General features: G+C 38.3%; 1 pseudogene; it reads right to left on the bottom strand.

Annotated features, from left to right (window-relative positions):
* Nucleotides 1-80,834: 80,834 nt before the first annotated feature.
* On the bottom strand, nucleotides 80,835-187,629 carry LOC143388905 (kinetochore protein NDC80 homolog; annotated as a pseudogene).
* Nucleotides 187,630-288,358: the final 100,729 nt, after the last annotated feature.

Below are 288,358 nucleotides of genomic sequence, written 5' to 3'. Positions count from 1 at the left end.
GAAGGAATGCTTTTATAAAACTGAACTTATAAATTTTTTTGGATTAATTATTGAGATCCTCCCCTAAAGGGAGGCTAATTGAGGTCATATGGACTGAAAGCCTTTTTTTGGTGGGGGGGGATAGCTAGAAAAAGCAAGAGTAAGAAAATTGAGAAGAGAGAGCCCAGCCAGGCATTGCAATGAGGTGGAGGAAGTTCCACTTAAGAACAATTCTACCTACCTCTCTGTCTTCTCTGTTCAACTCCTTTTCTCCTTCATGTCTTCAATAACTGGAAGATTCATAGCTCTAAATTGCAATCATTCTTCCTTCCAATCTATATGGCATCTACGTCAATAAATACAATCAAATTTATTTCAACCATGACAACATTGCTCAAATGTTCTTATAATGTTTGTTTGGGAATGGAATTAGGTAGTCCCTTGAAGAAACAAGCCTTATTGTCTGTCATATATAACCCAACATATTATAACTCAGGCAGATTATCTTCTTCATTCACCAGACATGGCTCTATTCTCTTGTCATCTTTACCAAGTTCATCCTCAAAGGAAGCTTTGCATCTGTTGGAAATATTAAAAAGAACCAAAACATGTTCAAAAGAAAATAGCAAAAGAAGAGTTAGGAAAAAAAAGTAGGCATTGAGAGTATTCATGGGAAAATCATACAGCTTTTCCAACTGCTGACAAGGAGACCTGATCTGAATGTAAATTCTTGTATGATAATATTCTTTAGAATGCTAAGGCTTTGCATTCATTCCTACATATCCTGCAATTACGTTGTCATTGAGATGAGGATTCATTTCCTATTTTCTGGTAGGAAATGGTAGGTCTCACCATTATGTCTGTACCTTCTCTTCAATCTGGACACACATCTTACCAGCATTTACCAGCTTCCTTGCAGTTTTTTTCTGGAGTCATGAAATGTGCAGGGAAACAATGGGGGCTCTTCTATATACCTGATATCAAAAGCCTCTCCACCATTATGTATTCTCTGGTATTCCCTTTCTGCTGACTGACAGGCCTTCCAAAGAGAACTCTAAAGCACTAGAAGATTCTAAATCAACTAGATATATGAATTCTGGATCCCTGAATGACTGCATAAATTGGACTTCCCACATACATACACACATTCAAATACACCTCATTGAATCTCACTGGACTCTAATTTGAGTGAGAAATTAAGCAGTGTAAAATTTTATGAGATTTGGGGCTTCTTTATTACAGTACTGAGTCTATCCTAACATAATATTTTAGCTTACACAAAAATGGACTTTACTGTTTATTCAGAGCCAATATTTTGTTTATGTTCTTAACAAAATGCAATTTTGGTATGTGTTTAAAACCAGCTTACACTTGTTGATTGTGTAATGAATATATAATTCTTAGGCTACAAATCTTGGCATTCAAAATATTTTCAATGTTATCAAATTACAATGAGATCCAGAAGTTTATTAGTACAGATTAGGGGAAATTAGGATAAGTAATATCAAAACTTTCCACTTACTCAAGTGGGAAAAATAATCATCTTTATTATGCTGTCCTGTAAGTTTTATTTCCTGAGCCTCCACACTCTTACACATCTCTGACAGTGGCTACTGGGAGTAACCAAGATCCTGTGTACTTAAAGAAAAATGAGATTTTTCAAATTCTTATTTTTCTTGTTTTTACAAGTCTTTAAGAGTCTTTTTCTTCCTTTCTAAGTCTCCTTTGTATTACTACTATATGATTTCCCCTTTGACACCTTCTCTACTCTTTCCATTGCATCAAGATCTGCAGATTTATTGTGGACTATAAATAAGGACCTCTTTCTACTTATAATGTGAACTTTAGGAATATTGTAACATTTTGATATGGGAAGCTAAGGTCATCAGACCCATATTCCTTATCATTAACAGCTTAATATTTCTTCATCACCTTACAGGCTATATTTGTTTTGCTTCAAGAGCTTTTTCAAGCTCAAACTAAAGCTCACTCAACAAATCAAGCTTATTACTCAAAGTTACCAATGTGTTATAACTGTTTAAATGACTCTAGCCCTTATATTGGCAAGAGGAAAAATGGAAGATTGAGCTCTTAAAGCATGAAAACAGGCAGGAAGAAAAATATAGGAAATAGATTCCAGGAGTGTTTCCATCAGCAGCTGATTGCTGCCAAAGATCAGGTCATGTTTGCCACTGAGGTTTTGCCAAGGAGATGAGCTAACCAGCAACACCAATCACAGGTATTTGAAGAAGAAGAAGACTATTCAGTTTTTATTTGACAAATAATTGACTGAATCAGTAATGTCCTCAAGGATGATGAGGCATCATGCTATAAAACGCTCTCATGAAAAGAACATGATCTTAGGAATCAGATTGACCTGGGATCAAATTCTGAATGTGTTTGTCATTGAGCAAGTTATGTAGACTGACTTTTATTTTTTCATTAACTGCTTCAGAAATTAGCATCTACAAGATTCTGATACTATAAAATGTTCAATAAGTCTTTTATGTTGGTATTTTTGTGGTGGAATTAAACAAAAACTACAATTGATATTTGCTACTTCAAAATACCAATGGATACTTGCTACTTTAAAAGCTTGTAGGACAGGGCGCAGTCTGTGGTTCTATGATTTAGGAATACTGCTGTCCCATGTGATGTTCAAACCCAAGAACCTCACCTGATAGTCACTATGCTCCCTGGAAACCTGTGTTTTCCATTATAATGCAATTTTTCCTGTTCATCCCCTCATTTAGAGTATATGATTTTCTATTAGAGAAGATAGGGACTTTAGAGTCAACAAGTTGAATCCTATTTTCCTAATCACTGCTCTGATTACAAAAATTAATGTTAATTTCCTTGTGCTTGAAGGGCCCACTGCCTAGTACCAGCAACCTGTAAAGCATGGTTTTGACATATTATAATACAAGTTTATCAAATTAAGTCTACATAAGGAAACTGAAGAAAGTTTCACAAAACTTTTTCATAAGAGAAGATAGTTTGAATCTTGAAGGAAAAATAGAGACCAAGTTTACGATGTAGGGCAAGGGTGGGGAAAGAATTCAAGCAAAGAAATGATGAAGTGCCTGGAATAGGGCTTTTTACACGACAGGTATTCAATAAATGTTGTTGAAGGAAGAAAGAGAACATGTGTTTTTTGCAATGGAAAAAAAATATTTTGAGGCCTGGGGTTGTGGCTCAGAGGTAGAGTGCTCGCCTAGTATGTGTGAGGCACTGAGTTTGATCCTCAGCACCACATAAAGTAAAACAAAGACATTGTGTCCACCTATAATTAAACAATAAATATTTTTTTAAAATACTTTGAGGCAATGGTATGATCAGTGTGAATGTTAGGAGGTAAAGCTGGTAAGGTTGGGTTGGATGGTGAAGGCCTAAAATCTGAAAGAGTGTAGACTTTTTTATGTGGGAATCTCTGGAGCTTTTAGAGACAAAGAACCTCATCAGATTCCTATTTTATAAAGATAGCACATTTCATTGATTCTAAGGCACAGTTTTAAAATATTTTAAAGACTGTGGAAGTAGAATGCACTTTACAATTTTTGAGATGTCATAATTTAATTGATAGTCATTCATTTTTTTTCTCAGTGGTATATAAAATAATGTTGTTTACAAATGATGGCATCTTATAGTTAGTAAAAAACTGAAATTATGGCAGAAGAGGAACAAAAGGACAGTAAAGGGAAGCAAGGAGACCAGTTGAGAGATGTGGTGAAAATCAAATATGCTACAGCAGAGTTTGAAATTCCAAAGTAGATTAGAAGTTTCCATTTTAATGGGTTAAATCTACTTTTTGGTTTTCCACATTCTTATTCAGTGTTTTTTTATTCTACAGTTAGAAAAAAGCTGCTAGCTTTCCACAAAACCTGTATTTCCTCAGATGAATAGGCTAAGTATAAATAATATTAATTAATATCTACTAGATTTTGAAATTTTGTGAGCCAAGTACAAGCCCTTAGTTCTCATAAAAGAGAATACCAAGGACTAATGCATGCAAGGTATCTTCTCTTTGTCCTCAGATTTCTTAGAGAAATAAAGAAAACTTATAGTACTGAATGAGGCTTCAAATATCCCCAGGTCCAACATCTTCATTTTATAGATGAGGAAAATGAAGTCCTGGGGTGCTGATTTCTTTAAATTTGCCAACACTTAGAAGCCTCCTTCATGTGCTCCTGTAACAATAGGCTGCCTATTTTTCTACCTCTGAATTATTTCTGTCTCCAGTGCTAGCCTTGAGCAGACAGTGCTAAAGTATCTTCTACTACAAGTCTCACAATTTTCATAATTTTGTTCCTAATTCCTGTCTTTCTGACTCATTCTATAGTTGGAACTTTTTCCCCTTTACCTAGATACCTGACTGTCTGTCCTGTCTTCTTCTCTTTAGATATGGCATCTGGGATTAGGGTCTGCTATTTGGCAATTTGGTTTCCAAGTTTTGGATGTGGCACAATCTTTTTCTATACACTAGAGTCGACCATACTACTCTGAAGCATTTCACCTGGCATCAGAGTTTCTATAATCTAGAACTCCCACACATTATTGTTCTTTCCCTCTGTCTGATTTCAAATTGTATGTGGCTTGCTAGATGGAGCTCTAATGAATATTTGCTTCAAGCTCCCAACTCTGCTATCTTTATTCAATATGAGAAACTCCTTTCTCATCTTTAAGAAGCAATATGTACCAATAGGGTGTTCAGGGCTGCATCACTTCTTATTGGTTGGTCCAACTTTCCTGTTCATTGAGGGGTCACTTTTAATTGTCCTCTTTGGTCATGCATCTGTACTGCTTGATCAGCACCCATGGAGTTTAGTTCTTAAACATAGTGTCTCCTGACTGCTTTCTAGAAATCATTAATTGAACACATGAGCCTGAGTATATGTTAAATGTTTTTGATATCTCTTTTAATCCTCAGAGTAATCTCATCATAAGTTATGATCAGACATAGTTTTTTACAGAAGAGAACCTGGCTAAGAGAAATTATGTAATTATTCCAAAGGTCCATAGGCTATGTGCCTGAGTCAAGATTCAGGTCAAGGTTCTGGTGACTTCATGTTGACACTATGTTGCTTTCCATCCAGGATCAGCTTGTTGGTCGTGGAGTCTGGTCTGCTTATCATATTCCACATCAAAATGTCTCTGGTAGGTTTCACTGTGTTTCCACGTCCCTAGTTGCTGATCAGGGTGGTGGCCATTTACCTGTTTAGAACTAGGAGTATGCCCAAGTCTTACTGGCTAACTGGGCTTACAGGTCTTTCTTAACTCCCCAACATCCAGCTCATCCTTATCTTACTTCTATGCTAAATCCTGCTTAGATGAGGCAGAAACTTTACATGTCAGTGTCCAGATCTGTGTGAAGATTTTACATCTTTATTCTGATATTGTTACATTCTGAAGCCACCAAAGGATTGAAGGGAGAATTCCTTGTTTCTCATTCTGAACTTAATTTTTTTTAGTTGCTAAAATAAAGTTTGAGACTCTAAGCATATCATCAGAGCAGTTTATCTGCCAATTGTGCAGTGAAACACACATTAAAAAATGCTTTCAGGAAGTAAAACTTGGGGCTAGGATTGTGGCTCAGTGGTAGATCACTCACCTAGCACGCATGAGGCTCTGGGTTCAATTGTCAGCATCATATAAAAAAAGATAAATCAGTAAAAGTATTGTGTCCATCTACAACTAATATATATTATATATACATATATATATATATATATATATATATATATATATATATAATATATATATATATATGTGTGTGTGTGTGTGTGTGTGTGTCTGTGCATGTAAAAAAAAGTAAAATTGGTGGTTTAGATTTGAGCAGGCCGTGAATCCAAATATTATTACAGTTAATAAAATTAATGGTGACTATCATTTGTTGATTATGTATATTGTTCCCAGACTTTATGTACATTCTCTTGTTTAATCCCCAAACAATTCTACATAACAGGGACCATTATCTTGGTTTTATAGATGAGGAAAACTAGGCACAAATCAGTTAAGCAACTTTTCTTAGATCAGGTTATAAGTTATCAATCGAAGAGTCAGGATTTGGAGATAGTGTATCTGATTTCAGAGCATAAGCTTTCCATCAAACCTAAAGAATTATGTTTTATTTAGACAAATAGAAAATTATAGATAGTGTTGTTTTTCAAAGTAATAACGCTGTTACCTTGAGACAATATATATACCTATTTCCTAAGAATGTTTACATTTTCCCAAAATTTTTTTGGAACTGGCCTTTGATCCAATTATAAATCTACTAGAAAATTAGACTTGTTAGGTTCTTAGCCTGGTTTTGATTTTAAAACACCATTAGCTTAGTATAAAAATAGTTCCTTGAATCAATAAAATTGATGAATATTGTCCCTCATGGAAATATACAAAATCAGTTAATTCCCAAAAGAAGAAATAGAAATGACAAATAAACATATAAAAATAGTTTAAGGAAATATAGTCAAAGACATGCAAATTATAATGAGAAAACAATTTTTATCTATTAAATTGACAAAAATGTAAATGATTGGCAATATCCAGGACTGGCAAGGCTGGAGGCAATAAGGACTTTCGTGAATTATTGATAGTACTATAACACAGTTCCTTTTTTTCTGGAAAGCAGTTTGGCAACATATATGAAGTTTTAGCTGGATATATTCCTGATCCAGATATCATAATTTTGTGGGGCGGATGGTTCTGGGGAATGAACTTAGGGGCACTTGACCACTGAGCCACATCCCTAGCCCTATTTTTTGTTTGTTTGTTTTTTGTATTTTAATTAGATACAGAATCTCACTGAGTGACTTAGTGCCTCACCTTTACTGAGGCTGGCTTTGGACTCATGATCCTCCTTCTTGGGCCTCCTGAGCCACTGGGATTATAGGCGTGTGCCCCCACACCCAGCTCAGATACCACAAATTTTTATTGTATCTGGAAAGATATTCATGATACATTGTTGATTTTTTTTAAAAAAAGGAATATAATGATAATAATCATGGTAGAATCTCATTTTATTTATATTTATACTTAACTATATATCCTATCACTATACACAAGAATATCATATATAAATAAAATTCTGGAAAAAATGTTCACACACATATGATCTACATTGGCACAGGCTGCAATAATTTTGAACTGTTTTGAAGACATGAAACATATTCACAAATGAAGTGGACTTGCCATGTCTGAAGACAAGCTTTCATTATGTGAAACATGGATCAGCCTCAAAAGAGAATTTACAAAATTGTTTTATAAAATAATGGAAAGAAAATCTGAAAATGGTGAAGGCATTCACGTGCTCAATATTTGAAGGTGTAATTCTGGACTCTTAGTTAACAGAATCGTCATACTGGTCTTATTGTTGTACCTCATTTGTTCTGTTTATTTACATCAGTTTTTATTAAAAATTTTGAGAACTGATCCCTAAAGAAATTCACTCACTCGGTGTATGAACAGGCAGTAATTTCTCTAGCTTTGACATGCATTAGTAAATGAAAGCATATTTTTACTTGCTTGACCAAGCTAAGGAATCTGCAAGTCTGCTAAAATTGCATTATGTGGATGGTGCCCTGAATAATACCATGTGCCTTGTTGCAAAAGTTGAAGATGTGCTTGTGGAATTTATTTTATTCCGATTTATGAGGACTACTGCACACAAATAGATTATTGTAGTATCTGTGATTAATGGGACACCACGCGGCTGCATGGACTTCATAAATCATTTGATGCAATGTCTGAGTGAATTTTACTTGCAAAATCAGTTTCAATCAGCTTGGCTTGAAAACTAGGTAAAGGAGGAGAAGCTGTCCATTTGTGGGAGGTATCAAGGTGGAGCAGCAGTGAGCACTACATCCAGTTTATATCTCCAGTTATCAGTGCTTTGGAAGAGTGAATACACAGCACGTTAATTAAATCTGCAGATAGAAGTGTAAATGTCACAAATGCTGAGAAGGCCAGGGAAATGATCCAAATTGTTCTGAAGTGATAAGTGGGGGTTGGAATAAAGGCCAAAAAAGTGTGACAGATTTGTCCATGTGCACACATATACACGCATGAATCTTCGAGTGCTTTGAAATGTTGGTTAATTTTAAAACTCAGTTAAGATCCCAAATATCATATAAAATCTATTTGGGAATAATGAATATTTTAAAAAGTGACTGCATGGTTTTATTCCAAGATCAATAATATTCAGCATTTGTTTTTAAAATAATTATTTTATGGTTTTTTCAATACATAGATAATACATATTCATCATGGAAGAATCAGAAGCCATAGATTAGCAACAATAAAAAATATTCTTTAGATTTTCAATGGGATATATATTCATATAAACAAAAATGAGAAAATTAACTCATGTTGCATATTTAATTTGGTATCCAGCTTTGTGTTGTTGTGATGATTATTTTATTTTTTCTTTGTTTTTTCAGTATTGGAAATTGAACACAAGGTATTTCATATGCTGGGCAAGCATTCACCAATGAATGACACCCTGCCAGCCCTTATTTTTAATACTTTTTTTAGTTTTTTGACGGGCCTTTATTTTATTTATTTGTTTATATGTGATGCTGAGAACTAAACAGTGTACCACACATGCTAAGTGAGCGCTCCATCACTAAGCTACAACCCCAGCCCCACCAACCCTTTTATTTATCTCTCTCTCTCTCTCTCTCTCTCTCTCTCTCTCTATATATATATATATATATATATATATATATATATATATATATATATATATATGGGTTGATGGGTCTTTATTGTTATTTATTTATATGCAGTGCTGAGACTCAAACCCAGTACCTCATACATGCTAGGCAGGAATAGAGTGCTTGCCTACAATTGAGCTACAACCCCAGCCCCACTAACCCTTTTTTTTCCATACTTTTATGGGTGCTTTAGAATTACACATAATGGTGAGATTCATTGTTACATACTCATACATGCAGACAATATAACAACATAATTTGGCGAATATAATTCTCCAGTATTTCTCAATATATTTCAGTCACTATCATTCTCCATCCTCCTTTCCCCTAGTCTGCTCCAATACTAATCTCCCTCAATTCTTCTATTTCATGAGATCCCCTCATTTTCTTTTCCTCTTTCCACATATGATAGAAAACACAGGAACATTTGCTATCTGAGTTTGGCTTGTGTCACTTAACATAATGTTTTCAAGTTCCATCCATTTTTCTCCAAATGACATAATTTAATTCATAAAGGCTGAATAAAACTCCATTGTTTATACATATCACATTTCCATTCTACCTTTTCAGATAGCCATTGAATAACCAGTCTGGTGTCAGGTACAGTTTCTCAATGAACAGGGCAGACAAGGCTTCTGCTTTTATAGAGCTTATACTGAAATGATTGGAGCATAAATCAGCAAAGAAAAAAAATCTTATTGGTACTAAATACTTTACATGAAATTAAAATGAAGAGTGTGAGGGTCATCCCAGATAGACTGAATGGCTATGTTAGAAGGGGTCAGGAGAGAGCAATTTTTGAATAGGTAATCTTTAAGCTGAAATAAGAATGAGCAGAAGTGAGCCATTGAGTATGAGGTCAGAGTATTTCTGGTAGGGGAAACAGCTAATGCCAAGTCCTAGGCTGAGGACAAGCCTAGGAGACAGGAGGACATTGGCGTGGTGGTACAAGAAGAGGGATAGTGAAGAATACAGGGGAGCCAGACATAGTGAGGAAGGGGCAAAGTCAATGGGTTAGAAGTCTTAATGAATTGCTGATGCAAAGGAAAACTCAGAGCAGTGAACTGTCAGAATAGAGAGACATGAGTAGAGAAGAGTATGATTGAAACTGAGATTATAGAGGAGCTATAGTTATTGGTAATGATGAGGTTAAGCGTAGGAACCAGTGAATGAAGAAATTGTGATGGGAAAATAGATCATTGGATGACCAAAGTTCATTAAGAAAAAATATTTTGTATGGCTTTCTTTACTTTCTTTAGATATATTTCATAGTTAACCTACATAAACACATTTTTAAAAATTAATACAATTCTCTAGCTAAAATACAAAAATAATTAAAAGAAAACATTTATAAAATTTTATGTACTTCAATATTTAAGTGTTTAGATACAATTACATTAGACATAGAAGTAGACATACAGTAGACATATGCTTGCACCTATGCATAGTATCTCCTGTGAATTTAACAGCTACAACTACAGGTTAATGCAGGTGTGATATGAGGGTGACTTAAGTAGCATTGCTTCAAGTGATACACACACATTGCTAAAATGGCAAAGACCTACCTCCAAGAACGCATTGTATATTTCTGAATTTTAAAAAAGAACAGTCTTCTATTTATTGGATACTTGCATTCCTGAAAAATGCCATATTAAAACTTCACAAATCCTGTAATCCCAGTGGCTGGGGAGGCTGAGGCAGGAATATTGCGAGTTCAAAGCCAGTCTTAGCAAAAGAGAGGTGCTAAGCAACTCAGTGAGACACTGTATCTAATAAAATACAAAATAGGACTGGGGATGTGGCCTAATGGTTGAGTACCTCCGAGTTCATTCCCTGGTACTAAACAACAACAACAACAACAGAAATGTCAAAAATACTTTATGTTTCTATGTTAAACATAACTAGGTTCAAAGATAAAATGGCTATAAACAACTCTTTTTAGAAGCACAAAAAATCCAGCACATTAAATAATGGTGCAGGACATAAGATGAGTCTTTGTTTCAGGGACTGGTCAGTATAGTGTAGGAAGCATATGATCTGTGTGTTCTGCCAACTGAGGAGCATCATCTTCCTACAATCATTGTGCCCACAGAAAATGACCCATAGATTTTGAAAAGCTGATATGTGTGTCCACCCACAGAGTCTATTTAACTGGTTTAAAGCAAGGCTCAGTTCAATTACTGGCCTAGGAGTGGCCCAGCTGAGTGCTAGGAGAGAAGGGTCTATATTAAAGTATAGACCCCTTGCATCAAGGCCATCAAGAATGGTGGTACAGACCTGGGGATGTGGCTCAAGCAGTAATGCGCTTGCCTGGAATGTGCAGGGCACTAAGTTCGATCCTCAGCACCACATAAAAATAAAATAAAGATGTAGTGTCCACCAAAAACTGAAAAATAAATATTAAAAAATTCTTTCTCTGTCTCCTCTCTTTTTTAAAAAAAGAATGAAGGTACAGTTTGTACACTGCATAGTCACAGAGGGCAAAACTAGTCAAATGACTATTTTTGTCTCTCAATTAAAAACCATAAGCTTGCTGGGTGGCTCAAGTGAAATTACAGGTGAAAATATTATATTCATATTTTAGGTAACAATTTTTTAATTGTCTCTCTCTTCATAGACCTATAAGATTTATTGCATATATTAAAAATTAATCCTTATAAGGTATTTTAAAATAAAAAATATATAATCATGAACTCACAACCTGCAAACCATTATTTTGTCTTTTTTTAAGAAACACCATTCTGTCACAAGTTGGAATACAACAAACTCTTAGGTACTCAAAAGAAACAATAAACTTCCTGAGTTAGAAAGATACTGGAGATTGCAGATATCCTTAGAAAAATAATAAGCATGCTTCCATATTAGGATAATCATAGATGTGAAAATACTGTTACAGAGAAGTTGGAATTGATTATTTTATATTGCAGAGTAGTTTTTTTGTTCACAAAATGGCTCTCTGATTTATAAAGGGGTTTACTTCATGCACTTTTATAAAGTGTCCTTAGTACAGTGAAAAAGTGACGTGACCTACAACCATATTCCTTGGGGCATAGTTCTTAAAATCTGAATATTCATTTGATGGTACTTATTGAGTTTCTACAATGTGTCCCTCACTGTGCTGGGCTCTAGGAATCTCAATTAAGATCAGACACTACCTCTGGCCAAGAACAGCTTCCAGTGTGAGAAGACAATATGTAAAGTGTGAATTCAAACACAATATCACAAGTAATGAATTTAGAGTTGTGATTGAGGTGTCCAGAGGTCAGTGCATATAATTGAGCCTGGAGGAGGTGGCAAGGGTATTACCAAGGAGATGGCAGTTCAATTGAATCTTGAGTAGCAGACATTTTCCCAGGGAAAAAGTAAGGATAGGAACAATCCAGCCAGCGAAATATCAAGCACAAAGGGACTGAGGTCTGACAAGCGAATGGCTAGATGATCCTGGAAAGTGAATTGGCAGAGGTTGATGCTGGGGTGAGGGGTTCAATAACCATGAAATTAGCTACAGCCTGTGGAGGGCTTTGGATGTTATGCTAAGGAGTTTGGATTCAATCCTGCAGAAAACTAGAAATCTGCAGGAAATTTTAGGCAGAGGGTGATATCAGTTTTGTTCTTTAGGGAAGCAACTGGGAGCCATGTTGAAGTGGGAGAGCAAGGGGAAAGACAGATGACAGAAAGCAGTTTGGAGACCTGTGTTAGTGGCACTATGCCCTGGTGCCTTTCATGTGTAGATTTCACCCTCTGCAGTTGGGTCAGGAGCTGTGGGCAGGAAGTAGGTTGAAAATGAAGCTTAAAGTTGGCTTTTATAGGCAGCAGGTAAGAGACTGAACCTAGAAGAGAGGGTAAATGCAAGAATGAGGTGCCAATATGGACTTCAGTGTAGAGCAGTCAGTACAGGTTGGAATCCGGAATCTAACCTAGGAGAAACAAAGTGGAAGGGATAAGAAACCATGGAACAGAAATCTAATACACAGGATGTGGCAGGGGTGGGGTGGGGAAGGCTTTAGGCACAAGGTCAGGGTATTAAGAGTGGCACCAGATAATAGACATGCCAGGGTTTCTCAAACTTTACTTAGTATCAGAATCACCTGGAGGCTTTGAAAAATACATCCCCCAACATGTTTATTCAGTCAAGGTCTGGAACAGTGTCTAACAATTGGCATTTCTGCAAGTTTCTGAGACACTGATATTGCAGGTTCATGGACTAAATTTAAAGTAACGAGGTTCTGAGGGTGCTTCCAGGCCTACAATAACCTGAATTGTCTACAAGATTTAAAAACATTTGAAACTTCAGGTGTAGGCAGTCAGTTACTAGAGAGAGGTCTGAATCTGTGGAAAAGGCCAGTTCTGACAGATCAAACACACAGTCTGAGAGGCAGCCCAGGAGGGTGGGCAGTTGTCCAGGAAGACGAAAGGAGACTTGATTCAAATTGTTTTGTTTTGTTCCTTTTTTCTGCAGGTAGCACCTACAAAATGGAACTAATTGTTGTGCGAGAAGTGAGAGAAAGGGGCAGGCCTGTGCAAGCACTGTGCTCAGAAACTGTCTCTGAAACTGGATCTGTCAGGCTAGACCTGGAGTTTCTGCCCACCCTTTCCTTCACTGCTCAGGCCACCATCCAGGAACATCCAGGGATCCCTGGGACCAATGATCTCAGCCTCATTGTGAAGTTCACCAGTTTTTCCTGGGACCTTCTTCAAATGGTTACTGAAGGGTTTTGTTGCACTATTAAAAAGGAAAAAAAAACATAGGTGCAGATAATCAAATTCTTGAGTTGATTAAATTGTTGTGCATCTTTTAATTTGACAGACTGCAGAGGCTTCTGGAAACTAGGCCACATTTTCTGGAGAGCTGCCAGTAATCATACAGTATGAATGCATATACAAGTGAGATGTTAATGCTCAACAATTTTTCTTATTTCTTTTTTTTTTTTTACTTAAGCTGTGAAGGTAACAGTAACACTGAAGTCATAACCAGTACAACCCAGGCAACAGATGACAATTTGCTTAAATTGCAAGATGGATTTGAAATTGGAATTGATTAAAATACTGATGCCTATAGTAGATGAAAAGAGTTGATTCATTTTTTGAGATCCTTCAAATATGAAAATTGTTAATCAATGAGTCTGCTGGTTTATCACTAGGTATTAGCACGTTACAAACACCAACTTCCTCCAACATTATTATCTACGTGACATAAATCCCTTTGATTGTATAAGAAAATAAACACTCCATTTCCACATCATGAATAAACATAAAAGGTAATCAACATGCTGTTCAAGTTGCCCTGTAATCAAGGTAACAGGGCAACTTGAACAGCATTAGTTACATTCTAGTTACTTGCTATGAATTTATTAACTGACTGACTGACTGGATGAATGAGCATTGAAGCAGAAGATGGAGGTAACCGTCAGCCTGGCTCTAGACCAGTACAATAAAAAATGGTTAAATATTCACTGTTGGATACAGAGTTCCAAATTGAGGGGATGTTAGAAGGACAGGAGAGATGGAGGAGGAAGAGGGATTGGAAAGTATAGAGACTGGATAATTGGTCAGGAGGGACCTGGGAGACTGGAAGAGGACCACTAGAGAGAATTGGATGACTGAACTCCTGATGAAAAACACTCCATTAAAGTAACTCTTCAAACAAGGAATGGATTAAAGTCAGCATTGACATAAAAAAGCTCTTGGTTTTAATTATTTGGCAAGTAACTGCTGCAAATCTCAAAGAAGTTGTGTGGCGAGGCTGGATCTGGAGTCTACTCAAGTCATCTCAAAGGCTCTTAGACAAACAATAGGTGATGGAAAACCCAAAATGTTGGGGATATCAATTAATTCAACAGGGTTCAAGGTACAGATATTTTGCTTGACACAATGGTGAGTGATATGTATTTCATATCCTCAATCTTTATGCAACCTGTATGGTGAGAACATATAGGTTTAGAAATAATTTTATAATAGGGTGAACTTTGATAAGTGCCCAGAAATATGAGAATGATTCAGAATATCCATCCATTCATTTTTTTTAAATGTGTGCAATTCAGTAGTATTGGTATATTAAAAAATTGTACAATTATCACCACTCTACATTCCACAATATTTTTATCACTCAAAGAGAAACCAATCTCTTTCTAATCCCAGATAACTCTAATCCATTTTTCCATCTCTATGAATTTCCCTATTTTCAGTTGATATCTGAAAATAAACTGTCCATAAATGTAGGGTTTATTAATGGACTCTGGATTTATTCCAAGGATCTTTATGTCTATTCTTACAACAGCATCTCACTTTTGATTTCTGCAGCTTCACAATAAGCTTTAAAGTCAGGAAATTTCAGCTATCCAACTACATTCTTTTTCAGATTCTTTTGGTTATTCTGAGTCTCTTACATTTCCATCTATACTTCATATGAGATTGTCAATTTCTGAAAAAAAATTATATATATATATATATATATATATATATATATATATATCAGCTGGAATATTGATAGGGATTCAATTAATCTGTAGATCAATTTAGGGATCAATTTTGTCTTAACAATATTAACATTTCAACTCATGGAATGCCTTTCTACTTATTTGAATCTTTATTTATTTCAATAATATTTTATAATTTTCAGAGTATATGTTTAAATTTATTTTTAAAAAACTATCCCTAGGTATTTTATTTTATTCCTTTTGGTACTATTAAAATGGAATTTTTGAAATTTTATTTTTAGATCATCCATTAAAACTAGTATATAAAAATACAATTGACATTTGTATGTTGATCTGATATTCTTCAGTTTTGGGGAATCTGTTTCTTAGTTTTAATAGAATCTATTTTTAGTGAATTTCTTAGGATTTTCTATATAAAAATTAATGACATCCCTTAGCTTGGCTAGGTTTTGTTTTTCACTATGAATGATTATTATTTACTTTTATTTTCTGATTTCTGTATCCAGAACCACCAGTAGGATGTTGAATAAAAGTACATAGAATGGTGATATTTGTCTTAATTTAGAAAATTTAAGCCTCCCCCTTCCCATTAAGTACAATGTTAGCTTTGGGTTTTCCATAGATGCTCTTTATCTGGTTGAAGAAGTTTCCTGAATTCCTAATTTGTTGAGTATTTTTGTTCGTAAAATTGTGGTGGATTTTGTCAAATTCTTTTTCTGTGTCTAGTGAGATGATTGTGTTGTTTTTATTATATCTTCTGTTACTATGTCATATTACATAATTGTTTTTTATATATTGAACCAACCTTACATTCCTAGAAAAAATCTCACTGGGTCATGATGGTTTTTGTGTATATATATATATATATATATATATATATATATATATATATATATATATATCTGTGTTTTGTTTGCTAGCATTTCATTTGTTTAAAATATATATATATATATATATATATATATATATATATATATATATATATATATTATAGGTGGATGCAATATCTTTATTTTATTTTTTATGTGGTGCTGAGGATCAGACCCAGTGCCTCACACATGGTAGGTGAGCATTCTACCTCTGAGCCATAATCCCAGCCCTTGCTAACATTTTATTAAAGAATTTTTGTATTTATTTCTATAAGGGGTAATCCATAGTTTTCCTTTCTTGTAATGTCTTTGTCTGTTTTGGAATCAAGGTAATACTGGCCTCACAGAATAAATTAAGAAATATTCTCTGCTAAATTGTTGAAAAATTTGTGAGGAATTAGTCCTCTCCCCCCCCCCACTCCTCCTCCTCCCCCTCAAATTCCTCCTCCTACTTCTCCTCCTTCTTCTTATTTTGGAGTACTGGGGATGAACCCAGTGCTTCACACATGCTAGGCAAGTACTCTACCAGTGAGCTAAATCCCCAGCACTTTTATTTTATTTTAAGGTAGAGTCTTACTAATTTTCTGTGCAGTCCATAGCCTAGTCGTGCCAGGGAAATGGGTTAGGTAGCCCACAGACCAAAGAAAGTACCTGAAGACAGTATGGTAGATGTATGGTTTATTGAGAAAAGTTTACAAGAGATCAGGACTGCTACAAGAAGAGTTCAATGGTGATAGTCAGACAGAACCTCTGGCCCTCACAGTTTTCTGTCCAGAAGTGGCTGGTTAGACGAGTCACATGCATCCTTTCTAAAATGCCCTCAGTTCTGTGCCTGTCCCCACTTGGAGATAGTTTTTTTGTTTTTGTTTTTTTTTTATGTTAGGCTGCAGAAGCAGTGACATCATCAATATGTTTGCTTACTTTGCTTGAATGACCAGCATTCCAAGGAGCACCAATCCTGGCATATATGCAAGAAAGTAGTTTTTGACAGAAAACACTAACTTGCCCTAGTTTCTAGAGTACATAAGAGAAAGCCGGTGGCCTTTAAGATAAGATGTATCTGGAGTTTCCAGCCCAGGCTTGATCTCATCCCTTAGCTTTGCTAGGTTTTGGGAAACAGAAAAGGACATTCAAGGACGTTGTGTTTTACTGTCCTCCTTTTATTTAGGGAAAATTCAGTTGTCCAGACTGTCCTTGAATTTGTGATTTACCTGTTTCAGCCTGATGAGTAGCAGAAATTACAAGTGTGTGCCACCACTCCTGGTTATTCATTCTTCTTTACATACTTGATAGAATTCACCAGTGAAGCCACCTCATCCTGGGGAGATTAAAAAAAATATCTTTCTTATCACTGATATAATCTCTTCACTTTGGTATACATTGTTCAGATATTTTACTTCTTCTTGAGTCAGCTTTGGTAGGTTATATCTTTCTAGGAATTTGTCCATTTTATCTAGATAAGATTTTAATTAGATTTTTATCTACTTTGTTGGCATGTAAAAGTTTCACATATTTCCTTATAATTCTTGTTTGTTTGCTTCTGTAAGGTTGATGGAAATGTTTCTTCTTCCATTTTTTTCTTTGACACATTGGTTATTTAAAAGTGTTATTTAATTTCCAAATATTTGGGACTTATTTATTTATTATTACACATATTTATTCTTGTTTTGACTTACCTAATTTCATTTCATTGTGGTAAGAGAATGTACTTTGTTTCATTCCTGTTTTTTAATTTTTTAATTGTAAGTTTTATTTTATATCCCTTTACATAGTCTGACCTGGACTGTCCTATGTGCACTTCAGAAGAAACTGTTTACTGCTACTGTGGGATGGCGTTTTCTATCACTGTCAGTTTAAAGTCTGGTTGGTTTATAATGTTATTCATGTCCTCTATTTGCATGTTGATCTTCTGTTATGTTGTTCTTTCCCTTATTGGAAGTGGAGTATTGAGGTTTCTAAATATTTTTGTAGAATTGTCTGTCTTATATTCAATTCTGTCAGGTTTTGTTTCACATGTTTTGGGGGCCTGTGATTTGGCAATTCTTAAGGGAGAAAACATTGGGCAGTGGGTGTCCCTAGACACATATGCACAAATATCATGTGAAGGTGCTTTCGCCCCACCCCAAAGGCTCTTCTAATCAATCTGTTCTACAGTTAGGCAATAGGTATACAAGCTGCCAGAAAAGCACCATGCAATTTTCTGTTTGAGTTAGTCAGGTTGGAGCAGAGGATCAGGGAGGTGTGTGGGGTGGAAGACAGAATTATATTCCCTTTATATTATGTGGAAAATTGTACTGCACCATCCAGGGATAAGGGAGGAAAGTATTACCTCAATGGTCCAGAAAGCAAGAAGGCTGTTTGAACTTGCATGTTTTCCATGTTGTCGTGGGACCTTGACTATAATATTCCTAAAGAAGTGAATTCATGTCAATGGAAACAAGAACACATGTCTTCTAGGGTCTGACATCTTCCAGACACACCAAGATTTTTTTTAGCTATTAACCTGTAAATGGAAGAATAGATATACTTCTCCACACACACATACACAGGCATACTCATACACACTCTCATGAAAATTCAGATTCATATATTCTGATAATACATATATTTATCTTCCATGGTTTTATCTCAAAAGAGTACAGATACATCAGACTTTTCTAGGAAAACAATTCTAGGAATATCTAATTTTTTAAAATTTGATTTATGTTTTTAACTAATGCCTCTTCTTGGGCAGTAATTTTCTGTGTTTATCGTTTCACTTTTCTTAACTTACCTTTTTAATTCAAGATGTGGCCAAAGACCTACCAAAGACATTCTGTAAGTATTATGAACCTGAATTCAACTTTTGAAAACTATTGAGTGACTTTGAGATCAAAATACTCATCTCTGATGGGAATTGCACCAGGTAGAATCTTTTGTGCATATTGTTAGTGAAGGAAGGTGAGCATTCTTCCACTGAGCAGAGCTGGGGATAGGACTTCTCCTCTCTCACAAAAGCAAAGAAACTGAGAAGGATACATACTCAAAATAAAACACCATTCCTCCCTGATAACTTCCCTGGAGCCCTGTATGAAAAGGTGAAGACACGTGGCACCCCTAGGCTGGGCGTAAACTCTCCACTAGAAGTAGTTTCAAATTCATTCCACTCTATTGAACAATGATAATCAAAACACTAAAATTTTGATACTTAATCATGGCCATTAGGCTAGAGATATTTTATAAGCGGTATCCTCAAATGCCCATATAGGACATATTGTTAAAACACAAATACAATGTATTACCTTGGACAAGCTAAGAATTATAAAATGTTCACCTAAGTACTTAAATCTCTTACTTTGTTTTATGGGTTTTTAACCTTTATCCCATGAATATTTGTGCTGAGGATATCTTTCAGAAATGATACCCTAGGCTACTACCTGTTTGACTGTTACTTTTTGGTGTAAGAAGTAAGGCCGACAGTCTGTTAACAATGTTATTACCTGGAACAATCACAAAATTCATGACAAAGCCATACATGAGAAGATGCTTATCTTTATTATTTTTTTTTAGTTTTTGAGGATGGGGGTACATGTATTCAGGTCATTAAAAAGAGAAAAAACAAAACCCCAAGCCCCCAAAACAAGCACTATATATTGATTAAAGGGAAGGTCAGACATGTTTTTATTTTACCTTATTTGAAATTATTTCATAAAAAAATTAAGATAAGTTTTAAAACATTGTACTAACATACTAATAGCCATATCCTTAATCATATGGCAAGAGATAGATTTTGTCATTATTTTAAAAATGGGAAATCTGCTGGGCATGGTGACATATGTCTGTAATCCCACTGGCTCAGCAGGTTGAGTCAGAAGGGTCAGAAGTTCAAAGCCAGCCTTAGCAAATTAGGGAGGCCCTAAGCAACTTAGGGAGAACCTGTGTCAAAACAAAACAAAACTGGGCTGAAGATCAAGCTCAGTGGTAAAGCACCCCTGGGTTCAATCCCCAGTACCTTCCTCCCACCTAAAGGAAATATTTAGTGAGCTAATGCAATGTAGGTTATAATTGACTAATTATAGAACTGAAAGTTTTATACAGGGCAAAATTGTATATTGTAATTTTAATAGATTTTACTTAAAGGTGACAAACCCCACAAAACTTTAGCAAGTTGAGAAAGAAATATGCCTAAAGTTTGCTTGTTCTTTGGGTTGAACAGATGTGATGTATATCAAGAAGGAAACTAACGTTTGAGATTGAACAACTACTAAGCTATTGGGTCAGCTGAGCTGTATTCTAAGTACAACATAAGAGTCTTGCCTGCAGAGATGGCAAAGAAAAGCACATTTGCAAATTATCAGGATATACCATTCAATTCTGTAATAAGAAATATGTTTTTTTGCCTACTATGGCTGAAGTTTTAAAATCAGCTTTAAAAAATAATGAAGTGATCCCAGGTCCTAGGTGACAAATAGCCTAGGTCCTGCAAATGTAGGGCCAGTTAAATTTCAGTTTTTCCAATTGGGAAAATCAGTACTCCAAGATTTCTACTAGAATGGGAGCTACTTGAAATTCTTCAATCAAATTTTTCCTCCAGTTATTATTTTCCAGGGTCTACTCTCACTACATGTTTTGGTGGTAAATCTCAGTCATATTTATTATATTCTAATTCTGTGAGCATCAAAATGAAATTTATAAGAAGGTTTAAATTTGATAGATTCCAGAGGCATACCCCCACCATTTTTATTTTTCATGTTACTTAAGAAGTCCTTGTCTACTCAGGTCTTAGGAAGCCAAATTCTAACTTACAGAGCCCACTTTAGAATACAATCTATTGCAAGAGGAAGTACAAATATTTTGAAGCATCACAAAGGAGTTGCAAATGGTTCTTGGACCAGAACAGATCCAGAGGGTAAGCTATAATTTCCTCAGTGCATTATAAATGTCTTAGCCTTCAACTTCCCCTGTACCAGGAGTAGAGATGAGTAACTAGATCGGTCCACTCCAAGGAATGGTAAAAGGCCCAGTGAGGATTCTTGGGATTGAATTCTGACATGAATCTGAAAGAATTCATCTCAAAAGCTATTGGTTCTTTGAAATCTATTGGGTTGGATACAGTGCTTTTGTTTCACACTGTGGCCTTAATATTCTAGATTTGGGAAAAAACAATTTCTCTCAACTATAAGAATCACTGTTTCTTTCCACTCAGTGACTTCTATGGGCTACTAAAGAATTAATTCTCTCTGTGATTTAACAATGAGTGTATATGCAGCCAGAGAGTTGCTGTGTTGGAATCAAAATCAATTAACAACTCCGCTTGCTCACAGCTTATGAATAAGTAGGAAGAAAAAGGACTCCTTTACAAATACTCAAACACACGCACCTTCTTGGCCACTCTTGCTTCTAAAGAAGTTCTGGAGACCACTAGGTGTCGCTCTGCACAGATCCCTACGTTTGACGCAAAGGCCATGAAGAGCTCCGTTCCTTGGCAAAGCTGTTCTACTTTGCTTCGTGAGACAGACTGTACACGATGGGTGTAATTTAGATCTGGAAGAAAACTCTCTGGGGTTCCTGCCCTTCATGTCTATTTTCCATTCTCTTGATTTCCTGGCTAAGGTTGTATTGGGTGGCGGGGCACACCCTGCCAGGTCTAGTCTCCTAGATTCCCCAGCTCCTCCAGGCACAGCAAGCTTTAAGAGAGGGAGCCACCTTCATGGTGAGATTTGAAGCTATGACTTCAAGACTTTCTTCTGATTCAAATATTTGCTTTATTACTTTCCTTCCAGGTGTGAAGGTTGTCCAGCAAGATCTTCCCCTGGGCTCGGTACACTATAAGTTAAACATATTGTTATTCAGATGTATATGTAACCTGGTGCTCCTCAACATCACATTAACATTAAATTGAGTTATTTAAATATATTAAGTTAAAATGATATTATCTACCTGTCTCTTTGAAAGGCACAGAATATCGATTTAAGAGTGTATGTTTCAGTAAATAAAAAGGCAAGCCTGCCAGGGATGTGGGGAAATATAAATCTGGGGTGTTAAATTCTCACAATATATATTTTAAAATTCAAGATGGTTGATAGAACTACAAAGTCAGAATAATATTGTTTTTTTTTAAAAAAAGGAAAGTAATATATGGCAGAATTAAAATATTAAATTCATAAAACTTAATAAGCACAAGGTCAGTGGATATGAGGAAACAGTCTTCTTTAGAGTCAGAGCAAATACCACAATCATTGTCTGCGGCAGTCTGTCTGGGCACAAAATCACGAGCCACTCACAGCCTTGTAGATTCAAACAGCAATTCTTTATTCCCAAACTCACACAGGCACTCTACAAGCACTTTCTGGGGAAAATCCACCGGCACTCTACACACACGTTCTGGGAGAATCCACACTTCCACTGGGCTCTGCATCCCAAAATACTCTCTGAATCCCATGAGAATTCAACGGGAATTCAAGGAGCGGGCGGGCACCTGAGGCAGCAGGATATGCCCTATTCCCAGCAGGATACACCCTAAACCTGGACTCACCCCAATCCAGCAGGATCCTCCCTAAACTCGGATCCACCCCGGTTCTTTAGCAGGTCACCTTTCTCAAAACATTCATGCAATGTCACTGCAAATGACCTGGGTCCAAGGCAAGCCCATTTCCACAATAGAGAGTCCTTCCTCTAAGCAACATGTGGTAGGCTGACAAGGATATTGCCATGCATCATTCCTAAATAGCTATGGCTCTCAGCAATTGTCTAGTAAAAGAGGTAACTGAGAGATGGGCTAGGTAGTGTATACCTGTAACCCCAGTGACTTGGGAGACTGAGGCAGGAGGATCACAAGTTCAAGGCCAGCCTTAGCAACTTAGTGAGATCCTGTTTCAAAATAAAAAGCAAAAAGGGCTGAGAGTGTAGCTAAGTAGTAGAGTGCCCTTGAGTTCAATCCTGGGTATTGCCCCCTCACAACACTTTGAAAAATTATACACTGCATTGTTTGGGAGACTGATATGGCATCATGAATCCCACTAAAATATGTAATTTAAATGCTTCAATAAAAAACAAAAATTAAAAACTCCAATGTACCAGAGTAACACTCAACTAAAGAACATCTTCAGCCTTGATTTGGTATTAGTGTATATTAAAATTAGAGTGAATTGTGTCATACTTGAGAAAAAGAAAACCCATAATTGCCTTTCAAAAAAAGAAAGAGGGAACTGAGAACTGTGATCCCATCACTGGATTAATTCATTTGATCTATTAATAATTAGAATGGATTACAAACCTAAACTGAATGTTTAAGTTAGATTTGCATAGAACCCAAAAATTTAACCTGTAACCTCAATAGATATCAATATTTTATATTAAGAATATTTGAATGTGAGGTATTATATAAAGTACTTTATTCACATTATAATATTAAATCTTCATAATAACATATCACTTAGTATTTTATGTTAAATTTATTGATAAGAAATTGAAATGCAAAGGGGTGAAGTAACTTGCCCAAAATGACATTCTAATAAGAGGTAGGGCAGGATCTAATCTCAGATTAGATGTAATCTCAGGGTCAGAGCTCTTAACCACAGTGATTATTACAATTCAAAAGATGCTTTATAGTTTTCAAAATGTTTATAGCATTTATTTGTGGACAATATCCTGTTAATCCTGAGAACAGGGAGAGTAGACATGACTTCCTCATCTTACAAATGTGAATCTAGAAGCTTGAGGAGTAAGGAGACTTGCCCAAGGTCATGGAATCAGAACTCAGATACAGGCCTAATTCTATTAAACAGTCTTGCTCCAAAGATTAGACGTATAGTTAGCAAGGCAATGTAACAGCAGACAGAGGAAATTCTAAGTAGAATAAAGACAAATGGTATCTATCTTGCAACTTTACTATTTAAAACCTGAACAGACTTTGGTCAGGGGGAAGTAATGGTAGTTAGAATTATTAAAATCTGCATGACTTGATTTAATTAATTTTTATATTACTTAATTGTATATGTTTTGGACTCTCAAATACATTAATTTGTGCAAATCTGGATTCTTGTAGGCACACCTGATTAACTGTGTAATCATCTTTATGCCCAAGAATTGCCTATTCATCCACAGGGATTGGATTAACCTCCTGTGTTGGTTTAGCTATTAAATATCTTCCATCCCTCCACCCCAAGCTCATGTGTTAAACAATGCAAGAATGGTCAGAGGTGAACTGATTATGAGAACTGTGATCCCATCACTGGATTAATTCATTTGAAATATTAATAGTTTGAATGGATTACTAGGTTATAACTGTAAGCAGATGGGGTATGACTGGAGGAAGTAGGACAATGGGGGTGTGGTCTTGGACTCTAACTCATTCCTGAATCCTTGAGCTCTCTCTTTCTCACTACTTCCTGTCCATCATCAGCTGAGCAGCTTTGCTTTGCCATGCCCTTCCACTATGATGTTCTATCTCATCTTGGGCCCAAAGCCATGTAGTCAACTGACCATGAACTAAACCATGAAACTGTGAGCCCCAAATAATCTTTTGCTCCTATAAGTATTTTGTCATAGTGACACACTCTCACATGTGATGCTCTCTCATCCTCTCCCTACCAGAATTGAAGAGAACAGGATCCATGACCAATTCAATTAATTTCTATGTGTGGCAAGAATGGCAGACCATGTAAAAATGGAGGATCATTGGAAATGTGTGAGTTAGAGATTGAATTGGGAAACAGGAAAAATAGTTCTTAGAAAATTTAAAAAAATGAATCAATGAGGCAAGCAGAGATGAAAATTTTTAAAAAGAACACTTTTCTGGACTCCTAATGCATTTCCAGTGTCTGGTCTCACTTCCATCAGGATGCCTGATCCTTTTCTGGCCATTTGGTTAGAGATGGGTTTGGCTATTTATGTAGAAAGATGTACTGAGCCAACTTCCCATTTCAGTTGGTTATTGTCTCTGTTTCTCCCTTTGGAGTTTGCCATGGTTTGAATGTTTTTGTCCATCCCCCAATTCAATGTTGAGACCTAATCCTCGATGAGAGAAAATTTAAAAGGTAGGACTTTGTGATGGTGATTAAATTATGAGGCCTTATGAATGGAATTAATATCTTTGTAACAGAGACCCTAGAGAAGTAGCTAGCACCTTTCACCATGCAAGACACAGTGAAGGTAACATATATGAGAAGATGTGTCCTCACTGGTCAACAAATCTGTTGGTTCATTGATCTTTGACTTTCTAGCCTCAAGAACTTTCAGATAAATTTTGTTGATTCTAAGATATCCAGTTTATGGTATTTTGTTATAACAACCTCAGAGAGAAGGGGGGTGGGGAGTGTAAAAAGCAGGCCCAGAGGAGATGTATGGTGGTCATAACCGAAGTCACAGCCTTGCAGGTGATGGTCGTTGTACAAATACAAAGAATCAGGCAATTCCTTGGGACATCTATGGATATAAAAATGAACAGTAGTCATGACAGGACTTACTTGGCTGGAAAAGAGAAGTTTTTTTTTTCATCCATAAAGAAAAAGCACATTGTACTTCTTTTCTCTTTTTTGAAAAATTTTTCAGTTGTATATGGAACAAATATCTTTATTTATTTATTTCTATGTGGTGCTGAGGATCAAACTCAGTGCCTCACATGTGCAAGGCAGGTGCTGAGCTATAGCCCCAGCCCTGTTTTTTCCTTTTTTTAAGTTACTATGGCTAGCATTGGGGTTCACTATGGCTTCCTCCTAGGTGCTTTTTTTTTTCTTTTTGTGCCAGGGATTGAACTCAGAGGCACTTAACCCTAGTCATTTTTTGTATTTTACTTAGAGACAGGGTCTCACTTAGTTGTTTAGAGCCTCACTAAGTTGCTGAGGCTGATTTTGAACTCATGATCCTCCTGCCTCAAGCCTCTTGAGCTGCTGGATTACAAGTGTGCACAACCACACCCAGCCTCCTAGGTTCTTTTCTATGTATTATAATAAATCTAGCTATGAAATGTCAAGAGAGTGTAATGTTGTAACTAACATTTATATAATGCTTTAGCTTAGAAAGTACTTTGACTTATTAAGACTTTATAGTGCTATGTTTTATGGTACCCACAGTGTACCATGTGCCCTGTTAAGGCTTTGTGTATAACAGGTGACTCCCACAACCATATCCAGGGGGAGGCATTTTATCCTTAACTTACAAATCAGAAAACTGAAGTTCAGTGAGCAGAAATGATCTGCCTATGAATATTCAGGCAGCAGGGTTCGAACCATGCTTTGGAGCCGCAGTTTGCACTCTTTTTGCCCAATGAGGATACATTCCTCCTTCCTTCATTTCACTCTATTCATCCATACAGATGAGAGGTAATCACTTCCATAAAAATATACATGATTAGATCAAAGTAATGTCAAGTAAAGTATTCAAAAATAATTGAGAACTATAAAATGAAAGTACAGACTGACTTAAGGAATTTCTCTGCAGAGATGAGAAATGAATCAATCATCAATTTTAATTTAATTTAATTATTTAAAAAAATTAACAAATACTTATTGAATGCCTGTCTGTTCCATGCCAGGTATTGGGCTAGACATTGGAGATTGAAGTTGATAAGGCATGGATGCAATTCATACTCCTAATGGGCTCACAAAACAGTGGGGAGGCCGATTTATAAACAATCTGATACAGTCACTAAAGGGTACTGAGGGAAGTATACATGAGTACAGTAGGAACTCAAGTAAAATGTGTGTAAAATGACATTTTTTGCTGTGCAAGGACACTGAAAATATTGCAAAAGTGGTGAAAATTGAGCTGTAATGTTAAGGATGCATAATAATTTGCTAGGTATACAAGGACGTTAGCATGAAAAAGACCACTGTCTCTTCTATTTGCTTTGAAAATTCTTGTGAAGAATGTTATATGTCAACAGCCTCTAGTAATTCAATTCATGCTGAGTGTGATACAGAAAAGTCCCCAGGAAAAGTGCCTTTGATGTGGGATCATAATGGAATAAAAACTTTAGTTGGAAAATACAGGGAATACCTGAGAATATTACATGGTCATCCAGTTATTCTATGAAGAGCTATTCATGTCCAGAGACTTTCGTTTCCTTTGGGCAGAGTGCCAATGGAGAAGGCAATACAGACAAAATGTATTTGGATTTTAGTGCATTTTATTTCATTTCAGATGATATTAACATCAATAAGGAGTGGTTTTTATGATAGCATTGACTTAATATCTATCCACCTGGGTTAACATTGTCAGTTGATAACACTGGATTAATATATTTTTTTTAAATCTCTAACCTGGATAATGCAATTATGAACATTATCAAATTGGAAGACAGCACCAAGATGGAAGGACTTAACACCTCAGAGCTCACATACTCAGTGCAGCATAATCCTTCAAGTTAAGTAGCTTAAATGCAGTTTCCAGTCCTCTTTAATGACCTGGCGGTAGTCTGTGACTTATCATTAAAAGGAAAAAGTACAGTGTGCTGCATTCCGTAGGACTGTTGAGTTATAAGAATTACCTGTGCCATGTTTTATTTCAACTCATGGCCTTTGCACTAGTCAACACATAAAGGGACAGTAGAACATTGTCACAAACTCCACAACTGGAGACTGTTGGCTGTGTTTTGTGTCTAGGTGTGCTGATGAAGATCTCTCCATCAGTGTGTATTTATTTTTTTTGGTTTTTCATCACACTGTCTCAGTAACTATATATTTGTCTTTTGAACTTATCAGTTTCATAAGCATAAGGAGTGTGTCTTTTAAAAAAAATTTCAATATATTCCCACTATCCAATATGTAAATAGGTGTTCTGCATTTTATAAAGAATAAATGAACTACATTTATGTTTACTGGCTTTTTTACAGGAGTCCAGAATTCAGCAGGGTTTTCATCAGGGACTCCAGTTTGAACTTGAGCTATGTTGATCACTGGGTTCAGAAATGCGTGGCTGCAGTCAGGAACTAAAGAACTTGTCTCCCTGAGGACTCTATGAGACTTGGGATGCACATGGTGTGTGATTTAAGTGAGAGACAATCCCCCTGGTGGCTGTCAGAGCTATTCTGGACCTCAAAGATTGGCATCTTTGGGAGGCTATGCATATCACAAGATAGGGGTGGTTCCAGTGATAAAAATCACATTTGATGAGTGGATGTCAAGTGGAGGGAGCGTGGAGGCAAAGCATGTGGCAGGAAGTGTGCCTTCTTGGATTTTCTCCTGATTCTAAGATGCCTTTGGGCATTCCTAGATAGAAGTAGAAGGTTGGTTTGACCTTTGTAGTAGGTGAGAATGGGAGCCAATGAAGGGTGAATTATTTCTGCGTGAGTGGTATCATCTATGCCTATAAGTTCATGAGGCCTGGAGAAATGGAGGTTACATTTCTGTCAGGAAAAATTATTATATCTTGCCAGCTCATTGGTTGGCAACCTTTAGTTAATAAGGCCAAGTCACATTTTAACTGTACCTAATTTTCTTTCAAAAGTCCGATTAGATAGAAGTTCTGAGTTGGAGATTTCATGAATCATATCAAATACGTTTCGAATTTGTCATGTGTATGTCCTGAAAGGAAAACCCATAACCCTGGATTCATCCTCAAGGAGAATGCAGATTCTGAATGGGAATGCCTATTCTAGCTGGGAAGCTCCAGAGGAGCCAGGTTGGTATTTTATTTACCTCTGTCTTCTCCATGGCTTGCCCTGGGTCTGGCACAGAGGAGACACTTAGGAAATATTGGTTGAACAATTTGTTATTTGAGTTCCTAGCCCTCATGGGGCAAAGTACGTGTAGGTTGTTCCAAAAAATCATTATTTTCATGGAAAAATGAATAAGGGACTCAGCAAATCTCATAGTGCAAGGGTTCTGTATTTTTTCTAAATTAATTTTTCCATTCCTCCATTTTCACTGTAACAGCTGATATTGGCTCAATTTATTCTTAGGTTTTATTCCCCCTTTCCTTTCCTTTTTTTTTCTGTACTCTTTTCCTCTCTTTCCCTCCATTTTTTCCTCTCTTCCTTTCCCTCACTCCCTTCCTTCCTTTATCTCTTTTTATTTCTTTCTAGCAGTGTTGGTGAAGTGTCACAAGCACCTGAAAGACAGTGACTGAAAATAATAACAAAGAATTAAGGTCTTGCATGTCACTAGGAAATAGAAAACCAAAAATCCAGAGGCACGCAGGCATTGCCACATCAGAAACGGTATTCTAGCTACACTTGTTATTTTCCTTTCCCTTTTGTAGCAGTTTGGTGACCTGTATATTCAAAAAACACCAGGAATTCACTTGCTATATTAGTTAAGTGATAAAGGGTCTTAGTGACACAGTAATTGCTTAGCGCAAGTCTGTCAGGTACACCATTTCTAGTAGTCTCCTACCTTAAATCAACCCATCAATTCATATCTATGGACACATGTATCTTTCTTGATGGACAATACATTATATGGGAGACAGATTGACAGGGACCCTAACTGACTGCGTTTGTAGGTGATGCTTTTGTGTTGGTTTCTTCTGATGTTGGGAGGAGGGCATCACCACAATTTGGAGCATCCCTCAATTTTAAGAAAGTTCCAACACTGCCTGACTTCTGCAGGTGGTATATACAAAGGCATGTTTTCCTGATTTTTGTTCTAATACATAATCCCTTTCTGCTCAGAATGCATGCTGTCCTTGCACTTGGTCTCTTGGTCACCTCTGCAATGCATCTGCTAGGTTGAGCAATGACTTTGGAGGAGCTGATCTTCAGGGTGCTAGGCTGTGGTGATTATCTTTTGAGGAGCTGTGGTCCAAAGGGGGAAAGTGATCTGGGATTTGACTATTCTGGACCAGAGGCTCTACCTTCTTTCTTGTCTCCAAGATCATTGTTGAGTTTCCCCCTTCCTCTGTTATTGCTGCTGTTGACTTCAGTCCTGTGGCCGCTGTGACCACCAGTGGCTTGGCAGAAGTGAATAGGTTTTGCATACACTGTGATTCTCTGCTACCTTTATGCTTCTTAATAAGTTTCTTATTGTGTTTTTCTGTCCCCCTTTAGTTTGAAAGCTACATCAGAATTGAGACTACCTATGTGTTTTCACATTTCAATAGATATAAACTAAGCATTTAAATGGCTGGGGATGTAGCTCAGTGATAGAATACTGCCAAGTATGTTTGAGGTCCTGAGTTCAACCTCCCACCAAAAAAAAACAAATCAAAACAAAACAAAACCACATTATTTCCCATTCTTGCTTCTAATCTCCATGACAATTCCTATCTCACCTACCTTCAAAACTAAGTCCCAGTGGTTGTCAGGTATATACTTGCACATAAAGGAATATTCGTGTTTGCTTTGAAATTAAAATCTATCTTGTGTCCTGTGCTTTATCTGGCAACCCTAGCACTTCAATACCACAACCCAGCTGAAAATATTTCATCTCCCTTATGAACGGTCACCTCCTTCCTCTCTTAAGGCATTGTGGTCCCATGTGGACTTGCATTACCTAGGGGCAATGGAATCATCCCTCCTCTACTGAAGCACACGGAAATCAAACCTCACTTGATTCTTTTTCTCCACAAGCTGCTGAGAACTTGTACCTGGTAGGTGTGCTGGTGTGCCCATATTTGTTTGTTGGATTCACAGGGCTTTTGAGCTGAGAACATTCACTCAATAGGCAGGTTCTACATGGTTACTGCCTTTTGCCTGAGAGTAAAATTATCTGCCACCTAAGGTTTGAGTTTCACAAAATATGAATTAGACTCCTAAGCATTCCAACCATCTTCTCTAACATTTTCTCTTCTTGGATGATGGGCTGCACTTACAAGGTGTTTAGGCTGCTCTTGCTCAAAGTGTACATGAGCACTGTTGTGCACTGACTAATCTACATCTATCTGGAAGATTCCCCCCAGTCCCTGCCACTGATGCTTTGCAGTTAGTCTGAATTATTAGGCTGGATTTCTTAAGACTTTGATCTAGTTGAAATGACAGAGCTCTTTTTCTTGCAAGCTTCACCAGATTTTCAAGGTTTCCCTCTTTTCTGTCTCGCCCAACTATTGTCAGCCAGCAGGGGCTGAACATTTCTAGCAATGTGAACCATGTGACTTTCCCTCTATTCCTTATGGCTTTCAGCTTTTTTCCTCACTCCCTCATTTTTACCTCCCAAGTGTGCCAAGGAAGTTTTGGAGGGAGCTGCTGGGCAGCTGTGTCAGGTTTCTATCCCAGTCCCTATTGTGCCAGTTCCTGAAGAAGCTTCCTCTCTCTGTGGCATCGATCGCAGCTGCATCTGTTCTCTGAATCACAGAGACCTGTTATTATCTATCATCCTCTGATGGCTTCCATCCTCTAGATTCTTGCTGTAGAGGTTCATACATTTTTTAGCTTTTAGCATTTTTAAAGGGTTCCCCAGAGGGAGAGGAATTAAGCATGAAGTTAATTTTGCTGTCTTGCAAGAGTCATCGATGCAATCTAAAGTATTCTGTGAGACCGCTTTTGTCCTAAAATATTCCTTTTTCTTTCTCTTTTTTCCTCCATACAACACTGAAGATTGAACCCAGGTCTCGTACGTGGTAGGAAAGCACTCTCCCATGGAGCTACTTCCCAGACATTAAAAAAAAAAAATTTGAAAACAGAGTCTCATTAAGTTACTCAGGCTGACCTTGAAATTGCCATTCTCCTGCCTTAGCCGCCCAAGCAGCTAGAATTACAGGTGTCTCCCACCAGAGTGGCTAAATATTTCTTTCTTTTTTTAAGTTAAATGTTGGGGTTTTTTAATATTTATTTTTTAGTTGTAGTTGGACACAATACATTGATTGATTGATTGATTGATTGTGTTGAGGATCAAACCCAGGACCTCACACCTCCTAGGCAAGGGCACTGACTAATCTACATCTCTCTGGAAGATTGTTCTAGGCAAGTGCTCTACTGCTGAGCCACAACCCCAGCCCATGGCTAAATATCTTAAACCAACTAAATTTAGTCATAAAATTTTCACTCCCAAGGAGTAATGACACTTTCTTTAAGAAACTGTTATAAACCATACAGTGTTCAGAATATTTGTATGAATCTGTGAACGCTGGTTCTGTACATCTCTTTCCAACTCTGCAACTCTAGATGGTTGACATTGGCCATTATGGTGGTATTTATACCATGGAAACTGGCCAGAGCTTCAAATTGTGCTCCCCGTCCCCAATAGAGCCAGTTTACCTGCAGACCTTTAAACATATTGGGAAGGAGATTAAGGTGGGATTAAGCCCTTTTCTGTTAACAGTTAGGACTCATACCTCAGCAAAATTACATTATCAGCCTGCCTGAGGATCTCCTTGGAACTCATGGGGTAGAATCTGAGAGAATGTGGTAAGATTCAAGACAGAATAATTTTAGTTGAAGAAAATCAGGTCAGAAAGGCCCAGAGCACAGCAACTTCCAAGGGAGCTGTCTGCAAAGAGCAATGATAAGAAAGTATTACTAATGGGAGCAGCAGAAGGGCCAAATCCAACTTCAAAGTTAGCTGAGGAGTTTAGAGGGTGAGCTAGGCTGTTGCTTGATGCAGAGATAGAAAGTTTGCTTTCTCTTCCTGGGAGGAGTTGACCTTTCTGGAGTTGGGGAGGACCATTTGTTTCACCCTCTTTCTCCTCCCAACAGGGGCCTGACACATATGCTCAACTACCAGGAACAGCAGAAAGTGCAAACACCTGCTGGTCCTACTAATTACCAAAGGCCCCTTCAGGAAGAGGGCTTTGGTTTAACACCTGGGCAGAGGTAGTTGACTCTGTTAGAACTATAGAATGTTGGCTTTGCAGTTGTTGTATATTCCTGGATCATTTATCAGAGAAACAGTGCTTAGTAACTGGGAAGTAGGGCCAGAGAGAGAATCTTTTCCTTCTGATTAGTGGGTGTTTGTTACAAAAAAGAACATAAACAGATTTCCTTAGCTCTCTTGTAAGCAGAAAATGTTGACAGTTTAGAAGAGCCTAATGTGAACTCATTTGTATTTAGTGAAAATTTGTTGCCTGAAACATTAATGAAAGGTGTACTCACCATGTTGCCCTCTTTATAAATGCTGACTACTTTTATATGATCAGATTGTGTAGCCATTTATTTTAAATATAGGCACTTGGCTAATGTAAGCAATGTCATGAATGATATAAGACTTTGGAGAACACTATTCAACAATTTCTCTTTCTTTTACTATGCCCTGCAGCCTTTTCGGCATTTCTAATTTATTTATTGTTGGAGGAATAGTAGTGGCAACATTTTTGAAGTATTTTCCACATGCCATTGTGCCAAGTACTCTCATAAGAGCTCCATAAAAATGATCTTAATTTAATTCTTATAACACCTCTATTAGAAAGGGTGTCTTAGCTTCCTCTCCCCTAACCCCAGTTTATAGATGAGAAAACTGAGTCTTATAAAATTTCAATGATTTGACTAAAGTCTTGCTTTTCCCTCCATGTCTGGCAAGACTGCCCATTTTGATGCCTTTGAGAGCAACATTCATGTGGAGGCTGTCTCTTGACACCTTTTTCTCAGAATAGGATATTTTGACATTCTTTCAAATGTCAAAATTGACTCTCAAAATTGCTGACTCACTGTCCCATCTTAAGTTCACTTTGTCAGGGACTCTGATCTGTGGCCAGAGTCTCCTTTCCTTTCCTAATCATATGGGTCTGGCATGTGGCTTGTGTTTTCTAGAAGAAGAACTCATGATCTGTGCCTGGGGCCAAATTTTCACTATCAGCATGGACAAGGGAATGACATCAAGATCAGATTTGGATTTCAAGGTTAAATAAAGTCATTGTTTTTCTGGTTCTGCACATATATTTCTTTATTGATACTATCACATCCTTTGTTGTAAATGGTAGTGATTTTCTATTCATCTGCACTGCAGATGTTGATAGGATTTGGGTTGTTATTTTGGAATAAGAAAAAATGGGCAAGTCAGTGTCTTCAAGATAATATAAACGGAAGTATATTCCATGCAGGCACCATGGCTAGAATGCAGAAAACAACCACCATCACTTTTTATAAACAATTAATCTTTCTCAGAGTGGTATCTCTGTTGCAGATACAACCCCAAAGGGGTTATTCTTCTGCTGCCATTTCCGGAGATAACTACAGATTTTCTTGGAGCAAGCACAAATTATGCAACTTTTATCCAAACCTTTAAACATCAACACAAAACTATCATTTTAAAAAATATTTGGGCCCGGCATAGTGGTGCTCGCTTGTAATCCCAGAGGCTCAGGAGGATGATACAGAAGGATTGTGAGTTCAAAGCCAGCCTCAGCAATGGCAAAGTGTTAAGCAACTCAGTGAGACCTTGTCTCTAAATAAAATACAAAATAGGGCCGGGGATGTGGATTAGTGGTTGAGTGCCACTGACTTCAATCCCTGGTACAAAAAAAAAGGGGGGGGCTTATATAAACTTTTTTATATTCACTGGTGTTTGAGAGATTTAAAGTCAAATAAGATATATTTACTGAGTAGTGGTTCCTGAAATGTGGGCTGTGACTACCTGCTTCAGAATCCCATGAACTGCCTATTGGCAATGTGGGGTTCAGGCCCCAAACTGAGTCTAGTGAACCAGAATCTTTGTTCATTGCGCCCCAAAGTTGTAATTTTAGAATGTTTTTCAGGTAACTCTCCCACTTCCACTAAAGTTTGAGAGCTACTGGAATTGAGAGAAAGGCCTGAGGTTTATTGTTGTATAGACGTGAATCTTAGCTCTGTTTTGTAGTAGTGTTACCTTGGGCAAAATACTTAACTTCTTGTTGTTCCAATTTCCTCATCTGTAAAGTAAAAATGATATTCTTTTCCTGAAAAGGGTAGATCCTATGTATAATAACTGCCTGATACAGTAAGCAAACACAGCTCACACAGCTATTATTATTACTCATGCATCACTCTGGTGAAATAGACTCTCTTGACGCCAACGAAACTGAGAGTCTCATAAGAAATCACTTTACACTTTGCATCAATTAGCTTTTGAAGGAGTTACTTGAAGTGGAAAGAAGAAATTGCTGTAATGGAAGAATTAGTCCCTTTGAAAAGCTGTGGTCACCTCTGGCTTGGGGGGATGGTGCTCTGTTCCAGAGCAGTGATTCCTAAACCTCAGACACCACCACAAACTCCTGGATGGCACGTTGTACATACAGATGATGAGGTTTCATACCATGTCTGAAAGAGAGAACCAGAAGGTACATGTATAATCAGATTCTGCATTGATTCTTAGCCTAATTTAGGGGAAGTACAGCCCAGAGAACATAAATGTTTTATCCCTATGAAGTTTTATCACTCTTTTCTCCCTTCTAATCCAAATAATGAATAACAGGGAATATGATTTTGATGGGCAACGGTGATAACATCAGTAATAGTAATAATTAATAATAATAATGTCTAGCATTTATGAGCTCTGCATGTGAGTGAGTCATCATTCTAAAGTCTAAATGTGTTAACTTTTTAATCCTTACAGTGGTATTAAAAAATATATTTTTTGGGGATGCTGGGGATTGAATCCAGGGCCTGTGCATGTGAGGCAAGAACTTTACCAACTGGGCTGTATCCCCAGCCTAAAATAGGTGTTTTAATCATCTGCATTTCACAGAGAGAAAACAGGGACAGATTTTAAATATAGAGCAGGGCTAGGGAACTGTGCTCCTGACCACTAGTCTACTGCATTTTCTAACTCAAGTGATGAGCATAGGCTCTTTCTGTCTACACTTCCAAAGTAAGCAGAAGGCTTTACCTGTTTGGTTTGAAAGAGCCTTAAGTTTTTCTAGCTGGAAGGAGGGGATCAGGTCTGGAGCCATTTCAGTCTTCTGGGATGTTGATGTGGGGAAGGGACAGACTTGCATAGATAGTCATAGACATTCTGGAACATTCTCATTAAGAGTCTGAAACTGGAGTGTGGTTAGATTGAAGCACTAGACCCAGCCTTCTCCCTGTGTCATGGCAACATACTGGGGCACTAAGAGATTCATAGGGAAAGCCCATGCTTCCTTTTGTCCTACAAATGACAGTGAGCTGAGAAAAACTCATCTTGGAGGCTCAGCATGGCTCCTATTGGGAAGCACAAGGATTTTTTGTTTGTAACCCCAGGGCTCATGTTTCAGGTTTGGAGGTTAATTCTTTTTGTCTTATGCCCCAAACTTCACTTTTTTCTACTACTAATTGTATACCTAAAAGAGATTTCTTTGACATATACTATAATAATGAGATGGATCTTGAAATTATGGAATAAAGGTCAATCTCATTAGCCTTAAATTTAGTTAAAGTTTAACTTCCAAGGATTTGTCCCCCACTTCTGGTCATTTTCAAAAGGATAACTCTACTAGAATTTATAGGCCAGCATCAAAGTGAAGACAGCAGGGTCTGGACCTTACTGGTTTCCACAAATTTCTGGAGCCAATATTTAGAAGGACAATTTAATCTTCTCCTTCTGAATACTAATAATTCTGATTTGAAGAGCAATATCTTGAGACTTTTTCCAGTAACACAGTCTTATTTCCAGGCACCCTAATCTTAAAGCTAACTACCCTCAAGCTTTATTTATTTTTTTTTTTTCTCTCAGGAATGGAGCCCTGTTAAGTATTTATATTAAAATCCTAAGAGCTACCCTTGTTTGAGAAACAGATGTTAGAAGAGAATGCAGTCAAAAGTGAGAAGAAATGACTGGAGCAGAGAACACTTATAATAATAATTACCAATGAGTGAAAAGTCAAATAATAAATGTATCTCTTGTTTGTGTGCAAGAATGTTATTGCTAACCCACTATTATAAGTGGTGTGTTTTTTGAGTGTTTTTCCATTAGCGCTGATGCATTTGGGCAGCGGTGATCACAGGCTCTTGCCTGACCATACTGGTAATCAGTAGCAGGCATCTGCAAAGGAGATAGCCAAGATTTTCTGACTTTTTCTATGGTGACAGAAAAGGGGCAAATTTCTACTCCCAAGGAGGAGTGAGCCTATTTTCCCAACCAGCATTGTGCTTCTGCGTCACACAGCATGTGCTGTGACACAGATAGTGATGGAGGAGATTTGTAGGCTTAATAAGTGTCAAAGTTGAAGGGTCTGTAAGTTTCCCTTCCAGGAAACCCTGTTTATTCCTGCTCTATACTTCAAGTGCTATCTAAAGACCAAATGCAGCAGCAGGAAAAACCAGTAGCTAGTTAATGAGTTCTTTGTTCCAAACCAATAAGCCAAGTTTTTGTTTGTTTGTTTGGCTGAACAGATTGTGCTTTATTTACAAACCATTAGCAGTTATTAATAAATGAGGTTTGGTGTGACAAATATATATATATATATATATATATTTAATTTCAGACAACTCATTTGATACTTGATATAATGAAAGAATATTTATTTAGGTGAAATTCAGAACTTCACTGAGATCCTATTACCTGTGGACAGCCAAGCCTTTCTGATATATTTCAGTGGAGCACGAGGGGGATGGGCGGTGGGACTCTGCAGACAGACTCCCTTCATTCAGCTCATGTCTCTGCTTTTACTAGAGTGTGACCTTGGGCAAGCTCAGTTCTCTGAGCCTCAGCAATCTATTTTTTGTCAAATAGAGGCAATTACAATGCCAACCTCAAAGAGAACTTTCCAGCATTATGTGAGATAATGTACTCTGTGATTAGCATAGAATGAGCTCTCAAATATGTATTAGCTAATAATAGAATAAACTGAAACAAAATTTAAACTTTGTCCTTGGCTATATCTTGATGCATCTCTTGTTATATTTTGTAATTATTGCATGAAATAGAGACTATGTTGGATAACTAATGAAATTTATCCAACAAATATTTGAATTTTGCAATAAATACATCTATGCTTTTATTAGGTATTCAGTGGTTACCAGTACTAAATAGATTAAAGATACATTTAATAAAATTAAAGACCTTTATATATGAAATCATTATTCTAGAATAAAATTTTGTCTAAATTCATGTAGAGACAGTACTAAATACTGTATTGTACTCATTTCTACTCATATTATTTTTACATTTATTAATAGACTTTAGTAATTAAAAATTATCTTAATTATTCCTTCCTGTGATAATCAACCAGTATGTCAACCTACCTAACCTGGTAAGCTACAATATTAATTTTATGCATTTAAACTGAACATTTCAACTCTGATTTTCTATTTCTATTCAATGGAGTTTTTTTTTATATAGAATGCTCTTAAGAAGAATATGTTTTCCCTCATGAATGAAAAATAAGTATTAAAGTTATTAAAACACATTAATGCTATGATAATGACATATAACAAATTACATGAGAGAATACAATGCAATATTTATAATTTATTTTGATTGATCAAATTTCCTTTATTATGGTGGTTTGACTTTGGGGCTTTAGTGCACATGTATTATAGTTTGGTGCATTGTCCATTAGAAGGAATGGGGTGGGAAAATGAATGTGTTTATGGTGCCAAGAATGGATGTGTACTTAGCCAAAAAAATGTTAGCTGTGCTGAAGTAAAGTGACTGGCTTGATTTTGGTAGACTCTAACATTTTCCTGCTTGAGTCATTGCTAAAATAAGGATGAAAGCTGTGCTTGGGGAAGGTCTTAGACAAGAAAGGTTGAAATGGAGGGACACTAGGTTCTTGAGATGTATCTTATGACTGTGAAGTGGGAATGGTTAATGTTTGCACAGAGAAAGATGACCAACTGACTAGGCTTCAAAGTTACATTTTTATAAACTTATCATGATTTTCTGTTCCAATAGTCATGGCCTATGTAGTCACTCCTAATTACAGAGGCTGGTTATCATTGTTTTTAAGTTAAATGCTTTATTTATTTCTTCATATGATTGTTTTGCCTAGTGTTTTTCCTAAACTTCTTTGCTGAAATCTTTCAGGAAGCCTTTCCTCTAATAAAAGCTCCTGGAAGTCCAATTGCTATGCCCATTACTGCATTGCATATATTATCTATTAATTATAGCCAGGGATCTCTCTCTGCTGTAGCGGTTTTGGTTTTGTGGGGAGGGAGGGTCGGGATGCAAGAGAGTTAGGCAAAGGAGATAAGGTGGTGTCAGTGGTAATATGGTGGTGAGACCCTTCTGATTCTGAAAATTTAGTATTGGTGACTTCCTGACTGTGACGATATTCTTTGTTTGTGTCTTCCAGTTGCCATGTCCAGAGGGGCCCAAGAATCAACAGGCAGGAGTAAAGAAAAAAAAGGGGTTGAGTGAAGGGAACATTGCAGATCAGCAAGCCTTTCTGTGTCCAATTTGCTCTTCTACTTGGCTTGAGGAACTTGAGAATACCTGTGGGAGTATACTTTTAAAACTGCTTTGATATTTTTAATTCCAATGGACAATTGCAATTTTTAATTGGCTGTCCCTTTTGAAGATGCCTGCTATTGGTTACTTGTGTGGTGAGGCAAGTCTCCCTCTCTGGGGTCAGTGATCAAGACTACACTTCTGAGTTTTTTGCTTCCATGAAGAATTCTACATAAGCTATGAATGCTTTTACAGATCACCTCTGCAAAAGTGAAACAAACATTTTCTAGCTCAATTATTCTGTGAATTGTTTTGATAAAATTGACTCCTATTTTTTATCTTAAGTGTTTTGCATATCCAGCACATAGGTGTAGTCTTTCCTCAATTCAGAAAGGCCTATTTCTACTGTGTCCTCTGTTGCTGCATCTTGTCTCCTTTACCTCAATTAATTGCTGATGTCATCTCTTAGCTATTTCAAAAAGGGTGTCTGAGTTGCTTCACTTACTTTATTATATACTAGTCCTTATGAAGTCACTTTAGGCAGACCTACCATTATCACACTATATATGCTGTATATACTGAGGTCTATCATCTATGTTACTTCATGTGAGTCTTCTCTCAAGGCTTCAAGATAGATATTCCTTTCATCACCATAAGAGGTTCTGAAGCTCAGAGTTTGGACCTAATATGTTTAAACTTAAATATCTAGTGAATGACAGATGCATATTCAAAACCCCTTCAGGTCAACTCCAAAGTCTATATTCCTTCACTAGGTTTTGGTAATTGAGAACTTTGCCTTTTGGAGGGATGGATCACAACATTGCTTTTGTGCTATTTGACTATTTGATCCACTTTCTATTCTCCCTTTCAATTCTAGCATTGTTCAGCCTCTACAAAAATCAAGATTCCTTTTTTCTCTGTTTCAAATATATAATATTGAGTCAAACTATTTTTAGCACTGTGCAAGGCACTGTATGGAATACAAAAATAAATGAGTCTGTGGATAACCATGTGAACGTCTATTTTAATCGCTACAACATGAGCCGGAAAAACCTGCATACAGTTGTCTACAGTAGAAGACAGAATAAATGTATCTTTATGAGCTCATGATAGAAATTTACAAGAAGGAGAAATCAACCCCAGAAACCTCTCATCTGTGGATCTTCATTGACTTGTTTTGTTTGTCATAGTGTTTAGAGGGATGGGGAGCAGAGGAAAGGTGATGAATACATTTTATTGGTTCACTGTCACTGCTATTTTGTATAATTAGCCTTAGTTTTGGTGAGAAACAAGAATGCAAAAGAGGATCTAGGCAGCGATAGGGCATGCAGATAATTATTTTATTTTGCTGATAATTTCTCCTTGTAGTGATAGTGGAGAGAGAGAGAGAGAGAGAGAGAGAGAGAGAGAGAGAGAGAGAGAGAAAGAGATCTTACCCTGGTTAAATTTAATCTGACAACCCAAAATCCATTCATTCAATGTAATGGTGAATACATTAAATTATGGAGTTGGGATATACAATGATTAACTGAAATATATATACTATGGAGAAATAGGCTGTCTGTCAACATAAATATTCTATGGCAGGAAGTGAAAGAAAGGGATAGAAATATTATTATACAATATAAGAGAAGGAAGAGGCTATTTCCTCCTAGAACCATGAGGAAAAATTATAAGAAGAAGGGGATAGTTAGTAGGAATAGCCAATCTCCATTAATTGCTAACCGTATTCCAAGCTTGTGTTGTCGTAACCCTAAATTGACTCTTGCAAAACTCTCTGAGATAGCTGCTATCATTCTCTATCCTTCCCTCCTCCTATTTGTCCATTAATAAAAACCACTGCATAGAGAAGTTAAATAACTTGCTGGTAAATAGTTTGCAGTTCAGCTCTAGAGTCTGGCTATTTAACTGCACAGTGGTATTCCTCTGCGGCTGTGTCCTGGAGGATGAGGAGAGTGGATTTTTTCAAATGAGAACTAGCAGAGCAAGTAGAGAAATAGTAGCAAGAAAGGATGAAGGGAACATGGGGTGTCAGATCACACAATTTAGAAAGAGAGATGTACGAAGAGAAGTCATTGTAAATAAGAAAATTTTTAACATAAAACTAGAATCTAGAATCTAGATTTTTAACATAAAGCTAGAATCGGGTCATAAAGGAAATCAAGTCACTTTCGAAAGGATGAGTCTTTACTTTTTACACTTGGCAGGTTTTGAAAATCTCATCTTATGACATAGGTGGTTTGTAGAAAGACTAATCTGACAGTCACACGTGAGATGGATATGACACTTGCATAGAGGGCAGCAAGACCAGTTAAGGAGATTATAATCAATAACAGAGAACATGACTTAGAGTGACAGAAGCGACAATGACAAAGAGAAATTGCCAAAGAGGCTGTGAGGAATTACAAATGGAAGTGCAACACTATTTGAGAAAGAGGAGTCAGAAGAGAAATGTGAGCCTTGAGCTTGGGTAATTTTAAGAGTAGGGGTGTTAGCCACCCAGCTCTAAAACAGGAGACCTTGAGGGCTGTGTAACAAATTAAGAAGTTAATTTTGCACACGGAGCCATGTAGACTGAGCTGCCAGCTGGTTAATCTTCTGACAGTGTATGATAATTAGTTCTGATAATGTTTGAATGCATTCTATAGGGTATAGGTTTTTAAAAACTAAATAAAAGTCAGGGCCTGAGAGGAAGAGTATACCCAAGGGTTTATGATGAGAACCTTGAACTGACAGATTTTCTTGAAACTTCTGGGTCTTCCCCTTTATTGGAAGATGGAATCCCTCATTCCCTTTACTCTAAGATATGGAGAAGTCTCAAATAAAATTAATGTTTTATAAAACTATGCTGTTTTTCTCAGGACTTTTCCCAACTTTTCTCCTGGTTGCTGGAGCAATTACCAGGGATCTATCTCAGCAAGACCCAACTGGGAAATTATTGGGACTGTCAAAAGACCTAGATCATCTGTATCAGTGGAGGGTATGCTCAAAAGTGGCTCCTGAGAGTGCTGGGTTGATGGGTCACAATATAAAAATGGATAATAAAGAACTGGCAATATGGGAGAATTCTCTCATAATACAGCATTTAATCCCTGGAAAGGCACTCTCTCTCTCTCTCTCTCTCTCTCTCTCTCTCTCTCTCTCTCTCTTTCTTCAATGTTCAGGGACACTTTACTACTGGGATACATCCCTTTTTATTTATATTTTTATCTTTTTTTTTAATTATTGAGATAGGGTCTCAGTTAGTTTAGGAGGCTGGCCTCAAACTTGAGATTCTCTTGCCTTAACATCCTGAGTAACTGGGATCATTGGTATGTGACACTATGACCAGCCCCAGGATATGATTTATTTTATGTTGCTGGGGTAGATATCCAGAAGCTTGGAAGAAGTGATGGTCCTCATAAAATGAAGTAGAAATGTCAAAACAGTCAGGGAAGATTGTAGAAGAAGGGTTCAAGCAGACATAGAGAAATGGTCATGCTAAGGTTTCTTTAAAATGGAAGAGCAGAGGACTCACAGGATGACTGTATTCTTTGGGGGGCCCAGGGGATATACAGTCGAGGTGATAAGAGATGCACTGTGAGGGGGACCTTGGCATTATTAAGAAGCTTAGTAGCCACTTCTTTCTGCAGGCTGAGCTAACAGCAGGAGTTGCTGCTACAGAACTGAACTACCTAGCAGGATTGGTAAACAAAACATCTGGGATCCTTGTTTAAAAAACAGGAAAAAACATTTTTTTCTTCCACAATTCCTTGACTTGTTGTTTGTTTTAATTACTATTTAAATAATTTCCAGAGGTGTGTGCTTCCAGGAGTGCAAGATATTTCCAGAGTAACAGTAGACCCTTGAATTAGGAAGACTTCTCAAGAGAAACAGAATCAATAATATTGATTGATTGATTGATTGGAATTGGCTCAGGTGATTATGGGGGCAAAGTATCACAGTTTGTACCAAGTTGGAGATTCAGGAGACCTGTTGTGTAGTTCAAGACTGAGTCCATGTTCAATGGCAGGAGATGACTGGTCTTTTAGCTAGAAGACAGCCAGACACAGAGAGTGAAGGCTTCACTACTCAGTCTTTCTATTGCATTCACTCCTTCAGTGAAATGAATGAGGACCACTCACTTTGGGGAGGACAATCAGTTTACTGATTTAAAAGTTGATCTCATCAGGAAGCACCCTCACTGACACACCCAGCATAATTTTAAATCAAATATCTGTGCACCCTGTGGCCTGATCAAGTTGACACATTAACATTAACCATCAAAGAGCTATAGATAGCAAGTACTCTGGAAATTTTAGTAAGATACTTGTGTTGCAGAGAGTGGAAGTCAAAACACAATATATTCAGGGCCCACTCTATGAATAAGAAAATAGCATAATACTTAGTAAGCCTCTTCAGGTTTTGGAGTTAGCATATTCTGCACTTTAGATACTGCTGCAACCATATTGCAAGTGATGTGAAAGATAGCTAAATTTGTGTGAGGTTAAGAGTGAGAAAGTATTCCATTGCACATTGAGCCTGTAGCACAGGTGAACCTGTTGTTTGACCAAATGATCAGGCAGACTTCACAGGATTAGAGATGTCTATCGGTGGGGATAAAGGAGGCTGCACTGAAGCCTGGGCCAAGCCCCAGATAGGAGAGTTTAGAATAGCTGCCTAGCGTCTTGGAACAAGCATGTTCCTTCTGCAGCAGATAAATATGTATCACTTGGAAAAAACTGATACTGTTTTGCTAACCCCCTAGCAGAGGACATTAAACGATTGGTCAGAACTGGCTATTATAAGGTAAGTGCTATCAGAATCACCAAATTGGGCCCCCCAGTAATCCATGTGAATGCAAGTAGTGCATCTGCTATTAGTCTTGAATAGTTTAGAGTGTGGGTTTCACATTTATGTTGGATACAGTCTTTGCCAGATATGTATTTTGTAAATGTGTTTTCCCAGCCTGTGGCTAACCTTTTCCTCATGACAGTGTGTTTTACAGAGCAACTTTTAACTTTATAAAATTTAAAATTTTAACTAAGTTAGCTTGTTGATTATTTCTTTGTATCTAAGAAATCATCACTGCACCCAAATTTGTCTAGGGTTTTGTCTATGTCATCTTCTAGGAGTTTTGTGTTTTGTACCTAGGTCTATATGATCCAATTTGAATTACTGTTTTGTCTTTTTCAATTTTTATTTTGGCTTATGCTTTATTTCTCTTCTCTTTTATGCTGCTGTAAAGAACTATGAGATTTATGTTGTTGACATAAATCTATACATATTTACAACTAGCCTTTCCTTGCCAGTTTTGATCAACAAGGTAATTAGAGGAGCCCACTAAGTTGCTTAAAGATACTACTTAGAGTGAAAGTTTGCTCACTCTACAATTAACAATTAAACCAAAAATGGTTAATGGAGTTTCCAATGTGCCAACCATTTATTAATGATAATGATGGATTATATTTTTAAAGCTTTTTGGTTAAATTTATAATACACTTTACACATCTCTGTCTCAGCTTTTTTTTTTTTTTTTTTTTGCCCCTGGTAGACTAAGCCTGAGAATAAAAATTTGTGTGCATTTTGTGGAAGGAATAATTTGATAATGCATGTTTTCACTTGTGTGATGTCTTATGCTCATTTATTGTCTGACTTTCTGAAATGTTCTGGGGGATTTTTTTCCCCCTGCAGTGTGGATGAAATAAGTCATGTCTACAATGCTTTGTGGAGTTCATGGTTGATGCTTGATGACTCTTGGTCTGTGTTCAATACGTGTAGATGCTCAAAAAAAAAAAGGAAGGAAAAAGGCAGTAAAACAAAAAATAATCACAATAACAAAATACAGAAACAAGAAAAAATTGACAACACAGTTTTAATGGAAAAATAATTTGATACTAAGCTAAAGAACAAAACAATGCTGTACACACAGTGATGGTTAATTCAATGCATTAATTTGTTGGGTTATATGATTGCCAGATTTGTTCAAACATTATTTTGGGGGTTTCTGTGAAAGTATTTTTGGTTAAGATTAGCATTTAAATTTATAGGCTGTGTAAAGATTATTGCCCGCCCTAATGTGGGTGGGCTTCATCTAATCAATTCAAGTCCTAATTAGAAAAAAAAGGCTCAGCCTTCAACTAGTGGAAAACACTTTTGTCTGTCTGACTACTTCAAACTGGGATGTTTATTTTTTTCCTCTACTTTCAGACTCAAACTGAAATATGGATTCTTCTTGGATCTTGAGCCTGCTGTTTTTGAGAACTGTACTATCGTTGGTTTTCCTGGTCCTAGGTTTTTGGGTTCAGGCTATAACCCCACTATCAGCTCTCCTGGGTCTCCAGCTTGCTGACTCACCCTGCAGCTCTTGAACTTTCCAGTCTGCATAATCTCACAGACGTTTCCTTATAATCAATTCCTCTGTATATATCCTGTGAATTCTGTTTCTCTAGAGAACCCTGGTGAATACACATGGATTTGTTCACTAGTCTTTCAACCCTAATAGCTACATTTTCTTTGAAATGTATGAAATTTGCCAATTGATAATTAAAAAAAGCTCATTATCAGGCAAATACAAAAAAAGCCATTTCCCTTTGAAAGATAATATTTACATTATAGAAACACTGAAAAAGAATCTAGAAAACTAATAAAAATACATAAAAATGCAAATTACTTGCAGCTAATTGGTTGTGTCTTCAAATACATTCTAAATTATTAATTTACTAAAGAATAAATATCTCTCTTTAAATATAATGTTACTATGGTTAACATAAAATTATAATGTTTTATTTTTCTTTAGTGTAGTTGTATTAAAAGTTTGTTGAGGGGGAAATAGAAGAAAAGCCAAAGAATTCAAATTTTCTCTGAACTTCTAAACTCTTTTTTTGAACTGTTAACTACATGTTCAATTCCCAATCTCTGTATGCAGTTAAAGAACCAAGGTGTTCATGTTAGACTGTAAATTTCTACATATTATCACTTGTGCTTTATTCACTGTGACATTTCCAGTACTTTATTTAAAAAAATAAAGGCATAATATTTTTAAGAGAAGATTTAGATTCACAACAAACCTAAGAGGAAGATATGGAGATTTCTCATAACATCCTTTGCCATTCTCTGTCTTCCCTTTTTAAACAATATCCTCCACCAAAATTGTTCACTTATTAAAACTGATGTAGCTACATTGCTACATCTTTATCACCTGGAGTCCACCGTTTATATGAGGGAAAACTCTTGATGCTATATATATTATGGTTTTGGACAAATTTAAAATAGCATTGTATTATCATAGAGTGGTGATGGGCCCTAAATCCTGGGCTTCACCTGTTGATCTTCCCTCTCTCTCTAATCCCCAACAAGCAGTGACTATTTTTTTTTTACTGTCTCCATAATTTTCCCAATTTTTATTTAATTTCTGGCACAGGGATATTAAAAAAGTACTTATCAAGGTAACTGACAGTTTCCAGTTTTATAATAAATGATAAGAACTCATTTTACACCATAACTGGCATAGTTGAGCAATCTTTTTCCTTTCTGAAATGCTTCCTTTTTTGTCTAACATTATTTTATTTCTTGTTTACTGGGTATTTCTTCCCAATGTTCTGGCTTCTTGACCTCATTGTAATACTCTGAAGACCTCCAGACTTGGTCCTCCAATTTCCCCTTGGATAATGACTAATCCCATTGTTTTAAATACTATCCAGATGTTAAGACTCTAGGTTTTTTTCTCTAGATCTTAACTTTATCCTGAGGCCCAGACTTGTATATATTCTTTTCCAGCTTTACTCAAGTATGATTGACAAATGAAAATTGTATGTATTTGAACATCTCCCATTTCCCTTAGCACAAGCCCCTGTTACCGCCATTCTGTTCTCCTTTTTTTTTTATTTTTCTCTCCAGATGGCATATTGTAGTGAGGGCACACAGCATTTGTGTTTCTGTACATAGCTTAATTCACTTAGGATACACTTCTCCAGGTTCATCTATATTGTCATCAATTGCAGGATATCCTTCTCTTTGAAGGATGAAAAATATTTAATTTTATACCTACATCATGGTATGGTTTAGATAGTAGGTGTCCCCAAAAGCACAGGTGTGAGACAATGCAAGAACATTCACAGGTGAAATGATTGAGTTATGAGAGCCTTAACCCAATCAGTGAATTAACTCCTTAACAGGGATTAACGGAGTGTTAACTGTAGTCTGGTAAGGTGTAGGTGGAAGACATGAGTTCCTGGGTTTCATGTCTTTGGGGTATATATTTGGTGAGCTGAACTTAGTCTATCTGTGCTTCCTGATCATCATGTGAGATGATTGCCTTCACCACACTCTTCTGCCATGATGTTCTGCCTCACCTCAAGCCTGGAGGAATGGAGCTGGCTGTCTGTGGACTGAGACCTCTGAAAGAACCCCCAAATAAACTTTTTCTCCTCTAAAATTGCTCTTATCAGGTATTTTAGACACAGAAGTGAAAAAGCTGACTAAAACACTTTACCATTTCTTTATTTATTGATCCACTGATGTTTACTTAGTTTAATTCCATTTCTTGGCTATTCTGAATGATACTGCAGTGAGCAGGAAAGCACAGCTGTCTCCTCAAAACACTGACTTTATTTCCTTTGGATATACCCAGAAGCAGGATTTCTGGATCATGTCATGGTTCAATTTTTAATTTTTGAGGAGCTTCCATACAATTTCCCAATAGCCACACCAATTTACATTCCCACCAAAAAGGCTTTCTCTCTTCCATATCATTCCAATGTTTGTTATCTTATGCAAGAAGATGATTGAAAGTATTATGTTAAAGAGGCCAGAAGATGACACATTGCATACTTACATGAGGCAATTTATATGGTAGCCATTTTGATTCCATTTATACGGTAAATTGTAGTGATTTCTAGTGGCTTTTGCTGGGGAAGACACTGACTGCAAAAATGGCATGAGGCAACTTTTTGTAGTGATAGAAATATTTTATATCTTTAATTGTAGCACTGGGGTGGTGTTTAAAAGATTATATACATTTGACAAAATTCATTACATCATATCCATACAATGTGTGATATTTTTTTGCATGTGTGCAAACTATTCTTCAATAAACCTGACTTAAAATCCTCCTCAGGGGCTGGGATTGTGGCTCAGTAACAGAATGGTTGCCTAGCACATGTGAAGCACTGGGTTAAATCCACTGTGTATGTGTGTATAATTATATATATATATATATATATATATATATATATATATATATATATATATATATATATCACATATAATTTTTTAAAAATTATATATTTTCTATAATTTTTAAATATATATAATTTAAAAAATTCTTTCTCAGATGTCTTCTCATTTTAATTAGATAGATTCAAAATACTTTTTCTTCTATTTGCCTTAACTCTTTGGTGTGCCTGAAAACTTCTTTCTCTAGGTATTTGAATGGCTGACTACATTTAGTTCAGAAGTCAATCTGTCAGAATCTTTTCCTCTGAGAAAAGTTTAAAATAGGTTCTTTCCTCTTCTTCAAGTCAAACTCTACCCCATTCCCTGTCTTATATACTTAGAACTTTTGTGTCTAAAATTGTTCTTCCCTCTCCTTCAAGTCCAACTCTATCCTATTTTCCTGTTTTATGCACTTAAGACTACTAAAATGGTCTTACAGATGCATTTATTTTCTTCCCCCCACCCCCTGTCCTCATTGGTCTGCAAAGGACAGTAGGGGAATGGAAACTGTCAATTGAATTCACTGCTGATTCTCCCAAAGGCATATTGTAGGCACTGAATGAATAAATAAATGAATAGCAGGTGACTGGATGACTGACTAACTGAACCTTAAAGCAGAATTGTAAAACACTGGCACTTCTGTTTAATTGAATCATTATGGTGGTAAGAATGTGGATTGATAATCAAAGTGGAGTATGTACTTAAAACATACCCATCCATCATAGGCATTTGTTAAGGTCTTTCCATGTGAATGGCACTGAGTTATATGTGGAAGTCACTTATTTTGAAGGAAATATTCTGTCAATCATTTTCACCAAATTTTTCAAAATTTCTTGAAAGAATTTCAGGGAAAAAGTCTATTAGTTCTAATTTCTGTGAGAAGCTGGTGGAGAGTGTGACAGTAAGTCACATTTTTCCATTTGTTAGGAATGTTTCTAGATTCTTTGATAGATTTAAGAAATTTTGAAGCCACATATTATTTTCTGTAACAAATCACAGTCAACATAATAAAAGCATATGTTGCTTTTGTAGGTGTATTTTAAAAAACTAATAATATCCCCAACTCTATTTTTAGAAACATGAAGGGTGGACTTGCATTGGACACCTAAAAATATGAGTAACTGGGCAGAAAACAATCACTTCACTGATGTTTAACCTGGTGACCATTTTGAGAAATGCTTATTAAAATATGTTACAAATGTGTGGTGTATAGTGGTTTGATATGAAGTGTCCTCTAAAACTTTATGTGTGTGACAATGCAAGAATGTTCAGAGGTGAAATGATTAAATCATGAGAACTATAATCTAATCAGTGGATTAATCCACTGATATGGATTGACTGCATGGTAACAGTAAGCACCCTCTTCTTTCTGATTGCTTTCCTCCTCCATGCCCTTCCACCCTGATGTTCTGCCTCAACTTGGGACCCCCCGTCTATGGAGTGAGACCTCTGAAACTATAAGCCAAAATACACTTTTCATCCTCTCATTGTTCTTGCTGGATCTTTGGTCATAAGAACAGAAAAGCTAACTAAAATTATATACACACACATATAGAATGTGGTGTGTGTGTGTGTGTGTGTGTGTGTGTGTGTGTATTTTTATGTTTTTTTTTTTGAGAGACTGTGAATCAAACCTAGGTCCTTGCACATGCTAAACATGTGCTTTGCCACTGAGCCACATCTCCATCTCTGAGCTTGTAGATTTTCATATGTAAAGAAATCTGAACCCAGACTACCTATGGGAACATAAGAGCAGTTAATAAGAAACACGTACACACACACACACACACACACACACACACACACACACACACGGGAACACAGAACTGTTTTTTTTTTTGTTTTTTTTTTGGTGGCTATGATCTAGCACTTATTCTAGTACCTTATATTATTTCTTTTTTGTCTTTTTTATATTTTATTTTTGAAGAGATTATCAGACCAAAAAAATTAAGGAGGAAAAAGCCTCTTCCTGGATTCAGCATTGTGCTTCAGGGGCCCAAATGATTCACTGCAGTGACATCTCTCCCTTCTGGACAGTAATAGTGAGGTGGAATCAGGGGATGCAAATGTGGATGCGACAGCAGTTCATGATGCTGTTTGTCATCTCTGCTTCAGATGCTCTCATTCCCCTTCTTCTCAGAAGTGAATAACATATTCTTAGTTTATACTTAGTGACAGTGACAATCAAACATTCCTGCTAATTATGTCTTATTAAAGTAGCACCAGATCAAGTGAAGTTACAGTAATTCTGCTACTTCACTTATTAAATGGCAAATGTTCATTAAAATATTCAAAGTGTTCAAAGTTTCAAGTCCCAATCTTGGGACTGGGGTGTAGCTCAGTGGAAAAATGTTAGTCTAGCATGCCTGAGACCCAGGTTTGATCCCTAGAAGCTAAAAAGTAATCCTAATCTTAAATATTTTGCTATAATTTCTATTTTTTTTATTAGCTAGAATGTATGGAATTTAGCTGCATTTAGTGTCACTAGGAGACCAGTACATGGTTTCATTTAATAAGTAAAATGATTATTTTGTAACTGGTAGACATCATTTTCACTTCTTTCATTGTGAATGATAAATAGGATGTACTTACTTTGCATTTTCTTTTTCATTTCCTATTTTGTTTTTCAATTCCACATATACTCTATATAATGAATCTAGAGTGCCACTATGTACTTTATATTGAACTCTTTCTAAGGGATGTTTTAAAGATCCTGTTGTCTAGTACTCTTTGATAAGAAATTATAGTAAAAGTAATACTTTTGTGACCCCCTTAAAACAATTACCTCCTGTTTCCCGAACTCTTTTAAGTACTAAACATTATATTCTTAGCACCCCCAAAAGACCCTGGTTTCTTAGGCCACTTCTCTGGAGTAGGTATTGCTTACTTACTTTTTCTTCTTGACTTTGACCAGAGGAGTTTTTTGAACTCTGCTGTTAGGAAGAAAACATAAAGGCTATTTAAAAGTGACACAGCAGAATGAGAGCCATAAACAGTATCTTACTCGTTTATCTCAAAGGAGTAACTAGGGCAACAAGAGAATGAGGAACATAAGAAAAATAGGTCTTACTTGCTGTCCATATGCAACCTGGTGGGTACCAGAGTAGAGGCTTTCAAATAAGTAAAGTAAGTCCCACTGAGACACACAATAGCTAGTTTCCTGTTCTCAGGATCAATAGTTAGAAAATGCCAAAGCTGGGCTCTTAGCCAACTCTGCGCAGACTAGTGCACTACAATACCTCCACTTCAGGAGATGTCTGTATGATGTACAATCACATTTTTGTACTAATATTTTTGTATCTTTTCTGGTCAGGCTTGGATTTGTGTCTTTGTTTAACTGACTCTTGTCTAGGGTTGTGTTCAGTGTGTCTTAAACCATTCTTGTCTGGTGTTGTCTTTTATCGGGCTGCTTTGTTCTCTATATCAGGGTCTTTATAACTAATTGCAAAAAATCATCAGTCTATTTATTAGTCTACAGTAACTTGAAATCTAGGTTATAAATATGCTGCTTACTGTATTGTTGAAAGGATGCAGCCCTCCTGAACTTTCTTCCTGTAGCCTAAAGGCCTCCAGGTATTCAGCACTCTGGGAGTAATGTCACTGAGGGCTTTCAGGCCCTGAATTTCTGTTTCTGAGCTCTTTGCTTGCTGTCTTCATGGTCAACATTCTCTTGCTTGAGGGGCTGGGGAGATTTTTTGAAGGGACAGGCACTCTTGAACACTGGGTCAGAGCTGAAAACAAATAGTTGTCATACTTCTTAGGAAGTATCATGAGAAGTATGCACTCAAATTTCTTGTCTGGGTAATAACAGTTCTGGTTTCTATGCTTGAATCATTTTATGTCCAAGATTTGTGTCAATGTTGGTTTTAAAATATGCATGCCATCCAAACTGGTTGTCTAAATTTTTTCCATTTAAAGTGTTTTTCTTAACTAAATATTTCAGCATTTCTCCTCACATAGACAACAAAAAATGAGAAACTGAAACTTATTATGAAAATAAACATAGTAGACATCATCGGAAAAATCAAGATTAAATTCAAATCAATACAGTGAATTATACTTTGCTTTTTTGACAGATCTCCAAAAATGCATTTTGACACATTTTGTCAGTATATTCCAATTTACTAGTTATAATTGAATTTAACAATTTCTTTTAAATACTTCCTGCTATCTGTTTTGTCCTGAGCTGGAAAATAGCATATGTAAAATACATATAAAATTATTTCCCCATTGAAAGAATTCACAATCTAATGAGAATATGCTCATGTATAAGTACACATGAGCATATTTACATTTATGCATGAGCATATTCACATTCATACATGAGCGTATTCTTGTTAGTATGCATGTGTGTGCATGTGGAACAATTGGATAAATTTTGTGTGTGTCAAAATAAGGTATTTAGACACAAAGTATAATGGGAAGTGACAATATTGATAGCATTTTTAGCAGTTTCTTCAATGTATTGCTGTTTTTCAGACTCTTTCATCTTAGCTGTGAGGCTTTGACTTGGTTTAGCAAAAAAATAATATCCTCAACAAAACAATTTTAAACCTATGGCTTATGGGGTATCTACTATTATTGCTTTTTTTCTCATGTAATAAAGGGGCAACATGTTCCTTTATCCTCTTCTCATTCTGTAGTCACTGAGCTACTTTTCTTTTCCCACTGTTCTTCCTGTGTTCCTGACAGTTGCATCTCATTTCTTATTTTGGTTTTCCTGACTATATTCCAAAAGCCCTAGCTAAAGTCAAGTCATTCAGTTTCCTGGGAAATACAGTTTCTTTCTTATTTTTGTCACCTGGTTCTCAGTCTTCAGGCTTAAGTTTTAATTCACTAATATTTTGTGTAATTTCATCATGTCCCCACTTAAGTATTTTTTCCTTCAAAATACATCTTTGCATGTTATAATGTTAGAATTGTAAGTTGCCAACATCACCAAAATACATTTCTTAAAAACATATGTGGGGGGCTGGGGATGTGGCTCAAGTCATAGCGAGTTCGACTGGCATGTGCATGGTGCTGGGTCCAATCCTCAGCACCACATACAAATAAAGATGTTGTGTCTGCCAAAAACTAAAAAATAAATATTAAAAAATTCCCTCTCTCTCTCTCTCTCTCTCTCTCTCTCTCTCTCTCTCTCTCTCTCTTTAAAACTACAACAACAACAACAACAAAACATATGTGGGGAAAGTTGATGCAACTCTACAAATATAATATTCAGAATGGGTACTATAATAAAAACTGAAACTACATCCTTAGCTGAAAATTGTTGCTTTCTTGATGAAGTCACAAAAATCTATCTTATGCTTTATTTAGTGTTTTTGTAAAGAGTAAACTTTAGAAAAAGAATCTGAAAATATGCCTAGCTGGAGTAATGGAAAAGGAGTGTGGTACATCATGAATCAGAATAAGTTTATTTATGAAGAAAGCAAAATGATGATCAGAGACAATGAAATGTTTCAAGCACTGTAAAATGCATTGAGTTCCAGGAACCAGACAATTTCGTGTAAAATACGCTTCAGATTCATTTTCCCCATGATAATAAACAGTGTAAATATGTACTAAAATATAGAAAAAATTATATTCAGAGAAGCATATTAAATCGAAGAAATGATAGCATCATAATTGATTCCATAAAAACATTCTCAGAAAAGTAAACTTGATACAACTAATATGAGGCTTAAAACAGCATATCCAGCTATCAGTGGTCAATGAGAAACAACTGAAAACTTGCATCAAAACATTTGGAAAAAGTCTCCTAATGAAGCTCCTAAAAGCAAACCCTGAAATCACTCTGGCATTCTTGATTAAGATGAGAAATCATATTGTGTGACTGCTGACTGTCCATGTATCCTCCATAGCTCTGCTCCAGGTAAAACCCTCCAAAAAGCCTAGAGGCTTCAATTCTTCCATGAAGCTTGATCTTATACTCTAACTTAGGCTCCTTCATGGATTGTTTTGAGAATTGAGTTTATATTTTTAAAGTGCTTGAAGCAGTAAGCAAATACTTAAACATTGTCTATTTTTATGTTATAATCCATCTTCCAATTCACTGATTGTTTCTCTAGCTTCGTTAAATGTGTTGTTAAACTCATTGTCTGTTTTAGACTTCAATTATTGAATTTTTAATTAGGAAACTTCATTTTAAATTTTTTTTTGTTATTTGTTTTTTGTTATATTTTCAAAACAAAACTTGACTTAGATATTTAAACACAATCATTTTATATTCTATGTTCATAAAAGTTCTCAAGTCTAAGATCACTTGAATTTAAACTCTTGACTTGATTTCTATATCAGCTGGAAAAAAGAATTTAGACTGGGAATCTGCACAATGACTACATAAATAAATCTGATTGAGAATTTTCAAGAAAAACTTCTTTACATTCCTTTGTACCCAATGGCAAATGTTCAAGATGTGAATTAACTTGGGTTTACTCTATTACAGTTAATAGAGATACGAGAAGAAATATGCATTTTTACTATTTTTTATAATTTCATAATTATCTTTACTTATGCTCTTTTCTGTTGTTGTTGTTGATTTCAATTGTTCTCAGTGGTATTTGCTTTTAGCATGAATGGACCCCTTTAGTACTTCCTGTCAGTACAGTCTCCTAGCATTAAATTATCTGTTTTTGTTTCCCCCAAAAGCTCTATATTTTACCTTTATTTTTGAAATATTGATTTGTTGGATATATGATTCTTGGTTGACATTTTTTTTTCTTATATCTCTTGGCTATTAGCCATCTTGCCTGCATTGTTTCTAAAGAGAAGTCAGCTGCTTATCTTATTAAGTTTCTCTTGTATGTGATGATTTGTTTTTCTTTTGCTTATTTCAAGATTTTTCTCTTTGTCTTTGGCTCTCATCATTTGTCCTTTTTGATGTCCATTTAGTTTTGGGATGAGTAGATTAATGTTTTTAGATAAAAGTTTTAGGCATTGTTTCTTTGAGTATTTTTTCTCCTCTTTCTAGTGCTTACATTATATATGTGTTAGTGTCCTTAAGTTCTCATATTTCTCTAAATGTGTTTACTTTTTTCATCCTTTTTTATTTATATTGCATAATTTCTACCTATCTATCTTCATGCTAATTCTTCTCCATTTAGTTCAACTCTTCCTTAAGCATTTCTCATGAATTGTCCATTTCAGCTATTATACTTTTAAACTCCAGAATCTCTATCTCCTCTTCCTCTTGTTTCTTAATTTTTTTTCCTCTTTATTGATATTCTTCATTTGATGTGATCTTGTCTTTATTGATTCCTTTACTTATTTAATCATACTATCCTTTAGTTCTTTGAAGATATTCATAATGACTTCCTTTAACAAGTCATTATATATTTGATTCAACATCTCGTCGCTCTCACAGATAATTTATATTGCCTGATTTTCTCACAAATATATAGTTTATGCTTTTGTGTTTTTCTGCATGTCTCATACTTTTTGTTGGAACCTGGGTATTTTATATAATGTACTATAGAAATGTGGCTCTGGCCACCCTGTTATGGGGCTTATTATTGTTTTTCTCTAATTTATTCTTTTAATAAGTGACTATAATAATATTGAAATCTATTCCTTGAACACAATGCAAAATTTCTCCTGTTGTTCTTCAATGGCACAGGCTTGGGTATGTCCGCAATCACTCTGGGATGATAGAGTTTTGTTAGTTCTATTATTTTAAAAAATGCCCTGGGGCATAGATTGTTCCTTTGACTTTGCTAAACAAATGTGGTCACTATTGAAGAAATAGTTTATGAGTTCAGTGTTAGAAAGTTTGGTTATGAATTTTAATTTAATTTAATTTTTATTATTTTTAACCTCAAGAGGGCTCCTCTCAGCTGTCTCTTTCTTTGGTTCTTTTAGACAAACTGGCTGGCTAACAGTATATCCTTTATATTCAATGAATCTTCCAATCTTCTCCTAATTGGTTTTTACCATAACATCTGAGGGTGCCCACAGGAGGCTTGAATTTTGCTACACTCTGCTGCAAATGAAGTCTGTTTCTTTGAGAAGAGGTTAAAAGCTATCCATGGAAGGCTATTTCTTTGAGGAGAGTTTTGGAGATATATTTTTTACTGTCTGCTTTCTTCTTAGGCAATAGAAATTGTCTGTGAGAGTGATCAGATTTTGAATTGAATATACAAAGTCTTAAAGGAAGTCATTATGAATATCTTCAAAGAACTAAAGGAAAGTATGACAAAGTAAGTAAAGGAATCAAATGACAGGATCACATCAAATAAAGAATATAAATAAAGAGGCAGAGAATTTAAAAAACAAGAGAAAGAGGAGATAGAGATTCTGGAGTTGAAAAGTATAATACCTGAAATGAACAATTCATGAGAAGTGCTTAAAGAAGAGTTGAACTAAAAGTAAAGAATTAGCATAAAGATAATAGGTAGAAATTATGTGATCTGAAGAAAAAGAATGAAAAAAATTCATTTAGACTCTTCAGAGTCTTCTGAACAATAACTCTAAAAATACAGTTTCTATCTCTAGAAGAGATACTGCCTTGCTTCTCTCTTAGGCTAGTTAATAGTGGCCCAATGGATAAGGCAATATAAGAATGCAGCAGCTCCTCTGGGAACCATGAATTGGGGTCAGGCAAAAAGAATTAGAGGATTTGGGGTATATTCTATAGTAGTTGTCCATGATAAGCTTGTTGAGAAAAACAAAACACAGCTCACTCTCTATAGGCCAGTGCTAGGTTAGTTATGTTTTTCTGCTCTTGGTTTTGGTGAAACATAAGCATTCATACACTTGCCATGATACTATAAAGTAGCACTTACTTTATGTACTGAAGTCTGAAATAAATTATATTTTTGGAGTTAAGGCACACAAACATTTATTTTCTTATATTATGATTTCCACTCAGTAGTGTACCACTCCTATTAAACTGACAACTCCCCCCATCCAATGAAACTTCAGTAAATGGATTAAAATGCTGTCTAGCCACACTAAGAATTTACATTTTGTTCCATTAGAATATAGGTTTTATGTACTTCCAATTATGTGTATGAGAAACCCCGAATACTTCAATCCCTTGTTCTAGTTCCCTTTCTCACTCCATCCTCTAAAATCTTGTTCCTTTTACTTTAGGAAATGTTAAATGATTTCTTTGATTCAGAACTTATTTTCTCTGGCAATAATTCTACCATTTCACTGGAGTTAAGTGAGTAGAAAGATTATGATGATTTCTAAGAAGGAAAATGAAAAAATAAATTGCTTGTTACTAAGAAGGAAAAAATTGAAACACAATTGCTTGTGAGTAGATGAGTTAGGCAAAGGGGAAAAGCCAATTATCCTATATTGAAAGATTACACACAATAGTTTTAAAAGCTTTCTTTTTGCATAATCATTTTGCATTAGTGTCAGATTGTTTATCTCTCTTTACATGTTCACATTGACAAATTACAAATTATACTTTCCATGATAGTGACACACATAAAATATTCTATTTTCTTCATGTAAACACATTGTTTTTTGACTTCTTAAAAGGCAAGAAGAGTTATTTAGCTCATATTGCATTTTTTGATTTTAAATTGGAGATATTGCTCATGTTTTTCTTTCTTTATGATTTCTTTGAGAAAATCAAGGTGCTGTTTGGCATACAGCAATATTGAAATTAAAGAGTTAAAAATATCTTCTAATTTAGAAAAAGAGCAGAATATAGCTCATATTTTTTATGTTTTAAATGTTTTGAGATTTTTTTTCAAAATCATAACAACTCCAAATAAGACAGGTATTGCAATAATAGCTGAATTTGAAAAAAGGAAAACCACTAGCTAGGATTATGTTACTACTCTCATTCTATCAAGGAGTATAGCAAGTATGGCCAGGTAGAAGCTAAATCTTTTCAAATGTCAGATTTAAATAAGATTAACCATATTTTATATTCTTCTATCACTCCCAGTTTTCATGTACTGTACTTATGGGGACACTTCCAGTCAATATCCACCTATGTTTTTTAAGAATTATCCTCTGAGTTAGAAGTGATTTTTTTTAGGATATGGAGAAACTTATAGACTCTCTAATTATTACATATCTTTCATAGGTACTGAGAAGGCAATGATATGGTGAGAGGAGAAGAGAAGGGCCAACATATACTTTTTCTCACTCTTGATACTTCTGTATTCATTCACTCATCCATAATTATTAAGCATCGATTGTGTTTCAATGACTGAGGGAACATCCAGGCAATGCAACCATTGTTCTCATGGAACTCCCAGTTAGTGTGAAAGAAAACTATGTGAATCAGTTATTACACTATGGACTGACTAATGGCATGAAGTGGAATGGAAGTACAGAGGGCAGTACATAAGAGACCAGAGTGAGGGACGATGTTAAAGGGGGTAAGTGTCACTTGAACTTAACAATGAGGATGAGTTGTTTTATAAGTGAAATAAAGAGAAAGGATATTTTAGTTAGGAGGAATCACATGTGCACAGGTGTGCAAAACTAAGCTCGTTGGGAGTAATGTGTGTGCCTTTCTATGACTAGACCTTTGGATGCCTCTGAAGAGTGGCAGGTGAACCTCAGGAGAAACACAGCAATCAATGATTTACAAGGTGATAGGAAACATTTCTTTTTCTGCTTTACCCATGAAACACTGTTATTTTCATTTTCTTGATTTTGTGAAATCTTTCCCAAAGCAATTGTCTACCTTGAAATTCATCAAAAGTCAGATTTGTATAGCTTTGACTTTTCCTGATTAACCATCATTTCTCTGTTTTACTTTATTTGTCTGTTTTACTATATGCAGGCTAAGCCCAACTTTTATAACTCTCTAAGTTAATAAGTGAAACGCAATTCCTTTCCTTCAATTTTAAATACCAATGAGTGATATTGAGAATCAATAAACTTCTGTTATTTGTGAAATTACCTCTATTGTTACAGTCTGACAAATTACTAACAGATACACATCACAAAAATTCCAGGTACCTCAGCTCATTTCACTGCTTTCCTTGGTATTTTACTTTCTCTCCCATGATTACTGTCATTTATTTTTTTCAGCTCGGTGTTAAATCACCATCAAATTATGCATCATCACATCAACTCATAACAGTTGAGCATTCCTCACTCTTAAATTTTAAAAGCAACTCTGTTGAGTCAGGCATACAATGAGATTGTTGTCACTTTTCTTGACCTTGCTTTACCCTCTGGGTGTTTGGAATTCTTCTACTCCATGATTATGGTGGGAATCTGCTCAGAGAGAATGAGGGGCAGGGTGAGGGAAAGTTCTTTGGTGATGTAGATAAGGTGAGGAATAAGGACTAAAACAGGAAACTGTCTCACAGTTGTTACATTGCCAAAGTCAGATGCCTTTGCCTATTTTCTTGTTACTAATGCATGTATCTAATGAAAAGGCAATTGAGAACTGATAGGAAGTTGGAGGGTGGATCTTGAGTTTTAGCTATTTTAAATATGATCAAAATGCTTTGAATTATGGATTAAAATTCTTAATATACTTGTGAGTCAATAAATCTCTATTTTGACAATTTTCAAATGAGCACAATCCCACTTAATGTTTGAGGATAAAATGTCCTAAATTATTGTTTGGTCTTCCTGCATGGAAGCCAGATAATTTGACATGACTTCCTAGGAAAGTTGGCTGTTTTAAATATGTAGTTAGAATTGGAATTTGAGTCTTAGAATTGCTCTGTTGGTACTATCTGGAAAATTCCAGGTGTTAATTTTCCAGGTGATAAATTTATTAAGTCATGCAGAAAATAGTATGTATTCCCATGCTTTGCATTTGGAATGGAAAGACTAGGTTGAGTGGGACATGAAGGTGAGCCATTCCCCTTGGTTTCCAATATATTCTGGGGGCTCCATAACTTTCTATTTCACTTTTTATATATTTTTATTCTGGTATATCTATAAAAATACGGAAGAATTTCAATAGGTTCATTCATAATCATATTTTTTCTGGCATCATCACCTGTCCCAATTTATCAGCATTGCCACAGAAAAGTGGTACATTTTTATTTTTATTTAATGAAAAAGCAGCTACTTTAACAGATGTTTCATACATTTAGAAGGTGCCCTGAACTTCATCAGCAAAAGAACACCTCAATGTTCTCTGCATATATAGCAACTAGCATAATTACTTTACTATCTTGACCATTTTATTTCTTGAGATAAATTTATTTATTTAACTCTCCAAATCAATAATCAATATATAATGGTAGAATACAAAGGCACATTTGGTTTCCTTGAGTTTCATCTTGGGAACAGTTATTCAAAAATCAAAGGCCATAATTTCTTGGTGCTTCTACAGACTAACTTAGTATACATTGTATGTACTTAAAGATGAAGAACTGGGAAATCAGAAACTCAGCTAACTAGAAACGGCAGAGTCAAGATTCAAACTTCCAGCAATGTACAAGTGTACCCATTTCCCCACATCCTCACCAGCACTTGTTGTTGTTTGACTTCATAATGGCTGCCAATCTTACTGGAGTGAGATGGTATCTTAGGGTGGTTTTGATTTGCATTTCTCTGACTGCTAGAGATGGTGAGCATTTTTTCATGTACTTGTTGATTGATTGTATGTCCTCCTCTGAGAAGTGTCTGTTCAGGGCCAAGGACCTTTTAATTGGGTTATTTGTTTTCTTATTGTTAAATTTTTTGAGTTCTTTGTATACTCTGGATGTTAGGGCTCTATCTGAAGTGTGAGGAGTAAAAATTTGTTCCCAGGATGTAGGCTCCCTATTCACCTCTCTTATTGTTTCTTTTTTTTTTTTTTTTAATTGATTTTTATTGTAGGTTGTTCAAAACATTACATAGTTTTTGATATATCATAATTCACACTTTGATTCAAGTGGGATATGAACTCCCATTTTTACCCCATATACAGATTGCAGAATCACATCAGTTGCACATTGATTTACATATTGCCATTCTGGAGTCTGTTGTATTCTGCTGCCTTTCCCATCCTCCGCTATCCCCCCTCCCCCCTCCCCTCCCCTCTTCTCTCTCTACCCCCTCTACTGTAGTTCATTTCTCCCTCTTATATTTTCCCTCCTTTCCCCTCACTTCCTCTTGTATGTAATTTTGTATACCCCTGAGGGTCTCCTTCCATTTACATGCAATTTCCCTTCTCTCTCCCTTTCCCTCCCACCTCTCATCCCTGTTTAATGTTAATCTTCTTCTCATGCTCTTCTTCCCTACTCTGTTCTTAGTAACTCTCCTTATATCAAAGAAGACATTTGGCATTTGTTTTTAAGGGATTGGCTAGCTTCACTTAGCATAATCTGCTCTAATGCCATCCATTTCCCTCCAAATTCTATGATTTTGTCATTTCTTAATGCAGAGTAATACTCCATTGTGTATAAATGCCACATTTTTTTTATCCATTCGTCTATTGAAGGGCATCTAGGTTGGTTCCACAGTCTTGCTATTGTGAATTGTGCTGCTATGAACATGGATGTAGCAGTGTCCCTATAGTGTGCTCTTTTTAGGTCTTTAGGGAATAGACCGAGTAGTGGAATAGCTGGATCAAATGGTGGTTCCATTCCGAGCTTTCCAAGAAATCTCCATACTGCTTTCCAAATTGGCCGCACCAATTTGCAGTCCCACCAGCAATGTACAAGAGTACCCTTTTCTCCACATCCTCGCCAGCACTTGTTGCTGTTTGACTTCCTAATGGCTGCCAATCTTACTGGAGTGAGATGGTATCTTAGGGTGGTTTTGATTTGCATTTCTCTGACTGCTAGAGATGGTGAGCATTTTTTCATATACTTGTTGATTGATTGTATGTCCTCCTCTGAGAAATTTCTGTTCAGGTCGTTGGCCCATTTGTTGATTGGGTTATTCGTTATCTCATTGTCTAATTTTTTTAGTTCTTTGTATATTCTGGATATTAGGGCTCTGTCTGAAGTGTGAGGAGTAAAGATTTGTTCCCAGGACGTAGGCTCCCTATTCACCTCTCTTATTGTTTCTTTTGCTGAGAAAAAACTTTTTAGTTTTAGTAAGTCCCATTTGTTGATTCTAGTTATTAACTGTTGTGCTATGGGTGTCCTATTGAGGAATTTGGAGCCCGACCCCACAGTATGTAGATCATAGCCAACTTTTTCTTCTATCAGACGCCATGTCTCTGATTTGATATTAAGTTCCTTGATCCACTTTGAGTTAACTTTTGTGCATGGCGAGAGAAAGGGATTCAGATTCATTTTGTTGCATATGGATTTCCAGTTTTCCCAACACCATTTGTTGAAGATGCTATCCTTCTTCCATTTCATGCTTTTAGCCCCTTTATCAAATATAAGATAGTTGTAGTTTTGTGGATTGGTTTCTGTGTCCTCTATTCTGTACCATTGGTCCACCTGCCTGTTTTGGTACCAGTACCATGCTGTTTTTGTTACTATTGCTCTGTAGTATAGTTTGAAGTCTGGTATAGCTATACCGCCTGATTCACATTTCCTGCTTAGAATTGTTTTTGCTATTCTGGGTCTTTTATTTTTCCATATGAATTTCATGATTGCTTTCTCTATTTCTACAAGAAATGCCGTTGGGATTTTGATTGGCATTGCATTAAACCTATAGAGAACTTTTGGTAATATCGCCATTTTGATGATGTTACTTCTACCTATCCATGAACAGGGTATATTTTTCCATCTTCTAAGATCTTCTTCTATTTCTCTCTTTAGGGTTCTGTAGTTTTCATTGTATAAGTCTTTCACCTCTTTTGTTAGGTTGATTCCCAAGTATTTTATTTTCTTTGAGGATATTGTGAATGGGGTGGTTGTCCTCATTTCCATTTCAGAGGATTTGTTGCTGATATACAGGAATGCCTTTGATTTATGCGTGTTGATCTTATAGCCTGCCACTTTGCTGAATTCATTTATTAGCTCTAATAGTTTCTTTGTAGACCCTTTTGGGTCTGCTAGGTATAGAATCATGTCATCTGCAAATAGTGATAATTTGAGTTCTTCTTTTCCTATTTTTATGCCTTTAATTTCTTTCGTCTGTCTAATTGCTCTGGCCAGTGATTCGAGAACTATGTTGAACAGAAGTGGTGAGAGAGGGCATCCCTGTCTTGTTCCAGATTTTAGAGGGAACGCCTTCAGTTTTTCTCCATTCAGAATGATGCTAGCCTGAGGCTTAGCATAGATTGCTTTTACAATGTTGAGGTATGTTCCTGTTATCCCTAGTTTTTCTAGAGTTTTGAACATAAAGGGATGCTGTACTTTGTCGAATGCTTTTTCCGCATCTATCGAGATGACCATATGGTTCTTATTTTTAAGCCTGTTGATGTGGTGAATAACATTTATTGATTTCCGTATATTGAACCAACCTTGCATCCCAGGGATAAATCCTACCTGATCATGGTGCACAATTTTTTTGATATGTTTTTGTATCCGGTTCGCCAGAAGTTTATTGAGGATTTTTGCATCTAGGTTCATTAGAGATATTGGTCTGTAGTTTTCTTTCTTTGAAGTGTCTTTGTCTGGTTTAGGAATCAGGGTGATGTTGGCCTCATAGAATGACTTTGGAAGTTCTCCCTCTTTTTCTATTTCCTTAAATAGCTTGAAAAGTATTGGTGTTAATTCCTCTTTAAAGGTTTTGAAAAACTCTGCTGTATACCCATCCGGTCCTGGGCTTTCTTAGTTGGTAGTCTTTTGATGGTATCTTCTATTTCCTCAATTGATATTGGTCTGTTTAGGTTGTCAATATCCTCCTGGCTCAATCTGGGCAAATCATATGACTTAAGAAATTTATCGATGCCTTCACTATCTTCTATTTTATTGGAGTATAAGGATTCAAAATAATTTCTGATAATCTTCTGTATTTCTGAAGTGTCTGTTGTGATATTGCCTTTTTCATCCCGTATGCTGGTAATTTGAGTTCTCTCTCTTCTTCTCTTTGTTAGCGTGGCTAAGGGTCTGTCGATTTTATTTATTTTTTCAAAGAACCAACTTTTAGTTTTGTCAATTTTTTCAATTGTTTCTTTCGTTTCGATTTCATTAATTTCAGCTCTGATTTTAATTATTTCTTGTCTTCTACTTCTTTTGCTGTTGTTTTGCTCTTCTTTTTCTAGGATTTTGAGTTGAAGTATTAGATCATTTATTTGTTGGTTTTTTCTTTTTTTAAGGAATGAACTCCAAGCAATAAATTTTCCTCTTAGAACTGCTTTCAATGTGTCCCATAGATTCCGATATGTTGTGTCTGTGTTTTCATTTATCTCTAAGAATTTTTTAATTTCCTCCTTGATGTCTTCTATAACCCATTGATCATTCAGTAACCTATTGTTCATTCTCCAAGTGATGCATGATTTTTCCTTACTTCTTTTATTGTTGATTTTCAATTTCATTCCATTATGATCAGATAATATGCATGGTATTATCTCTACTCCTTTATATTGTCTAATAGTTGCCCTGTGACATAATATATGATCTATTTTTGAGAAGGATCCATGTGCTGCTGAGAAAAAAGTGTAACTGCTTGATGTTGGGTGGTATATTCTATATATGTCAATTAAGTCTAGGTTATTAATTGTGTTATTGAGCTCTATAGTTTCCTTATTCAACTTTTGTTTGGAAGATCTGTCCAGTGGTGAGAGAGGTGTGTTGAAGTCTCCCATGATTATTGTATGGTGGTCTATTAGACTCTTGAACTTGAGAAGAGTTTGTTTGATGAACATAGCTGCACCATTGTTTGGGGCATATATATTTATGATTGTTATGTCTTGTTGGTGTATGGTTCCCTTGAGAAGTATGTAGTGTCCCTCTTCATCCCTTTTGATTAACTTTGGCTTGAAATCTATTTTATTTGAAATGAGTATGGACACTCCTGCTTGTTTGCGAAGTCCATATGAGTGATATGATTTTTCCCAACCTTTCACCTTCAGTCTATGTATGTCTTTTCCTATCAGATGTGTCTCCTGAAGGCAGCATATTGTTGGGTCTTGTTTAGTGATCCATTCTGCTAGCCTGTGTCTCTTAATTGGTGAGTTTAAGCCATTAACATTTAGAGTTATTATTGAGATATGGTTTGTTCTTCCAGCCATATTTGTTTATTTATGTTACTAAACATGGTTTGTTTTCCTCTTTGATTATTCCCCCCCACCTTTACTGTACTACCTCCCGCTGTTGGTTTTCATTGATATTTTCCATTTCCTCTTCCTGTAATATTTTGCCGAGGATGTTTTGAAGAGCTGGTTTTCTAGCTGCAAATTCTTTTAACTTTTGTTTATCATGAAAGGTTTTAATTTCATCTTCCATCCTGAAGCTTAATTTCGCGGGATACACAATTCTTGGTTGGAACCCCTTTTCTTTCAACGTTTGAAATATGTTATTCCAGGATCTTCTAGCTTTCAGAGTCTGTGTTGAAAGATCAGCTGTTATCCTGATTGGTTTACCCCTAAATGTAATCTGCTTCCTTTCTCTTGTAGCTTTTAAAATTCTCTCCTTATTCTGTATGTTGGGCATCTTCATTATAATGTGTCTAGGTGTGGCTCTCTTATGATTTTGCACATTCGGCGTCCTGTAGGCTTCTAGGATTTGGGATTCTGTCTCATTCTTCAAGTCTGGGAAGTTTTCTCGTATTATTTCGTTGAATAGATTGGTCATTCCTTTGGTTTGGACCTCAATACCTTCCTGTATCCCCATGACCCTTAAGTTGGGTCTCTTTATGTTATCCCATATTTCTTGAATGTTCTGCTCATGGTTTCTTAACAGCTTTGCTGAGCTGTCTATGTTCTTCTCCAGTTGAAATACTTTGTCTTCATTGTCTGATGTTCTATCTTCTAAGTGTTCTACTCTGCTGGTAGTATTCTCAATTGAGTTTTTAAGTTGGTTTATTGTTTCCTGCATTTCCAGGATTTCTGTTTGTTTGTTTTTTATAACCTCTATCTCCCTGTATAATTGATCTTTTGCTTCTTGGATTTGTTTGTGTAATTTATTGTCGAAGTGGTCGAAGTGGTCTTTCATTGTCTGATTTTGCTGTCTAATGTCTTCTTTGAGACTCCAGATCATCTGAAGCATGTATATCCTGAATTCTTTATCTGACATTCCATCTGCTGCAGATATTACCTCTTCTAAAGTTGAGTTGACCTGCATTGCTTGTGGTCCTTTCTTTCCTTGTCTTTTCATACTGATCGCGTTTCTTTCTTCTGGTAGCCACGCCCCCGTATCTGGTGCAAGAGACCTCAGTCGTCAGCACTGGTGGGTGCTGTAGCTGGGAGACCCGCGCCGCGCGGCTCCCGCCGGCTCCTGCGTCAGCGCCGCCTCAGCTCCCGCCGGTTCCCGTGCCGCTGCCATGGTTCCCGCCAGCTCCGTCCGGCTCCCTCGCCGCTCCTGCTAATTTAGAGTCCGCTGGGAAGGAATCTCTTTGGCCGATCTTTGGTGACTTCCCCTCTCTGCTATGGCGGGCCCCTGGCTCCTTGCAGGAGTGACCGAAGGGAGAGGTGGAACTGGCTTGTCTCTGGTCTGATATAATCTCTGGTTTTAGATCCCAGTTCGCTAATTCATAGAGGCTTGGTTAGATTTCCTTCCCATCCTCTCAAGGTGGGGAGCCCTTTCCTGGGTGGGCAGGGCCGTTAGCAGAGCCGGAAGGGCACGTGCCTTCTGTCGGGCCAGGCGGGGACCCTTCTGGCTGCGCTGGGCCGCCGGGGGCTCCCTCAGCGCCAGGCAGATGGCGCCCGCGTGGCTAAGAGCCGGGTGGGGTAACCCTTCGCAGAGCGGGCGGGCCGCCAGGAGTGCCGGGATGGTGGGAGCTGTCTGCCGGCCGGGCAGGGACCCTTCTCGACGAGCAGGGCCGCTGGGGGCGCTTGTAAAGCCGGGCGGCTGCCGCCGCGTGTCTAAGACCCAGGCGGGCGGGGTGGCTGTTTGCAGGGCAAGAGCGGGACCGGCACGGTAGCCGGGATGGCGGAAACTGTCTGTTGGCCGGGCAGGGACCCTTCTCGCCGAGCAGGGTCGCCGGGGGCGCTTGTAAAGCCGGGCGGCTGCAGCCTCGTGGCTAAGAACCAAGCGGGCGGGCTGGCTGTTTGCAGAACAAGAGCGGAATGGCGGGAGCTGTCTGCCGGCAGGGCGGGGACCCTTCTCGCCGAGCAGGGTCGCCGGGGGCGCTTGTAAAGCCGGGCGGCTGCAGCCTCGTGGCTAAGAACCAAGCGGGCGGGGTGGCTGTTTGCAGAACAAGAGCGGAATGGCGGGAGCTGTCTGCCGGCAGGGCGGGGACCCTTCTCGCCGAGCAGGGTCGCCGGGGGCGCTTGTAAAGCCGGGCGGCTGCAGCCTCGTGGCTAAGAACCAAGCGGGCGGGGTGGCTGTTTGCAGAACAAGAGCGGAATGGCGGGAGCTGTCTGCCGGCTGGGCGGGGACCCTTCTCGCCAAGCAGGGTCGCCGGGGGCGCTTGTAAAGCCGGGTGGCTGCCGCCGCGTGTCTAAGACCCAGGCAGGCGGGGTGGCTGTTTGCAGGGCAAGAGCGGGACCGGCAGGGTAGCCGGGATGGCAGAAACTGTCTGTTGGCCGGGCAGGGACCCTTCTCGCCGAGCAGGGTCGCCGGGGGCGTCTTATTGTTTCTTTTGCTGAGAAAAAACTTTTTAGTTTGAGTAAGTCCCATTTGTTGATTCTTGTTATTAACTCTTGTGCTATGGGTGTCCTATTAAGGAATTTGAAGCCCGACCTCACAATATGTAGATTGGAGCCAACTTTTTCCTTTATCAGACGCAGAGTCTCTGATTTCATATCAAGCTCCTCGATCCATTTTGAGTTAACTTTTGTGCATGGCGAGAGAAAGGGACTCAGTTTCATTTTGTTGCATATGGATTTCCAATTTTCCCAGCACCATTTGTTGAAGATGCTATCATTCCTCGATTGCATGCTTTTAGCACTTTTATCAAATATGAGATAGTTGTAATTTTGTGGATTGGTCTCTGTGTCCTTGTACATTGCTGGTGGGACTGAAAATTGGTGTGGCCAATTTTGAAAGCAGTATGGAGATTCCTTGGAAAGTTGGGAATGGAACCACCATTTGACCCAGCTATTCCTCTTCTGGGATTATTCCCTAAAGACCTTAAAAGACCATACTATAGGGATACTGCTACATCGATGTTCATAGCAGCACAATTAACAATAGCTAGACTGTGGAACCAACCTAGATGCCCTTCAATACATGAATGGATAAAAAAATGTGACATTTATACACAATGGAGTATTACTCTGCATGAAAAAATGACAAAATCATTGAATTTGCAGGGAAATGGATGGCATTAGAGCAGATTATGCTAATTGAAGCTAGCCAATCCCTAAAAAACAAATGCCAAATGTCTTCTTTGATATAAGGAGAACAACTGAGAACAGAGCATGGAAGAAGAACATGAGAATAAGATTAAAATTAAACAGGGACGAGAGGTGCGAGGGAAAGCGAGAGAGAAGCGAAATTGCATGGAAAAGGAAGGAGACCCTCATTGTTATACAAAATTACATATAAGAGGAAGTGAGGGGAAAGGGGAAAAACAAGTGAGAGAAATGAATTACAGTATATGGGGTAGAGAGAGAAGATGGGAGGGGAGAGGGGATACTAGAGGATAGGAAAGGCAACAGAATACAACATACACTAGTAAGGCAATATGTATAACAGTGGATGTGTAACCGATATGATTCTGCAATCTATATATGGGGTAAAAATGGGAGTTTATAACCCCCTTGAATCAAATATATGAAATATGATATGTTGAGAACTATGTAATGTTTTGAACAACCAATAATAATTAAAAAAAAAAAGATTCAAACTTCTGCTTTGGTGGCTTTTCTCATCACTACCTGCTTTATCAGCCAGGCATCGTTCCATGAAAATTTCCTGGTGAATGGCCAAGATGTGTTCCTTCATAATTCTCTGAAGAGATATGTGTTCAAGCACTTGAGAAAGTATCTCTTAATCACATCAGGGTATTGATATTGATTAGAAAACAAAAATGAAACTTGAACAAAGGCGACAGAGACAGAGAATTTTAGATGTCATGTATTCTTGGTCAAGTAGTATCCAGTCAGAACACACTAGGTCATAGGTCAATTTTCTGTGAAGGAAAAGGAAACTATGATGTGCTGGTGGGGATAACCAGGTAGGGTCAGAGGGTTCTGCAGTGTTCTAGAATGACTTTGGTGGCAGGGATCTAACACCACTTGTCCCCATGTCTTTGAAAACAACTTCCCTCTCTAAGAGGAGTTCATTATGCCTAAGGCTAATCATTGGTTCTCATTTCAAAATCTCCCAAGGTGGGCTGTGGCCTCTGAAGCAACTATGCTAGAAGATGGGAGATTAGAACATAGTTTATGTTTCGATTTCTGAAACTTCACCATCTTGTTCCCAGTTGGCTTCACACAAACACCTGTTTTACTCAAACAGTCTCTAGTGTTTTACGTTCTGAAAAGGGAAATTTTTGTTGATGTTTCATTTTATTCTCTTGAAATCAATTAGAGAAGAAACAAAACACGATTTTCCCTCAATGAGCCTTTTTTCTTTCTCTGTCAGAGCTGATTTACATTTCTGCTGTTGCCCTGATAATTCCATAGAACAAGGTAACCCCCTTTCCCATTTACTCCTCTCATGTGTACCATCTTTGGCCAAGTGTCTACTCAGTCAATTTTCCTCCAATTATCTGTTTGTCCGTCCCTTCAGTGACTCATTAATTTAGTCAGTCATTGCTTATCATTCAACTTTCACTCTATTTGTATTTCATTGAAATCTTTTATAAAAACACCCATAATTAAAGCAGCCTAGGTTTTTCATGTGCATGTATTTATTTCTTTTACTATAATACTAAAAAGGATATTATAAAAAATTTACAATGTACAAGCTCATAGATACCCTGATGGTGAGAATATAAATTGATGTACACTCATAAAAGGCAGTTTGGCAATGTCTTTCAAATTTATAATATACCTACTTTATGACCCAGTGAATCCACTAGCAGTAACTCATTCTAAATACATATTTACATGTATAGGCAAAGACATATGAATAAAGATGAAAATAGAAGTGTTGTTGACCTACAGGTAACTTAAAACTTTACCAGTAGCAGTCTAATAAAAATAGCTTCATATGTTCTTTCAAGACTATTTTTAAGCTCAAGAATTTCCCTAGTCTTTTTCCTTCAATATTAATTCTGTGTATTTATTGAAATTGACAACAGATGACTTCTATTTGTTAATCAACTCTGCCCTTCCTCTTCTGGTCTATTCTCTGACACCCCCCCCACCTATGTTTAATTCTAGTAGTTTTACATGGGTTTATAAAAAATATCATATTTTATTTATTTATTATTCTTTTTAGTTATACATGAAAGTAGAGTATATTTTGACAAATTTATACAATCATGGAGTATATCTTATTCTAATTAGGATCCCAGTCTTGTGTCTGTACGTGATGTGGAGACTGACTGTGGTGTATTCATATATGTACATAGGAAAGTTAGGTCAGATTTATTACACTTTCTTTCCTATTTTTGCCCCTCTTCCCTTCATTCCCCTTTGTCTAATCTATTGAATTTCTACTCTTCCCCTCCCCTTGTTATGTGTTAGAAGTTAAAAAAAAAGACACATCATTGGTGTGCAGTCTACAGAATTGGCATCATCAACTTTATTTCACAGCAATACTTACAAGGTGTGTTCAATGCCAGATAGAAAATATGGAGTGGAATTTGAGACGTTTTTTTATTTTGGTTTGGATTAGGGACCTTTTTTTGTTTGTTTTTGGTTTTGTTTTTAAATTTAATGAGGTAGATGACATATGGCATTAAACTTGGTGGTTAAAAGCCTGGAATCTAGATAGTGCCCAGACTTTCAGCTCTGCCATTTTTGAGATATGTGAGCTGGGCAAGTAAAAGACCACTTTATATCCATCAAATAAATAATCAAAAATTGTGAGAGGCCAAGGAAGGAGGTTTTTTTCCTCAAATGCAGTGCTTAGAACAAGTCCAGGCTTACCTGAGTAGGACTGATGGGGAGGGGGCTACTTTAGGAAGTTTCACAAGAATTGGGGTGGCTCCAGGTGGCAAAAATAATGCATGTTTCTCCCCCATAAATTTCTGGCTCTCTGTCTGTCCCAGTGTGTAAGTTTGGGCTGTAATGAACAGAGAAGCCAAATGGAATTTGTTTAACCACATGCATTAGCTAAGGAAAGGTGATGTCCAGAGCCTTGTGGGTCTGAAGCTAGTCCAGCAACATGGTGATGTCATCAATAACCCAGAATCCTTTAGATTCTCTGCTCTATTCTCCACCCATGCAAGCTTGTCTTAAGTCCAGCTCCCATGAACAAAGCCACTGATAACAACAGAGGTTCCCTGTAATTTAGGAGAGTATGCTTTCTTCCTGCCATTTCTCTCTCTGTGTCTCTCTTTCTCTCTCTCTCCATTTTGCAGTATAGGAATTGAACTAGGAACTTGCATGTGCACACTACCACTTAGCTACATCCCCAGCTCTTTTAAAATATATTTATATTCAAGGGCCCCAGGCCCAAGCAGGTGCAAGCCCACAAACACCCAGCTGGCCAGGTGAGACCAATGCAGCCGCCTAGCACCTGGGTTTAAATCTTTCGTGGTCACAGGTGGGTGGAGTGGATTCAGGGGTGGGATACAAATAGAAGGCTAGTCCTGACTCCTGGGAGGGGTGGTTGTTGTAAAGGGGAGCATCCCAAGCTGGTTCCACACCTGGTCTGCATTCAGCAGTGAGGGAGGGGGAGTGCAGGGAGGAGCAAAATCTCCTGAGATCTCAATGCTGTGATAGCAGCAGCCTCAGTGCTCCAAGAGGTGAGTGTCAGCTGCAACAGCGCCTGCACGGTCTGCACCATCTCTGAACTGGCAGGACTGTGGGCTGCCTGGAGTGGCTGAGCAGAGGCAAGGGGTGGGGTCAGGTGGCAGGTGGCGAGACGGGGGTCAGAGTGACGGGAGGCGGCAGGTTGTGACTGGGGGGGGGGCCTGTGGCCACGCTACGGAGTAGGGGGCTGTGGGGGAGTGGCCGCACGGTTGCTAAGGAGGGTGGTGTCTGGCTGCAGCCTAGCAGGGTAGGGAGGGGGGCGGTTTGTGGAGGCGGGGGGCGGTTTGTGGAAGCGGGGGAGAGGGGGTTGTGGAGGCGTGGGGGTGGTTCTGCAGGCGAGGGGGGAGTGTGGGGGGTGGGGGGAGGGGCGGGCGTGTGGCGGCGCTGTGAGGGGGCGTGTGGCTGCGCATGAGGGGGGTGGCAGTGCAAAGCTGCTGGGCGGGGCTTGTGGGCTTGGGGTGGGTGGGTTGTGGAAGCATAGATGTGGGGGTAGCGGGGGTGGCGCTGAGCTGGTGCCAGGGGTGTGGCGGCAAGGCGCAGAGGGGGTGGAGTGGGTGGCGGAGGGGGCTAGCGGGCGAGGAGCGCTGGTGGGGGAAGGGCTGAAATTGGATGCAGAATGATTGGTGATTTCCTTGGGACAGGCTTTTTTTTTTTTTGCCTTTTGTCCCATTCCTGTAAGGTCTTCCACTCCTAAACTATCGTTTGGCCCTGTGAGAGAGGGCAGAGGTGGGCTTAGAGGGACCTTTGTATGCCAGAGTTTGGGTGTCACTAGCCCAATGAAAGTGGAATCCTGGAGCCCAAGGCTAGCCTCAGGTAAAGGAAAATTTGATTCCTGTTGAAGCACGTGATTCCATTCTGGAACAGTTGTTTGCAAACCATAGAACAAAGGCTCCTCTCCTTGGTGTTGAATGTTTTTCAAGCCCACTTCCCTACTGAGCAGTGAGGTTCATAAATAACAGAACCTACCTACACACATATGTGAGAGTGGGTATGATACTTTCACTTACATGTAAAAGAGAAATAAAGGGAGAACAATATATGACATGTGTTGCTGTCTCACTTATAACCAGAACTTTCAACTGTTGTGGAAGACAGCATGAGTTGAGTGCTTGCACCTGCTGGTAATGAAGAAGTTTGAGTTGGTTAAAAAAAGAAAGAAAGAAAAGAAAAAGTATTAGGGTCTAATTCAAACTAGAAAATCAAAGAGAGAGAAAACAGTGTTGGGATAACCTTATTTATGCTAATAAAAAGGAGAGGCTAGATTGAACTAGGGAAGACATGCCAAGGTCAATTATAGGCTGCCTCAGTCTACCCACAGGTCCTACAATGACCCTTGCATGGATCCCCTTTTTTGCCCACAATGTTGGAGCACATTCTTTGTGTCTTGTGCTTTGAGTTACTGAAGGAAGGAATAGAAATGAACTCCTTAAGTTGCTATTAATAACAAGTAAAATGGTAATAAGATTAAAATTTTTGAATTCATTAGTGAGATTTATGTGCCATCTCATACTGTTAACCTATATACTAGTCTGTTTATACTCATTATTCTAATTTAAATTTATGTTGAGTTAATGTGTACTGTGAAGAAATGAACACTTATTTTCAGACTGTTCCTTTATTCTCCTGAAGCATCCCATACTACTTTGCCTTACATATTCAGAGGCAAGAGGTGGGGGGTTGGTTTTTCTATAAAAACTTTTAAATATTGTGTCTTAAAGTAATGCTCATTTAAAGTGGGATTGATTAAACTATTTTAAGATCAAAATTCTTGTGAATAGGATGAATCTTGATGATACAGATCTATCCCACCCAAGCATTGTGTGAAGCCTAGATCCTGGCCCCCAAACACTGTTTTGAAGATTGTGATTTAAATTGTTTCCTTCCTGAGATACATTAAGATATTGAGGCACAGAGATGTTAAAACAGACAACTAGTTAAGATGCATAGCCTAAGTTCTTTTTCTTCCAGTTTAATAAATGTAATAGAGGAAGTAAAGGTCATGGAGAATATAGAGAGTCATTGCTTAGCTTGTGAGGAGTGGAATTAAGAAGACCTAGGAGGGCTGGGGCTGTAGCTCAGTGGTAGAGTGCTTGCCTCACACATTTGAGGTACTAGGTTCTATGCTCAGCACCACATAACATAAATATATAAATAAATATTTTAAAAAGAGGACCCAGAATACATGAATGTCTGAGTTACCTTGGTTTGTTGAAATCTGTGGAAAAATCTTCGAGAGAAAAAATTCTAAATATTACTTTTTTTCATCATTTTCCTTTTGCTTTTTTACAGTGCCAGGGATTAAACTCAGGGATGCTCTGCCACTGACCTATATCCCCAGACCTTTTTTATTTTTTACTTTGGGGCAGGGTGTCAGTAGCTGAAGTTGGCCTTGAACTACTGCCTCTGTCTCCTGAGAACCTGGGATTATAGGCATGCACCTGTTTGCCCAGTTTTCAGGTGTTATTTTTACTTTATTTTTTTTAGTTGTAGATGGACACAATACCTTTATTTTATTTATTTATTTATTTTTATGTGATGCTGATGAGCTAACCAAATGCCTCCACAAATGCTAGGCAGGTACTCTACTCTTGAGGTATAACAGCAGTGACTTGTGTTAGTTTTTAAAGTTTTTGTTTGTTTGTTTGTTTAACATTGGTCTCAGATACTTCTCTCCGTTGTTGTCTTGTGAGAAATGGAATAGAATAGCCAGGAGTAATTTTGAACACAGATAATGTTTCTTTGGACTTAATGAACACATCTATTTCTTGTATCTGTTAACATTTTTTTTATTTCTATTCATGTCTACTTTTTATTTCTATTTGTGGTGGTAATGGTAACTATATCTAACAGTGTTGACTGGTGTCTCTACCAAGATATGAAATAGGAGAAAAATTAAGGGGGTGGAAAAAAAGAGACTTACAAAGATTTATATTAGTATCTCACTGAAAACAGTCTCACTGATATCTAACAAGCTATCCCTCATTTAGTACAGGTTATAAGTTTGAAAAATTTGTTTATTTTTATTATTAACAAGGCTTAATTTTGACTATTTTGAAGATGAATTGAAACCAAAATAATGCAATAGCCTTTTCTCTTGTCCATGTTAGACAATTTAATTTCTCTTAGATCTTAATCAATGTAATGTATTTAGGTAATTAAAAAATATATATGTATAACAGCTGTTTCCTGAGAGGCACTCTTGTGGCCACTGGTGGATTGTAGGCAAGAAACTAAAGAAAATTTGGAGGTGTAATTTTCCTTGGCCATGAGAGAAATGAGTTATGCTTATTATGCTATATTTCATTTTTTTAAAAAAATTGTGGTTGCAAAAACAGCTACTCCTTTGAAAGCTTAATTCTCAAAAGAAAGAAAATTCAATCCCTGAATTTGTAGAGAAGAAAAGACAATGTGGAGTAGCAAGCAACCAGTTTGTGGTCAGGGCAGGGCAGAGACCCAGTCTCAAGCTAGGAAACTGATTCTGAAGACCTGCCTCAACCACAGGCTTACCTTTGCATCACTGATTTGTAAAAGGAGATGGTAATGGTACTAGTACTTTTCTTCTGGTTATAGGTTAAATGAGAAGCTATGAGTTGTTATTCAGTATATATTTGAAAATATTTTGCATAGGGAATCATTTTCTCTATTTCAAGGACTGAAGGAAATGATTAAGGGTCATATGTGGATGAGAAGTTACTTAAAGTTTTTGCATTTTCTAAAGATATGGAATAGGAGAATAATTAAGGGGGTGCAAAAAAAGACTTTTTTTTTACATATCAGAAGCTTCAACCTTTGGCTTTTGGGATTGGCTTATTTCACTTAGTATAATAGCCTCAGACCCACCCATTTACTGGCAAAATCTATTCTTAACACAAACTCATATATTCATTTAATATGTATAGTATTGAGCACATACTATGTGGCAGAAGATGTTCAAACTGTTTGCAGAAAAATATATCTTCCCTCATAGAGCTACATTACAGAGAAGGAAATAAAATATCCACACTAAACATAATGAAAAAAGGAAATTATATAGGACAGCAGACAGAAAGTGATTTGGGAAAAAGTAAACTAGACAAAGGTATTTGGAAACTGGGAATTGTTAAAATAAATTTCATTGTGAAGGCAACATTTGGACACAGATTTAAAAGAGAAGAGAGAGTTATGAGATGTCATAACTGGATTGAAGAATGAGGAAAGAGTAAGAGGAGACAAAGTTAGAAGAATAACAAAAAACAGATTATATGGGGCCTTGAGGAACATTCCAAAGAGATTGGTTCCTACCTGAGGAGGGGAACCTTTGGTGATTCTGAGAAGAAGAATGATAGAATCTGATTTTTGTGTTAAAGGGGGGGGGGCTGTGTTGAGAAGAGTTGGTAGGAGGAAATCCAGTTAGAAGTCGGATGCTATTATTCAGGTCAAAGATGGTGGCTTGAATGAGTGTCATAGTAAACATGGTTATGACAAGTAGATAAGGTTGAGAGTCGAACTGACCAAAGTTTTTAAACAGGTTAGATGTGGGACTCAGAAGAGTGGAGTCAAAGATTATTCTCCATCAATACAAATGAGGGAAATGAGATGGACAAGATTGGGAGGAAGATTAGGTGTTCAGTTTTAGATATATTAAATTTAAGATGTGTGGTAGAGAAATGGAGGTATTAGCCAACCAGGCTGATGTATAAATCTGGAATTCTGAAGAGAGTTCTGGTCTGGATATTTTGACTGGGAAGTCACTGGCATTTAGTGAGTATTTGAAGCTGTGAGGATAGATGAAATCATCTAAAAAGTACATGTAGGTTTCCCAAAATTGAAAGGTTGGGGGGGAGACATGAAGGTAGAAAGGAACATGAGAAACAATTTTTGAAGTAGGAAGAAAACAAAGGGAGTGGAAAACTATTGAAGAAAGTGTGTCAAGGAGAAGAAGAGATCAACTGTGTCCAATGCTGTTGATAGGTTCAGCAAGTTAAGGACTAAGAAGTAGATACTATGGGTCATTAACACCCCTTAAAAAAGTAAAATGCTATATTCTTAACTATTATGAAGGAATTTTCATTTTAAAGATGAATTTGAAAAAAAATATGCTTTAGATAAATGTTAAAGAGAACACATTAGCAATGTAACTTTAGAAAAAAAAATGTACCTATTTGGAACCAATATATATTTAGACATTTTAAATAACAATGCAAATCACAATCATATAGGTTACTTTACACAATGATTCTTTTTTATTGTCTCCAATTCTTTTTTAAATATTTTTTAGTTGTTGATGGACTTTTATTTTATTTATTTGTATGTGGTGCTGAGAATTGAACCCAGTGCCTCACACATGCTAGGCAAGCACACTATCACTGAGCCACAACCCCAGCCTCTATTGTCTCCAATTCTTAATATGAAAAGAAGACTTCAGTAAATAGACAACCTACACTTAGACGTATACTTTAAGTCACTCTACTTCTATCTCTATTTAGCCCATTAACTTACCCCTCTATTTTTGCATATACTTTCAGTATTTGTTATCACATATATTAGCAAATAAATGCAAATATACATTCTGATCTGTAATTTCTTATTCAGTGGATAGAGAACTACAAACATATAAGTATTCATACTTTGTTCCTTTACTAAATGATATAATCTGAAGCTTTCCACATAAAAATAAAAAGACCGTTTTCTTCATGGCTAAAGTTTCATTGAATAGATGGCATTACAGTATATTTAAACAGTTGTATTTTGATGAACATTTGGATATTTTTGTAAACTTCAACACTAGATAATTGTATAACTGTACATATTTCACACGTTCAAGCATATGTATAGGACAAATTCTCTGATTGCCTACTTGAAATTTTGTAAATTTTATATGCATTGTCAAATTTACCTATAGGCATTGTACTAGTTTGTAATATCAGCAAAATATACAAATACCTATTACCTTAAGCCTTAAGGTATCATTAAACTTTTGAATCGTTGCCATTATAATAGATGAAAAATGACATCTGTGGTGGTTGAGATTGAGTGCTTTTGTATATATTTAAAGGTCATATGCATTTGTTCCTTGTGAGTCTTCTAATTGTATCCTTTATATATTTTTTTCTATTGGATTTTTCATTTTTTTATTCTAGATTTTAAGAATTTTTTATATATTAAGAAATGAATCCTTGTCTGTGACATGAGTTGTAAGAATATATTTTTTAGCTTCTGAATTTAATTTTTCTTACATGCAGAAGTTTATTTTAAATGCAGGTGTGTGAATTTGAATTGTGTTTTTATCTTATAGCTTATAGATTTTAAGCCACAGTTTAGTTTCAAGATCATAAAAGAACTTGATATATTTTCTTCTAGTACATTTTCGATTCATTGGCATTTCTCCTGGTATGTGATATGAAGACAGTTAAAATTTTTTCCCGGATGACTCAGCTTCATTTATTAAAAAGTTTATCTTCCTGCCAATGATTTGAGATTTTATCTTTATTGGACATCAAATTTCCATGTGTTTAGATCTATTTTTGTACTTCCTGTTCTGTTCTATTGATCTGACCATATCATACTATCTGAGTGCTTAAATTATTGGGGCTTGAGTGGATGTTTAAATTTCTGGTCTATTATTCTCTGATTTCAGAGTTTTTATGTCTATTTACCATACTTTGAATACTTGTGGGAACATTTTGTACTTATAAAATTTAAAAAAATAAGCTTAAAGAACTTCTTATTTTGTGGTTATTTAAACTCATTTAGTTTTCTATTTATTCCCTCAGTACTCACTGAGCACCTACTGTATGCTCAGCACATGTGTGTGGATTTGGAAACATCAGCAAACAGAAAACCCTTCTGCTTTCTTGTAGCTTTGTAGTCACACACATTCGTCCTTAGTCTTTCAAGATAAAGTTCTATGTGATTTATTCTTCACATCTTCTGAGATTGCATTGATATACAGCATCATTTTTTGCCTTCTCAATATTTTGTAAGGAAAAAATCTCCAAAACTGTGTTAAACAATGTTTATAATAAATTATCTTGCAACCAGAAGAGTCAAGAATATGCAGAGTAGGAAGAAAAGAAGAATATGCAGAAGAAAAGCAATATACCCAAGTGATTTCTTGGTTTTCCATGTACCTTCTTTGAAATTGTGTCTATTTAGGATCATAAATTTCCAGTACTGTGACTACAGGGCATTTAAGAAGTTGACAAAACCAAGAAATGATTGTTCCTGCACTATGTTAAGTTTCAAAATTTTAGAACTGCTAATAGCAATACAACTATATTTTTTGGTTAAAATTTAAGATTTATATCAATTCCCAGAAGATAAGATGGGATATTCAGTATCAACCTCATCTATGGCTGAATATTGCCTGCCTAACATTTGCATGCATCAGCAAATTGGTTCTCAAATTTTGCATCTGCCTACAGTCACCTGAAGGGCTTGCTAAACCATATATTGCTGGGTTCTACCCTAGGATTGATGGTTGAGAAGGTTGGGAATGGGGTCCAAGAATTTCCATCTTTGGGGGGTACCGGAGGTTGATCAGGAGCACTCGACCACTGAGCCACATCCCCAGCCTTATTTTGTATTTTATAAAAAACAGGGTATCACTGAGTTGCTTAGGATCTTGCTTTCTTTTTGCTGAGGTTGGCTTTTAACTCATGATCCTCCTTTGTCTAAGCCTCCTGATCTGCTGGGATTACAGGTAAGTGCCACCACAATGGGCTAAAGAATTTCCATTACTACACGTTCTAAGGTGATACTAATGTTGCTGATGTGGGTTCACTCTATAAGGACCATTGATATATATTATAAAAATTATTTAGCATTTTACTTCTTCACTTATATTTTATTGGAAGTAGATACAATTCAATTTCAGGTTAGTATATAGAAACTAGAAACATATGTGGCACATTAGGATACTTAATGAAAAATGATTGACAAAATGCATAAAGGGTTTTAATAAGCAGTGTTACCATCACAGGCTCAGTTAACTTGTTGCATATCGAAAGTCAATTAGTCGAACAAAGCAGTGGCATTATTATGAAGACCTAATTAATGAGAAGATGGAGGGCCATCATCCTAAATGGTCCATGTTGCCAGGAAGCTGATTTAGGGATGGTTTCTATAGGAGATGGATGATGGCAGACTGGTGGGTGGAGGTTTCTGGCTAAGTGACGTACATCAGATCCTAATAAGGTCGTGAGATGCTCTTCAGTTCTGCAAACTTCAAGAACAAAGGTAATTATTTCCTTGGGTATTCTTGTCACTGATTAATTTGCCTATGTTCAGTTCCTGACATATTACACAACGGACAGGCTAGAGGAGGCAGTTGCCCCAAGGCAGCACTTCTCTGGATTATTGGGGAAGACAAGGGTCAGGTGAGTGTTAACACAGAGTTTTGCTCAAGATCTAATCTCAATGATTGGCTTCAATTGTACTATTTAGATTGTATAAACTTTTGCAGATTCTGTGTTTGTGAGCTACTTTTTCCCCTCTGATAGCCACCAGTTATTTTCTGGAAAAAGAAAAATTTGAAAGTTGGTGATAACTTTAATGTAAAACCTGAAGCACCTACACAGGATATTTTAACTTACTTTATTGGTTACTAGTTAATACCAGAGATATTTTTTTTCACTGTACAAATGTAGTTTTATTAACTATAGGTACATATAAAACTTGGCTATTGCATCTAAAAATGATCAAGAAATTATCATAATTTCAGGTTTCACATATTTTCAGTTAATGAACTATTTTTATAAAGGATAATCAGCACTTGATCTTCATTCACCAGAAGTCTTAAGTAGAGCAGCATTCTTCTTATATTTTTCTGTAATCTCTCTAATTTTTCCAAGAGATCTTCAGACATGCATTCTTCATATTCTCTATCAACTTTAGTAATCTCCTTCTCAAGATGTTTCTCCACAGTCTATATGTGTAGCAATCATTTCTAAAAGATGCTGCAAGTTATTTCTGACTTTTCATCTTTCTTCATTTTTAGTCTGCACAACTAGTTGGTACTCCCACTGAACAGTATCTAACTCATTCATAGCTTCACTGAGGCCCTCATTAACAGCACTTTCCAGCAGGTGCTTATGTTTCTCCAAGGACTCAAGCTCTTTGGCACATTTTTCATCCTCTTCCTCAGCTTCCTTAACTTTTTGTTGGTAAAGATCATCCAGCTTTTAAACTTTCTCTTTCAGTGTTCTCACACTTCTCTTGCTTTCTGTTATCATTGTATTCAACTGTTCTAATGTATCCTCCAAACCCATTTTTTTATTCAGAGCTTTATTAATTTCTTCTTCATTTTTATTCAGGAGTTCCTTGAGGGGTACATAAACTTGAGCCCTGTATTTGATGAGGCAGTTGGAGCCTGCTTCAGGATTAAACTTAATTTCAAAGTCATAACCTTTGGAATTCTCAGCATTTTTAGGAAGAAGTTTTAATTTTCTAGCCAGTTTGTGATATTCTTCTAATTGTGTTTCAATCGCCTCTTTGCCTCTTGCATACTTTAACTCTTCATTCCATAACTGCTGTTGTTCAGCTTCCAGCTCCTTGGTTAATTTATTAATGGTCTGCTGCAATTCATTTTTTTCATGATTTATTCTCTCTATGTCTGCAACTGAGTACTTCTGGTTATCAACAACATTCAGTAGACGTGCATTCTCCTGTTTTATTGTTTCACATTATAGTTCTACTCTAGCAATTTCTTCGAGATCATTGAATTTCTGGTCCAGAATGGCTGAATGAGACTCCAAATTGCTCATGTATGCCTGATATTTCTGAACATCTGCTTGTAAGGAAGTTTTCAACTTCCTTAATGACTCTAGATGGTTCAGCTCCTCTTCTCTCTCTTGTTCCAATATTGCAATCTGTTCATTCAATGCTTTGTTTTTTGCTGCTAATGATTCCAGCTTGGAAGCATCTACATTATATAAATCCTTCAGCTTTGACTGCAACTCTGCATTCATCTCTTCAAAGCTGTCAGCACCATTCATGAAACTCTCATAGCATTTTATGGTGTAGTCCAAAAATAACTTATTATGCATAATTCCATCTTCAGTTTCTTCTCCCCATGGCTGTCCATCATGAAATAAAGGTGAGCTTTCATTCATGGCAGTATGTATCTTGATGCAGTCTATTAGCCAAACCAAGGCTGCTACAATGTGAGGCCAGGTATGAGGGGCTCCCACTGTGTACATGGAACTTTTGGATAGTGCAAAAGGATACCCAAGGTTTTTAAAGATTTTTGGAACCTCTTCTTCAACTTTTGTGTCAGGAATTTCATATGAAGGGCACAGGAAGCCATAAAGAAAAGTGAAGGTCTTCAGGAAGTCTTTAATCGATGGAGCTTGTAGAGATTTTATGCATACACTATATGCATAACCATTTTCTGTAAGAAACTCAGAGTTGTCGAATACTCTGCTGAATGAATGCTTTATCATTAAGTGGTCTTGGGTCCTTGATTTTTTCAGACCTGGAAAATATGTCAGTTTGACTATCCCAGGATACATGTCCACTAGTTCTTTTACCAAATATAGAGACTTTTCTTTCAGAGGCAGGTTTATTTATACTCAACTTTCCAAAGGCTGGTTTCTCTCTTCTTTTTTCCAGTTTCCTGACAAGGCTCAGCGGGCGAATTTCTGTAATTTATGCAATTACTCTTCACTGCATATTAAAACAAGAGCTTCTGCCTCTGCCAACCCAGAAGGTTTGAATTTTAAAATCTCCACTCCAGAGATATTTTTAAATTAATGTTTAACATATAGAGCAAGAGAAATAAATTCTTAGTGTGTGGGTTTGTATGTACTGTCAAAAAAATCTCAACTAAGATTCCAGAGAGTCATCAATTTTACCATTGCCTTAAATTGAATGCAGTTTTCTTAATTGCTACCAGTAACCACACCCTTCAAAAGGAAAAATCACACAAATAATAAAAGAACCCCCAAACCCTAGCTTGTATGTGTGACACACACACACACATATATATACACACATGTTTATGTGTCTCTATATACATATAGACATATAAACATATGTAATATGTATATATACATTTATATATTTTTATAACATTGGGAATGGAAAGGGAAGAGGAAAAGAAATTCTCCATCAAGCATTGACATGATCTTAGGTCACAATAAACAATTTTATTTCACTGAAAAACAGAACACTACTTCAGTGTTGGTTTGCAGAATAATTAGGCCCTCACTGCATTCTCTTTTCTCTCTTCAGCAAGCATTTTCCCACCCCACCCCATGGCAACCTGCAGAACATCAGCATGCTTGGCTGGGTTGGACCCTTTTTCCCAGGGCCTGCAGGTGACTCCAGCTGTTCCTCTTGCCATGGGGAACTGAAGAAACTGAACAAGTCTGGACCAAAAAAAAAAAAAAAAACAAAAAACAAAAACAAAAAACCAAAAAACCCTGTCCTATTCACTACTGAGTCAAAATACAGCTTGAGACACAAGATGCCACAAGCAAATATTTTGAAATATCTGAAAGCAAAGGTTAAACATGTTGATAATAACACACACTTTGGGCTTTGCTGCCCAACTCCATTTCCTGATTTAAACATTGTCTTGTTCTCTGTGCAAATATTTGTTGACTTGGGAACTGACAGCGATGAAATCAATGGAGATGAAATAAACCTTTGTCTGTGACCTTACTCTTTGTCTTATATTCATTAAAATGATAAAATGGAATGAAGTAATTTTTATTCTGCCATTTTCTTTCTTTCCTTTATTTTTTAAAATTTCTTTTCTCCTAGTTTCCCTAGATGTATCTTTCATTGTTAGCACTCTCTATAGTTCAAAAGTATTTTCAGATGTAAAATTCTTTCTTGCAGTTATTGTCTGGCTTTTAATTTTTAATGCTTTTCTTTTTTCTCCCCACACCTCCTGGTTGTAGTTTCCTTTTTCAGGGATTTGATCTCCTTGGCAGTTGGCATTGTCTACATTAATTCATCCTGCTCACATTAATATTGCCAAAGCACTCACCTCTATTTTACACCTTTTCTTTATTTCAAAAAGCAGATAGCTATTTCTCACCAAGTGCCTCCCTTATAAATTTCTTTATATTTCCCTTTAATAATTAATCTAGTCTCTGTTATTTAAAAAGCAGTAACTTCCTGCTCTAAATATTTGTTCTGTTATGATATCATAAATTCTTATCACCCATAGAAAAGGAAAACAATAAATGGTGTGGAGAAAGATCAAAATGGAGGAGAAGAGCAGCATTTCATCTTATTGTTTCTTCTCTTTAAAACAATTGTACAATGTTTTAAGTTTTATATAAATGTTCTAATTCTAGATCAATATGCTTCCTAGCTTTCATTAAACTCAAAAGCATAGGCAAATAAATAATAATACTAAAAATACATCTCATAAAATATAAAAGGTGTGTTTTAATGATACTTTTTGTAATAATTTATTGAAATGGGCTTATCTCTAGGTGATATGTCCTCAACATTTTATCTGCAAATTTTGGTCAACTTTTTAATTTTAGTTTTAATGACTGGCATAAGTAGATGACTTCCAGAATGCATGTCTTCCAAGGGGGCCAATCAAAGCATTTTTACATTAATTTTATTAAAACTTTTCTAGCAGGCAGAGAGGGTAATAATGGTGGCTTGTAAAGTTTTTGCCTTTTTGATAAAGTTTGTGCACTGGAACAAAGATTTTTTTTATTATTTTAAACTCAATGTATTCTCACCTATCCCATGCCTCAGAATCATCTGGAGAGGTTTTAATACTACAGATGCTTGGGCCCAACATCCAATGATAATTTTCAATTGACTGGGTGGAGTGGAGCAAGAATTAACCTTTTTTAATACCTGCCAAGTTGATTCTAATGTACATCCAAAGTTTCAAACTGAGGATTTATGATCAAATTGATAGTTTGTGTGCATAGAAGTCCAAGATCATCTTCAGGAGACTAGGCAAGCTATGACTTCTTATCATGTCTCCTTTATTTATTTTTATTTTTTTACTTCTGGGTTATTTCCTTGGATTCCTAAGAGTTAAGTTCTCCTCTGCCTTTTTTTTTGGTTGTTTTTGTTTCTTTGTTTTTGTGTGTGAAGAGGGAGCACATGACATTCCTTTGAGAAAAGATGTAAATGCCCCAAATTATTGATGAATATCTTGGTGGGAATGGCAGAGTGCATCCCTCACAGTGTAGAACAATGGAAGGGATCACATGGACTTTTGTTTCTGAACTTGGCAAAGTATACCCTAATCTAGCTGCATTTATCATGTCAACCTGACTTACAAACTCATTGTTGGCTGTCTGTAGAGATGTGACATTATGTAGCCCATCAACTGTGTTATTTATTTGTTTATAGGTTAATTGTTCAGAAAACTGATCTCCTGAGCTCATTTTCCCATTCTTTCTCAAATACCCTTTCAAATCAACAAACATAAAATAGAACAGCTTCTTCCACACAGGGGACTCTTAAATGATGCAGATTCTCATCAATTGGTAACTTTTAAAAAAAAATTCTTGCAAGAAAGCATAATTCATGATATATTTTGCTATCACTTCAGAAGTTAATATATAGTTTGGGGCCCTAATTTTCAGATGCAAGACTCTAATCAGGATGCACCAAATTTTTGACTCTTTTGTCCGTTTATTTAATCCAGCTATATGTGCATAAAATACAGTAATATTGGACTATGTGTGTATATATTAAAGTTGTAATAAAATTTTATAAATTTAAGTTCAAAAAAGAATTTAATGACGGATTACTGAGTTAAGTGAGAGCTGCTGTGAGCCTCCAAATCTGAAAAAAAAAATGTATTATAAGTAAAATTCCAGTACTGCCAAGACAAACATTATGAAAAACCATATGGAAGCTCCTCAAAAAAATTAAAAATAGAACTAACATATGTGAACTGAAGTTCTTCATAGAGGTTGGGTTGGTGTTTGGGAACTTTCAAGTTGTTTGGATTTTGCTGATTGGATCAATGAGACCCTATGGAGAGATAGAGTAGATCTGGAAGCTTAGGTTGTATTGGACTACTTTTGGTCCTTTTTGAGAGCCATTTTATCAATATCAGTGTCTGACCTGACATTTTTATGACAACTGGGTAATGTAAGTTAACCTCTGGCTTCTCCCATCCTTAAGTCTAGGAATGAGATTGCACCAGAATCCTATAAGGAATTTCTCCCATCTTGTTGAAAACAACATTTGGATCTTGTAGATTTCCTAGCCTCTATATCTGCATATTAAAGACCCCACCTACCTTCTTTTGGAAATTCAGAAGCTTGAGTAAGCTTCATAGAAAACTATGGCTTTCAGGGTAACTTGAGTTCCCAGTGCATGTTTGCTCATATTTCATTCAGAATAAACTATTCCCTATTTTAGAAATCAGAATTCTTTTTCATAGTTATACATGATCCAGCAATCCCACAGCAATATATATATATATGAAATGAAATAGACATATCAAAGAGATACCTGCACTCCCATGTTATAGCAACATTGTTCACACACACATACAAATGCATGATGTTATGCATGAAATCTAACAAAATAGAACTTGGGAAAGTGGAGAGTAGAATGGTGGTTTTCAAGGGCTGGAGATAGGTGGTAATGGGGAGATTTTGGTCAAAGTTTAAAGAGTTTCAGTTAGATAGGATGATCAAATTCTGGAGATCTCTTATACAGTATGCTAACTATAGTTAATAATAATGAATTCCAGACTTGAAAATTGTCAAAAGTAGATTTTAAGTGTTTTCATTGCAAAAATGGTGAGTATGTGAGGTGATGATATGTTTTATTCATTTCACAGTTTGTGTGTGTGTATCTGTGTCTGTGTGTGTGTGTGTGTGTATATATATATATACACACACACACACACACATACATACATATATCTTACATATATAAACTTTTAAAATATATAAACTTATCAGAACTTCACATTTTATTCCATAAAATATACAATTTTTGTCATTTAAAAGGTAGATTATAAAATATAAACAAAAAAAAAAACGTAAAAGATGGCTAACAGTGTCTCACAGCATTCTGAGCACTTCACAGAAGAAGAAATAAGAATGGTCAAAGAATATATTTAAAAAAATGTTCAACATCTCTAGCAATTAGAGAAATGCAAATTAAGACTACACTGAGATTCTATCTCACTCCAGTGGCATTTATCAAGTATACAAGTATCATAAATGTTGGCTGGGATGTGGGGAAAAAAAATTCATATTCCTGGTGGGATGGTAAATTGGTGCAACCACTCTGGAAAGCAGTATGGAGATTTTTCAGAAAACTTAGAATGAAGCCACGATTGACCCAGTTATCCCACTCCTCAGCACATACCCAAAGGAATTAAAATCAGCATACTACAGGGACATAGCCACATCAATGTTTATAGAAGCTCAATTCACAAGAACAAAGGTATGAAATTGACCTAGGTACTCTTCCACAGATAAATGAATAAAGAAAATGTGGTATACATGCACAATGGAATATTACTCAGCCATAAAGAAAAATGAAATCATGATATTTGCTAGTAAATGAATGAAACAGGACACTATTATGCTAAGTGAAATAAGCCAATCCCAAAAAACCAGAGGCCAAATATTCTCTGTGATAGGTAGACGCTAACACAAAATAGGGTGATTGGAGGGAAGAATACGAGTCCATTGGATTAAACAAATTAAGTAAATGGAGAAGGGATAGGAATAGAAAAGATGAATCGGAATGAATCGTACATAACTTTCCTGTGTTCATATAGGAATACAAACCAGTGAAACCCCATGTGCAACTGCAAGAATGGGATCATAATTAGAATAAGTTATACACCATTTATGTATAATATATCAGAATATACTATCATGTATTTTAAAAAAACAAATTTTAAAAGTACTTGTGAACTGGACCTACAAAATTGGACCTAATGACTAAATTAGTAGAGAGATTGGTAAGATAACATCTGTATCAGCCAGTGAATGGACAAAATCTGGGTTAATTTTCTGCATAAGGGTGTTAATGTTTCTGTAAATTGAAAAATAGATATCTTAAAACCAGAGGTTTGTTAGTGTTCCAAAAAAGTTGCATATTTTTATGGAATACAATATGCCATTTTATGATTATGATTAAATCTCTCTGTTTGGATCTGTTTCTATTCTCTACCTCCTCTATCCATTCCACTCATTCTAAGCCAGAAACATAACTGTGGCTCTTTAGTAATAATATGAAATTATGACCTGTAGCTCTATGTATTGTTTATTTTTCATAAAGCATTCTGTTTATTTCAAAAATTAGTTCTGAATTTCACACTTCAGTATAATAGATCCAGAAGTGTGAGGCTGGATTTTTGTATTTCATTTTTATTTTTCAATAATTGAATATGTTATTTATCATCTCCCCTTTTTTCCTTACACAAGAGGTAATATATCAAACTGTGTTTATTTTCATTTACCCTCTCTCTCTCTCTCTCTCTCTCTCTCTCTCTCTCTCTCTCTCTCTCTCTTTTGGTACTTGGGATGGAACCCAGGGATGCTTAACCACTGAATAATATCACCAGCTCTTTTATTTTATTTATTTATTTATTTTAAATTTTGAGGCAGGGTCTTGCTAAGTTGTTCAGGGCCTTGCTAATTTGCTGAGGCTGGCTTTGAACTTGGATCCTCCTTTCTCAACTTCTGGAGCTGCTATAATTACAGGCTGAAGCCATTGTGACCCCACTTAATTGACCATTTCTTTAAATTAAGCATCCAATTCATAATGATCTTTTTTTTATTATTTTTTACTGTTGTCTGGTACTTAATTGTGTGAATGTACCACGGTTTATTCCAAGAATCTTTTACCTCCAGAAATTAAAATTATTTCCAATATTTTGTAATTATTGGAAACAGATTGCATGCTTATTGTCTTGATAGGGTTGAAAGTATTTCTTCAATAGGAATTCCTAGAAGAGAGGTTATTGTGTCATAATGTAAACATATATGTGGTTTTGTTAGATATGGCCAAATTCCCCTGCATTAAGGTTGCAACAGTTTGCATCCTGTATGAGTGCACTGAGTGTGTTGTGGTACTTTTAGAATTTTGCCAAACTAACACAAAGAAACAGTATCTCAGTGTGGTTTCTGAGGTATTTCTCCTATTATGAGTGAAGAGGAACATCTTTTCGTATGTTGAACAGACAGGTGTACATATTTTTGTGAATTGTCTGTTCATGCCTGTTGCCAATTTGCTATTGGCTTCCTGAAACCCTGCTGTTTTTCTTATTCTCCTGTCAACAGCAACACCACCTAAGGAAGGGAAACTAACTATTATGTGTAAACACAATCTCCCAAATGTTTATCTGGGGTCCTATATCAGGCTGGTTGCTTAAAAAAAAAGAAAAGAAAAAAGAAAACCAACTCAGTGGTACAGATAAACAAAACTGTCTTCAGTTTTGTGTTTTGAAAAGACTGGGATGGGTCTTAGGGTTCTGTATTTGTAATAACTACCCTGGTGGATTTGGTGACCAGGCATGTGTAGGAACTATTGGTAAGACTAGATTTTCCATAGTGACACCAGCTTCATTACCATTTGCAGGGAAGAGAAAGATTGCCTAGTGTAGGGTGGGCTAGGGGTTTGGTTGGGGAAGGATGCCCACACCTCAGGAACATACTAGAATGTCCTAATTTACCTGAACACTTTACCCATCAGCTTTGTCCCATCTGGGAAATGTTATTCAGTCCATTTCTTTTTCTTTTTCTTTTTGGGGTATTAGGGATTGAACTCAATACTGTTTATCCACTTAACTTCATCTGAAGCCCTTTTTAAATTTTGATACAGAGTCTTGCTAAGTTGCTTAAGGACTTTCCAAGTTGCTGAGGCTGGGCTTGAACTTGGGATTCTCTTAGATTAGTCTCCTGAGTTGCTGGGATTGTTTGCATGAGCTGACATACCTGGCTATTCAGTTCATTTCTGATCCTCCAAATGCAACTGGATCCCCAGGCAGCTATTTTTTAAAAAAATATTTATTTATTTGTTCTAACTAGTTATACATGACAGCAGAATGCACTTTGATTCACAGTACACAAATGGAGCACAAGTTTTCACTTCTTTTGTTGCACACAAAGTAGGATCACACCATTCATGCAATCATACATGTACTAGGGTAATGATGTCCATCTCATTCCACCATCTTTCCTACACCCATGCCCCTTCCCCTTCTCTTCCTCCCCTTTTTTGCTCCTTAGAGCTGGTAAGAACCCAGCATTAAATAGAACTATATGTTCTTTAGTCATGTAGAGTGGCTACAGATTTCACACCTGATTTACCACCTTCTTCACATTTCCCTGGCTGTTACATCTCAGATTTATTCTAAATTCTCAGAAATACTCAAACTCTGCTTGTTTGCATGACCTGATTTTCTAGATTGCTGACATTGGTTGACACCATTCCATTTATTTATTTATTTGTTTATTTATTTATCTATCTATTTATTTTTTATTACTCTAATTTGTTATATATGACAGCAGAATGCATTACGTTTCATATTACACACATAGAACACAATTTTTTATATCTCTGGTCAGACACAAAGTAGAGTCACACCATTCTTGTCTTCATACATGTACTTAGAGTAATGATGTTTATCTCATTCCACTGTTTTTTCTGTCCCGAATGTCCCTACCTTCCCCTTCCATCCCTTTGTCCTATCTAGAATTTCCATTTCTTTCTTTCTTTCTTTCTTTCTTTCTTTCTTTCTTTCTTTCTTTCTTTCTTTCTTTCTTTCTTTCTTCCTTCCTTCCTTCCTTCCTTCCTTCCTTCCTTTCTTTCTTTCTTTCTTTCTTTCTTTCTTTCTTTCTCTTTCTTTCTTTCTTTCTTTCTTTCTTTCTTAAATTAAGGGTTTCTTGGTTTGAACTGCTCCTTTGGCTCTGAGGAAGGTAGTTCTTAACTTCTAGGGACATTCTATGTGAGTAGAGTTCATGGGCCACAGCACAGGGATTCATTTGTGGGACTGAAACACCTCTCCTGAAGAAGTGTTTGCATAACAAATGTCTAGTTTTTACTGAGAACCAACAGTTGTGTATATGGAGGTTATGGGGATGGATAAGTTAAGTGCTTTTGATTTGCTTCCTGAAATGTTTCCTGATATGTATGGAAGAGGCTGAGCTTTAGCTGGAGGTGGGGCTATAAGGTATACATTACCTTTTATCACTAGGTTATAATACAATATTTGACAGATCAATAACAATTTAAGTCCCTGATCCCCATTTTTTAAAGCTTTAAATTTTTCTGAATAAAAGTAAATGGATCTCTAAACTATAGAGCAATATTTTTATTTTTTGAAATGTAGAGAGCTTTGTATTTAATGACATTATCATTCTTATGTAGAAAAGGGGTGATGCTCTTATTTTTCTAAGCAATAGTTTAATCCAAACAAAACTGAGAGAGTATATTGCTCAAAATAGCTGAGAAGGTGAGGTAGGAAGATAATAGGAGAACAGAGTTCAGAGTTGGGTGACACATGGAGAGAATGTGTTTGTATTGTGCCCACTTTATCTTTTCTTCCCCCACTTTTTGAAACTCAGGCCTAATTCCAACAATTAAGTTAGGATTACATTAGTAGAGACCTAAAATTGCTCGCAGAAGAACAAAATCCCAAGTGTGACTTAAGTTTGAGACATGGCCTAGGGTTATAGAAAGCGGAAGGAAGAAATCAATGGTTCTTTTTCTCTAGGTAAAAGAATGCTCTCCACAATCATAACTGAGAGGAAATGTGTTAGAAGCACTTTCCAATGTACAGTCTGTATATTCCACTGGAGTTATACAATTTTCCCAGGGGAAAGAAAGATTCTGAAAAAAAACTTTTTTAAAAGTCATTTTAGTCATTAAAGTATCACATCTCCCTTTCTCATCAATGTCAAGAATCCAGAATCTTTCCTGTGTTTTTATCAGTTTCTTCCTGGGATTTTCCCTCCCTGTAGGCTCACTTCATTTAAGAGTTGATTAAAATTGAATGAGTGCCCTCCACTTGTGTTATTGATTTCTAGTCCTTCTCTAGAACCTATCTTTTTCTCTTTGATGGGGTTCTCTCTTATCTACCTGTTCTTTCTTTGAAGACTATTACCTATCTGTAGAGATGTCCGCCCCCCTCTCTCTCCTCTCTCTCTCTCTCTCTCTCTCTCTCTCTCTCTCTCTCTCTCTCTCTCTCTCTGCAAATACATTGTGTTTAATATTCTCCCAAAGGATATTTATTTTATGTGTCAGTTGAGAAATACTATTATGAAATAAGCATGTCATTGTGAATGAAATAGAATGGATAGTTGGGTCTTTTACTCCTCAAAAGCTAGAAGGAATAAGAAAAAAACTACATTTTTAGATTTGGATTGATTTGTTATAATGAGACTTATCATATGGCAACAGAGTGCTTAATATTTAATTTGTAGAATCCATGAATTCTTGCCTTCTGTTGCTCATTGTTTCACATGGTTAAGTTAAGGGTGATAGATGAAACAGAGGTGCTCTACTCAAAAACTAAGGGTAGTTGGATTTGCTTCATAGGAACCCAGCAGCTGATCTTGAGTAACTTTGGGAAAAAGGAGATTTGAGCTCCTGAAGACCTCCAAGTTTCGAGTCAAATTCAGCAATATTTAAAAAGAAATCTTTAATTTAGTATACACTTAAAAAGTGGTAGCTATGTTAATAGTGCAGGGTTTTTATTTTACTGGCTTATTCAAGAAAGATTATTTTTCATCTCCACTGAGAAAAGAACAAGAGAGGATGTGGTTAGGTTAGATGACAGATAGAGTATTCTCCTGGTTAGAGTTTCTCTTGTGGTTGTGAGCTCTCTTCTCCATGAGGGAAGTGGTTTCTAGAGTATAGACGCCATAACAATTTTCTTCAGGTGACCTAAATGCTGTTTTCTCCTTTATTTGAAAATGTTTTTATTTTGAGCTCTACTAGTTGTAACTAATTAATTCACTCATGATTTAAAAATTTTAAAACCCTGGTAAAATTTGGTGGACTAGCAAGTGAGATGAGATTTATGACTTGTAGAGATATTTAATGACCCCAATGGTGACATGTCCAAAAGGATAGAAAAAATCTCTGATTGGGCTTAAGTTTCTGCTTAGAAATGAGATAATAAAGATAATTTTTTTTAAAAGGCTCATTTATCTGAAGAAATTCAACAAATAAAAAAGCCATGCACACTATAAAGAAAAGTTAGTCAAAATTCCTTTTCTTAGAAATCACAAGTTCTCCATGGTATAACCCAGGGTTAAAGTTAATGGGGACTCAGTTTCTTCAAGTAATATATGTCCCACCTTGTCATGAAAAGACTGAGTAGAAGAGAACCCTCTGCTTGGGCTATTATCACATGGTTCAGAATGAAATCATGAACCAATATAATCCTTTAATTTGTTTATTTGAACTAAGAAACATGAAGGGAAGTTGTTAGTCATGCATCCTGAGATCAAAGAGTCAGGATATTAATAGCTGGAATAAACTTATGAGCCAGTACAAATGATAGAAGATTAGGATTCTCTTCTGTAAAGAGCCAAGAATGGAGGAAGCATTCCAAGAGAAATTGAGATGTCCCAGGAGGGACATTATAGGGGCCTCCTTGTCAGTCTTCCATCTTCCTGGAACCTCCAGTGTTCACAAATGATTATCTTGGCTTTTGGGAGAGGAAATAGGCCTTATTTCTTTATCTTCTGTCACTATCACTATAGTACCTACCTGATCCAGCTCCCCGATCTCCTGTCTGTCTGATGTGGGGGTTGATAGAGTTTGAACAGTTGATGGGAATTCTGCACTGTTCTTCTCAAGAACTGCAGAGAGATTTTGATTCCACTTCCAACAAAGGACAGCTTTTTGTTCTTATAGGATAACGTATGTCTTTTCCCAGAATATGAAAAATCCCTCTTTACCCACCCATAAATCAGAGATAATATTTGTCCCCAATGGGCTTCAACATTTTATTCAAGTCTTTTCAAAATATACAAACTTTGTAATCCTTTGATAAAGAATAAAAACAGGAATAGTTTGGATAATTTTAACTTTAATTTCAAGAAAAAAAATAAGATGCTTTTAAGAGAGATGAAAAATATATGATAGGATGGAAAGCTGTATGATAAGACTTGAAGTCCAAGTAATCTGACACAATTACCTATTGACAATCTCTGATGAAAATGAATGATTGGAAGATGATATATTAAGATACTTCATGTAAAGTAACTCAGGCAGAGTTGTGCATTTTATGAAATAGTGGACAAAATGGATTGGGAATTAGTATTAAAGCACACAGTTGATTAATATAATATGTATCATGTTTTAAATGGTGCCTATACAGAATGAAGATATCAACCACTTCAGTTTGTCTTTTTTTTTTTTTTTTAAGAAAACTCATTTGACTTTTTATTTCACTGACTTGACCAAATCAGCTTGCTGTTTGAAGTCATGGAAACAGAGTTGTAATATTCCACTGGATGAGACAAAATAAATATAGATGGGCTTGGATATTTGTGCAATTTTTTATGTTTCATAAGGCTATTTGTAGAATTTATTTGCTTAGTACAATTATTTGTATGTATTTTCTTAAAGTTTCTGCAGTACTTTTTCAAAAAGGAGAATTATATTTGGAGTAGGGCAAATTTTAAAATTTGGAGAAAAAGAAGTTATTAAGTTCTGCTTACTGTAGATACACAAGACTTTCCTAAATCCAGGAAGGTCTTTATTCCATTTAAGAAGCATTCTCTACTGAAATTGTTGTGCATTAACTCTTTATGCTGTCTACAATTAGACATGGTAAACTACTTAAAGACTACATTCTAGGGCTGGGGATGTGGCTCAAGCAGTAACGTGCTCGCCTGGCATGCGCGGGGCACTGGGTTTGATCCTCAGCACCACATAAAAATAAAATAAAGATGTTGTTTCCACCGAAAACTGAAAAATAAATATTAAAAATTTCTCTCTCTCTCTCTCTCTCTCTCTCTCTCTCAAAAAGACTACATTCTATATCTTTGCATTATCAGTAACTATCACAGAGCCTGGGGCATAGTACACACACAATAATGGCTTAATACATGACTAAATAATTATTAGCTCCCATATAAGTCTTATAACCCTAACCTTGATATTTTCTGTATTTGATCCCAGTTACACATGTGCTCCAGAAATTTCTGGTTTCTTCCTAGCTCTTGATATGATTACTCATTTCCTGACTGATAAGTGATTTATTAATTCCAATTAGGATTGTCTCCTGAAATGCATCTTGCTTGGTGGGAGCAGTGATAATTTCCAAGGTCTTCCTAGCCTAATATACAGAGACTAAAACTTATTTACATAAACAGTACTAGCTTTTGATTTCAGGCCCATTTCAAACTGGACATGTTCTTTTAAGTAAATATTGCAAAGCCTGTTGTGTGACCATGACTTTATCTTGGGAGTATTTTGAGTCCATGCTGGTGACTGGAGTCTCAACTAAGGCAGAATCTTTGAAAATTGATATCAGTAAAAAAAAAAATGTGCTTCATCTTTCATGTGGATACTGGAAGTTTTACTGCTGGGATCTGTTTCACTTCATTGGAGTTCAGTCTTCAGTGTTAGTCATGGAACTCCAGAACAATTTGTCACTGAACTCCTTTTTTGGCCCACAAGCAAACAGGAAGTTCAGATAATGTTAAAGCTGCCTCAAGCTACCCTGGAATAGGATAGTCTTTGCATACTTTTTTTTTTTATTTTGTAACTCTTATGTCCACAGAGAACTTACAGCCTGAGCATTTCTTGGGAGGCTCAGATATTTCCAACATGGACAAATCTTATTGCTCCATTTGTCAAGTTTTCCCTCCAGATTAGTCATCTTCCCTATTTCACCCCCTCAAAACCATGTTGTCTACTTTGTAGATTGATCAAGTAAATTAGACAGTAAATATTTAATATGTCCTGCCAGTTTCATATGTCTTGCGTATTGTATTGAAACATCCTCAGATCAATAAATACATTTCCATAGATTATTGCACTGTGTGGTGTTCTTCTGAATAAAGTGCAAAGGAATGTGAAAAAATTAAAAAAATGGTTGGACTTTGGATAAGCTATTAAATCTATTGACTCTTCTGAGTGACATAGTTGATGACTCGTGATGAAACACAAACATCTATTGTGGGAAAATATTTCAAAGAAAGTAATATTTGAAAGATTCAGATAACTGTAATAAAGGTATATTTGTTTCCCAGTGAGTACATTTTGGTCACCTCTTGATAATGTGAGCTTCTTCAAATAAGGAAAGACTGGTGGACCTTTATTGCATCTAATAGTTTTTATCCTTGTGCATTCATCTACATGTTACCTCAGGGATTTAAAAACTACCAAAAAAGTCAAACCCTTGATTTTTTTGGAATAATGTATTCCTTTCTGGTTGTGTTTCTAATGATTTTTCTTCCATATTTGTCCAATTTCATTCAAAATACCAGCAAATCTTTACCTCTCACACATCAGATAGAGGACTAATCTCTAGGGTATATAAAGAACTTAAAAAGCTAAACACCAAAAAAAAAAAAAAAAAAAAAAAAAAAACCCCAAATAACCCAATCAATAAAAGGACCATGGACCTGAGGAGACATTTCTCAGAAGATGATAAACAATCAACAAATACATGAAAAAAATGTTCATCATCACTAGCAATTAGAGAAATGCAAATCAAAACCACTCTAAGATTTCATCTTACTCCAGTCAGAAGGGCAGCTATTATGAAGACCAACAACAATAAGTGTTGGCGAGGTTGTGGGGGAAGAATGGGAGTCTGAGTTCTAGAATCACTGATTATAGGGGGCATGCTGGCACACAGGAGTACTTCCTCGTACTTAATGTGGACAAAACATATATACACTGCTTGTGGGACTGCAAATTGTTGCAGCCATTATGGAAAGCAGTATGAAGATTTATTAGAAAATTGGGAATGAAACCACCATTTGCCAAGCTATCCCTCTCCTTGGTCTATACCTAAAGGACTTAAAAACAGCATGGTACAGGGGCCTAGTCACATGATTGTTTATAGCAGCATAATTCACAATAGCTAAATTGTGTAACCAACCTAGGTGTCCTTCAATAGAAGAATGGATATAAAATGAGGCATATATACACAATGGAATATTACTCAGCAATAAAAGAGAATAAAATCATGGCATTTGCAGGTAAATAATGCTAAGTGAAGTTAGCAAATTCCAAAACACCAAATTCTGAATGTTTTCTTTGATATAAGGAGGCTGATTCACAGTGGGATAGGGAGAGGGAGCATGGAAGAAATAGGCAAACTCTAGATAAGGAATAGGAGTTGAAGGGGAAGGGAGGAGTCATGGGGTTATTAATGATGGTGGAATGTGATGATCATTATTATCCAAAGTACAGGTATGAAAATATTAATTGGTGTAAATATACTGTATACAACCAGAGATTTAAAAAATTGTGCTCCATATGTGTAATAAGAATTGTAATGCATTATGCTGTCATATAAAAAAATAAACTCCTTTTACTTTTTTTAGCAGATAGTTTGAATTGTCATATTACTAAATTAACTATAGATTTCTGAAAAATTATCTCTATGTCTCAGTTTTTTTGCATTGTTACCAAAATTTTCTCTTATTTCTAAGATTTTAGAGGAAGAAGTATCTCTTTTTGGCAAAACTAATTTTCTACTTTTGCACAAAATTTCAAGCTCTAGCCTCCAATAAGACAGTGTATATAGTTAGATGCTATTTTGTGAATACCATCAGATTTATTGTAAAAAAAATCATGCATTTGCCTTCCAGGTCACTTAATATTATAGACACTTATCTCTTCCCTTTCACTTCAGAACTCATTAGTATAACTTTTGAGTACTTTTGTTATTCTTTATAACTCTATTCTAGACTTTCCTTAATGAATTCCCATCAATGTTGAAGTCTTACCATTTTATTGAGACTTTATAATTTTTTTCTTTCAGGATTAACAATAATCTCTTAAATTACTCTTATTCTGTTTTAGGCCTCATCCTCCTCAGTCTCCTCACAATAGCAATGCATGGATCATTTAATCTCATTTCTTGAAGAGCTTTTTGCTTCTATAACATAATATATCTTCTGAATTTTCTTTCTACATTTTAAAAATAATGGCCTTATTGAGGTGTCACTCAATATCATATGAATGATTTTTAGTCAATATATTATGAATGGAAATTGTGCCTGTCATTACAAGACTACTCCATAGACACCTGCCATGCTATTTTCTACCCTTATTTCCCTTTTTGGCTTGATTGTGAATGTCTAAGCAACAATGGCAGAAGTACTAGATGAAAGGAAGAATGCGAGTCTGAGTTCTAGAATCACTGATTAGAGGGAGCCTGCTGGCACACAGGAGTACTTTCTTGGACTTAATGTGGACAAAACATATATATATATATATATCATTATATGCTTCCAGAGTTATTATAGTAGAAGCTAATGTTACCTTAACTAATGTAAGAATGACACTACCAACTTATAAACACTTCAGCAGCATATAAAAATCAAGCTGTTGCAACACTGAATAATATTAGTATTTATTTGCCAAGCTCATAATTGATACATAATATACATATTTTTTTCTACTTGTGCAACTAGACATTTTTATTTGCCATATATATATATATATATATATATATATATATATATATATATATATATATATATTTCAAATTGTGTAATTAAGTTCCTAAAATCTTTTTCCAATCTTCTGATGTTGAGGAGACTTGCAACCACCCTAGCACTCAGATGTGTCAAGTGTTACACTCACATGCAGATCCTGCAACTCCAAATTAAGTTCCTAAAGGTGTTTGTCTTTTCCTTGTTGATTCTTTGCACTTTAAGGACATGACACATTATCCTGTCATATAGAATACAAATACTTTTTCATAATTTTGCATTTTGTCACAAACTTTACAGCATAGACATTTGATAGTTTTACATATAAAATTCCTATATGGTTCCCCTTCACTGTTTCTATCTTTGGTATAATTTCCAAACAGCCTTTTTTTCTCACCCTGGAATTACATTCCAGCACTTTTAGAAATTTTGTAAAAATGTCTAATTATTTAATCAATATTTAATTTAGCATAAAATCGTGTTTTTTTCCTAAAAAGTCCAAAAATCATACTCATGACAGGCATTTAATGAATATTTTTAAATTTAATTTTCTTCTTATAAATTTAGGATTAGGTTAGATCATCAATTCTTAGGGGGAAACCCTTGGACAGTATTGCCAGTGGTACTTAAAAACTTGTTGGAAAAGTAAATTTTTGGGTCTCTCCCCAAATCTATAAAAGGGCCCAGCAATGTGTGTTTAACCACCTATCAAAGTGATTCTAATGTATTTTCAAGTTTGACAGTCCCTGGAATAGATAGTACTTCCAGCACAAATGTCTTAGGAATACTGCAATGCTTCCATATTAACAAAGCCAACTTCTGTGGGAAAATGATTCATTCCTTATTTTCAGCAGTGTGAGGATTAGGAAAGAATATGTTCAAGACCAGTCTTATTGGGGCAAAATCATGATTGCAATGAGAGTTTATCTCTTGGGCCCAAGCCTATCTGTGTGCCCAATCACACAGGGCTGCCTGTTTCCCTCGGATATACCGACTTCTAAAGAAGAACATCCCAGATTTTGTGGGGGCAAATCTCTCCTTCCCAAGCAGAACACTGAGATGAAGTCTTGTTCCAATCTTCTGATGTTGAGGAGAGTTCCAACCACCCTAGCACTCAGATGTGTCAAGTCACACTCACATGCAGATCATGCGACTAGAAATAGCCAGGCAGATCTCTGGTCTGTACTTGGGAGTTTACATGGTGCTTCTTAGAGCTGTCTTCTGTCAGTCCTCTTGTCCTGTCCTTGGCAGCCCTGGACCTCATGCTGCAATTCTCTTAGGGCTTAGAGACCCTTGAGATCATGTTCCAATGATCTGAGAGATCGAATGCAAGCATTCTTCATGCATATTCCTCTGATTCTGCCTACACTTATCTAAATTGAAAATAATATGCTTTTCTTTTGTCCTTTGTACCCCTGAAAGGCCTGTCAAGAAGAATTTAAAAGACATTAGACCATAAAGAGGATTTGCCCTTTAATGGCATAATATTTATTTCTCTCTACCTCAAGTTTAAGAGGGATGAATCTTTAGAAACAACCCTTACTTTCTACCTTCTGCAGAGCAGAGAGAAAAATATTTCAACTATAACCTGGGGAACTAGAAATTTGGCATTGGGAACCTGTCATATTTCTACAAGTATGGGCTGAGGGACTTATTATGCAGCAAAAATAAATAAATAGAAAGCAGGATGGAGATTCCTTGGAAATCTGGGACAGGAACCACCATTTGACCCAGCTATCTCTCTCCTCGGACTATACCCAAAGGACTTAAAAACAGCATACTACAGGGACACATACACATCAATGTTTATAGCAGCACAATTCACAATAGCTAAACTGGGGGCCAACCTAGATGCCTTTCAGTAGATGAATGGATAAAAAAAATGTGGCGTATATACACAATGGAATTTTACTCAGCAATAAAAGAGAATAAAATCAGGGCTATTTGCAGGTAAATGGATGACATTGGAGAAGATAATGCTAAGTGAAGTTAGCCAACCCCTAAAAAACAAAAGCCCAATGTTTTCTCTGATAAAAGGAGGCTGATTCATTGTGGGATAGGGAGGGGGAGCATGGGAGAAATAGATGAATTCTAGATAAGGAAGAGGGGTAGGAGGGAAAGGGAGAGGGAAGGGGATTAGCAAGGATGGTCGAATGTGATAGACATCATTATCCAAAGAACATGTAATGAGGACATGAATTGGTGTGAACATTCTTTATATACAAACAGAGGTATGAAAAATTGTTCTATATGTGTAATGAGAATTGTGATGCATTCTGCTGTCATTTATTTAAAAAATAAAACCAATAAATATTATCTATAAAAAATCAGGATAAAAATAAAGTCTATACAAGGGAAAATAAATAAATAAATAAATAAATATGTTAAAAAGTCTCATAGAACAGGTTGAGAGTTCAAACTATTTGGATGCACATCAAGTTACTCCTGAGTACATATTCTTATGATATCAGAATTGATATTTAATGTCAAGATGTAATGGTACTATTAAATACACTTTTGTGAAAGGGAATGGTGAAGTGAAGTTTGGGTAATAGGCATAGGGATTTAAGACAGAGAAATAATGACTTCCCCTTCATAGCTCAGGCCTAGTTGTCTCTTTTGAGTGTGTGTGTGTGTGTGTGTGTGTGTGTGTGTGTGTGTGTGTGAGATTTTACTGGAGATCAGAAATGACAAGCCCATTTCTTGGTAATAGGACACTGTGCCAGAGCTGAGGGTCTTGGAGAATACAATGACCTGGGAGGCAGGAAGGGCAATGTGCTTTCACACCTGGGTTCACATTTGGAGACCAATGTTCCCTTTAGACAGGACCATGCACTCATTGCTGCAGTTTACAGAACTGTTAAAATTAAGGAACTGGGTTTGAGGGTGGGGTGGGGAGAGACAAAGATAATTGGCAGGCAGAATATGCTGATCTTTTCACACGCTCCTCTTTTACTTTCTCCCTGCATCATCTCCTGTCTTCTCTCCTCTTTGTGAGGAGATGATGAGGGTTGTCTGCAGTGGGTGGGTGTCAAAGCCACCTCACACTGGCAGTGGTGTTCTTAGCCTTGACATCTCATCCCTCATCTTTCCTTGGCTCTTGTCAAACTACACGATCGGCTCTGTCAACAGCTAATAGCGAAATGACTGTGGGAAAGGCAATGACAGCAATAGCTGCTCAGCATTGACTTTTTTTTTTTTTTGCTGCACATAAAATTCCAGACCTGAGCTTCAGGGGAGACAAGGGACAGTGCAGTAGAGTTTGGAGGCAGGTGGAACTCCCTGCCATCTGTCTTTGTTCCTCCTCCAATACAATGTAATTTGAAGTCTGGTAATGATTTAATGCTTCCTTTGGATATTTGCCCATTAGCAGAGCAGAGTCGGTAGTGTGTGTCAGGTGTATGCAGTTTCCCTGGGTTCAGAGACTCTGTTTCCTTTTCCTGCATATCATTCCCAAGACCTTTTATAAATTCAGAGACATAGCAGGGAGTTAGGTGTCTACCTTCACCAGTACTTTTGCTTCTCTATTGTCCTCATTATCAAGGTGACATCCCAGAGCACCTGGTTGTGCAGGTCCATGCAGTACAAGGAGGACCAAGTTGGCACTGCTGTTGTCCCATCCTTCAGGAACTTGTGGTCCAAGACAAATGTGCATTTAGAAAGAAAGATGTTATTTTTGCATATTTTCTTCTCTGTTACAGGGCATACAGATTGTCACAGTGGAAGAGATGCACAAACTTTATATTGAGGATTAAACCTGGATGTAGTCTACTGGATTCTTTGTCATTTCCTAGGTGTGTGACCTTGGGCAACTCTTGATTCCTGATGCCTTTCTCTACATAGTATGACCAACAATGAGGCCAATATTACAGTGTTGCTTCCAGATTTAGTGTGTTTTTTTAACTAAGGGGGTCTTCTGTGAGCATCAATTTCATTTTGGAAAGTGAATCTGATGATGTGTACATGAGCATTACATTTCTTATGAAAGTGAGTGGATGGGGAAGTACAGGATTCTGTGTGAATAGAAAGGAGTTAAGTTTTCAAAACCTATTACTTCATGTTAACAGTCCTGTCTTCTACGACCGCATTTGTATTCCTTCTGTTATTGAGCGAAGTTATGGAGCTAGCATAGTACACATATTAACTTACCAACATAATGTGAAGTATCTACATAGGTTAGCCTGAATATATTATCTCAATTAACGAAATTCTGCTTCTGGGTGATTTGCAGCATAGTGGTCTTTTGAGTGATTCTTCTCAACTCAGGTTGGTAATGATTGCTGTTTTTACATTGATGTAGCTCATGGAGAGGGTTCTGTATGGATACATTTTTCTTTTTTTAATGTTTAAAAATGTTTTGTTGGTATATTATAATTACACATAGCAGCAGGATTCATTGTTACATATTTGTACATGCACACAACACAACAATATAAGTTGTTCAATTTTGTTCCTTTTTCTATTAAGAAATATGCTGGACTGGGGTTATGGCTCAGTGGTAGAGAACTTGCCTGGCATGTATGAGGCACTGGGTTCAATTCTCAATACCACATATAAATAAATGAATAAAATAAAGGCTAATCAACTTCTAAAAAACATTTTAAAAAGAAATATCCTGCCTTTATAAACCACATTCTTTGGTGAAGTTATGTATGTATTAGCCTGAGTCCCAAATTTGTTTGTTCATGTATGCTAGAATCATCCATTCTGAATAAATTGAAGATTGCTCTTAGAATTAAATGATAATACAAGTATTTTTTTGCTAACCAGTTAATATCGGATATACTTTTACTGGATATAGTTCATGTAGAATGATTACTGGTGGATGATTTTTTATAAAAGTATCAAATCTTGTAACCAATTACAGTAACAGGATTATGTTGGTTTCCCTTGTTACTTTTTTCCCTGAGTAGGAAAGAGTCATTGATGTTGGCCTTTTGTTCCTGCCCATGGAGTGTAATCAATCAGCTTTTTAAATTTGTATAGCTCTTCATACTTTTCAAAGTCTTTTCATTTCTACTTCATGATAATCTATTTCTAGTTTTTATCTCCTTGCCTCCATATATGAAGACAAATGCCAACTACTCAAGGATGTGAAAGAAAAGTGGGGATAATTCGTTGGAATATTTAGCATTTTTTTCTTTAAGTCTGAAGGTCCAGTAGTGTATTGTGAAGGCAGAGGACCATTTTTGGAAGGAGAGAATGAAGACGGAATTCACAGTCTTGGAATTCTTTCTCATTCCAGAAGTGTAAAGTGTGTGTGTATGTATGCCACATGTGTATGTGTGCTGGGGGACTTCTTGTTTATATGAATCATATTTTACCTATTTGGGTTGTTTGCTAATTGATTAATGAGTTATTGTAACACAATTATAAGCAACTTGAGGTCAAAAATCTTTTTAGACCTTTATATGCTTAAAATTTTTAGCATAGTTTAGGGAAATTGTAAGTACTTAGTGGATTCTTGCTAAATAAAATTGAGAGATACTTTCTGATTCTCACTGCCTACCTAACTTTAGGTTGCCTGAAGTTGGCTCATGGGAACTTGTTCATTATGCCTACTCTATGGATAATAAGGCAAATGCTTACTAGAAGGAGGGTCAATGAGATACAAACAGATTCAGTATGGAATCAATGAACTATGCTGCCCACCCCCATCCCTTTGTTTCATACCCATTGACTCCAAATTACTTTTAGCAATGAAAACTCATTTTTTTTCACAAAGTGGTAATGCAAAAATCTGCTGCACAATATGTGAATTGTTTAAATATAATGTCTCATAGACTTTTTAAAAACAAAAATGTCCTGAAACAGAGTTTATGTCTGTTGTATGGTAACCAGGGTCACATTGGGATTTATTTCAATAATGAAGGTCCTCCTAATCAGAGTTAGGGTTGGGGATAAATAGAACTGAGTCACCCATATATATGCCCAGGAAACACATATTGGCACTAGTATTTTGAGAATATTTGCTGCAGCCATAACATTGTTAAAGTTATCACTTCTGTGACTGACAGGTGCTGATAAGTAAGAGGCTGAGGGGAGGAAGTAGAACATGTATTTTAATGTAAACACAACATCCCATTTCCAAAATATGTGTTTCTCTTTGTATTTGGCCAAATTCCCCCTCTCTGAGCCAGGGATGGTCACAGAAATTGTGATTCCTCTTGAATTTCACATAATTTATTGTTATTTTTGTTTGCTTATTCAATATCTTTAAGGTCTTGGATAAGCCTGAGTATCTGGTGGGATTTACTTGAAACAGTCATCAGAGTAAACAAAGGATTGACCAACTGGTTGTCTGATTTTAGTGGCTTGGTAGAAGATGGTAATATCATTGATATGTGATCCTTGGCTCCATCTCTCCTGGTGCTTTGAGACTGAATGTTGACACTATTGACACCACCTATATGAAGTCAACCTTTTGAAGATATTCCCATGACAGGTGAAGAAGATGGGTTCTGCCCTATATAAAGAAAGAGGGTAGTTTTTGAGATTTGTGTGGAATGCTAAATTGTGACATGTTTATAACTAAAAATACATGCTGGCATTGCCATCTCCAGAGTGAAAAATTTTATTTTACAAGTTCTGTAACTCAAAAAACTGATGAATTTTACACTAAGTTTTAATTTATTGGTGTTATACACCTGATTGTAAAATGCTGACACTCTGTGAAGTATACTTTGATGCCTATAGGCAGATATAAACCAGAATTCATAGTTTTCTAACTAGGCCCTAAAAATGAAGCCATTTAATATAAATAATCAACCTAAAAATTATGTTTAAAAGATTCTGAGTCTTCTATCATACCATTTATTTTACCAAGATTATGCTTTACTAATTCTTGTTTCTAAAATTTATTTTGGGTGCCAGATTCCATCAGATTATGGTCATTTCATAGAAGCCTCCATCACATAGAAATAATGAAGCAATTCCTAAAGGTCAAACAATAAATTCATCCCAAGGAAATAATAGAAAAAATAAACCCTGATTTCTAAACTTGGGCAATATTAATACATTTGGCCTCAAGAAATTCCTTTTTCTACAAGGGTTCTACTGGTAAGAACTGTTAACACAGTTGCAAGCATATGGTTGAGAAGACTCCCATGAGTATGATTAAACATTTCCCAAGAGGGTTGAGTTTATGTTAAATATTCTCAATGCTAACACACACAAATAATAATAATAATAATAATAATAATAATAATAATAATAATAATAGAGAGGGCAGAAGGAAACTTTCAGAGGGGGTAGATGTTTATGACAAAGATTTGTTTACCTTTCCATTGTGGATGCTATGTCAGACTCATGAAGATGCATATATTAAATATGTGAAGCTTTCTTTATGCCAGTCATACCAGACTCAGCTATAGCAGGTCTTTGAGACCTTCTGGCACTCTGCCTGTGGTTGGTTTGATTCTTTTAAGTTTTCCTTTTACTGTCAGAAGTGGAGACTGTTTTTTTCCCTTCCTTCCTTGGTTCTGCCCCTGTACTTCTGACTTAAGCTTATACTAAGACTTCAAGGGTCTCTGTGCTCATCTTTGAGCTGTTATATAGGATGCCCTCTATGATCCACTGGGCCAGTTTTCCCAAGTCAGCAGGTGACTTGACCTGAATTCTTTACTACCACTGCTTGACTTGACTGAGTTTGGAGTTTGGATTTTTTTTTGTGTGTGTGTGCTTTACACACACAAAAATTGTGTAAAGCAGAGGAGAGAGATTCTGAAGGAATCTTAGAGTGAAAATGTTAGTACTGTTGATAACACCTACATATTTTCTTTAGTTTTAATATCTTCAGTGTTTTTACTAAGTAAATTACAGCTTCTTTCTTAATTTTCTTATAGGATTTAACTTGAAGAATGGGATACGACATTCTTCCTTTTTGTATTTTTGGGAAAGAATGGAATACAGTAGTTAAATTAAAGCAAAACAAAACAGAATCATTGTGAGGTAATCAGCGATTTGAACGTTTAGGGCTTTGATTGGAGCCTGATTTGAAAGTCAGTCCTCAAGCACTATGGGGCAAGGCAAATGGGCCTTTTATTAATTTGGTTCATAAAAACAAAAGTCAATCAGTCCCGTACCACTGAGAAAATCCACAGAAAATCAGATTCCAATATGACTAATTAAAAGGAATTTCCAAGAGTAACTCAGCATAATATCAAATTAAAAAGCAAATGCACATGAAAGAGAAGCAATAAGGGGATCTTAGAAGTTTTTCAGGAAGACGCTGTGGGTAGAAAGAAACTTGCCAAATGAGCTGAAGGTCAGAGACCAGAATCAAGAAGAGATAGATGAATTTTATTTGTCCCAAAGGCAAAGTCCTCAAGAAGACAAGGTCAAACATCAAGAAGCATAAGAAAAGGACGTAGTGGATATTCTAAGTATGTTGTGTTGCTGACTGTGTGGAAGCTGCCTGCTAGACCACATGTCAGGGAAGAACTAGAAACCACAGAGAGCCAGAAAGTAGAAAAAGATAAAAATGGAGCCAGGAGAAGAATTATAAATCAAAAAACCCAGAAAAGCTGGATTAAGTGACAATCTGGAAGAGACAGGAGAAAATAAAAACACTGGTTAGGCATCAATGTTAGTATTTACAGAGATTGAGGTTTGGCTGAACTTGGGGGTTCAAGAAATACAGAACAGACATGGAATATGAAAAGTCAAGTTCTTGGTTCCTTCCATACCTGTGATTTGAGTGTCTATTATGTATTGTACACTATATTTGACATTCTGTGCAAATAGGGAGGTAAATCAAACATGTCTCTTTTTCCTAATTTACTCATTATGGTCAAGTATAGCCTGGTGCTTAATACATACTCAGGAGGTAATTTTTAAGTATGTTCTTTGTATTGGTCACAGTGGAGTGCTGGAATCAGCCCATGTGTTCAGAGAAAATTTTGGTTTGCAACTCTTCCCACCCTCACATGCAGTGACATTATTTTGGAAGCTTGAACATGAAGAAGTATTTTCGTCAAGGAAATTGACACACAGTGCAAATCAAGGGTGCCTTCTCCCTACCTCCTTGCTTCCCAACTCTAATAAAAGTTTAAGAGTTCTTAAACTTTTCTCACCACCAGATCAATTTAATCTATCTGTTAAATTCAACAAATATGAATTCAATACTTTGTGCATATAAATTCCTGTGCTGGGTGCTTGCATGTCTTTCTCCTCCTAAAAGCCATTTTCTCTTTTGTAATAACTTAATTGTTTAGGTGGTTTGAAGGGTAAATTATCCAACCAGTGTCATATATTAGAGTGTTGATTTCTTTCTACTTTCCAGAAGAATGTAAACACAAAGCCACATTTGTGAGTGTTCTCTCTAGATTTAGAGTGTTGGCAATATGTCTTATGGATGTACAAGAGGAGATGCTTCTACTCTACTGAAGACTTAGCTCCTCGTGGGGACAGAGTTACATTAAAAAAGTGAAAAAATAGTGACCTGGTGGTGTTCTTCGATTGTCTATTTTGACAATGATACTGGTTGGAAATTATGGATGTGATATGGTTGTCTCTTCTGTTAGTTTTTCTATGAAAAATGGAAGCACTGAACTTTTTTTGTTAAGAGATATAAAGGGTGTGCCTTCATATGTGTATGCAATTTGGTTCTCAGCTCTACCACTTCTCAGGTAAGGCATTCAGGGTAATTTTATGTCTGTAATTTTAAATACACTAATTCATGACCATTGAGATTAGAGTAGAAATCATCACAGTACTCTGTTAATGCCAATTATCTCTGAAACAGCCAGAATGGAGTCAGATAGGAGTCCCCTGGTGACTGATTAAAATGTGGTGTCCTGAAAATTAAGTGTCTAGTGTTGAGTGCAGATGTAGCACAAAGATGTGCTATCTGAATGGACACAGATTGAATGCTAATATTGGAAAAACTTGCTAGGAATAATATAATAGTCATATTCTCCAGAAGGAGTAAAAAAAGAAAGAACTTCACACTTCTGGGGAGTGTTAAAGTCACGAAAATTGGGATTAAAATTTTTTATGATGTGTGTTTAAGCCTTAAAGCTTAATAATGAGAGGGCAGAAGTTGAAATAGCAGAACTAAGGATGACATAAAAATTGATATGATGGTATCCCTTTTGTCTAATTTAAGCACTTGAATTGTGCTTTTCAAACAGCATTGTGTATGGCTTAAAATTTTCATAAGAGTGCAAAAGGACTTTTCTGCAAAGAACTCATTTCATTTTGGGCAATAATTCTGCCTCTAGGTACCTCCCATAATTTAAATAATGACCTCTTTTTGAGGCATAAAATTGGAAAAGATTTAAAAAGATTAGAGAATGATTAGTTTAATGCAACTAATATTAGACTAGATGACTTTAAAAGACTCAAGGTTCATTTTAATTAATGGAAAAATCAACCTATAGGTAGCATTGAGGAATGGAATAAATAGGCAGAAAAACATTTTTGAATTGACATTTATTTAAAACTCACTCAAAGATCCCAAATATGAGAAACATGTTTTCTTAGAAGATTATGATGATATGAAATGCATTTATTTATTTATAAAAATAAAATTGTATTTTTTAGTTATTTATTCTAAATTCAAATGAAATTTATTTTTTAATACGATAAAATGTTAAAATGATACATGTTAGCGGGGTACCATATGATATTTCGTACATGTATATGCTGAATAGTGGTTAAATCAGGATAAACATATCTATCTCCTCATTTATCATTCCTTTGTGGTGCAAACATCCCAAATTCTTTCTTTTAAGTATTTGAAATATACACTTCATAATACTTCTTTATAGTCATGTTACTGTGCAATAGCATAGTGGAACTTCTCCCCCACCCCATTCTCTCTCTCCTAAGGTAACCACTATTTTTAACTTATGTGAGATCAGCAATTTTAGAGTCCACATGAGTGAGCTTATGCAGTACTTGTTTTTCTGTGCCTTATTCATTTCTTATTTATTTCTTATCTGTGCCATATTTATTTCACTTAACATAATAATCCATGTGGTCACAAATGAAAGGACTTCATCCTTTTTTATGGCTGAATATTAGTCTATTGTGTATACCTACTTTCTTTTTTCATTCATCACTTGATGGACACTTAGGTTGTACCCATTTCTTGGATATTATGAATAGTGCTTCAATAAAGATGGAGTGCAGATGTCTCTTCAATATATTGATTCAATTTCTATTAGATAAGTATCGAGTAGTGAGATTACTAGATCATATATAAATCTATTATTAATTTTTTTGAGAAGCTTCCATACTATTTTTTATAAATAACTTACATTCCCTCCAACAGTATGCAAAATTTCTTTTTTTCCCTACATCCTTACCAAAAACACATCCTTTTGTGTTTTTGATAAGAACCATTCTTTCGAAAGTGAGATGATAGAAGACTTGCATTTCCTTTATGGTCAATGTTGTTGAAATATACACCTATTTACATATTTGTTGGCTACTTGCATGTCTTCTTTTGAGAAATGTCTATTTAGGCCTTTTGCCCGTTTTTAACCTGGGCTATTTGTCCTTCCTCCCCCCTGTTGAGTTTTATATATTTTGTACCTTATCCCTTTATCAGATGTAAACTTTGCAAATAATTTTATCCCACTTTGTATGTCATCTCTTTACTTTGATGATCATTTTCTCCTTATGCAAAAAGTTTCTGGATGTAAATCCAAGTCTATTTTTGCTTTTGTGTCCTGTACTTTTGGAGTCTTGTCCAAAAAAATCTTTGCCCATTCCAATGTCATAAAGCATTTTCTCTGTTTTGTTCTGTTGTTTCATTGTTCCACGTTTTGCATGTAAGTCTTTAACCTGTTTTGAGTTGATTTTTGTAACTGGTGAGAGATTAGGGCCTAGTTTCATTTTCTACATGGGAAAATCCAATTTTCTCCACACCATTTATTGAAAACACTTCCCTTTCTTCAATGTATCTTCTTAGCCTATTTGTTGAAAATCTGTTGACTGTAGTTGAATGAGTTTAATTCTAGACTCTCTGTTCTGTTCTATTGGTGTGTGTATCTGTTTTCATATCAATATTATGCTGCGTAGGTTACTGTAGATTTGTAGTGTATATTGAAGGGAAGTAGTATAATTCTTCCTGCTTTGTTACTTCTGCTTAAGATTGATTTTTTTGGGGTGGTTTAATACAAATTCTGGTATAGTTCTCATGTTTTAGTTCAGTAAAAAAATGTCATTGGTATTTGATAGAGATTACATTGAATCTGTAGATCACTTTGGGTAGTATGGGCATTTTAGCAGTACAGGTACTTCTAATGCATGAATGAAGGGTGTCTTTCCATTTTGTGGTGTCATCTTCAATTTATATATTTTATAATCTTTATTACAGAAATTTTATATCTCTTTGGTTAAATTTATTTCCAGTTATTGAATTTTTTTAGCTATTATAAATTGGATTGCTTTCTTGATTTCTATTTTGGATAATTTGCTATTCATGTATAACAGTGTGAGTGTTATTTGAATGTTGACTTTGTACCTAGTAACTTTGTGGAATTCATTTATTAGTTCTGATGGTTTTTCTGGTGGAATCTTTGGTGTTTTAAAATTGTGGTTTTATATTTAAAATTATAAAGTTAAATAGAAAAACAAAAATAGTCAAAACTTTCTGAGGAAAAACTTTTTTAGAATTGTATGTGTGTAGGTATATGTACGTATAGGCATATAGTTAAATGCATTCAATTTTTTAATCCATAAAACAACTTTATTTTTAAAAATACATAGCATTTTTTGTGATCTATATCTATCTTTGTATATATGTCTACATTTACATACAAGGAAAATTCAGACAGGTTTTTGCAGTTTCTATAAGATGGAAGATAATGATAATGTAACAGTAATGGGTGACCTGGACTCATAAGAAAAAAAAAATAAATTGTTGGTCACCACTGGCATACAAAGGCTTACAAAAACCAAAACTTTAAGAATGGAATCTAAATGTGCACCAGGAGCTCTACTGTTTTACATTCCTGCTATGCATATAAGTGATCTAGTTTTGCTGCCTCCATTTCATCATTGGGTGTTACAACTATTTTTCTTATTTTAGAGTGTAGTGAATCTCATTGTGGTTTTAATTTGCATATACTTGATAATGGTAAATGATATTAAGAGTCTTTTCATGTGCTTGTCAGCTTCATAGCATCTTCAGAGGAATAACTGCCATTGTGTTTGCCCATGGTCAAATTGGTTAATTTATTAATATTTTTAATATATTTATCAGATATCTTTATGTATTTCAGATGCAAATCATTTATTAGATATGCAGTTTCCAAATACATTTTCATAATCTATAGTTTGTCTGTTGATTCTCCTGAGAGGATTTTTTTTTATAGAACAAAAGTTTTTAATTTTGATGAAGTCCAATTTATCCAATTTTTCTATATGTTGGTGTCCACATTCTGAAAAGATTTTTCTTTCTATTTTTTTCAAATTTTTTTTAACAGTTTCATAATTACATAGTTACATTTAAATTCATAAGTTTTTTGAGTTTAACTTTATATGAAATGTGATGTTTAAGTCAAAGTGGTTCAATTACCCCCAACCCCCCACACTGCCATGGACATTCAAAATCTGCAGTGCCATTTGTTTTAGTGTTTTGGAACCTTTGTCAAGAAATTAATTGGGTATGTTTGTGTGGGTCTATTTTCTGAGTCTCTTATTATTATTCTATTGATCTGTGCCTATCAGTCTGCCAGTAGCAGTCAGTCTTGAACTCTAGCTATAAGTCTTTATAGTATGTGAGCATTTCCTTTCACCCACTTCAATCTTTTTCAATTATTTTAGTTATTCCATGATAATGTAAAATTAGCTACTGACTTGCCTTTTGATATAAAATTCTTGTGCCTTTTCATGTGAAATTCAGAATAAGTTTGTGCATTATATGAAAAAAAATTCTGGGATTTTGATAGAAATTGCACTAAACCTATAGATTGATTTGGGGAGATTTAATATTTTTACAATGTGGAGTCTTCCAGTCAATTAACACAGTTTATGACTTTCCATTTATTGAAGTCTTTTTTATTATTTTCATCAGTGTTTTTGAATTTTCAGCATGCAGATATTGCACTTATTTGGTTAGATTGATAAGTAAGTACTTTATTTGTAACACTAAAAATTGTATTGTGACTCTAAGTTTCCACTTTATCATCATTTGTATATAAAATGTAATTAATTTTTGTGTGATCATTTGGTATTCTGAAACCTTGATAAATTCACTTAGATTCAAGAGAGGTTTTGATTATTTGTTTGTTTTTATATTGGTCAGGTTTTTCTATATAAGCCATCATATCATCTACAAATAGGAACAATTTTATTTTTTTCTTCCTAATCTACATGACTTTTATTTTTAATTTAGTCTTATTTTAACATTATGTGCTAGAAATATCTGTCATATATTGAGTCAGAGCAGTGAGAATAAGTTTTTTTTTGGTTCCAAGTTTTTAACATTACATATGATGTTAGTTGTAGGGACTTTTGTTTGTTTTGTTTTAAGGTAATTTTTATCAACGTGTGGAAATTCTCCTTTATTTCTAGTTTGTTGAGAGTTTATAATTTTTTTTCCTTTTAAAATACTAGGAGTTGGTTTTTGAAAATGCTTTATCTTTACATACTGATATGCCTATATTTATTCTTTTTTAGCTTGTTGATATGATGTGTTAAGAGTGGTTTTTAAAAGTTGAACATGCTATGTATACCTGAAATATATCTCATTTGGTCCTGAAGCATGGTAATTTTTTTTAGGTTTGTGTATTTGATTTACTAGTATTTAGTAGTGGATTTTGTGTTTAAGTTCAGGTAAATATAATCTGCAGCATTCTTAATTTGTACTGTTTGTCACATTTTGTTATTGACAAAATTATTTTGTCAATAACAAACTTGCAAATTATTTGGAAAATTATTTAGAAAGTGTTCTCATGTTTTCTGGAATAAATTGTATAAAGTTTTGTTTTAGTCATTTATTTATTTGTTTATTTATTTATTTATTTCAGTACTAGAGATTGAACTCTTGGGTACTCTACCAGTAAGCTACATATTTGTCCCTGTTTTTTAAAGATGTGAAATGGCAAGAGTAAAGGAGAGCTCCCTAAATTTCTGAGACTGGTCTTGAACTTGAAATCTTCCTGACTCTGTCTTTGGAGTTGCCAGGATTATCGGCATGTGCCACTGTAACCAGCTTATGTTAGTCTTTTAAACATTTGATAGAATTCTGCAATGAAACTGTCTGGGCTTAGAAATATATATTTTGGGAGAATTTTACTTTGAGTTAAATAACTTTAAAGGTTATGGGATTATATGGATCATCTATGATTTTTAGGGAATTTTTCCATTTCTGAACTCATCAGTTATTTATAATATTCTTTTATTTTTTAATAGATAATGGATCTGTAGTGATAAGCTATTTAATTTTTGATGATAGTAATCTATACCTTCTTTCTTTTTATCTTCATTATTCTTTCTAAAGACTTTACAATTTTTGAAGAAATGTCTTTTTGTTTTACTGATTATTTTCTGTAGATTTCCTATATTTAATTTTTTTTTTAGTTGTAGGTGGACACAATAATCTTTATTTTGTTTATTTATTTATTTTCATGTGGTGCTGAGGATTGAATCCAGTGCCTCCTGCATGTGAACTAAGAGCTCTACCACTGAGATACAACTCCAGCCCTAGATTTCTTTGTAATTTCCTTCTTTTTGCCTCATTTTTTTATTTTGGTCTTTTGTTTTTCAATTTTCTTGAGATGGAATCATAAATTATTGATTTGAAACTTATCCTCTTTTTAAATGTAGTCATTTAATGCTATACACTTACCTCCAGGCATTGCTTTAGCTGTATCTCTCTGTAAAAAGAGAGAGATGCTGATCTTAGTGACCAAGAGATGGTGGGGCAAGGTGATGGTTGCATTTTGATATGTTGTCTTCTTCTCTATTAATTTTCATGTTCTTTTGAGATTTCTTCTTGAAATAACAATTGGTATGTTGGGGTCTAAATCTACCAGTTTATTATTATATGCTTTGTGTTTGTTTGTTACATTTTTATTCTTTGATTTACACTCACACACCTCTTTGTAGGTTACCTGACAATTTTTAGAATTGTATTTTTTATCATGCTTTAGGTATATCTTTTGGTATAATTATTTTAGCAGCTACTATATGTATTATAGCATATATATCATATTTGATGTATCAGTCTACTGGTATCAACATTTTACTACTCAAATGAAATGTGAGAAACCTTGCTTCAATTTAGATTCAGTTGTCTTCTCTTCGTAAACAATCAATATTTTGAAATTTACATGAACTGTCACTATCTTTAGTTATCTTATTATACAGTAGCACAACAGCTATACTCTAGCACTCATTGCTCAAATTTCCCCTTTCCCCAGCCACTGGTAACCATCATTCTTCTGCAAGATCAAATTTTTTAGATTCCACGTTTGACTGAGATTGCACAGTACATCAATTAAAAAATAAATTTTATTTAAAAACTAATTTACAAATTGTCAAAATTAAAATAAAAATATCTTAGGCATTTCCTTTACATACATTGAAGACAAAATTAGATGATTTGATAATTTATGTTCCAATTGTCAAATATAAGTTTTAAAATTTATGGATAGAGGGAGGCAAAGATGGTGGATTAGAATAAAAGAGCACTTTTCAATTGCTCCATAGCCCAAGATTGAAGCTGCGTGAGTATTACTTATTATTAAGGTGGCTGACTGAGGGATTTTACTGAAATTCAATATTGGACAATAAGATAAATATAGACACACAGAAATTCAGAGGCTTGACATATAACAAGAAATATGTTAGAACACACCAGCTCTGCTGGCAGTGACAGTGGCATTAGTGCCAACCATTATTGCAGAAGGGAGGGATAAGACAGGTGGAGTGGCATGGGAGAACCTGTAAACACAGACAGAGTCTAATCTTGGCTGACCAAGAGATGGTGGGACAAGGTGATGATTGAAGAGTGCTCATAATCTCCCAAAACATGAGCAGAAGACTGAGAAAAGAATTATTTGCAAGTGACCAAATGTCAGCTTTCAGTGGCAAGAGCTTGGGAGTTCATAAAAAGCATTGCCATCCTGTTTCAGCAATGCCTGATGTGGGGTCCATAGTGATCGTGGCCCAGCATGGCTGAAACAGGCACAGATATATCTCTCCAGTTTCCCTTCTTTTTACTTCTTAAATATTTCAATTTTTTTTGCTTTCCTCCATCATTTTCTCTTAACTTAGGAAAACATAATTTTACTATCTATTAGAACTATTTAGTTTATCACCATTCATATTATTGTGGTTATTAATATAGAGGATGACATTGTTGCCATCTGATGTTTAATGCTAGAGATCTAGTTCATGGATGTTTATTCTTTTTATCATATATATTTTTATTCCAACTTATTATATATGACAGCATATGCATTACAATTCATATTACACATTTAGGACACAATGTTTCATGTCTCTGGTTGTACACAAAGTCTGACCATTGCTGTCTTCATGTATGTACTTAGAGTAATGGTGTCCGTCTCATTCCACCATCTTTCCTTGCCCATGCCCCCTCCCTTCCTCTCCCTTGCCTTTGCCCTATCTAGAGTTCATCTAATCCCTCTATGCCCACATTATGAATCAGCTTCCTTAAATCTGAGGAAACACATTTGGCATTTGGGGTTTTTTTTTGGGGGGAGGGGGATTGGCTAAATTCTCTTTCATTATATTCTCCAACTCCATCAATTTACCTTCAAATGCCATGATTTTATCCTCTTTTATGTTGTGTATATATAACATATTTTCTTTATCCACTTATCCACTGAAGGGCATCTAGTTTGGCTCCACAGTTTAGCTATTGTGAATTGTGCTGCTATAAACACTGATGTGGCTGTGTCCCTGTAGTATGCTACGTTTAAGTCCTTTGGGTATAGTCTGAGGAGAGGAATAGCTGGGTCAAATTGTGGTTTTATACCCAGTTTTCCAATGAATCTCCATACTGCTTTCCAAATTGGCTGCACCTGGATGAGATTTCCTGTGGTTCCACCTCTTCATAAGCATTTGGTAGTTATTAGCATTTTGAATTTTAGACATTCTAATAAGTGTCTCATTTTCATTTTCATTTTCAGTTTTCTAATGATATATTATGTTGAACATTTTTTATGTGTTTATTTATCATTTGTTATTTTCTTTGCTAAGGTGTCTGTTCGGGTTTTTGCCCATTTTAAAATCATGTTGTTTTCTTACAGTTGAGTTTTAAGAGTTATCTGTAGACTTTGGATAAGAGTCTTTTGTGTGATAAGTCTTTTACATATGTTTTCTTGGCTTTTTCCTCCCTCTCCTATTTTCTTGACAGTTCCTTCATCAGAGCAGAATTTTTTAATTTTAATGAAGTTCAGTTTATCAATTATTTCTTTCCTGAATTATATCTTTGTTGTTATATCTAAAGAGTCATTATCATCCTCAAGGACATCTAAGATTTTCTCCCTGTGTTATCTTGTAGGAGTTTAAAATTTTGTTTTTACATTTAGGACTATGATAAATTTTAGTTCATTTTTAAAATGATATAAGATCTGTGTCTAGATTCATTTTTGCATGTGGATGTCCAGTTGTTGCTATTACATTTGTTGAAAAATTTGTTCTCCAGGGGCTGAGATTATGGCTCAGCAGTAGAGCGTTTGTCTGGCAACCGTGAGGCACTCACTGGGTTTGATCCTCAGCACCAACCACATAAAAATAATCAAATAAAATAAAGGTATTGTGTCCATCTTTTTTAAAAAAATCTGTTCTCTATTGTATTGCCTTTGATCCTCTGTCAAAGATCAATTGATTAAATGTAGGTCTATTGTGTGGTCCCTAGACTATTGCATTGATTATTTGTTTATTCTTTTACCAATACCACACTTTCTAGGTTACTATAGCTTTATAGCAAGTTTTGAAGTTACAGTGTTAGTCTTTAGTCTTTGGTTTTCTTCAATATTTTCTTGGATATTCTGGGTCTTCTTCTACCCATATAAACTTTAAATCAATTTATTAATATCTATAAAATAAATTATGAGATTTGTTGGGATTGCTTTAAATATGTAAATCAAATTGAGAAGAAGTGACTCTACAATATTGAGTCTCTTTATCTGTGATCATAAAACATCTCCCCATTTGTTTAACCTTTAAAGTTCTTTCATTAGGGATTTGAAGTTTTCCTTGTACAGACTTTGTCCATATTTTATTAGATTTATACTTAAGAGTTTCATTTTTGGGTGTGCTAAAGTAATTGATATTTTATTTTTATTTTCACATTCCATTATTCATTGCTGGTATAAAGAAAAATGAAAATGATCAACTTTTGTATGTAAATCTTGCAACCTCACTACAACCACTTATTAGTCCAAGGTCTTTTTCTGTTAATTCCTTTTGATTTTTCTACATATACAGTCATGTCATCTGCTAACAGAGAGTTTTGTTTATTCTCATTTCATATAAAATTTATTTCCTTTTTTGGTGATACTATATTAGCTAGGACTTCCAGTATAATGTTGAAAAGCAGTGGCGAGAGGGGACATTTGATAAGGAGTGGTGGGAGAGGACATCCTTGCCTTGTTCCTGATATTAGTGGAGAAGTTTAAGTTTCTCACAATTGAACATGATGTTAGATACTGGTGTGTTTTGCTGTTTGTTTTAGATGATTTTTAACCAGTTGAGGAAGTTCTCCTTTACTCATTGTTGCTGAGTGGTTTTGTCACAGATTCTGTTAAATTCCCTTTCTACATCTATTGATATTATCATGTGATTTTTCTTCTGAGCCTGCTGATTTGATGCATTCCATTAATTGATTTTCAAATATTGAACCAGTCAGTGTTGCATACCTAGGATGAATCTCATTTGGTTCATGTTGTATAATTCCTTTTATACATTGTAGTATTCATTTTGTTAACATTTTGTTCAGTTTTTTTGCACAGATCATAGCTCTAGGAAGTTTTCAGGAATAGTTTTTTTTTCTCCAAGCTCATTTTCACTCCAGTCTAAGTTTTTTCAGCAATGAGACTTTTGTCTTCTGCACATTACCCAATCCTGTTCCTTTTCTCCTTAGATCCAAGGTAGCTGGTTACCTCATATAACGTCTCACCCAGGAACTCTACAGAACCACATCAATACACACATAAACATAAAGATTTAACGTTTATATGTAGACATATACTGATGAATATATAGGTGAAAATATAATTTATTTTTGAACACTATTTTAATCTTTTTCTTTTTAATATTTTATCTTTCTTGGGACTGGGGTTGTGGCTCAGTGGTAGCGCACTTGCTTAGCATGTGTAAGGCACTGGATTTGATTCTCAGCACCACACATAAATAAACAAATAAATGAATATTTGTCTATCAATAACTAATAAAATTTTTAAAAAATATATTTTATCTTTCTCTGATATATTTTTAGAATTTCAGGGGATAATTTGTGGGATTCAAAAGGTGAAACTGGAAATCTATGTTCAGTATGCATTAATCTCTCTGCCAGTTATTCTTCTTATAACTCCTTGAAAGCAATCTCTTTCTTTCTTACTTCAGTTTAGAAACTCTCTGGATGCTAAGATTTGCCAGGGCATCTATATCAAAACAATGTATACTATTGTATCGGTTTTCTGAAGTCATGAACTTGGTAGCTTTAAGCCAAAGAAATCGATTCTTTTATGGTTCTGGAGGCCAGAAGTTGGCAGGGTCATACGCCCTCCAAATCTCTAGGGGAAATTCCCTTCCTTGCCTCTTCCAGCTTCTAATAGCTGTTGGCTTCACTCAGCTAGCATCCATGTCTCTTTATATTATCTTCTCTTCTATGTGCCGGTCTCTAACTCCATCTATTTTTCTCATAAGGATTCTTGTAATGGTATTGGGACTCACTTAGATAATACAGGGTGAGCACCCCTGTCTCATTTAGCTTAACTACATCTTTTTCCATATAAAGTAATATTCACTCCTTGTCATGGAAGTTACTATTCCCAGATTCCAAGAGTTAGGAGTTTCTATTATTTTACTAGGGCTATCATAACAGAATACCATAGACTGGATGGGTTAAATACCGAAAATTTATTTTCTCATAGTCCTGGAGGCTACAAGTAAAGAGCATGGTTTCAGAAGACTTGATTTCTTTGGGGCTCGCAGGAAGCTGCCTTCCTGCTGTGTCCTCTCAGGATATTTCCTCTGTGTGTGGGACCTCCCTGGTGCCACTTCACATATCCAAATTGCCTCTTCTTAAAAAGACAACAGTCAGACTGGATTAGGGTCTACCCTAACAGCTTCATTTTTACTCAGCCATCTCTTTAAAGTCCCTGTCTCTATCTATATTCACATTCTGATGTATTGGTGGTGAATACCTCATGATATGAATTTTGGAGGGTCATCATTCAGCCCACTTCAATTATGATTTTCAATTGAATTAATAAAAATTATGTTAAAGATAATCTACTATACTCCAGTCATGAACGTAGGTATATTTAATACATTTAAGGGATAATCTCATAAAAGTACTCAAAGAAGGAGTTGTTAACAATTGACTAGAAAAATCACTTACATTGAATATTCATTGAGATGAGGCAAGACTTAATGTAATGTTAGAATATTACAAAATACCATGCTGATATTTATTTGGAAACTTTTAAAAACTTTATCTTTCATTTATGAATTTATAGACTGATGTGTGAAGATAATAATTGAAAAGAATTCCCCCTTAGTTGAAGGAAAACATTCAATTTAAGTTGAGGCATAATTTATACTATACATTGCAATTGCCTGACTTTAATGAGAAAAATAGAGTAAATTCTAATATTCTTTTCTGGGAATCATTCCAGCTCTTAATAATTCACTGCAGTGGGATGCCAAGAAATGGCTGTTCACAGAGAGATGCACAAAAGTCCATGTATATAAACTCTAATATGTTGTTTTCTTGGTCATATCATCTTTTAATACAAGGTAAGTGAACAATGTTGGTATATATGTATATCAACATTATAAATATATTATTATATACATTCACCCTTAGAGATAGATTTTGCATGGTAGCATGTACAGGGTATGTAAGGGCATCCAAGAACATAAAAATAACAGATGTGAAGAAAATTAATCCAATTCAAAGGAAGGCACCTTGTCTTGCACTTTTCTTTACAAAAATCTAAAACATACTTATTAATACATATTTTTGCTTCAGACCTGAAGTTTTCCTTCATCTGCAATACACAGTACCATTAGTTTCCTTTCCATTTTCAATTTGTGTGAGTCTTCCAAATTACTCCCAGAATTATAGGCACAGAATTACACATCAAGTACAGGTACAATATGATATCACAAGTCTACACCTTTGACCTGCTAAAGTCAAATAAGGAAAAGGCAAGTCAAAATGTATTAAACTTTTAAGTTGAAAAGAATGGTTAAATTTTTTTTTAAAAAAACAGGTCTGTTCCATTCTTTACAATATAAAAGTTTAATATATTTTGACTTACTTCTTCCTCATTTGACTTTAGCAGGTCAAATGTGTACACTTTTGATACTAACTAGACCTTTCATATTTCATGTTTGTTTTGGCATTTAAATGACTTGAGTTTTGTGTGGCAGGTGTTCTATACATATTTGAGAAGGAACACAAACCAAAGTCTTCTTGCAGTACCCCACATACCACAGAGCCCAGAAACATAAGCCCACCGTTTCTCAAAAGTGTCAATTAACACAACAAAATGTCTGTTATAGGGACTTAATATTAAATAATTATACACTAATAATATTGATTAATGGTGCAGTGCTATTTAGAATACCTGAGGGTAACTTCTCCAATTTTAATTTGGTTAATATTTTGACAAAGATATAGGAATTATGCTTTTTTTTAAAAATTAAACTATGGTTTCCCTTAAAACTTCAACATATACATTTTTAGAGACACAAAAGTCAGGCTGTAACAGTGGCATTCCTCTTCTATGGACAGTACAAAATGCAGTTTTTATTCTTTCAGAATAAAAATCGGGGTGCTCCTATGAAAAGAAATGAATTCTGGCAACTAGAAAGTGAAAAGTGTCATTCTACTTTTTTGTAACCATTGTGTGGAAGTTTAAGGATATTTTTAATTATGTGAAAATAATATGTACGTTCTTATGCTGTTCAAAATCTCACAGCAGTAAAAATTTCATCTGTATTATAATATTCAGTGTTGGTAAAGGTAAAGGAAGGTGAAAATGCCTCATCTGCTGGTGGGAATGGAGGAGGCTTTTATCCACCTTCCGTCTGTTCTACTTTTATGTACTGTGGAAGTAGAGTTATGCCAATCTCTCCTCAAGAACATATTGGGCATTCAGCTGCAAGCAGCGCAGTTAACAGACCATTTCCTGCTGTTAATGCCTTCAGGATTTACCTCAGCTTTCATACCAAGGTCATTCTGTTTCTGAGAATCCCTCAGCCAATAACTAAGCATAATAGGCATGTAGGGTCTGGACATTTCTGCCCAACACTGCCTTCTCTCATTGGCAATCTTGGCTTGGGAGCTTCCCTTTGGTTTGGCTGAGACTTTGTCAAATATATCTCAGGATCTGATCTTTGCTCTCCCCAATCCTAATTTTGTCTTCTTTCATCTTTCATAGGTGTTACTTCCTCCAAAACTCCTGCACTAACTTCATCAATGTGTCTGTACCCCATAATGCCTAGCTCTTTCACCTCATAGATATTCAATACTTTTTCTTGTTCTCTCATTGTTTTTATTTTTTATAAGTCTTTGCTGTTCTAGTCATGGATTTGCAAACCATTTATTTTTTAAAAAAAATTTGAATCTTCTTCTTATTATTATTAGCAGTAGTAGTTGTAGATGGAAACAATGACTTCCTTTTATTTATTTTTATGTGGTGCTGAGGATGGAACCTAGTGGCTCACACATGCTAGGCAAGTGCTCTACCACTGAGCCATACCTCTAGCCCCAACACTATGGTTTTAATGTGATATCATTTATTTCTTTTTTAATTATCATATCCTTTGATGATGATATGGAAAATTTGTTATATATTTTCTGGAAATTAGTTAAACTGTGCAATTAGCATTTTCATCTTGTTGAATCTTTTAGGTGAGTTTTTTAATTTATTTTTTTACTGCTGCTTCTCAGCAGTCACAGTCTTATTTTATTGTTTGAATTTGTTCAATCTAAAGTTATAGAGCTATTATAATACAACCAACAGTCTCTTTAAATTATTGCCTCATATAATATTATTTAGAGAAAGTATTAATAGGGAGAGGAGAAAGAAAGGAGCATGTGTTTGTGCACTTACTATGGGCTAATGGAAAAATTTTCTCCACTATAGAAATAGATTTTAGATAAAGATTTTTTTTTCTATATAAGTAGTCTAACTACCATGTACTCTTTAGTGGAGCAAGGTTTCATGTTTATAGTGTTCAGGGAAACTAGACAGAAACAGCCTCCTTAACTGAGCTCTGAATCTGGACTTAGACCAGCAGAGAAATTATCACTGGGTTTGAATTACTATGAAAGAGTGTAGGGGCTTTCATTTGGATGAGGTCCCTAGGCCATCTAGAAAGGGGAGTTACTATATGTATTTCCCAAGTAGGCCACACTACCCCATAGAGAATTCTGGAAATAAAAATTCTGAGGAATGAAACCTGGTAGATATGCATCTTTCTAACAAAGATGATCTCATGACTCAAATACACTGAGTTAACTTGCACCTTGGAGAATAAAAATGCTTGGTCTGACCTCAGACACCATGAGAGCAACCTCTGTTCTAGGTAGTGATCCAGAGTAACTTTCCTCTCCTAACCAACTTCATGCTTGATTTCTTCTTCACTAAGAGATGAGCTTTGAGTTTTCTTTACTTTTCCAGGTGTCTCATATTTTATGCGATCTTGTGGAGCCTGGCAGCTGGACTGGAGGATTGATGGTAAGTTCATGCTTGGACGATATGCCTTAGAGTCACCTTCCAAGATAGTTCCTCTCTTTGGCAACAATGTCTTGTCCTTTGGTAATGTTGTCACTTTCTGGAGCAGGACACTGGGGTCCTGAAACCTAGGTATCCTTAATATTATTATTATTATTGGAGATGAGTGAACTCTGCTTTTTTTCCTTCTTTCTGCTATGTTTTTAATGATTCCAGATTGCCTCACTGATACTGGAGCCTGTGAGGGTAATATAAAAGACTGCAGAGAATACATGTAGTGGCATTTTCCATGGGTGTGTCGACTATATTTTATTTACTAATTCATGATGATGGTATCCACAAGGGCTAGAGGGATCTTCACATCATCTCCAGGTCATTTTAACAGTTGACAAAAACTATATTTTTGCAAGTAAAAAGGAAGATAGGCCATTCCATATACATCCTATGTAGCTCATACTGAAGGGCCCAGGAGATAGTTCTGTGAAGAGCTCTCTCCCAAGAGTAACAGTGAAGCTACATGGTTAAAGCTATCATTGGCCCTAAGTGGAAAAATGTGTTCTTGACTAGATTCTTGAGTGTAATGTCTAAGACATGTAGCTACAAGCAAAATTATTATTGATTTTTCTTTACCTATTCATGGAAGAGGACAAATAGTTGGCTTATTTCAGGAAAAAAAAAGTGAACGATGAAAAATTCAACTTCATCCACTTCCACGGACAATATTTCACACAAACAAGGGGAAATAGTGGTAGGAACTGGACTTTGAAGTTCCCATCACCTGGATTCAATTCTAGTTCTGACCCTTTCTGAATTTGTGACTTAGCCACACTCACCTGGCTTTGGTAATGCTTATTTCATAAGCTTTTGCTGGAATTAAATGTGATATTATTTATAATTTTGAATTATTTATATTTATAAAATTACATTATAAATCTAAATATTTAAGAAACATCCAGGGAATGTTTGATGCCTCATAGAGACTTATTTATTCATAAAACTTCTTGAGGACCTTTTATATATAGGCACTGTGCTGTGTGTTAGAGATAGAAAGAGAGATAAGTTGAGTCTTGCCTTCAGGAGGAGTACAATCTAATGGAAGAGAAAGGTACATAAATAGGTATGTTTAATGTAATTTGTTAAAGGCAAATGCAGAATGAGGAAAATGAAGTATAGAAGCACAGAAGTGAGATAAATAACAAACCTGGCAAGGGAGGTGGGATCAAGGAAACCTCTGGGAATATATTATACTTGAGCTGAGAATGAGCCAGAAATAAATTAATAAGATATGCATTACATACATTTAAAAAATACATGACTTTCAAAATCTATGAGTTTTTCTAACTTTTTTTCTTTTCTTTAATTCAGAGCAACATGCCAATACTTTTTAGCATTTTTGGTCTGTTATTGGCAGGTCTAGGACTCAGTTTGTTGATGGTAGGAAAAAAGTAGCCACATTTATAAACCAGGGTAGTCTTATAATTGCATGTTAAAATTCCTTAGATTAGTCTCTAAAAGACTGACCACTAAAAAACTAGGAAGAAAAAGATGATACTGGAAAGACATTAAAAGTGGAAAATGTAAGATGTAATAAAATTGGGCTCTGAGAGTATAAACCAGAATGGTAATTAAGGTAGTAAATATTCCTGGTGTGTCCCTGTGTTTCAAATTGTGCTTTCCTAAGGTGGAAGCTGCCTAGCACTTGAGCCTCCTCTGCTAGCTAGACCCCATCCCTCCACAGCTGCTCGGGGTTTGGAGTTGTGGAGATCAGGGTTTACAGCTCAGGAGGGCCTTGGCTTAGAGCAGCTGAAGAATCAGGATACTGAATCTCTGAAATTTCTGGGATATAAAAAACTTAGAAGGCTCCAGGAAGAGCTTTGGAAATTGATTAATATTGTACACAGCTTCATTGCTAGTTAAACAGGGGTTTTTGTGGACTGCACTTAACACTTTACCATTTTTGCTAATGGGTAAATTCATGTGAGAAAATGATTCACCTATTATGATAGAGGAACTTAACCCCTTCCTTTTGAGGTCATGAGCTGAGTATATCAAAGTCCGAAGTCTGTACCTAAAATGAATTAATGCTAGTTAGTGCTTGTTTCTTCATGTTTTGTGCCCTGTTACTAGTATGTTTCTTGAGTATAGATTCTCCAGAATCCCTTCAATGCCTTTTTGATTAAAAATAAATTTTTATAGCAATTGTGATATCACATGTATAGAACATTTTGCAGAGTAGGCTTGTTAAATAGGGTTTCAAATTTTGATATGCTTATGCTGTAATCAGTCTTTCCAAGAAAAAAACTAATGTTTGGGTTGGGGTTCCAGGAAACCCAAACATCTGGGTGAAACAAAAAAATCAACATCAATCAATTATTCATTTTTTTTCCACATGATGCCAAAGATCTAGATTGTTGGAAACTTTTCTAGTCAGGTGCTATACATTTTTGTGGATGAAGCTAGAACCAGAGTCATGAATATTGATCAAGGAAAAAATGCATCAACAGTTTGCATTTGGGTCTATCTCATGTTCCTTCTTAAACAGGAATATACAGAGAGTTGGAAATTTGTAGATATGATGGAGATTTTCTCCTGATAGCATTTGTCATATAGTCATTTGACTAAGGCATGTTTAGATAGTATCTTGGGAACATAATAGGTGCCAACATAAAGCCACATAGAATTTTGGCTGACTCTGCAGTATAGATCATAGTATTGGGTATTGTGCAAAATCAGAACTGTTTAATCTTTGTGTGCAAAACAAATTAAATATTTTGCATTCTTCATTACAAAAGCTGTTTTTGAAATATTTTAAAAATAAATATAAGTGTACAAGAAACAGTAATTGACTATCTACAAAGTGACTGGCATTATATTAAATGATTGCAAGCATTAACAGCTAGAGTTATGAAAATCTACAGAGTTACTGGCATTATACTAAATATGTTTTCTTTATTAATTGATTAAATACCCATGAAAATCAAGTAGGTACTATAGGTGCTAAAGTCAATTACAAAAGTGAGGCATAATGAAATTAATAATTTACTCACGATAACCCAGTATGTGGCAGGGTTGGAATTACAAGCTTGGTCTGCCTTATTCACTCAGCTAGATTGTTTCTGTTCCACCAGCCCTTACCTGGGGATTTGGAGCAGAGGTGAAGTAGATCAACAACTCTTCAATAAAACAACAATTTGCAACAACAGCAATTAAAAAAATTATACCTAACAAATATTGGGATTTAAATAAGTTGTCACAATTTGACTCTTGCTTTTTATTTCCAAACCCTTATATTTACACATAATACAGAAGAGACAGCTGCAATATGCAGAGATTAGGAAATGACCATTAGATTCTTATGAGATGGAGCAAGGCCTGGTCTCCTGTCTGGGGTCAGATTGCTCAACATTAGAGTTGCCATCCCTGCTTCTTCCTTGCCTTCACTCCCTTCGGCTTTTGACAGTATTTTGGGTTCCCCTGTTAATCAAGAGTTGTCCTGAGCCTCTCCTTTAATTATTGTTCTCAGTCCTCCTATATACCTTTTAGGCAGCTCTTTTTATCATCCCGCTAATTTCTTGATTTTTAGAAGTGTCTTATGCCTTGCAAGTCCATCTTGAATTTTCTTTCTTTCTTCCAGAATTGGGGATTAAATCCAGAGGTGCTCTAACACTGAGCTACATCCCCAGCCTCTTTTAAGAAAATTTTTATTTTGAGATAGGGTCTCATTAAGTTGCTGAGGCTGAAATTGAACTTGTGATCATCCTCCTCAGCTTCCTGAATTGCTGGGATTACAGGCATGCACCACCAAGCCTGGTCAGTCTTAGAATTTCCTCCAGGAAAGCACTTGCCTTTCTGTTGTGGAGAGTGAAATCAGCTAATAGTCTCTGGCTTTTAATGCTTCCAGGCTCTGCTTCAGTTTTATTGCTTAGGCCATGCTCTTTAACAGCAATGTCCAGCCAGCAGCTGTCCACAGTGGTGTGGACACACCAATAATAACTATGCAAGGAGATGGATGTGTTAACTGCCTGATTGTGGTAATCATTCCACAATGCATACAGAAGAGTCTACTCAGTAAAGGATAGTCTCTAGCTTCCTATTGGGTCAACAGAGACATTGTCTGTTCTACATGGTGAGCAAACCTTCTCCTGTCTCATCCTGCTTCCTTTCCCTTCTTACCTTTCACAAACTTTATTCTTCCCCTGCCCCATCAGCAATCATGGCTCAATAAACCTCTTTCATTTCTGCTTTCATTTTAGCATTCACTTCTCAGAGAACCCAAGTGACATTACAACTAACGGAGTCGGCTACCCAAAGAGGATGATGCATTAAATGGTGGGGGGTGCTAGTTACATCTGGTAACACATTACTCATTGACAGGAGACTTCTGGTCATTAAGCATAGAATGGGAAATGTGAATGAGTGGAAATCTAAGGAATATGGAAGAGGGAGAGGGAGAGAGAAGAGAAGTAAATGGAGGTGGTGGTGAAGATCAATGAAAGCTTTCAGACAATCATCTTGTCTATTCTGTTTATTCATGGTTGTGACATTAACCCTTCTTTATTTATTTGTAAGACAGTGTTAAAGAATATTGTCACTTATAGGCTAAAGAGTCAAAATAGCAAACTACTGGACTATTTTCTGCTTCTTTGCACATTACATAACAAAATAAAAATGCATGAAAAATATTGCCCATTTTATTTTATCATCATCATATAGTTAATTTTCAAGTACTTACAAAGTACCTAGAACAATACCTGCCACACATTTGCAGACTCTCAATAAATATTTGTTGAATAAATGAAATAATGTACAAAAGTTTTAAAAGCTTGAATAAGTGGGCAAAAGATACAGAAATACAAATTCTGCATGATATTGTTTATATGTGAAATCTAAAAGTTGAATTTTGAAAGTGGTGAATGTAATGGTGGTTAACAAGGGTCAGAGGAGAGTGAGGAAAATGGGAAGGTTAATTAAAGTGTATAAATTTTCAGTTCTTTAGGATGAATAAATTCTGGAGATTTGTAGCTAATAATCCTTTACTGTAGACTTGAAAGTTGCTAAGAGAGTAGGTTTTAAGTGTCCTTGCCATGTACACACACCAATGATAACCATGTGAGGAGATGGATGTGTTAACTGCCTGATTTTGGTAATCATTCCACAATGCGTGCATGTATCAGAATGTCATATTTCATAACTTAAATTGATAATTATTTTTTCCCAATTATACTTTAACAAAGCTAAAAAATAGATGTGTGAAAAGTAATAGTAGGGGTAGTCAAATATGGCAGATATTTCATTTTCATACAATATAGCAAAATTGATTCAAAGAAAACTAATAAAAATAAAATAAATTTGAACCTGAGATATCAATCCTTAGACACTGTAATTATCAAGGTTAAGCCATTAAATCATTTATTACTGACTATGGAACACTCAAGTATTTAGGAAAAAATATTGTTTCAAAAATTATGACTCTACCACATATTGGCAATTAATTATTCAATAAATGTGTGGGGGTGATATTGTTTACAACACATTTCCTGCCAACTCCTGTTTTTTGCTAAATGTTTAAAAAAATTGAGGCAGCTTCTCAATATAATTGGTAATAGAAGCAGAAGGCACTTCTTTGACCATTAATTTTAGCTTCTAGGCATTTGCAATCAGTTATATGCAAGATATGTAGACAGACACTATGCATTAAAATTATCCCCATCTTTTTTAGCTGTCAGAAAGTAGACTCGGTCATAAAATTTGAGAGTAAAGAATCGGAGCAATCATCTAGTCCAATTCTTGTATTTTACAGGTGAGAAAACTCTCAGAGAGGTAGTAAATTGACCAGCTCAAGGTCACATAGGAAGTCCATAGGACCAGATCTCAGCCCTTTTACTTAAGGAAAGAAACTATTTTACTTTAAGGATTAAGGCTGAATTTTCTATTTGGAGAGATTTAAATATTTATATATTGTTGAAAATTATGAAACATCCAAGTATCCTGAAAATTAACAAGAATAATATGACTCTGGAATATCCCTCCACTGGTTTTATCAAAATTTAAGACATTGCCATATTTGCCTCAGAATTTTAAAATTCATGATGGAGTTCCAGTATTTTTTAATAGCTCAGAGCCATTACATTCAATTTACAGTGAAATAACAGCAATTAGACACAGCTTAATTTGTAATTCTTTTAAGGTGAATTACATAAGTATTTCTAGTACTCTGAAAATTAATAATAATACAAATAATTATAAGTAGTCATCATTGCTCTCCTTCTTATGACAGATATTTATGTACAATTATTGCCTTTTTCATATAAAAATCACATTTTTATCATCCCAGAATTAATTCTTCTTTCTTATTTTCCTTTTCTCTCTCTTTCTTTTTACTTTCAGCTTGGGAATTGAACCCAGGTGTGTTCTAACACTGAGCTAAATCCCTGGTCCTTTTTATTTTGAGGTAGGGTCTTGTTAAGTTGCAGAGGCCGGCCTTGAACTTATGATCCTTCTTCTACAGTTTACTGAGTCACTGGGATTACAGGTGTGCATCGCCATGCCTGAGAGCTTAACTAACTTTCTTGTAGAGGAAATATCAGTCTTTTTTCACTATTCTTCTTGGCTGAAGTAGTCCTTTATCCCAGAGGCTTGTTTTTGTCTCTAGTGGGACAAAATTCTATAGTAGGCTAAATTCTTTGAATGGAAAAGAAAACAGATCCTTTCTTTTTGGGGTTAGACACCACCTCTTGTCAGACTCCACAACTTCACAAGCAGTCACAGCAGAGCTCCTCTGGATTTTAGATCCGTATGGTCCCTTCACTCAGGTACTTTGTTTAAAGCCATCCCACAAACCTTCTTATGGCTGTTCTCAAGGCCTGAAGAGATGACCCTCAAGTCTAGTGAGTTGGCACGTTGGAGATGTGGTCAATCTAACTGAGGAGTATTGTGAAAATATTCAAACTTATTTTTCGATGGGTATATTTCACTGATGTTTGGATGTTGGTTACACCCAATGTTCTGAAAATTCACATCAAAGAGAAAGAGGAAAGCATGCTGTGAATGAAGGCCCGACTGAGGCACAACTGGGAATCCATCCAGGTTTTTCTCCCAGAAATCAAACCTGCCTTGGAACTGATCCTAAAATAGAAATGATTGAATCTCTGAGCACATTACTCCTGAGAACAAGAAGAACTGCAAGGCTAAAGCAACTCCGGTAGAACCAGTGTAATGTGAGGTGTAATACCTAGTCCTACCTTCCTCTCGCTCCCTGACCCGAAAAATTTCCCACAGAATGAAGATGGCAATGTTGTCACCCCACCCACTCTCTCCCCACTTTATATCCCATCTGCTCTGAATGTTTTGTTTTTTTTCCAAGCAGATAAATATCTTTCATATTTCAGGACATTTTTCTATGACACTGTTTTCCTGGCCTGGAATTTCCTTAACTTCTTTTAATTGAAAAACTACTAAGATAAAGTTTCAGGAAAAATATTTCAGAAAAACTGGTTGTTAAAAAGATTTGATAATCTGGAGAAATAAACAGAAATACATATTTGGATTTATTGAAATTTGCATAGAATCTCAAAATTCTAAATTTGAAAAAGTCTGGTACACTGTATGTCCTCAAAAAATGTCAGTGAGTGAGCGAAGTCAATAATGTGCATGTTTAAGGGTCTTGATACTTTTATTTGAATTGGAAGTTCTTTTTCTATAGCTTTTATCTGTACTTAGGTCCTTATAAGTCTCCATGTCTCCATCCTCTCAAAATTCTTGAGATGTTGTGCCTTTCATTACACACAAAGTGAAATTATTCATTGATTTGTGGAATTACAGACTACACGTGTTACTGGGGGAAAGGTGTGCCTGGGATGAACACCAGGAACTCATACATTTGATATGCATTTTTCTATGTTGTGCTTGTCTACACTTGAAACTTGCCTTCAGTCTCTGTTCTTGGCTTATCATTCTAATTCCAGGTTTTTGACCTGCCCTGAGCTCTGGCACACTTGTCTGGAGCCTGGGTACATTGGTTGCATCATTCTACTCAATCATTAGTGAGCATTCTGCCTCTACACATTAGCCATTGGGAATTGTGCTGCTCCTTCCCTCTCTGATATGGAGCGCTCCTATTCAATGCCATTGTTCAGTGACCTAGGGTCAGAGTTCTAGGGTCAGATGAACCTGGGATGATTTCCAGTTCCTTTATGTCTAAGTTTGGTGATGATTTTCTTCTTTGTAAATTGGAGCTAACATTAAATTCTTATGTTGTGAAGTTTAAACAGTAGTCTAAAATGCATACAATATGTTACATATAGATGTGAATAATTTCTTTCTAACCTGTAAGGCTAAGAACATTGGCTCAAGTCCACCTGAACACTGGCTGTTGGAAAGAATACTGGTCTACTTGAATTCTGGTTATTGAGTGTAAGAGGTCAGACTCACTGTTGAGTATGCAGCTTTCTTTGTCATCTATTTTCCCTTAGTTTTTATGTTCTCTTCTAGCAACATTCTAACAATGAAAGGTTGGGAAGAGCACAGAAGGATATGTCTTATAATTTTGCCTTGGCCTTGGTAATGAAAAATAGATTTATTATTTTAGAACATGGTAATTAAGTAGGCAGAGTACAAACTGTTAATAATATCAGAAAAGCAAATCATTAGCCAGAGTAGGTGTTATTGGTTAATAAACTAACTTTAAACAAATGTTTATCATAGGAAAGCCAAAATCTTGCATAATTCATCTAACGATGAGGGAGAATTGACTTTATTCTTTAAGGGTTTCTGGGTATTACTCAAATGGTATTGAATAAATATTCTTGGACATGAAATAGGATATTTCACTAGGAAATGTGACCCTTACGAGGATGCTCACATTCTTGAAAATTGTATTTGTGTTCAACATATTTTATTGTCTCCTTCCAGCAATGTGAAAAAATGACCATAGATTTTTTGGAGCAAGATTGGCATGCTTTATTTATTTAATATCACTGAATCTCAATTTTCTCTTAGATAAAGTGGACTTAATTTTCTCTATTTTTTAAGATGGTGGTACAAATTAATTATAAGAATGCATGTCAGGTGCTCTGTGTTATGCCAGGACCTGTTTCTCTTGTCTTTTTGACTTCCAAACTTGTGTGGAAGAGTCACTTACCTTAAATTGGACTAATGTGAACACATAGCTTTTTACTCCCAAACTATTCTACTATTCATCTCTCATACTAGAAATATCTAATATTCTACAATAGGACTTGATAACTCTATTATTTTTCTCTTTTGGGCAATAAAACTCAAGTTTTGCAGAAGGAGGAGAAGGGGCAAATGAAGCAAACAGATTCTTGGACTTAAATAAATGGAAAGAAGTGTCATAGTTCCTGTGTTATTATGAGTGAAATTGTGGCCATAAACATTCATTGTTCAAAGAATTATTGGGTGCCTGGTATGTGTAAGGTACTGTTTTATGTGTTGAGGATACAATAATGAAACAAAAAGGTCAAGTTCTGGGCCTCAGGGTGTTGAGAGCCACAGCCAAGTCAGAATGTGGTGGGTCAGTTATTTGTGCCCAGCCAAATTGTGGCATTAGGGAACTTAGTAAGGGGATGCATGAAACAGGTAAAATATTTATTGCTATTGACAGTGATAATGATGTTAAGAAGAATAAGGTGAAATAAAGGGGATAAGAAGTACTGGGGTTAGTGTAGTATTTCTTTCTTATATAGGGTGCCCAGAGAAGGACAATTTGATAAGGTGATATTTGAGCAGGGGTCTGAAAAGACCGAGGATAGTTCAGAGAGGTATTAAGGTTAAAAGTGTTCCATACAGAGAAAGAGTAGATTGCAAAGGCCCTTGAAAAATGAGGGAAAACAGACTGTTTAAAGAATACCAAGAATATCAGAAGATATTCAGGATAAAAGATGAAATCAGATGAATTAGTTAGAGAGATCTGCTGTATTTTCTTTGTACCTAGTTAATGGTGCTGCATTGTGCACTTAAAAATTTGTCAGGAAGGTAGATCTCATGTTACTATCATAACAATATAGTTACAATAATAAAGATGAAATCAGAAGCTGATGGAACCCTCAGGGCAGGAAGTGAATTTTATCTCTCATAGCCTCTGTCAAAATCAATTATCCTAAACAGGAAGAATAAATAACCCAGTCTCCAATCTCCTACCTCATTGTTCTGTCTTTCCCATTGCCAAACCAAACCCCAAACCGGAGAGAGAGTGATCTTGAGTGATGTCAACTATAAAAGTCAGTTTTCTGAGACATGGACCATGGTAGAGAGGCCTGGAATGGATTTGGATGGGAGGCAAATGGGCCATTTAACTCAAAATAAATAAAATAATTGCTTTAAAATTTTTTAAATGATTTGTTATTGCATATGAGGAAACTCAACAATGGCTGATGTATTATGGAAAGTACTTTGAAAGGTTTCCCCTCTGACAAAATAGTTGTGAAAAGAAAGAATGCGATTTTTCGTAAAGAACAACATTGATTTATTCTTTCCTGGGCTCTGGCCACAATTCTTGGCTTCTAATGGCTGTGTTCTCTTCCTCTGTCTTCATTTTGCTGGAACCTGCATTCTGGTAATTTTTTGCTGCAACCTATACCATCTGGGAAATGTCCAGGTCTTAATCTTCTCCCATCTACTTCATCAAATAAATGCATCTCACTATTGTAACATGAAAATTATCTGAAGAAGTGATCTTTGCCAGGCTACTTGTGTGTTCAGCTATTGTTTCCAAAGAAAGTGATTTTGTTCTTAAACTTCATAAATGCTTTAAGTTCTTCAAGGCCTATCATGTAAAAAAGGGAATAGTGATGTGGAGTTTCAGTTTGGGAAGATTAAAAAAGTTCTGGCAATGGATAGAGGTGACAGTTTTGTACAATGTGAATGCCCTTAATGTCACTGACCTGCACAATTCAAAATGGTTAAGTTAGTGAACTTAATATTGTATACATTTAACAACAACAAAAAAAAATCTAGGCAAATAAATAAATAAATAAAAATAAAAGAGGGATTACACCTATTTTATATTCTTAGCCATCAATAGGGATGGGAAAGGACCAACAAAAAAATATTTATGAGGAGAATAAAATCATTTGTGCTTGTTCTGTTCTGAAGTTTCTCAGAAGTTCAAAAATGGAAAAAGCCATCTTGAGAGGCAGTACGTTCCCTGTCACTAGAGGTGTTTGGCTGTTAGTTTTGAGGGAAGTTGTCAAGTGGTTTTAAGTTTTGCATGTCTGGTTGGCCCCATTATCTTTCTAAGATCTCTTCCAATGCTTTTTAAAGTGTGGAAAGCTCTGCAGTTGAAGATGTTTGAACAATGTCAGCACCTTTCTCAGCTTTGGTTCTGCTGTTGAGTTCAGCTGACAAAAAAAAAGTCCAGGCTGATAAAAGAGAATGACACAGACAGCCAGGAGCAAGAAAAGCAGAGAAACTAATATTATATTTCTGGGCTTGCGTTTTTCTTATTTCAACCATAATTAAGCTGCAGGACCAAGTTCTTGCAGAGAAAACTTTCGAGGTTGGAGCCACCTGCCTTTCTAGGTCATGGGGTAGAGTGCTGGGAAAGGATTTCAAGTTCATCAGGTACAGATAATGCAGTTTTGCAACAGAGCTTCCTGTCATGTCATCTTACCAGTTTCAAAATTGGTTATCTGAGGCTCTAGGTCTGCTATCACACATCATATGTTCTGGGGCATTGTATTACTTTTCAATTGTTACTAGAAACGATTATAGATCTGGAGTTCAGAAATGTAAAATGTTCTAACTACTAAAATCAAGGCATAGGAAGGACTCTGTTCTAATGGCAAATTCATTTCCTCCCCTTAACCAGCTTCTAGAGAATACTTGAATTCTTTGGCTTGCATTCTTCAAAGTTAACAGGCCAGCAATTTTTGTTTTGTTTTGAACTAGAGACCTGTATTTTCCTTTGTAAGCCAAGTGGGTTATTTGAAGGGGTTGAAGCAGGAAGACTGAGTGTCCCATGCCAGGTTGGCTGTGCTTCACAGGCTTGCAGATGATAGAGAACTTGAACTTGCACAGGTAGTGGTCCATTATCTCCTGCTTGAGCTTCACTTGACTGACTGTATAGTACAGCATCTTTAAATGTCCCTCTGATTCTGACTCTGTCATCAGATATCCTGCTGTGACACATACCTGTATCCCTCTTACAAAAGCCCTTGTGTTTACATTAGACTCATCTTTGTAATCTAGAATGACTTCACTATTACAAGACCCTTAACTTAATCACCCCGACAAAGTCCCTTTTGCCATATAAGTGACACATTACAGAGTCTGGATGTAAGGGTGCTGGCATCTTTGAGGGAGCATTATTCCACCTACCACAGAAACTGGTAAAATCTAATCCCAGGTTAGGAGAGGACTAAGGTCTAGGGAGGAAGTGGCACTGCTGCTATACTGCTCCTTGTTCTCCTAACTGCTGATCTGTTCAGACACATCATCATTTCAGACCAGCCCTCCACACATGCCATGATACCATCCCATTGGAGTGTGTGACTGGGTAGTCAGAAGTGCAGTTCATGAAATGTTATCAGCCCTCCTGTAGTGAAGAGCATGTGCACTTCACTACTCCCTTAGGATTATGCATGGCCATGTGAATGGGAGCAGAAGTGGGTCTGTTACTTACAGGCTAAAGGTTTAAGGATTAATGTATGATTTGTGACATTTTCCTCTTCCAACTAGAGCAGTTGTGGCAGCATACATCTTTGGTCTTGATCCCTGAGTGAAAATTAAGAGAGTACAGTGCCTGCATCCTAACAAGTTGCCTGCATACGTCTATGACAGTTATAAACTCACTTGAAGGTAATGTCAAAGTTTTTAGGCCCTTTGAGAATAGAATCACTATACTCCCTGGTGTCAATTGATTTATTTTCAAGATAAAGGTCTACAGAAGTTACTAACAGGTTAACAGGAACCAATCATTGTTGTGAATCTGCTGTTTGCAGGTGTCACTAGAGAATCAAATTTCTTTGAATTGTATAACTCTTTCCATGCCTTGCATCAATGTATTTAATACATAAGAAAAGCCAAAATTTTATTTTTGCAATCAGCTTTGTTAATGGCCAAGAGTAACCCTCCTTGGGAAAATAAGAAAACAGTTTATTCTGAAGCAAATATGAGCGACCATGGCCCTGTGACACTGATTGAAATTACCTGGAAAGACATGGTTCTTCCATGGAAAAAGTTACAGGAGTTTTGATAGTCACAAGAGAAAGTAGTTGGGGTCATCAAGGAAGTGGATTACAAAGAGGTGGGAAAAATCTCTTCTATATGATTCAGATGTTAACTTTAACAAGGGGAGGAACTCTCCACAGGATTCATATGTTAGCACATTCTCAACTGTATGCTTAGTAGAGGTGGGAGGTCTACCAAGCCTGTTATACATTCCTAGAGTTTTATCCAGTCATCACAAGAACGCTAGGTCAGATTCAGAGGTTGATGGTAAATGGCTATTAAAAGGAACAAAAGGCAGCCTAAGATAACTTTGGCTCTTTATCTGCAACATTCCATCTCTCCACAATCACCATGTTCCAGTCAGCCAAGGCCACAAGTCTGCAGGCTCTCAAATATAGATGTGGCATCTTTGGAGAACTTCAGTTCACAGTTTGTAAAATATTGAGCTAAATATATGGACCTTTCTCTGGTTGTCTGCAAACTTATGACAAAATTTCTGTGGGAACATATTTTTAAGTTGTTTAAGAAAATATTTACGTTTCCAGGTCATTAAAAAAAAGCCTTATTTTAGAAGCTCAGGTTGTTTTCTTTTTGGAGAAAATGAAATTAAAAATTGTTTTACTATAAAATTCACATATCATATTTCACTCAAAATGTACATTCAATACTTTTTCATATCTTCACAAAATTGTGTAACCATCACCATATCAATTTTAAAGCATTTTTATCACTCCAAATATAAATGTCATACTTATTACTAGCTACTTCTAAATTCCCCCAACCTGCCCACTAATTTATTCTACTTTATGTCTCTCTGTAGAGAGTGCCTATCCAAGAATTTCATATCAATGGTATCATATAATGATAATGCATAATATCTTTCCTGAAAATGCCTGCTTACGTCTAGTCTGTGACTGTTATAAACTCACTCGAAGGTAATGTCAAAGTTTCTAGGCTCTCTGAGAACAGAATCACAGGTCTCTGTTTCTCTACTCCCTGGTGTAAATTGATTTATTTTCAAGGTAAATGTCTACAGAAGCTACTAACAGGTAGCTCCCTGGATGACTTCTTTCACTTAGCATAGTGTTTTCAAGGTTCTTTCACATTGTAGCATTCTTTTTTTCCCCCACTGTGATACTGGGCTTTGAATCCAGGAACCCTCTACCACTGAGCTACATCCTCATCCCTTTTTATTTAATTTGGACAGAGTCAAACTTGCAGTCCTTCTGTCTCAGCCTCCTGAGTAGCTGGGATTACAGGTGTGCAGCACCACCATGCCCAGCAACTTTGTTAGTTTTTATTGCTAAATAATATTCTAAGAAATGAATATGCCAAATTTTATTTATCTGTTAATCATTGGATTAGCATTTTAGGTTTATAATAACTTTAGGACATTATCAATTATGTTTAATGATCAGTTGTGTACAATTTTTTGAGTAGGCATCTGATTTCTTATCTCTTGAGTGTGTATCTAGAATTAAAATCAGTGGATAAGATGGGAATTCCATGTTTACAGTTATAGAAAATGACAAATTGTTTTTAAAGGTAGCTGCACGATTTTACATTCTACCAGCAGTTTCTGGAGATTCCCATTTTTCCTTGTTCTTATAGACACCAATTTTTTTTTACTACAGCCATGATAGTGAATATTAAATGATAGTAATTTTGATTTCTTTATGGCTAATGATGCTGAGCAGATATTTATGTTATTGGTGGTTTTTATATCATCTTTGAAGATCTGTCTGTTCAAATATTTTGCTTATTTTTTTTATTTGAGTTTTGATTTTTTTTGCTGTTGAGTTGTAAGAGTTTTTTACTATAAATATGATCTACCAGACATCTAAGCCATTCTATGGATTGGCTTTTTATTAAGAAATGTGAGTTTTCACAGACAGAATTCTGGACTGATATTGTGTTTCTGTGTGAACACTTACTATGTCCTCTTATTGCCTTTTGATTTCCATAGTTTATGGCATAAAGTCAGCCATAGTCTGACATTGTCTTTACTCTTGAACTTATTCATATTCTGTTCCAAATAAAGTCGGTTCCCTAAAGAATAAATACAGGACTCTGTCTTCTTGAGGCCTTTTTTTAACCCCTACTAAAAATATTTGTACCACAGCTATGGAGGTGGAGGTGGGGATATTGTTCTGATGTTCTCTGGGAAACACCTCAACTTAACAAAAATGGATGTAAGACTGAATATCTAGAGATCTCTGGTCTTCTTCGTGTAGAAGTTCTGCCCTATGAATAAGCTTAAGTGAGGGTGGTTGGACCTGGTACTTTCACCCTGCCATGCCTATGGTAGAGCTTTGAGCAGGAAAGGGAGTCTCAGACCTCTCAGATACTGTTGACTAAAATAGAGCCTCTGCAACACAGAGCTATGGGATCTAAAAAAGATGGTACCCCTCTCCTCCTGGGGAGACACTATTGCATTAGATTGGGTACTGAGGGAATCTTGTGTTTTTGCCCTTATCTACTTAGAGTAGAGCTTCTATCATGGTGTTTTGATAGAGTGAGGAGCATACCATAGCTCAGATGTTAGAGACTCAATTTTCTGACAGAGACTTAGTAGATTTTCTTAATGAATGGTTCTCCATTTACTATGTGACCTTAGCATTACTTTCAGAGATTTTAAAAATATTAATTTTCACTAGTTATATTTGTTTCACTTCGGAAAATGTCATGGAGCTCTTCTTGCCACTATTCCAGATGATTATTCTCCTAGGTTGTTCTTAACTTCAAAAAAAATTAGGAAGCTTGAGTGGCGCTGGAGATGAAAGACTGGAATAGAATTTTAAAGGTTATTTATTGTGCCAATTAAAACAACAACAACAACAACAAAACGATATCAACATAATTCCAGATTTTATAGTGATGGTATGTCAGGCAGGACTAGGAAACACTTGCCAAATTATACAAGACATTCTCCTACACATGTCTTTTTTCCAATCATTTCAAATGCATTATTACTTTTTTGTATTACCAGCCTTCTTCACTCATTATTCTTCCTTACCCCTGTAGGCATTTTAGTTTGCAATTTCTCATAATCAAACATCTTGGAGTTAACAATAAAACAATATCACCTTTATCACCCACCAAATAACTGGTGCTAATCTTTATTATTAAAAAAATTTGCTTCTGTGACTTTTGCTTTAGCAGTTTTTGTTTTGTTTCATTTTATAAAAAATAGGTCAATAATATTTAATGAGTGCTATTTTTATACTAAATAGTAGTGACTAGGGATTTTTCACTCTTACCATTTCCATCTGTTTTGGATTTGCTTTGCTACTTCTATTTTTAGCAACTCTAAACTTTAGATAAATTAGTGAATCAGGGTTAATATGCACATATGCATATATATATATATATATTGTCTTTTAAGTCAGAGAATACAACATTGGAAACAGTGGTTAACATTATTTTATTACCTTATCGTGGAAAGCTTCCCTTTCTTTGGGTTAACATTTCAAAAAAATATAAGTAAAGACTATAGAATTTGATTTTAATATTATAAATTTGATTTTTTTGTTGAATAAGATATTTTTGAAAGGTGTAAACATTTTTTCTTTGAATTACCTTCTAATTCATTTAATTACAAAAATGTGCTTCCCTCCCCTTTCAATAGATTCTTAATTTGTACTTTTAAAAATACTTATTCTACTGCAAAGGAAAGGAGCAACATGTTTGATATAAAAGAAGAACACAATAGAACCATTAATCTGAAAAAAATTTTTCATCAAGAATTTCTGTTTCTATTTAAGGGAAACCCCAATGACCTGAATACCTCCCACTAGACCCCATTTCTTCAAGTTACCACAAAGTATAATTTTACCTCCTTGGAGACCAAGGAGGACACTGAAGATCCAAACTATAGCAAGTGGAGAGTACAGATACAGGGAATCTTTGTGTTTGCATGTGCAGTGGGAGGTGGTGTGAACTGTAGCAAATATCTAGATAAAAATTTCTCCCAGAAAAGTCAATCTCCAGTGAATAAAAAAAAAAGTTCTGGAGCTTGATCTAAAGAAAAAAAGAGCATTAAGAAACATTCAAAAACCTTTTAAAATAAAGATCCTTTTAAAGCTGTAAGCAGAGTGATGAATCTCAAACTAATTATCGGCCCTCAAAAGAAGTAAGGATAATATTTCATTTATTCAATTCAGATTGAATTAGAGTTTCAGGTGTGTTATCTTTCAGGAAGAAATAAAAGCTTGAAAATTTTGAACTCTTTGCTAACTCATAGAGTAGATAGTCTTTAATGCCCCCGTTTTCCCTTTTGCCTTGAAAAAGATAGGTACACAGCTTCTTCAGCTTCTTTTTAGTGTTACTTGATGGCATTTTAATGGGATTTATATAAAGTTTTTCAAGGATTTTAGAAAAAAATATTGGTATTCATAAACTTTTAGGAAGACTGTTCATTATGTTGATGTTCTCATCTCTAAATCCTCTGTAGTATCCAAAGAGAAGAATTGTGTGAGAAGTGCCTCCCCTTGCAAACACTCTCTAGTCATTGGCCAATGGAAGAGATAAATGTCTACCTGACTTTGGCAGAACATGGCTGCAATCTCTCCTGAATTCTACTGTTCTTTGATTTCATCAAAAGGCATATGTGCATATGGACTGATAAGGCACTTTGGCATGAGGATCCTGGATTTCATTCAGGCATAGATTTGGCACAGGCCTGATGAAAACTCAATTATGATTTATATCTATGCAACATCGTTTCCCATTGATTACTTGCCAGAACCATAATAAAGCAATGTTATTCCCAAAGCCAATGCTTTGCAGCCATAATGTTTTCTCAGGTTTTATATTCTGTGCCTTTGCAGGAGTTTTTTGAACATTTATAAATAATAATGGCTCATAAGAATTATCCTTGGATATGCAAATTTGCTTGCAATAAAAATCCTCTTCTTAGTGCTTAAAGTTCAGTTTGTATTTATTTTTCAGTTATTTGGGATTTAATCAGCACTTGCTTATGTGTATTACACTGTTTTAAATTTTGTAGACTATAGAAGAAATGGAAAGTATGGCTCATGTTTTGAAGAATTTGCTCATGGAAAACCGGAGAAAGTATGTCATCCAGACACAAAGATACCAGTGCAGATGCAATTGCCTTCAAATATTGGTATGTTGCTCAAAATGAGCACAATGAGGTGATGACCAGACCAAGCTGTGAATAGCCTGAGAACCTTAAAATATCTAACATGAGCATGTGCTATTGTGTGTCAGCCACAGTCTAAGTCTATATATTTGAATCATTTAAATCATTTAAATCTTATAATAAATTCCATTTTATCTCCATTTTGTAGACCAGTTAACTACAGATTGGGGATGGGAAAAGACTTGCCCAAACTTCCACAGGTAAGAGGTGGTGATGCTGGAATTTGTACCCAGGCTCACGGCTCTGTGCAATCAATCTCACTTCAGATGCCCTCCTCTCTGCAGAGAATAGGAACAGAGAGGCAGATGTCACTGTTTATCTTGACAGCTCAAGGAGTGACAGACCTTTGCCCCTTCCTTGTGGTAAAGAGCAGAGGGGTCGTTGTTCTTTGTTCTTTAGTTTTAGAATCACTACTCATTGGATAGGTCAGGTCTCCTCATCATTGCTGAAAGCAGCCAATTCCAAAGATTCTTCTTCAGTTCTGCAGAATAATAGTGTTTTGTTCACGGTTGAATTGTGTCCTCCAAAATGATGTGCCAAAGTCCTAAACCCTGGTAACTGAGAATAAGATTTACCAACAATATCTGTGCATAGATAATCAAGTTATTTTGCTTGGCAGCTCTAGGAAACTAACACAGGCTGGAAGTGGTTTTCAGGTGTATGAGGTGGTCTAGTATTAGCTGAAGTCTACTTAAGGTTTTAAGGGGCACCACATTGCCGCATGTTGGCAGAGAGTGGAGCAACTCGAAATCTCTTCAGTGAGATTGAGGCATCACATCTCTCATGACCACTTGGAAGCTTATACAATTAAAGACTTATTTCAATTCATCCTTACTTTAAAGAACTTACCCCCCAAAAAATTTGTTTTGAATTAGGTCATTGTGTTAGGACATGTAGTTAGATTCTAGAGGTTATTTTCCTTTCTAATCTTATTCAAGGACCCCTCTCACCAACTTTCCCACTATAATTTATGCTACTGGTTGGATGAATAGTGTAATTTATTCCATATTTAAAAATGACAATAATCCCTATTCCAAATTATAGCCTTCCTAAATTTTTCTAAAATATATGCCAGGCATTTGATTGTAAAGTTACAAATTTAGTTCTCATAGGCTAATATTTTCTTTTAATGAGGAACAGATCACTATTATCTTCGTTTAGAAAAATATAGTAGAAATATCAAATTGTTGCTGCATTTATTGACAGTTCTTTGGTTTTAATCCTTGTGTTTGAAATTTGGTTGCCTGAGGAGATCGTGAGCTCTGGCTAGACAGCACATTAGGTCCAGACATTTATATAAAACTGACCCTACTCAGATTCTGAGTAGGGTCAGTTTTATATAATTCTGCTCAGATCAGAGCCAATAGGAACACTCTTTTGACACAGCTAACCATTGTTTTTGAGGTTACAAATGATTGTGTGTAGATGTCTTTTCTTTAAAACTTGGTTCTTAATGACCTGGTTGGGCTGACTTCAACCCCTCCTTCTCCTGGTATTGAGAAGACTGCACAAACATCGTTTCTAACATGAATATTGAGGGTTTTTTTTTCCAAAAAATAGTGGCTTTAACAGGTCTCTGACCCAACTGGCCAATTATTGTCCAGAAATAAAAGCTTCTGGTATGCCTGTTAGCCTTTTCTTATTCATCTTATTTTTTTTCTAAAAATGTTATTTTCTTTCCTAGAGGTCTTCATCTTTTAGCTGGCTTATAAATAATTAACAATCTCATACAACACTTTGCTATTTCCTTGATGTGCATTCCACAATGGCTTATCCTGGGACATACACTAGAAAGTATTCTACTTAAAGCTAACAATGTTTTCAGTGTTCTGTTCATATTTTCTATTGGCTAAGCTAGGTATCCTATTATCTTCAGTTAATGCAGCTAAAGCTATTTTGGCCATGCAAAATGGAGCAGAACTTTGGGACCTCAATTGCCTATACTTCTGGGTCAGTAGTGGGTTCAAAATAATTTTTTCATGAAAGATCATTTTCTTGTCAGTGTACTGTTTCCTTATCTTGTAAGGGAGTGGGCTATCTATCCATCAGTCATGTGCTTTTCCAAGCTTTTCAGCTTCTGTAAAAGGACATGAACCCGAGTCCAACTCTAGAGTTTGCTCAAGTACTGGCAGATGAACCTAATGGCACAGGGAATAGCCATTCTTGATGCACTTGCCACATTTAATCACACACTTGTCACTATGCAATATTGATCAAAAGCTAGGATAGAATTGCTAAATGTATCTCCTTCAAGATACTCAAAATTAAAAGTCTGGGTTAAAGCTGATGTATGGTGGCTGGAACATTACCTTTTTTTTTCTTTTTTTTTGTGGTGTTGGCCATTTCTGCCTTTTCTTTTCCCCTTTCCAATATAATTCCTTTTTTGTTCTGTATGGTGTCTGGCATGTGGCACTAGTTTACATCTTTATAGCAGTACCAGGATCCTTTCTCTATGGATTATGAAGAAGCTATGATGGTTTTCATTACATCACCTCTTTATAAAGATCCTGGGGAAAGTTCCTGTCTTGTCTGAGTACCAAAAATAATTAGACTTCCCCAGGAAATTTGGACTGTTAGTGTTCCATGGACACTGCAAATTGTGTAACTAACTGATAAATTTCTCTTTTCTTGTTGGCTGCTAGAAAATTTAGGGCCAGATTTATGGCCCACCTATTCACATGTGTGGATAATTATGTTATGAATTTTTAGACTCATTCTTGGATCGATTTCATCTCCACTCTTGTTTTACTTTCTTCTGTTGCCCCACTTTTTAACTGATGTTATTGGGTCATCTTCTATGTGTCTTGGTATAAGCTGCTTTGAGTCTTTTCTAGGATAGGTCAAAGTATAAAAATAAACACACATACATAAATGGAACAATTTCAAATAGAGTTTTGAAGGGAGTGCTGCAGGGATTGGTAAGGAGAAAATGAGGCTTCCAGATGCAGGGAGTACCATAAATAAACTTGTAAAGATAGAGAAAAGTGTTTTGTCAGATGATCTGATAAAAAAAAATCTTTCTTATCACAGGTAAGTTGATAAAGCAAAGCTGCTCAACTGAGATCTCTGAACATTGTAAAAGAAGCATTGCATAAAAATAAAATTTCCCATAATGTTTCTTGGCTTGATATATCTTATTTTAGGTATAAATAATTAATTTCATTTTTATTATTGAAATAAAATCTAGAATATCTCTGCAAAAAATCAAGGCCATTGAGATAAGAAAACATGTCAGTATCTTTTAGCATAATATATCTTCGTATATTATTTAAATACTTCAGAAAGAGTTAGGTGATAACATTCTTTCAATTTTATTAATACTTCCAGGAGTCATGCTTATATATATTTGGAAGACAAATGTGAGAAAACACTAAACATTTAATTGAAAATTCAGGTGAATAATTATGGCAATAACTCAAATAATTTAAAGATAAGAAGCATTATGCTGACTTTATCTGCCTGGAAATCTATTGATCTCAAGGTTCCATTTTCATTCATTAATTGAAGGAGGTTAAAGACTGGCTAATCATTGCTTTACACCAAGTATCAGACTGCTGTCCAGCACATGTTTGACAATCTGCATATATTTCCTGAATGAATGAATGAATAAAATGGATATGATGTGTGGACTGCATTTGTGTCATCAAGATGAAACTGATTTGACCTTGGGAAGGCAATGACAGGGACTTCACTTATGCCCCATTGTGCCCCAGTCTAAGATAAAATATCTTTTATAGTCAATATCACAGAAAGCTATTTAATGTTATCATTTTTACACCCACTTTGAAATTCAGTTTTCAGGTGGAGCTTGCCCCAAGATGATTTCTTTGTAAACGAATCATCTTCTCTTTAGGGTTAGATTATGAACTCGGAAGCTCAGAAGACTTTGAAGACCTTTTACTCCTCCCCTTGAAAGTGAAGATCTAACCACTAAGAATTGATATCCTCTGATGGAAATCACTTAGTGCATTTCCATGGAGGCCATGTGATCTGGTGGCCATGCAGTCAGTTGAGAGAAAGATAGGTCCTGCAAGAATTCTAGCTCATCCAAGGATAACAGTTCCTACTTCATAGGTCTGTCTGGAGAATATTTTACACAATAATGAATGCAAAATATTTACAACTGTGCTTGTTACTATTTAAATCAAGAGCTCCATATGATGGTTAAGATGCATTACTACAAAGTAAAGCATAACTAGTCTGAAAGTTTGAAGTCATCTTCCTGTGTAAATATTTTCCTGACACCCAAGCAGAATGGATTGTTTTATTCTCTGAAACATCTAGAGAATTTTTTTCCATGCACACCATTCCCCACCTCTCAAATAGTATACTTTGTTCCTAAGTCCTGATCCATTTTGAGTTGAGTTTTGTGCATGGTGAAAGATAGGGGTTTAATTTCATTTTGTTGTATATGGATTTCAATAGAGAGCCTACAGAATGGGAGCAAATTTTTATCACACGCACATCAGATTGAGCAGTAATTTCTAGGGTATATAAAGAACTCAAAAAGTTAAACACACACACAAAAAAACCCAAATAACCCAATCAATAAATGGGCCAAGGACATGAACAGACCCTTCTCAGAAGATGATAAACAATCAATCAACAACTATTTGAAAAAAAGTTCATCATTGCTAGCAATTAGAGAAATGCAAATCAAAACCAATCTAAGATTTCATTTCAATCTGGTCAGAATGGCAGCTATTATGAATACAAACAACAATAAGTGTTGGTGAGGATGTGGGAAAAAGGTACACTCACACACTGCTGATGGGACTGCAAATTGGTACAGCCAATTAGAGATTTGTATGTATGTGTTTGCAGTATGGATATTTCTTGGAAAATTGGGAATGGAACCACTATTTGACCCAGCTACCCTGTTTCTCAGGCTATACCCAAAAGACTTCAAAACAGCATACTACAGAAACACAGCCACATCAATGTTTATAACATTGACCCAATTAACAATAGCAAAACTGTGGAACCAAACTAGGTGCTCTTCAATAAATGAAATGATAAAAAATGTGGCATATATACACAATGGAATATTAGTCAGCAATAAAAGAGAATAAAATCATGGCATTTTCAGGTAAATAAATTGAGTTAGAGAAGATAATGCTAAGTGAATTTAGCCAATCCCCAGAAAAACAAAGGCCGAATGTTTTCTTTGATATAAGGAGGCTGATACATAGTGGGATAGGGAGAGGGAGCACGGGAGGAATAGATGAACTCTAGATAGGGCAGAGGAGTTGGAGGGGAAGGGACGGGGCATGGTGTTAGAAATGATGGTGGAATGTGATGGTAATTATTATCCAAAGTACATGTATGAAGATACGAATTGGTGTGATTATACTTTGTATATAACCAGAGATACAAAATTGTGCTCTATGTAGGTAATAAGAATTGTAATGCATTCCACTGTCATATATAAATTTAAAAAATTAAAAAAATAGCAATCCTTGAAAAGCAGGGTCTGTCCACATGATTGGGCACTTAATAAATGCCTTTTTAGTTTATTTTAATAATTATCAATGACTTCCTTTATTGAAATTAATGTAGTGTTCTGGGACCAACGCATGCTACACACAGAGGCCTTTAATGATTAATCCAATTATTCAAATTATGAATCTTTTGTTGTAGTTCAACTGTTTTAGAGAAGAACAATTCAGTTACATTTGTTGTCTATTTTAGTGTTTTTCAACATTAGCCTGATTGACATTTTGCTGAATAATTCCAGGCTGTCCTGTGCATTATAGGAAGCTGAGCAGCATCCCAGAATAGACATCCTGCCTTCTCCACCAGCTGTAACAGTAACATAACATCTCTGGACATTGCAACATGTTTTCTGGAAAGCTGAACCACCCCCACTTGAGAACCATTAGGATAGATTACTTCAAATAGTCACATCTCTTCATTATATTTTATAATAAATCTCTAGAATATGCTTTGAAGTAAGATCATGGAGTCTTTTTTCTTAGGTAATTTAAAATCAGAATAGTGATTTTCAGTTCTGGAAGGTTTGGAAATTTGGGTCAACTTAAATTTTAAGATATCTCTTAATTAAAGATAAGGATGTTCCATATGCCTTTTGGGGGCAGCAGGACTCTCCTATGCACACCTATATAAATATTTAGAACACAAGCTGCACTTTGTCCTTCTATGATGTATTATATAAGAACCTGTTAGTGAAAATTACTGAGAAATGATCACAAATCTTGACTTCTTTGAAAGATTTTTTGCTGTTTATCACTTTCCAATTTACCAAGAATTCCTTTTCCATTCCAGCTGCACAAGTCATCCTGAGTGATTTTCTTGGTTTATTGATGATAGTATAGTAGAACAGCAGGTCTGCAGTGGCTGTGGCTATACTCTTGGAGACTCTCCGCATGTCAGCAGTGCTGTTATACATGGTACTCTGACTTGGCTTCTATAGCAGACTCTCAGCACCCACTCCAACTCTCTCTAGCTGCCCCACCCCACAGATAATCAGAGGATTGTGCAAAACAATCCTGAGCTGTTCAAAGAGCATAGTCCAGGGCCCAGTGATTGCTGTTTATTTGTGGCAATAGACCAAGAATGATATGGCAGTAGCTTTATGGACATGCTTAGGAAAAAGTTGTACCAACAGCACCTGGGGCTGTCTCTCACAGCCTTCTACTGTCACTGAAAACAATGCTGAATATATTGGAGGAGTGTAGACATGTTCTGGGAAAACATGCATTAGGAATGCACCCAAACTCACAGTGCCCTTGGGCCTGTCAGCCCATCCTGTTTTCGGTATATGTCACTGAGCATGTGAGGGAAAGTCAAGGTTGTGCATACTTTGTCAGGTGCCTATTTATCTTATTGGTTAAGATGGGGATTGAATCAAGGAAGAATATGAAGAAGCTCCAAGTTAGTTCTGAAAGTCACCTGTCCCTGTAATTGACTCCTCACTCCATGCAAAATAAGTTTGACTAAAGATTCTTCTCAAACTCTCCTCAAACTTCAATTATATATGTGATCCAGTTAAAATAATTCATACTTAAATCTTCAGATGCAAAATGATACAAATTTAAAATGTCTGCAACTTCATAAAGGTGGGAAAATACTAGTGACAGGAAGATTGACTAAATAAAGATACAACAATAAACTAACTTAGTAGCTCTGGGTTAAAGCAGCATTGTGCAAAAAGATTTATAAATACCTCACAAAAAAGGTCTACACTTATATAAGTATTGTCTTAGCACCAAGTTTGTATGAAGCGTGGAAGAAAATTTATTTTGAACAAAGTGACTTGTATTGGTACAGTGTTTTTTTGACTATTATTTCAAGCAATGGATTTTATATTTTTTGTTCTCTTTGACTGATATTTAATGAGTATGTTTTTTTTATTTTTAAATATGCATTTATTTTAGTTATAGGTGGACACAATACCTTTATTTTATTTTTATGTGGTGCTGAGAATCAAACCCAGTGCCTCATGTGAGCCAGGCAAACCTCTACCACTGAGCCCAAGCCCCAGCCCAAATGAATACATTTTAAAGAACATTTTTACTATTTTATATGTAGGGTACTAGCTATAGCCACTGAAATTTGTAAAATGGTACAATATAGCCCTTCCAACATGGTTCCATTGGTTATACACCAATAAATAACAGTAATTTTAAGGATGATTAATCGTAATCATTATGAAGCACTTTGGCCAAGCCAACATCTGTTTCCATGGATATGGCAGCCGGCCATCATGGTTTTGTAATTTATATGTTTTAGTTATTGTTCCCAGATGACTATGAGGGCCATTCTATACAATATGACCTTTTAACTTTAAACCCCAATGGGCTCAAAAGTGGTTTGCACACATCCCTTCATCCTTTTGAGAAGTTTTTGTTGAAAATTTGTGGAGAGCTGAGAAAACAAAGCAGGATTTCAAAGGTCTTCTCATCATTGCTTCCTGGAAGAAGTAAAGTGAAAAGAGTAGAGGGGTGATAACTCTGGTAATGAGAACTGGTAGTGCTGACAAGACAGTTAGTGAATTGGAGACCTAAGGACCCACAAGGCTAGAAGTAATCAGTTCTAGGGTTCTACAGCACAGAGGGGTGACTGACTATAGGTCACAGCAACCTTTATATATTTTATGAATAACTAGAAGAGAGGAGCTTGAAGTCTCCAAACACACAGTAATGATGAGGAGATGAAAATGTTATTTGCTTTGATTTGACCAGTACACAATGTTTACATGCATTGAAATATCACTGCTGCAAAAATAATATACTAATATTATGTGGTAATGAAAAATTAAATGTCAGGTGTTGTGGTGTAAGCCTGTAGATTTAGTGACTTGAGAGGCTGTGGAAGTAGGATCATAAGTTTGATGCCAGCCTCAGCAATTGAGGGAGAACCTTTGCAACTTAGCAAGATCCTATATCAAAATTAAAATTAAGAATTTGGGATATAACTCAGTGGTAAAGCACCCCAGGATTCAATCCCTGTACCAATAAATAAATAAACAAATAAATAAAATTGAGATGGAAATGCTAACTACTCAAATTTGATCATTACACTTTGAATACATGTAACAAATTCTCACATTATATCCTATAAATATGTACAAGTAAAATAACAACAATAATAAAATTTTAATAAAAGCCTCTCAAGGCACTAGAGAAACTGAGGACCAGAAGTTGAAGTGTCTTGCTGTTTACATCACACTGAAACTGAGTGCAAAGCTAATTTACACCAGGTCTTCTGACTTTCAGGCCATAGTATATCTTTTCTTCAACTATTTTAGACAAATACTCTATTTAGTTAGCTCTTGATTGAAGGAATGCACATTAAACCTTATGTGCCAAACACTTAGCTCAGTGCTGGCAAAGTAATAGAAAGTCAATGGAAAGTCAAAACCTATACTAGCTTCTGCCCCTATGGCTCAGAAACAGGCCACTGGCAGAGGTTCCCATTAAGCAAAATTGCACAAGCAAAAGGATAGTGTCACTGTGGCGAGTAGGTGAGATCTGTTGAATCATAAAGGCCCGACAAGCATTTGGTCTAATTTCACAGGTAAAACAGAGTTTGCTGGGGCAGTGTTATGGCTTCAATATGAGATGCACCCCCCAAACTCCTGTTAATACAGGAATATTCAGGGGTAAATGTTTAGATCATGAGAGCTGTAACCTAATCAGTCTATCCTAGTTTGAATGACTGGTTGGTAACTGTAAGGAATGCGTGCAGCTGGAGAAGGTGGGTCACCAGAGGCATGTCTTAGAGGGATGCATTTTTATTGTGGCCCCTTATCTTCTCTCTCTGCTTCCTGCCCTTCCCTAAGGTGAGTAGCATTCCTCTGTGGGCTTTCCCCCCATCACTGGGCCAAAGCAGTGGAGTTGGCTGTCTGTGGACTGAGACCTCTGAAATTATGAGTGTCAAATAAACTTTTCTTCTCTAAGTTGTTCCTGTTGTGTGTTTGGTCATGGTGTCACTTGAGCTGAGATCTGAAGAAGGACTTAATTATGTAAAAATCAGAGAAAATAGCATGTCAAGGACCAGCATTTGCAAACACCCACTACAAGAAGATATGTATTCCAGGAGTATAGAAATCTGGGACAAAATTATCTAAGGTTTGATTATGCAGGACCTGTGCAGCCCATGATGAAACTTTCTGTCTCTATTCTGGTTGCAGTAAGTATCCACATGAGTAGATAACTTGTTTGACTTGTAGCAGAATGAGAAACAGTAGGAAGGAACTAATGCTTGGAATTTCTCTGTAGCTTGAAAGATAGGAACATGACGTGGTCTATGCTCCCTTAAGCACTCTTTTGTAATATGTTCTCCTTATTTTTTCTGTGGAGATTAGTTGCTGAGAACAGTAGGAGAGCCCTGAGATCTTTTCCTTCTTTGACTAGTCTGGTTTCATATGCTGCCTATCTAGCTGTTCAGGGAGATCATGCAATAGCATCTTATCCTGGGGCCTAAGGTATAGGCATAGAATAAATCTTTCTCTTTTCATACACAGGAATCAAAATATTTCTTCCATATGGTGGGTATATAGAAAAACAAATGAAGCACACCTACCGGCATTAGTTTTCTATGCTGTGTACTCAATCACCATACATTCAGCAGCTTACAACAATACACATTTATCATCTCACAGCTTTTCTGGCCCAGGAGTCTGCACATGGCTTAGTTGTATCCTCTACAAGTTTCCTATAAAGGTGTCAGTCAGGGCTGCATTCTCCGATGGAGGTGCCAATGGGGAAAGACCCATTTCCAGGCTCTCTCAGGGTGTTGGCATAATTCACTTTCTCGTGGCTGTGAGATTTACAGGATTTACAGCAACATACTTCTTAAAAACCAACAAGAAAAGCAAAACCCTAGAACCAGCTGGCTAGCAAGGTGAAGTCCTATATAATGTAATGAAATCACAGCAAAGACATCCCATCAACTCTTGCCATATTTTATTCTTACAGTTTCTGTCCACACATAAAGGAAGTGGCTAAAAACAAGGGTATGAACTACAAGAGTCAGGGATTGTGCAACCAGCCATCTGCCACACTACCCGTAACCCAACCTCACAGACAAAGGCACAGGGAATGCCTATGCCATGCATGCGCTCTTCCCGACTGATTCTGCCAGGGAGCTTCCTACACCACTTGGTTGCACCTAATTGCATGGTAAACCTCAACAGCCAGTGAAAATCCTCCCTGCGCAACATCTTTCCCAGATCAAAATCTCCGCTTTGCTTTCAGATTTCTCAAGCTCTTCTTAGCTCTTACTTCTTGTTTGACCAACCGTACATTTTCATTCTTGATAAGCACTTAATAGGTCAAGCTACATCTTGCTTTGGTTCCTATCTCATGAGGCCAGTTTGCTTTTCCTTGAGTGCCTTCAGTACCACATTTCTCCACTGTGTCCCTAGGCAGTCGCCTGCCCTGTACTGACCAATCAGACAAGCTCCTCCTTCAGTGGGAGCCACAGTACTGCCTTAGTGTCTGAAACAAGCAGGTGAGAGAATAAAAATCAGCCTGATGTCATCCAGTAGTATGATTAGTCTTTTCCAGATTGGCATATATATGGAACCACATACTAGGAATTCTGTTGAGTCCACCTTTTCCCCCTCACTTAACCCAATGGCTTTGCGATGTCTCCAAGTTGTTACATTTGTCAATAGGTTGCTTCTCTCAACTGATAAGTGTTCCATTTTAAGAATGTTCAGCTCTTTTTTTTTTTAATTTAGCATTTGGTTAGTTGGCATTTTGGGACAATGCTCAATAATGCTGGATCCAGGTTTACATATATGTTTTTGGGTAGACATGTGTTTATTTCTCTTGGATAAACAGTTGGGGAATGACTGTGACCAAAATGATCTTTTAGAGGTCAAGTGATGAAAGATCTACATACCAGAAGTATGACATGTTGAAGAGATGGTATTTGGGGGGAAGCAACAAGAGATGGCTGAATGCTTTTCCAAATACCAATCTTGCTGTTGCCTTAGTATTATTTGTGTGTGTGTGTGTGTGTGTGTGTGTGTGTGTGTTTGCCAAAGCAGAACTGGATCAAAGGGTAGAGTTGATTTCTCAGGGCCTAATCTTTGACTATGCAGATGGAATTCAAGATCATTATCCTTTTCTAGTGTGCTCTCCATAGACTTGTAGATTTATTGTTGCTCTGTCTCCAAGGCTGAACCTTCTGGTAGGACATGCACACCATCTTCTAAGATGCTGGGGCTCACTGAAGGTTCCATGTTAAAGATGCTGAGGCTTTCTTGGAAAAACTTCCACTAGCTCTCTTGCTTTGTTTTCTGTCTCTGTTATGGACTGGAATTCCTCTGCTAGCATCACTGATTTTCTCTCTCCAGGTTTCCCTTGCTTCAGCAGTACAGATGATGTGTGATTCCTTGACTACACATCTGCACATGTAGCCCCTCTCCTGTGATTTTCTGTTTTTTTTCCTCCTGAACTGATAGACCCTCTTCTTCCTTTCTAGAATAATACTTTTCAATTATTATGACATTCTTACTTGACCAATGAATCACAGGCATTTACACAAATGATAGGAATATTTTCTTGATTTTTTTTTTCTTTCTATATGGCTTCTCTGGTGCAACCTGTGTCTTTCTTTATTCTTTGTGTGTGTGTTTGTTTGTGTCTCAAAGACCTAGCCTGGGTCCTTGTGGATTGCACCAACTGCTGTGGTTGATGAATGAATGGGAAGTTCTCCAGGGATTTTTCTCTAGTTCATCCTCATCCTTTAGAGGAGATCAGCAATTAGGTGGATAAGCTGACACCAAAAAAGGAACAGGACTCCTGGATGTAAAGGCAGGTTTGGGGTGGAAAAGAACTGAGGCTTGAGTCTGTAGCCTGACTCTGTTTCCTCAGGTGGGTTATCTCGCTCCTAAGGGATGAACTGATGAATTGAAAGAAATGATTAGGAACAGGTTATGGTGATGGTGGTGTGACAGAGACAGAGAAAGGCAGATTAGGTCAGATAGGGCCAAATCCTGAGCTGACCCAGAGAATGGGGAAAGAAAAGGAAGACCACAGAGGCATCGTATGCTGGACTATGGCCTTTGGCATTGTTTTATCATCCTATAAGATAAAAGATGCAGCAGAAAAATGTTGCAAGGTGTTGCATTAGCCAATTTCCCAGCTGTTTTTCTTTGATTTCTCCTTCATTTCTTCCTTCACCGTAGCTTGCTAGGCCAAAGAGGGCGGTTTCAGGATACTATAAGGAGGGCAGGAATAAAGGGGAACATGAGAATTGCTTAAAGGAGTATTCCACGACTCCTAAATAAAGGAGAGGCCTGTTTCAGTCTTTTACTTCAGTGAGGCATGTGGCTTTCTCCTCTGACCAGAAACTTCCTCTTTTAAAATGTGACTCTGGTAGATGGTGGCATTCAGGCTGCACTTCACTCTATACCCTGCATGGGAGGCAAGTTTTGCTTTACATCATCAAAAGGCCTGTTAGATGTGGTACACCATACAGGACCTTTTGCAGGCTGGTGATCTTACTTTGGCATCTCTTTGATCCGATGAGAGCTGGTATGCAATCCTGCCATGATCTGAGCTCCTGCCAAGACAGGGATGCTAATAACTCTGTCATCACTTTATAGCGAGACCAGCTCCCCAGTGTGTCACAGAGGAGAGAGTTTCACCCAGGCTTCTTGACTAGTAATCTTGGGGATGCAGATGGAAACAGCAATTAGTCACAATTCCCACCCATCAGAGAAATGCAAAATGAATAAACTACTGAGTAGTGTATGCATGATACAGCCACTTTGGAGAGCAATTTGGCAGTTCCTGAAAATAAAACTAGAAGTGCACATACATTTTACTTATAAACCAATGTCTCAAAGTAATTTTGCTTTTATTTATTTATTTTATTTTATTTTTATTATTGGTTGTTCAAAACATTACAACACCCTTGATATATCATATTTCATACATTTGATTCAAGTGGGTTATAAACTCCCATTTTTACCCTGTATACAGATGGAAGAATCACATCTGTTAGACATCCATGTTTTTACATATTGCCGTACTACTGACTGTTGTATTCTGCTACCTTTCCAATCCTCTACTATCCCCCCTCCCCTTCCCTCCCATCTTCTCTCTCTACCCCATCTACTGTAATTCGTTTCTCTCCTTTGTCTTTTTTTTCTTTTTCCCTTTCTTCTCACATCCTCTTATATGTAATTTTGTATAACAATGAGGGTCTCTTTCCATTTCCATGCAATTTCCCTTCTCTATCCCTTTCCCTCCCACCTCTCATCCCTGTTTAATGTTAATCTTTTTCTCATGCTCTTCCTCCCTGCTCTGTTCTTAGTTGCTCTTCTATATCAAAGAAGACCTTTGGCATTTGTTTTTAGGGATTGGCTAGCTTCACTTAGCATAATCTGCTCTAATGCCATCCATTTCCCTGAAAATGCCATGATTTTGTCATTTTTTAGTGCTGACTAATACTCCATTGTGTATAAATGCCACATTTTTTTATCCATTAATCTATTGAAGGACATCTAGGTTGGTTTCACAGTCTAGCTATTGTGAATTGTGCTGCTATGAACATCGATGGAACAGTATCCCTATAATATGCTCTTTTAAGGTCTTCAGGGAATAGTCCAAGAAGGGCAATAGCTGAGTCAAATGGTGGTTCCATTCCCAGCTTTCCCAGGAATCTCCATACTGCTTTCCAAATTGGCCACACGAATTTGCATTCCCACCAGAAATTTACAAGAGTACTCCTTTCCCCACATCCTTGCCAACACTTGTTGGTGTTTGACTTCATAATGGCTGCCAATCTTACTGGAGTGAGATGGTATCTTAGGGTGATTTTGATTTGCACTTCTCTGACTGCTAGAGATGGTGAGCATTTTTTCATGTACTTGTTGATTGATTATATGTTCTCCTCTGAGAAGTGTCTGTTCAGGTCTTTGGCCCATTTTTTGATTGGGTTATTTGTTTTCTTATTGTTTCATTTTTTAAGTTCTTTGTATACTCTGGATATTAGGGCTCTATCTGAAATGTGAGAAGTAAAAATTTGTAACCAGGATATAGGCTCCATATATACCTCTCTTATTGTTTCTCTTGCTGAGAAAAAACTTTTTAGTTTGAGTAAGTCCCATTTGTTTATTCTTGTTTTTAACTCTTGTGCTATGGGTGTCCTATTAAGGAATTTGGAGCCTGACCCCACAATATGTAGATCGGAGTCAACTTTTTCTTCTATCAGATGCAGAGTCTCTGATTTGATATCAAGCTCCTTGATCCATTTTGAGTTAAATTTTGTACATGGTGAGAGAAAGGGATTCAGTTTCATTTTGTTGCATATGGATTTCCAGTTTTCCCAGCACCATTTGTTGAAGTTGCTATCCTTCCTCCATTACATGTTTTTAGCCCCTTTATCAAATACAAGATAGTTGTAATTTTGTGGATTGGTCTTTGTGTCCTCTATTCTGTACCCATTGGTCAACCCACCTCTTTTGGTACCAGTACCATGCTGTTTTTGTTACTATTGCTCCATAGTACAGTTTGAAATCTGGTATCACTATACCTCCTGATTCACACTTCCTGCTTATCATTGCTTTTGCTATTCTGCATCTTTTATTTTTCCATATGAATTTCATGATTGCTTTATCTATTTCTACAAAAAAATGCCATTGGGATTTTGATTGGCATTGCATTAAACCTATAGAGAACTTTTGGTAATATCGCCATTTTGATGATGTTAGTTCTGCCTATCTATGAACAGGATATATTTTTCCATCTTCTAAGATCTTCTTCTATTTCTCTCTTTAGGGTTCTGTAGTTTTCATTGTATAAATCTTTCACCTATTTTGTTAGGTTGATTCCCAAATATTTTATTTTTTTTCTGAGGATATTATGAATGGGGTGGTTTTTCTCATTTCCATTTCAGATAATTTGTCGCTGATATACAGAAATGCCTTTGATTTATGCGTGTTGATTCATATTCTGCCACTTTGCTGAATTCATTTATTAGCTCTATTAGTTTCTTTGTAGACCTTTTTGGGTCTGCTAGGTATAATATCATGTCTTCCACAAATAGTGATAATTGAAGTTCTTCTTTCCCTATCTTTATGGCTTTAATTTCTTTTGTTTGTCTAATTGCTCTGGCCAGTATTTTGAGAAATAAATTGAATAGAAGTGGTGACAGAGGTCATCCTGTCTTGTTCCACATTTTAGAGGGAATTCCTTCAGTTTTTCTCCATTTAGAAATATGCTAGCCTGAAGCTTAGCAAGATAGCTTTTACAATGTTGAGGTAAGTTCCTGTTATCCCTAGTTTTTCTAGTGTTTTGAACATAAAGGGATGCTGTACTTTGTCGAATGCCTTTTCTGCATCTATCGAGATGATCATATGGTTCTTATCTTTAAGTCTATTGATGTGGTGAATAACGTTTATTGATTTCTGTATATTGAACCAGCCTACTTGATCATGATGTACAATTTTTTTGATATGCTTTTGTATCCGATTCGCCAGAATTTTTTTGAGGATTGTTGCATCTAGGTTCATTAGAGATATTGGTCTGTAGTTCTTTCTTTGAAGTGTCTTTGTCTGGTTTCCGGATCAGGGTGATGTTGGCATCATTGAATGAATTTGGATGAGCTCCTTCTTTTTCTATTTCTTGAAATAAGTTGAAAAGTATTGGTATAAACTCTTCTTTAAAGGTTTTGTAAAACTCCACTGTATACCCATCTGGTCCCGGGCTTTTCTTGGTTGGAAGTCTTTTGATGGCTTCTTCTATTTCCTCCTTTGTTTTTGGTCTGTTTAAATTGTGTGTATCTTCCTGACTCAATCTGGGCAAATCATATGACTTAAGAAATTTATTGATATCTTCACTATCTTCTATTTTATTGGAATATAGGTTTTCAAAATAATTTCAAATTATCTTCTGTATTTCTGTAGTGTCTGTTGTGATATCGCCTTTTTTATCCCGTATGTTAGTACTTTTAGTTCTCTCTCTCGTTCTCTTTTTTAGCATGGCTAAGGGTCTGTCGATCTTATTATTATTTTTATTATTTTTGAAGAACCAACTTTTAGTTTTGTCATTTTTTTCCATGGTTTTTTTTTGTTTCAATTTCATTGATTTCCATTCTGTCACCTTACAGTTCAACCTGGAGACACCATCATGGGTGGAGAGCAACACTACAGGGAGCGTTACCCACACCTGTCATCCCAGCTCCGGAGGCAGGAGGATGGAAAGCTGAATGCCAGTCTCAGCAACTCAGTGAGGCCTTGAGCAACTCAGTGAGGCCCTGTCTCCAAATAAATTCAAAACAGGGCTGGGAGGTGGCTCTGCAGTTAGGTGCCCTGGGTTCAATCCCTAGTGCCCCTCCTCAAAAAAAAAAAAAAAAGAAGAAGAAGAAGAAGAAAAAGAAGAAGAAGAAATGAGGGTCGCTTCTCTCCTGACAAATGGGCAGGACTTCTTCTGGCAGGTGACCATCAGGCTCCCTGTGAGCTGATATGGAAATGTCCCAAAGTTAGAGACACACAGACACCGGATCAGACACTCAGGCCACTTCCCACTGTTCAAGGGGGGTGTTATCTAATCACGCCATCACTTGCCTTCTCTAGACAACCAACCAGGACAAGAAGAGTCAAGACAGGAAGCTAAGGGCCAGCTCTTCTCTGCCTGGGATCCATCTGAGAGCCTATAAAAGAGGCTTTAGGAAAACACACAAAAGAGAAGCCACATTCTGTGTTTGATGAACCAAATTCCCAGCTCCTGAACCCCAAGACAAACTTCCCAAACAAAGCCGGGTGCAGGTGCGAACACCTCGAGTCCTAGCAGCTCCGGAGGCTGAGGCTGAAGGATCATGGGTTAGAGGGTAGCCTCCACAACACTGAGGCCCTGAGCAACTCAGGGAGATTCTGTCTCTAAATAAAATGCAAAATAAGGTTGGGATAGGGCTCAGGGTTTGAGGGCCTCTGGGTTCAATCCCTGGAAGAAAAAAAGAGAAATTTCCCAGACAACATGAAGGTACCAGAAAACTCTGTCAAGCTTGGGAAATTCTGGGCTTTTAAGCCTACTTTGATTTTTTATAATAGAACCTTTTCTATTCTGCAAAAAGGAAATTCCTCCAAATGGAATGCCTTCCCATACTCACTGTGAGGGGACAGTGACATGAAATTCCTCCAGGAGGGTAAAAAAGGCATCCCTATCTCTCAGCCATTCATATTTTTCTAGAAGTTTCTCAGTGGTGACAAGTAGACAGGGGAAGGCCTGGTGGACAGTGGGCCCAGCTGGTGGCCAGGAGAGGGACTGCAGGCTCTGTCTCTGGCCACGACAGCACAAAGGACATGGGTTTCATCTGCTGGGTCTGGTTTCTAAGTCCTTGACAGGGACCTTTATCACGTTAAAGGAGTGGCACAGACAGGAACAGATGAACTTCTCTCCCTCCCTCTACAGCTCTGTAGGAATTCAAAGGTGCAGGGACAGAAGGTTCCTGTCTGAGGGGAGGCCACGGCCTGCCCTTTTATTCTGTGGCAGAATCTAGAAATTTCTCCTCACCAGCTGCCATCAAAAGCCCCTGCTGTGTCCCAACTCCCACATTCCAAGGGTGACCCCCAACAAATGTGCCTGGTGACCTATACTTTTTCAAATTTTAAAGCATTTCAGTTTCCACTGGGACACTGAAACACAAGCATCTGTGTGAATGCCATTTTATCAAGTTTTTGTCTCACAGAAAATTTTTGTAATTATTTTTTTTTAGTTGCAGATGGACACAATACCTTTTTTTTTAAAAAAAAATTATGTGGTGCTGAGAATGGATCCCAGGGCCCCACACATGCTAGGTGGGTGCTCTGCCACTGAGCCCCTGTCTCAGCCCAGAAAAATGGTGTTTATTTTTTAATTTAATTTCTTAAAAATAATAATATTCAGGCATTTGAAAGGTTGTGATATCTTATTGGTCACATTTTTTGGTTCTTTTTGGTACCAGGAATGGAATTCCAGGGTCCTCAACCTCTGAGCCCCATCCCCAGCCCTTTTTATATTTTATTTAGAGACAGCATCTCACTGAGTTGCTCAGGGTCTGGCTAAGTTGCTGAGGCTGGCCTCCAACTTGCTATCCTCCTGCCTCAGCCATAGTGAGGCAAGAGGATGGTTTGAACCCAGGAGTTACAGGACTGCCTGGGAAACATAGTGAGACCCTAAAAAATAGGAAATGAAAAGGGAAAAGAAAAGGAGAAATGAAGAAAAAACAATAGAGAGAAAGAGTTTAAACGTATAACCCAGGTGTGTGATTGTGCACACGTATAATCCCAGCACCTCAGGAGGCTGAGGCAGGAGGATCGAGAGTTGGAGGCCAGCCTTGGCAACTCAGCAAGACCCTGTCTCTACATAAAATATAGAAAGAGCTGGGGACGGCGCTCAGGGCTGAAGTGCCTCTGGATTTAATTCCTAGTACCAAAAAATAAAAATAAAAAGCCTAAGTTTAATGTGACACAAAGCTTGGCTTCTGGATACAGTTCAGAATTAGAACTCTTCAATTCAGCATTAGTGTCACACAGGGGCTGGTGGTGGCTCAGTGGTCATGGTCGAGAGAGAGAGAGAGAGAGAGCGCCCCATAATTGAGTGCTTACAGGGACCTGCTGGGGAAGATCAAGAGGCAGAGCCAGTGTCTCATAGAGGCACTGCAGGAAGACACAGTGCCAGTCACCAGGAAATCAGATGGCTGTGGGGGGTGAAACAGGGTCCCACGACATCTCCCCATTCCCAAATACTGCACCCACCCATTGCATTTTCTTTCCTTCAGCATTAAATCAAAATCTCCCCAAGTAGACTTCTTAGCCTTTTTATTTATTTATTCATTATTTATTTGAGTACGAGAGATGGAACCCAGGGGCCCTTGAACACTGAGCACCAAACCCAGCCCTTTTTACATTTTATTTAGAAACAGAGTCTCACTGAGTTGCTCAGGGCATCACTAAGTTGCTGAGGCTGGCCTCCAACTTGTGATCCTCCTACCTCAGCCTCTCAAGCTGCTGGGATGGCTGGCTGCTCTTGTCTGTCTTATCAACAGCAACAAAAGAACATGAGCAGTCCAATCAACACATCACAGAAGCATTTTTAAGATTAAAGGATTCAAAGCACCAGAGAAGTAACAGCCATCTGTCACTCCAACGTGACACTCACCGATAGCCCTGTGGAAGTACTCCATCAGCACCTCTGTCTTCTTGATCTCCATGGAGTAAACTTTGCTCCCCACCATGGGGCAGAAAGGCACCTTACACCCAAGATCCTGAGCAATTGCCAGGACCAGGGCTGTCTAGAGAGGCAAGAAAGGAAAGGTTGCCAATTTACAGTATTTTTTGTTTTTTTAGAGCGAGTGAGAGAGAGAATTTTAATATTTATTTTTTAGTTATCAGCGGACACAACATCTTTGTTTGTATGTGGTGCTGAAGATTGAACCCGGGCTGCACACATGCCAGGCAGGCATGCTACCGCTTGAGCCACTTCCCCAGCCCATTTTACAGTCTTGAAAACATAATTCAAAGTCATCTATAAAAAATTTATTCAAAAGGCTGAACATGGTGTCGCACACTTGTGATCCCTGAGACTCAGGAGGCTGAGGCAGAAGGATGGCAAGGTGGATGCCAGCCTCAGCCACTTAGCAAGGCCAAAACAAAGAATGAAACCAAATGCATCTCGAACTCTTACCAACCAAATAAATAAATAAATAAATAAGAAGTGTTTTCTAATATGTTCCCATGAAGCCAGCATCATCCTGGTAATAGCATCAGGTAATGATTCTACAAGGAAAAAGAAAACAAAACAAAAACCCAGGTCAATATCCCCGTGAACATAGACACAAAATTTCTCACAAAAATCTAGTATTAGTAAACCAAATTCAGCGGCAGGTTTCCTCATTGATTGTGGTCCTAGGGAGGGAACCCAGGGATGCTCTACCATTGTTCTGTATCCCTCGCTCTTTTTGGTGTTTTTATTTTGAGTCACTGTCTTACTAAGGTATAGAGGCTTGCCTCCAAATTGTTTGCCATCCTCCTGCCTCAGCCTCCTGAGCCACATGGATGACAGATGAGCACCACTGTGCCCTGCTGGAATGAGATTCTGCCACTGCATCAGACTTCCTCCACCTCTGATTCAGTGTGGCATTAGCTGATCTGCTCAGTTTTGGGGGTGACAGGGAGCTCAGCTAGAGGCCTGACAGTCTGCTCTAAGGTTGGTGTATCACCCACTGAGGAACACACAGGGTTAATGGCAATCACTGACAAGGTAGGTCCCCTCTGAGAAAAGAGAAATTTCCATTTCACTCCTGAAAGCATCTTTAAAGCCCAAATTCCAATCAAAGGGGAAAGTCTAACAACTTCCTCTGGGCAAATTTATAATGAATCTAGGATTAATTGACCTTAATGAAGTTGAATTCATGACTGGCTGTTTATAAAGAAGTCTGAACCACCTTGGTTTCAAAATGGAATTGAAGACACAAAAATAAGCCAGCATCCTATGACCATGAAGAACAAATTCTAAATCATCCAGTTCTGCAGGCAGTTTTCCAGCAGTCATGCCCCCTCGGACTGTGCCCAGCTGGGACTGAAGGGAACCTGGGGAGTGAGCTTTAGTGGAAAATGCTATATAGGCTAGTGCTCTGGGAGTGAGTCCCATTCAACTTGAGGTCATGGTACATTTATAGGTGTCCATGCATCCTCAGAGCTGGGTATGGTGGCACATTCTGTCATCCCAGCAGCTTGGGAGGCTGAGGCAGGAAGTTCAAAAGTTGGAGGCCAGCCTCAGCAAATTAATGAGGCCCTGAGCAACTCAGCAAGACCCTGACTCTAAATAAAATACAAAAAAGGGCTGGGGATGGGGCTTAGGGGTGAAGCATCCCTGGGTTCAGTCCCCAGTACACACAAAAAAAGAAAAAAAAAAGAAAAGAAGACCATCAGCCCTCAGGACGTGGGTGGTCTCAGGAGGGCTGACTTGTGGACTAACCTCCATGCTCAGTCCTGACCTGAGGCTGGCTTTGAACTCAGGCATGTGGCCATTGTGGAGGGACACAGGGCCCAGGAGGGTCTTGGGCACATCTGAACCACAGATGGCTGTAGAGATGCCCTTACTAGCCTGCTCTCTCAAAATGACAAGAAGATAGAGAAGTGTTGACAGAGGGCTCCAACTCCATGTCAACACTTCAACAAGCTGGGAACCATAAATGGTGGGCCTTAGTTTCTAAATCTGTGAACTACAGCCATGGACAGGAGCAGTACTGCCTACTTAGAGGTCTATTGGGTGAATTTCAGACTAGAAAGGATGGAAATACTCATGAAGCTTTAAAGGACTGTTCAAAGTTGGTGACATCTAGAGATACAAAAGTTTCTGTCAGGTATTGCTACAGGTGATGCTTGAGATGTGTGGGTGCTGTGAGTGAAAGATGATAATATGTTTTTATATCTGAGTCAGAAAAGTCTGTTCAGTTTTGCTGCCCACCATAATCTGTTGAGATAGGTGCACAGTCTCACACTCAATACTCATGAAAATTAAACAAGGTTTCTGAGCATGGGAGGAACTTATCCAAATTCCCACAACTCCTCTGTGATGGAACTGATGGCACATTGCACTCTGCCATTTGGGCTCTTGTAGAATATGGTACAAAGTCCTCTCTAAAGAGTCAGATTGACAAAGCTGGGTGGGAAGCAGACTGGGTGTGATGTCACATGCCAGGAGCCTTGGCTTCAAGTGGATTATTGCCAGTTTCTGAGACTTGAGTGTCTCCTTTTCTCTTCCCTGTTTACCTGGGATGTATTTTTGTCTTCAGAGCAACGTGATGTGCTCTGTCTTCTCTGCTATTTGGCCACCCTGTCCTTGACCCAGGAATCTTCTCCAAGAAAAAGCCAGGAGGTTACATGATGCAAAAGATAAAATCAGGTTTTAGGGCCAAATAGATGCAGTTGGATTCCCAGCTTCACATTTTCTTAATCTGGGAGATTGCACAAGCCATGGTTACTGAGCCTCAGTTTCCTCATCTGAACTGACTCCTCTGTGGCTCTGAGATGCTTTGAAAATTTAATAAATTAACAAACCTGAATGAAAGAGCCCAGCCTGGGGCCCCAGACTGAGCCAAAGCTCAAAGAGAGGGGGCACCTTTTTCTTCCCCGCTCCACGGAAAAAGTTACATGGGAATATAAGATCAGTGTCTCCCAGGGAGCAGGCCAGCAAGACCTTACCAGCTCTGGCCACCAGGAACTTAAGAAAACAAACAAAGATTCAGTGAAATGAGTCCTGAGAAGGTGGTGTGGAAAAGTTCAGAAACATGTGGCTAAGATTTCCCTGGGAGAAGAAGGAAAAGTTGCTTCTTGAAAAAAATCTAGGTCAAGAAAAAAATCCAGGGAAACTTAGGAACAAACACTATTCTGTGCAGAGTTGATAGGGCCTTGAAGATCATCTTATCCAGCTCCTTTAACCCATGTGAAAATTGAGGAACAAAGAGAAGAGGACAGTATTGGGGTGACAGAAGGCACTCATGAAAGACTTCTAACTCTCTCTAGTGTTCATGACACCTCCCATGCAGCCTGGGTGGGACTGGAAGAGGGCCTACCTGTGTCATGGAAAGGGACATAGAACCTGGGCCTATCTATTGGTGGTCAGAAGAGGAATAGGAAAAAAGGTGGGTCCATTGGCAGCTTCCAAAGCCTGGATCCCAACCGTTCTGTCCAAGTCCTGGTGGCCTTGCAACGACTCTGATCTGCCAGTGGATGCTTGCTGGCCAGCTTTATATGTTTAGAATTCTTTCTGCCCCATCCTGCCAAGAAAGAAGAAATTCTGCACTCAAAGTGGGGGCTGGGACAGGCAGCATGTCCTTGGATGTCCTCAACAGCTCTGGAATTCTTCACACAGGGTCTCTGGAAAAATAAGAGGTCATGTCCCTGCAGAAGAACTATTAGAAACCTCTGTGTGATGGTGGCACAAAACATTTATTATTCCATAATCATCCTTGCTATAGCCCTGGCTCAGGTCAGACAGCCTGCTATGCATGCACTTTATTTTTAAATACCTCTTGCTTTATCTATATCTATATCTGTATCTATATCTATATCTATATATCAATCTCTCTATATATCTCTTAATCTATCTACATATCTACCAATCTATCTATATATCCTTATATCTATATATCATATATCTATCTATATATCTGTATATATATATATCATCTATCTATCCCTGTGAATTCCTGAACTCCCAGTCAGAAGAAAGAACTCAATTCTTTCTTTGAGTGTGCTGATGGTGATGTGATTTCTCAGACGGAACCCTCTGAGCTCTGCAGCAGAAACAAGACCCCTCCTAATGTAATTTAAAAGAATAGCCTCCCAATTTTCTCATCTCTTTGCTGGATATACCTTATCCAAGGACAGGATATGCCAATGTTTGGTTAAATAGTTCAGAGGTTAATTCTGAACAGATGTGAGAACTTTTTTCTTACATTCCTCCACTCTTATAGGGAATCGGGTCAGCTATTTTTGCTGGATTCACAAGGCTACCTTTGGCCCATGTGTGCCCTACTCTTCAGGCCTTCCAACCTATATTCCATCACTGAAAGATAACAGAACAAAGGACAGAAACACTGACAGAAATGCAGGAAAGCTAAAAAAAGACCTTAGCTATAAAAAGGGGAAGACATGGCCCTTCCACGGATACCACCTCTTGGGTCCCCTTCTTCCTCCGGAAGAAGTCTTTTCTGCTGTCCTTTAATAAACTTCTATTTTCCACTCTGACCTTGCATTGACGTGCTTCTCTGGTGTTATACTTCAACACTGGAGAAGCAAGGACGTGTCACTGGTAATCAACGATAACACTGGTGTCCAAAGAATTGAGTATTTCTGTCCTTTATTGGGGTTCTAGGCTTCCTTTGTTCTCCTGCCTTTTCTTCTTATTTTTCTCCTTCCTGAATCCTTGACTAGGCCCAGAACTAGGCCAAGAAATCTTGGCAGGGTGGCCCAAAGGTGGATCCCAGGTAGGCTGAAGGGGGAAGGGCAGTGCAGAGAGCCAAAGACAAATGAACCACCTTAAAGCTTCCTGTAAAGAGGGGTAATTTATGGGACAGATTACCTTGGTTACAGGTGGAGGTGTGAGGTTTTTGATAAGGGTCAAAACTCTGAGAGAGTTACAATTATTCCCATATGTGACAGTCTCCAAATGGTTGGAATCACTCAAAATTAGTCTTCTTGATCTTGCCTGACTCAAGTTATCTATCTGTACTGACTGCCTGTCTAATTCTGGCTTCATGAACACATTTGCTTTTCAATTTTTGGTATTTTTTCTATAATTTAACACTGCAAAAAACAAAGGAAAAAAAAGAACCATTAAATCATCAAGGAAAACAATTAATTGAATGCACTTGGGCCCCTTCCCCTCAGTCTCAGGATACTCCCTCAGCATTCCTGTTTTTTTTCTGCCAGGGTCACAGAAAACACCTGGGGTTACTGTGTTAAGATGATGAGAGTCAAAGCCTCAAGAAAGAGTGCTTTTGTAAAGTGATCCTGAATAAATAGTAAAGGAGAGAGCAGGGCTCCAAACTAGGATCTCCTAAGCCCTCAGGCACAGGATAGGCCCAGTATTCATTTCTAGTTTTTTTTTTTTTAATCTTCATACAGATTTCCAGATTTGTATTAATTTGCAGATTCACTGAAAGACCTAAGCAACTTCAGTCTACTTGTGACCTCATTTTCCTCTGAAACTTAACCTTTGACCTACTATAGTCCTAAAATCAGGAAAATACCACAGAAAAGCTCTGTGGAAACAGATCTAAAAAAGCCACAGATGGTGATCACTGAAGATAGGCCAAGATATTGAAATATCTGAAATTCCAGATACTCCCACCTAGGTGTGGTGGCCAATATCTAAACTAGAAACCCTGCAGCTGGGCACATGATCCCCTTGCCACACCCTCATGGTTTAACCAATCATTTTTTAATTGCATCAACCCCTTGAACAAACCAAGAACACTTTCCATATTCTTTCCCGCTACTTAATCTGATGTTGTTGGATTTTCCATGGTGTGTGATGATTTTTAAGAGATGCTGTGATGGATGTGGGGTGACTGCGTTCCCCAAAGAGTGTATAAACTGCTGGAGGCCCATGGGCTGGGGCCTCTCAGCGCTCCCAGTTGCTATACATGGAGGACCGAGCTAGCTCACAATAAACGCCACTTTGCTGCTCACATTGATCTGGGTCTCTGGGGGTATTTGGAGGGCCCCAACAAAGCATGACATCACCTGGGTTTTAATCCTTCCAGGTCACGAGGGTTGGAGGAGAGGATTCCAGGAAGGGGATATGGATAAAAGGACCTGATAATGGCTAGTCCTGACCTGGGGCTCGGGCTCAGTGACCCAGACCATTCCACTGTCCCTGGGGTGAGTGTGGGGAGTGCAGAGAGGAGCGAAGTCTCATGGGTACTGGTGGTGGTGGCCCAATATGTGAGCGGCCAATACGTGAGCAGCAGGCTGCAGTAGTGTCTGGTGGGGGCTGAGGAGTTTGAGAGCGGCAGAGACCAAGGCCACAAAGGGAGTGGATTGGGTGGGTGGTGGGTAGCCTGCATCTTCGGAGGCAGCCCAACATGCCCCGAGGCTGCAGCAGCGCTGCCCAGTCCCTGCCATTTGGGGACCCGGTGCAGGGCGAGGCACCAGGTGCTATGGGCCATTCCCCCTGGCTAGTCAGTCCTGGAATTCGGGAAGAGATCCTGGGGCCAACCTCAGTTTCCCAGGGCGGCGGGTTTGGCACTGATGGCCATGGCAGCACCACTTTGCTGTGTACCAGGCACTTAACTTGTGCATTTCCATGCTCAGGCTGCACAGAGAGGTGCAGCACCCTGCCCAAAGTCACACTGCTGGGATGTGGTGGGATGAGCTTCCAATACCCGTGCAGGCCTGCGCCGTTCCTGGCCTCTGGTCCTTCTCCCTTCGGTGCTCACGGCTGGTTCCCTTGGTTCCTGGTGGGGCTGCTGAGGATGTGTCTGGGACTTGCTCTGAAATTAGATGCAGCAGGGTGTGCGAGTTCTTTGGAACAGGCTTTTTCCATGCCTCTGTCCAATTCCTGGAAGGTCTTCCTGTTAGGTGCCCTCTGAATCTGGATGCAACCAAATAAAACTGTTTCCCCATCTTCAGTGCTATCTTAGGTACCTTGCCTTGTCCATCACTACAACAGTATACTTTTATACACTTAAACATTTTTAGGTTTTCATGAAATTGTAAACAAATGGGATTAATTGTGTACTTCAAATAACAAAATATTACTTATTAAAATGGAATCATTTGCCTAAGTTCAGAAATTTACAAAGATTTTTTTTAAAGTGTGAATAAAGAAGAAGTTAACAGATGGGAAAGAGAAATTAGAAGGTTCTAAGTATGGATTTAATGGAAGGAAAATGTGTTTTGGGATAAGAGTGTATGTGATTAAGTAAATGAGAGCGTTTAAGCAAGTGATAAAAAAGGTCTGTTTATGTTAGCTATATAGAATTCAGTAAGTGATAAAGAAGGTCTGTGTAAGTTGATTATATATGAAAGTTTTTTGAGCAAGTAATTTTGAATGAATTAAGCATTATACAACTGTGGTTAAACAACAACTGTTATTTTGCAATATTGTAGTATGTTATTTCTTTAAGAGCTAAACTTGATTAATATAAAACCATCAATAGTAATTGTGGTAGTATTACTCTTTTTTTGTATATTAAATGTGTTCATGTATTCCAGGTATATAAGTCTTTAAGATAGAAAGTCAAACAAAAACAACAACAAAACCAAACAGTATATCAAGCTGGTGTTCTCCAAACTAAAGTTGCATGGTAATTTTAGACTTATAAGAATAACATATTGGAGAGTTATTTATATCATTTAATTTTCTATAACTGGGCCTGTTATCAATAAGATAAATATGCAGTACAATACACTGGGTAGAATTTAAATGTAACATCATATATTGTTAGCCAGTATTCATGTATCATCAAGCAACAATATATGTAAACTTTATAAAATGATATTTAAGAAACAAAGATAAACTTTAATACTAGAACACTTTACCTAAGATTTATAAAGAGCCTTGCCTTCCCTGAGATAAGTTTCTGCCTACCATCTTACTACATATCAGAATGACTCCAAAGTAGCCCTGACTTCAGCTAAAATCCAGTACTCTTAATTTAAGGTGAAACTGACTTTGCTGGATCTTTAAGATCAAGACTTAAAGATAAATTAAAATGGCCAAGAAAACCAATATTTGACTCTTGCCCTCTGAGTCAGTCTGAATCTAGGGAACACGGAACTTCTCTAAAGAACTTTGCAACTCTGGGCCACATAACCTCTTGATCAAGGAGATTAGTGAGACAACTGGAAAATGAAAAGCCAATCAGTTAACTTGCTGTGAATAGGAGGGTCATTTGAGACAGGAGATGTCCTTGATGCTTCCAAGGAAAACCACATGGTCAAGCAAGACCTGGACCCATCATAGCACAGATATTACTAGCAGAACTAAGAAGCTGCTTTCAAGTTCTTCCACGAGTGACCCCTATGGGAACTCAGCTACTCTTAATGATAGAAACAAAGTCAATTTTGACCATCTTGATCTTAAACACCTACCAAAAACAGTTAAGCTAAAACACAGTCATTCCTGGGAGTAATGAAGGACAGGAACGGCTAGAAAAGAGGAGACAGCAACTAGGCCAACAGGCTCCACGGGGAATGTTCAAGTGTGGCCTTGGCTCCTCCCCCTCACAGGACCCCTATTAGTCCTCTTTATGTTTCTCCTAAGAGAACTCTGTATGTTAAATTGTCTACAGAAATTCCTGCAAGATCAGATACACAAATTCACCAACCAGCCAGTCAATCAACTACTTCTTTGAGACTACCAGCCCCTGATGCCCAAGACAGAGACCTACAACTCATGACCAACTCTTCTAGTGAAAACCCAGCCTCTACCTCAGAGCAAAGCCTGTCCAGGGAAGGGACATGACCTTTGTCCTTCTAAAGACCCACAGAGCACTCCTAGGAAATTCCCACCCTGGTAAGTGGTTTATCTATAAATAACAGGAGAGATCTGCTGCACCAGGTGTCCCTGACTCAGTCAGGCTAAGTGGAGACCCATAGTAACCCCCTAGCATCCACAAATCAGCATGAGACAGGGAAATACCTGGGATGCCAGATGACCCTCCCAGTAGTTTATGGTGTTGGGAAACCATGTAATTCAGCATGAATACCCCTTTGGGCTTAAACCAATTAGTTCAAATGAATATTTGTAACCAATCACTTCTACCCAACTTGTTCCCACCAGTGAATGTACTAATTATGTTTTAGAGTTGTTATTTGATTTTCCTGCAATGTGTGATGATTTGATAAAAGATGCTATGATGTATGTGGGGGTCCATGCCTTCTCCAAAGAATGTATAAAACTGCTGCAAACCCTGGGCTCGGGGCCTCTTAGCATCACCAGTTGCTGTGTGTGCGCACGGAGGACTAAGCTAGCTTGCAATAAACACCTCTTTGCTGCTTGCATCAATTTTGGGTCTCTGATGGTTTTGGGGGGGTCCCAAATTTGAGCATCACACTAGCTCCAGAGTGTTATGCCCCCCCCAACACCCTTCATAACCTCTTTTCCAGATTTTACAACCTCTCTTTCACTTCCTAGAAATGAGATCTGATCTCTGTCAGGTTCACTCTGCTTGGTCTGTCTGATCTAGAGCATTCCCACAAGGAAGCATCAAACCTAAACTACCCACACATCAGATGAGGAGCCAACAGCCAGAGGAAGACTGGCAGAACAGCTTCACTCACATGCCTAGTCACAAAAAGCTTCACTATCTACTTACTTTGGTTTATACTTTTTCAGGTTAGTAGAAGATTTCCCTACATCCAGAGAAACTGCTGACACCGTCACCTCCATCCTCATCAAGCAGATCATTCCCAGGTTCAGACATCCCACCTCCACTCCGTCAGAGAAAGGTCCAGCACCCACTTCTCAGGAAACAAACAGATCAGTGCCTTCCTGCAACAGTCATTGCCTCAATCCCAGCAGAACCACAAATTGAATTGGACCCTCTTCTACTGGGTGACTCAGTCTTACTTAAGGAACTGCATTCTCAGTCATTGCAACCTCGCTGGATGGGACCCCATACAGTCATACTTACTACCCCAGTGGTGACCAAGCTTTTAGACATTTACCCTGGTACCATGTCTCCCACTTGCAAAAGGCACCTCTTGCAAATATCCAGTCATGGACTTCCACCACGCCCACCAAACTCAAAATTTCTCACCAATCCTGTTCTTCTTTTACTAATCATTAAATTTCTTTCAAGTTTCTATCCCAACCACAATGGTGCTTTAACATCCAAGCGATATGGCACCAGGATTACACCACCCACTCTCAGTTTATGGGACAAGGTGATTGCCCTTCCACTGGCTGAAATTGGGCTGTCACCTTTAACATTACTGGATTCAACCAAGCTACCTCTGATACTTCCTAGAGTCCCTATGACAGGACCAATGGCTGATACCAAGAATCTCCTCTTCCCAGGACTGATTTGATGCCATTGATGACTTGTGGTTTCAAGGAACTTTTATGGACTTTACCCCTGCCAAAATAACTGTTTATAGCCACTGGGTGTTATTTCTGGCTGCCTGGTGTTCCCAGATCTGTCTCTGAACATTTTTTCCACTTCCCCTCCTAGGTCCCATACTGCCCACCATTAAGCAGGATGTAGCCAGAGGATTTTATGATTTCCCCATGTCACTTAGAAAACAAATGGGAGGAATGTTAGGTTCAGGACAGGCTGAACCAAATTGTCTGTAGAGAAGGCTCAACGAATGTTAGCTGCAGGATAACACATGCACTCACACCCTCCCCGCGTCTTGTCCTTTATCACCTGTTTACATCAAGTCTAAACACTCGATCTCCACCCATCTGGTGCAACAGAAACCCACATCTCACCCCTGCCCCATCTTCCTGAAGGCAGAAGACACCCTTAGCAACTACTGTGTAATCCAGTCACTGCCAGCCAACAAGGCAGCTTGCAGACCCAGAGACCTCATTAGAATTTGACTTTAAAAAGGTCAGGCCCAGCAACCCATTGAGGGGCAGAGCTGCCCCACGCGACTGCAAGGTAGGTGGACCTGCGACCCACCGGCAGAACAGGCCTAGAGGTCCGCCATCGATCAGGTTGGGAGAGGGGCAGAGCCGCCACCAGCGACTGCTAGGTAGACAGAACTGCAACAGACAGACAGAACAGGTCCAGTGGCCCATGGAGGGGCAGAGCCACTGCCCATGCCTGCAAGGTAGGCGGACCTGCAACCCACCGGCAGGTCAGGCCCAGAAACCCGTGGAGGGGCACAGCTGCCCCACACGCCTGCAAGGTAGGCAGAACTGTGACCACCGACAGAACAGGCCCAGCGGCCTGCAAGACACATCTCCCCGGTTGACAAAGGGGCAGAGCCGCCGCGGGCATGCAAGTTAGGGGGACCTGCGACACACCAGCAGAACAGGCCCAGAAACCCACGGAGGGGCAGAGCCACCCCCATGCCTGCAAGGTAGGCAGACCTGCGACCCACCAGCAGAACAGGCCCAGCAACCAGCGGAGGGGCAGAGCCGCCCCATGCGCCTGCAAGATAGGCGGACCTGCGACCCACCGGCAGAACAGGCCCAGTGGCCTGCCATCGCCCCGGTTGGGGGAGGGGCAGAGCTGCCACCAGCGACTACTAGGTAGACAGACCTGCAACCGACAGACAGAACAGGCCCAGCAGCCTGTGGAGGGGCAGAGCCGCTGCTTGCGCCTACAAGGTAGGCGGACCTGTGACCCACAGGCAGAACAGGCCCAGCGGCCTGCAGAGGGGAAGAGCTGCCGCCCGTGCCTGCAAGGTAGGCGGACCTGCGACCACCAAAAGAACAGGCCCAGCGGCCTGCCGGCATGATAGGCACATTGCCCCAATTGGAGGAGGGGCACAGCCACCGCCCGTGCCTGTGAGGGAGACTTTGCAACAATACAAGAGCAATATAAATATATAGGGGGAAAAATCAATAACACAACAGTTTCACCAACAGAAAGAAACACGAACAGTATGAAAAGACAAGGAAAGAAAGGACCACAAGCAATGCAGGTCAACTGAACTTTAGAAGAGGTAATATCTGCAGCAGATGGAATATCAGATAAAGAATTCAGGATATACATGCTTCAGATGATCTGGAGTCTCAAGGAAGACATTAGATAGCAAAATCAGACAATGAAAGACCACTTCGACCACTTCGACAATGAATTACATAAACAAATTCAAGAAGCAAAAGATCAATTATACTGGGAGATAGAGGTTATAAAAAACAAACAAACAGAAATCCTAGAAATGCAGGAAGCAATAAACCAACTTAAAAACTCAATTGAGAATACTACCAGCAGAGTAGAACACTTAGAAGATAGAACATCAGACAATGAAGACAAAGTATTTCAACTTGAAAAGAACATAGACAGCTCAGCAAGACTGTTAAGAAACCATGAGCAGAACATCCAAGAAATATGGGATAACATAAAGAGACCAAACTTAAGAGTCATTGGGATACAGGAAGGTACAGAGGTCCAAACCAAAAAAAAATGAGCAATCTATTCAATGAAATAATACGAGAAAACTTCCCAGACTTGAAGAATGAGACAGAATCCCAAATCCTAGAAGCCTACAGGAGGCCAAAATGTGCAAAATCATAAGAGATCCACACCTAGACACATTATAATGAAGATGCCCAACATACAGAATAAGGAGAGAACTTTAAAAGCTACAAAAGAAATGAAGCAGATTACATTTAGGGGTAAACCAATCAGGATAAGAGCTGATCTTTCAACACAGACTTTGAAAGCTCGAAGATCCTGGAATAACATATTTCAAACACTGAAAGAAAATGGGTTTCAACCAAGAATTGTGTATCTAGCGAAATTAAGCTTCAGGATGGAAGATGAAATTAAAACCTTCCATGATAAAAAAAAGTTAAAAGAATTTGCAGCTAGAAAACCATCTCTTCAAAACATCCTGAGCAAAATATTACAGGAAGAGGAAATGGAAAATATCAATGAAAACCAACAGCGGGAGGTAGTACAGTAAAGGGGGGGGGGGGATAATCAAAGAGGAAAACAAACCATGTTTAGTAACATAAATAAACAAATATGGCTGAAAGAACAACACATATCTCAATAATAACCCTAAATGTTATTAATAATATTAATAATAATAATAACCCTAATGTTATTAATTATATTAATAATAATAATAACCCTAAATGTTAATGGCTTAAACTCACCAATTAAGAGACACAGGCTAGTAGAATGGATCACCAAACAAGACCCAACAATATGCTGCCTTCAGGAGATGCATTTGATAGAAAAAGACATACATTGACTGAAGGTGAAAGGTTGGGAAAAATCATATCACTCATATGGACTTTGGAAAAAAGCAGGAGTGTCCATACTCATATCAAATAAAATAGATTTCAAGCCAAAGGTAATCAAAAAGAATAAAGAGGGACACTACATACTGCTCAAGGGAACCATACACCAACAAGACATAACAATCTTAAATATATATGCCCCAAACAATGGTGCAGCTATGTTCATCAAACAAACTCTTCTCAAGTTCAAGAGTCTAATAGACGACCATACAATAATCATGGGAGATTTCAACACACCTGTCTCACCACTGGACAGATCTTCCACACAAAGGTTGAATAAGGAAACTATAGAACTCAATAACACAATTAATAACCTAGACATAATAGACATATATAGAATATACCACCCAACATCAAACAGTTACACTTTTTTCTCAGCAGCACATGGATCCTTCTAAAAAATAGATCATATATTATGTCACAGGGCAACTCTTAGACAATATAAAAGAGTATAGATAATACCATGCATTTTATCTGATCATAATGGAATGAAACTGAAAATCAACGATGAAAGAAGTAAGGAAAAATCATGCATCATTTGGAGAATGAACAATAGGTTACTGAATGATCAATGGGTTATAGAAGACATCATGGAGGAAATTTAAAAATTCTTAGAAATAAATGAAAACACAGACACAACATATCGGAATCTATGGGACACATTCAAAGCAGTTCTAAGAGGAAAATTCATTGTTTGGAGTTCATTCCTTAAAAAAAGAAAAAAACCAACAAATAAATGATCTAATACTTCATCTCAAAATCCTAGAAAAAGAAGAGCAAAACAACAGCAAAAGAAGTAGAAGGCAAGAAATAATTAAAATCAGAGCTGAAATTAATGAAATCAAAACAAAAGAAACAATTGAAAAAATTGACAAAACTAAAAGTTGTTTCTTTGAAAAAATAAATAAAATCGACAGACCCTTAGTCATGCTAAAAAAGAGAAGAATAGAGAGAAATCAAATTACTAGCATACGGGATGAAAAAAGGCAACATCACAACAGACACTTCAGAAATACAGAAGATAATCAGAAATTATTTTGAATCCTTATACTCCATTAAAATAGAAGATAGTGAAGGCATCGATAAATTTCCTAAGTCATATGATCTGCCCAGATTAAGTCAGGAGGATATTGACAACCTAAACAGACCAATATCAATTGAGGAAATAGAAGAAACCTTCAAAAGACTACCAACTAAGAAAAGCCCAGGACCGGATGGGTATACAGCAGAGTTTTACAAAACCATTAAAGAGGAACTAATACCAATACTTTTTAAGCTATTTCAGGAAATAGAAAGAGAGGGAGAACTTCCAAATTCATTCTACGAGGCCAACATCACCCTGATTCCTAAACCAGACAAAGACACTTCAAAGAAAGAAAACTACAGACCAATATCTCTAATGAACCTAGATGCAAAAATCCTCAATAAAATTCTGGTGAATCGGATACGAAAACATATCAAAAAAAATTGTGCACCATCATCAGGTAGGATTTATCCCTGGGATGCAAGGCTGGTTCAATATACGGATATCAATAAATGTTATTCACCACATCAATAGGCTTAAAGATAAGAACCATATGATCATCTCGATAGATGCATAAAAAGCATTCAACAAAGATAGCATCCCTTTATGTTCAAAACTCTAGAAAAACTAGGGATAACAGGAACATACCTCAATATTGTAAAAGCAATCTATGCTAAGCCTCAGGCTAGCATCATTCTGAATGGAGAAAAACTGAAGGCATTCCCTCTAAAATCTGGAACAAGACAGGGATGCCCTCTCTCACCACTTCTGTTCAACATAGTTCTCGAATCACTGGCCAGAGCAATTAGACAGACAAAAAAAATTAAAGGCATAAAAATAGGAAATGAAGAACTCAAATTATCACTATTTGCAGTTGACATGATTCTATACCTAGTAGACCCAACAGGGTCTACAAAGAAACTATTAGAGCTAATTAATGAATTCAGCAAAGTGGCAGGATATAAAATCAACACGCATAAATAAAAGGCATTCCTGTATATCAGTGACAAATCCTCTGAAATGGAAATGAGGACAAACACTCCATTCACAATATCCTCAAAAAAAAAATAAATAAATAAATAAAATAAAATACCTGGGAATCAACCTAACAAAAGAGATGAAAGACTTATACAATAAAAACTACAGAACCCTAAAGAGAGAAATAGAAGAAGATCTTAGAAGATGGAAAAATATACCCTGTTCATGGATAGGCAGAACTAACATCATCAAAATGGCGATATTACCAAAAGTTCTCTATAGGTTTAATGCAATGCCAGTCAAAATCCCAATAGCATTTTTTCTTGTAGAAATAGAGAAAGCAATCATGAAATTCATATGGAAAAATGAAAGACCCAGAATAGCAAAAACAATGCTAAGCAGGAAGTGTGAATCAGGTGGTATAGCGATACCAGACTTCAAAGTATACTACAGAGCAATAGTAACAAAAATAGCATGGTACTGGTACCAAAACAGGCGGGTGGACCAATGGTACAGAATAGAGGACACAGAAAACAATCCACAAAACTACAACTATCTTATATTTGATAAAGGGGCTAAAAGCATGCAATGGAGGAAGGATAGCATCTTCAACAAATGGTGCTGGGAAAACTGGAAATCCATATGCAACAAAATGAAACTGAATCCCTTTCTCTCTCCATGCACAAAAGTTAACTCAAAGTGGATCAAGGAACTTGATATCAAATCAGAGACACAGCGCCTGAAATAGAAGAAAAAGTTGACTACGATGTACTTACTGTGGGGTCGGGCTCCAAATTCCTCAATAGGACACCCATAGCACAAGTGTTAATAACTATAATCAACAAATAGGACTTACTCAAACTAAAAAGTTTTTTCTCAGCAAAAGAAACAATAAGAGTGGTAAATAGGGAGCCTACATCCTGGGAACAAATCTTTATTCCTCACACTTAAGACAGAGCACTAATATCCAGAGTATACAAAGAACTCAAAAAATTAGACAATAAAATAACAAATAACCCAATCAACAAATGGGTCAAGGACCTGAACTGACATTTCTCAGAGGAGGACATACAATCAATCAACAAGTACATGAAAAAATGCTCACCATCTCTAGCAGTCAGATAAATGCAAATCAAAACCACCCTAAGATACCATCTCACTCCAGTAAGATTGGCAGCTATTAGGAAGTCAAACAACAAGTGCTTGTGAGGATGTTGGGAAAAGGGTTCACTTGTACATTGCTGGTGGGACTGCAAATTGGTGCAGCCATTTTGGAAAGCAGTATGGAGATTTCTTGGAAAGCTTGGAATGGAACCACCATTTGACCCAGCTATTCCCCTTCTCAGTCTTTTCCCTAAAGACCTAAAAAGAGCATACTAAGGGAAACTGCTACATCCATGCTCATAGCAGCACAATTCACAATAGCAAGACTGTGGAACCAACCTAGATGCCCTTCAATAGAAGAATGGATTTAAAAAAATGTGGCATTTATACACAATGGAGTATTATTCTGCATTACAAAATGACAAAATTATAGAATTTGCAGGGAAATGGATGGCATTAGAGCAGATTATGCTAAGTGAAGCTAGCCAATCCCTTAAAAACAAATGCCAATGTCTTCTTTGATATAAGGAGAGTAAGTAAGAACAGAGTAAGAAGGAAGAGCATGAGAGGAAGATTAACATTAAACAAGGATGAGAGGTGGAAGGGAAAGGGAGAGAGAAGGGAAATTGCATGGAAATGGAAGGAGACCCTCAGGGGTATACAAAATTACATACAAGAGGAAGTGAGGGGAAAGGGAAAAAAATACAAGGGGGAGAAATGAATTACAGTAGAGGGGGTAGAGAGAGAAGAGAGGAGGGGAGGGGTAGTGGGGATAGTAGAGGATAGGAAAGGCAGCAGAATAAACAGACACTAGTATGGCAATATGTAAATCAATGGATGTGTAACTGATGTGATTCTGCAATCTGTATAGGGGTAAAAATGGGAGTTCATATCCCACTTGAATCAAAGTGTGAAATATGATATATCAAGAACTATGTAATGTTTTGAACAACCAACAATAAAAATTTTTAAAAAAAGAATTTGGCTTTAAAAACTCCCTCCTGCCACCCCCCCCGTCTCTTGTTCTCTCTGTCTCAATCTCTTGCTTCACTCTCTCTTGCTCTCTCTTTCTTCTCTCTTTCTCTCTCCTCCTCTTTTGCACTGCTGCAATAAAGATCTCTTGGTAACTCCAAGTGTTGTGCTCACTTTCCTTTCACTTCCACCGCTAAACTATCATTTGGCCCTGTGTGAGAGAGCAAAGGTGTGCTTAGAGTTATCTTTGTACTCCAGGGGTGGGGTCACTCGCCCAAGGAATGTGAAATACTGGAGCCCAAGTCTTGCCTCAGGCAAAGGAAAGTTTGATTACCCTTGAAGCAGGGGATTCCAGTCTGGAACAGTTGGTTGTCAACCACAGAACCCAGGCTCCTCTCCTTGGTGTTGAATGTTTATCAAGCCCACTTTGCTACTGAGCAGTGAGGTTTGTACACAACAGAACCTGCATACACACATAAGTGAAAGTGGGTGTGATACTTTCACTTACATGTAGAAGAGAAATAAAGGGAGGACAATATATGACATGCATTGCAGTCTCACTTAATTTCAGCTGTGTTGAAGGACAGCATGCATTCGAGTGCTTGCACCTGCTGCTAGTGAACAAGTTTGAGTTGGTTAAAAAAAAAAAAAGTACTAGGATCTAGTTCAAACAAGAAAATCCAAGAGGGAGATGAAGATGGAAACTAGTGTTGGGATACTTAGTGTTGGGACAACCTTATTTAAACTAATAAAAAGAGAGGCTAGATTGAACTAGGGATTACACACCAAGGTCAATTACAGGCTGCCTCAGTCTACCCACAGGTTTTACTATAAGCCTTCCATGGATCCCTTCAGCTGCCAGTAATAACAAGTAAAATATTAACAAGATTGAAATTTTTGGATTCATTGGGGTGAGATTTATGTGCCATCTCATACTGTTAGCATATATAGTAGTCTATGTATACTCACTATAATTTTAAATTTATGTTAAGTTAATGTGTAGTGTGAAAAAATGAGCACTAATTTTCAGACAGTTTGCTTATGCTTCTGAAGCACCCCTTACTACTTTGTCTTACATAGTTAGAGGCAAGGGGTGGAGTTTCCTATAAAAACTTTTAAATATCTTGTCTTAAAGTAATGGTCATTTAAAGTGGGCTTAATTAAACCATTATAAGATCAAAATTCTTGTGACCAGGATGAATCTTGATGATACAGATCTGTCCCACCCAAGCATTGTTTGACGCCTAGATCCTGGACCCCATACACTAAATGCCCCCAAACACTAAATTGGTGTCCCTGAATATCTTTGATAACTAAAAATTTTCCTTAAGGACTGTTCTGGTTCTTTGAAGATACTATTAAGAACATATCCATTATCTACTTTATTTTAACAAGAAAGGGATGACAAACAACTTCTTTCCGGGAAAATTATTTTTTCTGATTTGTCTGACATATAAAAAAGGCCATGATCTTGGTTATTGATTGTCCCGACTGGCAGGACATCAACGAGGGCGGCAATCCTACGTGGGGAGGAATGAAGGGACAAGAGACACGAGGGATAACAGCAAGACAGGAGTTCTGATAAAGCTGCAAATTTTTATTGTTCACACAGAGGTATTTATATGCTGGGAATAGGGAAGCTCTCCTATTGGCAGTTGCTGGGTGTAGGTTGTGAAACTTCCAGAGCGAGATAACCTCAAGATGTTTCAGGAAGATAGATGGCCGCAGGCTGTTTCTTGTAAAGGTCAGGCTATTCTTAGAAGGAGAACTTCCTTCTAGCCCCTGAATTTTCCCCCTTTCTTACATAAAATATTTGACCATACCTTATTGGACATGTTTTTTAGGGGGTGATAGAGGCTCTGTTCCTCTAGGAGGCCTTAGAATATCTCCTGATCCAAGCGAGCATCCTCATTAGGAGAATTTGTGGCCTTGACATGTTTATGGAGGAGACGGTTTTGAGGGAGAAGCATGCCAACCACCATGCACCAGACCATGTCACTCAGAAGTCTTGGGTTTTGGGATCTGTGGATCCATCCTCCTGCAGTCCTTCCTGCACCCTCAGTTATTTTGACCTAACGTCCTCACTCCATGGGTGCATCATCCCCAAACTGGAGGGGTTCATGGGAGGAGGGATAATTTAACCCTTATGGCAAGGGCAGAAAATGGTTGGTCAGAGCTGTTATTTGTACTTTTATATAAGAAAGAGAGATCTGTGAGGATGTAAACTTTAAGAAATAAGCCTGTGAGAAGGGTGGAACATCCTTTTAAATGTTGGCAGCACGGTCTTCCATCTCCAGATGATGATAGTGGACCTGTATATGGGCTTAGAGGCTAAAATATTAATCTGTTCTTTAATAAATTGTACCAGCCTGTTTCTAATGCAGGGTCCTATGGACACCATTAAAAGTAAACCCAACAAAGGGCCCAATAGGGGAAGAAGGTAGGGTAGAAATCCATAATCCAGGTCCAGAGGGGATTTTCAAATAGTTCCCTTCATCTCTTTTCTAAATCTTCTTGAAGCTGCTTAATTTTAGTGCGTACTATGCCTGATTTATTGGCATAAAATCAGCATTGTTCCCCCAGGGCCAAGCAAATACCTCCCTGGTTAGCTGTCAGCAAATCTAAGCCTCGTCTGTTTTGAAAGACCACTTCTGCCAGGGAGTCTATTTGGTCCTGTAAATCTTTAATGGTTCCTGATAGAGTTTGTACATCATCTATAAATTGTTGAGACAGGCGATGGTAAAAGTGTATAGCTGTGCCTAAGCCAGCTGTACCTGTGCCCACAGCAGTTGCTATTCCGAGGCTGGCAAGGAGTGGTAAGGCATGTATTGCCCTCCTGTGTCTTTTGACTAAGGTGTCTAGGCTAGGAATGGGTAGAGGTTTGTCTCCTCGTACAATAGTTATATCAGGGAGTAATAAGACAAGAACACAGCCACCAGTTCAATTCGCTGGAAGCCTGGGGAAGGCCGAGTTTCCTCCACACATAAAAACTGTGCCACTGGGGGGACAAAGAGGTGGGGTTTGTGAGGAGTAATTTTGTACTGTTGAGCAATTTCCAAAGGAAATAACTCCAACATCAATATCATAGGTATTATTCTGCATCACTCCTAAAAGACATGATGTAAAAGTGTCCATAGGCTGTACTTTAAAAGGAAGTCCGGGTTGGCATGTATCATCTTTGTTTTTGCTAGAATTAAAAGGAACTGCCATAGGCATGATTGCACCTGTTATGCAAAGCCAGCAATCACCAGCAAGGGTGGGGTTGGAATTATTAAGCAAGGAGGGAGTTTCCCTCCTTGTCCAAGGGCATTTGTCTTAGATCTACTCTCATTGGCCCAGTGATGACGTTTACCATATCTAGGGCAAAGGGTGCCTGGGGGCAGTTTAGCCCCTGTTGGAGAAGATGTTGGCCCTAGGCCCTGTTTGCCTGTTGGACACTCCCGTGCAAAATGGCCAGGTTGTTTACAAGTAAAGCAAGTATGTGAGCCAGGATTGCAAAAGGCCTTGGTAAAGGCGGCACCTATGGTGAGACCCATGGCATGGGCTACACCCACCCCAGCACAGAGTATAATAAAGTCAGAAAGTTCCCCTTTATCCTCATGTGGCTGAAGAACATACTGACATGCCGGGTTGGCGTTTTCAAAGGCAAGATGTTTTACAAAGGTGCTTTTGCTTTCGCTTGGTCTAAGCAGGCGTTCTGGGGCTAGGTTGAGCCGTGCAACAAAGTCACTCTGAGGCTCATCAGGCCCTTGTCGAATTTTTGCCAGGGAAGTGGTAGCCAAGCCCTTTTGAGGGAGGCGTCTCCAAGCATGTACGCCAGCCGTCTGAATCTGCGACAAAAGTCCAGCAGGGAACCGTGCCTGTTTAGGGTTAGTGTCAAAAGGAGCATTGCCCACTAGCTTAACATAAGTCCAGGATTTAGAGGAGGCCTTAGCTAGATTTTTTTTGAGCAGTTTCCCGACAGTGCTCTTTGAAATCTGCATTCCATAACAGGAAGAATCCAGCACTGAGGGTAGCTTGGGCTAATAATTTCCAATCATTAGGAGTAAGCCATTGTGCGCTATGGCATTCTATAAGGCCAACGTATAAGGTGCAGTGGGGCCATTGTGAGCACAAGCCTTTTTAAGTTTTTCAAGAAAACGCAGACTTAATTTTTTGTAGGCACTCTGGGTTCCTTCCTGCCTAAGGGTGGGCTCCTCATCCTCTGAGTCATGGTCTTCCTCTTGTCCTTCCCCCGCTTCCTCCTCTTGATCCTCCTCTAAATTCTTGTCCTCAGTCTGGGCATGCTTATCTGTCTGACTGTGGGTGACTGGGAAGGCGAGAACAGGCCTATGGTGTGGCTTAGATTTTGTATTAGACTGCCTTGGGCCAGATCGTGTAGACTTCGTGCCTAAGGCTAATTATCGGAGCTCAAAGTCAAGGGATCTTAATTCTTTTAAAAGTTTAATCTGTTCCCATCTATGTTGGAGAAACTCTCACAAGGGAGTCAGGTTAGGTAAGGGAAGTGGAGAAAAAATATCGGGGGACGGGGTAGTAGGCCCCTGAAGGGCCGGAGCACAAAAGGCAGGAGGGATATAGGAGAGAGGTGGATGTGTAAGTCCTATAGGCTGTGATAGGGTCCTGAGAGGTGGCAGGTCATCTGAATGGTAGCGAGCTGCTTCCATCTCCAAGGTAGCCTCCTCCCCAGGGGTCAATATGTCTCCAGGATTTAAAACTGGATAAAGGTGGTTGGCAACCTTTGAAGCCTTATTTATTAGGGTGGGATTTTGAGCGGGACCAGGAAGGTTCCCAGGGTCCTGGGGAGACTGAGAAGGATCTATATCTATACTAACTGAAGGGCATGCCGAGGGGGATGAGAGGGACGAGAGGTCTTTTGCATACCCTCCTCCCCAATCCTGACAAGTTTTAAGGTACCAATGTCAAAGGGTAAACTTTTAAGAATTTCATTAATTAAGTTCCAGTAAGAAAAAGTGGGAACAGGCACCAAAGGATTCATAATAATCTTTCAAACATTCTCCTACTCTAAGCCATCTTTTACCATCAATGGTCCCTTCAAGGGGAAACCACAGACACAATTCTCCTATGTATGAAAAGAATAGTTTTAAGTCCTTTTTCTTAACACGCACCCCCCGTTTCTTGACGGCCTCCTTGAGGCCTGACAAAAACAAATCATGTGACGAGACTACTTGTCCCATGGTGGGTCACTCACCGTGCGTCGTCCCCACTCTCCTCCTGGATCTGTCTCTTGCTGGTGTCTACCGAGGTGATCGTGAGCTCCGCTTGGCCAAGTCTCCCCGGAGGATGGCGTTCCCCCTCAGTCAAAGGCTCGAGCCCCATGTTGGGCGCCAAATGTCCCGATTGGCAGGACATCAATGAGGGCGGTGAACCTAGGCCGGGAGGAATGAAGGGACAAGAGACACGAGGGATGATATCAAGACAGGAGTTCTGATCAAGCTGCAAATTTTTATTGTTCACACAGAGGTATTTATACGCTGGGGATAGGGAAGCTCTCCTATTGGCAGTTGCTGGGCATAGGTTGTGAAACTGCCAGAGGCGAGATAACCTCAAGATGTTTCAGGAAGATAGATGGCCACAGGCTGTTTCTTGTAAAGGTCAGGCTATTCTTAGAAGGAGAACTTCCTTCTAGCCCCTGACAAGTGATGAAGCCAGATTTAAATTTAGGTAGCCAGTGTAGTCAGGTAAATCAGGTCTAATATCGAGTAAGATCTAAAATGGAGGCCATGTTGAGAATGAATTTCCAGAAATGCAGTAAAACTCATGGAATGTTAATGAAGTCCCCAGAAAAGCCCTAGGCCCAAAGTCCATCCCCCAAAAATGTTAATAAACAGCCCCAGCAGATTTGAAGATAGCCCATCTCAAAGAAGTGTTAATGAAGTCCTTCCTGCCCAGATTACTTTTTTGACCCACGTGTGTCCCACCCCTCAGGCCTTCCAACATACGTTCCATCACTGGAAGTGTAAAAAGGGGAAATAACCACCCTTTCACATATTCCACCTCTTGGGTCCCCTTCTTCCCCTGGGAGAAGTCTTTTCTGCTGTCCTTTAATAAACTAATAATTTCTACTCTGACCTTGCCTCGGCATGCTTCTCTGGTGTTATTCTTCAACATTGGGGAAGCAAGACTCGTCACCAGTCAACAGCGGTAACAGTGACACCTTTGTCAATTATTCAAGAATCTTGGAAGGTAAGGTTGTGCTTGTCTGTGTTTAATGGGAATTCACATTAGAAATGTTGATATCTAAACACTAATATCATTTTAGCAGTTTGATGTGAGAACAGAGTTGGGAAGTGACAGCAGTGTGTACGATAGCAGTTCTGAGTTGAGTAGAATATACATTCATGTCATCACTTTAGGGGGTGGGTTACTTATTAGGGTTTTAACCCAGAGGCACTCTACCACTGAGATCCAGTCCTTTCTCCCCTTCTTGAAATGGCAGTCTCAAACTTGGGATCCTCATGCTTCAGCCTCCCAAATTGTTGGGATTAACAAGCAAGCAGCACCATGCCCAGCTGTAATCACTTTTAAAATAACCCTTTCTACTTACTGGTGTTTAAATTAGCAAATTTGGAAAATGTAGATAGATGCACATACACCAGACCTCATGGTATTACTCATTACAAATTATCTTTTCATTTGAAACACTGCGAGTTATGATAGAGAATAATTAAAATAGCATTTAGCTCAAGCTAGCTAGAGTGTAACAAAAATTTCTTCAACTTGTTTAACTCTAAAAAGGATGTTTATTTTGACTTTTTAAAAATCTTTTAAGGTGTTTGTTGCTTATTATTATTGAAAGCTGCTGTAGAAACAAACATGTAAGTAAAGACTTCTTGGAAGAGAATATATTTTCAATTCTGTAGAGATGTATTGAATCTCTTTGACCTGAGAAGTCAGACAAATTGAAAATAATTACTTTTTTATTATTTTGAGCAAGTAAAATGTCTCAGAGAAGTCTTTTCTGCTGTCCTTCAATAAACTTCTAATTTCTACTCTGACCTTGCCTCGGCAAGGTTAAAAATACTGTTAAAAATCATTACTTTTTTTTTTCATATTCACATATTCCTAAGTAAACTAAATAAATAACGAGTTACAAAGATATTGAAAATGTTTCAGTTTCTAAGCATGGAGGAAATGTTGTCAAATGGGCAAAACACGCATGCCTTTATGGAGTTTTACATTTGAGAGACATAGAGTTAATTGGAAAAAAAATAATCTACCATACAATTCTGTGATTTATAATTAAGGCATTTTATTGATTTTTAAGATGCACATCTGAGATGGATGGAATCTTAAAATTGGTATATTGTAACCACATGGCAATTTTTCTTCTGAGATTTACATAGAATAAGAATGTTCTAAAGGTGATGGCATCTCAGAGACAATGAAATAGGAAATATATAAAAATGTCAGGACATTGGTTAATTTTTAGCACCAAAAATTATTCAAAGGTGATTTGCAAAAATAAGTTACAGATTTCTATAGCCTTCTTTTTTTTGGAGGGGGGTGAGTACCAGCGATTGAAATCAGGGGCATTCAGCCACAGAGCCACATCGTCATCCCTATTTTATATTTTATTTAGAGACAGGGTCTCACTGAGTTGTTTAGTGCCTCACCATCCCTGAGACTGGCTTTGATTTTGAGAGACTCTTGTCTCAGCCTCCAGAACTGCTGAGATTACAGGCATGTGCCAGCACCTTACACTTTCTGTCTAAACTAGAATTCTTTTTTTTTTTTTTTTTGGCAAAAGTCAACAATGTTTTATTGAGGCTTGGTTGGGAGAGGAGCATTGCATTGCCCTGCACCCTGGGCAATTGTTGGGAGCCCAGAGGTGGGGAGAGGGAGGGGGACAGGCCTGGCCCCTGCAGCCAGCTGGCCAACCAGGGCCCTGCCCATTGGCTCCTGGGTGGGGTGTAACCATGGTGAGGGCCATTGCTAAGGGCCAGAGCCAATCAGGGTGTCACCTGGCTGTTTCAAAAATCTCCCTGCAGCACATGGGGGAGCTGCGGCCAGAGCGACGTGTGGGGGAGGGGAGGGGAGGTCTTGGCCCAGCGGGGATGGTCCCCCTCCATGTTGTCACGTGTGGGGCTGGGGTGCTCACTTGCAGCCCTTGGGCACCTTGGGGACACTGGGCTTGGCTGCCTTCTTCAACTTCTTGCTCCCAGCCATTGCCTTCTTGGCCTTGCTGCTGCTACTGCTGCTGCTGCCCTTGTCCTCATGGCAGCGGCCTTCTGGAGCCTGTGCTTGTCGGCGCCCTTGGTGGGTCAGGGGTCCGTGTGGCACCGTGCTGCCTGCTTCTTGGTTTTGTGCATGGTAGGCGCAGAAAAGGCATGCACCTTTAGCCGGCCACCAGCTTTTGGCGATGGAGCTTGAAGGAGCCGGTGGCGCCTGTGCCCTTGACCTGCAGTAGCAAGTCATTCTGCACCAGTGTGCACCAAGTACTTGAGGTAGGTGCCACTGTTCTGCTGATCGAACCCAGCCACCTTCCTGGCCTCTGTGTAGATGCCTGCCAGCAACAAGCCTCTGCTCACCCAGCCTGCGGATGTCTCCACCACCAGCTGGCTGTAGGTGCCCCCGCTGGTTCTTCTTGCGGGTCCTCTTACGCTTGAGGCCACCACGGCCCTTGTAGCTTCCCCCCACACGTAGCTGCCCCCCCCATGACCCCCTTGGCGCCAGAAAGCAGCAAAGCCTCCTCCAGCTCCACCGACATGGTGGCCAGCGGGTTGGTGGTAGGTGGCTCCGGGTAGGGGAGGGGGGCTGGGGGCGTGAGTCTTGGGGCTGGGCGGCAGGGCTAGGGACAGATGGGTGAGCGCAATTGGGGAGCTGGGGTGGGAGCCCTGGGCAGCTCTGGGGCTCAGGGAGGGCTCGAGCTTGGATCCGAATCCCGCCACTGCTGGCGGCACCGCTGCTCCAAAGCTGCCTGCCTTCTGGGTGTGTGCTCTGCCCTCTGCTAAACTAGAATTTTTTATTCAAAAGATTCCTATTCACATCTTTCTCCTTGTGTAAAACAAATGGAAGATCAATGTTCATCAACATGAGGACAATATTTTTGAAAAGGGTTTGAGGGAAACAAACTTCTTGGTGCTTTTCCATGAAAGCACATGGTGGGCACTTAATGCATTTGAGGTTAAGTTGTTCACACAACACAGGCAGAATTTATGGAATATGGTTTATTTTTGTTTCTTTGGCCTATTTCTGAAAGTTTGTAGGTCTACTTATAATTTTTTTCAAATGAGACATCCTTAAGTTGAATTTCAATGATTCATAGTTGTTGTTGTTTTTATAAGAATGTATTTGAAAACATTTATTCTCTGTGTACACAGTTTATGTAGGAAACTAGCTCCATGATATCTCTTGGCTAGGAAGCCTGTTTAAGGACTTTTTCCATCTGATACTGAGGACAGGTTTCATGGGAAACTCAACCATATGAAGGTTACATACCTTTTTCCCCCAGGAGGACTTCAGCTTTGCTTATCCAAGTGTGGTTCTATGTCCTGGAGCTTGTTTGAAATGCAGACTGATGGTGTTCCTGAACCTGTGGGAAGAACCAGACAAAATATGTGACTCTCAGACTTGAGGGTGTTACAAGGATTGCTGGACTAGTACAATGTTTCTGATTCAGTAGTCTGGGTGGGAGCCTGAGAATATTAATTTTAACAAGTTATCACATGATGCTGATGCTGCTGGTACAGGGACCATAGTTGGAGAACCATTATACTAGAGTGTCCTCATTGTACATTTTTCTCCCCTTTCCAAATTTCTTACTCATTCAAATAGCTTTTTAAAAAACAGATTATCATATTCTTTATCTTGATTGAAGGGGAAAAAAGCATTTTTTTTCCTTTTGCAATGATCACACCAAGATTGCTTTTCAGCATCTAATTTCAGAGCAAAAATTCTCTTTAAATCTTAGTTTTAAGTCTTATCTATGGGTGTCTCTTTCTCTTCTTTCTGTAAGTATTCTTTTTAATGTTTGAAAATTCTTTTAATGTAGGTAACATGTTCTTATGGTTCAAAAGTTAAAATGGCACAAGCATGCTTGGGAAAATGTGATTTCCAACTGCTTTGTTTCCCGATTTGCCTTTCTTTCTTAGATAACCACCTTTAATTTATTTCCCATAGATGTCAATTGTTTCCTTTTTTTGTAGGAGAAATGCCAGTGTACTCTATTCTTTTTATATAAAATGTATTATACAATGCAAGTAATTCTATCCTATGGCTTTTTCTTTATATGCTCTTGAGATTTTTTTTCTATTAGTATTTATTTAGAAAGAATATTTGTTTATAGAAAACACTTTTTTAAAAAAAACAGCTGTGGTGCTGGGGATGTGGCTCAAGCGGTAGCGTGCTCTCCTGGCATGCGTGCGGCCCCGGTTCGATCCTCAGCACCACATACAAAGATGTTGTGTCTGCCAAAAACTAAAAAAAATAAATAAATATTAAAAAATTAAAAAAAAAAACAGCTGTGTTTAAACAGTGTCCATTAAGTGCCTTGTTTACTTAGCCAGCCCCCCCTGGTGGGTGTTTGGGTTATTTCTAGGTTTATCACAGACCATACTATAGTGAAACAGCTTGTATACATATCATTTTATACATGTGCAAGTACATCTGTGGGATACATTCCTAGAAGTGGGATCACTGCTCCAGTGGGCAGTGCATTTATAATTTAGTTAAATGCTTGTTTTCTTAGGTGTTGCACCGTTTTAAACTCCCAGGAGCACAGTTGCTCCTCATGATCCATGGAGGATTGGTTTGAGGACCCCTTTGTGGATACTGAAATACAAGGATGCTTAAGTCTCTTATATAAAAAGCATAGTATTTGTATATAACACATGCACTTTCTCCACATACTTTAAAATCATCTTTAGATTGCTTAGAAAACCTAATACAATATTAATGCCATGTAAATAGTCGTTACACTGTATTGTTTAGGGACTAGTGACAACAAAAAAGTTGGTATGTGTTTAGTATGACAATTTTTTTAAAAAAATTTTCACCTATGATTGCTGCATTCAGTCTGAATACCACAGATATCAGAGGGCAGATCGCAGTGTAAGAGAGATTTCCTATTTCTCTGGGGCCTTTCCAATTTACTGTGTACAACCCTTGAATTTATTAACAGTTTGATAGATGAGAATTATCAATATAGAGTAGTTTAGTGTGTATTGCAATCATTATTAAAAAGGCTGAGCATATTGTGCTTAAAAACTAATTGTATTTTTTTTTCTTGTGAATTCTCTGTTAGTGGGTTTTTTCACATTTTTGTTTTGGGTTGCTTTTTTCCCATTATCAATTTCTAGAAATTTGTAAATTCGAGAGATTCTCCCTGTGTGATATCAATTACAGTTTTCCCCAGGTTTTTACTTATTTTTATTTACCTTTACATATTTTGGTATACAAAAGTCTTACATTTTTTCTTTAAATACTACAGTTTAAATTAATCATTATGGTATCCTGATTTTTTTTTAATTTTTATTTATTTCTATGTGTTGCTGAAGATCAAACCCAATGCCTCACAAGTGCTAGGAAAGCACTCTACCACTGAGCTACAGTCCCAGCCCAGATATCTGGAGTTTAAGTCACTGAAAGGCCTCCAAGATTTTAAGAATTTGCCCATGGTTTCTTTTAGTACTTTTATGGTATCACTTTTACATTTAAATGTTCAAATTAGGATTTATTCTGGTGTTCAGAATAATGGATAGGTTCAACATTAACTTTTTCTGTGTGTCTGTTATTTTCACCTGTTGATTTTAGAGCCCTTCTTTGATCTCTTATGGTATTGTTAACTTTTGGAGGTATTGGAGTGTCTCTGAGGTTTGTATTCTATTAGTCATTTTCTTCATATACCAGTATTACATTATTGGTTTTATAAAAGTTTTAATATCTTTTAAAACTAGGTTCCCCTTGTTGCTTTTCATATTCCTGGGAATTCTTGCTTGCTTATTTTGCCATGAGTTCTTTTAAACTGTTTTGTCTAGTTTCAGAAAAAAAGAAATCTATAGTAAATTAACATTGGATTAAAAGTATACATTTAAAATCTATTTAACTTCTCCAAACATTTTTTTCCAGATCTTAATAAAGGTGCTATGAAAGAATGTAAGACAGGAAAATAATTAAATGTTTTTACTGTGGTAAGTGTTTTATGATTTTACATTTTAAAAATTCTTTTATTATTATTATTATTATTATTATTATTATTATTATTATTATTATTAATTTCAGTCTGTTTCCTTAATGTGTAAAAGGGATATTGTTTTAGAAGTGTTTGATTTCATAGAACCTCTGGGAGGTAAGTTGGATGCCAATAATGAGGGCTGTGTGAATAATGATGTTTGTCTTTAACTAGCTTTTTGACTCTAATAGTTTAATTTCTATTATCTTGTCATTTTAAAGTGTGGTTCTAAGAAGGAGATCCTGTATTACATTTATTTGCAACATTTAATGAATTCTTTCCTCTTAAATAGGAAGATGAAAATATTTGAAGTAATTTTGATGATATAGAGGCAGTTCTTTCTCTTAAAAGTTTGTTGTGTTTTTTATTATAATAACTAGAAAAGTTTTTACCCATATAAAACAACATAATGACAAAGTAAGCCCTCAACTCCTGCACAAAGAAATGGCCACCATTAACTCACTTTTGGAGGATATGAAAGTATATATAAGAATTTAAATACACAGCAGTCTCTCTATATGAAGCTATGTGGTCATTTTTACTGTGATATATATATTTGTGAGTTGAACCTGATGTGCACAATCATGGGTGATCATTTTACTGGCTGCCTAGTTTTGTTTTTTTAAATTATTTTCTTAGTTGTCAATAGATCTTTATATATTCAGTGTCGAGAATCAAACCCTGTTCTTCACACATGCCAGGCAAGTGCTCTACCACTGAGGTAAAACCCAGCCATGCCTACATAGTTTTCTATTATTTAAAGACATCATACTCCTTTCATAACCATTTAAAATGATATTTGTTTTTCTTTCTTATGAATAATGGTATGTTGATTATAGTATACTTATTCACTTATCTTCATAGAGGTATAACTGCCAGGTCAAATATTATATACATTTTAAAAATTTATAAATATACCTAAGCTGTTATCTGTAAAAACCGTCCCCCTCAATGTCCATGAGAATCCTATTTTCAAAACCCTTGCTCACACCATGTTTTGTTAATCTTTTTGATCTTTGCTAATTCAATAGGAAAAAAAAGTACATTTTTGAGATAACATGTTTTTTATTGGTACTGGGGATCAAACCCAGGGGTACTTCACTAGTAAATTAGATCCCCAGCACCTTTTATTTTAAATTGCTTTTTTTTAATTTTTAGACAGGGCCTCGCTAAGTAGCTGTGTCTATCCTTGAACTTGTGATCCTCCTGCCTCAGTCTCCTGAGTTTCTGGGATTATAGGTGTGTTCCTCTGTAAACTGTTGAAGTAAACCTTGTGTTATTCAAAGATTTCTTTCATTCAACATTCTTATTAACATAAAGAATTCTCTTCCTTAAGAACATACTAGTGATTCTTACATGTCAGATATTCTTAGGCATTAAATGTGATGAAAATATTTAAATATATTGAGTTCTTTTTAGGTCTTTTGCCTTGATTTTAACTCATTGTTAGTATTTGAAAACTTGAGGGTTGGGGATGTGGCTCAAGTGGTAGTACACTAGCCTGGACCATATGAGGCACTGGGTTCAATCCTCAGCACCACATAAAAATAAAATAAAAAGATTGGGTCCACTGTGAAAAAAAAAAACCTAATAAGTAAATATTTAAAAAAAATATTTGAATACTAGATCAACCAACTATAATTGTTTTGAATACAGAATGTTTTCTTCTGCAAAGAGCAGTACTTTTGTGTTTTATTCACCTGAAGGGAAGCTTAAAGTAACTTTCAAAATAAATTTCTTAACAATTTTCAAACATGGATACCAATGGATGAATAGCATACAGAATATTATTTCCATAATTGGGTGATAATATAGTTTTTATGAATTACATAAACTATATGATTGTGCGATTATGTCTAAAACTATGTGTATCTCTGCTGTCCAAAGATTTTATCACTTTCTGATGTAAATGTGATTTTTCATTTTATTTTTGCTTTAGATTTTATTTCAATCAAATAAGAGTTACATATAAAGATGGCCTCACATGAAGCAGATTCACAACTTTATCATTGACCTACTGTTTATTCTTTGAACTGTCTTCTATATATAAAGTACATCTAGATTGCCTTTCCTGAGAGTGCTTTTCTTTTCACTTCAATTAACATTGTTTACTGAATAACCTGAGGCTGGGACAATATGGTCCAACTGGCGATTTATTCACCAGTTTTCATTCAGCACTGAATACCTACCTACCTGGTAAAAATCTACAGACACCCAAAACATTATTTACTTCTTTGTTTAATTTTTTGGTACTAGGGATTGAATCTAGGGGCACTTTACCACTGAAACACATCCCCAGCCCTTTTGTTTATTTTTTTAAATTTTTAGTCAGGATCTTGATAAGTTGCTTATGGCCTCACTGAGTTCCTAAGACTGGCCTTGAATGTAGGATCCTCCTGCCTCAGCCTCAACCTCCCAATGGTTGATGTATATTGTCATTATTAAGTTAAAGATGCAAAAGAGAATAGTATACATTTTAATTTAGAGAAGACTAACACGGTTTCATTTAAATTTAGATGTGCATAACTGTATGGCCCTTGCTGCCATAACATTCGATGGTATTTTATTTCAAATTTTTATGTGGAGTATATTCTTTTTAGTTTTTAGAATCACATAAGTCCTTTATTCTAAATCTTTTTTTTAATGTGCAGAGTAAGTATTTAAACTTAGTATGCTGCTGGATCTTGTTTAAGATCTGTTTATGTTTCTCAGTATAGACATGGCAATATTTTTCACAGTATGTTGTTTGAAAATAATGATAAACTAAATGCCCTTCCAAATAAAGTAAATATAATTGTATGGTTCACATTTTTTAAAATAAAAGCAGAAAATTAGATTGCCAGACTTTGAGTAGAATAAATAAGTTTTTGTCTGAGACTTGCATGTGAAGCTTTTCTGACACCTGAACTAGTTTTTCACAGCCAAAGTAAACAGACAGATGGAACAATTAATGATTTCATAGATTTCAACAGTATTTTAGTCTCTATTTTATATACTTTATTTCTATTAGAATACAGGATTCTAAAAATACATGTAACTTGTTTTAATTATTATTTTTGAAGAAGTCATTTGCATGTGAAACTTTTAAAATCAATTAATAATACTCCAGCAAGTTTTATTTGTACTTTATTTTGCCTAGCAATTATTTCTTTTTTTAATATTTAATTTTTAGTTGTAGTTTTTATTTTATTGATTTAAATGGGGTGGTGAGGTTTGAACCCAGGGCCCTGATGTGCCAGGCAAGCACTCTACTGCTGAGCCACAACTTCAGCCCCTAACAATTATTTCTTAATACATAGTCTAAAATTAAATCAAGGCACACTTGAAATTACTGAGTCTTCATTATTGGGCCAAATTAATGAGGTTTTCCTGCGCTTTTCCTTCTGGTATCTTCTTGTGACTAATGATGTAATCTTATTTGTTTTCTAAAATAATCAAGTTTTAGGTTTTTGTGTCTATTCTATGGAAGTACAGGAATTTGTTTATACAGTGCCTTTCATTTTACTGATGAGTTAATTTCTCTAATTTTGTGCCCTAAAACCTACTAAAATTATTCTTGGAAAGTGAGGGATTAAACAGACGTTTTAATAAAAATGAAGGCCTTTTTCTTTATTTCTCCTCTTAGTTGCATTTGTTAAAATTTTTATACTACATTTAAATAAATATTAAGAATTTATTACAGGGATGGAATTATGGGTCAATGTAGAGCACTTGCCTGGCATGTGTGAGGAACTGGGTTTGATCATCAGCATCACAATAAATAAATAAATAAATAAACAAACAAATAAATAAAGCAATTATGTCCATAACCAAAAAAAGACTTTATTACATATTAAATGGGTTGTATTTTCTGTATTTGAAGCAGTTTCTTTCTATATTAGGCATAAAGTTTAATTTAGACTTGCAGAGTAATGATCATTTGATTGGAAATTTGGGTAGACAGTCTTTGGTTAGTTTCATTCCGTAACCTTCAGGCTAATTGTTGAATTGCATGCTCTTTTGTTCTTTGCTCTTTCTACTTTGGGTCTAATTTTATGGTTGGTTGAAACAGGAATTTATTGATAGTAACATAGATTATTTTCAAATTTGAACAGATTTTGTTTTTCTGACAGTTTATTCTGTCACAGGCAGAGTGATTCAACCAGACCCTTCTGCAGAGGTGTTAGTATATGATTTGGGCAGCCATTTTCAAAAATAACAGCTTTATTGATATATAATTCACATTACTATCAAGGTCACTCCTTAAAAGTTCAATTCACTGAGTTTTAGTATATTCACTCAGTTGTGTGCCTATCCAGCTATCTAATACTGAAACACATTTGTCATACCAAAAGAAGATCCATGCCCTTTAGCAGTCAGTCTCCACTCACTCTTCCTCCATGTAGGCGTGAATCTTCTTTCTCTCCTTGTGGATTTAGTTGTACTGGACATGATATATAAATGTAATCATTCAATATATGGCCCTTTGTATCTGTTTTTTAGCCTGTTTTTGAGGTAGCACATATCAGAACTTCATTCCTTTTATTGCTAAATAATGTTCTGTTATATAGATACACTGCAGTTTGTTTATCCATTTATCAGTTGATGGATATTGGGGTGACTTTCACTTTGTGGTTCTTATGATCATGCTGCTGTGAATATTTGTGTTTTTGAGTTGACTTTTGTTTTCTTTTGGGTAGATACTAAGAATTGAAATTTATGGGCCATTAGTAACTCTACCAGACTGTTTAATAAGGTGACTCAACCTTTTTATGTTCCCATCAGCAATGTTTGAAGATTCCATTTTTCCATATCTTTGCCAACATTGTGTCATAGTATTTTTCCATAGTAGTCATCCTAATGGGTATGAAGTGGTATTGCATTGTGGTTTTTATTTGCATTTCCCTGGTAACTAATGATATTCAATATCTTCATGTACTTGTTAGCCATTGTTTATCTTTGTTAGACAAATGCCTATTCAAATTCTTTACCCATTTTAAAAATTGAGCTGTCTTTTTCTTGTTTTGTTGTAATAGTTCTTCTGTTTTCTGGATATACACAAATGTATACTTATCAGATATAGAAGTAAAATTTTTTTCTTATTCTATACTCTTTTGATTCTTATAAGGCCAATAGATTTTTTGTTCAAGTCCAATTTACCAGTTTTTTGACTGATTATACAGTTTTCTGTGAAATTTTCTATAAGTTAAAAAAAAACAGACCTTATTTCTCAACATCTTCCATTATTTTTTTTTCTACAGAAACAATGATCATTTAGTTAACTACACAACGGTTTAGAGATATTAAGGTACTTTTTGTTTTCAAAGCTCAAGTTTTCTAACTTGATTTCCAGTGCACTTTTTTAGAATCAGAAAATGTCTTTGATTTTTCTGCTTATCTCAGAATGCACACATTATTCTATAAATATTTACAGGTGTCTAATGTATTCTGAGGACTTGACTGGGCTTGGAGATCCATGGACGCTTGGAACATGGTCCTGTCCTTAAGGAACCAGAGGTCATGTGCCAGGCTACAGATTTCTACAGAGGGTAGTGGCACCAGTGGAGGAAGAAGGGCACTGTCTGGGTGAGAAAGCCTCTTAGGGAGTCAGTGATGGTGTTCTGTCTGCAGAGATTTATCGGTGATCAGAACCTTTTGTTATAGCCTGTGATTCTTCCTTTCAGACATTTACTGCTGCTGTGTGTTATGTACATTGGCACCAGTTATTTGTAACAGCAATGTTTAGGGATATTGATGTAATAAAATGTAGACATCAATATGATGACTTTGATACCTAGAATCAAGCTGTAAGAAAGCCACGTTTCATTGATTTCTTCAGTTTACAAGAATGGGAACTTTCTAACTACTAATTAATTCAGTGTGGTGTTTGTGTGTGTATATGAGCTCCAGACCAAACCAAAGCAGTTTTGGGTAGTGAGAGCTAAAATGTGAGTCAAGTAGGAACAGCTGTTTGACTGGAGGGAAGATTGTATATAGAAATTTAGGTGAGTCCTGTTAAGGAATTTAGATATTTCTTTAAAAAATGGAGAGCTATTGATGAGTTTGGGTGTGTGTGGAGAACATGGTCCCTCCTGTTATCTGTACCACAGAAGCTGTTTGTGAGGACTAGAGAAAGGAGACTTGTGGGGCTTTGGGACTAGTCCAGATGAGAGCCAATTACGACCTGAGCTAGGACACTGCTGATAGAGGTTGACACAAAGACTGGAAATGTTTAGAAAGTGCAACCCAGGATGCTTGGCTGCAATCAACCATCATAAGTTAAAAGGAGGATTACTGAAGAAAGAAGATTTCTTAAAAAAGTTTCAAAGGAATAAAATGCCACAGAAGCCACCATGATTTTAGGCCCTTGGGGGCTAAGCAACAGAGCAGGGGCCATACTCAGGCTCTCCCACAAGAGGGAGGAAAAAGGGTCTCCTTCCAGTTGTGCTTTTTAAAATCCCAAGAGCACTCTTTTTTTTAATTTATATATTTTTTTAGTTGTTGATGAACTTTATTTTGTTTATATTTATGTGGTGCTGAGAATCAAACCTGGTGTCTCACACATGCTAGGCCATTGCTTATCACTGAGCCACACCCCAGAACCCAAGAGCACTCTTAGCCTTGGGTTTTGTGCCCCCTGCTCAGGCAGAAGCTTTGCTGGAGCATTCCCAGAAGTGGGGAAGGATTGTGGAGCAGAGCCATCTGTTCCTCTTTGGTTATTCAAGCTGGCTTTGGCAGATGTTAAGATCTGAAGGGGAAGGTTGGGAATGCCTCAGAAGTTTGTGGCCTGCATAGACCATGATGACAGCATTTCTGTGCAAGAACAAGGTTCACAAGTGAGTAGACTAGAATGCAGGAAGTAAACAGAGTTCACTTTTATTTTTTTTAATTTTTTTTTCTTAAAGAGAGAGTGAGAGAGGAGAGAGAGAGAGAGAGAGAGAGAGAGAGAGAGAGAGAGAAAGAATTTTTTAATATTTATTTTTTAGTTATCGGCGGACACAACATCTTTGTAACTGGTGCTGAGAATCGAACCCGGGCCGCACGCATGCCAGGCGAGTGCGCTACTTCTTGAGCCACATCCCCAGCCCCCAGAGTTCACTTTTAGACCAGTTTAGTTTGGGATGTGACTGTCAAGATGTTATGTTTCTGTGACAATTCACTTGACTTCATTCACTAATATAAGCCTCTCTAGGGATTGGTTATTTACTTTGCTATGACTTTCCAGAGGCTAGCATGGATTTTCAGAGGTACCTTTATTAGCTCTTAGATAAAGTAATTAAAATTTATTTTATACAGTGCAGCTTATTCTGTTTTTATGTTTTCTGACTTTTTTTGTACCAGGAATTGAGCTCAGGGTGCTCAACCGCTGAGCCACATCCCCAACTATTTTTTTCTTTTTTCTTGAGACAGGATTCTGTTAAGTTGCTAGAGCCTCACTAAATTGATAAGGCTGGGTTTGAAATTTCAATCCTCCTGTTTCATGTTTACAAGCCACTGGGATTATAGGTTTGTGCCACCAACCTTACTGAGCAATCTTTCTTAATGGACAAAGAAGAGTAGATGCTGTTTAACTAGTTCTTGCTTCTATGTTAGTGAAGTCTGAATTGAAATTTCTTTCTGCATCTCAAAGAGTACAATATAGTGTACAACAATTCTAAAAGGGTGGAAGTTATATGGTTTCTGTAAATTTCCTTTCTGGATGTAATCCATAAAACATCAGTGTGTGTAGCAGTTAAATAGGAATTTTGGTCAGAGGACAGTGGAAGGCTGGGCTGGAACTGCACTGTTACTCCAACAGCATCATTCCAACACCAGCATTCTGGGCTGGGCATGTGGCTTGCCTCCAATGAGTGAGGCCTTGGGTTTGATACTCAGTTCCACAGACAACTCATTGTTCTGTTTTCATTAATGAAATACAAAGTCATTTTTGAAGAAATGAAGGATAAATTACTCATTTATATATCTTATGTGTTGTAACATGACACGAATCATTTGCTTATGTGATTAAAATATCTACATTTGAGATCAGAATTGTTTTGAATATTTAAAGTCACTTTAAACATGGTCAGGATTGATAATAGCATTGCTGGTAAGGTCATTCCATAGATGTAATTTTACTAAAGAGATCTTGATTTTGCCTGGCTTTGCAAGATATGACAATGAAGACTAGCTGAATGCCAAAACTTGGAAGATAAATTGTTGCCCACACCAGCTCTGCCACTATTTTTTTTCTCCTCCATGCCAAGGCATATGGTCAGATTAAGGTGAATTAGAGAAAAATAAATTTGCTGAGATTAAATGGGACATAGTCATCGTGGGATGAATCCATATTCTCTGGCAGGTGTGGTCCCATTTGGGGCCCTCATGATAAAAGATTCAAGATATACTCTGTGCTGTGAGTAATGGGAAGTAGCTCAGTGACCTTAGGCAAATATATTAATGTCAGTGACACTCTACCAGTCTATAATATTCTCCATTATAGCATTGTTGTGAGGATGACCAGAGCTACTGCATATCAACTGGTAAGCACAGTGCCAAGAACATTTCAAATTATAAGTAGATCCTACTTCACACAACAGTGTTTTTCTTCAAAGTAAAATGCAACAGGAGGGTAGTAATTGACAGCAGAGGTATGATAAGGAACCACTAATTGGCTCTTAGCTTCAATGGAACTCAAGCTGTAGCAGGAGTTATTTCACAATTTTAATTAAAATCAGTATCAGGGCTGGGGATGTGGCTCAAGCTGTAGTGCGCTCGCCTGGTATGCGTGCAGCCTCGGTTCGATCCTCAGCACCACATACAAACAAAGATGTTGTGTCTCCCTAAAAACTAAAAATAAATAAATAAATATTTAAAAAATAAATCAGTATCAGAGGTGAGATATAAATTTTCACAATTTTAACTATAAGCAGTTAAATTTCTGTGCTTTTTTCACCAATTTACCTAAAGCAAGCCATTTTCACTTGTAAAACTCTAAAAAAATCAATAAATAGAAGATGCAATAACTGAAAACTATGGTTGGTTTCATCTTTTGTTTAGTGGATACTGCTTCTCAGTGAAGATGAGAATACTTGCATATTGTGCTTGCAGAGCTCATGATCTAGGTTCCATGGTTACTGAACACTCAGGATTAGTAATGTTTAATGTAGATATGAATTTGGGTATGATATGTTTGGAACATGTGCAGAATAATCATGTCAGTCAAAATTACTAAAAGCTTATGGTTTAGCAAAATTGTACCTTTGAGAACACAAAATATGACAGTTCGGAAGAACCTGAAAAAAAATAGAAGAAGAGTAACTTTCTAAGGGAATCCAAAGCATATTCCATCCACAATTATCACTGACAAGTGATTATTTATAGATTTCAGTGGATGTGGCATGAGTTTGTTGGGTTCTTTTTTTTTTTAATTATTCACTAGTTCTAATCAGTTAAACATGAGTGTAGAAAATGCTTCAATTCCTTGTACACAAATGGAGCAGGTGTTGGGTCCTTTTAGAGAAATAACCTTAAAGGGTAGTATCATTGCAAGGGAAAAATATAGTTGATGGTTTTCATATGGATGTCCTTGATAAGCTATAAAATGTCTTGAATATTGTGGCAGAGCTATGGATGGTTATATTTATGATGAATAATTAAGGTTGTATCTTATATTAGATATAGTAATTTCCATTCTTGGTCCAGTTAGCTGAGCTCAGTAATGAAGAATATGCTGTTAGAGTGTTATATTAAATAACACCTGTTAGATTATTTACTTAAAATTTCCTGTTTGTTACTGGTATTTAAAAAAATCATTTGGGGTCTGTCTTCACATCCTTTTCTATTTCTAAGCCAGAATTACCTCTTAGAGCTGGTAGACTCTATACTTGCTGTGTGTGGAATAATTTTAATCTTTTTTTCTGAGTTCACTTAAGATATGAGAGATACTTGTCATTTTGGAATTCTAAGCTGTTAGGATACAGTTCTTCAGTCATGTTATTGTTGAAATTTAATATTTTAACCTTTAATTAGAAGAGTCACTGTTCTAGGCTGTGGCATGTTTCCATTGCTATTTTTTCATCATGTGATTTAAGTGTTGCTAAACTTTACATATTATTCCAAAAGAAGACATGAAGTCATGTCTCCATTTCTTTCTGGAGAGAACAAATCTGACTTCACAGCTGCTGCCGAGATCAGGCAGTGTGTGTGGGGGGGGGAGCTGGTGCTTGTGGTCCTGTGCTCAGGTCATTAAGCAGTCAGGTTAAGTACACTCGCCACCGGTGGCATCCTGGCCTCAATGCTGAGGAGTCTTGGACCAACTCCATGTGACGAAACTGCACTTAACTTCACATGAGGATCTATGTCTCACTGGAACACAAGGCAGTCATATCCAGCTTTGAACATCTGAACACACAAAGTAATTTTCATGGAAAACTGCCCTGCCAGTGTCAACCGCATCATCCTGGCTGATGGATCCTCTTCTCATTTTAAGATTGAGGAGACTGAGGCATGGACACTAAAACAAAATGCAGAGGCTGTATGAAAAGACAGCTTTGATTTGAGCCATGAATGCTATGCAGCCCACTCTCTTTCTCCTGTGTCACCCTGTCACCATGTCTCTCCTTTGTTTTGGGAAAGCCTACTCATTGCAGAGTGTATAAGAGGATGGAGTGACATATGGCAGTCTCACAAAGCATTACATGTGATGTCTCTTTCTGCAGAATTCGGTGGTGGGGGGCAAAGCCACCTTACTAATAGCCAGGGAAAGGATGCACTTCACACTCACTTGGCAGGGGCCGCTGCCCACTGGAGGCCAATGAGAAATGAAGGACAGAAACTTAAAAGACAAAGTGATCTTTTCAAAACCATGACCCATTCAGGGGGTTTTCCAGGCAGCACCTTAGAAGAGCACCTCTGTTTTGCACAGTGAATCTAATTCTGTGTTTAGTCCACAGACATCTGATATCCCATTATTCCTTCTCCTGACCATTACTTTGACTCACTACTGGGCATCTCCTCCAAGACGGCTACCTGTGGGTCAGTAACTCATCCCCATGAGAAAATGTGAGACACCAAAAAGACCAAAGCAAAACACTAGTTAAGAAACTAGAAATAATAAGTAAAATCGATGGTCCATGTTAGTTTTAACAAACTGATGGATTTCTTTCCCCATGAAACAATGAAAGTTTACGTGGATTACCCAGTAAGTTTTGAAATAGAGACGACAGTCATTATTCCAGGATATCAGGTTAAAAACATTCTTAGGAAACACGCAACCTTGTTAATTATGTTATGTTTTTCTTCAAACTGGAGTGAATAACAGAGTAAAGTTTACTGCCTGACACTAAATTTGTTACTGCTCTGCTCTTCACAATCTCACATTTGTATTTTACCCATAATGTGCATCTATCTTTCTCAAGCTGATTGATTTTTGTGTGAGAAAGATACTTGCCTAAGTGGGCACAGCAGGTCACTCTCAGGCTTTATCATGATTTGCTCACCAGGCCCTCATGTGCTCACACTTGAACTTAACACCCATCTTTACTGGATGTACAAAACCACATCATCACTAGATTCTTAACCATGAAAATTTCTTGTGCCACCTTTGCTTATGAACTTGATGGAAGGGGCTGACTCTATGAATTGTTGTCTCTCCTCAGAGTTTCTGGTGATGCTGATGATGGCAATGATGGTGATGACAATAAATGTGATGGTGATTATGGTGATGATAATGATGGTGGTGATGATGATAGTGGTGGTTGTGGTGATTATGGTGGTGGTGGTGGTGGTGATGATAATGACGGCAGTGGCAATAATGATGAAAATGATTATGATGGTGATGACAGCAATGGTTATGCCAATGATAGTGACATAATGTTGATTGGAATGATGTCATGAAGAGGATGGTGACCAGGTGACAATGATGAATGTTAGTAGCTGACATGAATTAGACTATTTTATCTTTCCCAATGGGCAGAGTCCAGCCTAGATTCTGTTGCCCTCAGACTTGGTCATGTGATCTGTTTCACCAGTGAAAGGAGAGTGGACAGTGGATTCTTTCAGAGGCATGATGAGATTCCACTTACACATTACAGTTTCTGTTGGAAACATGGCCTCACATCTCAGCTCTTCAGAAACAGGTTTAGGTGGAGAAAGGGTCTGTGAAATTGGGTGTTGTGTGCTGAGTTCCTGTGGCAGATGTTGATTCAGGATTTGTCTGAACAAACATTTATTTAGCATCTCTCTTCTAGGAATTGGGGATAGAATGTAATTGGAGCTTATAATTTTGAAAGGGGAAAGAGAGAAAAGCAAATATAGAGTAGATCAGGAAAGGTAAAGGCAATGGGCACAATGTGGGGGGCACAGAGATTGTCTGTTGGAGACAGGGATGAGAGGGGGGAACCTCCAGACTGTAGAAAAGCTCATGTCCAAGCAAAATCCAGAGGGAATGAGTGAGTAGTCCATGTGATAAGTGGGGATGGGAAAGTTCTAGAGAGAGAAGTGGAATGGCAAGGGCCCTGGGGATAACATAGAAAGCTAACCAAGGGGGACAGTCATGAATGAGGGGGTCAGGAACTCCAGGCAGGGGCTCCATGGGATTTCCAGGGCCAGAGACCCTGCCACCCTGGACAACACTTATCCATATTCAAGAGTCCAAGAAGATGAACAAAATGTCAATCCACAGGGATCTCTAAAAATTCAGCTAATCCCACTCCACTGTGCATACATATGCTGCCCCTAGTACCCCAGATGGCTCTGTCCCAGTCTGTGGGTGCAGCCCCTTGTGTCCCTGCTGGGCACCTTCTCTCCCTTGAGGCTCTAACTCACATGTCCCAAATGTCCCTGTGGTGTGTCATGTCCTATCATCCAAGGACCCTGGAATCTTGCAAAATAACTGCTAGCATTCCAGCAGGCTTTTTTCACCCTGCTTAGCAGGTCTCTACCTTGTTCTGATTTTCAATTTTTCCTCTTCTTGAGTGGCTTCAGATAACTCTGTCTTTGCTCCATGTGTTTGCTCCTAAATTACATCTTCACTAAAGACAGAATACCATTAGTTCAAAAGATCATGAATGCTAAATCCAAACTTATTTATCCCTAATTATTTTAAGAATATAGATGAAAGTAGAAAAATTCTCACCATTCACATCCCACCTGCTTTGGGCACGTAGCATCTAATTTCCAATTAAAAGAGAGTGTGGTTAAAAGACCCCAAGGTGATACCACCCTTCAGATTTTTATAACCCCTGCCATACTACTAACTATATTACCTGGGCAAATAATTTCCAGAGACACTTTCTCTGACTCTCTTTTCCCCCATGAGTTCACTTGAAATTCTCAACTTTTGGATGATGGCTCTTTATCACAATTCCCTGGACAATTTCAGGCTGTGAAGGGTGTTATTTTCTTTTCTTTTCTTTTCTTTTCTTTTCTCTTTATTTTCTTTTCCCTTCTTTTCTTTCTTTCTTTCTTTCTTTCTTTCTTTCTTTCTTTCTTTCTTTCTTTCTTTCTTTCTTTTTCTTAACTAGGAATTGAACTCAAGGGCATGCTAACCTTTAAGCCACATCCCCAGGTTTTTTATTTATTTGTTTGTTTGTTTTTTTAACATGGTCCCTCTAGGTTGCTTACAACTTTACTAAGTTGCTGAGTCGGGTTTCAAATATGTGATCCTCCTGCCTCATTCACCCAAGCTTCTAGAATTACAGGCTTGAACCACCACACACAGTGAAACATAGTTTTTTTTGTTTGTTTTTTAATGAGACCCTCTCCCATAATTGTATTTTTATGCCTTATAAGCATTCAAAACCCCCAAATTTCTTATAATAGTCAATTTCAACTCCATCACTCCAGAAGCAATCACTATTTTTATATTTTCTCAACTGATAATAGTCTGTGCTAGAATTTTATATAAAACACAAGAGTTTATGTATTTTTATTTAAATAAACTTTAGTTATTTTGTTTTATTATTAATTCATAGTACTTCTAACAGTAAAGCATTGAAAGACTTTACTAAATGCTATTCAATGTATAGGTAAATTGACCAGAGTGTATTTAATTTTCTATTTGTAGACCCCAAACTACAAATATTAGGTATTATGAATAAAATGTTACTAAATGCTACTTTTGTGATATATGTCTTCACTTCTCTTGAGTAAAACTTCAGAGTGGAGGTTTTGGGACTCACATTAGGTGTCTATGTTCAATTTCAGAAACAAAAATGAAAAATACAAGTTTATTTTTCAAAATGTTTGTTCCATTATATATACTCAGAAATATCACAGAGGATTTCCAGTTGCTCTGCAATCTTGCCCACATGAGGGGCTATTAGCCTTTTGTATTTTAACCAGTCTAATCAATATGTAACAATTTACCATTCAAATTTTAGTTTGCATTTATCTGAAGACTGGTTTCTTTTTTGTTCTTACTGATATTTTGTACATCTTGTTTTATGAACCATTTTCTAATCTTTTGTGCACCTCTAGGAAATGGGTTATGCCTCTTTATCATTGAGTTTTAAAAATGTTTTTAAATATAATTTACCAGAACTTTGCAAAATATTTGTTTTGTAACATATTTTCTGTAGGTGAGTCAAACAAAGTATGACTGTGAGCTATATATTTCCACTTAAAAATTCAATTTGTATCTTACTTTTTTGATAATTTTATTGTTTTAGCATACAAAACTTCACTTATTTTAGGAAAACAAAAGCAATCACATGAACAAGCAGCTGTAGTCTTATAGAGGTCTGCCTTAAACATATCACAAGTGCTTCATGCCAACCTCTGCTGGAATTTCTAATTGAATCTTGACATCGACCAATTGAAGAAATCAAATTTAACTATTTTCCCTATCAAAGTAAACATAAGCTTAATGTTAAAACTAGATAGAAAATATACAACAAATGTTGGTAACATGAACTGTGCTAAAGAACTTTTAAAGAGAAAAAAACAATTTTATATTTACTATTGTATTGGTAATTATTTTCCAATTATTAATCTTTTCACCTGGTGTGGTCACCATTGGTATGAATATTTCAATGACATAATATATAAAAAAAAAAATTTAAATGGCCTGGGATTTTAAACCAATCATTTTACTCTGAACAGTACTAATCATGAACCCAGCCTAATTTCAGTATAAGACTGGGAGACATCTTGTCAAAAAGGTATAAAAAGTTTATTTTTATTTTCTGTAAGAAAACTAAAAATTCTCTTTGGCTTGACAATATTTTAATGTTTTAAACTTGTTTGAAATTTCTACCTGTGCTTTGAATTTAAATATGCCGGGCTATCCCTGACCAGATAACAACCCTCTCTAAAACCTTACTGGTGCCTCATAAATCTTGGCTCCTGCTGACCAAATAACAACTCTCTCTAAATCTCAGTGGCAGCTCATAAATTCTAATGTCTGGAGTTGAATTTATTCCCTACCTTGAAATGTTGAGACATGTAGATCCTTAACCTGCTATCTGCCTTTGTTTAATGCTTGTCAAAATCTTGTTGCTGGTGGGACTGCAAATTGGTGCGGCCAATTTGGAAAGCAGTATGGATATTTTATGGAAAGCTGGGAATGGAACCACCATTTGACCCAGCTATTCTCCTTCTCGGTCTATTCCCTAAAAACCTAAAAAGAGCATACTACAGGGACACTGCTACATCGATGTTCATAGCAGCACAATTCACAATAGCAAGACTGTGGAATCAATCCACATGCCCTTCAGTAGACAAATGGATAAAAAAATGTGGCATTTATACACAATGGAGTATTACTTTGCATTAAAAAATGACAAAATCATAGAATTTGCAGGGAAATGGATGGCATTAGAGCAGATTATGCTAAGTGAAGCTAGCCAATCCCTTAAAAACAAATGCCAAATGTCTTCTTTGATATAAGAAGAGTAACTAAGAACAGAGTAGGGAGGAAGAGCATGAGAAAAAGATTAACACTAAACAAGGATGAGAGGTTGGAGGGAAAGGGAGAGAGAAAGGAAATTGCATGGAAATGGAAGGAGACCCTCAGGGGTATACAAAATTACATACAAGAGGAAGTGAGGGGAAAGGGAAAAAAATACAAGGGGGAGAAACAAATTACAGTAGAGGGGGCAGAGAGAGAAGGGGGAGTGGGCATAGTAGAGAATAGGAAAGGCAGAGGAATACAACAGACACTAGTATGGCAATATGTAAATCAATGGATGTGTAGCTGATGTGATTCTGCAATCTGTATACGGGGTAAAAATGGGAGTTCAACACCCACTTGAATCAAAGTGTGAAATATGGTATGTCAAGAACTATGTAATGTTTTGAACAACCAACAATAAAAATTTTTTTAAAAAATCTTGTTAGCTGTATAGTACCCGAGACACCCACCTTCTCTGTAACATTTTGTGCTGAAAAGACTTTTTCCTGAAGATCAGGGGGTGATCTCTAGCATGGAGTTTTGTAAGAGACAGTTCTTTCCAGCTCTTGTGTACACAATACAATCTTGATTTAATTTAATTTCAAATTGGAGTTGCTGGTCTTTTTTTACTGTGTTCTGTTTCAACATTAACATTTTCTTTAAACTTCATTGTAAATAAAACCAAAGAACAAAACAAAACTCCTGTAAATGAACCAGGTGCATAATAATAGCCATTCTTTACTGAAAGCACTGTATTCATTATAGAAATTATTTAAGCTTTAAAATTAAAAGATAGCTCAAATATCAAGGTAGTTTAGAAGTTAGAAATTTTTTTCTTTCAGAATATAGGTGGTAAAATAGGTAGATGGAACATGTGCTGGGAGAAATCAAAAGTCTTTGCAGAGGAGGCACAGAGATTTGAGTCTTTCTCAGGTCTATATTTTGCACAGAAGAGAAAATGTGAAGCAAAACTATATCAAGCAATGTGCAAAAAATCACAAAAAAATATTTATTATACAAAAATCATATCTACAAAAATGGTTCAAAAGAAGCAGTTTTTTTTTTTGGTCAGGAATAAACATTTGGACACAAATGGAAGTTTTGGTACTTATTTTAAATAGTTTTACTCATAGAGAATAATCTTTATACCATTTCTCCATTTTACTGGTTGGAATTAATCACAATTTATATATCTGCTAAAAAAGATACTGAATGCAGAAAAATATTAATTGCTCATGTTTAAATCACCTACATTATTTGATCTTTCTTTTTAAAATCAAAAATATCCATCTCTTAATAAATATCTCTATCTCTGTATATTAGCAACAACTCGGTCATAAAATATACTATGATAACTTGTCTCTTCATGTACTTACAGACTATGAATTTGCTGCTTAGAATTTAGATATAATTTTCTATGGTTTTCTCTACTTATTTATGTCTCTATGCCAAGTTTTATTCAAGCTCTTAGTATATGCCTTAATTACTCTATGTAGCAATTTAGGATCCATGTCTTATTTGTGACACTTTGTTTCCAGAACTGTGTCTAAAGGGAAATATGTATAAGATGATCATCCAGGCAAATAACATCTATCTAACATTATATTTTATTTTATACTTATTTATATATTTACATATACATATTATTTTTATTATTTAAAAACCCACTTTGTTCTGAAACTACAGTGATACTAGTGTATTTTAGCTTGAATTATTTGTGAGAAACAAACAAACTAAAAAAACATTTCTCTTTGTTGGCTGGTGATTTTTTCAACCTCAGGAGTCTCTTGAAGAATGGCAGAAATAGATATGTAACTCTCTAGTTTGAGGCAGACCCATCAAAGTAGATTATGTTTTGCTTCTGCTTTCTATCTTGATCATTAGAAACATACCTTTATATTCACATGGAACATTTTTGGAATTCTGTTCTGTTAGTTCTTCTAAAAATTAAATAAAAGTGAAAAAGAATGCAGGAAAGATAAATTATTAATTTCAAACAATTCATTTTTAAATTTTTTTTTAAATTACCAAAAATTCTAAAAAGTTAGAAAAGTTAAAGGCTTTAGAAATAGCCTAAGTCAATTTTCTCTTTTGCTCAGGAGAGTAGACTATATCTCCAACTCATTCCTCTCTAGAATTTTACTGTGTGCAAATATGAAAAAAAAATGTGCTAAGATGCCTCACATGGCTTATAAGTTTTAAAATCCTCACAGGGGCTCAAATGTGCATTTTTCTACTTTACAAGTTACAAAATCTGAAATTTGTATACTTAAAAAACATTTACAAAGCTGTAATTCAAAATGACCTAAAAAATAAAAAAAAAAAATTGAAGAACTGACCCACTGAACATTAATCATAGGGACTTATAATATTGAAGCCATTATATTAAATGTCTTTTTATCATTATCACAATTTTCCATGTTTATATCATCAATATATTAATCAAAATTTTTACCCACTTAATAACAAATATCTTTGTTTCTATTTTAATTGTTTTTAAGAAAAATTATTAGTAATTCATGTTAATATTTTAATGTACATACTTGTTAAAGTATGAAATATATACTTTAAAAGCTATGGCTATCACAAGTGATAAATCCGGCCTAAATTCTTCTTAAGATTGGGAGCCATCTCATCACACAGGAATGAAAAGTTAATTTCTGCTTCATTATAAATTGCTTGAAATGCCTGCCAGTGCCTTGAACTCGCCCATGTCTGGTTTTCCCTGATGAGATAACAACCCTCCCTGGAACTTTAGTGATGACTCATAAATTCTGGCTTTCCCTGACCAAATGGCAACCCTCTCTGAAACCTTAGTGGTGCCTCATAAATTCTGATGTTGTGATCTAAACTTACTCCCTAAGTGATGAACAATTTTAAACTACTAACCTTGTACCTGCCTTTGTATTATTCTTGTAAAAATCAGGGTTGTTTTCCCTGATAACAACCCTCCCTGAATCTTTAGTGATGACTCATAAAGGGCTCTCTGGTCTCAGATTCAATATGGATGATCTGATGCCCCTTCCAATAAAGAGCATTTTGTGGGAACTGTCCAATCCTGTGTGTTGTGAGGGAGCAGGAGGGTGGGCTTTCACTGTTACTTATTATCTTCTAAGTCCTCTTTCTTTTTGACATTTGTCTGGACTTGAATCTCATACTTCAGAGTCACAAGTTGCTCTGCTGTGCAGAAACTGAGGATCCCAAGCAGGCCCAACTCCAGAGAACCAGGAAATGGTGAGTGTGCATTGGCCTAGTGAGGGAAGCTGGGGGAGAAAGACTATTTATTGGAACCAAAAGACTGGCTGTGGTGAAAACAGGAGCTAGCAGATTGTGACTCTGGGCAGTCTCTGCAGGCTTAAGTCCTTCACTGGGCAACTATGTCCTCAGTCTCACTGGCCAACCAGGTGGAGAACATGTCAGTGGAAGAAATTATTTGCTGTCTTCTTATGGCTGTGGTAAAAACAGGAGCTAGCAGATTGCGACTCTGGGCAGTCTCTGTAGGCTTACATCCTCCACTGGGCCACTATGTCCTCAGTCCTACTGGCCAACCATGTGGAGAACATGTCAGGGAAGAAATTCTTTGCTGTCTTCTTTATGCTTAAAGGGCATCTTCAGTCTGCTTAAAATAGTCTGTGTCAGGTGTGTTCCTGCTGCCCAGTGTCTTACCAGATGCTGAAGATTGACAGGTGGAATAATTATCAAAATCAAATCTCCACAGGCCATTATCTTGAAGGAAAGGAGCTGTTGTTTTGGGGCACCTAATTTTTCTTGAGCCAGCTAATTTTTATTTTGACTTTCTTTTATTTTTACTATTATTGTTATTATTATTATTATTATTAAGGTAGTTAGTGTCATTAGGTAAATCAGGTCTAATATCAAGTAAAATGAAGAATGAACATTATATTGAGAATGGAGTCCAGGAAAAGGGGAATTGAAACTGTCCCCAAGGTCCAGAGCCCATCCCAAGGAAATGTTAATGAAGAAGCTCCCAACAAACAGGGAGATGCTAATCCAAATGCCCTTCCTTCCCAGATTACTACTTCAGCCCACCTGTCCCCCAGCCTTTGGGCCTTCCCATGTACATTCTATCACTGCAAGATAACAGATCAAAGGACAGGAATGCGGGGAAGCTGAAGGAAGAACTTAGTTATAAAAAAGAGAAGATCTTGCACTTTCATGAATTCCTTCACTTGGGTCCTCTTTTCCTCTGGAGAGAAGTCTTTTCTACTGTCCTTTAATAAAACTTCAACTTCCACTCTAAACTTACCTTGGCATGCTTCTCTGATATTATACTTCAGCATTGCAGAGGCAAGGACTTGTCACCGGTAAACAGCCCTAATAGTGATACCGCTGTTGACCGGTGACGAGTTCTTGCTTCCCCAATGTTGAAGAATAACACCAAAGAAGCACGCCGAGGCAAGGTCAGAATAGAAATTAGAAGTGTATTAAAGGACAGCAGAAAAGACTTCTCCCGGAGGAAGAAGGGGACCCAAGAGGTGGGAATCCGTGAAAGTGCGGTTGTTTCCCCTTTTGATAGTTTTGGTGATGGAATGTAGGTTGAAGGGGTTAGGACACAGGTGGGCCCAATTATCACCTTTTGGGATGGGCTATCTCCAATTCTGTTGGGGCTGTTTTCCTGGGTTCCATTAACATTTCTTTGAGGTGGACTTTGGCCTAGGGCTTTTTCAGGACTTCATTAACATTCCATGAGTTGTCTTGCGTTTTCCCTGAGTCATTCCCAGCATGGCCTCCATTTTAGATTTCACTCAATATTAGACCCGATTTACCTAACTACACTGACTACCTAATTTTAAATCTGGCTTTATTTCCCCCTCTAATTTGGGAACTCCTTACTGCTGTAAGGAAGGGGGGCGAAGAAGATCTTTCTGGCTTCTTCAGGCTGAAAAGGGACGGTGTGGGGCAAGCAGTTTGGAGTCCCCCTTTAAAAATCGGGTATATCGAGTGGTCCATGATAGAAGTCTGATTGAGAAGTAATAGACTGGAAGGCCATTTGAGTGATGGGTGGTCTATAAGAGTAACAAGAATTAATTAGTACTGGAACCATATTGATGCAGCAATAAATCTCATAGCACAGGAATATGCCAATGAGTATGATGGCAAAGACAAAGACTAAAAATGTTTTCCACATGGAAGTACCAAGAACCAGGAGCTAAGATATTGTTTCCATGACAAAGTTGCTGAGGACATGGCTTCTATCTGAGCATGTAAATCTTTAAGGATATTTGTCACATTGCCAGAATTATCAGGGATGTAAACACAACATTAAGATACAGTTTAATAACTTAATGTCATCTGAGCTTGCAAAATCCTTTTACTAGTATGACCTCTGTGTCTAATAGAGAAATCTTTAATTCTGTTACTTAGGGCTGGATAACCATACTAGCAAATATTAAGCCTACCTGCATAGGTTAGAAATAAAGGCCTTGAACTAAAAACTACTCTGGCAGTTCCTTTTAATAGTTATCAGGCATTCCTGTCTGAGAATCTCTTTTGAAGCCTCCAGTTTACTTATTTATGGAAGTTACATTTAACTATTTTATTTAAAATGCCCAGGAATAGCTGTGTTTTGGCTTTGACTGTCTCTGCTAAGTGTTTAAGATAAAGCAAGTCAAACTGAGTTTTGTTTCTATCTATTGTTAACAGTCAGCTGAGTTTCCTTGGGAGTCCTCGGGAACTTTACAGCAGCTTCTCAGATCTGCTAGTGCCATTTGCGCTAGGATGGGTCCAGACCTTGCTTGACAATGTGGCTTCCCTCAGAAGCATCAGGGATGTCTCCCTTTTCTGATGACCCTCCTCTTCACAGCAAATGCACTTATTGGCTTTCTGTCCTCTACTGGTCTCATTAATCTCCCTGATCGGGAGGTTATGTGGCCTAGAGTTGCAAAGCTCTTTGGAAAAGTCCCCTATCCCCTGACTCAGACTGACTCAGAGGGCAAGAGCCAAATTTTTAATTTTAAAATTTAATCTTAAACATCCAGCAAATAAGTTTTAACAGCCTTATATTAAGAGCACTGGGCTTTAATGTCTATCTCTCTATCCTGTAGGTGATAACTTCTTATCTTACATTAACCCAGGTTGTGAGTTCTTAAATCAGTACCTCTGCAAAACATTAACAGACAATCTTTAAGCCATTTTGAAAACTACAAGATAAAATTATCAAGAGTAAAAACATATTTAGTTCATGTAATAACTACCTTGAATTTTGGTGGAGTTATACATTATAATCCCCTGTTTGAGATCCTGGTAATCATGACAAAAACTAACCTTTGCACACAACTTTAAATGTACTGAAATCTAGCCTACTTCTTTCATAGTCACTTTCACATGAAGTGAGATGGGACACAGAGCCTTATCTCAAGTAAGGTGGGGCTCTTCATAGATATTAAATATTATAGTTCTGAAACTGATTTTTGCTTTTTAGACATCATTTTATAAAGCCTACATAAATTGTTGTGAACTTGAGCAAATACAACATAATAGCACATCTAAAACGTGAATTAAAGAAAAGTTGAAAACTTAACCTTTCGTAGAAAAGTAGTAAAGTACTTTTGTGTTTTACAATAAAACCTTTACACAGATTAAGCCCTCATTAACTTAAAAATACACTTAAGTTGTATCTCAGTGTAAAAAGGTAACATAGAACTGTACATATCTTATTGATAACAAGCCCAGTTATAGAACACAAATGATTTAATTATATCTCCAACATGTCTTTCTTTTAAGCCTAAAATTACCATATAACTTTAGAACACAGCTTGATACAATGCTCTTTCTAAAGCTTCTACCTAACAGACTTGTATACCTGGAAGATGTGAACACATTAATAGCACCAATTACATTGATGTTTTTATATTAACCAAGTTTAGCTTTTAAAGAGATAACATAGCACAATTCTCTAAAACAATAGCACTTGTTTAACCAGCTGTTTAATTTCTTTAAGATTACTTGCTCAAAAACTTACACTTATAAGCAACTTACTTGAAAATTTTGAATTTAAGCAGATTTAACATTTTATTAGGGCCTTTTTGAACACCTAGAAAAACATAAGCTTAATTTAAGACCTCTTTACTTTCATCTGTTTACCTAATTTAAATTGAGCCATTTGAATCACGTGAGTCAAAGATATTTGGATCCATTTTAAAAATTTTTCATGAGCGCTCCTCATCTGCCAATTGTTATATCACTGCATGATATATGAACATACACACATACAGACATACTGACATACAACACATAACACAAGTGTAACACAACACAATAGTAAAGGCCTTGTTGCTTTCTCAGGTGATATCTCATTGTAATGTTTAAAAACTCCATAGTTGATCAAAAATAGAATTTATCAGAAAAACATTAACTTGTCTGTAGGATCAAAATCATGAGCTCAAAAAAAAAAAAAAAATACAGAATCTAAGAAAAAAGCAAAAGGCTAGAAAAATTTGACCGGCCTGTAATTACTATTTGGTTTAATCTAGTTTGAGTTCCCATAAAAAGACACTTTTACCCTTTTTTTCTCTTGGGTATCAGATCTGTCTCCTACTGAGTGCTCCAGGCTTCTTCTATTTGCATATCAGCTTAAGTCCTGGCTGAGGTCTGGGAAAACAGGAATTCTGAGCACAAAACCTCATGCCTAAGGCATTTTAACCATAAGTCACAATTTTCAGGTTTGGATGTTGAAAATTATGATACAAGTTTAAGATACAATTTATAAAATTTCATACCTTTACATCTTTCTACACAAGAAAAACTTGCTCACACAAAACTGAAAATAGGATCTCTATCATCAGAAGAAATTTCTTTAGGATCATTAAGTCACTTTCTTTGTTCTGAAATTTCTAAAGTAGTACTAAGTTAGATTAAATCACCTGAAAAAATTTTAAAAGAGAACTACACACTACCATGTATATCCAAAATTAAGCTTTAAAAATTTCCAAGACTGTTGCTATTCAATGTTATTTCAATAAGCCAGACCAACGTCCCAACCCAACATTTTCTTTTCCTGAATCTTACACACTAAGGGGAACAGATACCAAATCATAATTTACTATCCTTGCCCAAATTAATGCACTGTTACACCTAGTGAAATCTTTTCAGGCTACCCAGTTCAAAATTGATGAAAAAATAAAACTGAATGATTGGGAGTTACTTGCCAACTTGGAAGTAGAGTTCTTTTAATTTTTTTATCCTAAGTATTTAAGTTCTCTGGCATGAATTATCTGAAATCACAAACTAAACAATTACCTAACCCTAACTTTTAACTGCAAGATTGTGCAATGCTTCAAACTCATTTAGATACCAGATGTTACAATGAAACATCATCTTTTAGACACATATTTAGCCTAGATTATCCCCAAGAAACAATCAGACAACTAGATAAGAAAATATCTCTCCAGGTTTTGAACTTCCATTTAAGTATGACTCCTATCAGTGGCACCATAGATTTCCCCATGAGTGGACTAGATGTTTTCACATAGGGGCAACTATAGGTGTAAAATTGAGGGACTCAGTGTGTCTGACTTTACTGCATTCAGGTGGAGTAATCCTTGCAGTGCAGGGAAAGAATGACGAAATTCCCCAAAGCGAAAATGGCTCTGGCAGCTGCTGGGAAATCCTCAGTTTCCCCTTTACTTATAGGATTAGCACCTTTGGATAGACCCAATCCCAGGCAATCTGGCATATCTCCTAACTTTCCAGTAGAGTCAGTTTTTATCTGCCTTAGGTCTTGAAGCGGGAAGAGGGTATGTACTTTGATCGGCTCAAATTTTTCTCTTGATTTTTTTCTCAGTGAGTCCAAGATTTTTTCTCTTCATAGCAGATATCATAGCTAAGTCTACTTTACACCGTTGGCATAATTTAGGATTTTCCCTTAGAGCAATGAAAATTTGAACATACAGCACCTGACACCATTTCCTTTTTGTAAATTTTATCAAACTGTCCCATTTTTTCAATACGCAGGCTAGTGGTGCACCTGGCGTATTGGAGAGAGAGAAGCTCCTGTCTGAGTGAGAAGAAAACAGGACTCAGGCGCCCACACTGCGCCAGAGAAAACTGTTCTCTTAGGGACGTCTCCCTAGGTTTGAGCTTCCTAAATGATCCAGCAAACCCGTATCTCACCTTGCTTTGCCAAGGGGTTTCTGGTCCCCTTTAGCAAAGTGCTAGGGTCTCAGTTTGCCCTGTGCCAGAGACCCTGGGAGGATTCAGACTTAAGGGCATTACTGCATATCCTCCCGGCCACTAAAAACCCATTTTAAAAAGAGAAACATACATGCTCTCTTTTTTTTGCCTTTGCTCTGTAGACTAGCAGATTACCTGAGGAGTTGATTCTAAAAATGCCTCTCTAGCAGCTTAAAGAGAACACAGCTCATTTTAAACATTGGACGGTAAAACAGACTATTGAAAGTTACCTATGCACCTTAGGGAACCTGGGCAGATTTTACTAATTATCTCATGCCTTTCTCAGTCCTACAACCCGAATTGCTAACATTTCTGACCTGCGAACGAAGGGGAGCATCCAGAAGGAATTGGATGCGGGGTTTGCAGTGTTGTGTAGCCCATAAGGAGCCAAATGTGAATGGGGCTTTCCCTCAGTGCCATTCATCTACTGATCACCCTAGATACCCCTGAGGGCTGTCGGGAGGAGGCTCAAGAGAAAGGAACCTTAAGAATCGTCTGAAAGTAGCCCAGACCAGAATTCTGCAGTTGTTCCAAACTCCTTCCCACACCTCCACGCATCCGAGGCAGATGGGGATTCAGGACACAGTGTACTCACGCCAATTCCTCTCCGGGCCCAGACAGAAAAGTTGGAAGCGGCTTTGGCAGAACCCAACATGCCTGCTCTGTATTGAACAGGTGATTGAGAGCTGCCTAGGCTGAGAAACCTCTCACCCAAGTCTTGAAGAGTGGCGGCTGCACTATTTGCGTTTAAGTAGCCGTCGGGTGCCCACCTTACCCTCCAGAGAGAAAGAGAGAGAAAGATGCACCTCAAACAGACATGGGGTGCGTGCACTTACCTCGGTGTAGAATCTCGGTATGGGACCTCCAATATGATACCGCTGTTGACCGGTGATGAGTTCTTGCTTCCCCAATGTTGAAAAATAACACCAAAGAAGCACGCCGAGGCAAGGTCAGAATAGAAATTAGAAGTGTATTAAAGGACAGCAGAAAAGACTTCTCCCGGAGGAAGAAGGGGACCCAAGAGGTGGGAATCCGTGAAAGTGCGGTTGTTTCCCCTTTTGATAGTTTTGGTGATGGAATGTAGGTTGATGGGGTTAGGACACAGGTGGGCCCAATTATCACCTTGTAGGATGGGCTATTTCCAAGTCTGTTGGGGCTGTTTTCCTGGGCTCCATTAACATTTCTTTGAGGTGGACTTTGGCCTAGGGCCTTTTCAGGACTTCATTAACATTCCATGAGTTGTCCTGCGTTTTCCCTGAGTCATTCATAGCATGGCCTCCATTTTAGATTTCACTCGATATTAGACCCGATTTACCTAACTACACTGACTACCTAACTTTAAATCTGGCTTCAATAGTACGTTTAAATTTATTTTGAGAAAGGTCATAGCTAAATTGCTGAGATTATTTTTGTTATGGTTGATATATCTAGACTTTGCTAACACAATAAAGCATACAGGTTTTACATACAAATGTATTCATATGGGGATTTTATTTATGTTGTGATACTTTGATGATTATTGTTATATTATGATTTCTCAATATATATGAATAGTAGGCCATGATAAGTTCTTTTTTTCTTAAAATTGAAAAGGTTTTTGGCTAAATTTACATATATTTTTGTAGACTAATTTTAAAAATTTATGATTTGGTTACTTATTTCATTTAAAGTTAATGTTTTTGATTTTTTTTATTATTACAATATTGTTGTATTTAATAGTCAAGATTATTTTGTCATAATCATAAAACATGGAATATAATTTGCTACCCATTAGTATCCAGTAGTTCCCCTTTCCCTATTCTCCTACTTTCTTTTATTGTATATTTATTTATAGTTTTTTAAAATTATTGCATTATAGAATACACATAAAAGTACACTTCACTGTGATATATCTATATTTTTACATAGCAATTTTGGTGAGATGTATTGGGGAATAATTTGGGGGAAAATTATCACCTTTATAATGATGAGTTTTATCATCTATACATGGGATGTATAATTCAGTCTTTTATGTGCTTCTCATAATTTTTATTTTCTTATAAGTTCTACATATTTTGTTTCTAAAAATTTACACATGTAAAATACCACTTTCATAAGGCATCTATTGTAAGAGTAAAAGAAATTGAAGTTAAAGTGTAAAAGACCGGGCATTGTAAAGTTTCTAAACTGCAAGGCCTGAGTTAAAAAAGTGAAGGACCAGGTATTGTTAAGTTCCTCTGCTACACCCAAAAACCTGAAATTCCTGAGGCAGTTAAGACAATGCCCTACTGGCCATTTAGCTGATTAATAGCCTAGGGCCCTGTGCAGCTTGTCACGTAGGCATACAGGGCCCGAACCAATCAGTTTTAATGTGTACCCCACTTAAGAGTGACCAATCACCCCCGCCCAATCTGTTCCCACCAATGAATGTGCTAATCATGTCTCAGAGTTGTTGTTCAATTTTCCCGTGCCTCATGATGATTTGTTCTGATGTATGCAAAGCCCCCGCCCTCCCCAAAAAGTGTACTTAAGCATTGTTCAACCCCTGCACTGGGCTCTTGGCTGCTCTCCGTTCTTGAGTGAGCAGGGAGCCCCAGTGCGCTGGAATGGAATGGATCACCAATAAATCCCATTTTGCAATTGCATGAGCAGTCTCTTGGTGGTCTCTTTCTCCGACGCTTCACTGGACCCTTACACTATGTAAAATTTATACATAGTGTTTTATGCTCATTTTTAAACTGGATATGTTATGAAATGTGACTGACCTAGTGACCATTTTTCCTACAGATTATTATTTATCTCTTCCAACACATGTATTGTATTGAGCCATGCCCTTGGACTTAAAGTGTTTGGATGAGTACCATTGCGTACTTATATGTTATCACGGTCACATATGCTCTAATTTCACTAAGTCTCTATAATGGGAAATATCATGTATATTCAATAGCAAAATATTTTCCACAAATAGATACTAATTTAATCTCCTTTTGAGTTAATTATTATTCATTTGTTCTATATGTACATCAATATTATTAATTTTTCCCAAAATTGGTTTTTATTTTGCACTTTTTAATTTCTAAAAATTTTGAATTTTTAAATCTAATAAACATAACTCATGTATAAATTTGCAGTTCAAATTTTTGTCTTTTATATTTTTTATGATTTCTGGATTAAAAGATGAGAAAATGGATCCAAAAATGCAGCTAGAGTTTGATTTCAACAATAAGAAAAAGGTTTAAATTATTTTTTTAAAATTGCCTTTTTTATCCTCATCATTTATTATAGGTTTCTTGTGTGATTGTAAGTGTAGGTTATTTAAAGTGGATTCTAGGGCTTATCTTTGGAAGTTACTACAGGAAAAATAAATAAGAAATATCTCAACACTATGGCTGCAGGAAAATGAGTAAATTTCCTCAAATCATATGGTAATTAAATTGTTAAATGACATATTTACTAAACATCTACTCCTTAAGGAATTTTTAAGTATTTTTGGCAGTGAATCATGAATTCTATTATCTGGATTTTGGTGTTAAATATAAAATCATATGGAATAAAATTTGGTCAATCCTAAAAATATTCATACATAATTTGTTGTTTACTTAATGATAGACTGAGGAGATAGCAACTAATGAGCATATTTATTTTTAGAAAGAGTTACTTTTTTGCTTTTCAGTTTCTAATAAGCCTTTTATATTTATTTCCTTACTGAGTCTCTCAGGGCCACTGATGTGTTTTTGTTTTTGTTTTTTAATTTTTTCATTTTGTAATCTCCAGGCATTTACCCTTCTAAGAAACCTGTCTTGGGAGCTCTGTTTCTGAAAAGTTTTTTAACATGAAAAAAATGTATTTGTGTTGCCCCTGAAATGTATTCTCAATGCACTGTCTTCAAAATGGAAAGAAAATAATATTTCCCCAGACTGACATCCCTGTGTCAGGAGCTAACAATACATCCATTGTCTTTGAAGAAATTTCATACAGTTCTGTCTCTGGGTAGTTTGATGTGGGCTGCTGAATTGCCACTTACTATACAAATACCCATGTTTTCTTTATCTGTACTGTGGGAATAATTTTAGAGGACACAGATGAATAATGCTCTTCATGGAGGTTATGAATACCTGTATGTTCTGTAGTGCACAGCTGATAAAGCCCCTGGAAGACACTGTGCAGATACTAATTGGTTAACGATTATCTGGCACTCACATAAATTTATTTCAAAAGCTTGTAATTACCTTTTCACTTTAGGCATCCATGTCATCCACATTCCCGAGTATAAAAGTATGAATCTTTCTTTTCTGAATTCCAGGGTCCATTTCTCTTGTGCTTCAAAATGTTGCAAATAATTATGTTTTTTTTGTCTTTCTTTTACACTGTCTTTCTAATAAAAATGTTCTCTGCTCCAAGTCTCTATTTCCCATGTCCACCTATGTTTAGAAAATGACATAGAAAATTGTATTTGATAATTTATAAAGAAGAGTTGAGAATGCTTCTGGTTCATGTCTTCCTTCCTTAGAAACTGAACAAGAACTATGCTTGGTCCTGAAAAGGGAGCAGCATAACCTATCAGATATATAGAAAAAATGTTGATTGATTGTATATTCTCTTCTAAGAATTGTCTGTTCAGATCCTTGGCCCATTTGTTGACTGGGTTGTTGTTGTTGTTGTTATTATTATTATTATTTGCTTAAATTTTTGATTTCTTTATGTACCCTAGAGATTAGTACTCTATCTGATGTGTGAGGGGTAAATAATTCCTCCTAGGATGTAGGCTCTCTCTTCACCTCACAGATTGTTTCTTTTGCTGAGAATAAACTTTTAGTTTGATTTCATCCCATTTATTGATTATTTGTTTTAATTCTTGTGCTATAGGTGTCTTGTAAAGGAAATTGGGGCCTAATCTTACATAATGAAGATTAGAGCCTGAATTTTATTCTATTAGATGCAGAGTTTCTGGTTTAATTCCTAGGTTCTTGATACACTTTGAGTTGAGTTTTTTGCATAGTGAGAGGTAGGGTTTGTTGAAGAGGCTATATTTTCTCCAGTGAATGTTTTTGGCACTTTTGTCTAATATATGAGAATTGTAATTTTGTGGGTTATTCTCTGTGTCTTCTATTCTGTACAATTTGTCAATCAATCTGTTTGGTTGCCAATGCCATGCTGTTTTTGTTACCATTGCTCTGTAGTATAGTTTAAGGTCTGGTATAGTGATGCCACCTGATTCACTCTTCCTGCTAAGGATTGCTTTAGCTATTCAGGGTCTCTTATTTTTCCAGATAAATTTCATGGTTGCTTTTCTAATTCTATAGAGAATGCCATTGGGATTTTGGTTAGAATTGCAGTAAATCTGTATAATGCTTTTGATAGCATGGTCATTTTGATAATATTAATTCTGCCTATTCATGAGCAAGGTAGATCTTTCCATCTTCTTAGGTCTTTTCTGATTTTTTTTCTTTAGGGTTCTGTAGTTTTTCTTGAATAGATCTTTCTCCTCTTTCAATAAGTTGATTCCCAAGTATCTTATTTTTTTTTGAAGTTATTGTAAATGTAGTAGTTTTCTTCACCACCATATGTACCCTATCTTTTGTATGTAAATTTTTAAGCTTTGTACTTTTAATATATTTCAGTAGTAATTATTAATAACTTATATTCAGCATTTAATGTGTCAATATGTTGTTATGTTTTCTGAGTAAAGGGATAAAATAGCATTTTATTATCACACTGTTTTCCCAATATCCTAGCATCTTTCTTTGGAATGAATGCCATTTTTCCTCTTCTCTGCACTGCAATCTTCATTATGTATCACTGCCTAAATAACAAGAGGCTTTTTAAGAGTTTTGTTTTTATTGTTGTTTTCTGTAGTTCCACCATTTATTTTATTATGAGGTTTACCTTGATTGTTTTAACTTTATTGCATCAATCATGTGGCATCATGATATTTTCATCAGCAGTAGACTTTATGTACAACAGTGGATATAGCAAATATCTAGATTCTTGTCATTATACTCAGAGAAATGAAAAATTGCAGAATATTCTTAGGATAAAATTTCCATCAGAGTGTATTTACATCAAGTCAGAAATCATTACATATGCATATATTTGCAGTTATATACTATATAATTAAAATAATTATTATTTATTGAATTTTCAAATTTGCTACTGCAAATTTTAATTGCATCTGCTTTTTTAATTTGTACTGTAAATTGAACCGAGGGGTGCTTATCCATGAAGCCACATACTCAGTCCTTTGTGTATTTTATTTTATCAGTCTTGCTGAGTTGCTAAGTGCCTCACTAAGTTGCTAAATACAATATATATAAGACAATATTATATATAATATTGTCTTCGAATTTATGAACCTTTTTCCTCATCCTCCTCAGTCACTGGAACTACAGTTGTTCATCACTAGACCTTGCTCATTTGCTTTTTAAAAGCACCAACATTGATATTGGTAACTCTCTCTGTGTTGTGTTCATCTTTGATAGCTTCTAATTTTGCTCTTTTGCTTAAGATTTTCTTTACTTTTAGTTTATAAAATTTACTTTTCATTGGGATCGAGGATTTGATAATAAATTCTTAGTCATTTCATGGCTTATTAATTATTTTCTGTTTGTTTTATTTTCAACCTCAGGTTTAGTTGAATTTTAATTTTTGCAGCTGTATTGAGGTCTAAGTGAAACATAATAACCTGTATGGATATTGTTTAAAGAAATGGAAAGACAATTTAACCCAGGTTTTTTACTGTACTGTATATACCCGAAGGACATAAAATCAGAATGCTACATTGACTCAGCAACATTAATGTTTATAGCAGCAAAATTCACATTAGCTGAGCTACAAATCCAAACATTCAATGAGAAATGGGTCCATTCAATGATGACAAGATAAAAAATTGCTGCTTATGTACACAATAAACTATTAATCAGTCATTAAGAAGAATAACTTTATGACATTTGCCAGTAAATGAATGGATCTGGAAATGTTATGCTTAGTAAAACAAACCATTTCTTTAAAACTGAATGTTAAAATTTTTTTTGCTGATATGTAAAATCTAAAGTTCATAAAGTGGGGAAGGGTAAGAAAACAAGAACAGTAGATTGCACAGTGGTAAAAATAAACAAACAAACAAACAAACAAATCAATAAATAAATAAATAAAAGGGAAGGAGATAGAAAAATTAAAGATATATATAAATCCTACCATCATAGTCACCAACAAGAACAAGATTCTAATTAGGATAAGATATATCCCATGCTTACATAATACCATAAAAATTGATTCTACTCTCAGGTAGAACTAGAAAGAACCAAAAAAAATTACATTTTTTGAAAATCTATATGTATATTCTATTATAAACATCATACAATATATGCATCAATCAAATATATATATATATATATATATATATATATATATATATATATACATATATTATTTTGTATGTTAAAAATTGTTAAAATAATAAAACGGAAAATGCAAACAGGATTGTTTTTGTTATTTTTATATTAATAACATTCGTTAATACCATAAAATATTTGAACTTAAATTCACTGTTAAATATTTCCATTAAGTGGTCTGTCTACCTTGTAACATTTCAAAATTTTTCTTATACCATTGGTATTTGGATTACTAGAGATATCACTACATATTCAGAAAAGCCAGCTCTATCAACAGTAAAACCTATTTACTAAAACTATTTACTAAATAATACTCTAGCATCTCTTAATACTTTTACACATTTTAATCAAACTTAATGTAGAGTGTAATTTGCATAATCAGATCATTGTAATTTATTTTCTGTTTTTTTTTTTCATGGTGAAATTACAGTTATAGGAAGGACATTTCACATCTTGATTTACAAATTTTAGCATTTTAACTTTTTAACATTTTAAGATTTCATAAAGATTTGAATAGACTGAATTTCCACAACCTTAAAGGTAGCTCTTACAGAAGAGAAGTGCTTTATCTTTCCTGTGTGTGCATAATGCCCTTCTAGACTTCAGCCTCATTTGAAACATTTTATTTTTATGTGAATGAGGTAAATAATCAGTGTTTTCATATACATTAGTTAATTCTGACATCACTGTTATTCTATAGGCAGTGTTATTTTAGGGCAGGAATCAGAGAAATGGATGTGGAGTCAAGGTTGAGTGAGGTCTTATGCTTATGAAAAAATAATCAATGAGCTATGTTTCATAGTCTTATTTTTTGTGAACCAAGTGGTACGAGGTAAACTGAGAAGGTTTTATGTAAAGACTAAGTTTCTTATCATAAAATTTTGGCTTACCAGCTATAATAGGGCAAAGGTTTTTTATGCATGGAATTCATTAAAAAATAATATTGAATATCATTCACAATATTATTAATATTACATATAATTCATGAAGAACTGAGTTTAAAACAATATATGGCTAAGAACAATGCCTGGGGACATTGTACACTCTCCAATACAGACATATTTATACCAATTTAATTATACATCTAATACACTAAATAAGAAGAAAAATAAATTGGATCAAAGCACAACAATATACAAATAAAAACTTGTAAATATTTAAGCAAGAGACCAATAGTGGATGAAGTGTGGCTTCTAAATTCTAGGGGTAAAATCGTCATATAATTCAAAGGTTTGAAGAAAGATAAGTTACCCACTTTGAGCTAGAACAGCATTTGAAAGAAAAAGAATTACAATGTTAGCAAAGATTATTCACTTCCATTTGTATGCTTTGTAATATATTCCAAAAGATTTCTGCATGTTTTATTTCAGTCAAATTGAGAAACAATCCAGGAAGTTAAAAAAGAAAAGTATTTCTCCTCTGGTTCTAAAAGCAAGAAAAGGTATAGAGATTTATTTAGCTAGAAAAACTTACTAGTTAGAGGTAAAAAATAGAACTGAGATTTCCTGAGTCTCTGTATAATGTATCTCAGTGATCTCTGGATGCACAGGACATTTTTGCATAACAAAGAATTTGTTCACTTATGTACAGCTTAAAGAACATTGCTGTTTTTATTCAGTCTTTTTTATTAATAACAGTAATGTACTTTTCAGGAGTTTCCAGCCACAACAATACACAATTTCAGAAATCTTCTGGTTCATGCTCCATATATTCTGCCACAATATTCACCAGGACAAGATAATATAAACCTTTTGGCAGCCCCATCAAATCATTTACTTCTATTAATTTTAAGGCCAAACATATACTGCAGAGAAAAGTATGATACATTGAACAACATAGTTTTACTTCGTAAAATATTTTTTTAATGAAATATATATCCCAACTGTTTTGTCTTGGGATTGCATTAGAAAAATATGAGGTAATTATACTGTGTATTATGACCTCAGGCTCTGAGCCTTAAAATACAAAAAATATTTTATGTTTATTTTTAAATATAGTTTTTATATTTCAAACATTCAAATCAAATTCCACAGCAATCAATGATTAAAAAATACAAGAGGAAAACAACTGCAGTTTGGTGTCTCATCATGACCTTTCAATACCTGCTGTAGATTGCCTGTGGGTTCCACTTGTTTTTTAAAACATAATAATTTTTCCATACAATTTGGATCAAGTGGAGGACAATATCTCCTGCATTGTTTTCCTGGGCAAGCTGTCATACTTGAAACAACTGAACCCCCAATCAAAATATCTTTACATTCTAATTATACCAGTTCTTAACTGATCTAGCATAAAACAAATCCACTTTCTTCTTGTTGAATATCTTCAGCCCAAAGATATGTAACCTGAGAGCTAAAAGAAGTAGGACATAAATGAAGGGGTCTTTTTAGCATAAGGCAAATTGCACTTTTTTTGTATTTGATTTCTCTGCTTGTGATGATGTACACTTCTCTACCTACTTAAAATATCTGCTTCCACAGACTACATGATGCACAGTAATTCTCAGGAGTATTATCTATCTTTCAATTTCAATTTTTTGGCTTTCTATATAGTTACTGCACCATCTCATGGCCAGGTCAATATTTTCTTGAACTTCTTCACATATTAATCAATACACTATCTCAGATATGTTTGTTTTTAGATTGTCAGGGATCCCTCCTAGTGAATTCTGAGACGTGTGAGAGGTTGAACAAGCATAGAAATTTGCTTATAAAAAATAAGTCATGTTGTAGGTGGGAAGTAAAAGGAGAAAATATGCTAAAGTCCTCATCTAAACTTGTATATGCTGATACTACAAAAGGATACGCCAACAATGTCTGGTTTGGGGTAGGGAACCAACTTTTCTTATTCACTATGACACAAAGTTCATCAAATATGGTTGTTATAAACTTTTTGAGAACACCTAAATTTATCTTAGTAATTTCTAGATTGAAAAGCTACTCTTACTTTTAAACAAAACTATTCATTGCAATAAATCTGAAATAGTTCTTTAATATTGCAGAACAGAAAATTGGTGGCATTACTGACTGAATGCCAATATTTTCCAAAAACACCTATAGGGTACTTAAAAAATGCATAGATAATTAAAGTAAAAAGTGAAATGTCACCCAGAAACAACTACTTATAGTAAAAAATTCCATTACCTTATTTCAAGTACTAGTGCACTCTTTTGCCTTTTTTTCCAAAAGCTAATTTTTTTAACCTTTTGGTATGATATTTCACTTCATTTATATAACATGATCAATAGTATGTTTTTTTCATATGCACTCTCTGATGCATCCCAAATATATTTGAATACCTCAACACCTTAGCAGATTTCTATACATATTATTTGCTAGAGAAACAGTAGTTACTTTTGAAATCTATTTTGCCCTTTTAAAATGAGGTCTTGTAGTTTTTTTAAAAAAATCTGAAATAATTAGGATGAACTTAATTCTAATAAGCATATCATAAATTTCTGATAAATATTTGTGAAAAAGATGAAGAAATAATAAGAGCATTTATAATCTGTACAATAAGGTATGTGGTTTTTCATGTTTTTAGCTACAACTTATTGAGTATTATAACAATCTTATTATGTGGGTAAGATGTGGGTATGATGAACAAATATTAAATAAAAATTACATGCTGCATTGTTAGTAATTCACCAAATTTTTTTTTTCAAAAACAGACTCTCTGATGTGTGGTTTTTATCAACTATTATATTATGAATGACTGAAGTTCAGTAAATGAATAATTGGAACTACATACTTGCTTAGGGTGCCAATAGCTCATTGTTAAAAAAAAACCTTTAGTTATATAAAATTTTAATACTGTTTCTCATTTTGGGACTTAATGGAATTTTGATAAAATGTATATTAATAATGCTGAAGTCTTTTTTGAATCTTACATCAATTTATGAAATAAATATGCTTTATGTGATTTCCTCAATTCTAAGAGTCTTATGTTTTAAGAAACTGTATGGACAATTCAAATTAAAATTAACATACTAATATCAATAGCAGAAGCACCACAGGAAAAATGAAAACAAAGAATTTGGAGATTCCACCATTATAGATATAATTTTCTCAATGTACCTAACCCAGTATTGATACCAAAATTAATGAGCAACCTCTTCTCATGCTGAGTGTGCATGATGTTATTATATAAAATGAAAACAATTGCAAATGTTTCAGAGATGCATTTTACAACATTACTTGAAAATACAATTGATTGATCAGTATCTCATTGTGGTTGACCACAGCAAATACCTTCTCGGTGTTCAAGATAAATGGGTAAAAATAAAAATAAAAAAATTCAAGTAAAATTCATGTTAAACAATAACAGCAATTTTTTCATAAGGAAACTGTCAATGTTTTTTTGAAACAACATGACAATAAACTGTGCCCTATCACATAAAGGAAAGCAACAGTTATTTATTTTATTTATTTTATTATTTGAATATGCCAAGTATTCTTTGGGAAAACTGCCACATATATTGTTTTAATTTCACAAGTGTTAATTATATCTAATTTTCTCTAAATTGCTACTTATTTAATATAAATTTGTTGACAAATTATTTCTGTATGTGCTGATTAGTGAAATATAGTGAGGAATGGAATTCATTCAAAGCTCTATGTATTGCAATCCAAGTATGATAGGAGGAAGCTGTATATAATTATGAGAAACATTGAGTAATATTAATTTGTTCCAGATATTTATTTCCCTTAGTATCCACTTTTCACATAGTGCTTTTAAATTGAGCTGACTATTAAATATCATAGGAAAAGCTTTCAGAGCAATCAGAATAAGAAATTTAAAAGGAAACAATAAAATCATAAACATCTGGTTGAATCAACTAGCCAACTGTTGGATCTTAGCTTTTGACTTTTCTAAATTTCCTCCTATTTTCTTTTGATGATGACTAAGAGGAAGGTACTTCTATTAAGAGCATGACCAGAAAAATTTATGGCAATTTGTTTTTCTAAAACATATATAAAATTGACTTGCTAACTCAGAATAAAATCTATTGAGTATATCTTTTGATGGTCAAAAAATGTATAACTACACAACATGAAGATTGGCCTTTTGAAAAAAATAATGTGATGGTGAAAAACATTTTGAGAAGGTAGTATTGAATATTTTATATAAAAGAAAAGGCAGGAATATTTAAAATAGTTTTGATTATTAGATTCATGTAAAAAATTAAAAGGTAGTATCCAGGCCTGATGTGTTTATACATACTTGTAACCTCAAAAATCACAGAGTGTGAGGCAGAAGGATCACAACTTCAAGGCCAGCCTTGGTAACTGAGACCAGATCTCATGATAAAATATCAAAGAATTGTGAATATAGATAAATGATAAAGCACCCCTGGGTTCAATTCCCAGGACTATATAAAAGAGTTGTTTCCAGAATTTACACCCAAATCAGCAGCCACCACTATATCTGCAACTATGTAAAGTTCTAAAAGGAAACTAAATTTAGTCGTACCTACTACTTGTTGTATGATATTGACCATGATTTTGAAATATATACATAGGAGACCCTTCAAAATGTATTAGATGTTCCCATTATTTTTTTGAATTGCAAGGAGAGAGGGAGGAAAACCAATTTAGCTTATCGGCCATTTCTTTCTCTTCAGGCCTAGTGAGTCAAATATTAAAAGGCTTTAGTGTTTAATTGATTATCATTTATGTAATCATAATGATATGTGTTCTGTGATTTCATGCTTAATCAACATTGGACACGTTATTATTTCTGAATATCAGCATTTGTACAGACCTCTACACCCCACTCTATTATTTAATAGTTACAAGTCCCTGTGTTCATGTTTCATCAGTTAGTTATTCTCTTTTAAAAATAATAATGTATTGCATTCTTTGTCTACAGAAAACTGATGAAGGTTAAAATAAGAATTTTCACAAATTTAACTTCAAAATAGTTTTCAACACAAAACACACACCAGAAGTAATAATAGTTTATTTCTATGATTTATTAGCCTTTCTGACATCCAATATCAGGACATGAATGCTGCTCATGGAGGGATGTTCTTCCTATCAGGAAAAATCAATACTATTTACTTCCATCCCATCAAATATTACAAAAAATACACATTTTACTGTGTTTCATACACAGAACTTGATGTTCCTTTATTTGTGTTTAGTGGGTTTTTACTTTCTTTTTCATCACTTTGTTTTTTCTGTATTTTCTAATATTCAATTTTTTTGTGTTGAGGAAAATAGATCACTAGAATCTTCTAACTTTTGCTATATTCAATCACTTGACTAATCACTAGCTAATATTTCTATTAAACCACCATTTTAAAAGTAGGACTGGAGTATCCTAACAAAGCTATTTTCAAGGTCTACTGCAGAATCAGCATAACTTTCTTCAGCTCTGTAGTTAGAGGCCCTGTTTCTATTCACAAACTTTGCTCCGTTTGTTTTATTTTTCTTGTATATTGAGAAACTCTCTTTGAAATGAGAAACAGAAAACAGCTTTTTAGAATTTTATCATTTATGAAAATCTATTTTTATTTATTATTAAAGAATAGTCTGCTTCAGTTTAGAATACCATTTTGAATACTAGTTTTCCTTTAAATCATGAGGTTATTCTGTATTTATCATCTACAATCTATCGTTAGTGATAAATACTTGGGTTCTATTCTTGCTTTTTTGAAGCTGACCATGGTTTTTTCTTTTCAGGAAATCTTCTTTGTTTTAGGCATAGCCACTTGAGAAATTCTGGATATATATTTAGCATATTTAAAATTTATTTTCTTGATTATAGCATTCAATTAAAGTGGTGTATTTCCAGACCTGATTTTCTTTCCAGTATAAACATGCAGGAAACTGGGTAAAATATGTAAAATAATATGTCTGTTTTTCAGACACCAAAAACAGGCATCACAGGTGAGTGAAACCAAAAGCAATAAGTACAGATTGGTGAAGTGAACTATAATTATATTTTTAAAATTTTTCTTAATAAGTGCAGTTTGATCAAATGCTGTTAAAACTTATGGGTAAAGGGGAAGTAAGAATAATCAAAGTATACCACTGTAAGAAAAACTTGAAGTCTGGCACCTGAGAGCAGACTGTGGGGGAAACTTCATGTTATGATAGGAAAGAATCTCCCCCACTTTCCCTTCACCCTCTTACCCACTGAACCTCACCAGAAACCACGAAGATGCTTAGAATAAAAGGTTTCAAGTTCAATAGTCACCCTCTATTCAAATAAAAAAAAAGTTAAAATTCAACTGAATACAGAATCTTGTTTGCAAAGTTAAGGGAATCTGAAACATCATATAAAAAGTTAGGTTAAAGATGATTCTGTGTTGTTTTTTTTATTATTTTTTTTGTATGTGTGTGTTTTGTTTTGTTCCAAGGGTGTGGCTATTCCTTGGTCACCTGAACTCAGCAAAGAAACTGTTATTTTGATGAAGTATCAGTGGCTGACCCACATTAAATATGGACAAATGTTAAAAAAAATTTTTTTAAAGCCTAATTTTGAAAAAACGTGTTGCTGTTTCCTCCCTCCACATTTTTCTTTATAAAGTATTTTCTAAAGTTTTTTTTTTTTAGTCTTGAAAAATAATAAAAAATTCTGGAAGAATTTACAACCAACTGCATGAGGGTCTGGGAAGCTGCGAGGCTGGAGCAAAGCTGGGAGGAGCAGACAGAAAGGGGTCTTGCCCTTAGTTACTGGAGGCCAGCTATAGCTAAAAACAGGCAAAAATCAATCAGTGTTTGTAAACCAGGAAATGATACAGATTATCAAGTTAATATCAGTTATAAAAAATTCATAAAATCAAGAAAATAGAGAAATCATGAACAGGATTAGAAAAAAATAGGTGTAAATTATATTTTTAGAAATTTATTGGTGATACATAAAAAATAAAGATCCCAATTTAAGAATCTCATTTCATTCTAATAAAATTAATTCAAAATGCCAAATAATTTAAAAATGTATAAAGATTTCCCTTAGACTAGAAACCAACAAAGGAGTTTTCATTTGTCAGCTTAAAGTTCTTGAGACTTGATCCCTAGAATTGAGCTCTTGGCAGAATTATTATTTCCATTTGTCCACAGAATGTTTCATTTAAAATATATGTGCTTTTAAATTGGTCTCTAACCACTTCACTCATTTTCCCAACCCTTTGAGCATTGTTCTCCTTGGAAGCTAGACTCTTTTATTTGCATTGGAGGTAACCTATTTCCAGCATGCCAAAACCTGTTCACTTTCAAAGCCACTTTTGGAGATTTTATAGCCTGAAATGGAATAAAATTTAAATTTAATAAAATTTGAGACCTGATCTAAAAAAGAAAATAAACTTGTTTAAAAGCCAGCTACCCAGACATTGAGGAAAATATTCCGAGAAAACCCCACAGGGCAGAGGGAGGTTGGAAAGCCAGACCACCGTTAGCCCGCCAAAAGGTCATTTGGGGCTGGCTTTAGAAGAGAACCCGAACTGGGGATGCAATGCAATTATTTAAATCCAGAAAGAAAAATGTTTGCTCCCAAATCTGGTGGTAGACGATTGCCTCTGACTCCAACTGATTCTGCACATAGGCCTGGGGAGCTTCTGGCCTAGGAGAATGCCCAGGACACCGTGTCACACCTGGGCTTGAGGTGTAGTGTGCAAAGGAGAAGGGCCTGGCCTTGCATCAAATGGACTCAGGGTTGTACTCGAGGCCTCCTGGGGGAGCAAGCCACATTTTTCTTTAAAACACATGTTATAACAAGAGGGGATTTTTCTTTCTTTGTTTCTCTGTCTGTGCCTTTGTCCCTGGCTGGCACCCCCTTCTCTGCCCCTGCAGCTCTCTCTCTTTCCCTCCTTCTGGCTCCTTGGAGTGCGAAGGCCTAGGCTGGCTGTCACTCAGGCCCAGGGAAGGAGGCCATTCAGGGCTCCACCAGCATCAAGGTATTCATTATGCCCTCCCCCAGTCCCAGTCCCTCTGCAGCCTCCAGGGCTGCAGCTCCAAGGGCATGAGGTCTGTTGCACACCCCCACGGAAGGGCCTCTGGTGGATGCATATGAGGCCTCCAGTTGGGCTTTTCGGCCTCCAACAGAGAATGTTCAGTTATCTCTGCACCTCCTCTCCCACTGTGGGGAAGACACGCAAGAGGAGCGCTCCAGCAACCGTGGCTGGCTCAATGACAGTTCCAGCAAGAGCATGGCCAGACCCTGTGGGGACGGGAGTCTTGGTACAGTAGCCTCCCTGGTGTCGGGGCTGAAAGGTTGGCTCATCTGCCTCAGTCACCCCCGCAGGACTCTGTGTGTGCGATGCTGGGCAAATGCTTCTCTGCTAAGCCACCTCTTCAGCCAATCACAGGAGTGTTTAAAGACAAGTCCGTGGGGCGAAGAGGACTCTGTTCCTTCATCCTTTCTCCTACAGATGCACATACCACTGCAGGGCCTTCAGCTGGCCCAGAGGGTGGAGCCCCACATTGTGGGTGAGAACTGAGGTCCTCTAGCATCTTTAATCCTTATTAAAAAAAAATGTCGCTAAAGTTATTTGGGTTACTTAGTTGGAAAGAAATGTCTTTAAGACACTCAAAGCTGGAGCTATTAAAGGCAGATTGTCAGCCCCTGTTTGCTAGGTAGCCAGGAACTCAAAATAGTAAAGGCATTTTAGAATGGACTTTCTTTTCCATCAATGGCTTCCTCTCAGTTTTAAGCAGGGAATGGCCATCCAGGACCTGGGGGACAGTCCTCGGCTGCTCGAGTCTGGGGGCAGGGTTGTGGTATTGAATGGAGGGAGCGTACCTGGTCATTAAAGGAGGTGTGGATCTGATCCCAAAGAGGATTCAGGCCACCAGGTTTCCTCTAACTCTTCTGGAGTTTTGTCCAGCTGACCATGAGTCTCTCCCTCCATCCATCCAGTGTTTAGCCATCCTTTTCTTCAACAAATATTTCTTCCTATGAGCTGAACACAGAATTAGTCCCTGTCCTCAGGAATCCTGCCTTCTGATTGCTTGAGACAACAGCCCTGAGAAATTCACAGGGAATCCCATGATTGCCAACATGACGTGTGCTCTGTAGTCTGGACCAGTGGTGCCTGAGAGAACCTTTGCAGACAAGGGAATGTTCTCCATTTGAACTGTCTCACATGGCTGCCACCTGCCCCATGTGGCTGTTGAGCATTTGAAATGTGACTAGTGTGACTACTTTTGCTAGAAATGAGCTCTTGCTGTGCTACCCAGGCTGGCCTTGAACTCCTGAAATCCAGCCATCCTCCACCTCCCAAGTAGCTCGGACTATAAGCATGGGCTTTGCCTCACCTGGCTTACTATTTTTAATTTGATTTAACTTTGATTTTTACTTAAGTAGCCACAGGAGGCTAATGGCTACTGTCATGGATAGTGCAGGCCCGATATCACCCTAACCTGGGAACCCAGGCCCCTGGATCTGCTGAGCCAGAATCCCTGTAGGTGGAGCCCAGGAATCCGAGATTGCACAGTCTCTCCAGGTGATTTTTACGCAGCTTTGCTAGGGCAAGCTCGGCAGTGGGTATGATGCTACAGTGCAATTTGGTTGGACTGGGTGCTGCTAGGAGCAGGGGAACTGAATTCCAGACGTACAGTCCACTCCTGAGAAAAAGAGATGGTAGGGCTTGGTCTAAGGAGTAAAGAGGTGATGTGGATGGGCTTGGGGGCTTGGACATTGGTAGTGATGGTCAACAGCTCCACAGGCCCCCTGGTGGGAAGGGCTTGGCACACTGGATGAACTCAGCATGCTGGAGTAGAGAGAAGAGAGTTTGTGAAGAATCTGGTCCTCTCCCCTTCACCCCCATTTGTTTCCTGGGAAATCCTCTCTAAGCCTCTGCCTCTCCTTAATTGTGTCCCTAATCTTGGAGTCCTCTTCCAGAGCCCTCGTGTGGAAACCCAAGACAGGCCAAGAAGAGAGGATTCCGTCAGCGCAGTTTTAAAATCTGAGGTAACCAGATGCCTTTTGGGGAAAGGCTTCGTAGTAATTTTAGCGGCATCTTTTCTATTGTCTAGACCTAAGATCAGCATTTTAGGGAAAAGTGTCGAGGCACAGTTTCCCCTGCCTGCCCGCCTCCCTCTGTCCTCCCCTTGGGACTGCGAGGACTCTGGGCAGAATGTCAGGTGGCCAGAGCCTCCACTGAGCCCCAGCGATTCATTTGGCAGCTTAAAGTTTTGTCCCTGGAAGACACCAGACTTATTTTGAGATGGCAAATGCGGTGGATGCTTCCTGGTTGGCAAGACACCAGCTGTCTAATCTCAGCCTCGGGGGTGGTATTTTGGGGGGATATTGGCAGCTTCTTATCTAAAATAGACACGTGCCTTGCTTCAACCTCTCAGAAACTTTGGCAGCACTCTGTGTCCCTAGGTCTTGGTGTGGCACCTAGGGCATCGGAACTGCTTCCTGTCGTCCAATTGCTCTTGTCAATATTACTTTTTTCTGTTCTTCCAGGTCCAGCACACTACCTAGATCTGTCCTCTAGACAAAGATATTTGTAATAAACTCTTTGAAATCTTTTGGCAAGAATATCTGGGGAGAACACTGTTGGGCTCACAAGAACAAATAGCTAACGGAAGAATTTGAGCCACCAGGACCAGACACTGATTTATAGAGAAAGATACTTTCCAAGAACCTCTCATGTCATCCTGACTCGGTGCCAAAAAGTCATCCCCAGGTTCAACCCTGAAATCCTGAACCGAGGTCGCAAACTGGTAACCCAAGAAGCGCACCTGGCTCCAGGTTTTTGTTTGTTGGTTGCTCAGGTTTAAAATTTGCTTGGAGGCTCCGCGGTAGAGCACTCACCTACCAAGAGGAAGGCCCTGGGATCGATCCTCAGCACCACATAAAAATAAATAAATAAATAAGATAAAGGTATTTTGTCCAACTACTACTAAAAAATAAATATTTAAAAAATTTGCTTGGAAATAGAATATGATTCTTTTTTTATATTTATATTTTAGTTTTAGGTGGACACAATATCTTTATTTTATATTTATGTAGTGCTGAGGATCAACCCATTGCCTCACACATACTAGGTGAACCCTCTACCACTCAGCCTCAACCCAGCCCTAGAACATAATTCTTAAGATTCAGGAAAGTTTGCACAAAAACTCAGGTTTCTATCTGCCCTTCAAAGTCACCAGAAGATCTGGCAGCCCCAGACTGAGTTCTCACACAGCAAGGATCGCTGGCACTTTCCTGCCAGTTTCCATGACTCCTGAGCGCAACTGAGCTCTCTTTGCCCCTTTTGTGTCTCGCCCTGGAGGCCTTGAGTGTTGCTAACACACTAAGGGTTAGATGAGCTGGGGCAGCATGCAGGAGTCAGCATGGAACTTTTGGTCCAGCCCTGCTTCCTGCTTGCTGTGTGACTTTCTTCCAGTCACGCCACCTCTCTGTGCTTCAGATTCCCTATCTGTCTGGAGGCCAGTAGACTAGATCAGTGGTTTTCTACTTTAAGCCAGGGCAAGGCTGAGAGGTGGGCTGCCTTGTCTCCCCTCTCTCCTTTTTGAATTAGGCCTGCGCATCAGATTTTGCTTAGGTGACTCCCTGTTTATCCAGGGTTGGAAAACTCCTGGGTAACTACTTGTGTTAACCCCATAGCCGGGGGTGTGAGGTGTATTAGAACAGGAAAGAGAAAATACCTTTTTATTTTTATTTATTTTGTGGTAGTAGGGATTGAACCCCAGGTGCTTTACTGCTGAATTATATCCCCAGCCTCCACCACCTTTATTTTTGAGACAAGGTCTTCTAAGTTGCTGAGGCTGGCCTCGAACTGGTGATCTTCCTGCCTCAGCTTCCTGAGTTGCTGGGATGACAGGCGTGTGCCAAAGCTTCTGGAATCATAATGTGTTTATTCATAAGAATGATGGGATTTGCTGAGCAGCATTATTCTCCTACAAAGAGAGGCTCTCCTCCCCTGTTTTACAGATGAAGAAACTGAAGTTTTGAAAAGTTGAGTAACTTGCCAGAGGTAACACAGCTATGAGTGGCCAAGAGCCCGGGTTTGTGTCATTGCAGACAGTGAGGGCCTAACTACTGTTTCTGTCCCTTAGGTGGCTTGGGAGGAGGTGGGTGTAGAGATGTGCCCTGAAGCAAAGGGGAGGCCAATGCCCTGGGGAGACCCTGCCGCCTCTTGTGCTAGGCCTCCTTGCAGGCCATTGGCACAAACAGGGAAGTCCCCCTCTGGTTTGTGCTCAGGACCAGGCTTCCCTCCCCCAGGGCTGACCCAGGCTTCACTCCTGGGCTCCGGGTGATCAGGAGATCTGGCAGCCATGGACTGAGTTTTTGCACAGCAAGGGTCAGTGGCACTGTGCGCTGCCATTAGATGGGATAGGGAGATGCACGCGAGGCCCATCGAGCCAAAGGGCACTTGTGGTTCTTTGCAGGTGTAATAATTGCTCACCGAGCTCCATAGGCGACATTGTGCAGCCCAGACAGCTGCTGTGGTTGTTTAGGAGGAACCTGGAGAATGGGGGGGGTCTCATTGTTCTCAGGACCCAGCATGTCCTGTTTGAGCTTTGGTTCTCCCAGATGAGAAAGGAAAACCCCTGTCCCCACTCCCAGCCTGTGTCCCTTTTATGGAAAGGGCAAGGGTAAACTCCCTGCCAGGCTCCCCCTGCAGCTCAACCCCTCTGCAGCTCCTCTTGGGAAAGGGGCTGAATCCCCCCATTTATAGGTGATGTCTGAAAAGGTTAATGTTATAGGCTCTGGCCAACGTCCTCAGCTGCTGAGGGCTAGGTTTGTGATGGTTTCCAAAGCCTCGTCCATCCCAGGCCTGGGTTCACAACGGCTGGGGGAGCCTGGACCCAGCCGGGGACTCCTGGCAGCCTCTAGCCAGTCCCTGAGTGCAGGCTGCCCTTCCTGCGCCGGCTGCTTCCTGAGCGCTCTGGGCTCCAGGGAAGGAAGTGGGCGCTCAGTGAACCCCACCGTCCTCCAGGAAGGAAGAGCTTGCTTTCTTAATCCAGGTGGGGCCTGGGCATGACTCTCCTGGGAATGGACGGCTGTAGGCTCTCGTGCCTGCTGAGGTTACCCTTCCAAGGTAGCTCCTGGGTGGGATGAGTGTAGAGAGGTGCTTGGTCTCAGCTGATGTTTTAGCAACAGGGCTGCTCTCCTGTCCATCAGGGTTCAGGGTTCGCACACGACAGAGGTGACAACTTAGGCCCCCCAAGAGCGATTTCCTGGTTTGGGGAAAGCTGCTGGGATGGATGGGAGGAGGACTAGGGCTTGGGTGTCTCCAGACCCTAGGGGACCAAGGAATGGACCACCCTCCAGGGAACTTCACCGTGGGGAGAGCCCCTCGTCCTGGTGTTGCTGCAACCCTGGGCTGTGGAACCAAGGCCAAGGGAAACATATGCACTATCCTGGGTTAGCAGGGAGAGTCCCTCAAGGTCCGCACAGGGTGAGGGGGGGTCTTAGGGCGCAGTCAGGGTGCTGGTAGCAGAGGCAGGGCAGAGGCTGCCTGGAGGCGGAGACACCTGCCCAAACACTGCTGCTCTTTGGGTGTGCTGTTTCACCATCTTGGGAGGCTTCAGTGGCCCAGGTCCGTGTCGTTGGGTGGGCTGGGTTGAGAGGTTGTTGCCCATCAGACAAGCTTTGGGCCCTGGATTGGATTTGCCAAGTCACAGCACATGGGACATTGGGATGGGATGGGTCTTGGGGGAAACCTGGTCCAGTTTCACCTTGTATCACAGGGAAATGGGAATCAAGGGAGGCCAAGAATGTCTCTAGGGCCCCACCACCCAGCAGAGACAAGTTGAAGTGAGGGGGTCGAGGTGGAGCACCACAATACCCTGTCGCCAAGGGAACATAGGCACCTTGGGGATGGGGCAGAAGGTTGGAAGGAGGAAACTCACACACTTTTAAAAGCACTTGCTGCTCGTAAATGCATACGGGATAAAATTAAAAACAGCCCTCAGCCACCCACCTGCCTTTCCCTGAGGCCACCGGCATTCTAGTTTATGCTGCCTGGTTCTAGGCAATTCTGTGTTCGGCCACATGCGTGATAGACGCATGACAGACACAGACAAATTCCTCCTGTCACCGCACCATGCTGCGGTATGTGTCAGAAAGGATTCCAAACCCATTCATTCAGCACCACTTCAGGACTTTCTTTTCCTCCCTCCCTCTCTGCCTCCTTACTTCCTTCCTATCTCTCTCTTCTCTCTTTCTTTTTTAGTACTGGATGTGGACACAGGGCCACACCTGCTAGAAAAGCACTTGACCACATAGCCACACCCTCAGCCCTTTCTTGTTTTGGGGAGGGGATTGAACTCAGGGGCACTCTACCACTGAGCCACCTCCCCAGCCCTATTTTGTATTTTATTTAGAGACAGGGACTCACTGACTTACTTAGCACCTTCCAGAGGCTGAGGCTGGTTTTGAACATGAAATCCTCCCATCTCAGCCTCCCCCACGTGTGTGGCCCCTTCTGTTTTTGAGACAGGGCCTCACTGAGTTGTCCAGGCTGGTCTGGAACCTGCAATCCTCCAGTTTTAGCCTTCAGAGTCACTGGGATTGTGGGCATGCCACACCGCATCTGGGACTTTAGTACTTTGTAAGTCAACTTGTATTCATTGACACTTGACACACAGCCAAGTCCACTGGCCACCAGTGTGTTTCACTGAGGAACAACAGGGCAAGCTTCCCAGGGGCTGACTCTGCCTGAGGACAGCGGCTGCCCTCACTTGGAGGTTTTAATTGCTATGTGTTTGTTTTAGTTGCTTTATGTTTGAAAAACCAAACCAAATCAAACCCCAAACCAAAACAACAAAAAACCCAGCCAGCACACCCCACTGGAGATTTCCCAGGGAGGATTGCTTGGGATGGCAAGTGTGGTGCTAGGCCTGGGGCTCTGATTCTGCAACACAGGATGGTTTAGGCTGCCCAAACCCAGTAATGACAGTAGGAAAACTGAGGTTCCCTCTGGAGGACCTAGGGATCTTATTTCCTCCTGCTCAACCTCATTCCCATCCCACCCCCTTGACTGTCCACACACAGTCCACCATGCCTGCAAGACATGGCTCATCTGTCATGCTGCAAGACATAGACTCCCCTGGACAAGTGGGGAAACTGAGGAAAGTGGCTGAGCCTCTGCAAGCATATGTGTCCCAGCTTATACCAATAACATGATTCGGCTCTCTGTCCCGCACACAGTCAAAACCTTGAGCCGGATGGGAGGGGGTCGTGGGTGGTGCACTCACAGTGTCTGATATAGCAAGTTACCCAGCCCCAGCCTCCACGGCTTTATCTGTAAAATTGGGACATCAGAACAATGTTGCTTGTTTGTCTGTTTTTTAAATCATGTTGTATTTTTTTAACCTTTATTTTATTTAGTTTTATGTGGTACTGAGGATCGAACCCAGTGCCTCACTAAAGCTAGGCAAGCAGCTCTACCACTGAGCCCCAGGCCCAGCTCCAGAACAGGCTTGTTTAAAAAATAAGAAGCCAGTCATGGTGGCATGACCTTGTAATCCCCGCTGTCCCCGCTGTGGGTCAGAAATCAGAGTGGCTTAGCCTGGTGCTTCTGGATCAATCTCTCATGAGGCTGCAGGACCGCGGTTGTCTGAGGGTTGGGCTGGGGCTGGAGGATTTGCTGCGACGTGGCTCACTCTCTGGGCTGTTGGAAGGAGGCCTCAGTTCCTCATTATGCTGACTTCTCCATGGGGCTGCTTGAGTGTCATCATGACAGGGCCCCTGGCTTCCTCCAGAGCCAGTGATCCAAGAGAGAGAGGAGCGGGAGAAAGAGGCATGATGACTTTTTGTAGTTATTTGTTTTGGGTGGTGCTGAGGATGGAACCCAGGGCCTTGCACATGCTAGGCAAGCACTCTACCACTGAGCCACACTCCGAGCCCCAGAACGCTATTTTGTTAAGTTATGAAAGTTATACGAGTTCATTGCAAAAAATTTAGAAAAGTAGAAATTATAGAAAAATGCCTCTAATCATACCACCTGAATAAATGCAAAATACCGGGCTGCCATTGTGGTTCAGCGGAGAGCATTCACCTAGCACGTGCGAGGTCCTGAGTTTATTCCTCAGCCCCTCATAAAATAAATAAATTAAAATAAAGGTATTGGGTCAAACTAAAAATAACTAAATAAGTGCTATTTACAATTTGAAGTGTTTCCATCGAAACCCGTGTGTGTGCTTGTATGTGTGTGTGTGTATGTGTGTGTGGGGGTAGTTGTATCATTTGGGGGGTGAGGAGGGGTGTTGCCAGAATGCAGTGAGTTCTGGAGCTGTGGCAGAAGGGCCACCAGGAGTTGTGGCCTTAACTAGAGGGACTCAGAACACCCAAGAAAGAGAAGTCTGTTTGAGAGGATCTGCAGTATTAGGAATGCCAGAGGACAAAGAGGCGAAGAGAGTAGGTAGAGGCTGGAGGAGAATAAACTGCATAGGAGGTAAGTACATTTTAAACAAATCAAACACTGTGGATGTATCTCAGTGCAGGAGGCCCTGGGTTCAATCCCAAGCACCACAAAAGAAAAATAATAATAAATAAATAAAAATAAATAAAGATCAAGGTGCTGGACATTGTGTTGCAATCCTGTAATCCCAGCAATGCACCAAAAGAACAGCAAGTTCAAGGCCAGCCTCAGCAACTTAGTTTGACCCTTTCTCAAAATTTAAAAAATGAAAAGTGCTCGGAGTATAGCTTGGTGGTAAAGAAACCCTGGGTTCAATTCCCAGGACCAAAATAAATAAATAAAATTAAATAAATTTAGATTATGAGAGGGATGTCGATCAGTGAGTTGTAGAGCACTCAGTCAGCACACTTAAGGCTCCTCCTGAGACCATCAAAGTAAAGAAATAGATAATAAGGAAGTGAATTGGAGTAAAGTTTAAGCATTCTATTTTAAGCTGGGCTTAAAATACATTGTAAGAATTTTTATATCCCATATTTTATATATTACAATACATATCATTACAAAAGCATAATAATATAAATTATAATTTAACTTGTTATAATTTATAATTAATATAAATTAGGGGCTGCGGGTTTAGGGTGTGGCTCAGTGGAGGAGCACCTGTTTAGCATGAGCAAGGCCCTGGGTTCCATCCCTAGCACCAAAAATTATATATATATATATATATATATATATATATATATATATATATATATAAAACTTTTATAATACAAATACACACAAATACATATATAATATATATTATTTATATTATGTATCTATGCATTATTTATGCATTGATATTATGTTCTATATTTATATTATTTATGTATTTACATTATGTATTTATGTATTGTTACATAATACATAAACATTTTATTTATTATACTACACATATGTTATAAAATGTTAAATGTATTGTACTATTTAGAATTTTTTAATTGTATATATATGTGTGATATATATATATATATATATATATATATATATATATATATATATTAAGAATGTTCTTCAAGCAAGACACAGTGGCACATGCCTATAAACCCAGCAACTCAGGAGGTTGGAGCAAGAGAATCACAAGTTCAAGGCGGGACTCCGCATCTTGGTGAGATCCTCAGCAACTTAGAGAGAGCCTGTCTTAAAATAAGAAACGTCTTTAAGGTGTTTGCTGGGAATGTAGCTCAGTGGTCGAGCATGCCTGAGTTCAATCTCCAGCATCAAAAGAAAGAAAGAATGTCATTCAAATGCAAGATATTTAAGGACTGCAGACCATTCGAAGGACAGTGCTTACTGACCCCTTCTTCGAGCCCGTCCTGTCTTCCCCACATCAAGATCTTCCCTGAGCCCTTGCAACAACTGCTGATTTGTCCGCCATCTCTGGCTGTGGTTCCTTAAGTTCCCTCTGTGCCCATGCCTGCAGGGCTCATCCTGAGATACAGTTCTGGTCACGCTGTTTTCCTGCAGAAGTCCCCTCCACAGCTCCCTACTGTTCTTGGCCTGATCTCCAGGCTCTTCCATGTTTCTGGCAGGGGTCTTCCGGCCCTTGCCCCCTGCCCCCCTACAGACAAAGCTCCAGCCCTCCCCACTGGTGCCACATGGTCTAGCCACTCTGGTCTCTGCTGATAGGAGGCAGTGTCGTATAATGGCTGGTGCCTGGACGTTGAGCCAGCTGCCTGGGTACAAATCTCAGCTCTCCTGCTTGCCCAATTTTTGAGTTTGTAGAACTTCCCCATCCCTCAGGATGATGGGGGGGACTCCATGAGTTCCTGCATAAAGAGTGCTTTGAATGGTGTTGGCATGTGTAAGTAAGTGATCCATGGATACATCAGATGTTTTCATCTTCAGTGACACTCCCTGAACACAGTGGAGCAGTTCCCAAATCAGAGCCCCTGGAATCTGGGTGGATTTAGGATGCTTCAGCCAATAAAATGCAGGGAGAGTCTTGCTTGTGACTTCCAAGGCTGTCACACAACACAACACAGTGCAGAGCCTCTTCTGCAGTGCAATACTTCCTCTCCGAGGCACCCTGATGGGAAAGAGCCCATGCCACACCTGTGGGAGAGGGGCTGGCAGTCCCAGTCTCTGAATCACCCTGGCCAGAAACAGGAGATATCAGATCATTTTAGCCTCCAGTTTTTAAGTTGCTCCAGTCTCTAGTTTTCCTACTGAGACCTCAGACTCTAAGGAGCAGAGACAAGTTCCCTCCACTCTGCCCTGCCCACATTCCTGACCTACTGACTGTTGTAAGTTTTGTTTTGTTTTAGTTGTAGATAGACACGATACCTTTATTTCATATATTTATTTCTCTTTGGTGCAGAGTATGGAACCCAGGGCCTCACATGTGCAAGGCAAGCACTCTACCACTGAGCCCCAGCCCCAGCCCCTGACCTGTAGACTCTTAAGAACATAATAAGATGGTTCCTTGATGTTGTAAGTGGTGGGTAATTCATTACACAGTAATAGATAACCTTTTTTCTCATGGCAAACTCCTACACATTCTTCAAAAACCATAAAAATGTTGCCTCCTCCTCTATGAAGCCTTCCCTGATTCCTCCTTGCCTTGGTGGCTTCCTGTGTGTGGGTCTTCAAGGGCCCATTCCTCACCATGTGGACCTGTCTCCTCATCCATTTCTCCCCTTAGACCAGGCACCCAGCAGGTCCATCTTCATGTCCTAGAACTGGGGCTGCTTAATGGAGGTTACATTTGATGAATAAATAAATGAACGACTTTGGCCCGTGCTGGCCTACCTGACTGAAGTATCGGGAAGATATTCACATAATTACATTGTGGGACTTGATGGATGTTGGTATAGTGGAATTCCCTTTTAAACAGCTTTACTGAGGGTTAAACAATGTGCAATGAACAATACATATTTTAAAAAGTTATTTTTAGTTGTAGTTGGACATAATACCTTTACTTTTATTTGTTTTCTTATTTTTAAGTGGTGCTGAGGATCCAGTCCAGCGCCTCAATCTCAGTCCCAACAATACATATTTTTGACAGATAGTAAACTACATATTTTAAAGTGAACAATTTATTATATACACCCACAAAACCATCTACACAATCAAGATAGTGAACTTTTCCATCACCTCATTATCCTCAAATTTTTTTCTTTCTTTTTCTTTTTTGATACTGGGGATTGAACTCAGGGGTACTTTACCATTGCATTACATTCCCAACCCCTTTACTTTTTAATTTTGTTTTGAGATAGGGTGTTTTCTGATGGTCTCACTAAATTGTCTAGGCTGGCCTCAAACTTGGGATACTCCTGCCTCAGCCTCCTAAGTGTCTGGGATAAAAGGCATGCACCACTGTACTCTGCCCAAAAGTTTCTTTATACTCCCTGTAATTTCACACTCTGAGCACAAGTAACCACCAATCTTCTGAAACTATAAAATAGTTTACATTTTCTAGAATTATATATAAACAAAATCCTGTGATATGTGCTTTTAACAAAAATCTGGCTTCATTCACTCATAAAAATTTGTCCACCCTGCTGTGATATAGTCATAATCTATTTCTTTTCACTGCTGAGTAGTATTTCATTGTATAGATGCATCACATTATCCTCCATTTTAAAAATGAGGAGACTGAGGTCTGGAGAAGCAAACCAATTGCCCAAGGTCACTTTGCTGGTGAACTTGAACCCAGGTGTGTGCCTCCAGGGACAACTATCTTAACTGCCACCTATGCCTTCTATCTGAGGCATGATGACTTTTTTTCACTCTCTTTTTTTTCTGTTTTTCCAGTGCTGGGAGGCATGGTGGCTGATTGAGCAGAGTTGGCATTTGAACACTGGGCAAATGCTCCATCACTGAGCTACACCCCAGCCCTAGGCCTGCTTTATTTTCAACCTAATCTCCAGCCCCTCTCCCCTCCCTAGAGGATGAGGACTGACATGGAAGGATCCAAACTTCTAATTATGGCTTCATCATGCTGGTGACCAGTCCCCATTCAGAAAACTACCAAGAATGTCACCTCATTAAAGCAAAAGACACAACTATCACCTAGGAAATTGCAAGCATTTAGGAACTCTGTGCTAGGAACTGGGAATAAAGATCAAAATGTGTGTGTGTGTGTGTGTGTGTGTGTGTGTGTGTGTGGTGTTAGTTATAGTACTAGGGATTGAATTCAGGGGTGCCCTATCACTGAGCTATACCCCCAGTACTTTTTTTTATTTTGAGACAGGATCTTGCTAAGTTGCTAAGTTACTGAAGCTGGCCGTGAACTTGGGATCCTACTGTCTAAGCCTCCAGAGTCACTAGGATTACAGGCGTGCACCACCATGGTTTCAAAATATTTTCTTTATTTATAAATCACAATTTCAGCTGGGAGAGGTGGCACTTGCCTATAATCCCAGCAACTCAGGGAGACTTAAGTAGAGGTATCCCAAGTTGGAGGCCAGTCTTGGCAACTTAGTGAGGCCCTGCCTCATAAAAATAAAATATAAAGAGACACAAATGTAACTCAGACAGAGGACTGGGCTCAACTCCAAGTACTACACAAATTAATCAATCAATCAACCACAATATCACAGTTGGTGGACTTTAAACACAAATCCCTTACTGCAAGGTGATGTACAACTCAGAAGACATGAGTATTACTATAAGTCCATTCAATCATTAATAATTACTTCATTCTACCCTTCAGACATATGGAAATGTTTCCTAGAACTAGGTCACCATGATTGCAGGCTTCCATTTGATCTTTTCAGGTTCCAAATAACAAAAGTGGTCTTGTCAAATGGCTTTGTCTTTTCAGGAATCTGCTCTGATTGACCTAAGAGAGACTGTCCTCTTTTGCTCTGAGCCTCTCCAGGTATCCGTGTTCCTTGAATTTCCCTCCTTCCAATCATTTCTTGACCCTCAGTGATTATTTGTCCTTCTGTCCATTTATGCCCAAACTTTTCTACCTCTGGAAGAACACAAGGCTGGCCACGATCCTGGTCTGCACATCAGTCAATAATACCACCTTAGTGAGTGTGTGCCCATCAGGTGGCCCCTGTTCTGGGGTAAGGTTACACAGAAGCACAACTAGCCCAGGGCTGTTCTTACCACAGGCAATACAGCTGCACTTATTGATGTTTTTTCTTTTAATTTTTTAAAAGTCTGTTCTTTTTAGATAGACTCCGGTGCACTCACTATAAATCCCTGCTTTGCCAAAGAAACGACCCGCCCTCCAAGCCCTTAGGAACTCTGACCAAGTCCCCAGTGGAGACAGAAGAAAGAACAAAGTGCAGTCCTGGTGATGCACCTGGGGCTCGGTGGTAGAGACTTGCCTGGCACCCCCAAGGCCCTGGTTTCCATCTTCAGTGCCCCAAAATGTGCACCAGCCTCCTCCTGCAGAGCAAAATGGTCAGGTGTATGTTGAGAAGGTTCCACTGGCTGTTTGGTGGCTTATCCACAGGAGAAGATCGGAGACCATCCAGGAGGGACAGGCAAGGACTGGGGAAACCATCCCCAAAGTGCTGGGAATGAATTTCCATCCCAGGCCCAGATGTGTGAAGGCCTGTACCCCACCGGCTTCTTCCTCATGGAAGATATGGTGTCCAGCCTTCTTTGGCTCTGCAGAGTAGACCATCGAGGCTGCAGGACCAAGGGGGCAACTGGGCAGCTGCTGTCTGTTTTCCACCCAGTTCCTTCTCTGTCTCTGCCATGGTAACAAGAAATCACATTTCTCACCACTATGGACCAAATGGTGCCCATTCTGAATTTCATTTTTTGGAATCCTAACCCCCAGTACCTCAGCATGTGACTGTATTTGTTGACAGAGTCTTTAAATTTGAGTAAAAAAGAGGCCAATACAGCTCAGAGGGTGGGTATTTTGGGAGTGTACAAGAGGACAGCTGCCTTCAACTTCCCCCTGGGCCTCTCCACACCCTCTAATTCTCCTGGGAATAGCTGCACTTCCTCTGCCACAGGTACACAAAACAGAGCCACTCCCCCCACGCTATTGAGTTGAAGTTCCTTGGACACTTCTGCCTCTACTACTGTGTCCTGGCGACTGCTGAACATGTGACTCTCCATATATTCTAGGGCAGAGCCATCCCCACTCCCAGGGCTGAATCACTACAGGGCTGAATACCTCCCTTATTTCTTTTTTCTTTTTTTTTCTTGGTACTAGGGATTGAACTCAGGGGCACTCAGCATTATTTTGTATTTTGTTTAGAGACAAGGCCTCACTTCGTCGTTTAGGTCTGCACTAAGTTTCCTAGGATGGCTTTGAACACACAATCCTTCTGCCTCAGTCTCCCAATCAACTGAGATTACAGGTGCACCCACCCTTCCCCTCCCTTTCACTTACCCACCACCACTCAGGGCAGAACTCATGATTCCAAAGTCTACTTCCTCCTTCTTTCCACACCTGCCTTGGGTCTCTCCTGATCCCCTGCACAGTTTTAAACTCACAGGGAACTTTGGGTTCCAGGTGTCCTGTTAGATTCCAAGTTCCAGAAATTATATTGATTACAAAGCAAGTTTATTTCTGGGAAAAAAAAAGTCATGGGGATGGGCCATACTTTGATAGGAGAGGTATCTTCATAAGGAGACAACACAGACACAAACAGAAAGAAGACAAGGTAAAGACACAGGGAGGAGATAGCCAAGGAGGGAGGACTCAGCAGAAACTAACTCTGCCAACACTTGATTTCAGACTTTTGATTGTTTAAGTCATCCGATTAGAAGGAAAGAAAGAGAGAGGAAAAAAACAGTGATCTTTGTTATAGCAGCTCTAGCAAACTAATACATCCACCATCACCACAATAACAACAGCAAACACATACTGTGACCTCCGTGTGACAAGCTGATTCTCACTAACTCTGGAAGATGGGAGTTAGGGACCTTGTTGGGATCATCTTCCACTTATCAGCTATGTGATCTGGTTAAATTACATTGCTTCTCTGGGCCTTGATTTCCTCTTCTATCCCCTGAGACTAAAATAGCACCTACACACCAGTGTGGTATTATAGAATGATATAAAACATTCAAAGGGTTTAGAGCAATTTCTAGAACTCAATGTTGGCTTTTATTATTGATTTATTTGAAACTCTTAAGGTCAAGCAATCCTCCTCTTTCAGCCTCCAAAGTAGCTGGGACTACTAGAGAAGCACTTGGCTTTAATATTGGCTGTAGTTATTCATCTCATTTTATAGATGTGAAAATAAAGGATCTGAGAGGCTAAATAACTTGCCCAAGGTCACACAGCAAGTGGAAGGGTCAGGATTTGAACCCACACAAGTCGCACTCCAAAGTCAAAGATGCTGCCTCCGTTCCCACCCCTCAGCTGCCCAGACGCAAAGGCCACCTCGGTTACTCTTTTTTAATTAATTTATTTATTATTAATTCTAATCAGTTACCCATGATAGCAGAAAGCTTTTTAATTTCTTGTTCACAAATGGAGTAGTATTTTTCACTCTCTGGTTGTACATGATGTAGAGTCACACCATTCTGTAATCATACTTGTACCTAGGGTAATGATGTCCATCTCATTCCACCCTTAGTGTCGGCATCCCCTGTCCCTGGAAGCCCCTCCTGGGTCCATGTACACTGGACTGTGGACATTGGCTTGCGACAGTGTGCAGGTCGCGTGGCCTCAGGCACTCCTCCTCAATTCATTTCCTCTTCCAGCTCTCACTGCTGCCCCAGGTGTTGGGCAAGGCCAGGATGTGGCTTGCCCCAGGACACAGAGCTAACGAGGCAGAGTAGGGAGGGGCCCTGCCCTTCCTGCAGCCCCAGGTCCATCCTCTGGCTCACCCCAACAGGCAGCCTCAAAAGGGAGATGGGACCATGCCTGGGGTCCTGGGCAGGGACCAGAGCCTTTTGATCATGGGTGGTCTGGTTTCCTAGGAAAAAATGCTCCTGCAGCTGCTACCCTGATAGTGGCCAGGTGTATCTGCAAACTGCTCCATGAGCTCAGAGGCCTGTGTACTGAGGACATATGATAAGAAGGACCTGTGGCCTTTGCTGAACAGATTTTATCCTGAAATGCACAAGGTGTCCTTGATATACCTCGTCTCTGCCTGGAAAGTGGCCATTCAGCCCACACTTCTGGCATCTTCTGCAGCCCTTGTTGTTTATGGTTGGGGTGAGAAAATCTAGCCAATGTGGTCAGCTAGGAAGACCACTGTCAGACCCCCACCCACTAAGACCTGAGAGGGGGTGTATGGCTCATCAAATCAGAGGCTAAATCAGTAACAGCACAGGACTGATCCTCCTGTGGGTGCCTCGTGCCTCATGGCCCTGTTGGCCTTGAACATCTGAGGTGCTGGGGTGGGGGTTGGCACCTGGAATTGAACCCAGGGGTGCTTAAACCACATCCCCATCCCTTTTTAAAATATTTTATTTAGAGACAGGGTCTGACTGAGTTGCTTAGGGCCCCATTAAGTTTCTGAGGTTGGCTTTGAACTCACATCCTCCTGCGTCAGCCACCCAAGTCACTGGGATTACAGGTATGGGGCAGCTGGTTTGCTGGTTTTTAAGGAGTTGGAGATCAAGAAAAAGTTCCAAGCTCCCAATATGATTTGTGGAAACAGCTGGGAGTGTGTCTCCATAGCTGGCAGTGACTTGACCCCAGCTTACCACGTGAGCACAGGTCCCTGTAATCTGGCCTGTGCTCTGTGTGTGGGGGGGGAGGGGCCATAGGGGTGTCTCTGGATCTCCACACCCATCTGGTCACCCTGTTCTGCACTCTGTCTTGTTCGTCAAGTTCCAGAGGAACACAATACCTTTGTTTTATTTATTTATATCTATGCCTACCCAGTGCCTTGCATGTGCTAGACCGGCGCTCTACCACTGAGATGCCACCCAGCCCCCAGCACTGCATCTATCTGGCAGCTCTAATAGTCTTGGTTCTGGCTCTGCTCCTACTCTACAGCCTGCAGAGTCCTCTGGCCTTAGTTGGTCCTTAACCCCTAATACCCTTGTCAGCATTTTCCCATCTCTCCTATGATGAATCAAAGATTAATGGCCTCATGGACTGTCCTATCTGGCCGCTACCCCCTGCCTATGCCATGCTGACCTCACCCTTACAATCTTGGCCTTGCTTCCTGCAGTACCCACCAGGGAAGCATGTGAGATGGCATGTGAGATGAAGCCCATCTGCCACCTCCACCCCAGTTCAGTTCCCAAGGTCTCTCCCAGGGCTCACCTTTACCTAAGTCTGTTCTAACCTCAGTTGGCCATTCTGCAGTGTGGGGAGGAAGGGACCAGAGCCCCCTCTTTCATTCCAAGGGGCAGAAAATGTGAATCAGTAAATCTGCCTTCACTTGGGGATCTGATTCCTAGAGATCTGACTGGATCCCACCTCAAGATAGCTCCTTCTCTGCTGGATTCCACCCTGCCCCTGACAGTGCCCCAGCTAGCCGAACATGCCCACCTGTAAGTACTGGGCTGTTGAAAGCATCTATGGAGGCTCTCTCACTTGCTGGAGCCTCCTGGATCTCCCGCAAGACTGTGGAGCAGAAAAGAGCACAGGACTGTAGAAGCCAAGGGGTTGGCTTCAGATAGGTCTTGTCACTGGAGGGGGGTCTAATGAAGCCCCAGAGAGAAGGACCTCAATTCAGGACAATGGGGTCCTTAATGTATGTGACAGTAAAGAATTCTAGCCTGTGTCAGACATTGAGGTATGCCACAATCCGGCTGCAGCAAAATAACCGTGGGGTGACGAACAACTTGTGTAAATTGATACAGCAGGAGTGGCAGCTGTTTATTGTAGGACAGAAGGGATTTATATACATTACACACAGTTTATCTTAATTAACATAAACTAGATACAGCAGTCAACCAATAAGGAATCTCCACAGTCGCTGGCATTACTTCACAAACCACTCCCTCTGACAAAATGCCAGGTTCCATCTTGACTTGTTTACAGACCCTAATAGAGGTACACAGATTTATTTAGGAAAGCAAAGAGTACACATTCAAGAGAGAATTAGAACCAGGTGTAATGGTGCTCACCCATAATCCCAGCAACTAGGAAAGCTCAGGCAGGAGGATCATGAGTTCAAGGCCAGCCCCCACAACTTAGCAAGAACCTGTCTCAAAATAAAAAAAAAATAAAAATAGGGGCTGGGGATGTAGTGAGTGGCTCAGTGCTCTTTGGGTTTAATCTTTGAAACAAAAAAAAGGGGTGGAGTGGGCAGGAATACAGGCTATCTCAAGAGTGAGAGCACTTCTGCAGTTTGGGCTCTTCTTTTAAAGGAAACTTGGTGAGCGTGGGCCTGGGCAGGTATGTGGAGATGAAATCAGTCTGGTGATCACAGATGGCTTATGGAGGTCTGGGAGTTCCAGGGATCCTTAGATTGACATCTTCTCCATTATCTGATCAATTGATAAGATTGAGAAAGTACCCTATATTATCGGTTTACTATCTCCTTTTCTCAACAAATTTTAAAAATGCATGTATTAGTGGGCTAATTAACAGTGCACAGGGCAGTTTTTTTTTAAGTGGTGAGTTTCCTGTTACTTGAAGATTGTGTGTTATGATTTGGGAGTGCCAGGTCTGGGAGAAAAACTGGCTTGGGGAGTGAAAGTATGAGGAACTTTACGAAGGTGCTTTCAGATGAAAGGAAAAAGTGTCTTTTTTCCTTTCATTTGTCTCGTTTTTACCTGTCTTTTTTGTATCTCTTCTATCCTACCTCAAGCTGACATGCCAAGGTACCACTCCTGCTTGCCTGAAAAGCTCCATCTTAAAATGATTCCATCTGGGATCAGGTCAGAAAGCTAGGAGTCCTGGTTTCCCCCAAGCACCAGTTCTGTCCCTCAACCTGAGTTGTGGGTGTCTGAACAAAACCTTGCCCTTCTCTGCGGTCGAACATTTTATCCATGCAATGAAAGGAAATGAGTCAGGAATTGGTTTTGTCTGATTCTCTGTTGAAAAAGTTAGAAATTCAGATTTTGGTATAAAATTTAGATTTTTAGTTGCTAGTAATGAACCCCGGCTTGTTAACTTGGAACTGTAAAGTCTCTGTCTGACATTTAGTGCTGTGGTTTTCATCAGCACAACTCATTGGAAATTCCTGGGGTGTTGAGAGCCACAGTTTATTCAGAATGACACATTTTGGAGTTCTGGTGAAGTTCTTGTGGGGTTCCGAGAGAATTGGTACAATGAGCCCGGTGAAGGGAGTGTGTTCCCAGGAAGTGTGTGTAGAGTGCCTGTGAGAGTTCGGGAATAAAGAGTTGATGTTTGAACCTACAAGGCTGTGTGGTGGCTCGGTTATTTTGTGCACAACCAGACTGCGGCACTGGGGATTTTAAAGAAAAACATTGACTCCCAAGTACCCCAAAGTTCTGATTTAATGGCTAAAAGCAGGACACAAACATGAGGTACCAGATGCAGGGCTGAATCCTGGCTGCACCTTGTCTTCCCAATGTGACCTGAAGGCTGTGGGCAATGCAGGAAGGACTCTCAGGTAAAGCTTTGGCACAGAAAATGTGTTCAGTGAATGAAGGGGGAAAGCTATCGGCAGCTACTTTTGACTTAGTAACTTGAATCTGGCCTTGGAAAATAAGCCCATTTGCTTTCAGGACTGAGAAAGTATAATGTTCCACAGGGATGAGGGTGGGGAGACATAAATCTGGGTTCCATTTCTGCCTCTGGTCAGCTGTGGAGTTGGCGAGTTTGACAGTTTGATTTTCTCTGTTCTGGGCCTCAGTATCACCTACTTTTTTAACTGTGCTTTGGCCAGGGCTGTCTCTTCAATGTGAATGCCACAATTTCATTGGAGACTTATTTGTGGGGGTGGCGAGGGGTGGGGGTTGACTGACTCAACCAACTCAAAGCTTCTATCTAGAGGCTGAGGCAGAAGGATTGCAAGTTCAAAACAGCTTCATAACTTAAAAATTCATTTTTAAAAAAGAGCTGGAGACTTGGCTCAGTGGTGAAGTGCTCTTGGAATCAGTACCTTGTATCAAAAGCAAAAACAAACAAATAAGCAAACAAAAAAACAAAACAAGAAAAGGGCTGTGGATGTACCTCTGTGGTACATGATTTGCCAGGCAAGCAAGAGGCTCTGGGTTCAATCCCAGTACCACCCCTCCCACCAAAACAAAGAAATAAATAAATGAAATCAAAAATTACACATGTCCAGTCCTGTAGTGGGAAAGCCTGCAATCTCAGTGACTTAGGAGGCTGAGACAGGGGGATCAAGGCCAGCCTCAGCATTTTAAGATCTGCCTCAAAACAAAAAGAACTGGGTGTATTTCAGTGGTAAAGTGCCCTTGGGTTCAGTCCCGCGTCCTGCAAAAAGAAACAAACAAAAAAATATTTTGGCCAGTGACGGATTCTTGTGCCCCAGCTTTGGAGCCCTTTAAGGACCAACAGAACCGGGCCAGTGTGTCCTCTGCGAAGCCACCGCCCTGCACAGCGGCAGGGGGCGCCCGACGACGTGCTAACCATTGTCCTCCGGGCCCTCAGAGGAGCCTCCTGGGAGAGTCTCCCAGCTCCTCACTCTGGGAACCCCTCTGGGTCGCAGTTCCCACCTCCTGCCTGCCAGGTTGCACGCTGACCTCTCCCTGCCCCGGCCAGGTCCCTTCCAGTGCTCAGCTCTCTCCCGCCCCCTATGGGGTGCCCCAATCCCAGGTGGTCTCCCTTGGCTCCCCGGCTCCAGGACTATCCTCCCCCACTCTGGGGGGTGGGTGGCTCCTCATTGGGGGCCGGGAACTCGCTGCCCCCGCCCCGCCCCCAGCTCCGGGGCTCCCTGCCCCCCCCACTCAGCAGCACAGCTTCCTTCTCCTCTACCCCCATGGCTCTGGAATTCCTGCTGGAACCTACACCGGCCTCCTGCTCCCGCAGGCTCCTGGTGTGCAAGCAAGTGTGCACTCCACTGGACACTGGGTTGCGGGGAGTCGTGGCATAGCTGGGTCCCTCTCAGCAGTGTGTGAATGCACACACGTGCATATTTGTGCATCCCACTGTGTGCCTACGCCAGTGTGTAATTTTTTGTGCACACACACTCAGTGACTCTTGGGGAAACTTTTCTGAAAATCCTGGGCTGGCAGTTTAAATATAAACAGGCTTTGTTTAATGCCAGAAGCATTTTCCCCAAGTTCCCAGAGTGGGAACCTTCACCTGCTTGCCCCTCCCTTAGAGATCAGGAGGCCAAGGCTTGGTGGGGGTGGGGGGCAGAGTGGGTGGGGACAGATGCCTGGTTAATAGATGTTCGTCCCCATCCCCTCCAGACTTCAAACTTCCCCGGGTCTCTGTCTCTCCAGGCCCTGTTTAACTTTGAATCTTTCCTCTTCGAATATCTGGGAGTGTTAAAATGATGCCAACATCATTCTGGCGGTGGAATTCAATTTGAAAAGTGGCCAGAATATGGAACGCTTAGGAGCTAGGGGATGCCATAGGGGACGGTGATTGGGGCACAGCAAGGAAATCGAGAGCAAGGGGAGTATGTAGGATGATCCTATGAACAGGTGTCCTCACCTACCATTAACTGCTTTACACTGAGGGTGAGGACACCTGTCTAATGAGGTTGTTTGGAGTTTCCTTCCTGTACTATAGATCTGATGCCTAGGACTATCTGCTCAACAAAGGTGCAAAGAAATTTATCACTTCATTGGGTTTTTATGAGCAGGAAAGGAATAAGGTATAAAAACATGTACATTGGGTTTCTGGGTTGGCATCCTGGCCACACAGTTTTCTGGTAGTATCACTCCATGTAAATTTCTGCATTCATTCTTTCCTTCTCAGTAAAGTGGAGCCAATAACGGTTACATATATCCCAGAGTTATTCTAAGGATTAAATGAGTTAATTTACATAAGCACTAGAACAATGCCTGGAACATCTAAGTGTTGTGTATGTTTCCCTTTTATTATTATTGGCATCACCTGTATTTATTTTGCCCTCCCTCATTCTAAGAATGTTTTATACATCTGTACATTTTTAAATGGTTGGGCAGGGGAGAACACTTTTATTTCCGGATGCATGAAATGGAATTCAAAGGTCAGTGTCCGTAAATAAAGTTTTATTGGCACATAGCCACACCCATTTGTTGATGTTTTCCTACTGGGAAGGCAGTTAAATCCTTTTAATGGAGACCTTATGGTACCCAAAGCAAAACATATTTACTATCTGGTTGTAGGAGGAAAACTATGCTAAGCCCTGCTGGACAATATCACCTCCATGAGTGCAGGGAGCTTTGCCTGTGTGATCATTAGTGTATTCCCCTGCACCTGGAACAGCGCCTGGAACATAATGCATGCACAGTAAGTATTTGTTGCATGAATGAGTTTGGCCCTAGGCAGTGGTGGAGCTGTGGCTCTCACATGCCTGAGCTTGGCATGGGAGTTCATAGCGATTCCAGCAAGTGCTCCTTTGGAGATCCAGAAGAGGGAACCTGTCTCTTACCCTTACCTTCTCACGGGTGACCAAGAAATCAGACTACTGCAGGAAAGTAGCAGAAGCCCACTTTAGCCTTGCTTTAGAATAGTCACTTACCTGGCTCAGGTAGGCACCTTTATATAAGCCCAAATGCATGAGCAGATTCTAAAGGAGAGTCAGCTGGTCACCAGCAGTAGGTGTGTGTTCTCACACCTTCCCTTCCACTGTGGCAGTCTGGGAGCAGGGAGGAGTTGGAAAATGATGTCCCTGACCTTCCTAAGTGGGACACTCTCTAGAGAGGAGGTTTGGGGGATAGCCCTTCCTTTCCTGGAGCCCAAGGATCCCTGAGACCATTATCCATGATGAGATTGCTCTGGGCCCTGTCAAGAGGCTTTACAAGGATCCTAGTTTAAGGTTATTGTGAACATGGCTAGGGAAAAAAGAATTACTTCCCATGTGAGAGTGCAGCTCAGTGGTAAAGTGACCCTGAGTTCAATCCCAAGTATTGCAAAACAAAACCCTCTCCTCAAACCCCAAATAAACATGAGATCAAGCAGACAATGCATGGCATTTAGGAAATGGTAGGTGCCCCACATTGGCTGGCCCACTCATGCTGGTCCCTGGTCAATACAAAGGTTTGGGGAAGGAGGTAGTTCTTTCTCACTGACCTTGAGACTTCCAGGAGAGCCAAACCTGCTGGCAGCCATACTGTCATTGTGTGGACTCCGAATGAAGTCACCATTAGGGAGTGAGGGGTGGCAGGCCTAGTGATGGAGAGACAGCTTGTGCCCCTCGTCATATTACTTGAATACCTGAATCCTCCAGAGTCTGAAGCTGAAACTACAATTCTTTTTGTTGAAGCCAGATTTTGAAAAATCACTTACAATAGAAAAATTTTGATTGTGGTCACTGTCATCCCCACGTGTCCACTCCGAGGCTCCCGAGCCCAGGAGGCAAAATGCACTGATCCAGGTGGGATTTCTACTAGGGCAGAAGGCCGTTCAGAATGTTCACAGATGGAAATCTGGAACTGGGGTGCAGCTCAGCGATAGAGCACTTGCTTAGCAAGGGATGGAGGTGGGAGAGTGAGCCACAAACCTGCCTGACATGTCGAATGTCTGTTGTTCCTGATAACACCTCTGAGCATCCCCTACTCAACTCTCAGATGTCCTGAAGGGGGCCAAGAGAACCCCAGCACCCCTGAAGATTAGATAGAGCCACAAATCAGCAGGGCCTGCAGCCTTCTATCCTGGAGGCTCAGCATAGCCTTCTGGCCCTTTCACTCTTGCCAGGAGCTTTGACCTCTTTCCTACTAAGGTGCCCCTTCCTTTTGGCAACCCTATTCCAAGGATAGCAGTGCATAAAAGGAAGGCAGAGCCAGGCACAGATCTGTAATCTCAGAGGCTGAGGATGGAGGATTGCAAGTTCCAGGCTAGGCTCAGAAATTTAGTGAGGCCCTAATTAACTTAGTGAGAACTTGTCTTAAAATAAAAAAAAATAAAAAATAAAAATAAAAAGGGCTGGGGATTTAGCTCAGTGGTTAAGTACTCCTGGGTTTAATCCCCAGTATCAAAAAACAAAACCTAAAACAACACCCCCCCCCAAGACAAAAAACAAACAAACAAAAACAGGGAGACAGGATTGGGTAAGATAAACAAAGAACCGAGTCTCTGGCCTAGGGCAAGTGACTTCTTGAGCCTCAGTTTACTCCTGTAAAATGCGACCCTCTTAGCCTCCCTGCCTGTTCACCATATGATATTTCTTTAGGGGAGACAGAACTTCTCTCCTGAGGTGCAAATACCTAATTACTAGGGACATTTAGAGCCCTGCTGGATACCAGAACAGGCCTGTAACCCTAGAGGAACTTTCTTAATTAGGAGGGCCTTAGTTCTAGTTGGACGGGGTAGAAGGTACTTAGGACATTTGATTTGAAGCTTTGTCTCTGCAAGATTTAGACAACATTGGTTCCACAACAAAGAAATTCCCCCAAACAAATGTAAACTTTTCTCTTCTATCGAGAGCATATGAAAATCTGTGTATTATTTTCTGCATGTTAAAAATCTTTCAAATAGCTGGACACATTGGTGCATACCTTTAATCCCAGCAGCTCCGGAGGCTCGGGCAGGAGGATCATGCGTTCAAATCCAGCCTCAGCAATGGCGAGGCACTAAGCAACTCAGTGAGATCTGGTCTCTAAATGAAATGCAAAATAGGGCTGGGGATGTGGCTCAGTGGTCGAGTGCCCCATGCTTGGTACACCCTCTCAAAATCTTTCCACTAGGGGCTGTGGGTGTAGCTCAGTGGTAAAGCACTTGCCTAGCACATGTTTCAATGCTCAGCACCACATAAAATTAAATAAATTTAAAAAAGGTATTGTGACCATCTACATCTAAATTTTGTTTTTAATTTTTTGACTTAAACAAAAGGTTTTGGGGATTGATGTGGAGACTTGGGAAAAGGGTATCTGCCCCCATCCCATTGACACCTGATACAATTGTCTGTGGTTCTAAGATACCATCTTTATCTCCATCTCTAGCTTAACCTCCACATCTATCTAGCGGTTTATATATCCATCCATCTAAATCAATACATCAATGCTATGCTTCAGGCAAAGTGTAGAAGCTGGAATTAACTAGCTGGAGAGGGGAAATTTTCCAGTTTTGGAGGGAGATTCACCTGGATTTCAATCCTGGCTTTATCCCTTAAGGGCTTTGTGACTTTGGATTACATAATCAGCCTTCCTGAGCCTCAGTTTTATTACATGTAAAATGGAATTTTTAACAGCACTGTGGGTATCAGCTTATTTGTGTAGGGAGAGCTCTCTGTAATGCATCAGGTGGGGCACTGGAAGAAAAGTGTGGGGAGAAAGAGGTTGTCCTTCCCCTAGCCCAGGGGATGCTGCCAATCAATTTACCCACTTCAGACCCAGGCGAGGTTTCTGTGAAGCACGGGGCGGTGGAGTTCTGTTGGCTTTTTGAGAAAGGCTTGGTGTCTCAGGAGTAGTCAGTGTCCCCTTGGGGCCACTGTGGGGAACCTGAGCCTAGAGGCGCACTGGGCGTGCCGAGTGCACTGGGCATGGCCTTTGAGTGCAGGGTGGGGCTGTGGCTCTGGCCCCGCCCCACACTCACAGGCCATGCCCATACCACCCCCCTGCCCCTCAGGTCACACCCTGGCCTGGCTCCAGCTCCAGTCCTGGGAGGTCACTGGTGGCGCCTTGGGCATTAGGGAACCCTGTGAGCGGAAAGGTGGGGGGCATAGAATGCCTCGATGGGCGTGATGGACAAAGGCTCCCACTTCCTCAGGACCACCCCTGCATCTCAGGCACAGTGATGAGGACCCATGCACTGAGCGCTTTGAGGCTGAACCAGATGAACCAGCCCACCAGGATGGGGAGGTGGCCAGCTGTCGGCCTGGGGCCCTCTTTCACTTAAAAACATTTAAACTGCAAAAACTGGTTTTCAAAAATTTTCTGCCTCCTTTTGCAAGGGAAGGAGTGGCTTTTCCTTCTCCCATCTGATCAGTTTGGCCCCTAAGTCCAGAAAGTTTCTGACCAACCCCTGCACCTTACTCCCTCCCAGAGAAGAGAGATATAGAATTTGCAATGAGGCAGTGTATCTAGTGAATCCACTGTGTCCCTTGGCTTGCCCCCTCCCGCACTGGAAGTTCCACCAGGCAGGAGACATTTTTGCTTTGTCCAGCTGCATCCCCCAGCACCTGGCCCAGGACCTGTCCTAGGAGAGGTCAGTAAACATTCCTTAGGTGAAGAACACAAACTTTACATTTACAGAGAATAAGAGGTGATTTTTTTTTTAATCACTGTTTTATGTCCTTTACCTATTGGCTCCTATTCTCCTCACAGCTGCCCTACAAGGTGGGTGCAAGCATGTCCTCATTTTCAAAGATAAGGGAACTGAGTCACAGAAAAATGAACTTACTTCCTGGAGGCAGAGAAGCTGAGAAAGGAATGACATACACTCTCATTCAGAAAACCCAAGATGCCAGGGCTCCTCCTTGGACCCCTCTTCTGACATTTCTTTGGTACCTGATATTGGACTCAAGAATGTTGGCTTCAAAGATCAGCTCTGCCATTTGTTGATAATGTGACCTTCTGCAACTCTTCCCCAGACATCAGTTTCCCCATGGGCCCTGGTGAGGGGGTGCCTGATCTTTCCTTCTCTGTCCACAAGCCCTTTAGGAATCTTTTCCTTGGCTGGATTGCAGCTCTGCTCCCAGGGGCATGAGAAACTCTGGGGTGCAAACAGAGAATTCCTGAATCCTTCCCTCACTCCTGCTGTGGCTTTGGCTCTGGGTAGGGGCTCCAGGGCCTCTCCCAGTGGGTGCAGAGGCCAGAGCTGCCTTTGTCTGCCCCAGGAGGCCAGCCAGCCCCTGCCCAGGCCTGGGAGATGTTTTTTCTTCCCCTTGTGTTGCAGCTGGGACCCTTTCTAATAGGATAAAAAGAGAATGACCAGGCCAGCCGGCTGGAAAATAAACAGACTTAAAAAGAAAAGGGCTAGGCCTGTTCTTCTCCTGTGGAGGCTTTGGTTAAGCAGAAAGTTTTAGTTCCTTTCTGAAAGGCATTTGGGCTTTTGAAGTCCCCTGCGGGAGCTCCCTCTGGCCCCTGGGATGCCAGGCCCTGGCATGTCCCAGTGTGCATGACCAGGATGGGGCCAGGCCACTCATAGAAGGCAGCAACAGGCCCTGAGAAATGTAGCACCAGGCTGGGTCCTCTGGGGCCTTGGGCCCCACCCACTCTGCTCCTCTCCCAGTGAGGCCCAAGCCCCATAACCTCACTTTAGTGGCCTCTTGCCTGAATTTCCTATGCTCCCTCTGGTTTTAAATGCTGGCTGGGTGCCATTTGGGCCAGAGGGTGGGAATGGACTGCTTCTTCATTCAGAGAAACAGAGAGATTTTGCAAACAGGGAGACTGAGGCAGAGAGGGCTTACCCCAGGCCATTCAGAAAACCTAAACATACTGAGTTGTCATTGTCCTCTAAATGTGAACAACAGCTACCATTTCTTAAGCACATATGATATGGAAGGATGCAGTTGATGAATCCTGGAATTCACCTGGCAGAGAAAACCCAGCGATCTCTCAAGGCACTGCATGTGTAGCTCTCTTCTAGTTTTATTTAGTTCCAGTCCTTGAAAATGAGCCTCTTCTTTGTGTGGCCACCCCTCACTAGCGTCTCAGCTACATCTATTACTGATGAAGGAGCACTATCAAAATATATCCAATAGCTGGGCATAGTAGTGCACACCTGCCCAACTACTTGGGAGGCTTAGGCAGGAGGATTGCAAGTTTAAGCCCAGTTTCAGCAACTAAGTTGAGAAAATATTTCAAAAAAAAGGGCTGAATATATGGCTCAGTGATAGAGTGCTCCTTGGTATCAAAATTTAAAGGGCTGGGGATGTAGATCACTGGTAAAGCACTATAATTACAAGTACTACAGAAAAGAAAAGAAAAAAAATTAGCAGCAAGCACCTACTAGGTGCAGAGTGTCATGTGCTAGACTAGACATGTTCCAGCTTTAGCCCCCTCTCTGCTCTCCACACAGCAATGAGCCCCATCACTGTGGTGCTACCCTTCCAGGGCACCCCTCCAATGAGTCAACTAGGTCCTACCTCCTATAGTGTCCACTACCTCCTGATGTTTTCAAATATGTAGATTGATTCACTGATAAAGACAGAGCCCTCATGATCCAATCAGTCCCCCAAGCCCTGCCTCTGAACATTGCTGCTCTGGGGACCAAGCCTTCAAAATAGGAGCCTCTGCAAAAGCTGGTAAACAGCACGGTTGGGATTCGAATTCAACCCTGCCTGGTTCTTTAGGCGATATGAGCTTCTGTGCTATGTTGTGGCCCTCTCTGTCCAGTTCCCACCTCTGACCTCTGGGCATTGCCCTGACAGCTACTCCAGTCACCCCTCATTCACTGGGCAGAGAGTAGGCACCATGATAAGATGGGGGTGTATATCAAAATCTAGGCCTCTGTCCTGAAAGAGCTTTTGGTTTACTTGGGTGGGCCAAGCATTCTACCCCTGGTCCTCTTGTCCACTAGAGAGCCTTTTATAGACCCCTCCTCTATATGCCAGCCAGAATGCTGGTCTTTTTCTTGATGACATCACTGCATTCTGAGCATCTGTATGGCACAGGGGATATAAAGGGAGCAGTAGACCCAGAATGAATGACAGAATTTCCCTTACTTCTGCCGGTGTGTTTGGGTTCTCAAAAGCAACACAATGTGTTCAGCTGAGGCAGGGACCCCACATGCTGACAGCTCCATAATATTTCTTCTGGGCCTGTATACCTAGGGGATTCTTTCTATTACAGTAGGAGTGGAAGTGCAGAAAAGGGCTATGTACACAGGAAAAAAAATTAAGTACCCATGCTGGGTGTAGGGGTACACACCAGTAATCCCAGCTACATGGGAGGCTGAGGCAGGAGCACTGCAAGATTGAGGCCAGTCTGGGCAATTTAGGGAGACGCTACTTCAGAATAAAAGGAAACAAGCAAATGTTTTAATTTTTCTCAAAATGATCTGAGCCAGTTTGTTTCTTCTTGGTAGATTCAGATAACAGTGACATAAGACAGGTTAGAGTCAGGTGTGCTCTCCTGCTGCCCTACAACCTCTCTAGCAGGTGAGAGTGAAGGCAAATGTTAGACCAAATTTGCTACATGAATTGACAGTCATCACACAGACATTCAGCAGCAAAGTGGAGTATTCTTTTATTTATTTATTTTTGGTGTGTGTGTGTTGGGAATTGAACACAGGGACTCTCAACCACTGAGCCACATCCCCAGCCCTATTTTGTATTTTATTTACAGACAGGGTATCACTGAGTTGCTTAGTGTCTCGTCATTGCTGAGGCTGGCTTTTTGAACTCATGATCCTCCTGCCTTAGCCTACTGAGCTGCTCGGGTTACAGGCATGTGTCTCTGCGCCTGGCAAAAGTGCGATCATTTTAAAGATAAAACAGGCCCTATAAAGTAGTTTCAACAGCTCAATGAAGTCCCAGCTCCATGTTTCAGGCTGTCTGCCCACTCCCCAGGGTGAGGAGCACATCACATTCCTAGGCAGGCTTTGGTGTCTTCAGAATTTCTACTCATGGCTGGACACAGGATGGCCTGGGGGTTTAACTGGGTGTGTAGGGGGTGTGCAGTTACCCCAGCCTCACCTGCATGCAAGATAGAGAGCATTCTAGACTCTGTTTGTTAACCCATACCTCAAAGGTTTTGGACATCACCAATGAGAGCCCATTTTTAAATCTACCACATTTTTGTTTGTTTGTTTTCTAATTTAATAATTAAATTTATTGATGGCTGAATGATCTACTCAAGACCAACGAATGTGTGACTAGTTCTGGAATGTTCCCACTGCCTTCTGGGGCTGTCTACCTGTGCACTCTGAGTTAAAGCTTATAAAACAAGGCCTCATATCACTTTTATTATATTGAATTTTTTTTAAAATTTGTTTTAAAATTAAAGAAAATACTGCCGGGTGCAGGGGTACATGCTGGTAATCCCAGCTACATGGGAGGCTGAGGCAGGAGGATTGCAAGTTTGAGGCCAATTAGGGCAATTAGGGAGATGCTGTTTCAGAATAAAAGATAAAAGGATGGGGGAATGTTGCTGAGTGTAGCGTGCCCCAGGGTCCGATCCCTAGTACTGGGGGGAAAAATGAAAGCCAGTCACCAACATTTTAACAGAGAACAAAGCCACAAGTGAACCAGAGTCCAGCACCTGCAGGCTCCAGTGTGCAGCAGCACACTAAGTGCAGCTAAAGATGGTCCTGGGGGAGGCTCCTGGGGCCAGGGCCAGGAGTTTCAAGCTTTCTGAGGGTGTGGGACCCTCCCAATGAGTTCGTTTCCATGCTGCATTGTGGGTGTTTCCTGCAAAAACTGCTGATGAGTGAAGAACTAAATAATTATAATAATGATGATAAAATAGAGATGGCTTTCCCAGCTGAACAGAAACTGGAGATGACAAGGAGGTTCCCACACCTGACTTATTGTTTTTGGCACCAGGCTCCTGCAGCCCCAGGGAGGTAGATGTCTGGGTCTGCTGCTGTCCTCTTTGAGTTGTGGTCATGGTGGGGGACAATGGGGAACATCTGGGGAATTTCAGATGCATCTGCAGGTATTTTCCTCCCCCAAAATGGCAGGCTGAGAACTAGAAGAAAAGAAGGGGCTACACTCTTCTCTCTTGCTTTACCCTCTTGTGAATGCCTAGAAACTGCAAGACCAGCTGGGTGTTGTGGTATATACCTGCAATCTCAGTGACTGTGGAGGCAGAGGCAGGAGGATTGCAAGTTTGAGGCAAGCCCAGGCAATTTAGTGAGATCCTGTCTTAAAATAAAAGAAAAGGGGCTGGGGATGCAGCTCAGTGGCAAAGCGCTTGCGTGGTGTAGGGAGAAGTCCCGGGTTCAACCCCTATGACCACAAAAAATGAAAATCAGGAGAAGCCAAAACCTCAAGATGAGGAGGCTGAGGAAGGTGAATTGCAACTTTGAAGCTAGCCTCAGGAACATAGGAAGGTCCTGTTTAAAAATAAAAAACAAAAAGGACTGGGAAAATAGCTCAGTGGTAAAATGCCACTTGTTTCAAACCCCAGTACCAGAAGAAAAACCCCCATCAACAACGACAATACAACCTCAAGACCAGGTTTCTGGGGAAGAAGCCCTCAATCTGCCCAGCCACTGGCACACTGGGAAAGAAGCAGCAAGACCCATCCTGGTGGGTGGCTGCATGTGTTGCGCCTGGCTACCTGACAGATTCAAGGAGAGTACATTGCCATTGCGTCCTTACTGCCCTCTTGACAGGATACCAAGGGAAACATGGATTCCACAGATAGATGTATCATTAAATGCATCAAAAACGCACAATGCTGAGGCCCTGGGTTCAATCTCAAGCACAAGTGCACAGAAAGCATACCATCTCCTTGGTAGACCTAAAGCAGTAATCTTCTACAAAGCAAACACAAGTCTATCTCAAGGGAACATGAGATGGGGGAGTGTCTAAAGGAAAGAAGGGAATTTACAGTCATGTGGTTGGCTCTCTCTATAAATGGCATTGACTTTGGTGATGGTGAAGGTGAGAGATGGGAAAGGAAGAGAGGGAAGTTAGGCCTGATAACAGCTGTCTCGTGGCCTCATTCTAGGCCAGACAGACAGTGCTTACTGAGATGAAATTCTCAGGACAATCTCATGAGATCTGTGCTATTAATACTCCAATTTTGCAGATGAGAAACTATAAACACATACAGCCCTTTGCTAGAGGTTCTCCAGTGAGGCAATGAGGAAGATGGATTGGAAATGGGATAGGATTGGTTATAATGCCTCCTTTGGTTTTTTATGGGAGGTGTGACAACTTCTCACTGCAACCACTCAGCTTCCTCTCACCTCTGGTCCTTTGTACAAACTGTTCATTCTATCCTTTTCCTTGACTCCTTCCATCTCTTCCTTCAGCATGTTAACCAAACCACTTTTGACCCTTATTTTTCTGGCTTCGTTTGTACTATCATTTTTTCTTCTCAGGATTTGTTCAAAACTGTTTAAATCATTATTCTCATGATCTTCTATTAAACATTACCCTTACGGCTAACTTTTAACACCGCTAAGCCACAACCCCCCACACACACACCTTAGGGGCTGGGGTTGTAGCGATAGAATGCCCAACTAGCATGTATGAAGCCCTGGGTTTGATCCTCAGAACAACATAAAAATGAATAAATAAAATAGCATATCAGCTTAAGTCCTGGCTGAGGTCTGGGAAAACAGGAATTCTGAGCACAAAACCTCATGCCTAAGGCATTTTAACCATAAGTCACAATTTTCAGGTTTGGATGTTGAAAATTATGATACAAGTTTAAGATACAATTTATAAAATTTCATACCTTTACATCTTTCTACACTAGAAAAACTTGCTCACACAAAACTGAAAATAGGATCTCTATCATCAGAAGAAATTTCTTTAGGATCATTAAGTCACTTTCTTTGTTCTGAAATTTCTAAAGTAGTACTAAGTTAGATTAAATCACCTGAAAAAATTTTAAAAGAGAACTACACACTACCATGTATATCCAAAATTAAGCTTTAAAAATTTCCAAGACTGTTGCTATTCAATGTTATTTCAATAAGCCAGACCAACGTCCCAACCCAACATTTTCTTTTCCTGAATCTTACAAACTAAGGGGAACAGATACCAAATCATAATTTACTATCCTTGCCCAAATTAATGCACTGTTACACCTAGTGAAATCTTTTCAGGCTACCCAGTTCAAAATTGATGAAAAAATAAAACTGAATGATTGGGAGTTACTTGCCACTTGGAAGTAGAGTTCTTTTAATTTTTTTAACCTAAGTATTTAAGTTCTCTGGCATGAATTATCTGAAATCACAAACTAAACAATTACCTAACCCTAACTTTTAACTGCAAGATTGTGCAATGCTTCAAACTCATTTAGATACCAGATGTTACAATGAAACATCATCTTTTAGACACATATTTAGCCTAGATTATCCCCAAGAAACAATCAGACAACTAGATAAGAAAATATCTCTCCAGGTTTTGAACTTCCATTTAAGTATGACTCCTATCAGTGGCACCATAGATTTCCCCATGAGTGGACTAGATGTTTTCACATAGGGGCAACTATAGGTGTAAAATTAAGGGCCTCAGTGTGACTGACTTTACTGCATTCAGGTGGAGTAATCCTTGCAGTGCAGGGAAAGAATGACGAAATTCCCCAAAGCGAAAATGGCTCTGGCAGCTGCTGGGAAATCCTCAGTTTCCCCTTTACTTATAGGATTAGCACCTTTGGATAGACCCAATCCCAGACAATCTGGAATATCTCCTAACTTTCCAGTAGAGTCAGTTTTTATCTGCCTTAGGTCTTGAAGCGGGAAGAGGGTATGTACTTTGATCGGCTCAAATTTTTCTCTTGATTTTTTTCTCAGTGAGTCCAAGATTTTTTCTCTTCATAGCAGATATCATAGCTAAGTCTACTTTACACCGTTGGCATAATTTAGGATTTTCCCTTAGAGCAATGAAAATTTGAACATACAGCACCTGACACCATTTCCTTTTTGTAAATTTTATCAAACTGTCCCATTTTTTCAATACGCAGGCTAGTGGTGCACCTGGCGTATTGGAGAGAGAGAAGCTCCCGTCTGAGTGAGAAGAAAACAGGACTCAGGCGCCCACGCTGCGCCAGAGAAAACTGTTCTCATTAGGGACATCTCCCTAGGTTTGAGCTTCCTAAATGATCCAGCAAACCCTTCTCTCACCTTGCTTTGCCAAGTGGTTTCTGGTCCCCTTTAGCAAAGTGCTAGGGTCTCAGTTTGCCCTGTGCCAGAGACCCTGGGAGGATTCAGACTTAAGGGCATTACTGCATATCCTCCCGGCCACTAAAAACATATTTTAAAAAGAGAAACATACATGCTCTCTTTTTTTTGCCTTTTCTCTGTAGACTAGCAGATTACCTTAGGAGTTGATTCTAAAAATGCCTCTCTAGCAGCTTAAAGAGAACACAGCTCATTTTAAACATTGGGCGGTAAAACAGACTATTGAAAGTTACCTATGCACCTTAGGGAACCTGGGCAGATTTTACTAATTATCTCATGCCTTTCTCAGTCTCAACCCGAATTGCTAACATTTCTGACCTGTGAAGGAAGGGGAGCATCCAGGAGGGATTGGATGCGGGGTTTGGAGTGTTGTGTAGCCCATACGGAGGCAAATGTGATTGGGGCTTTCCCTCAGTGCCATTCATCTACCGATCACCCTAGATACCCCTGGGGGCTGTCGGGAGGAGGCTCAAGAGAAAGGAACCTTAAGAATCGTCTGAGAGTAGCCCAGACCAGAATTCCGCAGTTGTTCCAAACTCCTTCCCCCACCTCCACGCATCCGAGGCAGATCGGGATTCGGGACACCGTGTACTCATGCCAATTGCTCTCCGGGCCCGGACAGAAAAGTTGGAAGCGGCTTTGGCAGAACCCAACATGCCTGCTGTATATTGAACAGGTGTTTAAGAGCTGCTTAGGCGGAGAAACCTCTCACCCAAGTCTTGAAGAGTGGCGGCTGCACTAGTTGCGTTTAAGTAGCTGTCGGGTGCCCACCTTACCCTCCAGAGAGAAAGAGAAAGATGCACCTCAAACAGACATGGGGTGCGTGCACTTACCTCGGTGTAGAATCTCGGTATGGGACCTCCAATATGAAACCGCTGTTGACCGGTGACGAGTTCTTGCTTCCCCAATGTTGAAGAATAACACCAGAAAGCACACGCCGAGGCAAGGTCAGAGTAGAAATTAAAGTTTATTAAAGGACAGCAGAAAAGACTTCTCCCGGAAGAAGAAGGGGACCCAAGAGGTGGGAATCTATGGAAGGGCTGTTCTTTCCCCTTTTTATAGTTCTTTCAGTGATGGAATGTAGGTTGGAAGCCCGAGGGGTGGGACACAGGTGGGCTTAATTATCACCTTTTGGGATGGGCTATCTCCAAGTCTGTTGGGGCTGTTTTCCTGGGCTCCATTAACATTTCTTTGAGGTGGACTTTGGCCTAGGGCCTTTTCAGGACTTCATTAACATTCCATGAGTTGTCCTGCATTTTCCCTGAGTCATTCCCAGCATGGCATCCATTTTAGATTTCACTCGATATTAGACCCGATTTACCTAACTACACTGACTACCTAACTTTAAATCTGGCTTCACAGGTGCGCCCATGCCCAGGGCATCGCTCAGCCATGTGCGAAGCTACTGCTGCCTGCCCTAGAGCAGTGGTTGCAGCTCATCCCCAGGCCAGTGCCAAGTTGCCCGCCCACTAGCTACCTCCATGGGCCAAGGGCTGGGAGATGGTGGAGGCTGTGCGGAGGAGGAGGACGACCTCGCCGCCTCTTCCTTGCAGCAGCTGGGCTCCCTGTTATGCTCGAATTCAGGACCCCCTAAAGACCATCAGAGACCAAGTAAGCAAAAAAGAGGAGTTTTTTTGTGAGGTAGCTCGGTCCTCCCTGCACACACACAGCAACAGGTGACGCTGAGAGGACCCTAGCCCAGGGTTTGCAGCAGTTTTATACATTCTTTGCAGAAGGCAGGGACCCCCACATACATCATACCATCTCTTAGCAAATCACACACCGCGGGAAAATCAAATAACAACTCCAAAACATGATTAGCACATTCACTGGTGGGAACAAGTTGGGTAGGAGTGATTGGTCAGTACAAAAGGGGTATTCATTTGAACTGATTGGCTTAAGCCAAGAGGGGTGTTCGTGCTGAACTGCAAGGTTTCTTAACATCATAAACTACTAGGAGGGTAATGTGGCATCCCAGGTATTTCTCTGTCTCATGCTGATTGGTGACTGCTAGGGGGTTGCTATGGATCCCCACATAGCCTGACTGAGTCAGGGACACCTGGCGCAGCAGATCTCTCCTGTTATTTGTAGATAAACAACTTAGCAGGGTGGGAATGTGCCTAGGAGCACTCTGTGGGCTTTTCCAAGGACAAAGGTCATGTCCCTTCCTTGGATGGGCTTTGCTCTGAGGTAGAGGCTGGATTTTCACTCCCATCCTCCCTGGCAAGAGCAGTGTGGTAGCTGAGCCCTGGCTCCTCCTCGCTCCAGCCGGCGCCTTCCGGCCCACCAGCCTCCCTCGTGCTGCTGACTTCTTTGTAGTCACTGGCTCTCCTCCTCGATCTGGCTGCTGGGGCTGCAGTGCAGACACATAATAAAGCCAGGCTTGGCTGGAAACCCAGCAGGAGGATGTGAGGAGTTGAGTCCAGGCCAGGGGGGGAAGCGCTCTGATCCCCTGGGGCGCCCCGCACTGCTCTGGCTCGGATCAGATGGAGAGAGAGCCAACAGCACTGAGCAAAGGACAGCGCTGGAAATAAAGCTCCAGCCGCCTGCAAAACCTGGACTGCATCAGTGGCGGCAGCAGCGCCGGCGTTGGCAGGCACCACTTAGGCGCAGGCACCGCGCCAGCTCACAGGGCCAGGCTCTGGCTGCACTGGGGGCGGGAGGAGGAAACAGAAGGCCCTTGCGGGCTGTCAAGCTCACCCAGATGCATTAGCATTACAAACTGCAAAAATTGAACAATGAATAGGGGAGCAAACAGGTTAGCTACCCTAGCATTGCTTCTTGTGCCCCACACACTAGAATTATTCTCAGACCTAACTGTTCCCTCTCAATTGACTTTGATGATGGTTTGGTGTTCCAAGACCACCATTACCCCACATCCAACAAATGCTTACACCACTGGGCTAGCCTATACCCTTATTTTTAGGGTTCTTGGGCCTGGTGCGCACTTCTAGGCTGTGACTCTAACACCTTATTCCCAGAAAACTGCAGTAGCACCCCTTCCCTCCAAGGTTGGCAAGAATAAACCAGTTGCTACTTTCCACAAAGTTTTGCCAGGGGGTGCCTCAAGTCACTGTAGTTTGCTGAGAGCCACAGCGGAGTCTGTATGGCCCCTGGCATTTTGCCAACAGTATTGATTGACAGGCGAGGCATTACTATCCCCCTATGTCGCTACTTTTGAGTTCTCGCACTACTTTCGAGCTCTCCTGGGGATTTCCAGGGATTCCCCGAGAGTTCCCATTGGTTGAGGAAGTGCAGGAGGAGGGTTTTTTCGGAGGAGATATGTCCGGCTGCCGGGTTCCTGCACCAGCCTTGTGGCATTTGGGAGAATTCCCCAGGAGCTTGTGTAAGGTTTTTTCTTGCAGTTTAAAAATAAAGTTTGTTCCTGCTTCAGTGGCTCGTGATTTGTGCCCAGCCAGACTGCGGCAGTAGTTCTTGAACTAGTTGAGTCTCAGATCTCCTAGTTGGTCCTGGGGTTCTGGAAGGGCACATGCTTAAGGAAAGTCTTCCCTGGGCGGCTCCCCTAAACCTTTACTTTGAAGTGTCCCCCTCCGCCGCCAGCTGCAGGTGTCCAGGTCCCGGCTAGGGGAGAGACCCCCACATCTTCCCCTTCCAGGCAAGTGACGCCACCTTGGGCCGAGGCGCCTTAAGCCTGGAGAGCAGAGAGGGTGCACAGCGCCGCGCTGGTGGTTATCAATCTCACGGACTGATAAGTTGCCACTTGGAGAGGGGAGGGCTGTGTCCCTAGACTAGGCAGCTGCGCTAACTAGAGACTAGTTACACAGGGCAATCTTTCATTGAAAAACCCACTCCCCTCCAAGAGCAGCGCTGGGCCAGCCCAGCAGCGGTGCCCGCCCCAAGCAGGGTGCCCGCACCCCACGGTTTCCCCCCTGCTCGCCAGCCTGGCCCGAGCCTCCCTCAGCTAGCTTAGCAGTCCCGCAGGGCCCTGCTTGCCAAACCCGTGCTGGGCTGATTGCCGAGGTGGGAAGCCACCCCCGTACCTCTGCTGCTAGGGAGAGCAGGCCAGCAGATGCAGAGAAAGGCCTTAGAGAGGGGGTCCTTGGGCATGCACCCAAGGCCATCTCCAAGGTACAGTCAGGTGACTGGAGAAATGCAATGCCCAGGCAAACACGCCGACTGAAGAGACGGAGTATGAGGATACCCCCACAAGCTAAGGCCAGATCATCCACTAAGTAAGACCTAGGCCCCGAGGTCCTCCCTTTCTCCGGAATAGGGTTGCCACCCTCAGCCACTGCCCTTCCCAGTTTGTGAGTCCAAGAATGTCCAACATCCCCAAGGAGCCAACTCCTGCAGCCAGGGATGGCCAGGATTAGGCTGAAGAGTGCTGAGGGCCCAGGCGAGGGCAGAGTATGCTAGGCACCTGGGAAAGTGCCAAGAAGGAGGGGCCAAACCAGCAGCCCCCCCACACCTCCACAGGTGCCTGGGATCGAGGACCTGGAGAGAGGCTGACAGGTGGCAGATGGCACACACTGGGGTAGGGGGTGATTGGCCTCAGCACTGGGGTTCCCCTTTCGTGGGCTGCCTTTCCTGGGGAGGGGGGAGAACTATCCCCAGCTCGCCAGCCCAGGCTCTGTGTGTGGGGCATGGAAACTGCTGATAGTACCCACCCAGGAGAGAAGGGGCAAACAAAAGGAGCGAGGTGGGGATGGGTTGTGTTAGACACAAGGAGGGGGTCATCTGGTTGGAAGGGGCGCCAGTGCCTCTGCCCTTTCTCTGTCCTAGGGGAACTGCAGGAGGATTAGAGGCCAGAGGTGGAGGTAACAGAATGGACTGGGAGAGACGCAGGGGGGAATTTTGGAGGGTGGGTGGGTGGCAGGGATGGCCAAGGCCTTTTGGAACTAATCCTCAAGGATGAGGGTCCTGGAGCAGCACACAAAGTTTTTTTTTTTTTTTTTGGATGAGTTGCACGCACCGCTGTGAAACATGTTTGCAACTAGTCCTTCACCCAGTCCCCACTCCAGTCCTGGCTGCTGTGACCCTGGCAGCTACAGTCAGGGTGGAGAGGCCCTCACACCACCCCTACCCCAGAGGTGACTGCTGTGTCCCTGTCAGCTACAGTCAGGGTGCCTCAGGGTGTGGAGGGTGCTTGATCTCCTCTTGCCTCCTTTCTCCTGTTTCCTCTAAAGCTTGTTTCATTTTAAACTAGTTCCAGAAAAACGTTGTTATAAGAAAAATCTCGGAGTTGCAAAAAAACCAGTACTGTCCCCCTTGCTACCCTAGCCCTGTTGAGCTCGGATTCATACCAGAAGTGTCTCAAGGGACATTTGTTGAAGCCTGGGCTTTGCTTCTCAACAATCTGGTGACTCTGTACCAGGAAGTCATTTTTTTACACAATCTGCCTACCTCCAGCAGGGAATCCAGGGTTTAGGTCCCCTCCCTTGTTAAAAAGGTCCCTTTGGCCCAAGGTGTATGCCTGTTATTCCAGCAACTGAGGAGGCTGAGGCAAGAAGATCTCAAGTTTGAGGCCTGCCTGTGCAATCTATCAAGGCCCTCCCAATCTTAAAAATAAAAAATGAAAAAGACTATGTGTGTAGCTTGTTGGTAGAGTGCTCCTGGGTTCAATCCAAAATGGCAATAAAATAATAATTATTATTATTATCATTATTATTATAGAAACAATATTTTTTTTTTTTTTGTACTGGAGATTGAACCAAGGGGCACTCTACCACTGAGCCACATCCCCAGTCCTATTTTATATTTTCTTTAGAGACAGGGTCTCACTGAGTTGCTTAGTGCCTCACTTTTGCTGAGGCTGGCTTTGAACTTGTGAGCCTCCTGCCTCAGCCTCTTGAGCTGCTAGGATTACAGGTCTGCTAGGATTACAAGTCTGTGCCACCACACATAAAAATTATAACAATTTAAAGGCATTTTCTGACCTCAATTTCATCTGCTTTAGGTGGATCAAGATTTAGAGGAGGCAACTTCTTCTGCCCTGCTCAGAGAAGTGGTTGGGAAACCCAGAGTAAAATGTAAGAAACCAACAACATAAATGAAAGAAAGATTACAAGTTGATGAATTTAAAAACAAAGAAGACTTGCTCAAAAAAATAGACATTTTTCCTCAGTCATCATGTGGCTGGAGGAGGGGAAGCCAAAGAGCTGCAATTCTCCCAAATGATGCATCTTGAGAATGTGTCTCTGAACATGGAGCAAGTGAAGCTGCTGCTCTGAATTTCCAAGAAAAGGCAAGTGTATCATCCAGAGCGATCTGGTGAATGCAACAGTCCAGTCAGCAACAAAAACAAACCTGTAAAACTATAGAGCCTGATTCAGGGGCACACATCTGTAATCCCAGTGGCTCAGGAGGCTGAGGCAATTGGATTGTGAGTTCAAAAGCAGTCTCAGCAAAAGTGAGATGCTAAGCTACTCAGTGAGACCCTGACTCTTAATAAAATACAAAATAAAGCTGGGGATGTGACACAGTGGTTGAGTGCCCCTGAGTTCAATCCCTGGTATCCACCCCGCACCCCCCCAAAAATCCTATGTTAGAATTCCTTTTATGGTCCCTAAATTTGATCCTGAAGAGTTCCAAGAGTCTTTTAAGAGATGCTTTGCAAGCCAGGCACAGTGACACATGCCTGTAATCCCAGTTATCAGGGCAGCTGAGACAAAAGGGGTATAAATTCAAGACCAGCCTGGGTAACTTAGGGAGATACTGTCTCAAAATAAAACACAAAGTCTAAGGATGGAGCTCAGTGGTAGAGTATCTTTGGATTCAAGCCCAATACCAGTTAAAAAAATGCTTTGCAGTAAGTGACTCAGTGACCACCTTCTCTCCTACATATTTCTACTTGTATGTGCACACACACATGCGCACTTACCTTAAATGACACCTGTCACTTGCATATATGCAATCTGAAATTTGCAACTTTTGCTTGCTGGTTAATTACTTGAAAGCCTCACTCTCTGTGGATAGAACTTGCATCAGCCTTTGAGAATCAGTCATTTTGGGGAGGAAGAATTATACTTTCCTTGGTTCACTTGTTTATTCAACATTTATTTATTTATTGTGTGTCTACTGTGTGCCAAGACTGAGGGTACAACAATGCAGAAGGATTACAACTCTTCTCTGCTGGGGCTTGTTTGCTAGGGTGATGAAAAAGCCTTTTTGGGGGGGGGGGATTTTGTTGGGGAGATGGATACCAGGGGCTAAACTCAGGAGCTCTCCACCACTGAGCCACATCCCCAGTCCTGTTTTGTATTTCATTTAGAGACAGGGTACAACTGAGTCACTTAGTGCCTCACTTTTGCTGAGGCTAGCTTTGAACTTGCAATCCTTCTGCCTCAGACTCCCTAGCCGCTGGGATTACAGGCTTGTACCATTGCACCCAGCTAAGGCTAACTTAAAAAAAAAAATTATATATATATAATTGTAGTTGGACACAATACCTTCTATTTGTGTAGTTGGACACAAATAGAAGAAGCCTGGAGCACTCAGTAGGAGACAGATCTGAGACCCAAGAGAAAAAAAGGGTAAAAGTGTCTTTTTATGGGAACTCAAACTAGATTAAACCAAATAGTAATTACAGGCCGGTCAATTTTTTCTAGGACTTTTGCTTTTTTCTTAGATTCTGTATTTTTTTTTTTGAGCTCATGATTTTGATCCTACAGACAAGTTAATGTTTTTCTGATAAATTCTATTTTTGATCAACTATGGAGTTTTTAAACATTACAATGAGATATCACCTGAGAAAGCAACAAGGCCTTTACTATTGTGTTGTGTTACACTTGTGTTACGTGTTGTATGTCAGTATGTCTGTATGTGTGTATGTTCATATATCATGCAGTGATATAACAATTGGCAGATGAGGAGCGCTCATGAAAAATTTTTAAAATGGATCCAAATATCTTTGACTCACGTGATTCAAATGGCTCAATTTAAATTAGGTAAACAGATGAAAGTAAAGAGGTCTTAAATTAAGCTTATGTTTTTCTAGGTGTTCAAAAAGGCCCTAATAAAATGTTAAATCTGCTTAAATTCAAAATTTTCAAGTAAGTTGCTTATAAGTGTAAGTTTTTGAGCAAGTAATCTTAAAGAAATTAAACAGCTGGTAAAACAAGTGCTATTGTTTTAGAGAATTGTGCTATGTTATCTCTTTAAAAGCTAAACTTGGTTAATATAAAAACATCAATGTAATTGGTGCTATTAATGTGTTCACATCTTCCAGGTATACAAGTCTGTTAGGTAGAAGCTTTAGAAAGAGCATTGTATCAAGCTGTGTTCTAAAGTTATATGGTAATTTTAGGCTTAAAAGAAAGACATGTTGGAGATATAATTAAATCATTTGTGTTCTATAACTGGGCTTGTTATCAATAAGATATGTACAGTTCTATGTTACCTTTTTACACTGAGATACAACTTAAGTGTATTTTTAAGTTAATGAGGGCTTAATCTGTGTAAAGGTTTTATTGTAAAACACAAAAGTACTCTACTATTTTTCTACAAAAGGTTAAAAGTTTTCAACCTTTCTTTAATTCACGTTTTAGATGTGCTATTATGTTGTATTTGCTCAAGTTCACATCAATTTATGTAGGCTTTATAAAATAATGTCTAAAAAGCAAAAATCAGTTTCAGAACTATAGTATTTAATATCTATGAAGAGCCCCACCTTACTTGAGATAAGGCTCTGTGTCCCATCTCACTTCATGTGAAAGTGACTATGAAAGAAGTAGGCTAGATTTCAGTACATTTAAAGTTGTGTTCAAAGGTTAGTTTTTGTCATGATTACCAGGATCTCAAACAGGGGATTATAATGTATAACTCCACCAAAATTCAAGGTAGCTATTACATGAACTAAATATGTTTTTACTCTTGATAATTTTATCTTGTAGTTTTCAAAATGGCTTAAAGATTGTCTGTTAATGTTTTGCAGAGGTACTGATTTAAGAACTCACAACCTGGGTTAATGTAAGATAAGAAGTTATCACCTACAGGATAGAGAGATAGACATTAAAGCCCAGTGCTCTTAATATAAGGCTGTTAAAACTTATTTGCTGGATGTTTAAGATTAAATTTTAAAATTAAAAATTTGGCTCTTGCCCTCTGAGTCAGTCTGAGTCAGGGGATAGGGGACTTTTCCAAAGAGCTTTGCAACTCTAGGTCACATTACCTCCCAATCAGGGAGATTAATGAGACCAGTAGAGGACAGAAAGCCAATAAGTGCATTTGCTGTGAAGAGGAGGTTTGTCAGAAAAGGGAGACATCCCTGATGCTTCCGAGGGAAGCCACATTGTCAAGCAAGGCCTGGACCCATCCTAGCGCAAATGGCAGTAGCAGATCTGAGAAGTTGCTGTAAAGTTCCCGAGGACTCCCAAGGAAACTCAGCTGACTGTTAACAATAGATAGAAACAAAAGTCAGTTTGACTTGCTTCATCTTAAACACTTAGCAAAGACAGTCAAAGCCAAAACACAGCTATTCCTGGGCATTTTAAATAAAATAATAGTTAAATGTAACTTCCATAAATAAGTAAACTGGAGGCTTCAAAAGAGATTCTCAGACAGGAATGCCTGATAACTATCAAAAGGAACTGCCAGAGTAGTTTTTATTTCAAGGCCTTTATTTCTAACCTACACAGGTAGGCATGGTGTTTGCTAGTATGGTTATCCAGCCCTAAGTAACAGAATTAAAGATGTCTCTATTAGACACAGAGGTCATACTAGTAAAAGGTAAGTTATTAAACTTTATCTTAAGGAAAAGGACATCTGTAACCCTAAAAGTTAAATGTTGTGTTTACATCCCTGACAATTCTGGCAATGTGACAAATATCCTTAAAGATTTACATGCTCAGATAGAAGCCATGTCCTCAGCAACTTTGTCATGGAAACAATATCTTGGCTCCTGGTTCTTGGTACTTCCTGGTGGAAAACATTGTTTGTCTTTGCCATCATACTCATTGGCATATTCCTGTGCTATGGGATTTATTGCTGCATCAATCTGGTTCCAGTACTAATGAATTCTTGTTTCTCTTATAGACCACCCATCACTCAAATGGCCTTCCAGTCTATTACTTCTCAATCAGACTTCTATCATGGACCCACTCGATAGACCTGATTCTTAAAGGGGGACTCCAAACTGCTTGCCCCACACCGTCCCTTTTCAGCCTGAAGAAGCCAGAAAGATTTTCTTCACCCCCCTTCCTTACAGCAGTAAGGAGTTCCCAAATTAGAGGGGGGAATGAAGCCAGATTTAAAGTTAGGTAGTCAGTGTAGTTAGGTAAATCGGGTCTAATATCGAGTGAAATCTAAAATGGATGCCATGCTGGGAATGACTCAGGGAAAGCAGGACAACTCATGGAATGTTAATGAAGTCCTGAAAAGGCCCTAGGCCAAAGTCCACCTCAAAGAAATGTTAATGGAGCCCAGGAAAACAGCCCCAACAGACTTGGAGATAGCCCATGCCAAAAGGTGATAATTAAGTCCACCTGTGTCCCACCCCTCGGGCCTCCAACCTACATTCCATCACTGAAAGAACTATAAAAAGGGGAAAGAACAGCCCTTCCATGGATTCCCACCTCTTGGGTCCCCTTCTTCCTCTGGGAGAAGTCTTTTCTGCTGTCCTTTAATAAACTTTAATTTCTACTCTGACCTTGCCTCGGTGTGTGCTTTCTGGTGTTATTCTTCAACATTGGGGAAGCAAGAACTCATCACCGGTCAACAGTGGTTTCACCTGCACTCCATCGCCTGAGCGCCCCCCCCAGCACCCGTTCCTCCTCTGGGGGGCTGCGACGGACCTAGCTGAGAGCCAGAGAAGGGGGTTGACCCAAGGCTCCCAAGCGCGGCTTCCGAACCAGTATGGCCTTTTTGAGCCCCCATCCCTAAGTAGGCTGAGTTGAGGTACCCCCTGCCATCCAACATAATCTCCAAACCAGGCGTTTGGGCATTTTTTGAGCCATTAATATTTATTTATTTATTTATTTATTTATTTGTATGTGTGGCAGGGGATATTTGAAGCCTTTTTTTTTCGGGGGTGGGTGGGTACTGAGCTTCCGGGCTCCCAACTGCCTCCCAGTCTCCTCCCCTCAGCAAGGGCCTGGGGTCAGCGGGGGTGGGGAGGAGGAGGAGGGGGGCGGCTTTTTTTTTTTTTTTTGCATAACTTGGCTCAGCAGAGTGGTCTTTGGACTCCCTGAGCCACTGCTGGGACTGGGAGCCCCCAGCTGTCACATTGAAACAGGCCGGGCCCCGGCATGCCCCCTGGGCCTCCCTCCGTCCCAAGCAGCCTCAACTGGCGGGGCCACCCCGCCTCACCCCCGCCCCAGGCCGCCTCGACCTGCAGTCTGCTTCCCGCAGCCGCTGACCTGGCTGCAAAAAAAAAAAAAAAAAAGTTTCTGAGAGGCAGGCTGAGAAGGGCTATCCGGAGCAGCATGGGGGAGGCAGGGGTGGGGAGCCAGCTGGGGAGAGCGACTGAGCGCCTGGAGCCCCAGTCATGTCCAGGCGGAAGCAGGTGAAGCCGGGCTCCATGAAAGGTGAACTAGCAAGGCGCGATGGAGTTAGGAGGGAGAGAGAGAGGGAGGAGGGACCAGGGACCAGTGAACGGGCGGGAGGCCTTGGACCCCACTAGCAAGCAGAGAGGTGGAGGAGGAGGCGGCTGAGGAGGTAGAGGAGGGGGAGGAGAAAGCCAGTAGCAGGAGGGGCACGCAGTCACACCCTACCCGCCTGGACCCTTTCTAGGCCTGGAGCCACCCTCGCCCGGACGGGGCCTGGGGTCGCTCCCTCCTTGCAGAACCCGGGCCTGCATGGTCAAACAAGAGGTGAGGCCCAACTTGGCAGAGATTTGAATCTTGGTGCTGGTGAGAGGAAGGAAGAGGCCTCGAGGTCGGGCGCCTTGGAGGCTGGCAGCTTCCAGGCCGCCCTTGCTGGCCCCGGGCCTCGCTGGCTTTCTCCAGGCCCCTCCTTGTCGCCTGGGGATATGGAGAGCAGTGGGTGCTGCCTGCCCCTGCTTCAGGTGCGACATCCAGCCCAGCCACCCAGCACCCCCTCCCTGCCCCCTGCCCAGGCCGCGCTCCTGGCTGGGGCCCCTGCACTTTCTGCCTGCTCTGTGGAGGCCAACCTGGCAGAGACCCTCCGCCAGAAGTTCATTGTCTGCACCAGCAGGCAGGTCCCAGGACGCCAAGCAGCGCTGCGGCAGTCATCTCAGTGTGCCGGGTACTCACCTCTGCACCCTAGTCAGCTTGCTGCATCGAATCCCCAGGGTGCGCATGTTTGTGATGAAATATGGATGTATGGGTATACACACACACACACACACACACTCACACACACACACACACACACACACACAAGCACTTCTTCTCCTTGCTTTGCTTTCAGTTTACACCACATCCCCCGCTCCAGGGGCCCCTGGAAGGTAGAGGCCCTGGGGAGAGGCAGTGCAAGGTCTGAGCCCCTCCCCTGCCTCCTCTCCCAACTCCCTTGATGACCTCTGGCAGCAGCCCAGTTCTGCTCTGAAAAGTTCATTTCCTGAAGGCCTGCGTGGGAAGGTGCTGATGCCCCACTCTTTTCCTGCCAGCCTTGCTCTTGGCTGGAGAAGTTGAGACTGAATCTGGCAAAGCCAGTGGCAGCCGGCCTGAAAAGATGCTCCCTGTCATCCTAGAAGAAAACCAACTCAGTTCAACTTTCAGCAGCAGGACTGCACCTCTATTACGCTTTGGGAGAAGTTGGTCTTACTTTTGCTCCATGTTCTGTATCCCAATTCGGAATAGCCTGTTCTGTCTCACAGAGGTGGGGGTACCAAGGGTGTTCTGATCAAGAGAAGGAAACCAGAAGAGAGACTCCCAGAAGAGAAGAGGGAAGAAGGGTCGATGTTTGCCTTTTTCTGAGTAAAAGGGCACCCACAGCTTTAAGTAATATTTGATTTCTTTTCTCTTTTCCTGGCTCATTGCTCACTCCTTCTAGAGCCACTTAAGAAGAAGATATTGGAATTGGAACTACTGGATGCAAAAAGAGTTTTCTTTAAATCGGGCAGTTGATTTTTTGTTAAACATGCAGATTTTTTTTTTTTTTGTAAAGATGCAAAGCTTGCTTACCTATAATCTGGTAATGTGTCTTCATATCTCCTTATTTTAGAAGTCAAGCCACAGAAAAAAAAGGTAGAACAGTTTGCAGTGAATAGATAGGTGGGTGTTTCAGAGTTGCTTGAACCAAATTCAAAACCACTCTGTGGATCTCAGAGAAAGACTCAAGAATTGGTCTTTAGCCTTTCACGAAATGAGCCTTGAAATGATTTTAAATGAATCCACATGTACATGAGTGCATATGTAGCTGAGAGTTCAAGCAAATTGAGGAAGGAAGATAGCTAGGTTGGAGAAGACTAGTGCAGGCATTTTGAGAAGTATTGTACATACCAGCCACACAATCTTTCTGCAGAACCTTGGCATTGGAAACCCCCTGATTCTTCCCATGGAGCATTGCATTTTCTAAAAGCTGCCACAACCTTTGTCTCTCACCATTTTGCCTTTTATTCAGTTGTCCTTTTCATCCATAAAAACAACACTCATCTTCTTTATTTTGATGATTCATGGAAAGGGCTAAGAATGCCAAGGCCATCAACATGGGCTGTTGGACTGGTGTTCCTGTATCTTGAGTGGCCAAAATTCAGTCATCCCTTGTGCATTCATGTTCCTTATTTAGTTTATTCAATATAAACTTATTTGGCTAAAACTGTCCTAGCTTTTTCATGACACAACTTTCTTTCTACTGTTTACTCTGTCAATAAACTGTGGCAAGTCCTCAGTGGCTTTCTGCCTTAAGCACTGTATAAGAACTGTACCTTCATGAGCTGGCAACTTTCTCTAGGCTCTCAGAGCACAGATCCCCACCAGATAAAAATAATTTGGTGGATCTGTGGCTTGTACAGCAGGGGAACTGTAGATTCTTACTCCCTGCAAGCATTCAGCTGGAAGGTTAACATTTGGGGTTTGGTTAAAATCCCCCTGCTGTTTACATTCATCATGGAAGTATGCCTTCCACTGGAAAAAATATTTGCAAGCTCAAGAGCAAATTTAGCTAGGTTTTTCCAGTCTTGAGGGCAACTGAGTTCAAGACTGAGTGATTTGAGCATTTGATCTGCAAATGACCCCCAGGTCCCATCCTCTTTTCTCCCATCTTTAACTCTTTCAGGGTACCCAATGCATGTGTATATCAAGTGGCAGAATGATGTGGCATAGGTGACGTGTTGATTGGGAAGGCTTGCACTCTTTTACCCCACTTTTCATCTATTGTCTTACATTTATCTTCAAAAGGACCTCTGGCCTCCTGAAATGGGTTTCTAAAAGATAATGACTTGGGCCTGTCTGGTGGCCTGGTCATTTCTAAACTGTCTTAGTTCCTTGCTGGCTTTGGCATTGCCTCATAAAGGGGCAGTTGCCATTGACTCAGACAATGGTGTAACCTTTGTCTGTCGGTAGAGGGCGCACTTGCACAATTTGTGGTTGTCTCTTCCTGAATCATTCGTGCTAGCAGTACCATTTTCTGCCTCTCTCCCTCCTGTACCTGTTGTGGTTGCTTTATTTGAAATAAATTCTCACCCTTAATTTTCTATTCCTGCTGGAGATGCTTGATTTGACATAGATTATCATCTCCACCTTTTTCAACTTGCCTTTTGTGCACAGCCTCATCTTCCTTCAGGGCCAACATTATATGCAAGGGTCTATTGCAGGGCCCTCTAAACTTTGCAGAATGGCTGTCACAAAAGAAAAAAATATATATACTGGTAAAGTACACTCTTGTTTAACTTCAGCTTCCCATGCATTTGCCATTATCTTGTTCAATATCGTAGGATCAGAAACATCAGTAGCTCTTATCCATGGAATGGCATCAATCACAACATTCCAGAACTTCTGGGGTTTTTACTCATTTACATTTAATCCTCTATTATCTAAGAGAGTGTCCAGAACTTGTTTGTATTCAGTAGGTTCCCTATTTCCCCTTCCTCACCACTCTGTGAGGGGCCACACACTGTCTCATAGCCTTACATCAGATCCTTGCTCAGGTACCAGAGGTGTGGGCTTTCTTTCATCCAGCAAAGTGGTCCATGCAACAGGGTAGAGGACACTGTGGCTGCAGAGTCACTAATCAAGACCTCTGAAGAAGAAGCAAGAAGAGGGCCTGATATTTTTTTTTCACTTATCATGTATGTATACTCAGGCAATAGCTAAGCATATTACAGGCAAGCACCAACACAATTTCTGGCCAACTGCCCCTTCAGCAATCAATTGAGGAGTGGGCCATGGAGCGAGCACTAGAACTGCAACATGTGGCCTCAGGCCCTTGGCTCTACCTATTGGGTAAGCAGTTTGCCACTCACACACCTAGCTTGGGGCAGTGGTTAGCCAATCAGACATCCTTAATATATTCCATGTATTCAGTACTCCATGCACATGTCCCCACAGATGGTCTCTAAGACACCATTGTGGCCTGCCCTCTATAAGGTTTCTTGAGGTACCAGGGTATTCTCATCCCTCTGGTCTCTTTTAAATAAGACAATTGTGATCAGGTTGTGCAAGGGGTGACACATGTACCTCATAGAGAGAAGTTTTGTTACCTTCACATTGGAACACAGCAGCAAGTCTGCTTATAAATAATTAATGCTCTAATTCTGTTTGGACTTGAATTCTTTGTTAGAGATAGAGTATTGATTTATCACTCTCTGGCAGGAAAATCTCATCTATCTGTCCATAAAATAAATATGGTAGATTAAAGAGTAAAAATTTTTCATTCAAAATCAAATTTAATCAAACTGTGTTCAATACAGCATTTTGTAATTATTATATGTATTAGATGTATAAATCAGTAATTTATGGTATTTGTTCTCCCTGTGAAAAACAGTTTGTTCATTTACCTCCTGGACCTTCTTTGTCTCAGGAGAATTCAAGTTGAGTGCAGATCTGACTTGAGAAAATATTCGGCAAGAGAAAATCTTCTGTCTGTCCTTGAAGTCTGTGGAGAGTCTTTGATACTTCTTCATTAGAAGTTTATCTTAACTATCTAGCTAAAAAGTTCTAACTATGTAGACTGTTCCCAAGTATGTTGCTCTTTACTTCATCACAAAACATTTCAGAAAATTTTCTTTTACAAAAGTGTTTATCCTTGAGGGGTTTAATTGGGTAGAAGCCATAAGGTGATATGATAATTTTTACAAATTTAGGGACATTTTCAGGAAGAAATCTTCACAGAGATGCAGAGGGTAAAATACATATAGTATGGAACAACATACTAATATAAAGATTGTTAAGCTGATGAACTGAGAATAGGCCAGTGCCATGTGAGCCATGTTAGAGATTGATGTGAATGAAAAAATATAAATATTTTGTAAATATTCTGTTATTAATTTTTAAGTGAATAATTTATAATGTAAGGCAGCACTTTCCCATAATAATATATAATTTTAGAAAAGGAGGGCAATAGATGTTCTTTAAAATACAGTTTAATATTGCTTAGGGACAGCCATTTCTATTTTAATATAATAGTGGATAATATTAAGATATAAGAGTATGTGCATTCATTAGTGGTGGATTTCTTTTGTCACATGGTCACTGAAGAGAGAAATTTCTGGCCAAAGGAATCTGTGGAACATCCAAATCACTGTGATTTGTTTCACTATCTCAGAACCTGAAACCTCTCACTGTTAGTGAATAATCTTGAAAAGTTTTTCTCACAAACTCATTATGTTTTCCCAGAATGACATGTTTAGGCCTGAATGGTGTCTCCTATTTGAGAAATGAGCACACAGTGGCCATTAGCATTGTGAAAGGACACAGAAGGTGTGAATGTCTAGATGACAGATGGCTCAGTGATAGCAGAGACTTATATTTGAATGGGAAAGTTGAATGCATTTTTAGGGGAGGAGACATGAGGGAGCAACCCTTTGACTGGAGTTTAAATACCAAGAGCTGTTGAGGTCATAAATTTCTGCAGTCGAGAACAAAAGCTTTAGCTATAAATGGGATGTGTGTTCCAGGGGTAAGGTTACTTCCACAAAGCTTTCCAGAAAGTAAATTTTACATAAAAGTCCACTGGGCCCAACATGGGGAAGGGTATTCAAGATTTTGTCTCAACCATACCAAAAAAACCATTCCCTGGTGACATACCTATTCTTTCCCAACACATTTGGACTTTAATTTTCAGAATCACCATGCTACTGTTTTTATAAACTTGATCAAGAATATCTCAAATGGCTCCTGACAGAGCTGAATTTCCTCAGTGTCACAATGCAGAATGAGTGTTCCTCTTCTTGACTCTGGAAAGATTATTTTAGCTTTTATTAGACTTGAAGACTGGAATTGCAATTGAGTATTTAAATCTGCAGTCTGTCCCCAGGTATTGTATGCCATTCACTATCAGATTACCTGGAGACAATTAAATATCTCATTAAAGCAAAGGCTTTTGAGGTTCTGTCTCACAGTTATCATTTATGAAGCACTGAGTCCATTACATTCAATGTCCAGTGTTGAAAAAATTTAGTCTATATTAGCTACAAGATCCGAAGTATATGCAAATAGAATACTGTTTTGAAATTATTTAGAATCTGTTTAACCTCACCATGAATAATTTTCAAAACTATTTTTTTTATTTTGTTCTCCCGTAGATCATACAAAATCATATCTATTATAATTCTTTATCATAGATGTAAAAATTTGGTTTCAAAATTTACCGATTCTGAACATACAATTTTTGAGTGCAAGGACCATTACTCAATTGACTGTCCAATGAAGATATGTTATGATTTGCAAACCCATGGGTCCCTTTGAAGATGGTGAACCAGTTGTAAACACAAGAAACTAAAAAGTAGTTGAAACAGGGGAGTAATATGATCAGATTTGTGAAGTTAAAACATTATTCCAGTGATAATATAAGCCACTCAACTTTGTTTAGAAAATTATGCTTACTTCAAATTTTCTAATGAGGGAGGAGTGAAACTGTCCTTTTCAAAGAGAAACTAACAGACTCCAAAAAACAAATACTTACAAATTAGAAAATGAAATAAAATTTTTATTATATGCAGTATAAATAATAGTTTAATTTGTAGCAGGAATAATTTATCACACATAAATACTTCATGACACATGTGAGTCTCTGAGACACCCAACTCCAACCTGGCACTTAGGGATCTTTTACATATTTATCATTATTTATTAATTTATTACAACACAGTTTTCTTGTTCCTGGTACTGCTTTATAGGCTTTAGATTCAACAGAGAACTAAAATGGACAAAAATTTCTTCTGTCTGGAAGCCTACATTTATCTGAGATAAAGAAAAATATTTTCAGTATAATAAGTTGCATAAAGTGTTTTTTGAAAGTATTATTAAAATAAAACATACAGCAAAAGAAATTTGGAATGTCCCTTAATGGTAAAAATCAAATGAGGCTAACAAATAAAAAGCAATAATTTCAACAAGAAATGAAAGAAACTTAAATGTTCTCTGCAGTGCAAAATTATGAGAAAGTCTATGGGTGAATACAAAGTTCCACTGCACCACACTGTTTTCAACTGAAAGAAATGTTACTCTGAAAACATTATAGAGTCTTTATAAATTTGTGTGTGTGTGTGTGTGTGTGTGTGAAAGAGAGAGAGAGAGAGAGAGAGAGAGAGAGAGAGAGAGAGAGAGAGAGTGTTTCATAAAGGTCGAGGTAAAAAAAAATAAAAATGTGATGTCAATAGTTAAATTTAACTTGAATACTCTTTCCTCATTATTTCCTAAACAACCATTCTAGAGCTTTATGTTATTATTGGTGGTGGTGGTGGTGGTGGTGGTGGTGGTGGTGGTGGTGGTGGTAAGTGTCTGATTTCAACAGCATCTATTTCTTGTAACATAGTTGGCTTGAGTCATTTCTTCTACATTCTAATAACAGCCTGACCTCATAAATAATAGAGTCTGCTGGAGAAATGGTTCTCTAGATGTGGTCCCCAGGCCAGTAGCTTTAAACTTATACAATAGCTATGAATTCCCATGCCCAGGACTTATATGAAGAGGCAATAGTAATAATTATCTGCCTGGCCAGTTTACTTAATAGCCTAGAAGGTAATAGGGATTCTGACAAAGTACACCTTAGGAGTCACTGGCATTTAACCAGAATATTTGGGGCCCCCCAGGAAGATTGTTAGAATCCCATGATTGGAAGAGTTTAGGTTCAATCTGGACTCTGGAACAGAATTCATAGAAATAGTGCATGAGGACTCTATCCACACCATTCTATTTTATTGATTAATTTATTTTTGGGGGGAGGGACAAAACTTGATTTGGAATACAGTTAACATCATGTATTTGTGGCAAGTTACTAGTTTTGAACTACAAATAGGTCATATGGTTCAAAATATTTGAACCTGGTGATTTATAGAACATCATCATTCAATATCTTTTTCTATTATGGAAATGCCCTGTGTCTATCCTGTCTAATCCAGTAGTTTCAAGAACATAAAACTTTGGCATTTTGATCCTACAACAAAGGAACTGAGGTCATCACTTTGATGAATTACATGGCCAATGGCCACAACATTGGCTAGCATCATTCTAGGACACAAAAGCAGAAAATGGAAACATTTCCTTTAAAAACTGAAAAAGACAGGGATGCCCTCTTTCAACATTTTTATTTAATCTAGTTCTTTAAACACTGGCCAGAGCAAGTAAACAGATGAAAGAAATTAAAGCAATATAAGTAGGAAAAAACAAAAACAAAACAAAACCCTCAAACTAGCACTATTTGCTAACAATATGATTCTATACCTAGAAAGCCCCCAAAATTCCACCAGAAAATTTCTAGAACTAGTAAATGAAGTCAGAAAAGTAGGAGCATAAAAAATCAACACCCATAAATCAAAAGAATTTTTGTGTATCAGTGAAAAATTAAAATTAGAAAAACAACCTTATTTAGAAGGGTATAAAAATAATAAAATTCTTGAAATCAACTTAATGAGATAAGTGGAAGACCTCTACAATGAAAACTACAGAGCCTCTAAGGAGAAAAACACAAAAAAAAAGAAAAAGAGAAAGAAATAAAGGAAATCTGAGAAAATGGAAAGATCTCCCATGTTCTTGGAAGAGGCAGAATTAATATTGTCAAAACGACCATACTATCAAAAGCACTATACATATTTAATGCAATTTTAATCAAAATCCCAGTGATATTCTTCATAGGAATTGAAAAATCAATCGTGAAATTTATCTGACAGAATAAGAGACCCAAGATAGATAAAGTCATTCTTAGGAAGAAGAGTAAAGCAGGTGGCATTACTAAGCAGATTTTAAAATGTGCTAAAGATTAACAATAAAGATAGTGGTATGGTGTTGGCACCAAAATAGACTTGTAGACCAATGGTACAGAATAGAGAACACAGAGGAAGATCCTCATTGTTACAGTTATCTTATAATTGACAAAGACTTTAAAATATATATTGGAGAAAAGATAGCCTCTTCAATAAATTATGCTGGAAAAATTGCAAATCTATATGAGACAAAATGAACTAAATCCTTATCTCTCACCATGCATAAAACTCACTCAAATTTAATCAAGGACCTAGAAATTAAACCAAAGACAATGTGTCTGTTAGATGAAAAACGTAACCCAAATCTCCATCATACCTAATTAACCTCTAAGTTTATTAATAAGACTCCTATAGCACAACAATTAGTATTAAGGATCAATAAATAAGATGAATTCAAATTAAAAGGTTCTTCTCATCAAAAGAAACAATCATGAAGTCAATAGAGAGCCTACTAATTGGGAACAAATTCTTACTACATGCACATCAGATATAGCACAAATTTCTAGAATACACAAAGAACTCTAAAATCTTAAAACCAAAAAAAAAAAAAAAATAACCCAATCAATAAAGGGGCCAAGGAACTGAACAGACTCTCCTCACAAGATGATATTCAATCAACCAACAAATATTTGAAAAATTGTTCAATGTTCCTAGCAATTAGAGAATTGCAAATCAAAACAACTCTATGATTTCATCTTACTCCAATCATTTCAAAATTAAAAACAATAAGTTTTAGCAAAAATGTGGGGGAAAGGCACATTCATACAATGCTGGTGGGACTGCATATTTGAAATATTGAAAGCAGTATGAAAATTCCTTGGAAAACTGGAAAGGGAACCACAATTGGAAACAGTTATCCTACTCCTTGTTCTGTACACAAAGGACTTAAAAAAGAGCATACTACAGGGACACAGCCACATAAATGTTAATGGTAGCACAATTTACAGTAGCTAAACTGTAGAATGAACCTATATCCCTTTTAGTAGATAAATGCATAAATAATATTTGATATATATATATATATATATATATATATATATATATATATATATCAGAATATTATTATATGTACTATGTATATTATTATATTTATTATGTATATGTATTGTGTATTATTATATATAATATGTATTATACTAGATACACAATAGAATATTATTAAAAGATAATAAAATATAATGAAAGTATTAAAAGATAATAAAATCATGGTATTTGCAAGTGTATGGATGGACTGGAGAATATAATTTAAGTGAAATTATCCAATCTTCCCCAAAAGTATGTTGAATGATTTCTCTTACTTAAAGATGCTAATTCATATCATGATGTAGGAGAAGAAAGAAGGGGAAGATTAAATTGAACTCCAGATAGGGCAAAAGAGAAAAGGGGATGGAGGCTAAGGAAGGAGGAATACAGGGAAGAAAGAGAGTGCAATGTAATTTTTATCATTACCCTAAGTACATTTATGAAGCTGTAAAGAATGTGACTGTATTCTGTGTACAACCAGAAGTATGAAAGATTATGCTATATGCATAAT

Source organism: Callospermophilus lateralis, unplaced genomic scaffold (genome assembly GCF_048772815.1).
Source record: "Callospermophilus lateralis isolate mCalLat2 unplaced genomic scaffold, mCalLat2.hap1 Scaffold_45, whole genome shotgun sequence".
In the NCBI taxonomy this organism is placed as follows: domain Eukaryota; kingdom Metazoa; phylum Chordata; class Mammalia; order Rodentia; family Sciuridae; genus Callospermophilus; species Callospermophilus lateralis.
This window is presented reverse-complemented; position numbering and strand designations above follow the sequence as displayed.